Source organism: Geotrypetes seraphini, chromosome 2 (genome assembly GCF_902459505.1).
Source record: "Geotrypetes seraphini chromosome 2, aGeoSer1.1, whole genome shotgun sequence".
Classification (NCBI taxonomy): domain Eukaryota; kingdom Metazoa; phylum Chordata; class Amphibia; order Gymnophiona; family Dermophiidae; genus Geotrypetes; species Geotrypetes seraphini.
Window position 1 is genome coordinate 73,988,465 of NC_047085.1, and position 248,794 is coordinate 74,237,258.

General features: G+C 42.7%; 2 protein-coding genes across 4 annotated transcripts; one reads left to right on the forward strand and one right to left on the reverse strand.

The window, feature by feature from the left end:
- Positions 1 to 38,014: 38,014 nt before the first annotated feature.
- FRAT2 (FRAT regulator of WNT signaling pathway 2) lies at positions 38,015 to 39,923 on the forward strand. The gene has a single exon (XM_033929893.1). The coding sequence runs from the start codon at positions 38,120 to 38,122 to the stop codon at positions 38,669 to 38,671; it is 552 nt and encodes a 183-aa protein (XP_033785784.1). The 5' UTR covers positions 38,015 to 38,119; the 3' UTR covers positions 38,672 to 39,923.
- Positions 39,924 to 57,858: 17,935 nt separating this feature from the next.
- On the reverse strand, positions 57,859 to 238,895 carry ESRP1 (epithelial splicing regulatory protein 1). 3 transcript variants are annotated; one of them, XM_033934757.1, is made up of 16 exons: positions 238,537 to 238,894; positions 237,857 to 237,985; positions 217,513 to 217,626; positions 205,466 to 205,580; positions 170,736 to 170,834; positions 155,342 to 155,396; positions 154,489 to 154,599; positions 146,665 to 146,797; positions 146,525 to 146,567; positions 133,910 to 134,211; positions 127,856 to 128,074; positions 121,219 to 121,405; positions 101,420 to 101,588; positions 93,181 to 93,334; positions 68,417 to 68,536; positions 57,860 to 60,663 (listed from the first exon to the last, which is right to left on the reverse strand). In XM_033934757.1, exons 1-15 carry the CDS (start codon positions 238,678 to 238,680, stop codon positions 68,453 to 68,455), a joined length of 2,058 nt encoding a protein of 685 aa, XP_033790648.1. In that variant the 5' UTR covers positions 238,681 to 238,894; the 3' UTR covers positions 57,860 to 60,663; positions 68,417 to 68,452. The 3 variants fall into 3 exon arrangements, with proteins under 3 accessions (XP_033790649.1, XP_033790648.1, XP_033790647.1); XM_033934756.1 differs by having other exon boundaries at positions 57,861 to 60,663; positions 121,207 to 121,405; positions 238,537 to 238,893; XM_033934758.1 differs by lacking the exon at positions 217,513 to 217,626 and having other exon boundaries at positions 57,859 to 60,663; positions 121,207 to 121,405; positions 238,537 to 238,895.
- Between the last annotated feature and the right edge of the window lie 9,899 nt (positions 238,896 to 248,794).

Consider the following 248,794-nt stretch of genomic DNA (forward strand, 5'->3'; position numbering starts at 1 on the left):
AGACCCAGCCTGTGACAGTCTGCTCCATATACATGTTTTCCAATACATCTTCATTCCAAACAGTTTCTGAGCCACTTTTCAAAGTGAAAAGCTCGTCTTAGATTGTTATCAGCCCCTAAGATATTTTAGATGCCCTTCTCTTGTGACTACTCACCCTCATAAATTAAGCCAATATCTATGCGGCACTTGAACAATGGTCTCCTGCTGCTGCAAAGTGAAAGACCACCACTCTTCTAAAAAAAAAAAACCAACTGCACTTATATTCTGCAGTTTCTTAGCAGCTTTTGAGGGTCTGTCCTACATCCTCCCAACCACACTTTGTTCATATAAATACTGCACTGGCAAAAATGTAAAAAAATCTAAGTTTTTCAACCAATTTTTGAAACTCAATCTGTGCTGGCCCATCTGAGGACCATATTACTCAGCATCACAGTTTGGACACAACACAGATGCTATTCACATTGTTTCCTCCAAGAATGGGATGTCTACAACACTTTCTTAAACACTTTAACCTCCTACCCCCCCCCCCCTTTTACATAGCTGTTCAGCAATGGCCCCGAAGCCCATTAAATCCCTAGGGACTTCAGGGCAGTTACTGCAGTGGCCCACACTAAATGGCTTCATAAAAGAGGCCCTAAATTTCTTTGGTGTCTCTCCACACCCCTGGCCTCTTACTGTTCAACTGAAACGCATAATACCATTGGCGTGCAAAAAGCTAATTGCATGCAAATTTTATATGTGGAAAATCAGTGGCGAGTGGGAAGAGTATGCTGGTACCTGGAGGACAAAGGGATTGAGGGGTACAGATAGGAGTAGAGGTAGGTAATAGGGATAGAATTAGAGGATTAGAGGCAGTTACAAAATTAGTCATGGACACTGTTCAGGCAATTAGGCCTGATGGGCCGCCGCGGGAGCGGACCGCTGGGCAAGATGGACCTCTGGTCTGACTCAGCGGAGGCAACTTCTTATGTTCTTATGTTCTTAAATATGCACAAGGTTTTCCAGGACACGCGGCTTCTTTTGTGCATTGTCCAAACAAAAAAAAAAAAAAAAAGAAAGAAAATTTCAGTACACATTAATGCTTGTTCTTCTACACCTAAATATGAGCCTCACAAAAAGTGCTTACACACAATATTTTTGTGAGGCTCATATTTAGGCACAGAACAATAAGCGCTGATGTGTGCTTTCACTTTCATTTTTTTTTCCAACACATCCACGTTTGTTACGTTCCATCTTCTTTTAAAACTTAGAATAACGGAGATTGGGGGATATGATGTTTCGGATCATGCTATGATTGTTCTTACTTTAGAGTTTCCTGGAGATGCCCCTGGGGGTTTTCATTGGCGGTTTCCTCTCTCGCTCTATTCTGACCAGGAGTTCCATCCTTTCTTGGTAGACAAATGGAAGGATTATGCTTTTCATAATGCGGCTCATAGAGATGACTCGCTTCTCTACTGGGAGGCTGCTAAAGTGGTTTTGCGCGGTGAGATCATTGCTTACTCTAGCCGGAAGAAAAAACGGCGCGACCGTCAGGTGCTCCGGTTGGAGCGCCAAGTTCAGGATGACCGTCGCCACTATGGGGCTCATCCCACCGGAATCAATAGAGCGCTGCTGTTGGCCTCGCAGTTGTCGTTGCGGGAACTTTTACATGACCGGGCTATGAAATCTTTGGCATACTATAAATTTCAACTGTATTTGCATGTTAATAAGAGCGGTAAGCTGTTGGCTAATTTGATTCGGCATGCTAGGGGGTTTTCCCCAATTCTACAACTTCGCCAGGCAGATAGTGGTCTGGTCCACAGAGATGAGGATATGGCGGCAGTGTTTCAACATTATTTTCAGGAGTTGTATGCTGCTCCACGGGTTTCTCCGTTGGCGGGGGATCTTTATTTGGATCAGGTCTCTCACCCGGTGGTGTCAGACACTCAGAATGCGCGTTTACAGGCCCCTTTTACGGTTGATGAGCTGTCGCTGGTTCTTGGTAGTTCTCCGTTGCATAAGGCGGCGGGGCCCGATGGTTTCCGAAATGAATTTTACAGACTTCTACTTGTGGACGTGGCTCCGGTTCTGGTTGATGTGTTTAACGTTGCAGTCCGCAATGGGGCTCTTCCGCCTTCTCTTCAGGTTGCTCAGATTGTGGTTTTGCTAAAGCCCGGGAAAGACCCATTAAGGGCCTCCTCTTATCGTCCCATTTCCCTGTTGAATGTTGAAGCCAAATTTTTTGCTAAATTATTGGCCAACCGGTTGGTGGGGATCTTGCCCTCACTGGTGGCAGATCCTCAAGTTGGTTCGTCCAAGGTCGGTCGTCAACTCGCAATTTACGTACTATTCTGGCTTCTCTGGAGTGGGTGGAGCGTGAGAGGGTTTCTTCTTTGTTGGTCAGTTTTGACGCCCATAAGGCCTTTGATAGGGTTTTGTGGGACTTTTTGTTTTGTACTCTTCAACATTATGGTATGGGGGGTTTCTTTAGTGCCGCGGTGGCTGCGTTGTATCATAATCCGCAGGCCAGGGTGCTGGTTAATGGAGTTTCTTCGGCGGTTTTTCCGATTCAGCGGGGTACTAGACAGGGTTGCCCCTTGTCACCTCTTCTTTTTGTGCTCACCTTGGATCCTTTAATTCGCGAGATCTCTGCTAATCCAGCGGTTCGGGGTGTTCATCTAGGCGGCCGAGAGTTTAAGATTTCGGCATTTGCGGACGATTTGTTGGTTCATTTGACCTCCCCGTGGGCTTCCTTTCCTGCTCTTATGTCACTTTTTGAGGAGTATGGTGATTTTTCTGGTTTTCAACTTAATTATGATAAATCATTGGCATTAGCTACTGCTGACTCGGTGCGATTGGAGTGGCCGGGTCAGTTTCCTTTACGGTGGGTGGATGGTGCGTTCAAATATTTGGGAGTGCAACTTATGAGCAGTGTGGGCCGGATATATCGTGCTAATGTAGATGCTTTGTTGGCCGCTACGGAGGGTTGTTTTGCGCAGTGGATGTCCCTGCCTCTTTCCTTCTACGGTAGGGTTCACTTGTATAAGATGGTTATTTTTCCCCGCTGGTTGTATGTACTCCAGCTGCTGCCCCTATGTCTTCGCCGTCACGATCTTCAACGGCTTCATAGGCAACTGACCCGGTTCCTCTGGCAAGGCAAGAAGTCTCAGATATCGATCTCTTATTTGTTCGGCCCCGGGAGGATCGGTGGTTTGGGACTTCCGGATATTGGCCTGTATAATTTGGCTTGCTTGTTGCATTTCTTGGGTAATTGGTGCCTACGGAGTGATGACTATCTTTTTCGGGACTTTGAAACGGCTCTTTTCTCTCCTTGGCACTTGTTTTCGTTGTCTCAGTTGCCTGTTCGTCTCTTGCCCCCCACACTCCGATCCAGTTTTCTTCTTCGGTCTTGGCGCTTTTGCTGGAAGGCCTTGGTCGGGTTGCTGGGGGGAGACCATCAGGTTTCGGATCAGTTGTCTATACGGGGGAATCCGCAGTTCCTGCCTGGCTGTGATAACCCTGTCTTTGTGCGATGGACTGGAGAGGGGTTGCTTCTTCTTGAACATTTATTGGACGCTGAGGGGGCTATAAGATTTTGGGGAGATCTTCCCATGCTTCACTCCTTGGGGGTGGGAGGTTTATTTGCTTATCAGCAAATTCATCATTATGTGAGGTCCTTGGCTCGCCTGGGCTTACGGTTTCGATTGGGTCACCAATTTCGTCTCTTTTTTGCCCAATTTCATGCTAGTGGCTTGACGGTGTCTGCGTTGCATGGTGCGTTGCGCTGTCTTGCTCCTCAGAAGTCTTATGCAGCTTTGGAGTGCCGCTGGGGGAGGGACTTGGGCATACCTGGTGAGTCCTTGAATTTCCCTTCCCTTATTAGTCATATTTCCTCTATTTCTATTAGGGCAGAACTGAGGGAATGCCAATTTCAAGTGGTCTATCGAGCATATTTTTCCCAAGAGCGGGTCCACAAGGTTGGGGGCATTTCTTCTCCAACCTGCCCTAAGTGTCGGCTGGGTTGTAATTCTTTTTTTCATGCATTTTGGGGATGCCCTCAAGTGAAAGTATTTTGAAGGGCCGTACTCCGCTTCTTGGAGTGGCTTGTTGGTCACTCTATTCCGATGTCTCCGGTAGGCTTGCTTTTGGATAGATATGAATCTTTGCGAGTGCCTGCTCGGGGACATCGGTTGCTGATCCGGAAAGCTGCTGTTGTAGGAAAGAAGATCATACTTAGTGTTTGGATGCAAGCCACCGCACCTGCTTACTGGGCTTGGAGGAATTGTTTTCATAATCTGATGCTCTTGGAGCAGTGCCATGCCCGTTTATCCGTCAGGCGGACGAAGGTTTTCCTGCAGACCTGGGACCCCTATATTCACTCGCTTTCCCCTAGGGCCAGAAGTCTGGTCTTAAACTCATTTCGATGATGATACCATGTGCTCTCAGCTGTTTCCCCGGGATGGTTGGTGGGTTGTTTGGGTGAGTGTGACTGGAGGGTATGAATGGATGGGTGTGTGTGGATGAGACTCCATTCTGTGGGTGGGTGGTAGGGGTTCGGTTGTCTTGTTTACTACGTGCTGAGCGGCATAAGAACACAGCTTGCTCAGCATTCTCTTTTCTTTCTTGCTAGTTTCGGGTTATGGGTTGGGCTTCAGGGTGGGGGTTCAGGTTGGGGTGGGAGTTTGTGATTAGGAGTTGGGGGGACTCTTTGGGGGGGGAAATTATTTGGTTGTACGTTTGGTGATCTCGACCTTGTTGTACTGTTGTACTGTTGTGCTGTTGTACTGTTGTGCTGTATTGTGTATTTACTGATAGTGCACCAATAAAACATGATTTCTACTAAAACTTAGAATAAGACAAAACCAGCAGTTAAATTTGAAAGATCCTCACCAACAAAATCTTCTATGCCATCCCAGACCCTAGCAAAAAAATTCTCACTTTGTACCCACGTAAAAAATGAGCGGCATACTCTTTGCATTGTATGGAATACCTAAATTATCTCATCAACATACATTTTAATAGACTGTACGACTATGACTTCCATCTGAGTTAACCCATACACAAGTCTTCTCTGTATTGCTCAGCATGTACAACCCACGTTCTGCCCGCAGTAATACTGCCAACATTAATAAAGTCACTGTATATACACCTTAACAACAAAGGTATTAACCAGATGTACTTGACTGTAATTAGACCGTAAGCTCAGAGACATGAAGGCGAATGTACCGCCTCACCACCCAATCATTGCATGGTTCAATACAGTGTCAAGATGTTTATACCGGTTACTGTTGGATTTAAACATGCCACTCTGGCTATGGCTGAATCTGCAGCTAAGCCCACCATTGCTTTTTGCATTCACGTCCCCCCTCTTTTACAAAACCGCAAAAGCGGTTTTTAGTGCAGACCAGTGCACTGAATGCTCTGCACTGCTCCCAACACTCATAGGGTTCCTATGAGCATCAGGAGCAGCACAACTCATTCTTCTTAGCATATATCATGAATTTGAAAAATGCTATAAAAGATAAATGATATACAGTATAATATCATTGTAACGGACTTCAAGGGACCTGGAAAAACAGTCCGTTATATCCAGAGTTGCATTTTTTTAAAAAACTTTATTTAGGTCAACTTGAAACAACGTACAATCAATGAACAACAGTTGCTGCACAAGCATATCATCAACATCAATAACAAAACTCAGCAAAACATTAGTATGGCACGAAATGATTGCAAAACCAGAACACTAAAAGCTGTTCTAAAGCATGATGTCGTTCTGTACTGGAAAGAAAAATGCTCTGTCATTTTCTTCTGGGCTGCATTTTGATACTATATCACCAACACGCCACACACCTTGTAGGCGGAGCCTACATGTCCATTATAGCCAAACAAAACTACAGCTAAAAGTGACTCTGGGGACCAAATTGTTTGTCTGTTATATGTGAAAGTCCGTTATATGTGAGTCCGCTATATGCAGTGATTTTCTGCATGATCATAAAGGCGCACAGCCGGGACCAGCGGATCTCGTGCGCTATAAATGATATTCCGTTATAAGTGAGTCCGTTATAACGAGATTATACTGTATGCTAAGAAGAATGAGCAATAAACCCAAGGGTTTATGAAAGTGCATTTTGCATACCCATTCAACCCGATAATCACTTTCTTATACTTTTTCATTCCATTTAATCATATACGAGGGGTCGCTGAAATGTTCTCAGCCCAACCAAGAAGGGAAGGATGTGGAGCCATGAAACTTACAAGTTATTCCACACTTTTCTTGACACTTTTTTTGTTTCATTTCATATAATTAAAATAAAAAGTGTCAACAAAAGTGTGGAATAACTTGTAAGTTTCATGGCTCCACATCCTTTCCTTCTTGGTTGGGCTGAGAAATTTTCAGCGGCCCCTCATATAGCTAACCTACCATTTTAAGCAAGTCAAAATCAACCTTTATAATCTTAAGAAGTTGAAGAGCCGTATCCTGCTGAGCCTTTCTTCATAAATAAGATTTCCCTTTGTTGTCTATCTCTGCACTTTTCTAGGTCCATTATATACAGATTTTTTGAGGTATGGTAACCAGAATTGTACAAATACTTAAGGTGTGGTTGCACCACAGATTGATACATAAGCACTGTGATAATCTCTTTTCATTCTCTGTTCCTTTACTATAAGGCCATCTAGAAACAATTCTAAATATTGTGTTTTAAACAGCTTGTTGCTTTTCAATAAAGCTAAAACAGCATCTAAGAAAAATGATTGTAGCAGTTCTTTTCACCCTCACAGAGAGTGGTAGTCACACGTGCTCAGAAAATGTTAGCGCCTTTTCTTCTTTTTCTAGGAAAACCCCTGGATGATCAGTTTGTGTTGCATTGTCCTCTCACAAAAGTGTAGCCAAGGAAACCAGATTCCATGGTAACTAATACAGTCTAAGTTAATTTAAAGGAAGGAAGATAAAGACAATAGTTTAGGGCTGGATTCTCTAATATTGCCGGTAAAATCTAACAAGTTGCTGTAGTAGCAGATGTAAATCTAACAATTCAAAAAAGATGAGCCATTCTCAAAGAACCGTGCATGCAAAATGAGGTTTGCAGAGGTTCACAAAGGGTTGCCAAATTTACATGAAATCACTCACTGTTGATAGTGATTGACACTTGCGCAGAATAGTCCATGGAAAGAGCCATGGTGGATAGAGGGGAAGAGAACTACCAGCAAATGTTACGTCGTTGTGTCAATCATAGGTGTGCCACTGCTATTGGCTAGGCGTAGTTTCAGCTGGAAGTGGATTTAGGCAAGCTTAGGCAGCCCTAGGCATCTCCCTATGGCTTTGATAGGCACCTGAAATGTAGACCAGCAAAATGCTGGCCTACATTTGAAATAGAAGTGGCCGCTAAGCCGATTGTGGCAAGGGAATCTCCCTGCCGCAATCAGTTTAACAGCCATGGCAGGAAACCCATTCCCCCGCGAAGACTACTGGCAGGAGGGATGCCCAGTCCCTCCTGCCAGTGCCCCCTTAGCCGCCCCCACCCCTGAATGTCCACGGCAGGAGGCGTGCCCAATTCTTCCTGCTGCCTCCCCTGAGACATCCCCCCAGCAAGGGATGCCCCCCTCCCAAGACATCCCCGACAGGAGGGATACCCACCCAGTCCCTCTTGTCGGAAACACACCCACCCCTTGTAAGATCATCGACAGGAGGGATGCTCACTCCCTCCTGCCAGAAAACCCCCCCCTACTGACATGTCTGCACTCCAACCTCCCCAAACCCACCTGGACCCCACCAGTACCTTTTCTTGTTGGACGGCTGGAGGGATGCTTACTCCCTTTGTCCAAGTTAGCAAAACCCAGAGAATCTAGAACAGGAGAAAGAGGGAGCCAGCCACAAGGTAACATTGGGGGTATTGAACCGCGGGCCGCATAAAATGACCAGGTGACCTCAATGTGGATTAAGAAGTCAGATGAACGTGTTATCATTCAGTACTACAATCCATGTGCAGGCATTGGCCCAACACACCACACCATCATCAAATCTTCAGTGTAGTGTAGTGTGGAAAGAGTGAAAATACAGTGTAATCACACTTAATAATTAACAAAAAATATATATATATATATATATATGTGCACTCACCAAAACTGCGCCCACCCAGACAGCAAAACAGGAGTACTGCACAAACATGAAAAAAGAAATAATCACTTATCTCAATAGGAGCTCCATAAAATATCAGGGCTCCCAAAGTAGAGAGTTGTGCAGGGACAGAAATCCCACCCATCCCCACCCATCTCCGCAAAAGTCCCACCCATCCCCTCCCATTCCCGTGAGGACTCCCACCCGTCCCCACCCGTCCCCATGAGGAATCCCCTCCGTCCCCACCCATCCCTGCGAGGAATCTCCTATGTCCCCACCCGTCCCTATAAACTTCAGAAATAGTTATTTCAGTTAATTATGCTACTGAATTAAAGGTTCTGGTAGAAACCCATTTAAAAATAAGCAAAAAGACTTTATTAATTTGGAAATATTAATTGGGAAGAATACATACTTTGTAAACGGGTTTCTACCAGAGCCTCTAATGTTTATAAATTTTTATCAACACAACTAATATACTAATTTTTTTCCTACCTTTGTTGCCTGGTTTCTGCTTTCCTCATGCTCTCATTCAATTCCTTCCATCCACTGTCTCTCTTCTCTCTGCGACTTCCATTTGCTCTGTTACTATGCCTTTCCCTTTCTCCCCCCTTCCAAATTGGTCTGGCACCCATCTTCTTCCCTCCGCTCCCCCCATAGTCTGGCATCTCTGTCTTCCCTGCCAGCGACTTCTCCCAACTCTCTCTTCCCCATTTCCTTTCAGCGTCCTTCTCCCCCCTCTGTCTTCCCCATGTCCTTTCAGCGTCCTTCTCCCCCCTCTGTCTTCCCCATGTCCTTTCAGCGTCCTTCTCCCTCCTCTGTCTTCCCCATGTCCTTTCAGCGTCCTTCTCCCCCTCTGTCTTCCCCATGTCCTTTCAGCGTCCTTCTCCCCCCTCTGTCTTCCCCATGTCCTTTCAGCGTCCTTCTCACCCCTCTGTCTTCCCCATGTCCTTTCAGCATCCTTCTCCCCCTCTGTCTTCCCCATGTCCTTTCAGCGTCCTTCTCCACCCTTGTCTTCCCCATGTGCTTTCAGCATCCTTCTCCCCCTTCCCATCTTCCCCATGTCCTTTCAGTGTCCTTCTCCACCCCTTTGTCTTCCCCATGTGCTTTCAGCATCCTTCTCCCCCCTCTGTCTTCCCCATGTCCTTTCAGCGTCCTTCTCCACCCCTTTGTCTTCCCCAGTGCTTTCAGTGTCCTTCTCCCCCCTCAGTTTTACCCATTTCCCTTAAGTGTCTTTTCTTCTCCACTCCACCTTTCCTCCCTTTCTCCCTCCCTGCCCCTTACCTTTGTGGCACTTCCCCACCCGACTGACAACAGAACAGTCCTGGTCCGACAAACCTCCCTGCCCTGTAGCCGCGAATCTAAATTACCTTCTTACAGCAGCTGGAGTATTGAAGCTGCTGTAAGAAGGTAATTTAGATTTGCGGCTACAGGGCGGGGAGGTTTGTCTGCCGGGCCTGTTGTCGGTCGGGGGAAGCGCCACAAAGGTAAGGGGATCTGACCGGCTGTGCACACTCCCCCCCCCCATGGCTGCACCCGGGGCGGACCTTCCCCCCCTTTGGTACGCCACTGCCTTTTTCCTACCTGCCCTGCCGCACACAGCCGACCGGAAGTCATCCCGATGTTAGCGCTGACGTCGGAGGAAGGGAGGGCTTTGCTTAAGCCCTCCCTCCGATGTCAGCGCTGACATCGGGGAAGACTTCCGATTGGCTATGTGTGCTGCAGCAAGGCAGGCAGGAAATGGAAGACAAGCCTCGCAGCAGGGCAGGTAGGAAAATCAGATGAGCCTCGTGGCATTGATGGTTATCTTTCATTGACCAAACCTTCATTTTTATGACTACTCTTATGTAGCTTCTTAATTTATTTAATTTATCTTATTTATATAAAATTCATTCAGAAATCAGAGGCTTATACTAGAGATCAATTCTTTACAAACTTTGCTAATGGACCCCAAATCTCTTTAATTTTGTTATAGTGGCCCAATTGTTCCGAGTGCATTTGCTCATATTTATAAACTTGGCATAATGTTTCCCACCAAAAGATATCATTTAGTCTATCCCAATTTTTCCAGTTTTTTGTAATTAGCTGCATAGCCACTCCTGTCATAATCAAAATTAATCTATTCTTACTTGCATTAATTGGACTCATGGAGGGGCATAATCGAAAGGGACGTCTAAGTCCGTTTTTGTCTAAGTCGCAATTCATCCAAAGTAAAAAACAGCCTAGGACACATTTTCAAAAAATATGTCCAAAATTTTTTATGTTTCGAAAATCATCTAACTATACGTCCTGCCAATCTGATCATCCAAGTCGCTAAAGCATCCATCTTTATACCACATTTTTGTCTAACTTTTCGTCCAAGTCAAAAACACCTAGAACAAGCCCTGTTGGACGTGGGAGGGGTCTGCATAGTGATGGACTGAACACCCAGACATGGCACCTAAATAGTGAGCTACCTTACAGGGCACTGCTGTGAACTTCACAAAAAGGGTGCCATGTCTTCTCCTCACTATGGCTCCCTTATAGGTCATGGTGAGCCCCCCAAACCACGTCCAGAATCCCCTAGATCCACTTATCTACCACCCTAATAGCCCTTATGGCTGCAGGAGCCACTTATATGCCAGTACAGAAGGGTTTGGGGGGTGTATAGGGGAGTGCATATGTTTAAGTATCAATGCAGGGATTACAGGGGCTTATGGGCATGGGTCCTCCTCTCTATGGGTCCCTAACCTACCCCCAAGATGACTTAAGCTGCCTCTGTGCTGGACAACTAGGCTTTCCTATGCCAGGCGGCCAGGTGATGATGGTCTGGAGGCTGAATTTTAAAGGTGTGACTAATATTTTTAGGGGGGTTGGGGGGGCCAGTGATCACTGGGGTAGTGTGGGGGGGAGGGTCTGTTTTATGTGTTTGCAGTGCTTATCTGGTGACTTTAGGTGGGTTTTTGTGACTTAGACCATGTTTTGCATGGTCTAAGTCACAATGTCCAAGTTCCGTCGATCCTGGGCTGTATAACTTTCGGTTATACATGCTGTACGAGTAAGTCTAAGCCGGCCCACGTCCTGCCCAATTCCCGCCCTCGACACTCCTCTCGAAACGCCCTGTTTAACTTTGGTCGTTCAGCGGCACTATGCAGGCCTAGGTCATTTAGAAATCAAGTTTCAAGTTTCAAGTTTCAAGTTTAATATTTATTTGTTTAATCGCCTTTTCAATATTCAAGGCGATTTACATATTAATAAAGTTACACAAAAAATAGTTAAAAACTGACAAGACTAGACAATAACTGTACGAACTGGGAACAAAAGGAAAGACGGGAAAGAAGTTACAATGTAATTAAACAAGGTGGGGGACCAATTAAGGAAAACACGAAGAGGATGGGATAAAAGTAGTAGAATATATGAAAACAGGAGAAATAGAAGTAAGTGCAATTGAATAATGTTAAAAAGAAAACTATAAATCAGATGATAAATGCGTCGTTAAATAAAAAAGTTTTTAGTTTAATTTTAAATTTGTCTAAATTAAGTTCCTCACGTAAATAGATGGGAAGAGAATTCCAAGTTTGGGGGGCCGTTACTGAAAAAATATATTGACGGCGAGTATTTATTGTTTTTAATGATGGGATCGTTAATAAGTGCTGTTGGTCTGATCTTAGAGTTCTATTGGAAGAATAAGGAATTAATAGTCTATGGATAAAGGCAGGAGTTTTAAACAGAAGAGATTTAAATGTGAGCAGACAAAGTTTGTAAGTTATTCTGTGAGCTACTGGAAGCCAGTGAGCTTCCTTAAGAAGAGGAGTTATGTGATCGAATTTTTTAGCTTTTGTGATAAGTCGGATAGCTGTATTCTGAATAAGCTGAAGACGTCTGATTTCTTTTTGTGATATACCGTTAAATAAAGCGTTACAGTAGTCTAATTTAGATATTACAAGAGAATGGATGAGAATTTTCAAAGAGTCATTATTGAATAACTGGGAAATGGAACGTATCTGTCTCAGTCTGAAAAAGGAAGATTTAATAACACTACTGATGTGATCGTGAAAAGTAAGTTTATAATCCAAAATTACGCCAAGAATTTTGGTTTTTTGTACTTCTTGTAAGGGAAGTCCATTGATAGAGATTGGCGAGATAAGAGAAGGGTTATCTTTCCAGGGAAAAAGCAGTATGTTAGATTTGTTGATGTTTAAAGCTAAACGATTATTGATTAACCAGTCGTGGATTAGTTCAAGTTTTGTATTAATTTGGGCTATGGCAGAAGGGTTGTCAGGATTAATAGGGTGGAGAAGCTGTTTTTATTATCGGCACTTGGACATATTTGGGAAATGTTCATCCAAGTGCCGTCCTAGGCCACTTGGACGTTTTTCTCTTTTGATTAAGAGCCCCTTAGGTTTGAACAGAGTCCCGAATAATACTTTTACTAAACTGCGCTAGTGTTTTTAGCGCGTGCTGAAGATTAGCACCCGCTAACCCCACACTACGCGGAAAATACTAACGCCAGCTCTTAGGAGGCATTAGCATGTAGTGTGTGCGGCAATGTAGCGCGCGCTAAAACCGCTAGCATATGACAATGGAATTGAAGCTTCCAATATCATATTGATTTTACCCCATATAGACTTCCAAAAATTGAGTATCAAGAGACAATAGAACAACAGATGATCCAGTGTCCCTATTTCCAGATGACAGTTCCAGCATCTATTAGATTTTGAACTATCTAATTTTTGCTAACAAACAGGGGGGTCCAAAAAAATCCTATATAACAGAACAAACCAAGTTTGTGTCACAGATGCCGACGCTGTACATCTTATCCTCCAAGTCCAAATCCGTGGCCATTGAGGGAGGGTGGGAGGGGGGAAGGGAGGGTGATATGTATATTATATTATTATTTGGTAGATATAAGTGCTGATTATTGTATCATTTGTTCATATGTTCTATTGCACTTTATGTTTGTTTTTGAAACTAATAAAGATTTAGTAAAAAAAAATAATAATAATTTATCTTATTTATTTTCAAGCTTTTCAAAATCAAACTAATTTTTGAATCAAACTACCTTTTTTAAATTTTAGACTTTACAAAACTTTTTTTGTTTAGAACCAACATCTATTTTATTTCAGAAAACCAACACTTATTGGGTGTCAGATAGTGCTAATCCAGAAAAACCAAGTACAAAAGAGGTGTACTAGAATATGCCTAAGCCAAAATCACCTCTGTGATTAGCAACTAGTATAGTACAAAGCTAATTCGTGACAAGCCTCAGAGACCTTACATTCAAGCAGTCCTTTTCCCTACTCTGTCTTCCCCATGTCCTTTCAGCGTCCTTCTCCCCACTCTGTCTTCCCCATGTCCTTTCAGCGTCCTTCTCCCCCATGTCCTTTCAGCGTCCTTCTCCCCATTCTGTCTTCCCCATGTCCTTACAGCATCTTCTCCCCACTCTGTCTTCCCCATGTCCCTTCAGCGTCTGTTCCTCTCCACCCCACCTTTACTCCCTCCCTGCCCCTTACCTTCGTGGTGCTTTCACACCCTCCTCCCCGCAGCGAGAACACCTCTTAGCTGCTTCTGCCATGCACCTGCGCCCCCCCCCCCCCCCGGACAACAGGCCCGGTCTGACAACAGTGCCGATAAACCTCCCTGCCCTTTACCTTCGTGGCCGGCGATGTCTAAACTGCCTTCTTACAGCAGCCGGAGTATTGAAGTTGCATATGGCTGCAGGAAAGGTCATCTCTGATGCAACTTCCGGTTGCGTCAGAGATGACCTTTATGGCAGCCACACGCAGCTTCAATGCTTCAGCTGCTGTAAGAAGGCAGTTTAGACATCGCGGTCACGAAGGTAAGGGGCAGGGAGGGAGTAGGGAGATGTTTAAACTCTGTGGTGGCGGCAGCAGTAAGGAGGGCGGAAGCGCAATAGGTGACCACGTGTGTTCCCTCCCTTAACTGCGGGGACAAGGCCATTCACCGCTCCACGGGGCAGTGAATGGTCTTGTCCCCTTAGCAATGGTGAACACAGGTTTTTCCACACCATTTTGGCGGGTTACCTGCGACTACCCGTGGCTAGCCGCGGGTAACACTCAATCACAGTCAATGGGACAAGTCTATTCAATCCAGAGATCAACTGTATACCAGACTTGAGTGACTCGAAAATAATTGTTAGTCAATCTCTACTGAACTCTCAGATGCCTGCTCTGGTGAATCATCAAAGATTTCTAAAACCAGAATAGCAGGAGAAGGTATCATTCATTGAGAACAGTAGAAAAAAATATATTGTGCTTCAGTAACAAACTATAAATAAATAAATAGTGTAGAATACTCAAACGTCACACTTATCTTTGGTTTTTCAAGTGTCGGTATTACATTCATTGTAGTATGAATAACCCTACGGGGACCCGTTTCACCATCTCTGGCTTCATCAGGGGTCAAAAATTGTGCAGCTTAGCTCGATTAACGAGACAAAATGGCGTGGGTAACAGCCACCGTGTCATTCTCTAATTTGCATCTCCATGCAAATCATTTACATGCAAACTTGGTAGTTCATCGATTGCTCGGCCAGAATCGGTGTTACTGACTGACTGACTAAAAATCCTTTGGTCTTTATTTGCTTTTTTACTATTTCTATTAGCACATGACCTGAAATTCAAAAAAATGGAAAATACCCTATAAAAGTGCCATGTTAAATCAGCTTACTATGGGGATACACTGAGGCATCCTGCAGTAATTTGGCAATGTATGCACACAAACTGCAAGCTAAAAATGTTATTTTGTTACTGAGGGAACATGTCTGGGGGCAGAGAGTGGGAATTTTTGTGCTAATCAGTTAGCCTGTCTACATTCCTGCATGCTATGAGATTAGCATTTGATTAGCAAGTGAGCCCTTACCACCTACAAAATAGGTGGCAGTAAGATCCCACATACTAATCTTTTTTAATGGCCATGTGCTAATGGCAAATTAGCACCTGGCCATTAATTCAGAAAATGAAAAATTGACGTTTTTAGCTGCCCTAAAAATGGCTTTAATGTATAGGAAAGACCTGTATAAGATTACTTTTTAGCACAGCTTTACAAAAAGGGCCCAAAAGAAAATATTCACTTGGCATGCTTTTCTGCACAAGTATTTACTTGGTTTGTATTTTGGGAATTTCAAAATACATAAATAAATAGAGAGTCCTTGGCTTTGAGGAATAATTAGTCCATGTCTAAATCAACAGTAATAAACAGTGTAGACATCCCTTATGATATTGCTGAGCGTTCCAGACGTTTTACTGATGTAAATGGCAAGAAGTAGTTGAAACAACAGAAATTAGCTTGTTCCAAAATTACAGTCCAGCACAAAACACAGCAGTCAAAAATGCTAAGATCCCTTAGACAACCTCTGAGGTTTTCCTAAATATAGGTATGAGAATGTCCCATACTTCTCCAGGTTTCCCCTGTACCTGTCATCCCAAATAAGGGTTTTTAAAAAAATATTTATTTAGTATTTGAGGCATAGTACCCTAGAAATTTATGAAGGTGAAAGGCTTGAGTGGTTTAAAAATAGAAGCTGCTGCTTTGCGGCCTGCTTTCTCCATGGTGAGAAAGAAACCATGTTTGGCCTTCCTGCTTCATAAGAAGAACACAATAACATGGTAAATGTGGGGGGAATAAAGACCCACACAGTCTACCCAGTCTCCCAACAAGATGCCAGGTTCCATTTCTTCATAATTAAACCCTGGTATCCTTAATTTCAGTGTTGTATAGTAAATAGGGTAAGTAAATGTACGTAACTAATTGTACTTACCGTAAGTAAAAATTTGTTACTTTTACTTTACTAATATTTTCACCAATTTTCACTACTGTTACCTAGTATATCTGATACAGCCAAAAGTAAAAATTAGAAGCAGAGGCAATATGTAAATGACAATTCCTCAGTAAACCAAATCAAACTGCGAAACCTGGAACAGAGGTTTGCTATTGCAAACCTTATCATACATACAATGGATCATTTCATCTTAGATTTTGCTGTTAAGTGAATATAGCCTATAATTACAGGGGTAGGCAATTCCTGTCCTTGAGAGCCACAGCAGGTCAGGTTTTCAGGATATCCATAATAAATATGCATGAGATAGATTTGCATCTCAAGGAGGCAGTGCGTGCAAATCCATCTCATACATATTCACTACGGATATCCTAAAAACCTGACCTGCCTGTGGCTCTCGAGGATTGGAACTGCCTACCCCTGACCTAAAAGAACAGTGGAGTTGCCTGTGTATGTTGAACTGATTACTGGTCTCCAGCCAAACAGAACACTGGATCATTTTGAAGTGGAGATGAAGCTGAAACTGGTAGCAATTATTGGTGAACAGACATATGGCTCTACCACACAAGACTGCTAGTCATACCAAGGAAAATATTATATTGGGGTGAATGTCTACTAGATGGTCTTTGGAGAGGAGGCCTGCTTGTCTGGCCTCAAGACTAAAGGGTCCCCACACATTTGATGTTCTTGCATCAGTCCTCAAAGATATTCAAACAGAGTTTGCCATAAAATGAAAAACGGAACAATAACAATGATTCAAACTTTGTGAAAGCTTTTCTGTAATTGGACAGCATGATGATGTAACAAAGATGACGATAAAGATGCAAGTGATGAATTAAACCACGCTGCTTCTAATGTAAATGATAATAATGAAATAAATTATTTTTCACTATACAGATTCTCTTGATCAATATCTGCAGACCCAGTCAAAAGACATCAGTAATATTGCAGCTCGGCCTGATCTGAAGGAACATTTTACTCATGCTGAGCAATCTACTTTCTGGCAAGTAGGAGTGGTTAGGGGTGGTTGACTTAGACCAGTGTCTCACAAACTTTGCGAAGCCGCAGCACACTAAACGTGGTGGCCATGGTTCGAGGGCATCCGGCAGTGCATGTACGTCGATGTGATGATGTCACACACATGCATGATATTATCTCTTCAACGTCTGCGCATGGGCGAAGGCCCTCCAGGCAGGGCCCTGAGCCGCCAGTGGGAGGTGCTTGAAGGGAAGAGGCAGGGAAAGAAGGAGAGTCACTGGCACTGGCTGATTGCCTACAGGACGTACCTCTCACCACGAGAGTCATGTTCTGTATGTAGTCAGCTGGCGCCAGTGCCTCTCCTCCTCTCTGGCATCTCGCAGCACACTAGTAGACCGGATGGAATTCATCCGAGAGTCTTGAAAGAGCTAAAAGTGGAAATCGGAGAACTATTCCAAAAACTTGCCAATCTGTCAATCAAAACAGGGCAGATACCAGACGACTGGAAGATAGCGAACATCACACCGATATTCAAAAAAGGATCAAGAGGATTACCGGGCAACTATAGACCTGTGAGTCTCACGTCAGTCCCTGGAAAGATGGTTGAGGCGCTGATCAAGGATAGCATAACCCGGCACCTAGACACACACGACCTGATGAAAGCCAGCCAACATGGATTCAGGAAAGGGAAGTCATGCTTGACGAACCTACTTCAATTTTTTGAGACAGTGAACAGACAAATTGATAATGGAGAACCGGTGGATATTATATACTTGGATTTTCAGAAAGCGTTCGACAAAGTTCCACATGTAAGACTCCTCAGGAAACTGCAGGGCCATGGAATAGAAGGAGATATACTAAGATGGATAGGCAAATGGCTGGAGAACAGAAGGCAGAGAGTGGGCATAAATGGGAAGTTCTCGGACTGGGAAAATGTGACTAGCGGTGTGCCCCAGGGCTCGGTACTTGGGCCCATCTTATTTAATATCTTCATCAATGACCTAGAGGATGGAACATCTAGTGAGATCATCAAGTTTGCAGATGACACAAAGCTATGCCGGGCCATCAAATCACAGAAGGACAGTGAAGAACTCCAGAGTGACTTGAGCCGATTGGAGAATTGGGCAGATAAATGGCAGATGAAGTTTAATGTAGAAAAATGCAAAGTGATGCACTTAGGCAGAAAAAATAAGGAACACAAGTATAGTATGTCAGGTGCAACTCTGGGAAAATCTGAACAGGAAAAGGACCTGGGAGTATTAATCGAAAGGACACTGAAGCTGTCGGTGCAATGTGCGGCGGCAGCGAAGAACGCGAATAGAATGCTAGGCATGATAAAGAAGGGAATCACGAATAGATCGGAGAAAGTCATAATGCCGCTTTATAGAGCGATGGTCAGACCACACTTGGAATACTGCGTCCAGCATTGGTCTCCATACCTAAAGAAGGATATCATACTGCTAGAGAGGGTGCAGAGATGAGCAACAAAGCTGGTGAAAGGTATGGAGAACCTGGATTATGAGGAAAGACTTAAGAGACTAAGGTTGTTCTCCCTTGAGAAAAGGAGACTACGAGGGGATATGATCGAGACATTCAAAATACTGAAAGGAATCGACAAAATAGAGCAGGAAAAAACGTTATTTACAATGTCCAATGTGGCACGGACAAGAGGACATGGGCTGAAGCTAAGGGGGGACAAGTTCAAGACAAATATCAGGAAGTTCTGCTTCACACAACGAGTGGTGGACACCTGGAATGCTCTCCCAGAAGAGGTAATTGTGGAATCCACCATTCTAGGATTTAAGGGTAAGTTAGATGTACATCTCCTTATGAGTGGCATGAAGTGACATGGATAGGGGTAGGCTAGATGCACTTCTCTTTACGAGAAGCTTGGAGCGATATGGGGACCAAAACTATGCCAGGGTACACCTGGCGGGGCCTCCGCGTGTGCGGATCGCCGGACTTGATGGACCTAGGGTCTGTTCCGGAGATGGAGCTTCTTTTTTTTTTTTTTTTTATTTGTTTATAATTTTACAGATTGTTAAACAACAATGTAATAGAAATAAACATTTAAGAAGAAACATAACATAAATTATAAATCAAAAATTTCACAAATTTAACTAAGTTCATAGTCCACAAACTAGGGAGAGAGAAACCTACACCTCCAAGGGAAGTTGGTTTTTCAAGAAATGTTCATTCAAATTAAATTAGGAGATCAAACAGTTGGATTAAATTAAATTATCATCCTGGTTAATAGAAAAGGCATGGAGGGGATTGGAGCTTAACCAGCTGCTTTACCCTCAAGAAAAAATTTCAACTGATCAGGTTCATAAAATATATATCTATTATTCTGATAGGTAATACAGCATTTACAGGGAAAACGTAACTGAAAAGTTGCTCCTATACTCAAAATTGGCTGACGATAAATTAAAAATTTCTTTCGTCTATCTTGAGTCCATTTTGATACATCAGGAAAAATTGAGACTTTTGAACCATGAAATTCTGAATTATCAGTTTTATAGAATAGACGAAGAACTGCTTCCTTATCTTGTTGAAAAACAAAGGTTACCAATAAAGTTGCTCTTCCCATAATTTCTTCTTGTTGAGATGTTTCCAGATAGCTGTGAGATCTAAATCTCCTGCTATGGTTCCTTTTCCTTTATCCTCTTTAGGAATATTTAAATAATAAAGTTTATGTACCGGTGGTAAATTATTTTCAGGAAATTTAAGTACTAGTCTCAAGAAGGAATGAAACAGTTCTCTTGCCGGTTGGAATTTGGAAATAGGAAAATTTAAAAGTCTAAGATTCAAACTCCTGTTAGCATTTTCCAAATTTTCCAATTTTCTAACAAGTAAATTTTTATCCTTCAGTTGTAAATTAATTGAAGCTTTCGCTTCGGTCATAGATTTTTCCAATTTGTCTATTCTATCGGATTGCTTTAGAAGTTTCTCATCAAAAGTCTTAAAGAGATGGCGCTTCTTATGTTCTTAGTGTGCCATGGCACACAGTTTGCGATACACTGACTTAGACATAGCTAGGCATTGTTAGACGTTGGTAACTTAGGCCCGGTAAAATATGGCCTAATATACAGGAACCTACCTGTACAATGCCTAGCGACACCTAGGCACCGCTGGGCGGGATTCTATAAATGGCATCTAGTGGCTGATTGACAACCGCGCTGAGCAGTGCCTACAATGTAGGCACACTTAGGCAACATTTATAGAATCTGGCCTTATAAAGGCCATTGAAGCTTTGGGCTCCTCTTATGAAGGTGCGCTAGCGTTTTTAGCGCACGCACTGGATTAGTGTGCGCTAGCTGAAAAACTACCGCCTGCTCAAGAGGAGGTGGTAGCGGCTAGCGCGCGGGGCATTTTAGCGCATGCTACTCCACGCGTTAAGGCCCTAATGCAGTGTTCTTCAACCACCTGTCCATGGACCAGTGCCGGTCCACAGAAATTTCCTGCCGGTCCACAGGGCCAGCACATGCATCAGGCCCAAAACAGTGTTCTTCAACTGCCGGTCCATGGTGTGATCGATGTTGCGTTATTTTCGAGCCAGCTCCCTCTTCCTAACTGATTCAGTGCACAAAGCCACGGGCAGTGGCTCCTACAGGCATCCTGCGCCTGAACCACAACCCTTCTCTCTGACGTTGCAACGTCAGAGGGAAGGCTTCTAGATGAGGCAGGGGACGTGCAAGGTGCAATTAGTACTATTATGGGGGCGGGGTCTGGGGTGGAGATTGGGTAGAGATGGGTGGGGTCTGGCCCACGACTTAGCCCAGTGTTCTTCAACAGCCGGTCCACGGACCGATGCCGGTCCACAGAATAATTATTTTATTTCTGCTGGTCCATAGGTGTAAAAAGGTTGAAAAACACTGTCCTAACGCACCTTCATAAAAGGAGCCCTTTGTGTAGGCTTCCTAATTACAGTATTTGTATTTGGCGTCACCCAGATGGTCATACATTTTCTGACCGAAAGATTTTCAGGGATTAAATGTGAATGACTCAAACCCTTGAAGGTGTTTTGAGAACAAGAAAAAAAGTGACTATTGTACCAGCTAAACCAAATTTGTTGACAATTGTTGTTTGGGGATTTAGCAAGAAAAGATTCTTACAAGCTCAAGCTGTCACCTGCTAGCCTGCAGTTAGTAAGATCGCACATAAAACTATAAAGTTTATCACCCACTGTACTGGAGGTTTATGTACTGTAGTGTACAACATTGCTCTTCTCAGAATTATTAATCAGTCACCTTGAATGATACTGAAAAAGATTTGAGGAGTTTCTATTTATTTTACTCCAGACATTAATTAATGATTACCCTTGTACACTTCTGTGAAAGGCACATGCAGTGGCATATCACTGACTGAATTGTTAGTAAACAAACCCATTCTTGGAAGTTGATTAACCTGTCTCTCCTGATTTTTTTCCTCTCTGTTTCAGCAAGTAATTATGGCTCATAGATGCCCATTCTTAATGAGGCTTATTAATCAGGTTATTTTGCTTTCAGTCCACTGTAGTAAAAACAGAGTTAGTTACAATAGAGACAAACCTTAGTCCAATTCTATTATTATAATGAGGCAGCATCAATTCACTTACAAAGATCTGCAGGGAAATGTGAATGCTAAGTTTTTTATATAGGGTTCCCACTAGAACAAAAGTCCTGTTTATATCCAGGGCTCCAAACAGTTTTTTAATATGTGGAGGGGCATTTTTGAGAACCCCCCCCCCCCCCCCATCTAAGTCCAACTTGGACATTTCCAGCTGAACATCCAAGGTTTGAGGTACAAAAATGGTCATTTTCAAATGGCAAATTGCTGGACATCCAAATATAATTTTTTTTTTAAATCGCCTGCTTAGACAACTTGGCCACTGGGATGTCTAGGCTGCCAGAATGTCTAGCTTTATACCCCTTTGCCAATCAGAAAAATGTCCAGCTTGAAAACGTCCTAATCCTGACCATTTGGATGTGGGTGGGACCAGCATAGTAATGGACTGGCCACATAGATATACCAACAGAGCAATGGGACACCTTAGAGGGCACTGCCTCCCTTAGATGGAACTTCACATAAAGGGTGACAGCTGTATATCTGACCATAACCCCCTTATAATTTAGGGTGAGCCCCCCAAAAAACTATTATACCCTCCTGTGTACCACCCCAATAGCACTTATGGCTGCTTATGGCAGTGGAGTAGGTTTTGAGTGGGCTCACATGTTCTACCATAAATATAGTGGTTAAAGTGGCTTATGGGCCTGGGTCCTCCTCTCTGTGGTTCACTAGCCCATCCGCCAGGCTACTTAAGACACCTGTGTGCAGCTCTACTAGGCTTCCCCATACCAGATGCTGCTCTTTTAGAGACAAATATGTACCTTTTTTCTCATTTTTGTGTGGTGGAAGGGGTTCAGTGAGAATTGGGGGAGTGTGGGGGTGTCTTACCTTGATGCATGCAGTGGTCACCTGGTTAGTTTGGGCACCTTTGTGGCACTTAGACCCTTCTAAAACAGGTCTAGTTCCAAACGTGTAAGTTCCGTCCAGAATGTCTTGCAAAATGTTTATCGCTGCAAGATGTCCTTATCTAACCCATCTTAGAGACCACCCAAAGCCCACCCACCATGCCCATCTTGTGCTCTGAACGTACAGAGGCTGGAACACCTCACATGATGTACAGAAAGACGGTTTCAATTATCGGCACAGATGTCCTGGTGATTAGGACATCTAAGTTCTGATTTAGGACGCTTTTTGGACATCTATGTTTTTTGATTATGAGCCTGATATTATAACTTTACACCAATTTATTTTGCCATTCAACAAATTTCATACAAATTCAATGAATCCCTGTCTCAAAGTTTATAACATAAAAAGGTATTCATGGAAATAGGAGAAAAATAGGCCCTTTTACTAAGCTATGACAGACTATGGGCTTAGTGCATCCTAACCCAGAACTTTCCCCATGCACCAACCCCCCAATTCTATATATGGCGCCTAAAAAATTGACACCAAGTAAAACGGTGCTTAGCGTGAATCTATAAAAGGTATCCACTATCTATAAAATCATGCTTAGCGGCCCTATGTGACTAGGAGGGGCATGATCAAAACTTTAAAACGTCCAAAAACCTGCCTAAGTTGGCACGAAGAACATAACATAAGAACATAAGAGTTGCCGCTGCTGGGTCAGACCAGTGGTCCATCATGCCCAACAGTCCGCTCACGCGACAGCCCTCCGGTCAAAGACCAGCGCCCTAACTGAAACTAGTCCTACCCGCGTACTCCCTTATTTAGCAGGAACTTGTCTAACTTTGCCTTGAATCCCTGGAGGGTGTTTTCCTCTATGACAGGAAAGTCCAAGTGCTGATAAAAAAGAACAAACTTTTGGGACATTCAGCAGCATTTCTAAGCTGATGCATTCAGACTAGAGCTCAAAGAGGCGTGTTGAGAGGTGTGTTATGGGTGGGAATCAGGCAGGCTTCCATCTGGACGTTCTGAAGCAATAATTGAAACTTTTCCAGGACATCATAGGTGGAACTTACATGCCAGACTAAGACCAAAGTAAAACAATTCTAAGTGCCCCAAAGGTGACCAAAATGACAAGATGACCCCTCCCTTACTCCTCCAGTGTCACGACCCCCTCCCACCTCCCAGAAAAGGGGAGGAGGAACAGCACATTGAGTGTTTGCCATCAGCTGATCGCGACAGAGAAATCCCCATCAGCTGAGCTGGTTTCTGAGATTCCTGCTGGCTCAGCTGATGTGGATTCCCCCTGCCAGGATCAGCTGGAGCCCTACACCCCTCCCCCTCAACATTCCTGGACCGCCCCACATTACCTGACACCCCGACATCAGGCAACATCCCCCACAACACCTGCCACCACTTGACATCCCTGTACCTTCCAATGCAAAACCAGCAGGAGGGAAGCCCACTCCCTCTTGCCTATAGGGCCGCATGCTGAAAATGAGGGGCCTTCCCCCTCCCAATGCATCTTGGGATGCAGTGGGAAGGGCCTAAGGCCCTGATTGGCTCTAAATCACCATTTTTCTTATGTTAATCACAGTTTATTAAAGTGCTCCAAAGTGACTTGCTTATGATTGCAAGGACTGTTAGTGGAAGAAGTAAGATATGACTGCTTATTTCTTGGATCTTAGCTGAACTAAACCTTCCCATTTACCCCTTTAAAATTCACATATGTTAAGAGAAGTAATGCAGATTTCCAGTGTTTCATTAGAGTTTTGTGCAACATATGACTCCAGTGAGCAGAAGCATTTTACTGTTCTGGTCTGGAACAAAAGCTAACATTGTAAATATCTAAAAAATAAGTCACCAGAAATAATTTCAACCAATATCTACCAAAACTGAGCATTTAAATCAATGTTGTTAATAAAGCACCATTCTTCCTGCCCATGCTATGATATTGTGGTTTGTGAATTAATAATGAGCGTGACTATTGGGCAGACTGGATGGGCAGTTCAGGCCTTTCTTTGAGGACAAGCAGGACTACATTTTCCACTTATGGCCTAGCTACCAAGCTTACAAAACAGCACACACACAAACAATGGACAATGAGGACTTGCAACAGGCGAGGCTGATAAGAAATCAAACTAAACTGTTATGTAAACTTGCTCTGTAGGTGCAGCCTGGAACAGAACAAAATGGGCTTAGGAGGGTGGAGTTGGCTTAAGACCCCTAACAAATTCTACAGAACAGTCTGACCAAATCAGCTGTTGCGTCGGGAATTCTGCTCAAGATGGTAGTGAGAGTGAATGTGTGGGTCAATACCACATCACAGCATAGCTTTGACATTATGAACCGTGACATGATCCTCCAGACCAGAGTCAGCCCAGTCTTGGCATAAGTGAAGCAGAGACAGTCTGATAGCCAATTAGATTTAATACATTTACTGATGGCTGTCCCCATTCTTTTTAGACAAAAAGAAACAAAAAACTGGGTGGACCCTCTACGGCAGTGGTCTTAAACTCGCAGCCCGGGGGCCACATGCCAGATACTATTTTGAGGCCCTCGGTATGTTTATCATAATCACAAAAGTAAAATAAAACAGTTTCTTGATCATATGTCTCTTTAGCTATAAATTACAATATTATTATTAAGACCTAGCCAAAAGGAAAGATTTATAAACTATAAAGTGTTTTACCTCATGCAAAATTGTCATTTCTTTAATAAGACATTACTATTTTTTATGAGGCCCTCCAAGTACCTACAAATCCAAAATATGGCCCTGCAAAGGGTTTGAGTTTGAGACCACTGCTCTATGGGCTTTATCCCACTACAGATAGAAAGCTATTGGCTTGCTTGCAGTCCAAATTATGCAATGCACTTTCACCAGAATGGACATGAGTTTTGGGGAATAATGTTGGCAGGACACCTGACTAAGTAACGTGAAATTCCAACACTACCTTTGGAAGGAATTTAGGATGCATGCAGAGAACCACTTTGTTATGAAACTTCATATAAGAATGATCAGCTATTAGAGCCTGAAGCTTGCTGAAGTGACTGCCACTAAAAACAAAACCTTCCAGGCCAGGAACTTCAGATGGCAAATGAGAAGTGGCTCATTAAAAAGCTTTCATCAGCTGGATGAGGATGATGTTGAGGTCTATAATGTTTAATGGGGAGGTCATCAAAAGCAAACCTCCCGTGAAGTGGACAACAAAAGGCTGTGCAGAGATGTGCTTGCCTCCCACACAGTGATGGTAAGTGCCAACTGTGAAGCTGAACCCTTCAAGAGTGTTTTTAACGCCTACTTGGAAAGGTGTAAACAGTACTGTAGTCAAACAGTTTTTGTTCAGGACAAAAAAAATCTAGAGCCTTGCCCTCACACAGACAGCAAATCTCTTCCAATTAAAATGCTTGGTGGAATATTTCTTGAAAGCAAGCAGGACTTGCAAGGATGTTAGTTCCAAGTTCTTGATATCCAAGCTGTGAGGGCTAGGGATTGGAGGCTGGGATGCAGTGACGAGGCACTGCCACAGCCACAAACTTGCTGCACTGAGAACGGCTCAATTCTTACAGAAAAAAGGGGAAAATCAATGACAGCTGAGAGCTCAGGCCTAAGTGGCGTAAAAAAATAAAGGAAACTTATAAGGGCTGAAACTGCTAGAAAAAAAACTAACATGAAAAATAAAAAGGAACTAGAAGTTTTGATTTAGCAGTATAACAAAATTTTAATAAACTTGGAACTTGGGGCTCCGTGGAAAGAGGCACCTCTATATAGTCCTTATGAATTATAGATTTTGTAATGTGCTTTAGGCAGTAATTCTGCAGTATAAAATCCTAGTCTATAATGTTTTAATTTATGCTGGACTCTGCATTGTATAATTTGCACTTTTTTCTGATCCTTCAATATTCACTGTGGGCAAGATTCTATAAACAGCACTGCTGATTGCAGCCACTAATTGTGTGTCAATCATGGAACGGCTCCGTTTATAGAATTGCGAAAGGTAGACATCAGAAATGTAAGCCAGGGTTTTAAAGGTCTACATTTTTGGCACCTACCTTTCATGTGAATTGTGGATACAGAGGTGCTTTATGACGCCTAATGTCACTTCTGGCATTAGCCATGCCAACAGTGGTGTTAGGCATCATAAAGCACCTCTGTAGCCGTGATACAGGTGCCATTTTTTTAGGGGCTGGTAAGCATCAACATTAAAAAAAAAAAAGATTTTAATTATTTTTAAATGTAATTTTCCACTTATGTTAGCGCCTGTAGGGCACCTACCAGCGCCTATCTTAAGGCATCATTTATAGAATATGGGTTTGTGTTCATACCTACATGAGCTCACTTTTGTCAAAGCACTATATTGTTATTTGCTAAAAATTGCAAAGAAAGGAATACCAAGGTATTATCTAAACCAGACCCCAGGGTACTTTATTGTGTTTAATAAGCTACAGCAGTTCAGAAAAAGCCAATGACAGATTTACCAGGATTTATTCCCATTTTGTGTCTCTTGTAAATCTGGCAACAAAGTCTATTGTATGCAAACACACTTACAACCTACTTCCCACCGACATGCACTGTTTTCACAAACCAGATCCAGTCAAGTAGTTTTGTGCAAATAAATCTTTATTGCTCAATCAAGCAGCGAGGTGTCCTCCAGTATGCAACTTAAAGTCTTTCTGTGTAAACACTGATCTAAAACCTTTTAGGCTGACATATATAAAATACATTGGATGAGACAGATATACAAAAATTATAAAAGGAAGACAAGGAATGGAGCACTCTTTTTACCAAATATTTCAAGTACTGTATTTAAACTTACTGTCAGAAGGTCATCATTTCCCTGTGAAGTAGAGAATGACATGGTGACAAAATTCATCACCGTTCCCGTCCCCGCAGATAACCGCGGGAAATAATCCCATGTCATTTTCTAGTGTCTATTTCAACCTCAGTCCTTCTACACCAGCATTCTTCAAAGCAAAGCTTGCGGGTCAGTGGTTGTGGCCATTCATACTCTGATTCTTACCTCTCTCCTTAAAGAATGACATGAAGATGGTTTCCCGCAGTTATCCGTGGGGACGAGGATGAATTTTGTCGCCGTGTCATTCTCTACTGTGAAGTAGCTATGAAGCATCCCTATCTGTCCCGTTTATTTTAGATTGTCTGCTCTATTGAGTAGGCATTGTATCTTACATGTATAGTGTACAGTGCTGTGTATGTCTAGCAGCGCTAGAGAAATGATGATTTGTAGTATAGCCACCCCAAATACCAAGAAAACTCTTCTCTTTGTCGGAAAGTACCATAAATGTTATGTCTTGCAGTTAGTGGTTGCCATATTGTGCACACCTGGCTGAGATTTACAACACTGCTGGACAGTATTGCACAGCTGAAATTTTGCAACATTTTCTACCAGGTTGATTTATGTATTTGCATTCATTAACCTATGTAAACAGCATAACAAAAGTAACCCTTGGATTCTATATATGGGCCCAGATTCTATAAACAACGTCCTTATTGTAGGCATCGGTAGGCATCCTATTGCTGTCTAACCAGCCAATCGGGACACACGTTTTTAGAAAAAAGCTCCCTAGGCAGGCCACCTACATTGGAGGCGCCTCCAGGAGCCAAGGAGGTGCACAAGCCCGTGTAAGCTCGCCTAAGGCTAAAGGCAGGTGTGGTATGGCCCAGAAGTAGCCTTAGGCAGACCTAGGTGGCCATACGCATCTCCCTAGGCCAGCGGGAGACACGTACAATGTAAGTAGAAGCAGTCACCCATTCACCCCCGACCGAAAGCGGCAGGAGGGATGCCCAGCCTTTGTCCCAAGATTGTGCCCCCTCTCTCGCTTCTGTGTCCCAACACGTCCCCTCTATCCATTCTGTGTCCCAAATTCATGCTCCCTCCCTCATGTGTCCCAAGTTCACTCTCCCTTCCTTCCTTCCTTGTCTCAATGCACCCCTCTCCTTCCCTCCTGTGACCCAATGTGCCTCTCTCCCTCCCTTCTGTGTCCCAAGTTCATGACCCCTCTCAAGTGTGTGTACCTGTGTTCTGGCTGGCTCTAAAACATCCAAGTAGGTCTCCTCTTCCTTCTTTCCAGCTCCACTTCTTTCTTCACAAAGTCACAGGCGGCAGCAGCAGCAGAGTATGGCCAGAGGTCATGCAGCTTAAAGGGAACATTGCTTTATACCTTTTCACTTTTTATCTAAACAACTTTCTATCTCTATTATTACAATTACTATTATTTCTATACCACTAGCTGTAGAAAAATGACAGTCCCTGCTCAAAAGAGCTTGTTTGTGGTCTGTATTCCCCCCACCCACCTCCTCTTTTACGATATTGTAAACCGCTTAGATTTTAACCCTAGTTTTATATTTGTGGTATATCAAATACCTTGAACTTGAATAATGTCCATGATACAATTGTGCAAATCTGCTCCACAGAGGCTGACCTCAACTAGATACTAATACAGCCATTGCTTGGATATCATGCATTTGCATGATGACCTGCTATCCTTTAGTATAGTATGGTTTTATTGCACAGCAGAAATTTCCATGCTATAACCATTACTATATCAGGTAAATCCTGAGAAAAACTGTGATGCTAAAGAATAGTACATCTTATTGCATTAGCCTCTCAATCATTTTAATGAAAAGTGCTGTTTCTGCAACTCCTTTCAAAAAAAAAAAAAAAAAAGGATATTAGCAACAAGTCAATAGTAGGTCAATATCTTGGGATCAAAGGAAGCTTTTATGATCAGTAGTATTACTGTAAATATTATTAATTGTGCAAGTATATGGCCTTCTGTTAATGGTTCATCAGCTACACATTCACTATATTTACAAGCAATGAAGGGAATGGGTCATAAAAAACACCTTGTTGGTCACAGCTCTTTAATAAAATCTAGCAGAGTAGTCTGGTTGACTGCTGCTGATTTAAAGCTGTAAAGTAGACCCAGAACACCACTAGAACTGATTAGCTGGCAAAGGGAGAATATCTTTGTGCCTTTTGTACAGCAAAAGAAACATTGAAATCCATCTGATGAAAGTGAGGTCTATGAACTCTGGTCATGTGGACACAGAGACCATCAGTAGGGCCAACTGAATGCTTCCATGACCTGATCATATAACATCATTTACCTTGAAGTCCTGCACCCTCCAACAGCTGGTGTTTTTAGTCCATTTAAGGATCCTTCAAAAGTATTTTTCTCCTGTCCCGCACTAATGTTTTCAGTTAGTTTAAAAGTCCTTCAACAGCATGGTTTCTCTGTCTTGGGTGATTGAAATGTCAGCTATTTAATCCTCATGGGATTCTTTAGCTATAGAGTGCCATGTGAGTCACACAGGTGACATTTGAATGGCACAAGTATGTTGTAGACTAGAGGGTTTGGAAAAAGTACCTGCGATGTTGCTAAAGGAGCTTTAAATTAACAGAAAACACCAGTGATGCTGGGAGGAGACTGTTGCCAAGATTCGAAGGAGCTATGAACTACTGCAATTTATCTTTTCTATAGCAAACCAAAATAACCGGTGTTCAGCAGGGGGAAGATAAGCAAGGTAAATGGAGATGTCTGAGAATGAACATGGAATCAACAATAGCAGTAGCAATTTTGGAGTGCCTTAGAGGAAGGACAGGAGCGATAATGAACACTTTAGGAATTGCTGAGTCGGAGAGGAAGTTCGGGCCAGCCAATCGTTGCCTGGCTGGGCGGAACTTCCTCTCCGACGGCAGAATTGACGTCGGGGAGAGGAATGCTGGTCGGCCCGAAGCAGGGAGAGCATGCGTCGCGTCGGCTTTGGGGCCTGTTATCCATTGGTGGGTCCTGTTCCCCGATGGCAGCGGCAGTGGCAGTGGCTTGGGGAACAGCAGGGAGAAAGAAAGAAAGAAAGGGGGCAAGCAGGGAGACAGAAGGAAAGAAGAGAAACAGAAAAAAAGAAAGGGGGCGTGAAGAGAGAAAGAAAAAGTTGGGGGAGGGAATGAGGTATGGAGGAGAGGAAGCATACAGGCTGAAAGAAGGGAAGAAAGATTGGATGCACAGTCAGAAGAAGAAAGTGCAACCAGAGACTCATGAAATCACCAAAGGTAGGAAAAATGATTTTATTTTAAATTTAGCAAAGTGGAGGCAGTATTACCACAGTTTTCAAAGGAATTTGCCCAAATAACTTAATAGTTAACTGGGTAAATTCCCAGAGATGAAAACTTCCCTTCACTTACTATGCACAGTTCTGAATTTATATCTGCTGTCTATATTTTACAATATGGTCCCCTTTTACTAAACCACAATAGTGTTTTTTAGCGCAGGGAGCCTATGAGCGTCAAGAGCAGCGCTGGGTATTCAGCGCAGCTCCCTGCGCTAAAAACTGCTATTGTGGTTTAATAAAAAGGATGGGGGGTATATTTGTCTATTTTTGTATGGTTGTTACTGAGGTGACAATGCATAGAGTCATCTCCCTTGACCTCTTTGAAAAAAACCCAGAATAGGAATGATAATTAACATTTTCTCAGCGTAAAGTGTGCTTTGTGTTTTTTAATTTTATTGTTGGTAGATCATTTTGACTTGGTCATTTTAAAGTAGCTCACAAGCTCAAAAAATTTGGGCACCTCTGAGCTAGAGCATTGAAACTGTGTATTTCTATTTTATCCCCCCTTTTACAAAACTGTGGAGCGTTTTTTAGCGCCAGCCGTTGTGGTAGCAGCTCTGGTGCTCAGAATTCTATGAGCGTCAGGGCTGTTACCACTGTGGCTAAAATCCACACTACAGTTTTGTAAAAGGGTGAGGGGTTAGTTTGTGATGACATATTCCATACTAGGCGAAGGTGTTTTCTGTGTTCTGTTTGTTCAAAAGACATGGTTTTCTGTTAGGATTGACGGTGTAGGATTGATCTGTGCTGGTCTGGCTTGTTTAGTTTTACAATGGGTGTATTGATGTACTGCTCACTGCAATATGCAAGATGCTGCCTTTTCCTAGGTACTCATGTGTGACGTGTGGTTTGTTACTAAAAATCATGTTTTTCTTACAGATGGGGGGGGGGGTGCCAAAAAATGATGGGCCCCGGGTGTTACATATGCTACGTACGCCACTGTATATAAAGATACCAGAAAGCTGGCGTAGCAAAAACTTTAAGTAAATTGTTATTCTTCTAAGTTTTGAGTATTTAACCCTCCCAAAATCTCACGGGCACTCATTTCAAGTTTCAAGTTTATTGAGATTTTGATTTAAACGCAATATCAAATATTTTCAATGCGTATAACAAAAATAAATTTGGGGAAATAAATAAAACCATTTGAACAATAAACATACAAACATATCCATAGATGATTAAAATTACATAAGGAGTACAAGGATAAACTACATTTGTTTAAAAATGCGTTCTCCGCGCCTGCTCATAAATTTGTTGACTGGAAGGATCCAGCAATGTGGCCAGATGTCATTCAGGACAAAGACAGAGAAAGAATTGTGCAATTTGGATTAATGATGGAAGATGATTTAAAGCAAATGGCACAGTCTATGAGTAAAGATCTTGACGGACGTTCTTTTTATGAATATCTCCTCTATGCCAAATCACCCAATGGACGTGAGAAGATTTTAAGGGACTGGCTTAGGTGGAGCATTAGCAGAAAAGTATGTGTGTATTCGGCCCATGGAAGAAGGGGGGGGCCCAGGGGGGAGGAAGGGGTACGTGGGGGGCCCAATAGGATTGCTCAGTAAGGGGCCCAGAAATTTCTGATGGCGGCCCTGTTGGTAGGGACATGTGTTTGGTTACCTGTGCTACCAAGGAATCTACCTTGGGCTGAGCAAACATCTGCTGATGCTCCAGTGCCATTGGATATAGCTGAGCCATTGTCATTGCTACTTTAAGGGACCCTTCAGGAGCATCCCAAAGCTCCATGACTAATACAGAGCCAAGGGTTTGAACACCCACAGACCGTGGGGTTATCCCCTTTATTGAGAGCCACCACTATATTTTGCGCACTTGCATCTGCTTGTGACCCTGCAATTCCCAACAGGGTGGGCTCACGCTGTGACAGTAAAGGTGTACAGATAGACCCCTCATCCTCTGAGTCCATGCCATCATCTCCTCACACTTAGATTTCTGTACTCGCTACTCTTAGGCCTTCCACTTAGCCATCTCGCTCCCCTCCAATCTGTCTAGAATTTGGCTGCACAACTCATATTTCTGGGAGAGCCGCTATAATCATGTTATCCCTCTCCTAAAGTCACTTCATTGGCTTCCCATCCATTTCAGACTACAATTCAAACTCCTCTTACTGACCTACAAATGCACTCACTTGTCTGCCTCTCACTATCTCTCTTCACTTATCTCCCCCTATGATTCCCACCCACCACAAGCTCCGCTCAGCTGATAAGTCCCTCCTCTCTGTGCCCTTCTCTTCAACTGCCAACTCCAGACTCCGTCCTTTCTGCCTTGCTGCGCCATAAGCTTGGAACAAGCTGCCCAAGTCTGTACGGCGGGCTCCGTCTCTGCCAGTGTTCAAGGCCCAGTTAAAAGCCCACCTCTTTGAGAGTGGTTTCAACTCCTAACTCCTTTCACCTTGGGTTCTGCATTGCCAACCCTATATGTCATGTCTGTCTATCCAAGTTAGATTGTAAGCATTTCTGAGCAGGGACTGTCTATAAATGTCAAAATGTACAGCGCAGCATATGCCTTTCAGTGCTATATAAGTGATAAGTAGTAATAGTAGTAGTCTCCATCAGAAAGGCCCACCAGATCCTGGCCAGCCTCTGATATTGAGGTAGATGTGCCATGGGAGCCCTAGCCCCCTTGCATGTCTCCTGTTGTGCTGTCAGACTTCCCCTGGTGATCTCATTCATCCAGGTAAGTTCTCCAAATCACATTGACAAATTCTGAAGAAAATGCTGTATTAGGTAGCGTGGAGTCTCCTTTAGATGACGCCAGCTTGCATCTCTTGGACTCTGCGGCCTCCATGCTCCTGCACTTAGGACGACCACCATTCTGAGGGTCTGGAAGTGATTTATTCCCAACCAATAAATACTCAGACTGTTCCTCAGGCCTAGAGAGCAAAGAGGAGGCTAAGCCTGGTGCTCTCATTCCCCCTTCATGTGTTGCATGACACATAGAAACATAGAAACATAGAAATAGACGGCAGACAAGGGCCCACGGCCCATCCAGTCTGCCCACCTTAATGTCCCTCCCCTACCTTTGCCCTGTGAAGAGATCCCATGTGCCGATCCCATTTGGCCTTAAAATCAGGCACGCTGCTGGCCTCAATCACCTGTAGTGGAAGACTATTCCAGCGATCAACCACTCTTTCAGTGAAAAAGAATTTCCTGGTGTCACCTCGTAGTTTCCCGCCCCTGATTTTCAACGGATGCCCTCTTGTTGTCGTGGGACCCTTGAAAAAGAAGATATCTTCCTCCGCCTCGATGCGGCCCGTAAGATACTTGAACGTCTCGATCATGTCCCCCCTCTCTCTGCGCTCCTCGAGCGAGTATAGCTGTAATTTGTCAAGCCGTTTTTCGTATGGTAGATCCTTGAGTCCCGAGACCATCCGGGTGGCCATTCTTTGCACCGACTCCAGTCTCAGCACATCCTTGCGATAATGCGGCCTCCAGAATTGCACACAGTATTCCAGGTGGGGCCTCACCATGGATCTATACAATGGCATAATGACTTCCGCCTTACGACTGACGAAACCCCTTCGTATGCAGCCCATGATTTGTCTTGCCTTGGACGAAGCCTGCTCCACTTGATTGGCAGACTTCATGTCCTCACTGACGATTACCCCCAAGTCTCGTTCTGCTACCGTTTTTGCTAGGATCTCGCCATTAAGGGTATAAGACTTGCATGGATTCTGGCTGCCCAGGTGCATAACTTTGCATTTTTTGGCATTGAAGTTGAGTTGCCATGTCCTAGACCATCGCTCCAGTAGGAGTAGGTCATGCATCATGTTGTCGGGCACTGAATCTTCGTCTGTTGTGCATTTGCCCACTACATTACTCAGTTTGGCGTCATCGGCGAATAATGTTATTTTACCTCGAAGCCCTTCTGCCAAGTCTCTTATAAAGATGTTGAATAGGATTGGGCCCAAGACTGAGCCCTGTGGTACTCCACTAATCACCTCCGTCATTTCGGAGGGGGTGCCGTTCACCACCACCCTTTGGAGCCTACCTCCAAGCCAGCTCCCAACCCATTTCGTCATGGCAAAGGGCGCTCTTTGGGCACCCATCTAGCACAAACCTGACATGAGTTAAGGATAAAGGAGCATGAGGACTCCATCCTTGCCAGTTTTGAGGCAAAACAAGGTGATTTGAAGGCTCTGGAGAAGTTTGTTTGTTTTTTTAAATTGGAATATCTAAGATAGCCACTGTGGTAGCATTTTGTTGCCAAAAAATGGCTCCAAACACCTTAATTAAATCAAGAAAACAGTGAAAAAGTGATTTTGGAGGTGGGAAACCTCAAGTGAAGGGGCTGAAATCTGAAAAAAAAGTCTTTTAAAGACCCCCCCCCCCCCAATTTCCACAGAAATATGCAAGAAAGTCCAGGATTAAATTTTATCAGACAGACGAATTAAGGTTTTCCAAACAGCTGAAGAAATGGGCATCTCGGCAGGTACAGTTTGGAAAATAATTCATTGAAAGTTGGGCATGTCCAAGATTAGTGTTAGATGGGTTCCAAGAATGCTGATGCCATGTTAGAAGAGCCACAAGGCTCCAGTGCTGCAAGCAGAACTGGGAGATGCTCTTTGAAGACCAAGTGAATTTTTTTCATCATTGGGGGATTAGAGATGAGATTTGGGTCTATCACAGAGCTCCTGAGTCCACAATGGAGTCAATGCAGTTGAAGCACAAGTCATCCCCCACCCAAAAAAAGTTCAAGACAGAAGAATCTGCAGGCAAAGTCATGGCAACTGTCTTCTGGGATGATGAAGGACTTCTGCTTCTAGAATTCATGCTACACAAGACAACCATAACCGGGTAAAGTTACACCAACAGGAGTCAATCAAGGAGTCAATCAAGAATTCATGCTACACAAGACAACCATAACCGGGTAAAGTTACACCAACAGGAGTCAATCAAGGAGTCAATCAAGAAGAAAAGACGAAGAAAACTCACAGTAGGCATGCTGCTTCTTCATGACAATGCACTGGTGCACATGTCACAACAATCACCGGCTGCCATCCGAAAATGTGAGTTTCAGCAGCTGAACCATCCACCTTACAGTCCTGACCTGGCTCCCTCGGATTATTTCCTGGTGTGAAGGTCAAACAGAAGAATTATTTTCAAAGGGGCTAAAGTCATTGCAGAAAAAGTGGTTGAAGTGTATGCAGCTATCAGGGGCCTATATTATAAAATAAAACTTTTTTGAAAACTCTTTTCTTTCCTACTGAGGTAGATAAATTATTGAACACCCCTTGTACTATTGAAACACATAATAATAATAATAATAATAACAGCTTATATACCGCAATACCGTGAAGTCCTATGCGGTTTACAAAGATTAAGCAAAGGTACAAATTGATTGACTTTAAGAGGGGAGGAAGAAAGAGGGTTAATAGGACAGGAAATCTATTTTTGAGGAGAGAGTGATCAATAGAACAAGTTAATCGCTATAGAGGGGAGAGAGAAGAGAGGATCAGTTGTCTAGATACTTTAGGAACAGGTGTGTTTTCAGACGTTTCCTAAATTCCTCATAAGTAGTGAGCGAAAGCAATTGTTCTAGGTCTTTACCCCATGATGCTGCTTGGTGCGAGAGAAGATGTTCATGGTGTTTTTTCAGTTTACAACCTCTCACTGGGGGGAAACGAAGTTGGAATGTGAGCTTCTCTTGTGTCTGTTGGCTGAGAAGACGAAAAGGTCAGTTATATATTTAGGGGCAAGTCCGTGTAGTGCTTTGAAGCAGAAGCAGGCAAATTTAAACTTTACGCGCGCCTCCATTGGCAGCCGATTATTGGGTTCCAGAGGATCACCCCTATAATAACAGAAACATCTATTGTCGATCCAGTATGGCTCCCTCCAGTGTGGGGCCAATTACCCACTGCAAGAACATTTCTCCCTACAAAGAAATCAAAATATTTCTACTTCTAGATGACAATGCAGCAAAGCTGTCCCAGTCAACATCTGACATATTCAACAGTTTATGGTGTTTAGAAACAGAAAAATGAAAGTAAATAAAAACTATATGACCTATGTACAGTATTCAGATACACATTTTGTCTCCACCACCTCCACTAGGAGGCTGTTCCACACATTCACCATCCTTTCCATAAAAAAGTACTTTCTGAGGTTACTTCTTAGTCTATCTCCTTTCAACTTCATCCTACGCCCCCTCATTGCAGATTTTCTTTTCAATTGAGACTCCCTAATGTGTATTTATGCCACATAGATATTTAAACGTCTCTTTCATATTGCCCCGCTCCCACCTTCCCTCCAAAGTATACATATTTAGATCATTAAGTCTGTCCCCATATGCTTTATGACGAAGGCTACCGACCATTTTACTGACTCCATTCTGTTTAAATATATTCTGTATATTCAGTGCCACTATCCATTAAAAAACACTATCCAGACAGTAAGCAGTGTTAATACTCATGGAAGCAATGACTGACATTAGCTCTACCAATAGTTGGCGATATTCAGCTGCTATGAGATTTAAATTTGGATAGCCTTTTTGCTGGCTAAATTTATCCATGACTATATGTAGAGTTAAGTGGAATGCCAACACTTCATTTGGGGCACTATCTGGATAATGTCAAGGCAGTCTATAAGAACATTCAGTAACACTATCCAGAAAGTGATGCTGAATCCCGACTAAAAGGGCACTTATTAGCCTAACAGATGTGGGATATAAATCCAAATACAATAACTAAAATATTGACCATTCAAATGGAAAATTGTGAAACTGTCCTTGCATCTTGGCATCTGCCATTACTATAAAGCCCCTCTACAAACTACCAGAGCCTGAAGTTCACTCATAACCATAAGTTAGAATCATTTTCCCCGATAGATTCCAAGAACCAGAGGTCAATTTTCCAATTTATTTGTGTTTATGGGGAAAAACCTTTCCTAAAAAACCACTCCAGGTTTTCAAATGAGCAAAAGTTTGCTTTCGTTTTTGTCTGGAAGTCAATTACTTCCTTTTGTTCATTCATGTCTGAAGCTTTTGCACTTTAAAATTTGAACTGAGTTGAAGGAAATCAGGATTAAAGGCGGCTTCTTTATGTTTACATAATTCGCTCCTGAGCACGGTTAACTGCGTTAGGAGGCATAGCTTTCAAATATTTTAAATGTCCATTGTTATACGGACCCCTGCCATTCTCCTTTCCCCATGTTTCTGTGGGAGACATTACAAAGACCTTGAGAAAAGACGGGAGCACTTTCCCTCCCCTCTTCCCCCAAACCAGGCAGTTGCTCTACAGGCACGCGGCTCCGCCCCCACCCCTTTAAACCACACTGACCTGACATCATCAACGTTCGTTTTCAAAGCATGGAGCAATGTACTTATACGTGGGAAGAGAGAAACAGTGGTTTTACTATTCCCATCGTATTCATCTGTAGAAAGGTATATTCTTACTACCGAGGAGCGAATATTTTACAAAGTGACTACAGTCAAAATCAGAACCTTGGCATGCGGTTTTGTGCGTTATAAACACGGGACCCCCAGCCAGTACTAGATAAGCACCCCCTCCTGCCTGCTGCAATGGTATCTTCCGAATGTAGGTACGTCATCCTTTGTTTACAAACCTAAAGGGAACGGCGGGGGCTAAGCTGACTCGCAGACGGCCAAGCTTGGAGTGGAGGCTGCTCCTCCCCTTCTCGGGCCGGTGCTGCCGCTTCTCGTCGAGCCGGCCATGCCCTGCCGCAAGGATGAGAGTTTCCTGCTGCTCGAGCAGTCAGTCACCGTGGGCTCTAAGGACGTGGACGCGCTGGTGGCCAGGATCGGGGAAGCCCTGCAGCTCAGCGCCCGGCGAACGCCGTCCAGCTGCAAATCTCACTCTCCGGCGGCGGCGGCGCCGCCACCGCAGCAGCAGCAGCAGCTCCGCGCCGCGCCCTATCCCCTCAGCACCCCTCGGGGACCTCTTGGGCGCCTGCAGCAGCAGCAATATCGGACACTGCCGCCGCCCACCGCGGACCAAGCGGCCAGCAAAAGTCGCAGCAAACAGCTGCCCGGCCGGGGCTGGCTGCGCGGCGCCAGGAAACAGCAACGGCAGCCGCCGGAGGAAGAGGACGACGACCCGCACCGGTTGCTGCAAGAGCTCATCCTCTCCGGCAACCTCATCAAGGAGGCCGTCCGGCGGCTGCAGATCGCCGCTTTCTCGGCGGCCGCCGTCAGCTCTTCTTCCTCTTACTCGAGCGGCGGCGGCAGCAGCGGGGGAGAGTCCGCCAAGATCCCGCAGCAGTAACCGCGAGGAGGAGCCGCCGAAGCCGCGGACCGACCACCGTGCAGGGGAAAGAGAGAGCGATGCCTTCAGTGGAGAGAAATCGTCAGTGGTGCAAGATCTGGCCGGCGATTGACGGTGATCAAAAAACCACCATGTACGTGCAATTTCAGAGACATTTGCCACCCGGTTTTTTTGTTTATTCTTTTATTAATTTTTTTCTAGAAGCTTTTATATATATATAAATGGGAATGTACACCATACTTGAAAGCTGTTATATATTTTTTTGGTTTTCTTTAACGTGTTTTGTACTATGGATGAATGGCTGGAAAAATAATGCAGACCAAAAAAAAAAAAAATAACATTCCCAGCCGGCTGGTGCTAGCCTATCTACAACAATTTGTGTGTTCATTGTAATGTGTTGTAAATGTTAAAAAAAAAATCACCCCAGGACGAACTGCGATGTCATGGCTTGTAATGAATGAGTTGGGGAATGTTTATATGAGGGGGGGAGGGGATCTTGTTTACAGTGTGCAGTGCTTTTTCCCTGTTTTGTTTGGGTTTTTTGGGGTTTGTTTGGGTAATGGATGAGAGCTCCTGGTCCCCTCCCCCACCTCAATGCCCCCAGCCCCCCCTTTCTCAGCGCCTCCCCCCTCCCCCCCCCAGCTGCACCATAACTGTATCGCAGCTTGTTTTGTTTTGACTGTATTGGTTTCGCCTTTGGCAAGAGCTGGGGAGTAACCTGAGGACGTGCGAGCTGCAGACTGGAGAGACTCGGATTGATGTGTTGTCGCATTTTCTCCTTCCAAGAACCCCTCGCCCCCTCCTGCATCTGTTAATTCTGAGAAATGGGGCTAGCTGCAACCATAATAGCAAATATAACTACCAGCACTCATTCACTAAGGTGCTCTTTCTGTTAGCAGAGACTGGAACGCTCCAAAATGTTTCACAATTTGCAATAAGCTCTGGGATTTTCCTTTTTTTGCCCTTGGTGTCGGACACCTTTTAAATGTGAATATCAAAAGGGGAGATTTGCTTGGACCGCACAGGTGTCGTTTGATGAAATAAAATCCCTTTGAGACATTGGTCTCTTTAAGAGGTGACTATATTTTTGTTTTAAACTCGATTGCCAAGTTCGTCCTGGTAAGGATGTGGCTTTTTGACTGATAACGCCTACACTTCGTACCGAAGTACCTTCACAATAATGTTCCTGAATGCCAGGATTTGCTGATATCGATTTGTCTGTATCCAATAAATGTGGATTTTTTTTTTCTTAGTATGGCTCTTGGTGTTTGTCTTCTTGGATAATTCAAATACTGTCCTAATGTGCTATTTTTTTTTTAGTTTACAGAGCCTGTAAAGCATGAACACTTTTCGGAAGCAGGCCTGATCTTGGGTGTTGTCAGGCTTGCTGAGGGTGTCCTTGTATGAAAGATGTAATGAAGTGGTATACTAGTTATGGGGAAATTTAATAGCCAGCCATATAATACACAGTACGAGTCTAAACAGTTCTGAGGGGATTAGGACATACTGTAAGTGCCAAAAGAATGTAGGTATGTCAAATGCTTTTGAGGCCTATTAGATATGTCACCAAAACACTGCAATCTGGATACCAGAAAATACAGTATCAGCCGTGGAGCCCCCTCCCCTCCCCCTAACATAACCTACAAACATGCATTTGCTTATTGTTCACACTATGACTCCATTAAGGTTATAGGCTGCAAGCTGTAATAGAAAACTGCTACCCTAGTGTGCTCCACAGAGTAACAGGCAGCTGATGAAGAAAGACCATTATGGTCCACCTACTCTGCCCAGCAAGGTGGCTAGAAGTTGTAGCTTCTGCTCTTGCCTGGTATTTTGTGACCTAGGTTGGCCATTATTGGAAATAAGACACTGGGTTTGATGGATCTTCAGTCTGTGTCAGAATGGGAACTGTTCTTACCTCCTCTGTGCCTTCGTTTAGGGATTGTAAATATCCCTTAGCTGCAAGTTACACCCCTCCTGTTTTTCACATTTCTGAGTTGGGTGAGTAGTCAGAATAATTTATGTGTTGATGGCAGTGCTCTGTTCTGTGACTATATACTACAGTATTTTGAAGGGTAACTAGGAGCAAAAAGGCCTTGCTAACAAACCTCAGAGGTTTTTGAATGCTGGGTCTCAATCTCGCGGCCTTGCCAGGTACTATTTTGAGGCCCTCAATATGTTTATCATAATCACAAAAGTAAAATAAAACAGTTTCTTGATCAAATGTCTCTTTAGCTATAAATGACAATATTATTATTAAGTCTTAGCCAAAAGGAAAGATTTATAAACTATAAAGAGTTTCACCTCATGCAAAATTGTCATTTCTTTAATAAGACATTAACTATTTGTTTTCTGAGGCCCTCCAAGTACCTAGAAATCCAAAATGTGGCCCTGCAAAGGGCTTGAGTTTGAGACTACTTGTCTAGAGCCAGAAACGAAAGTACTTAAACCTCTGAATAATAAAGGACTCTTTTAGATCGGGTTACTACTCAGTGCCCACTTATATCTTAATTTGAGAAAACAAAAACTCGTTCTTTCCTTTTTTACATTGTCTGAAAAACAACGTTCTCTTGAATGGGCTGTCGGTGGTGGTATAATGGCCCTTCTGTACCTCACAATAGGCACGTAACTGCTCCTATTGCACAGATACGAGGAAGCTCACAAAAAGAAAAGAGGGGTGGGGAATTTAGCACATCATCTCAGCAATGCTTGCAAATATGGTGTGACAATTCCTACAATTCCTGTGCTCTTTGTTTCAGCCAAGTTCTCAAAAAGACTGATGGGTTTCTCCCTTCTCTTTTGCGCTTTGTGACCCCCCTCCCCTCCCTCCCATCAGTACTAGATGATCTGGTTCTTCAAGGAGCCTCCCCGCACTTTAATTTCACTACTTCTGCACTCATTTGAAAACAATGATAACATTTGGGAGAGTTGAATGTACACCAACCATGGTCGTTACTATTCTTGCACACCGATTTCTTACATGCCACTTCCAGAAAACCTAAAAGGTGGGAAGACAGGTTAATAAACAAGTGGATTATCACGGCACTCACATCAATTATTACTAGACATTAGCCAAATTCACAAAAAAAAAGTGTCTTGGGGGTGGGGTGGGGGGTGTGATTCGGGTCACTGCCATATACTTCCAGCACAGTTCTCTGATGTAACCCTGTGTTTTCAGGTATTGCGTTTGTTTTCAGGTTTGCTGATTGTATCAATGAAAGGGCAGAGCTCTGTCCAGATTTTGTTTACGAATTATTTCTGCCTCCCTGTAATGTCACAGGTCACAGGTGGGAAAACAGCCCTTAAGTACTTTGCATGGCCATGTAATGTTTATGGCAGGTTTGCTCTGCTTTCCCCAAGGCAGCGATGGAGCTTTAAAAAAAAAAAAAAAACAACACCCCCGGAAAAGCGAGAAAAAAAAATGGCAGCGCCCTCTGGCGTTCATTTCATGGAAGTCCACCTTCCTTTGCCAGATAACCGCTGGGAGTTCCGTGGTTTTGACCTGCCAGAATAGGTAACGAGTCCGCATTTGCAGCCCTGACTCATTTCACTGACGAGTAATTTTCCGGACTGCATGATGGCAGGATCCAGGGAGTGGCAAAAGGAAAGTGGAGTCCTTTTTGTTCTCAGAAGTTTGGCAGTACATTTAATTATTTAATGCTTACACACCTATGTTTGTCTTCGGAAGACTCTGCTTGTAGGGTGCAAGAGCACAGAGAAAGGTTTGTTATGTGTGTTCAGGAATATACCTGCATGTGTCCTTCAGTTCATACCTATGAGTTAAAAAACACTAATGCCTCCATTCCTTTCTTTTTTTCTTCGGTGTATCTGAACTGCTCTATTTTTTTTTTTTAAAGACACTTCATTGTGGAAACTGAAGGCTGAAAATACATTGGCAGTTAGGTCATGTTAAAATTGTAGATTAATAAGTTCTGACATTCTTGCTTATTTTATGCAGCAACTCTATTAATGTGTTTATTTTTTTTAAGTGGACTAACCTCCACCTAAAGAGAGGGAACACTTATGGGAATATTTTTAGAAAACAATGTGGAGTTTGTTTCCAGTATATTATATTAAACGGAAATCTATGTGGGTGGGGGACACCTAGTGAATTCCAGCAAAAGGTTCAGGGCTGACACTGGAGGGAGGGGTGTGTGTACAACCAAGGCAATTGGCTTGGGGCCCCCAAACCATAGAGAGGCCCGAGTTTGCATAAAGCTAAAGAAGCCACAGCTTCTATCATTCCCAAATAAAGCTTACATCCGACCTAGAAGGGTTTGCAGCAGGCCCATCGGCACCTTCAGTGTGGCAAGAGGTGAACATGCCCCCTCCCTCTTTAGCCAGCACTTCCAATCTATCAGGTCTAGTATTGGCCATGGAGGTCTCATGCTTGCTATGGCCACATGATTAATATGTGTACTGCTTACAGAGCTGCCAATTTATCTAGTTTCAAAAGGGAGATTTCAGACCAGCCCTGGCTTCTGATGCATTATGGAACCTGCAGCATAGATTTTAATGGATAAGAAGCAGGGGCGATTGGTTTGTGAAATTCAAATTCAGGGCTGGCCTATAAGTCTCCCTGGACACTGGGTAACTTGGCAGATCTATGTTTGAATTATGCAGTACTCCATAGATATAGAATTATGTGGTTCAAATATTATCTGTTTGCATTGGCTCCTTTCATTGAAATAACTACGCTTTGAACTGAAAGGGCTCTATAGATACAGAGCTGAGAGCTCAACAGTTTAAACAGTGGATATTTTAAGTGGCTATGGCTATGGCTGATGTTAGAAACTGAAGTCAGACCAGATTAGAGGTGCAAGACCAGTAGGGTCGAGGAAGAGAGATTTAGAAGCAGGAACTCAAATTGGTTAAGGGTGAAGGAAGAACATGGACTGAGAGGTTTGGGGAAGAGGAAGCGGAAGAAGTTTGGGATTTGGGGTTGGACGTAAGAGAGCAGAGGTTGATGGGGAGAAAAACAAGGGTAGAACAGGGGCTTAGTGATTGGGGAAGAAAGCAAAGGCTCGGGTTGGGGAGTGGAGAACTGAAGATAAGAGTGGAGGGCATAGCAAGAAAGTGGGACTAAGAGAAAATGCAAACCTGGACCAAGTAGACATTTGGAGGGGGACTTGAGAACATGGTAACCATACCTTATTCCGAAAGAAACTGAATACTTCACTCTTCGACAATTAATTCTTCTAAGATCATCATAAGCACCTGACCTTTACTTAATTTGCCTAAGATTTATGTTTCTTGTCCCCCCTTCCGCTTCTTCCTCCCACCATAACCCATTTCCCTCCCTTTCCTCAAGTTCCCTTGAGCCTGTTTAGGTGTGCGCGACACACAAAGATTAGATTAGATTAGTATGAGCATAGTATATTAGATGGGCTAGAGCAGGGTTAGGCAATTCTGGTCCTCGAGAGCCGGAGCCAGGTCAGGTTTTCAGGATATCCACAATAAATATGCATGAGATAGATTTGCATCTCAAGGAGGCAGTGCATGCAAATCCATCTCATACATATTCATTGTAGATATCCTGAAAACCTGACCTGGCTCCGGCTCTCGCAGACCGGAATTGCCTACCCCTTGGCTAGAGGTCTGAAAGTGAGGGTGTGAAATGGAATGAGAGAGGGGGTTGAATGGTGAAAAATATGCATTGTGAATTTCCTAGTCTAAAGGAAGCAAGAGAGGGTAGAAACAGTTAAGGAAATGAAGAAAGGGGGTAATTTTGGGTGGGAGACAGAAGAATGGACTGGAGACCGAGGATGGGGGGGTGAGTAGAGAGGGTAGAAATGAAGGGAGGCTACAACTACCCCACACCTACACATAAAGCACATAGTGCCACTACAAGGGTGGTACAAAAGCGCAGGGTAGTTAAAGAGATCACTTGGCACAGCTAAAATCTGATACTGGGCCAGATTGACTTTTGGTCTGACCCAGTAGAAACATAGAAACATAGAAAGATGACGGCAGAAAAAGGGCCAAGGCCCATCAAGTCTGCCCATTCTATAGACCCTCCCCTTAAGATTAGCCAATGTTTTACCCTGACCCACGTAGGGATCCCACATGGGCGTCCCATTTATTCTTAAAATCTGGCACGCTGCTGGCCTCGATTACCTGTACTGGAAGCTTGTTCCATTGATCAATCACTCGCTCCGTGAAGAAATACTTCCTGGTGTCGCCGTGAAATTTTCCGCCCTTGAGTTTGAGCGGGTGCCCCCTTGTGGTTGAGGGGCCTCTGAGAAGGAAAATGTTATCTTCCACTTCTATACGTCCGGTGACGTATTTAAACGTCTCAATCATGTCTCCCCTCTCCCTGCGTTCCTCGAGAGTGTAGAGCTGCAAATTGTTTAGTCTTGCTTCGTACGAGAGACCTTTAAGCCCTGAGACCATTCTGGTGGCCATCCTTTGGACCGACTCGACCCTCTGCATGACTTTGCCCGTTGCCGTCTGAAAAAAAAAATGGTTGAGTTGGCTGCATTGGTTTCCGTGGATGCCGGGGGAGGGGGCAGTGTGGTTGTCATCATCGATGCCAGGTAGGAGCCCTTTGCCATAGGGGGGGGTGTTGCCGTTGCTGTGTGGAAAGGGTGGTGTAGGGAGAGAAAGGGGGCACATACTGATGGAATTGGTGTGCAGGGAAAGGGGGAAACCAAGGAGGAAGGATACTGGATGGATTTAGGTCAGAGGAAAAGAAAGGGGGCAGATGCTGATGGAATTGGTGTGCAGGAAAAGAAGGAAACCAAGGAGGAAGGATACTGGATGGATTTAGGCAAGAGGGAAAGAAAGGGGGCAGATGCTGATGTAAGTGGGGTTAGAGAGAGGTGATAGTGAAATGGCAGACCATGGGGGTGTGGGAGAGGGAAGGTAAGAAGAGGACAGGAGAGATATGCCAGACCATTGGAGGAGGGAATGGAAGATGCTAGACCAATGGGGTGAAGGGAAAGATGGAAGGGGAGGCATACAGTTTCTGGAAGTGGCATAGGACAGAGTGAAAGGGTAGTTGAAAAAAGGACAGATGGTCTGAATCGCAAGAAGTTATCTTTTTGACTCCCCAGCTATGATGCGTTTGTTTGCAAGTCACACAGTTATGCTATTCCAGCACTAGTATCAACTAGGATTCAATCTGAACCAGCTTACATCGGGTCCCCTGAAGCAGGGAACGAAACGGAGCCACGTTGGGACCCCCTCACTCCTGTTTAACAGCTAAGTGGATTTTTTCATCAAGTATGCAGTAGCGTTTGCATGATATTAACAACAAGATCAAACCAGTTATTTTGAACTTTTGAAACAGTTTGAACTTTTCAGCCTTTCCAGGTCGTGATCAAAAAATATTTTTATAGAATAACAATGACTGGAAGGTAAACTCTTTAACCAAGGGAGGTTTTGTAGCCTTCCTTTCAGAGTTTCACATCTCTGAGTAATTTTATACAATATTTCTTGATCACCCTTCAAAGGCTTGTCTATATTTACATGGTCAATTATATGTCTTTTGAAAGAAGGATGTAGGGCAGAAAGTGAAGGATAGAAAAAACAGCAAATGGATAAGGTGGTCCTGGAAATACAATTAAGAGCACAGACAGAAGGAAATACAACCAGAGACTGGGAAAAAGATGATTAGAAAATAAAATCACCTGAAAACAAAAGTAGAGAATATGATTTTATTTTCAGTTTAGAGATTGAAATGTGTCAGTTATGAGCATTTACATCTGCTGTCTATATTTTGCACTGTTCAGGAAGAAATTAATTTCTCTCTTTCTCTGATGTTCTACTGCATGTAGAGTCTGGCATCTTAAGAGTTTCATTTGTGTATATTAGTACTTTTAGTTTGTGGTCCTGTATTCGCATAGGGGTTATCTGTGTTCTGCATGTGTGACAAAAGCCAGGTGTTCTGGTAGGAATGAATGTTGAGAAGCATACAGCGTAGTTTAATTTTGTGGTTAACCATTATGTATTGTTAATAAGATTATATTGTATGGATATATGAAACATGAATGGAAGAAATGGTATTACAATTGGTACTATTACAAGGTGGGGTCAGGGGCGGAGCTTTTATTCCCCACCTATACCATTATTTTCTATTATCAGTACACCATCTGGTTTGCAGTGAAGACTTAAAAATCAACAGAACCAAAAAAAGAATGACAATTTTTTTTATTATCAAATGTAACTATACAAAAATTACATTTTATTTTCTGCACACATCATTTTATTGCTTAGTTTATAAAGTATTATAAAGCTGCATACATTTTTTTGTCTTTCATCTTACTGGCAGGTAAGAATTTCATTATGTAGAGAACCATTCTTCAATTACAGTGAACATTTTCTGGTCACTATAGCCATCAGGTCAAAGAAAATCTGACTGTTCACAGCAAGGAATTCTAAATACAGCTTTCAAAACACTAGAAATCTGCAGAGATGTGAACAAAAAAGTTTGCAAGCTGAAAAACAAAGCAATTCCTGCACTGTTCATGAAAGCCTCTTCAATGAAGGAATACAACCACTGGATGTATTCCACATCTAGTACAGTTTGCTGAGTTTTGCATTTCTGGATCCTGGTACATCCTCTCCTATACATTTGGGGTCCAATTAATGGGCATTAGAATTTAAATGTCAAACATTTAGGTGCTAAGTGCCAACTGAAGAGCTTATTTCCAAAACCCTTCAGCTCTATAAGGGTAATATCACACATAGTTGCCATTATAGAATACTAGCATAAGTCCACATTTTGGCACCTAACTCTAGGTGCGAGCAAGTTGCACTTGCAAATTGGAATATTCACAAATTCACATGCACAACTTTAGTCACGGTATATTTATATACAACTTGTAGTCTAAGTGGCTTACATTCAGGTACTCAAGTGTTTTTCCCTATCTGTCCTGGTAGGCTCACAATAAATTTAATGTACCTGGGACAATGGGGGATTAAGTGACTTGTCCAGAGTCACAAAGAACAGTGTGGGTTTGAACCCACAACCTCAGGGTGCTGAGGCTGTAGCTCTAAGCATTGTGCCACACACTTACATTAGGGGGTAAGTTTACAGAATAGGGGTGCAAGTCATTTACTTGTGAAGTTATAAAACTGGTGCCAATTAGTACTTAACTAAATTAGGTAATTGGTGCTAAACTGGCATTAAGTACATAAATGACCTTTGTGCAACCAATTGCACACCCAGTTTATGGTATTCTTTCTAGAATTTCAGGGTTGTAGTGCTAACAAATATTAATGATTATCCTGATGAACACAAAGTGATGCACATTGGGAAGAATAACCCAAATCATAGTTACCAGATGCTAAGGTCCACCTTGGGGGTCAGCACCCAAGAAAAAGATCTGGGTATCACTGTAGACAATACACTGAAGCCTTGTGGCCAAAAAAGCAAACAAGATGCTGGGAATTATTAGAAAAGAAATGATAATCAAAACTCAGAATGTTATAATGCCTCTGGTGCAATTTCATCTTGAGTACTGCATTCAATTCTGGTTACCTTATCTCAAAAACGATAAAGCAGAACTAGAAAAGGTTCAAAGAAGAGCAACCTTCTTTAAAAGTTATATACTCTAGGAGAGACATGATTTTTTCTGTTTCGGCCCCCCAAATCTGGAACTTACTTCCACTTAATTTAAGAGAAGAAAAACTATTGAACAAATTTAAAAGTCTCCTAAAGTCGCTTTTTAATAGATCAGTCTTACTATATTTTAGGGTAGGATGAGGAGGTTACTGAAATATGTGGGTATGTGTCTCCCATCCTATGTGTACTAAACCTATACCCGATTTTATTTTTTGTTTTATTTTTTTTAATAGTGTAATTTAAGTTGCCCTTTTCCCTAATGTTTTAATGTCAATTAGCAGTATGTGTGATATATGTGGATTTTATTATTTTATCTGATTTTTATCTGATGTAAATCACATTGAAATGAGATTTTGTGATCTAATCAAAGAATTTATTAAACTTGAAACTCCTCTGGTATGAGGAAAGGCTAAAGAGGTTAGGGCTCTTCAGCTTGGAAAAGAGACAGCTGAGGGGAGATATAATTGAAGTCTACAAAATCCTGGAGTGGTGTAGAACGGGTACGAGGGGATTGATTTTTTTACTCCATCAAAAATTACAAAGACTAAGGGACACTCGTATGAAGTTACAGGGAAAACTTTTAAACCAATAAGAGGAAATATTTTTTTCACTCGGAGAAGAGTTAAGTTCTGGAATGAATTGCTAGAGGATGTGGTAAGAGCAGTTAACATAGCTGGTTTTAAAAAAGGTTAGATCCTGGAGAAAAAGTCCATGGTCTGCTTGCCCTGGATCAGTAGCATCAAATGTTGCTACTATTTGGGTTTTTGCCAGGTACTTGTGACCTGGATTGGCCATCGTAAATATGGGATACTAGGCTAGATGGACCATTGGTCTGACCAGTAAGGCTGTTCTTATGTTCTTATGTCACTGGATGCCTTTCCTCCTTCTCTTGAACCATTCAGTACACATTATTAATTTATTAGTACATATTAGTTAACTAAATATTTTCTTACACTAGAAAAAGAAAAGTACATACTTTTATGGCTATGCTAACATTTAAAAGTTATGCTGCTTTCAGCAAAATTATTTTTGTTTTTAGCACATGGCAGTCACACAAAAATAAAATAAAACCTGCTTTGATGTCACCATGAAATGGAAAACATGGTGTCAGGTCAAAAGCGCGCCGGGACAAAGGCGTGAGCAGACAATTGAGCGCAGCGTAGAGGCGCGCGTTGAAGAAAATTACTGTTTTTAGGGCTCTGATGGGGGGGCGTGGGGGGGAACCCCCCACTTTACTTAATACAGATCGCGCTGCATTGTGGGGGGTTTGGGGGGTTGTAACCCCCACATTTTACTGAAAACTTTACTTTTTCCCTGTTTTTAGGGAAAAAGTTAAGTTTACAGTAAAATGTGGGAGGTTACAACCCCCCCAAACCCCCCACAACGCCGGCGCGATTTGTATTAAGTAAACTGGGGGTGCTCCCCAACAAAACCCCCCGTCAGAGCCCCTACAAACAGTAATTTTCTTCGGCGCGCGCCTCCGTCTTGCGCTCAGTTGTCGGCGTGTGCCTTTGTCTTCTGCGTTGTTGTCTATGAACCGGAAAACATTCACAATAGGTCTTTTTTTTTCCCGCAGAGACAGAGCAGATATGTCTTTTCTGAATAAGGCGCAATGTGTTCTAAATCAAAGCAGATTCAAGGAAATTAAATCTACAAAGTAAGGAAAATCACTGGAAGTAAGAACTTTGCTAAAACCCCAGAAATGACATGTGGTAATAGCCTCTACTTATTTGTGATCCTAAAAAGTTTGACTGTTAGCTTATTAACATATAGAACATTTTATATACAAACAGCTGCTTCATAAGTTAATACAATTTTTTTAATCAACTATTAAATAAGACATTCATCATGATCCTCTCTACTAATATCACACATCTGGCCTAGGCTGAATTTGATGTGTATGGAAGGTTTGGAGGTCAGAGGTATTAAAGGGTTCTTTTTGTTTTTGCTTTTTTTACAAAAATAGTCTTGGTCGATCTATCCCTAAGACAGGAATGGGAAGCTTATCATCAAAGCTCAGAAGCTGCTCTAAATACAGTAGCCGCGATTGTTCAAAGTGAATGTGACCCACAGGTTGTTGGATAATCAAGATAATACAGAATAAGTGGATAAGGAAGTACATGAATGCATGTTTCAAAAGAAGTAGTAGTAAAATAGAGTTTAAAACTAGGGCCTGATTCTATAAGTGGTGCTTACTGCTAAGAGCCTACATTGGTGCTGATTTATCATTAAAAGTCAATTAAAAAAAATTTTTTCAGGTAGGTGCCTAACTCAGTATACTGAGGCCTACCCATGCCTATCCAAAAAGTGGGCATGGTTAGGGGGTGGAGTTTGGGCATGGAATGAGTTAGGGTGCTGGTAGTTTAGGACAAGCAAACCCTGGGCTAATATACCGGTGCCTAAGTTACAGATGCCTAGCGGTGCCTTAGATGCGATTCTGTAAATGGCACCTAACTTTGGAATAGCAGGCGGTAGGTACCGTTTTCCTAGGCACTGTTTATAGATTCAGGCCCAAGAAATCTTATCTAGCACTGCTGCCTTTCAACTAAGCATGATGCTGGAAAAAAAAAAGAAAAAGAAAAAAACTTGCATGCATCTCAACATTGCAGCAATATCACCGAGGTACAGTGGACTCTTAACTGAACTCAAGCAACTAGAACTCTCAAGCAACCAGCAAAAAAAAAAAAAAAAAAAAAGTCAAAGAAATATTGCAATACTTTAAATAAAAATGATAATAAAATCAATTTCTGACAGAAATTTAACTGTAAACTTGGCATACCACACCTGAGTATGCCCACGCTTTGCCTACCACATGTCTGGTAGTTTGTCTGGGATAGTTTATGGTATGGCATAGTATGGGGTATAGTATTAGTTAGGCCTATTTTTAATAGAAACTTTCACGCAACCAGAAACATTTATCCAGCATCTATCAGCCCCCATGGGTGCTGGTTATCAGATAATACAGATCATCAGATAAGCAAGACTACTACAAAAATCATTATTCCTATGCATTAGTGTAAGTTTTGTTTAAGTTTCAAGAAGATTAGCATATTTTGATTCAAAACCAGGCCACTTTGCAGTTCAGAGGTAGACGGCAAAAGTTCTTGAACAGCAGGACACAAAATTGAATAACAGCATTCCTAATCATGCCTAAGAAACGAGTTCATGTTTTAGGTGACTTTCTGATCAGAAAAAATAAATAAATCCATGCTTTATGGCCATGTCGCTCATATCTATCCATCTGTCTGTGACCCTCATCTGCTTTAGTCGGTAGTAGGGATGCATCAAATATTCGTACTCAATTTGATTCGGCCCCAAATATATTATCTGTATTCGTCCAAATAATGATTTAAATTCAGATATGAATAATCCTCACGTGTATTTCAGTAGCACATTAGATTTCTGATTTTGCATTGCTGCTTTTATTATTTATGTTAAAACTCAATGCCTATTACTGGTATCCATATTTGGCCAAAGAGTCCCAGTACTTCGGTTATTGTGGCTGCCTCCTGACCCACTATCAACATGCCATTGTTAAATGTAACAGTGTGATATTTTCAAGGCCTGTTCAGTGTAGACAATGTTGAGATTAGATGGCAGTGATGGATAACAAGCTGAGAGCAAGCAAATGGAAAGAAAGCCTGGGGGGTTAAGGAAGGTTTGTGCAGAGATATGGAATTGCAATTGGCTGCTACAGCCATGAAAGCTAAGTTTTCCAAAGTGCAATGTGCAAAGAACACCAGCACTTCTGCAAGCATTCCCGCTGGGATTGAAACCTTTCCAATTTGTTAACATTTTGAACAGTTTCATTGTGACGTAATGAAGCCTAGATTAATAGGGCTCAGTGACATATAATGGAAATGAGAAACATGCAAATTTGTCTTGGGCATATTCATTAAGCATATCCTGAAAACCTGATTGGCTGATGGTCCCTCCCAGGCCATGTTTGAGAACCATTGGCCTAGATCAGGGGTAGGCAATTCCGGTCTTCGAGAGCCAGGTCAGGTTTTTCAGGATATCCACAATAAATATGCATGAGATAGATTTGCATCTCAAGGAGGCAGTGCATGCAAATCCATCTCATACATATTCATTGTGGATATCCTGAAAACCCGACCTGGCTCTGGCTCTCAAGGACTGGAATTGCCTACCCCTGGCCTAGATGAATAGTGCTGCAGCTGCAACATTACTTTCTAAACCTCAAAAGATAATTGGGCCAGCATTAATTTTATCATTGTAAAATAAGAAATGCCTAAAAAATCAAGGTCTCATTTTCTTCTTAAAAAAGTAAACGTTTTCTCTGCACTGCTGTTTCTGATTTCCTTCACTTTAATACAATTACTGTGACCTGGCATGGCTATTCTTATGTGAAATAGAAAAAATATAGACAAGTTATCAGAAATCCTTTAACAAATGTCTACATATATTTCTACAAAAGAAAATGTTTAACAATGATGTAGCAATCCTTGACCTAGATAAACTGGAATTTAAATGTCGGATGAGGTCTCTTGATATGTATGGAGTAGACATCTCAGGAACCAAGTGAAAGGCAGTTTTGACTATGGAGATTGTGTAAGCTTTAATGCAATGTTATTCACATATGGCATTGAAAGCGCAAAGATGTGTATACGGTAATACAATAAATGAAATTCAAAAAGTTCTTACTTGGCAGAACTTGTAATCAAAGTAGTTGTTGCAGTTTTCTGGGTCTCTTTGTGTCTTGGTAGGTAGAACCATAGCAAAAACCCCAAGACAAAATATCCTTAAAAGACACCAAAATATAAGTTGGGTGTGCCCTAGGACATTGCAGGAAAGTTAACTCCCTTGGACTCCACCAAAAATATATAAACCTCAAATCTAAATTTTTAAGATAAGGAGCACCCTCAGCGTGAGTTTGAAAGCTTTAAAGAGCAACTCAAAGAGCAGCTCTAGTGCTTAGAATAGCAAAGCCAGAAAACACTGAGCAGAGATTACCACTCACTGCCAGCCACACACCATCATCTGGGTGCTCCTGTGTACTTTAAAGTGCAATCAAGTGCAAACAATGTGCAATAAATAAATATATATAAAAAAGAAGACAAAAAGTTCACTGTCCTGCAATGCCCCGAATGGCTACCCCACTGTCCTGAACAGAGAATGAAAAAATTAGTCACTTGTCCTCCAGTTACTTAGCTGAATAAAGGTTCTGTAGCCAAATAGGAGCAAGGAGAGTCCAGCTTTTTTTTTGGGGGGGGGGGATCAAAGGCCAAAGTTAAGGTGCAGTCCTCTTTCAACACAGTTTGACCCAGCAGGGTTTCAGGGCAATAGCCCCTTCCTCAGGAACCGAACAGGCCAACACGACATCATAGGGAAGGCTTGTGGGCCAGCCACATGCAGTGTGTAAGAGCCGCTGCCCATTTCCCTATGTGGCTGAAGGCAGGAAGGAGCAGCCCAACTGGATGGCCCTGAAGAGAGCGAGTGTGGCCCTGGAGTGAGTAAGTAACAGAGAAAGGGGACACAATTGTGGGAGTGGGAGACTGGGGAGGGGGGGATGAGGAGCGCATTGGGACATGGGAGGGGCATGAATTTGGGACCAAGGCTGTAAGAAAGGTATAGGGGGGGCATGAACTCGGGACACAGAAGGAAGGGCAGGGCATGAACATGGGACACAGGAGGGAGGGAATAGAAAGGGAGAATTGTTGGGCATGAGTGTGTGAGTGAGAGGGAAAGAGATGGTGCATATGGGGAAATGAAGAAAGAGTAAAATTTGGCATAGAGAGAGAGGTAGAGATGCATGGGGAATAGGATGATGAGGGAGAAATGTTGGATATGGTCGAGGAGTGGGAACAGAGGGACAGATTGAAGGGGATGCAAGGGGGAGTAATGTTGGACATAGTGTTGGAAGAAGAGATGTGGCATGGTGCTGGAGAGGGGTGAAAGGAGAAATGAGCATAGGGCTGGTAGGCAGTGGTGAAAAATGCTGCACAGGGGATGAGCGAGGGAGAAATGTTGCATGTGGCAGTAGAGGGGGTGGGAGATTTGCACCCTGGATCTCTCTTTCCCCATTCCCTTTGCAGCAAGGGAATGAGAGACAGATGGACAGTGAGAGAGGAAGAAAAGTTCGACTCATCGAGGAACAGAGAAGGGAAGGTTGGTTGGTTGGGGAAGGGAATGAAGTCCAGAGAGGAAGCATGCAGGAGGCAGAAAGAAATATTGGATGCACAGTCAGAAGAAGTGCAACCAGGGACTCACAAAACCACCAGACAACAAAGATAGGAAAAATGATTTTATTTTCAATTTAGTGCTTAAAATGTGTCAGTTTTGAGAATTTATCTCTGCTATCTATATTATGCACTATATTTATCTATAGTTGTTACTGAGATGACATTGCACATTGGAACGTAATCCCTGTGAATATCGGGGGGAGTACTGTATCCACAACGAATATGTATGAGAAGACTGAATATTAAGGAGGCAGTGCATGCAAAATCTTTCATGCATATTCATTGTGGGTATCCTGAAACTTGAAGTCAGGCGGGCTCAGGACTGGGTTGAGAAGCCCCGATATTTGGTATAGGGCAGGGGTAGGCAATTCCGGTCCTCGAGAGCCAGAGCCAGGATATCCACAATAAATATGCATGAGATAGATTTGCATCTCAAGGAGGCAGTACATATAAATCCATCTCATACATATTCATTGTAGATATCCTAAAAACCTGACCTGGCTCTGGCTCTCGAGGACCAGAATTACCAACCCCTGGTATAGAGTGACCAAAATGAAATTATGTTCAACACTGTTTGGGAAACTAGATTTATCGCATTGAACTGATCTATTAAACCCTCTTCAAACCAATGTAGTAAATGGCCAGAAAGTAATATAGGAAGCAACTGGATTTGAGCTAAACTATATAAAAAGAAAATCAGCTTTCAAAAGATTAAATACTGCTGCGTTTATGCCAAAATATAGCAGTCAATTTTTTTTATAGCAAGGAGTCACTGGCTTCCACAGAGCTAGGAGGTTAACAGTTGCAGAATGGAAGACATATGTCTCTAATACTACCAGAAATATGCAGTGTTATACAGTGTCATGAAGGACACGGTCCCTGCTCTAATGAGCTCACAATCTAATCAAGACATACAAACACGATGCCAGGGTAGGAGTTACAGTTAGTAGGGAATGGTCAACTGCTAGCTAGGGCAATGAGCAGAAGGCAGAGGATTATGGACTGAAGGTAATCTCAAAGGGGATTTCAGCCCATTTTTGAACAAGGGAAGGAAAGGAGCATGTCGCACAGACTCAGGAAGTGTATTCCAGTCATATGGGGCAGCAAGATAAAAAGGAGTGAATTCTGGAATTTACAGTGGAGGATAATGGTACAGATAAAAATATCTGAGCAAAGGAGTTCTTGGGGAGGCATATAAGTAAGCCTTAGGCCAGACCTTTCCTTTGTATTAAATACACCGATCTCAGAACATTCAGTTTCCAGTCATCCTGAGTTTAGCATGGAATATTGGGAGAGCAAATTTTCTCTACAACAGTCCACTCAAATTATTAGTATGGAGCCCTACCACTTCTTAATGCACATTTAGGAGTCCTTTTACTAAGCAGCACTAAAGTGGCCTGCGTTACCCTCAGCACTAGGTCTTTATTGCACACTAAGGCCACTTTTAGCACTGCTGGGAAATAGCTAATTTTTCTATTTTGTCAATAGTGGCTATGCTCTGTTGGTATGTATGTGGCCAGTCCATTAGAATGGTGGCCTCTCCCACATCTAAATGGTGCCAATTTGGATATTTCTACCTTGGGACATTTTAGTGGTCAAAAATGGCGAATAAAGGTCTTGGCAGTCTAGATGTTTTGGTGATCAAGATGTCCAAGAAGGGGATTTAAAAAAAAAAAAATTTGACAGCCCATTCAAAAATGGACGTTTGTGTTTCCAAATTTGAACATTTAGCAGAAAAATGTCCAAGTCGTACTTAGACATACCTTTCAAAAATGGTCCTCCATGTGTGTTAATGATAGAATTTGAAACCGAATAGTGAATGGGAGGCCAATAAAACTGGGCAAGTAAAAGGGAGGCTTGATTGAAGCACTTAGGGTTTGTTGATTATTACATGTGCTACCATGTTCTACAATACAATTCCTCTTACTACATTTTATGTACACATAGGTGACATCTTTGCATGAACATATGTTGGAAATACCGGGATAACCCACAAGCTATCTTCAAACCGTTATTTGTCCAATATGCTGCAACTTCTTTCCTCCACTGCAAAATATTTCAAAAGGGGCATATAATCATGTTTATCCTGCATCGCCTGAAAACTTAGCTAAGGGCTTGATGTAGTGAGCTTAGGATTGTACATGGACCCTTAGTGCACAGTACATAATGAAAGCTTAATACAAAATTCTAGCTCCCCCATTCAATCAGCACAGAGCATGCAAATTACTGTTGCATTATAAAGTATGTATTGACTGAAAAACTAGTGCACAGCGTTATAGTGGCATGCAGTCAGTTGCTACAAATGTCTTCCTTCCTATCACTGCAAGAGTGGGGTTTGCTCACACACTGACAAGGAAACACACATCCACCTCCCTCCCTCTGGGTACCCTCCATTCCCCAATATCTCCTATCAAAATCTCTGGTCATCTAATGAACCCTCCCCCTCCCTAACATACCAACAAAACAATGCTTGGTGGTCCTCCATCCCTGATCCCTTCCCCCCCCCAAATAAATCTCTGGTAGCCTGATAGACCAGGACCACCCTACAGCCTCCCCTCCCCATCCAACTCATTTACCTTTAAGTTGTAAGGCAGGAAGCAATGCTCACTTGCTCCTAGCTTCTTGCCACTATCATTCAAAATGACTTTACCTGTCTTGATAGTTCATCCTTGAATGCAGGGTCATTGTGCAAAATAAGGGAATCTTCGTCTTATTTGGCAGAGTCTGGGCAGAATCTGCTAAATAAGACAAAAATGCCTTTAGCTGACCGACCGCATTTGGAGTTAGGCACTACCATTTTGAAAGGTGGCTTTGTGGTGGCAGGAACTAGTGGTCATCACTTATCTTCTGACAAAGGTATGGTGGGGAGAAGATCTAGAGGGCCCCAACAAGGGATTGTCAAGGTCTACCAGTCCAATGGCTCTCAAACCTGTTCTGGGGAGAACATTACAGTAAAGATGTGTGCAGAATTGAATCGGTTCAGCGGACGGCCACCAGGATGATCTCGGGGCTCAAGGGTCTCTCATACGAAGAGAGACTGAACAAATTGCAGCTCTACACTCTCGAGGAACGTAGGGAGAGGGGAGACATGATCGAAACATTTAAGTACCTCACGGGACAAGTGGAAGATGATATTTTCTTTCTCAAGGGACCCTCTGCCACAAGAGGGCACCCGCTCAAACTCAGGGGCGGATAATTTCATGGCGACACCAGAAAGTATTTCTTCACAGAGAGAGTGGTTGATCATTGGAACAAGCTTCCAGTGCAGGTGATCGAGGCAGACAGCGTGCCAGACTTTAAGAATAAATGGGATACCCATGTGGGATCCCTACGAGGGTCAAGATAAGGAAATTGAGTCATTAGGGCATAGACAGGGGGTGGGTAAGCAGAGTGGGCAGACTTGATGGGCTGTAGCCCCTTTTCTGCCGTCATCTTCTATGTTTCTATTAACCAGATGGTCAGGTTTACAGGATATCCCTAATGAATACATACGAGAGATTTGCATATCTGCAAAATCTCTTACTCAGGACAGGTATGAGAACCAAACTGGAGATCATTTCTAGGGATATGGGGGGTGGGGGAATAGGATTCAGTGATCCAAAGTAAACTTCAGGTCAACAAAGTCAAGTCGCTATGAATAGTGAATTAGTCTTATCATAATTTTAAATATGCTGTGTACTCAAGCCTTTGCATGAGGTTTATCTGTGTGCAAAACTTCTTTCTGCATCATGTGTCCATAAAATTGTATGCTAAAGTCATGTTAACCCAACACAAAGCCTGAGAACAATTTACTGCAGCAGCTCCTTACTTCCTATACATTTTATTTTCTGAGGTGTAGTCCAGTATCAAATGCTATTTTTTCATTATTAATGAATAAGTCTTATTACAAATAAGAGCCACAATAAATAACACACATAAGCTAATGTTATCCATGCATCACACTGTAGGAAGTTGAACCCTACCTTCTTTGAGCTATTTGTCTGCAAATTTTCCTGGCAGTGAAATACCTTCACACATATCCTAGATTTCCTAGGACTCAACTCTACGATTGTTGGCTACATCAGTGTATATGCCTCTAGAGAGGCAGGAGACTAAATTAAATACATCCCAAAATATTTAACAGTAAAATAAAACAAAGACCAAAGAGGGCCATTTTTACTAGACTGAGTAAACTCAGTATAATTCAAACGGTACTATTTGCTCTTAAATCAGGTCTTTATTATCTAGCATTCAAGAAGAAAATGTGCAAGAACTCCCGGTGACCACATTAAATGAAGATAAGGGGTTCCATTATTCTTACACATCAGCCATAGTGAAAGCAGCACTGCAGGTATTGGCTAATGAACTGTAAAATGAGTGGAATTTCTCTCATTTTGCAATTTATGACATAAGCCAAAATTTCTTATTTCAGACTGAGCACTTTAAAAGTATACAGACAGAAGTATTTTCTAAATATTCAAAATATGCATGCATGTTTATACATAGGCATGCATCCAAGCTAGATGCTAGCTAGGCTAATGTAGGTTCAACCATCAGAGACCTTTAATTTGACAACCATTATGAAGCACAGTATTTCATGCATGTTCATTCTGAAGTGAGCTCTTGGAGATGAGGTTACTGTGCACAAATGGGATTTTCATGTTGCCCAAATGAGACAGTTTAATGTTTCAGATTCACTTCTAACATATTATGAACTATCCAAATAAAAATATTAGGATTCAGGGTGCTTCACTTAAAGGCTGCTTTTGCATAACACGTTCCAGAGATCTCTGCATTGCAGCAAAATTACCTCTGTATACCAGAAGGCCACATCAGCAGATATCGCAGAGAGCTACTTTCTGAATAGGTGAGGACATCAAAGTCACCCTGCAACCTTAAGTAGCTACATTCAATGTTAAATTATCTTCTTCAAATAAAATGCCATTCACAGATGGCATAAAACAAAACAAAAAAAGGCTAAAATTGCACAGTGTATTTTATTTAAAATCTTTAAATCATACCTCTGGATGATAACCTAGCTGCCACTTTGGATCTAATTCACTAAGGTTTTTTTCCTATTCTATATCTAAGGGGCAGAAAATGTTAAGTAAATTAGGCCCTTTGCTCTCCATTTGGTTAATGTTTGTTTTTTCTTTGAAAAACACCACATTAATCAAATTCTCTGACCAGAGGAGAGTATTAGTCACTACCATTTGCATATTGAACCACCACTGGCAGAATCCTGAATTCCATCATTCTAGACACAATCCAGTATAAATTGCTCATTATCCACTTTAAAAGGCACCTGATTAGGAGACCCCCTTCCACTACACATCTCCTACATGTGCTTGTAGGCACACAGTTCTCTACCTATCGTATATAGCACCTTTCACTCAAACTGGATCCCAATCTTCTTTTCTAAGAAATATCTGCAACCACCTCAGATGGTGACATAGACTTCTGAAGTCTAGAACTATATGAAATCTTCCTAAACAAGCTAAGGGGAAAAATATATTGGAAAGATGGCATTGCATCACTCATTGTGGATATCCTGAAACCTGATGCCAAGTGGGTCCAGGACTGGGTTGAGCAGCCCTGGTATATGGTACAGGCTGACCAAAATTAAATCGTCCTCAACACTGGTAATGTAGGAAGCAGCTGGATTTGAGTACATATGTTAATTTATTTTCGCATACTGTGCAGCTGCTCTGTCTTTACAGACATGTCCGCTTGGTGCTTGGAAAAAAAAACCCCAAAACAACCAGGCAGCTATTTCTAGATGCTATATGGCAGGTTTGATTGAATTGGAGATAAAGGATATATTTATATATATCTATATATATTAAAAGAAAAAGTACAGAAAAAAATATATAAAAGTTGGCAAAAGCACTAAAAAGGTCCAAATGTTTTTAAAACAAAAATTATCTTGTGCATGTTTCATGGGACTACTGGTACTATTTTGGCACTATGTGCATTTTGGTTATTTTCAAAAACACAGCCATTTTTAACAAGTACAAAAGTACCAGAGCCTACAAGAAGTAAGATCTTGTCTTCTGTGCACAATTTTCCCAGCATGCTATAAGTGGGAAAATGAGGAGCAGCTTTGAGGTCCAACGTTGAATTTTCAGCAAAAGGGCACTCGATACAGGTCGTAAAATAGGCTTCCAAGGTACTTCCAGGCACTCTTCTGCTTGGACGAGTATTGGGATGGGAGTGGGATCAACACATTCTCATCTGGCTGCCTGCAAGTTTTTGAAATTATTAAAGGGGTCAGAGAGGATATACAGAAAAGGGCAAAGTTGGCATATCTGAGATACTGCTTTTGCTGCTTCAATGCAAAGAATTTCTACTGACACAAACAAGTAAAAAGGGATTGATAAGATGAAATATGAAAATAAAATGATCATCTTGATGCTAAACATCACCACATTCCTGGTAATTTAAAACTCACTTTTCCTAATTAATCCACTACACCGGCTAATTGCATTACAAATGCATTGCTAAATTTTAACATTCTTTTCAACAAAATGACAGTATATGGCATAAATAGAATCCATATTTTCCCATGAAATAAGATGTTTATTTTTATTTGTTACTCAAGTAATGCTTTCTAGAGTTATCTGAGACTTTGTCATTCATGGAGTTCTAGAAACAGCTCAGTTTTTCTGCCCATTCACAAAATTATAGCATCTGCAATGAACTAGCCAGTCAGTATCCATTAAATAATTCTTAACTCCCCACCCCTACCCCAATGACCATTACTTACTGAATTTGACCCAAATATTCATTACTAGTCTGAGCACTAGCTTTGAATATCCAGGTCACAGGCAGGCATTAAAATTTATACAGGTACCTATAGTATTTAAGCTAATACCCAGTAAGTGGCCAGATCAAATTAGGACAGGCTTTTTACTATTCTAACTTTATCCAGACACTTAGTAGATTGAAAATCTCTGCTAACCAGATAAATCCTGGCACTGCTCCAACTATGCCCATGGACTATCCCAACATTAACTGGATAGTTCTGCAACAGTCATATCACAGCAGTCACCGTGACATAAATAATGGTAAATAGGCCATCCCATTAAGTATCTGGTCAGAAGCCTCTCCCATCATTTTTCCAATCGCTTATCCACAACCATCATTGTGTTCTCTGTCCTGAGTAGGGTACCCTACAGCATGTGCAAACTCCATTTTTGAAAGGGTTTCTATAAAAATTATATTCCCAGACATGGAAGAATTCCTCAAAACAAACACCAAAACCTCCCAAAAATTTCCATCAATAATGCTGCTCCCCCCTCCCCCCACAGTTCAACAGAGCAATAAATCTACACTTGTGGCATCAGATCCCTGGGATCTATATACCACACACAGCAATAAGCGGTGGCTATCTCATGACCACCTGGCTAACAATGGTTTAGGAACTTTTCCTCCAGAAACCTTTTTTAAAATTATCTGATTGATTCACATGGTTATAACATTATAAGGCAGCTATCAAAGGCGATGAACACGCGCATAAAAGCTTAGATAAGCCAAGCGTCTATGAAAATCTCCAATTATGGCAGCATATAAATAAATTATTATTATTATTATGGATGTGAAATTAAAAGTTAAATTATTAACAGACTATACTGGTTAATATACCTTTTAATGGACCAGGGGTTCTCAACTCATTTCTTGGGCCATATTCAGCCAAACAGGTTTTTAGAATATTCACAATCAATATGCATTCCCTTCACTATATGAAAATTGCCCTCATGAAAACCCAACTGGTTTGGGGGTGTTCTAAGGACTGAGTAAAAACCCCTGTATTAGGTCAATTAAAAAAAAAAAAAAAAAAAAAGCAAATTGAAAATTGTGACTCAGGCTGACAAAAATTCCTGATATTCCCTTATTTTTTCCTCTTTATATTGATGAAGCAGTAAAATCACTTGCAGTCTCATATTATACAGCTATTTAGTGCCAACCTTCATTACAGGATATCAAGGTAGTTTACAATAGAACAGGTGAGATCATTCGACACAGGGGGGAGGGGGAGGGAGGGTAGAGAAAGCAAACCAGGCTCATTAGAACTCTTCAGCTACAAGGTTCCCCAGTATATGATATTCTTTTTGGACCCCTGAGGAAGGAGTGTTTCTTCGCAAAATGGACCATATTAGATCCAGGTTCACCAACCTGTTTGGATACAAACTTTCATGTTCATATCAATGTTTCTTTATTAAAGACTTGGTGTCTTGTATACCATTCCCGCAGTTTCAACTTATCTGCCAGAATATTCAGTTTCCCCACTAAATAAACCACCGTGAGAAGCATGCCATGTCCATCTAAATTCTGATTTGCTTCCATACAAAGGGAACGAGATCCCATTCCTCTTTGTTTGTTCGGAAAGAACATGGCTACCTGGTTGTTTGTACAGATGAGAACCACATGGTGATGTAGATCAGTGTTCAACTGCTGGTCCGTAGACTGGTACTGTTCCGCAGAAATCTCCTTCCGGCCTGTGAAGGATTCGGGTCCTCTCCAGGCAGTTACCTTCAGTGTATCATAAACTGTGCACAGGGCAGGAAGAGAAGCTCCAGCGCCTGCGTCAGCTGACATGCTCCTACCATCGTGTATGCCAGGACTCCTGCTTTTCTTGTCTTCTCTCCACACCCCCGGAACAGCAGCTCTGTGTGCTTTTAATCTTCGCCACACAGCTGCCACTAGCAATAGTTTAGACACAGTTTCATGAAGTAGCCTTGGGGCCTTTGTTTGGCCAGCATGCTTTGATGATGTAAGACAGGCCGGCCTAGCAAAGGCCCCGAGGCTGCCTGATGAAACCGCGGCTATACTAATGCTAGCGGCAGCTGTGTGGCAAAGTTAAAAGCACACAGTGAGCTGCCACTAGGCTAGAGAGGAAAGGTATTGCTGGAGAGGGAAGGGAGAAGGGGTACTGCTAGACAGGGGAGGAAGAAAAAGAAGGAAACAACTGGCAGAACGATTTAGAGGAAGGCAAGGGGTCAGACTGGAATGGAGAGATAAGATGAGGGAAAGGGGAGAGACAGAAGAATGAGAAATTAGAGAGAGACTAATGCTGGGAAGGGGGTCAGCAGAGAAATAAGGAGAGAGGGACAAAGATGCTAGATCTGGTAGGAGAGAAAAAAATGAAGATCTGGTAGGAGAGAAAAAAATAAAGAGAGCAGTGAAGCTGGAATGAATCATATAAAAAGGAGGGAGGGGGTGCAGGCTGGATGGAAAGGAGAGAGGGGCATAGAAAGAAGGCAGATACCATATGGAAGGGGGAGAGGGTAGACAGTAGGTGGAAGGGGAAGATGCTGGATTGAAGTGACAGAGGACAGACGCTGGAAGGGAGTGAAAAGAAGATGAAAGCAGAAACCAGAGACAACAAAGGGTAGAAAAAAATAATTTTATTTCTATTTTGTGATTAGAATATATCAGATTTGAAATATGTATCCTGCTAGAGCTGGTGTTAGACAAACATAACTGGGGACTGCAAAGCCCAAGCAGTGCTTCTTTATCTTCCAGCTGGCTTAGGACTCTCTCTGACCAGGGGGCAGTTACCCTAGTTGCACTCCCCTAACACTATTCCTGTCATGTGTGACTGCGGTATCTGTTAGCATGATATTTATGTGTAGTATTCTATAATAATTTGGTTTATTCAGTTATCTTGATAGTAGAAGGGATATATGTGAAGGAGAGGGGAGACAAGCGTTTTGTTGATCCTTGCTCTGTATTATTTGTATTTATAAAATTACAACTGTACAGAATATTGTTTCTTTTTATACTTTAATAAAATGCGTTCAATATAAAATCATAACTATTTGAGGCTTGTGTGGATGGGATCAGATGGTTTGCGGGGATTGAGCTCGCAGGGACGTGGTGGAAATAGTTTTTTTTATTTCAGTCTTAGTAGTTTGCCAGTCCACAAAATATTTCTTTTATTTCCACCGGTCCATAGATATAAAAAGGTTGAAGAACACTGATGTAGATGGTGCTGAAATGTCTTGAGAGTGTTTCTTATTGTTTGTAATCCAAGACTGATATGGAGGCTTTGTTCGTGAGGAGGCCACACTCCCCGAGTGTGTAGAGCTTCCCAGCCTAGCAATGAAGCATATGTGGTTAGGAGCTTTTGATGTCAAGGGGGCAGGGAAAGGCAGACCCTGAGTAAGATTGTTAACATTTACCACTGGACAGAATGATAGATTCAAGGGTCCATGTATTGAAACTGAAAGGGATCCCATTGCCTAGGACAAGAGTCCACTGTGGGATCCTGAAGTGAAGGTGTGTGAATGGGGTCACAAACTGTTAATGCCATGTGGCTACGAGAGCTCCTATGAACTCTAAAGTTTTGAGATGATGTAGATGATTCTTTTTGTAGTTGACGGTAAATTTGCAAAATACAAAGAGATGAACTGTTAAATTGATGGCAATCTGAGCTGTTTGCAATGAGGCCTTGATAAACCAGTTGCCTAAGCAGGGAAAAACATGAAATCCCCCATGTGCAAAGGGTTGCCACCACTACTACTAAGCACTTCATAAAGACATGAGGAACAGAGGTAAAATCGAAATGGCAAAACTGTATTGGAAATTCAGAGCTCCTGTGCAGAAGTAGAGTTACTTGTGCACAGGTAGGATGGAAATGCGAGTGTATGCTTCTTTTAGATCTAGAGAACAAAGCCAATCTCTCTTCTCCAGTAGGGGTAGGAGGGTTCCCAGAGAGACCATGTGAAATTTCTCCATCAAGTATTTGGTTCAGGCCTCAGAAGTCTAGAATGGGTTGAAAGACTCTGGTCATTTTTGGTATCAGGAAATATTTTGAGTATAACTCATGGCCTTTCTCCTGCAGAGGAACAGGCTCTATTGAATTTTGCTGCAGAAGGACCGAGAGTTCTTGGTGAAAGGTCTTCTGGAGGGAGTTGGTGGTTTAGAAGTTGCTTGATCCAATGTAGGACATAGCCCTGAGTGATGACTAGAAACACCCACTTTCCTGTTGTGACAGAGTTCCAATGTCGGTGAAAGAGAAAAAGCCTCCTATGGGGAGACTGGGAAGTAGATTCAGGAAGATGTTAGCAATGTTCTCTAGAAGAGTCAAAAGGAAGATTTGTTTGGATTGAGGATGAGCTTATGATTTGTGTCTTTTGCTGCTTTGCATGAGAGCACTGATTAGCAGGCCTAGAAGATGAAGATGGCTAATTGTAATGATGTTTCATATTATAATACTAAGAATGTCTGGATGGAGCAGAATATCTTCTGTAAGAAGAAAATGTAGAGGTTTGTAGCCATGGTGTCTTTTTTTTTTTAACACAATTATCAGCCACCTCTCAAAGCTTATCTCCAAACAGATCCCCACCTTTGCAAGATCATCAGAAAGGTGCTCCTGTACAGAACCCTCAAGATCAGAGACTCTATGCCAAAATAAGCAGCACATCACCATTGCAGATGCTTGAGAAAAAACATGAAATGCATCAAAAATGCCTCTAGCCAGTAACTTCCTTGTAGTGAACAAGTTTTCCACAATTGTTGGAATTCTTTTAGGTTCTCTTGTGGAAGGAAATCCACAAAGGCTAGAAGTTAAGAACTTTAAATGAAAGTATAGAATTGGTAATCCAAGATTCTATTTTGAGCACACATGACTGAAAAATACAATAATCAAAGGAGTCTAATGTTCTGGCTTCCCTTCCTGGAGGAGCAGAAATGCAAGATCTTGAACTGCATGAATGTTTTAAAGCTGATTCCACAACTAGAGAATGATGTTGAAATTGTGTTTTCTCAAATCCTGGACACTTCTGTATCTTATACATTGTGCCAATTTTTTAGGTGCTATCTGAACTGATAGAGAGGGGTCTCCCAGTTGTTACATAGGGTCTCATGGCTATTTAAAGGCACTTTGATAGTCATTTGGAGGTGATTCATAGACAAGAAGCTCAAAAAGCTCAAAATGTGTTTCTTCCTCTGTCTCCATTTTAATGGGTAAAGCCTGGCCTATTTTTCTGACAAAGTCAGTAAAAGATATACTTTCTGGCACAGACTTACTTATGTCTTTGAGGTGAAGAAAGATCAGAAGATATGCCATATGATTTTTTCTGAGAAGTCTGGGAGATCCTCATCAGAGTGGTTGAAGATAGAGTCAAACTCCTCAAAATACTCTCTCCTAGGTGAAACAGGGGGTGTGCATCAAGAGAAGCAAAGAGGGTCAAGGCAGGGGTCAATGCTCTGGCCCAGGAGGAAACTCCTCTGCCAAAGACAACGCATATATGGAATGGGTCTGTGCCAACCACAATGATCAACATCAAGCGGGTGTGTGACCTCATTCTCGATTGATGCCTCAATATATACTTACAGTGGTCTGAGACAGGCATAGACATCTTTAAAGACTATGAAGACTTCATCTGAAGTAGTCCCAAAAACTCTTGTTTAAGCATAGCTCAAATCTCCTCCTGGAGAGTTGGCATCTGGGCATGGGAGAAGACATGCTCTACAGTGATGGAGAGCAATCCATAGTGCGTCAATGCTTACTAAATGTCAAGAAGGGGATGTCCAGGAACATGCCGTGCCAAACCTAGAAGGGGAGGTATCTTTATGCTTCTTAGCCTTCTTACGTGAAGCTTTCCTCGATGCATGAGGCAAAGATGAAGACAAGGGAAAGTGTTTTCTCTCTGAAGAGAGCTCAACGCTCTCTTTATGGTGTCAGTGAATGGGATGTCGATACCGATGATGGTGCAGGTTGAACATCAGGCCCTGAATCTCCTGCCAAGTGTAATGCTGATGCCAAACTGAAAAGTTTATCACATTGGATTTGTCAGGCTTTCAGTGACCTCTTTTGCATAAGCAGAGTTTCAGCGACCTCTTTTGCATAAGCAGAATGAGTAGCCCAATGTTCAGGACCTAGACAATGAACACACCAATTATGGGTCCTTTTGGCATCCTCTGACATGGAGGGGAAAATGGCCGACATCAAGACAAAAGGCTCAATAGCCTGGAGAGCTTGAGATATAATTACAAAAAAAACATCAACACTCCCTGAAAAATGGCCTCGAAGTGGCTTGCAGGCCAAAAATTGACAGAATTTATTCAAACCCAAAGAAAATATTGAAAAACAATAAAAATTTAGAATGAAGAAAAGAAGAAAATATTGGGAAGGCACAAAAAAAAAAAAAAAAAAAAAGTTCAAAGTTTGACACGCTATGGAGATACTGAAGACAGCATTTTGGTTCCGCAGAAAACTTAGAACTGATGGTACCATGAGCTGACTACAGACAGCAAGGCACCTGCATGTGCGAAGTATGCACCCACATCTGCAAAGGGATACCTTGCTTGCCCTGGTGATCCAGCAGTGAACCAGGGCAGGAGAATAGGAGGATTGCTCCTGTCCTGGTTCACCACTGGACTACGAAGGCATGCAATGTAGGACTTTGCAGGGTCTGGGAGTTGGGAGGGAGGTGGGGTGGTGCAGAGCCAGCCAGGCCAAGACAGGAGGGGTTGCTCCTATTCTGGCTCACCCCTAGACCACCAGAACTCAGAGAAGCAGGGAAGCCTGCAATGGGTCTGGGTGGGGGCAAGGGGGGGTGCACAGCTGGATGACTCAAATATAAACAGAGACCCCCCCCCTGCTTGTCCTCAGAAAACCACAAGTATCTGAGACTGGCCTGAAAGGAAACCACCATTATAGCATATATTTTTTCACTCTAGTTTATTTTTGTAAGAGCTGTAGTGCGCATCAGTTGGATCTGGCAGATTATACAAACTGAAGAAAGAAGATAACTGATAGCAGTGCAGGAGCTCCCATACATACTCACAAGGGCTTCTGAGCTTTTGAGAAGAGCTGTCAAGCCAGACCCAGTGACCTGGGATGACATCAGCCAAAACAAACCGACCTAACCCGTGACTCCATTCTTAGCATGTTCATGGAGAACCATCAATTAATATCTCATGAACACTTGAAATTAACACACAACATTTTGCCCATCACTATATATGACCTCATCTGAGCCTTACCATTTTCTCCACAGAAAGTCTCCCTGTTGAGGGTCTTTATATACAAACCCATTCTTTAGGATGGGAGAGCAATGTTCTGGCCTGGTCTTGTGTGGGTACAAGCCCATCCTCAGCAGCATACTATAATACAAGTTTAAAACACACAATTAGACAGGATATATCGTAAATAGATTTTATAAAGTAATGAGACTAGAGTTATTTTCAAGATAAGAAAAGGAGAAAGCTGTATCCCTGCATTAGGATCTGTAGCAGTTCAGTTGCATTAGCTGATGTTACTACAAATCTATAGCACCTCAACTATGGGGAATCACCCTAAGGGTTCTGCTACAAAAGCATTCCAAACATTCCCTACAAATGAAATTGAGGAAGACTGTCAGCAGCCAGCATGCATGAGGCACTGGAGGTGTTTGATACAAAGATCTTAAAACAGTTTAGAGCCTTGAAATGAACAGTTAATATCAAAATAGGATATCAGAATGCTCCCAGAGAATGTGCTTAGTTTTTTTTGTTTTTTTTAAGTGACACATAGGGTAATTTTATAACTAGATGTCCACAAATGCATATCTTGTGCTTTTTCTATAAAAGGCATCTTATGGGTCTATATGCCTAAAGAGGCTGTTGAAAGCTCCTGTACAAAAGGTACACCCATACTTGAGCATAGATTTGCTGGTAATCAGTGCATAGGCATGTATTATAAACATGTGCATCTATATGCTAATTTTTCCTCCAGTCTTTGCTCTCAGGAATATCTTATCAACTAAAAATAGGTGCTATGCTTTCTGAGCTCACAATTACCCCCATAGGGAGCAAATGAATTTTGAAAGAAGAAATGTTTCTTTTGATTTTCTTCATTGCTTTGACACATTGCTGTATACTAGTGGTTTCAAACTTGTGGCCCGCAAGGTACTATTTTGAGGCCCTCGGTATGCTACCATTGTTCTGGAACGTTGCCCGCCTCACTGCTGTAACCTCACGCAAGCGCTTTCCTGCATCTGTATGCGATTGTGAGGTACAGTGAAGAGGATAATCGCATACAGACGCAGGAAAGCGCTTGCGTGAGGTTACAGCAGTGAGGCGGACAACATTCCAGAACGTAAGGTGGACAACATTCCAGAACGTAAGGTAACCATTGAAGGCAGTGCAGTTTGTGTGTGTGTAGGTAATCTTGTGAACTCTCACGAAATTCGGTACCTCTCCTAGCGGTGACTGCTTGATGTAAGATGGCAGTTGGGTCCAGTCCTGGAGGCAGTGAGAGCTGAAGGCAGTTGCGGACGTGACCACCGGACACTTAAGGCATAAGCTTTCCAGGCACAAGTTGGATATTGATTCTCCCCTCTACAAAAAAGCCTAGAGGACTACACCAAAATCTTGTCTCTTGTAGTTGATATTTTAGTTTTGCATGAGGTAAAATTCTTTAGTTTATAAATGTTTCCTTAATTGCTTCTGATAATTTCAGCTATACACAGCTGAAAGCAGTGTAACATGCAGAAAGTGAAAAACTATAACGAGTTTTACCTCGTGCAAAGTTGTCATTTCTTTAATAAGACATTAACTATATTTTCTGCGGCCCTCCAAGTACCTACAAATCCAAAATGTGACCCTGCAAAGGGTTTGAGTTTGAGACCACTGCTGTACACCATAAGCTTAAGAGCGTCTGAAAAGTACCTGTTCTTGACTTTGAAAAAGACAGATCACAGATAAGAAGAAAAAGAAACCGTAAGTTAAACAAGTGAGAATGAGCTGGGGAGAGAATGAACCTGGAGGCAATGATGCAAAGGAGAAAAATCAGAGAGTGTGCCATAAGTATGAGAAAACAGAAAAGTGGCAAATCCTCAAGCTCAAGCAATAGAGGCAAGAGAAAATTTCACTTTAACAGTGGCATACCATGGGAGGAGGGGCATTCCACCCCATGTGCAGGGAGCCTAGGTGTGCCAGAGCTGTCACAGGTCTACAGGCCACCTGTGCACAGCCGTCAACTTCCTGTTCTGGGGTGGAAGACTGACTGAGACTTTTTTCCTTTTAATGGACAAGATGTTTGTGCGTGTGTAACACACCCACAATATATCTCTCATTGAAAGAAAAAGTCCTTCCCTTCTTCCCCCACCCCTCCCCCCGACATCCCCCGATGAACTGGCACTGGGGACCGAATCCCCCTCTTCCCCCCGATAGTGAAAGCGGCAGGAGGAATGTCCACTCCCTCCTTGCCAACAGAGGGCCCCCCTGTGAACCATCCCCTCCTCTCAGCCTTAGACATCTGAGCCTACCAGGGCCTTAGGCCCCTCCCCGTGTATCACATGATGCACCAAGGAGGGGGAAGGCCCAGCATCTTGGTTTGGCGGGCCTCAGAGCTGGAGGAACCAAGCCTTCCTTCTGCTCACTTCAGACAAAGGTATTGGGAGGGTGGTTCAGGGAATGGGGAGGTTTGTGGGCGCATCCAATGGAAGGAGGGAGTGGGCATCTCCTGCCTTTTTGGGGGGTGGGGGATGGTAGGAGATGGTTCAGGGGGATGGCGCCTGGCACGAGCCTCCATTGGCAAGAGGAAGTGGGCATCCTTCCTGCCAGTTTTTTCTCATGGAGGGGGTATCAGCATAGCCAGAGGGAGTGGGTATCCTTCCTGCTGATTTTCACTGGTGCAGGGGGGATCACACCCCAGTGCTGGTTCGTCAGAGGATATAGAGGAGGGCCATCATCGGTGTGTGTGGGGGGGGGGGTTTTCAATGAGGCAGATACTGTGCATGTATAACACACGCAACATCTGTGCCCATTTTAAAAAAAGGGTTGGCATGTTATAAATATTTGTGTTTTGGTGGGACAGGTAAGTGGCTAGTCTTGACCAGTCGCTTTTTTTGGATCGCTAAAAATGATCATTTTTTTTGTGCATCGGGAAGCCATGTTAGAGCATCAATCGCTCTACTAGCTTACATGGCTTTTCAATATTAATGAGATTATTTGCATGGTCAGATCAGAGAATGAGCAATCGTGCAGAAAACCATGCGCTGAGCCATTTTCTGCACCGGGGTCAGCAAATGTGACCGTTGATAAACCAGTCAAAACTGGTTTAACGACGATCACTGACTTTAGTGCATCTAGCTCCCAGCCTGCCCATTAGTGGAAGCAATATGATGCAAATCTCTCATGCATATTAGGAATAAGGAAACAAAGGAGAAGCAAAAGGTCCATAGTAAAACCCAGCACGGCCACATTTCACTAATTTAGGATGTCATCAGGGATAAAACTGAAGTCTACAATATGCATAATTTTGTAACCAGATTTCTTATACCATATGGGGTTCATAATAAAAAAAAAAAGTCTAAAAAGTGTCCTAAATGGCTACTTGAACGGTCAAAAAGCCTGATCATCCAAGTACCCATAACCAAAGCTGGTTTTTAGACGTATTTAAAAACAGCTTAGGCCTTTCCCCTGCCTCTAGACGCACAGAGAAAAAAGAGGTGTGTTTAGAGGAGGGGAAAGGGCGGGCAGTGGGCGAGAGGTGGGCCGACCTACACCTAGGCGTTCAACAGGTATAACCAAAACATTTACAGGTTGCCTAGTCGGCACTTAGACCTTTTTGACTTAGACGAAGTCAAACCAGGTCTAAGTGCCAAAAAGGGGCCGCTGAGCTGATGGCCGCTGGCGCCATCAGTTCAGTGGCCCGGCAACCGACCCACCGCAACCATCGCGGCAGGAGAGATGCCTCATCTCCCGTACCGCGATGCCATCACTCCTCTATCTGAACTGCCGCGGTGCATCACCCCCCCACACACATACAACATCGGGGCAAGAGGGAGCCCAAGCCCTCTTGCACCGGCGATCTTACCCCCCCCTGCCGAGTACAAGCAGGCCAGGAGGGATCCCAAGCCCTCCTGGCCCCGGCGACCTCCCCCTCCGAAAGGAACGGGCCAGGAGAGAGCCCAAGCTCTCCTGGCCCCGGCGACCCCCCCCCTACAAGAACGTTTGTTTTGGTTATGGACACTTTCCCTGCTTCTGCTTTGAACGTTTAAGGACTTAGGCCAAAAGGGGTCTTAGACGTTTTTTTTTATTATGCCCCTCCACGTGTATAAGAACCTAAAAATATAGCTTAGGAATATTCTACTTAAATAGCTGCCTGTTAAATTACTGCAACAATTAAATCAGCTATTCTTTGTTTATTAAATCATTTTTTCTTTTAATTATTTTAACTATGTAAATACTGTAAACCATCCAATATCCTCTATAATAAAACCCTAAGCGTGCATGTGCACTTAGGAGGCCGTGATCCCTGCCAACGTGATGTGTTCTTCCGTGGCCGTATTCTTGCGGTGCGTGCAGCAATTTCAGCGGCGGTGGCAGTTTGACTCCTGCGCTGCCAGTACGCCTCTTCTCACCCCCGGACCAGCAAATGCAGCAGCCACAGGGCATTTGCTAGGCCAGCCGGCCTAGCAAAAGACCCAAGGCTGCCCGGGCTAGCGGATGCTGGACAGGATAGCAGGGAAAGGAGAAGGGGTACTGCTGGACATGGGGGAGGTAAAAGGAAGGGAGAAGGCCTACTGCTGGACAGGGGGAGCAGGGAAGAGGTGCTGCTGGACAGGGGGAGGTAAAAGGAAGGGAGAAGGCCTACTGCTGGGCAGGGGGGGGAGCAGGGAAGAGGTGCTGCTGGACACAGGGGAGGTAAAAGGAAGGGAGAAGGGCTGCTGCTGGACAGGGGGAGCAGGCAAGGGGTGGTGGTGGCCAGAGAAAGAAAGAGAGAGAGAAAGAAAGAGAAAGAAAGCAAGAGAAAGAAGCCAAGGGGAGAGAGAGAGAGAGAGAGAGAAAGAAGCCAAGGAGAGAGAGAGAAAGACAGACATCTATTCTAGCACCCAATAATGTAATGGGCTTAAAGATTAGTCAAGTATAAATAGTACAAAAATTTTCACAAGTCATAAATATCATCTATAAATATTTCACAATTGATGAATCTTTCCCCCATTAACTGGCTCACACACCATTCCCATTCATACATACATACAATCACTCACCCACCCACCGACCGATAACAGCATATTGTGTTCTCATAAATAGAGCTGCAGTCAATGTGATCGCAATTATCTAATGATGAATTATAGTTCAATGATCATTTATGTTATTCGAGGGGAATCAGACTAAAAGTTACTCAACAACCAGACAGATATATACCAACTCTTCAATCACCAATTGCTGTTCCCCTCTTTTTTTTCAATTGTCCATCACTTTAGAACACAGGGCTCAGCCCTTTCTTCTCAATTGTTCAACACTTCAAAAAACAAAGCGTTCAGCCCAGTTGTCCGTCACTTCGGAAGACCAAGCATTCAGAAAGCAAAGCATTCAGCCCGACACAGGACTCTGTTTTGCCAAGTGGCATCTTCAGGAGCTGTGCTTATCTTAAATAATAAAATGCTAGCTCGCGCATGCGCACTAGCGACCCGTGTTCCCTGATCCCTTTTCTGTAGTGGTGTGGCCGCACGACTGCTCATGCGCGCTTAGTACGTCACTGGCAGAAGACGAACCGTCACAGAGGGAGTGAACGCCGAGTCCTGTGGCACATCCGGATTGTGAGCACTCCTGCCTTCAGTCCTGACCCTGTTAAACCGGCTGGCAATAACAAAGCCAGATGCCATGGGTTCTTCCCTTTTGCCAAATTGCTAAAGGCTCTGCTGGTCTTAATCCTGCCCATCTCTGAAGTTACTTCCTGATTTTGAGGGGCAGGATCGAGACCGGCAGAGCCTATAGCGATTTAGCAAGAGGGAAAGCCCCTGTGATGTCTGGCTTCGTTATTGCCAGCCGGTTTAGTGGGACCGAGACAGGACTGGAGGGGGGGGGGTCTGGGAGGAGAGGGATCGCGGCCACTCAGCGCCCCCACCAAGGAGCCCAGCAACTTTCCGCTGCCCGGACCCGTCATTTGCCGCCCCCCCTTCCCTTCCCGCGGGCCCGACTGGCGATTTAAGCAGCGTGTGCAACAGTCTTCACACGCTGCTTCAGGCCCTTCTACTGCCCTGATTTGCTCCGGACGTGCCAGAGTAAATCAGGCCACTAGAAGGACCCGAAGCAGCGTGTGAACACTGCTACACACGCTGCTTGAATCGCCATGTGTAGTCGGGCCCGCGGGAAGGGAAGGGGGGGCGGCAAAGGACTCGGGCCCGCGTTTGTAGTCGCGACTGTGGGAAGGGAAAGGGGGTAGAGGAAACGCTAATGCTGCCTCACAGGGAACTGGTGTGGGGGGAGGGAAATGGAAGGGGGAGGGAATGCTGCTTTGGACAGACAGAGGGAGGAAGGGAGACAGAAAGACAAGAAGAAAGACACAGGGGCAGGTGCACAGGGAACTGGTGCGGGGAGAGGGAAATGGAAGGGGGAGGGAAATAGAGGGGAAGGGAATGCTGCTTCGGACAGACAGACAGAGGGAGGAAGGGAGACAGAAAGCCAAGAACAAAGACACAGGGGCAGGTGCACAGGGAACTGGTGTGGGGGGAGGGAAATGGAGGGGGAGGGAATGCTGCTTCGGACAGACAGACAGAGGGAGGAAGCGAGACAGAAAGAAAAGAAGAGAGATACAGGGGCAGGGAGATATACAGAAAGACAAACAGACAAAGGGAGCCAGGGACAGAGACAGACAGAAAGAAAGAAAGACAGCGGGAGTCGCATCAGGAGGGGTGCGGGATGCCGCAGAGGGAACTTTTCCAATGGGTGCAACTGGGCGGCCGTCGGGAACCTCTGATCAGGTGCAGAGCAAGGTAAGTGTATCATAGGGATAAGAAGGAGGAGGGGGGGGGAGAAAAAGGAAGGGACGCCTACTGCTGGACAGGGGGAGAAGGAAAGAGGTGCTGATGGACAGAGGGGGTGAAGAAAAAGGAACGGAGCCCTAATGTTGGACAGGGGGAGAAGGAAGGTGCTGCTGGACAGGGGGGAGGTAAAACAAAGGGAGAAGGGCTGCTGCTGCATAAGGAGAGCTGTGAAGGGGTGGTGGTGGACACAGGGGAGGTAAAAGGAAGGGACAATGGACAGGGGGAGCAGGCAAGGGGTGGTGATGGACAGCCAAGGAAAAAGAAAGACAGAAAGAAAGAAAGCGGCTAAGGAGAGAGAGAGAGAGAGAAAGAAATAAAGAGAGACACACACACATATATTCTAGCACCCGTTAATGTAACGGGCTATAAGACTAGTATGTGTATAAGAGAGAGCCACTGCCACGTGACAAGAGCAGTTTAGAAGACATGGAAATTATATGTTATTGATAGCATAACGAACGATGTATTGTTTTGGGTATTTCCTAGAAACTGAATATATATCAGAGATTACCACTGAAGAACTTTTTGAAAAAAGCATGTGAATAAGTATTTCTTTTTAACCATAAGTTAGATATCTATCTATCTATTTATTTATTTTAACAGTTCAAATTGGATCAATTTTGGAGCATTTATGTGACTATGTCTCTAAAACGCTTATTTTGGACATCTCAAAAGGCCAAAATGAACATCCATGTTCTTGAAATATCCAAGTACCAATTTTAGAAAGGCAGAAAAGGGCCATCCAACACTGCAGTATGTCCAAATAGCATGGGCTATTCAAACATAAAAAGCACTGTTTTTTCTTTGTAGCAGATTAACATTTTTTTCTTTATATCTTTCTAGGTGCTTATATAATATGCTTGGTTATCTCACGTGCATAGTATATGCGCTTTTCTCACGGGGATCCTCAGATTGCCAAACAACTCAAATGGCCACAATCTTCATCATTTTTCAAAAGATATTTATTTTTTATGTAAATAGCATTCTAATTATTTCTGCATTCTTATTTTTATAACTAACTTAGCTTTTCTTGCAGCGACACCCCTCCCAACGTGTTTCAACCACTTCTTCAGGGTTGGGGATGCAATATTTTTAATCAGGCTTCCAGCAGCTACTAGCTTTCCCACCTCTTCTATGTCAGCAGAGCTATGTCGATGTCTGTGCATGTGTGAAGTCCCGGCATATGGGGCCTTGAGCCAGCGGGGGGGGGGGGGGGGGGGAAATCAACAACAGGAGAGGCACAGAGAGGAGTAGAGGTACCAGTCCAGGCTGATTACAGGACGTGCCTCTCCACAAGAGGCACATTCTGTAGGCAGTCAGTTGGCACCTCTCCTTCTTGCTGGCGTTGCAAGGCACACTTCAAATCTCACTGCGGCACACAGTTTGCAATTCACTGCCTAATAGCTCCAGTCCCCATCCCTATGCTCTGAAAGTGAAACCAAAATGGGGATACCAGGCTTATGACAACTTCAGGTATTATGGGCATTCTTAAAAGCAGGAAGCAAGTCTAAGAAGTATCTTAGTGTAGAACAAGGAACCCAGGTTCAAATCCCAATTCAGCTCTTTTTAAAATTAATTAATGCATTTATTTTTAAATTTTGATCCTCCCAGAAATAGAAAAATATCTACTGTACCTAAAGGCTATAGAAGTGGTGTACATTCAGGTAAAGAATGACACGGGGACAAATTTTTCCCCGTCCCCAAGGGAACTCAATTTCTCCGTCCTGTGTCCATGAGTTTTGTCACTGTCCCTGCCCCATTCCTGTAAGCTCTGCCTTACCTACACAAGCCTCGAACACTTATGATTTCAAAGTGTTTGAGGCATGTGCAGATGAGGATGGAGCTTTCAGGAATGAGGAGAACGCGTAGGGACAGGATGAGAAAATGAGTTCCCGCGGGGAAAAATTTGTCCCCGCAACATTCTCTACATTCAGGTATAGTAGGTATGTTGCTCTTCCTGGAGGGCTCACAATTTCAAAATAAGAGAAAGTGGGATTTGAACTGTCTCCCTTGATTCACAGTCTAGTGCACTAATTACTAGGTTGCCCCTCTGCTTTGATTAGATGTGTGTGAATTTTTTCAAACAATGCTATCATGACCCTTCCCTCCTATTCATAATTTGGACATTCCAGTTGTACAGTGGATGTTCACACTGGATGTTTCCAGTGTATGTATGGCTGTCCATCATACATTTGTTAAACAAGAAACCTTGATATTTGTTTGGGATGTCACTGCTCTTGATGTCTGTCCTTTTGAAAATGCCCCTCTACAAACAGACAGCTGGTTTCACACAGAGTTCTTTCAAAGCCATTTTCAGTAATAAATGTGGGTGCTAGAATTCCAGGAGTTGTACTTGACAGCTTTAATTCATTTTGGGGATATTTCTGTAACTTTACAACAAAGTTGAAGTCTCAAACTGTTTTATATTTCGAGCTATTGTTTCTTTTTTTCTAATTCTGAAGATGTGTTGCTATAGCAACCGTCAATCACCAACAAGGTGGGAATGGCATCTGCAGCACTGCCAGTGTTTCAGAAAACAGAGGTACTGAAATTAACTTGAAACTTAGGGCCCCTTTTACAAAGGTGCGCTAGGGCCTTAAATTCCCGAGCGCTCTAACCACTACGGCCTCCTTTTTAGGAGGTGGTAGATTTTCGGCTACCGTGCGCTATAGCACGTGGCAATTTTGTGCGTGCGCTAAAAACCCTAGCGCACCTTCATAAAAGGAGCCCTTAAGATATTGGACGATGTATTTGGTAAGCACTTATAGCCCTTATGGTCATTTATTTTTCCACCTTAGATCACTGTTTTTGTAGACCAGTGACCTCTTTTCATTTCAATTTCTATGACTGACATATGGCTTGCTTACTCAAATGTGTTCTTTTGAAAGCAGTGCTTGGTAAGCATATATGATTTTAAATTAATTGCTGTTGTATTTGTTCCTAGGTGGTGAGCAATTGATGCTTTATTTAGAGCACGGCTCTTTCTTTTAGTTTCCTTTTGCCTGCCATGCTGTGGCTTGATTACCTGGAAAGTGATGCAATATCATCTAATATCTAACCAGTGGGGGAGGGCACATGCAACTAGTCCACAGGTAAGACACTTTTCTTCTGAATGACATCTTACATACTATGCAAGCTTTCTCAGACAGTGTTCTTCAAGAGGCACTTTGGACTGACCTCAGCATATGAGGAGGGCTGCACCAAATTACTGAACTGTGATGTATATTGTTTTTATCAGTGTCTAACTTTATGCTGCAAGTCACTGTGGACCAAATAAAATAGAATTGCAATTATATAGCAATAATTGTTTGGGTAACACCAAATATAAAGAACTGTAGTAATCAAGGCGATTCAATGTCACAGCCCGCAAGGTTATATTTAATTCAGATTTGCCCAGCAATCTAAGCTGTTTCACTAGGAATATGTTACATAACGGTTTATTATTTAGCTGGCTACTTTCCTACTGTATACAATACTATAACAGGTAAAATATACACCTATAATTTGTGTATTAGCATTTAAGCCAGCCACAGAGTTGGTGTATATGCCTACATCCAAAATGCTAAACACAAATGTAAATTGTAGGATTCTATCATTTATGCATGCAGCTGTGTGTCCAGCCAAGCACCACTAACACTTCACAAATGGGAATGGATATGAGGAGCTAGATAAACTAAAAAATAGACAAAGCAATGGGACCTGATGGAATACATCCAAGGGTATTTTATTTAAGGAACTCAGAGAGGTTCTGGCAGTTCCATTGGCTAACCTTTTCAATGCTTCTTTAGAGTCTAGAGTTGTCCTGAAGGAGGATGGATGTGAGCCCTCTGCACAAGAGTGAAAGTAAATAGGAGATTGGCAATTAGGGCCTATTAGTTTGACCTCAGTGGCAAATAAACTTATGGAAATGCTTCTTAAGCAGAGGATTGTGAAGTTTCTATAACTGAATGGGTTCATAGACAACAACGCAGAAGACAAAGGCCCGCGCCGACAACTGAGCGCAAGATGGAGGTGCGCGCCGAAGAAAATTACTGTTTTTAGGGGCTCCGACGAGGGGTTTTGTTGGGGAGCACCCCCAGTTTACTTAATACAAATCGCGCCGGTGTTGTGGGGGGTTTGGGGGGTTGTAACCCCCCACATTTTACTGTAAACTTAACTTTTTCCCTAAAAACAGGGAAAAAGTGAAGTTTTCAGTAAAATGTGGGGGGGTTACAACCCCCCAAACCCCCCACAACGCCCCTACAATGCGGCACGATCTGTATTAAGTAAACTGGGGGGGTTCCCAGCAGTGTTCCCGCTAAGCTGCGCTGGCCTGCGCTCGCGCACAAAATATTACATCGCAGCGCACAAGTTTCTCTTCACAGCGCACACATGCGTCGCAAAGGTAAGATGAGGTAAGGTAAGGGGACGCATTGGGGGGATTGCACTTCCCCACAATTGCCATGCTTCGGTTCCTCTTCTTCCTTCCTTCCTCCCCCCCCCCCCCCGCGGGACCCTGCGGCACCATCAACTCTTACTCCCTCTAATGTCGGCCCTGCAGCTTCAGACTTCCTCGCACCTTCTCCCCTCCCCCTTTGGATCGCTATTATTTTAAATGTTATAGCCGCGGAACTGTATCCATCAGTGGAGATGTCTAACCTCGGCCTGCCCCGGAACTCTTACTGCAACAGTGACTTCCTGTTCCTGCCTAGACGGGCGGCTGCTGCAGTAAGAGTTCCGGGGCAGGCCGAGGTTAGACATCTCCACTGATGGATACAGCTCCGCGGCTATAACATTTAAAATAATAGCGATCCAAAGGGGGAGGGGAGAAGGTGCGAGGAAGTCTGGAGCTGCAGGGCCGACATTAGAGGGAGTAAGAGTTGATGGTGCCGCAGGGTCCCGCGGGGGGGGGGGGAGGAAGGAAGGAAGAAGAGGAACCGAAGCATGGCAATTGTGGGGAAGTGCAGAGCTGCAGGGAAGAGTGTTGCGGTACCCAGCTGGAGGGAGAAGGAAGATGAGGGAGGGAATTAAAGGAGATGCCAGGGCTTGGAGCGTAGGAGGAAGGTATGCCAGTCTAAGGGAAAAGGAAGGGGGAGATGTGAGAGCATGGAGGGGGAGCGAAAGATGGAAGAAAAGGAAAGGAGAGAGATGCCAGAGAATCAGGGAAGGGGAGATACCAGACTATGAGGAGAGGTGTGGGAGAGGGAAGGCGAGGAGAGAGATGCCAGACCAATGGGGTGAAAGGAGAGATGGAAGGGGGAGGCATACAGTTTCTGGAAGGGGCATAGAAGGAGAGAAGATGCCATATAGGGGAAGAGAGACGGCAGACAGTGGATGGAAGGAAGAGAGTTACAAGAAGATGAGGAAAGGAGAAACCACAGAAGACAAAGGTAGAAAAAAATTTCTATTTATTTATTGCTTTAGGAGACATGTGTCACTGTTTCTGTGAAGCATTGTATGCAGAGTCCAGCTTCTTGCTGGTTCAATTTAACCTTTGTCTATGTATTTTTATTTTATCCCCCCTTTTACAAAACTGTGAAGCGTTTTTAGCACCAGCCTTGGTGGTAGCAGCTCTGATGCTCAGAATTTTATGAGCATCAGAGCTGTTACCTCCGTAGCTAAAATCCACACTACAGTTTTGTAAAAGAGGGAGGGGTTAGTTTGTGATTACATATTCCTTACTAGGCGAAGGTGTTTTCTGTGTTCTGTGTGTTCGAAAGACATGGTTTTCTGTTAGGATTGACGGTGTAGGATTGATCTGTGCTGGTCTGGCTTGTTTAGTTTTACAATGGGTGTATTGATGTACTGCTCACTGCAATATGTAAGATGCTGCCTTTTCCTAGGTACTCATGTGTGACGTGTGGTTTGTTACTAAAAATCATGTTTTTCTTACAGATGGGGGGGGGTGCCAAAAAATGATGGGCCCCGGATGTTACATATGCTAGGTACGCCACTGTATGTAAAGATACCAGAAAGCTGGCGTAGCAAAAACTTCTAAGTTTTGAGTATTTAACCCTCCCACAATCTCACGGGCACTCGTTTCAAGTTTATTGAGATTTTGATTTAAACGCAATATCAAATATTTTCAATGCGTATAACAAAAATAAATTTGGGGAAATAAATAAAACCATTTGAACCAGTGTTCCCGCTAAGCTGCGCTGGCGTGCGCTGGCGCACAAAATATTACATCGCAGCGCACACGTTTCTCGTCACAGCGCACGATCGGAAGAGGCGTACGGCAGATGGCAGGGCGGCGAGAGGAGAATCGGGCGAGTTGGCTCATAACTTGCTGGCGCCCGATATTTTTGGCTCACGGTGAAAAAAGTTTGCTCACAACACCCGCCCGCTTAGAGGGAACACTGGTCCCAGTAATTTTCTTCAGTGCGCGCCTCCGCGCTGTGCTCAATTGTCTGCTCGCGCCTTTGTCCCAGCGCGCTTTTGACCTGACACCAACTGAATGAACTGCATGATCCGAGATAGCATGGTTTTACTAGAGGCAGGTCTTGTCAAACAAATCTGATTGTTTTTATTTTCCCTATTATATTTTAATTTGTATCTCGCTTAGAAATTGGATAAGCGACAATAAAATCTTAATAAAAACTTGAAACTTGAACAGTTGGATACGAGAGCGGCACTAAATATGGTACTTGGATTTTAACAAATCTCTTGACATAGTTCCGCATAGGTGGCTGATAAACTGAGTGTCCTTCGGATGGACCCTCTAGTGACTTTCTGGATTAAAAACTGGCTAAGTGGAAGGAGACAGAGGGTAATGGTAAATAGAGTTTGCTCCAAGAAAAAGAATGTCATCAGTGGGAGTGTCACAGGGATCTGTCCTTGAGCCAGCTCTTAACATTTTTGTGAGTGATATTATGGAAAGACTGTCTGATGAGGTTTGTATTTTCGCAGGTGATACCAAACTCTGTAATAAGGTCTGGAAGGTGTAAATAGCATATGGATGGGACCTAGCAAAGCTTTATGAACGGTCCAGAAGTTGGCAACAAAGATTTAATGCTAAAAAAAAAATGCAGAGTCGTGGACTTGGGTTGCAAAAATCCAAGGGACTGGTATAGTATAAGAGGTGAAGTACTTTTGTGAAAGAAGAGTGGAATTTGGGGATGATTGTATCAGATGACCTTAAAGTAGAAAGCAGATAGAAAAGGTAATGGTCAAAGCTAGAAAGATGCTCAGGTGCATTGCAAGAGGCATGTCCCCAAGGTAGGAAGCTGTAGCAGAGGGAAAACTTCCAGGGCAGTGTGTTTACTTCAATCGCACTGCCCACAACCCGAAGAGTGCAGGACTTCAGAAAAGACTTAAAATATTCTTATTTACTTAAATCAATGTTACAGGATAACTGCAGTGACTTGTTCATGGCCAGATCTAAGGGCCTTTACTCTATTCTTATCCTTCTTGACCTGTTTGCTGCCTTTGATACAGTAAATCACAGCTTACTCCTTGATATGCTGTCCTCGTTTGCATTCCGTGATTCTGTCCTCTCCTGGTTTGCCTACTACCATGCCCAACGCATCTTTAGTGTATGTGTTGGTGGGTCCTCTTCTGCTGCTACCCCGTTAGCAGTTGGTCTTGTCTTAGGACCTCTTCTCTCGGTGCCCTGATCTCCTCCCTTGGCTTCCCGTATCACCTTTATGCTGATGACTCCCAGAACTACCTCTCTACATCTGAAATTTCACCTAAAAGTCCAAGAAAGTCTCTGCTTGTTTGGCTGACATTGCTGCCTGGATGTCCTGCCGTCATCTGAAACTAATATGTCCAAGACTGAGCTGCTCCTCTTTCGTCCTAAACCCTCTGCTCCTCCTCCTCCTTTCTCCTCAGCTCACAACCTTGGAGTCGTCTTCGATTCTGATCTCTCATTTTCTATGTATATCCCACAAGCTGCTAAGACCTGTTGCTTCTATCTCTTCAATATCACCAAAATTCACCCCTTCCTCTCTGAGCACACTACCCGGACCCTTGTCCAAGCTCTCCTAACCTCACGCTTCGATTACTACAATCTACTCCTAACTGGTATCCCTCAGTGTCTCCTCTCCCCTTGCAATCTGTGCAAAGCTCTAATGCGTGACATCTTCTACCAACCTCGCTATGCTCATGTCACCCTGCTCCTTAAGTCACTTCACTGCCCATCGCATACAGTTCAAGATCTTACTGCTGACCTACAAATAGGTTCATTCTGCTGCCCCTCAATATCTCTTCTCGCTCCTCTCTCCTTATACACCTCCCAGAGAACTCTATTCCTCAGATAAGTCACTCTTAACGTTACCCTTCTCCTCCACTGCCAATTCCAGACTTCATTCCTTTCATCTAGCTGTCCCCTATGCCTGGAATAAATTACCCAAGTTTGTCCGTCAAGCCTCTTCTCTTCCCTTGTTTAAAAGGAGACTGAAAACCCACCTTTTTAATATAGCTTTCAGTCCTTAACCCTACTCCTCTGCCCTCCAACCCAGCCAGCTGATTAATCATTCCCCTTAACTGTATCCATGACATCCTGTTTGTCCGTCTTGCCTGTTTAGATTGTAAGCTCTTTGGAGCAGGACTTTTCTTACTTTTTGTGACTCTGTACAGCGCTGCATGTGTCTGGTAGCGCTATAGAAATAATTAATAATAGTAGTAGTAGTAACTTATAATATGTTTCTTTTCATCAGTCATGTTTTTGACTTACAATTGTTCTGATTTGTTTTATTTTATATTCTGTATATTTTTATTTTGAGTATAATGTAAACTTCATGCTTATTGTACTTTATGTTGAGCAAATCCACCAACTAATGAAAGACTGATATTACTGAATTAAATTGATTAAGGGGTGGTTGAGATGTAAAAAAAAAAAAAAAAAATTCAAAAAGCATGGGACAAGCTCAAAAAAATCTATTTGGGCAGAGACTGGCAATGAAGTACACACACATGGAGCCAAAAACAGTAGTACAGTGACCTTGTTTTCCAAGAAAGCTGTGGGGTAATCTGCATGGAAGTACAATCCTAAACAGGAGTGGTACAATAGCATCAGAATAGAAGTCAACTTGACTGCCAAGTTTTCCTATAAATAGGGCATTGAATCTATACAAACAATACAGAGAAGGGCGGTGAAAATGATAAAAAGGATGGGATGGGATAGGATGACTTTCCTATGAGGAAAGGCTAAAGCAGAGGGAGTGTGGTGCAGTGGTTAAAACTACAGCCTCGGCACCCTGAGGTTATGGGTTCAAGCCCACGCTGCTGCTTTTGACACTGGGCAAGTCGCTTAATACCCCCATTGCACCAGGTATATTATATAGATTGTGAGCCCACCAGGACATAGAAACATAGAAGATGACGGCAGATAAGGGCCATAGCCCATCAGGTCTGCCCACTCTACTGACCCACCCCCAAGTCTACTATCCTAGGGATCCCACTCCTGGTGACAGGTTCCCTTGGCTTAACCCTCTAAGGGATCCCACATGGGCATCCCATATGCTCTTAAATTCTTGCATGCTGTTTGCCTTGATCACCTGCACCGGGAGCTCGTTCCAAGGATCAACCACTCTCTCGGTGAAGAAATATTTCCTGGTGTCACCATGAAATTTCCCGTCCCTAAGTTTGAGCGGATGCCCTCTTGTGGCTGAGGGTCCTTTGAGAAAGAGAATCTCTTCTTCCATCTCGATACGGCCGGTAATATACTTAAACGTCTCGATCATGTCTCCTCTCTCCCTACATTCCTCGAGTGAGTACAGCCACAAATTTTTCAGCCTTTCCTCGTACATAGAAACATAGAAAGATGACGGCAGAAAAGGGCTACAGCCCATCAAGTCTTCCCACTCTACTGACTCACCCCATTAAGTCTGGGTGCTGATGACTTAGTTCCTTAGCTCGACCCTCGTAGTGATCCTACGTGGATGTCCCATTTATTCTTAAAGTCGAGCACACTGGTGGCCTTGATCACCTGCATCGGAAGTTTGTTCCAGTGATCCACCACCCTTTCTGTGAAGAAGTACTTCCTGGTGTCACCATTAAAGTTCCCTCCTCTGAGTTTGAGTGCGTGCCCCCTTGTGACCGATGGTCCTTTGAGAAGGAAGATGTCGTTTTCCACCTCGACACGTCCTGTGACGTCCTTGAGCCCCGAGACCATCCTGGTGACAATCCGTTTCACCGACTCTACTCTCAGCACATCTTTTCGGTAGTGTGGCCTCCAGAATTGCACACAGTATTCCAAATGAGGCCTCACCATGGTTCTGTATAATGGCATTATGACTTCAGGCTTCCGGCTGAAAAAACTCCTGCGGATGCAACCTAACAACTGTCTTGCCTTAGATGAAGCCTTCTCCACATGATCAGCAGTTTTCATGTCTGCACTGATGATCACTCCCCAAGTCTCGTTCTGTTGAAGTTCTAGCTAAGGTCTCACCATTCAAGGTGTAAGTTCTGCACGGATTTCTGCTGCCGAGGTGCATGATCTTGCATTTCTTAGCGTTGAAGCCCAGCTGCCAGGTCGAGGACCAAAGCTCCAACAAATGTAGGTCCTGTGTCATACTATCGGGTGAATTGCCATCTTTCACTATATTGCATAGTTTGGCGTCGTCAGCGAATAACGTTACCTTACCTTGAAGCCCCTGAGTTAGGTCACCTATGAATATGTTGAAAAGGAGCAAGCCCAAGACTGAGCCCTGCGGTACTTCACTGGTCACCTCCGATGTTTTAGAGAGGGTACCGTTAACTACCACCCTCTGAAGTCTGCCACTCAGCCAGTCATTGACCCATGTAGTTAGTATTTCTCCCAGCCCCATAGATTTCATCTTGCTCAACAGTCTGCAATGCGGGACACTATCGAAAGCTTTGCTGAAGTCTAGGTATACGACGTCCACGGATTCTCCCAAGTCTAACTGTTTTGTTACCCAGTCAAAGAAGCTGATGAGATTGGATTGGCAGGACCTACCCTTGGTGAATCTGTGTTGACTGGGATCCCGTAGATTCTCCTCATCCAAGATTGCATCTAATTTACGTTTGATTAGTGTTTCCGTGAGTTTGCATACTATTTATGTGAGACTCACCGGTCTGTAGTTTGCAGCCTCTGCCCTGCAACCCTTTTTGTGCAGTGGAACGACATTAGCTGTTTTCCAGTCTATGGGGACTCTCCCCGAACTTAGAGAGAGATTGAAGAGTCCTGATAGCGGTTCTGCCAGGACATCACGCAGCTCACTAAGCACCCTGGGGTGTAGATTGTCCGTTCCCATGGCTTTGTTCACCTTGAGTCTTGCCAGTTCGTAGTAGACGTCGCCAGGTGTGAACTCGAAATTCTGAAAAGGGCCTTCCACGCTGGGCCTTGCCTGCAACTGCGGACCGTGCCCCGGTGCCTCGCAGGTGAAGACCGAGCAAAAGTATTCATTCAGTATTTCTTCTTTATCGGAATCTGATTCTGCGCAGTTCCCATCTGGTTTTCTAAGGCGTACTATCCCGTCTGTGCTCTTTTTCCTATCACTAATATACCTGAAGAAGGATTTGTCCCCTTTCTTCATGTTCTTTGCCAGAGTCTCTGCCACTCAAAGTTTGGCCTCCCTGACTGCCGTTTTGATCGCTGCAGACCTCGCCCTATGTTCTAGTTTAGCTTCCCTAGTCTCCTTTCGTTTGTAGGAAATAAATGCTTTTTTCTTCTCCTTGACGAGGTGCGAGATTTCTGCGGCGTACCATTGGGGTTTTTTGTTTCTCCGCCGTTTGTGTACTGATTTAATGTAGAGGCTTGTCGCTTCATGTATGGTAGATTTCAGGGACAGACAAGGGAAAATGCTTAAACCTGAATAAATTCATGTAAACCATTCTGAGTTCTCATAGGAGAACAGTATAGAAAATTGAATGAATAAATAAAATCTCTTGTACAATCCTGTTTTCTTTTAAATGTAGCAAGCTTAATCTATTCAAAAATATTTGGGGAATTTGACTTTTTTTATTTTTATTTTTTTAAGGAATGGCCTTTTGGAGCATTGTTTTAAGATTTTTTTATGGACTGATCTCAGCTCAGGTTTTTCCAGCTAATATTGTTTCCAATTAGATCTAATTCCAGTCAGTCATCTCAGACTATAGTTGCACCTTTGTTTAAAGGAACTAGAGTAAAAAAAATCTAATTCTTTCTCTTATCAATCTCTGCTAATTTGGAATGCTCTACCTTAGTTGTTGAAAAATCAATTGTCATATATGCTGTTTCAGAAAGGTCTGAAGATGTATTTATTTGAGAAATTTGAGTTAGAATTGGATGATTATATATTTGTGATGAATTTTATCCTGTAATAAAGTATGAATATAATTTTTATTGAGAGCTGTTCTCAACCTATTTGCATGGAGAAAGTAGTTAATAAATACCAATTAGATTAGATTAGATGATCAAGGGTCACCTGGCTAAATTTCTATCTGTTAGTGAAAAGAGATATATGGGGGTGGAGAAATACTGGGAGGATGAACTTGGGCGTTTAGTTGTCCTTGGGCAATGGAATATTTTTGGGGTTAAAAAGATTAATGCATATTCTACTTTAGTCACCCAGTCTATGTATTTTGTAGTTCATAGAGCTTTCTGGATTTCATTTAAGAGATTCAGAGCTAACGGTTTGGTTAGTACAAACTGTTGGTCCTTTCATTTTGAGACAGGAACATTTTCCTATATACTATTATACTGTGACAGTTTGAGCTCATATTGGGCTGAGATATGGCAAAATATTTGGACTATATTTTTGTTTTGGATATCCCATTAATATATGACAATTGAAGAAGATGAAAGTGCTTTGTCTATCTATCTATATAGAATCAGATGTATGTATGTTCCTATTATTGTCACTCCAGTAAACTTCACTGGAGATAATAGTAGGTTTGTTTTGTGATTTTTACTTTTTGTTTTTTTGTACGTATGTTCCAGCATAACTCCAAAACGCATGGAATTTCAACCAAACTTGGTAACATATCAATTACTATCTGGGAAAAAAATACTGTGAGGGTGGGAAGAGGGTGACATGAAAAGAATCATCGAAAAAGACAGCTATTGCTTTGACCAATGGTGTGAAGTTTGGGGAATAATGTCACACAGTCAGAATAACCTCACAGTCAACAGTATATAAGGAAGTGCAGCTGTGGAGTGGGGTGGTGAAGCCTAAACAGAAACTGAAAAGTGAATGTTCCTCAAGTGAATGTAAACCAAAACCCAAGGGAATATATAACCGGGCAATGCCACAAACAACTTCAACTAGAGGTATGGGGGAAGGGAAGGGGGTGGCAAACATGGAAGGGAGGAATGGGAAGAGGTGGGGGAGGGGGGGCAGAGAGGAAGAGAAGTGCCAGCTTTGGGAATCATGTCACAGTCATTTAACAGTATATAAGGAAGTGCAGCTATGGTGTGGTGAAGCCTAAACAGAAAGTGAAAACTGAAAATTTGTGTGATGTTAATACTCAAGTGAATGTTCCTCAAGGGAATTTATATCCAGGCAACCGGGCGATCAGCTAGCTGTTAATAGAGAGAGAAGACTGATATCTGGCAGCACTTTGCAGGGCTAGAGAGAGCTATGTATGGGCAGTGTGGCCACACAGGGTGCAAGGGAGGCAGAGGCTCCAAACCTGAGTTCTGTCCAATGCTTTGCCTGCTTGGTTGTGACTCAAGTTTGCAGGATAGTAGCTCAAGGGGGCCCACAGGGTGTGTTTTCAGCTCAGGGCAGTCCTGGCACTGTGCATGCCCAGAGCCCAGTGGCGTACCTAGCATATGTGACACCCCGGGACCATCATTTTTTGACACCCCCCACCATCTGTACAAAAAACATGATTTTTAGTAACAAGCCACATATCACACATGAGTACCTAGGAAAAGGCAGCATCTTGCATACTGTAGTGAGCAGTACAACATCAATACACCCATTGTAAAACTAAACAAGCCAGACTAGTACAGATCAATCCTGCAGTCAAGCCTAACAAAAAACCAAGTCTTTCGAACACACAGAACACACCTTCGCCTAGTATGGAATATGTAATCACAAACTAACCCCTCCCACTTTTACAAAACTGTAATGTGGTAACAGCTCTGACGCTCATAGAATTCTGAGCATCAGAGCTGCTACCACCACGGCTGGCGCTAAAAAACGTTCCATAGTTTTGTAAAAGGGGGAATAAAATAGAAATACATAGAAAAAGGTTAAATTGAACCAGTAAGAAGCTGGACTCTGCATACAGTGCGCCACAGAAACAGTGACAAATGTTAAAGCAATAAATAAATAGAAAATTTTTTTCTACCTTTGTCTTCTGTGGTTTCTGCTTTCCTCATCTTCTTGTAACTCTCTTCCTTCCATCCACTTGTCTGCCGTCTCTCTTCCCTATATGGCATCTTCTTTCCTTCTATGCCCCTTCCAGAAACTGTATGCCTCCCACTTCCATCTCTCCTTTCACCCCCATTGGTCTGGCATCTCTCTCCTCTCCTTCCCTCTCCCACACCTTTCCTCTGCAATCCCTTTCCGTTTTTTCCCTCATTTTCCTTTTCAATTTATTTTCTGCATCTGTCTAGATTACGTTCTTACTACCCTCTCATCAATGTCCTTTTTTACTGTCTACCTAAAGCTTGCCACCTCTTTCCCTCACCCCTCCAGTGTTTCCCTAACTCAATCCTTTTCTCCCCATCATGTGCCCTCCTTTTATTTATCCCCTCCTTCCAATATGTACCATCTTTCTCCAACCCTTCCATCTAGTACCTTCTCCTCTCTCTGTCCACTTCCATCCAGCGTCTGCTCCCCTCTTTCTCTCCTCCCATTTCCTTCATACATTTGCTTCCTTATCTCTCCCATCTGCACTTCTATCCAGCATAGGCTCCCCACTAACATCCAATGTCTGCCCTTTCTCCCTCCATCCACCCCTCTTCAATCAGCATCTGTCCCCTTTCTTTCCCTCCAATATCCTTCCCCCTTATGTCTCTCCCCTTTCTCTGTACATCATTTCCATCAGCACCACCCTTCCATACCACCCTGCCCCCTTTCTTTCCCTCCAACACTCTTCCATTCCAGCAGTCCTGCTCCTTTCTCTCCCTTCATGCAGCAAGGTCCCGTGATGACTGTAGCTGCTAGCTGCCAGTCCACCCCACACCGACGTACTTGCTCTGGAGTGGACTCAGCAGCCGCATGCTGGAAGGTCCTGCGATGACTCGTCTGCTGGCTCTGCTCCGGCAGACGCAGGGAGTTGTGGCAAAGTCTCGCAATGACTGCATCTGCTGGGTCCACCCCCTCCGACGTAACTTATTTCTTCTGGAGCAGAGCCGGCAGACGAGTCATCGCGGGACCTTTTATTTTTTTCATCAAAAGGGGACATCTATTGACTGTGTATCCTTTCTTTCATTTCTTTCTTTCTGCACTCAGGCCCAACAATTGTCCCTTTCTATTCCTTCCATCCTTCCTTCCCATGTCCTTAATGCCCCCAGTGCCTCCTTCCCGTGTCCATGGTGCCCCCAGTGCCTCCTTCCCATGTCCTTAATGCCCCCAGTGCCTCCTTCCCGTGTCCATGGTGCCCCCAGTGCCTCCTTCCCATGTCCTTAGTGCCCCCAGTGCCTTCTTCCCATGTCTGATGCGAGTCAGTCCCTCTTGAAGGCCTACACCCCACCTCTGAAGGCCTGCCTGTCCCCCCTGAAGGCCTGTACAACCCCTCCCCCCGGAAGGCTTGCACCCTCCCCCCCTGCACACACCCCCCTCCGGAAGGCCTGCACCCCCCCTCGGAAGGCCTGCGTGTTCCCCCTGGCCTCCCAGCAGCCTGGATAAGATCGCTAGTGCTAGCAATCTCTGCAAGCTGCCATCGGGTCTTCCGAGCTGCCTTTTCTCTGCTGCGGTCCCGCCCTCTGATGTCAGGGGGACAGGCAGGCCTTCAGAGGTGGGGTGTAGGCCTTCAGGGGGGGACAAACCTTCAGGGGAATGGGCCCTGGTGTAGAAGTACACGGAGGGAGGAAGGGGGTTCAAAGAGACGTGCCTATGCCGGACTTTGGGGGGGAAGAAATAATGAGTCTAAAAATAGAGGAGAGGGAGAGAGATGATGGGCAATGGGATTTAGGGAGGGAAGGAACAGAAAGGGAGAGAAGTTGGACACAAGGGATGGTGTGGAGGGGGGATAGAGATACTGGATAGGAGGGTAGTTGGGAAAAGAAAGGGAGAGATGGTGGACCCTGGGGTGGTGGGGAAGGAGGGAGAGATGCTGGATGAAAGAGTAGTTGAGAAAAGGTGGATCTGTGGATGGAGATGAATAAAAGGAAAGATGCCAGACCTCCGGGGGAGGGAAGGGAAACAGAAGGGGAGGACAGAGATGGCAGATGGATGGTTAGCACAGAGAAAAAAAGAAAGAAAGAAGGAGACCCTGGCAAGCAAGTTATCAGAAGACAACCAGAGCCTGGGACCAACAAGATCTGAATAATGACCAGACAACAAAAGATAGAAAAAAATCATTTTATTTTCTGTTTTGTGATTACAATATGTTAGATTTGAAACGCGTATCCTGCCAGAACTGGTGTTAGACCGCAAATGTGAGCTAGGATTTAACAGAGAGAGGAAAAGTCTTTTTTGTTTGCTTACACCACAGCGCCAGTGTGGTTAGGAGAAGGCAAAGGGGGTGAAGAGGCTATAAAAGGGGTGAAGAGATTATAAAATAAACCCACCAGGATGTTTAAAAAAAACAAAAAAAACAAAACCATAACAAAAAAACCACACCCAATTGGGCAGGAAAATTGAAACGAATCGAAAAATCGATTCAATAGGCTGAATCAAATCAATTTTTTTTCCCCTGAATCGGACAGCACAGAACACTGCAGCTCTGCTTACTTATCAACTGCCCATCCCTCATTTGCTGTAGGGCTTCAGGGCAATCACACTGGTTGCTCTTTCCTTGGTTTCTGATCCTTGTAAGCTATTATGATGCTACTTTAGAGCTCTGCAGTCTGATTCAGCACAGGCGTTTAGGGAGAACGGGGCATTGCCTCCCTCTTCAAAACTCTGTCTATGGTGCCTGTAAACTGCCCTGATAAGCTGCCCAATAAAAACAAATCCCTCCACCTGTGTTCCACTACAGAGAATTTCTAGAACAGGAATTCCATCAGCAGCCTCCAAATGGATTAACATGACCTGATTTGTATTGTGCATTCTAGGTATATGCAGTGCTGCAAAGGCATATTACAAAAAGCCTTAGATCTAATCAAAGGCAGATGGACACAACACACAAAGAAACTAAGGTTACTGAACATTATCAAATACAGTGATAGCGTCAAATATTTCTAAATCAGACTGGTTGTAAGATAATTTACTATTAACCTCTGCTTTCCCCACTACCACCACTAATCAAATACTGCATCACTGAAATATTCCTGTAACATAGAAACATGATGGCAGATAAAGGCCAAATGGCCCATCTAGTCTGCCCATCCACAGTAACCATTATCTCTTTCTACATCTAAAAGTCAGTTTGGGAGTAATTTTATATCTGTATGCTCAGGTAAAAAGTATATGTATACTCTTCTCTATTCGGTCTTGGCCAGATTTCAAAGTGAAAGCAAACATATTTCCACTTTGAAAATTAACCTATGAAAAGTGTGCTTTCCTGCTCTTTGGCACACGTGTATTTTCAGGATAAATTTTCAAAATTATATTTATTTATTTATTTATTCAATTTTCTATACCGTTCTCCCAGGGGAGCTCAGAACGTTCAGGTACTCAAGCATTTTTCCCTGTCTGTCCCGGCGGGCTCACAATCTATCTAATGTACCTGGGGCAATGGGGGGATTAAGTGACTTGGGTCACAAGGAACAGGGTGGGTTTGAACCCACAACCCCAGGGTGCTGAGGCTGTAGTTTTAACCACTGCGCCACACTGTTTGAGTAAAAAACCCTTCCTCAGCCCTGCAACCCTTAGAATGCCTTTGGTCAGTTTAGGTTAATTTAGACATATGCATGCACAAATCAAGGTCCCTGCGTCTTCAATTTTTCACTGAATAGTTCAACAACAAATCTGGGCAACCACTAAATCAATGCCTTTGACTACTAACCTGATAGCCTTGGAAGATGTTTAGAATCTCTTTGACGCCTGCATTGTAGGCCAAGCCCTGCATTCTGACCACCGTCGCTCCACTGTGTGGAGGGATACTACCAACATTTGTAGTTGTAGGGAAGTAGCTAAGACTACTAGGTGAACCTGAGGGACTAAAGGACAATAAAAAGAATGAGCATTATCACTCAAATCATGAGCAAACATTTCAAATGAGATTGACAGAGAGAGGAAGCTAGAACTGCAGGATGTGTGTAAATAGATTATACCTGATAAATCTATTTACACACGTTATAGATTATAGTTGAAATGGCCAACCTTCTTAAGATGTGTGTAAATATAATGTACTTAGTTGAAATGGTTGACCTAGTACTATATGTGTATACATAGGTTGATTGATTTGATATTAACGTATGCATAAGTAAGATGATAGATGTGCAGGTATTGTTTATGATGTTGAGTAGGATGATTAAGGCATATATTGTACTGTATATGCCAGTACTAAAAACTCTATTGTAACACCTCTACAGAAGCCTGTTGTAATTCTGTACAGAAACCATATGTGGTAACACCTCACAGAAGCTCTAACTCTCTACAGAAGCTCATGTATTGCAACACCTATACAGAAGCTCATGGAAACCACTCTGAATTGACTTTCCCCAGTCATTAGCAGCAGTATAGAAGCTCTCAAATAAATTTATGAGTTGCCAACTGAACTGGGAGAAGAAACACTTCATGTGTCAAAGAAGATAGACATTGCTACTAAAACAATCCATACTTAATGCACAAGAGCAGAGTCTGAAAGTCCAATAAAAGCCGTCTTAAGATTACACCTACTTGCCATTAGCACTTTAGCTAGAAGTGGGCTCTTTGGCACTGTAAACCTTCATGATCCCTTGATGCTGCTTCCTGTACCAGCATAAAATATTTTGCAATACAATGCTAAATATACCTGGCTGCAATGTCCCAAGTACAACTTCCTGGGGACAGCTGCCTGATCAGAATAAAATGGGATGGACAGCAGTAACACACACATACAGCAAACAGTCCTCAATGCACATCTTCAGGTTCAAAGAGACAAGCACCAAACTTCATTCTACTCTGCTCTAAAACAAACAGCAAAAACCAGACTATTAACAGCTCTGAAGCTGGATGGCCATTCTCAAATTATATAGGTAATAATTGCCTACTAAAATTCTTTAAAGATTTAAAGATCTTTTAAATGAACACCAGCTTAAACTCATTCTTGCATATCTTGGTTTTGCATTTTCCTTTTCAGTTTCTTTCAAATTAATTCTTAGCTCTTCATTCTTTATGGGCATTTAGGTTTCTCTATTTTTGCATGCATTTTATTTTCTTATTTTGTTTTACCACTACTATATGTACAGCAGATCTTTCATGAAAGCTAATTAAATCACATCTTCATAACTCAAACGCTACAAATTACTTCCTATTGACTGGTTTCCTTTCTAGAAGGTTCAGCACAGTTTTAAAACAAAAAAATGAAAGAAAATATGCAACTTTATTCCTCTGAGAAAGAATAAAAAAAGGCTTATACCAAATATAGGGGTCCTTTTAGTAAGGCGCCAGCCGATTTAGCGTGCGTTAAATGCCAACGTGTCCATTATATTCTATGAATGTATTAGCATTTAGCGCACGCTAAATCGGCTCACGCAACTTAGTAAAAGTGGGGGATAACGCAGGCTAAAATACATATAGAGCAGTGGTCTCAAACTTGCGGGCCACATGCGGCTCACCAGGTACTATTTTGAGGCCCTCAGTATGTTTATCATAATCACAAAAGTAAAATAAAAGAGTTTCTTGATCAAATGTCTCTTTAGCTATAAATTACAATATTATTATTAAGACTTAGCCAAAAGAAAAGATTTATAAATTATAAAGAGCTTTACCTCATGCAAAATTGTCATTTCTTTAATAAGACCAAGTTCCTGGATGCTGTAGGCGATTGCTTCCTGGAACAACTTGTCAAAGAAAATACAAGAGGAAATGCAATTCTGGACTTAATTCTAAATGGACTGCAAAGACTGGCACAAGGTGTAGAAGTAGAAGGGACGCTGGGAAACAGTGATCATAACATGATCCGCTTCGACCTGGACGCAGGGGCAAAACATTGGTCCAGAACGATGGCTATGGCACTGAACTTCCGAAAATTACGAAGAGATGAGACTCATGGTGGGGAAGAAGATTAAGAAGAAGATAAGTACAGTAAAAACGCTAGAGCAAGCTTGGTCCCTTTTTAAGGACACAGTACCGAGGTGCAAAACCTATATATACTGCGTATCAACAAGGGATCCAAGAGGAAAAAGAACAAAGAACCGGCGTGGCTCACTGTAGAGGTGAAGGAAGCGATCAGAGACAAGAAAACTTTGTTTAAGGAATGGAAAAGGTCAAGAACGGACGGAACTGGAATAAGCACAAGCACCATCAATGCAGGTGCCATAAGGCAATAAAAGGGGCCAAAAGAGACTACGAGGAAAAAATAGCCAAAGAGGCGAAAAACTTCAAGCCGTTCTTTTGATATATTAAGGGGAAATGACCTGCGAAGGAAGCGGTGGGACCGTTGGATGACCATGGAATAAACAGAGTGCTAAAGGAGGACAAAGCAATTGCCGACAAACTGAACACATTTTTTGCATCTGTATTTACCGAAGAGGATATATACAGCATACCAGAACCCATCAGGCTATATGCTGGAAACGAAGACGGGAAACTGACAGGGTTGAAGGTCGGTCTAGAAGAGGTATGCAGGCAGATCGATAGGCTTAAGAGTGATAAATCCTTGGGACCAGATGGCATCCATCCGAGGGTCATCAAGGAACTGAAAGAGACTATAGCTGAACTGCTTCAACTAATAGCTAATCTATTGATCAAATCGGGAAAGATTCCGGAAGACTGGAAGGTGGCAAATGTTACGCCGATTTTCAAAAAAGGTTCGAGGGGAGATCTGGGAAACTATAGACCCGTGAGTCTGACCTAGGTACCGGGAAAGATGGTAGAAGCACTGATAAAGGAACGCATCATTGATCACCTTGACAGACAGAGTTTGATGAGGACCAGCCAGCACGGTTTCAGTAAAGGCAGATCTTGTTTGACGAACTTGCTGCACTTTTTTGAGTGAGTAAACAGGCAGATAGATATGGGTGACCTGGTTGACATTATATATCTGGATTTTCAGAAGGCGTTCGACAAGATTCCACATAAATGACTACTTCGGAAAATTGTGAGCCATGGAATCGAGGGTGAAATACTCACATAGATTAAAAACTGGCTAGAGCATAGGAAACAGACAGTGGGGTAAATGGACAATACTCGGACTGGAAGAGCATCACCAGTGGGGTGCTGCAGGGCTCAGTGCTTCGACCCATGCTCTTCAATATCTTTATAAATGATCTGGACATTGGTACGACGAGTGAGGTGATTAAATTTGCGGATGATACGAAGTTATTCGAAGTAGTGAAGACACAGGGGGATTGCAAAGATCTGCAACATGACATAATCAAGCATGAGAAATGGACATCGATATGGCAAATGAGGTTCAACATGGATAAGTGTAAAGTGATGCATGTCGGTAACAAAAATCTCATGCATGAATATAGGATGTCCGGGCCGGTACTTGGAGAGACCTCCCAGGAAAGAGACTTGGGAGTTCTGATCAACAAGTTGATGAAGCTGTCCGCACAATATGCAGCAGCGGAAAGGGCGAACAGAATGCTAGGAATGATTAAGAAAGGGATCAAGAACAGGTCGGAGGAGGTTATCATGCCACTGTACCGGGCCATGGTGCGCTCTCACCTGGAGTACTGCATCCAGCACTGGTCGCCATACTTGAAGAAAGACACGGTACTACTCGAAAGGGTCCAGAGAAGAGCGACTAAAATGGTTAAGAGGCTGGAGGAGTTGCCGTACAGTGAGATTGGAGAAACTGGGCCTCTTCTCCCTTAAAAAGAGGAGACAGAGTGTACATGATCGAAACATTCAAAATACTGAAGGGAATAGACTTAGCAGATAAAGACAGGTTGTTCACCCTCTCCAAGGTAGGGAGAATGAGAGAACACTCTCTAAAGTTAAAGGGGATAGATTTCGTACAAACGTAAGGAAGTTCTTCTTCACCCAGAGAGTGGTAGAAAACTGGAATGCTCTTCCGGAGTCTGTTATAGGGGAAAACACCCTCCAGGGATTAAAGACAAAGTTGGACAAGTTCCTGCTAATCTGGAACGCACGCATGTGAGGCTGGACTCATTTATAGAACTGGTCTTTGACCTGGGGGCTGCCGCATGAGCAGACTGCTGGGCACGATGGACCATTGGTCTAACCCAGCAGGGACAATTCTTATGTTATGTTTTTTTAAAATTTAATCTTTATTTCATTTTATAGTTTTGACATAATTATTAGTCAATTCAAATGAAATATTACAACATTAAGTTAACAGAATAATCCAAAAGAAAAATTTAGATAAAAAGAAACAAGACAGAAAGATAAGAAAAAGAACATTTTTAAGTTAAATTCTAAATATACTGGATTGTACTATTAGACCTCAATTAATGGGGGAGAAAGCTGTGCATTCCCTGAATTTTTTTCCAAACATTAAAAGATGGTAATGAGTGGGAACTAGAATCTAATTAAACTGAGCAGGTTGGGAACAGAAATTCTCTCAAGAATACTAGGTTTGCTCTTTAGCAAAAATAAATTTTATCAACTGCTGAGGTTCAAAATACACAAATCTATTCCCCTGATAGATCATCACACATTTACATGGGTATCTGAGTACGAACGTAGCCCCTAACTGCAAGACCCTCGGTCTCAAAATGAGAAACTGTTTTCTTCTCTTTTGGGTTATTCGTGACACATCAGGATACATTCTCACTAATTTAGTCATAAATGGTATATCCTTCAACTTAAAGAACAACTTGAGCATCCATTCTCTGTCAGGGTCAATAGCAAATTGTACAAGCAGCGTCGCAGTTGCCGGTATCATTATCAGACATCTCAAGGAAATTTGTCAAATCCAAACTATCAGCAGACAGATTCTGCTGGTTTGGTTTCTGAACAGGTGATCTAGTTGGTAAATAGTATATTTTAGTGAGAGGCGGATAAGAGGTTTCGGGAACTTTCAAAACCTCCTTCATGTATTTCTTAAACATATTACATTACATTAGGGACTTCTATTCCGCCTATACCTTGCAGTTCAAGGCGGTCTTGCGCTGGAGTAAGTGGTAGTTTTGGAAAATTTGTAATCCGAAGATTACATCTTCTGGTCATGTTTTCCAGCATTTCCACGCTAGTCTATTTTTCAATTCCAAATTTTCAGATACAACAGTAGTATAACGTGTAGTAAATTGCTGCATTTGAGATCCCAAAGAGATTTGTAAAGTGGATATTGCTTCCCATAATGTTTCCATATTGAAAACCTTGGGCCTCTGCATAGGTATTAGTTCAGAACCCAGACACTCTGATGCAGTTCAAGTACCTGAAACCTCAGCTGGAGATGAATTCAATGATAGGAAGTCCTGAGGCAATTGCTGTTCCAGCTCCTCCGGGTGCTCTGATGACTGACTTGGCTTCCTAGCTCCTCCTGACGAGACGACTCCCGAACTCGGTTGGTCTGAAGAGGGAACAGCCCGGGCCGCTTCGTCCTCCATCTACTGCTCTAACGCCCAAGGGCGACTCGGAGGACTCTGCTCCTCCGGAGATAGCGATGTTGCTTCGAGGGAGAGCACTGACGCTTCAGCGAGCGTGTCTCTCCTAGCTGAAGAAAGCTCCAGTTCACTCGTTCCAGCCCCACGCTGGAGGAAAACATCCATCGGGCCCGCAGCTGTTACCAAAGATTCTTCCGTGAAAACCCGGAGTTTAGATTTGCGTTTTACCATTGTAAAGGTGAGAACTAACGGCTCCGGCGTCTCCGTGGGTGCTTAACTCCAGCTACTCCCGGCCATCTTCGTTAAGCCACTCCCCCTTATGTTATGTTCTTAAGACATTAACTATTTTTATGAGGCCCTCTAAGTACCTACAAATCCAAAATGTGGCCCTGCAAAGGGTTTGAGTTTGAGACCACTGATATAGAGGATGGCCCAACATAAGAACATAAGAAATGCCTCTGCTGGGTCAGACCCGAGGTCCATCGTGCCCAGCAGTCCGCTCACGCGGTGGCCCAGCAGGTCCAGGACCTGTGCAGTAATCTTCTATCTATACCCCTCTATCTTCTTTTCCAGTAGGAATTTGTCTAATCCTTTCTTGAAGCCCAGTACCGTACTCTGCCCAATCACGTCCTCTGGAAGCGCATTCCAGGTGTCCACCACACGTTGGGTAAAAAAGAACTTCCTAGTATTTGTTTTGAATCTGTCTCCTATCAACTTTTCCGAGTGCCCTCTTGTTCTTTTATTATTCGAGAGTTTGAAGAATCTGTCCCTCTCCACTCTCTCTATGCCCTTCATGATCTTATAAGTCTATCATATCCCCTCTAAGTCTTCTCTTCTCCAGGGAAAATAGACCCAGCTTCTCCAATCTCTCAGCATATGACAGGTTTTCCATACCTTTTATCAGACGCGTCGCTCTCCTCTGAACCCTCTCGACTAATGCCATATCCTTCTTAAGGTACGGCGACCAATATTGGACGCAGTACTCCAAATGCGGGCGCACCATTGCCCGATACAATGGCAGGATAACCTCTTTCGTTCTGGCTGTAATACCCTTTTTGATTATACCAAGCATTCTATTCGCTCTCTTAGCGGCCGCTGCACACTGTGCCGTCGGCTTCAATGTCATGTCCACCAATACCCCCAAGTCCCTTTCCTGGGTACTTTTATTTAATAATATCCCTCCCATTGTATAGTTGTACCTCGAGTTTCTGCTCCCCACATGTAATACCTTACATTTCTCAACGTTGAACTTCATCTGCCATCTCATCGCCCAATCTTCTAGTTTGTTCAAGTCCCTTTGCAATTCTTCGCATTCCTCTGTAGTCCGAGCTCCATTAAATAGTTTAGTGTCATCCGCAAATTTTATTATCTCGCACTTCGTCCCTGTTTCTAGATCATTTATGAAGATATTAAATAGTAGCGGCCCGAGCACCGAGCCCTGCGGGACGCCACTCGTGACCCTCCTCCAGTCGGAGTAGTGACCCTTCAGTCCTACCCTTTGTTTTCTACCCTCCAACCAGTTTCTGATCCATCTATGCATTGCCATACAGAGGACTTAGTTTTGATTTATGGGCCCAATTCTGCTCACAAAACTTTTCACCTAGGGATCAGGGTCAGATATCTCAAATATTCCATTCAACTCAGAACCCTATATGGACAAAGATACACACTCTGCAACACTAAAAGGCCTTTTACACCAACTAATCATCCACCCAGCACAGGTGTAAGAGAGCAGAAAGAAAACAAAAAGAAAAAAAGAAGTGGAGAAAAAGCCTCAGTTCTGCTTCATCTGGCAAAAAAAACTCCACTTCTTCCAAAATAAACACTCCTGCACTGTGACAAAAAATTGTAGAAAAAAAAGACACTGCAGAGTGATATCAAACAGCACGCCGGGGCACATAGCCCCAAATCGTGATATTGTGGGCAAGGGAGCACAACAGCACTACGGTCCAGGATAATGCACTAGACGCAAATGAAAAAGAAAAAAAACACTTAGCTGCTACTGTCATCCAGGCACTTCTCAGTTCACAATGTAGCCTTCCTGGACATTACAGCCAATGAACCCAACAGGGAACCCTCCGTTTCGCTTTATCTTGCTGCGTCAGGGGTATTAGTTTCACTGCTTCAAATGCATGCTTTCCAGACCCACCATGCTTCAAGCTCTCATTCCACTTCACAACTCACTCCTGGACCGTAGTGCTGTTGTGCACCCTTGCCCACAATATCACGATTTATAATTAAAAAAACAAACAAACAAAAAAACAAAACTTGATGTAACTTACCTGACTTTTATTTTGCATTTTATCATCATTAAATGTATGGTTTAAACATATCTAAGATGAATCAAGGTGTCCCTCCCACTAAAATATGTTTGTTACTACTTTAACACAGTTATCCATTAAGAGCCACTTGTATATTACTATATAGGAAAAAGCGAATGCTGAGAACTATCAAGGAAAAGGTATATTAAATCACTCTTTCTGTCCCTAATAATGTTCTATTTTGCGTCCTCTCAGATATATTAACAGCATTTTCCTCTCTGCATCATTAATACTGGAGCTACATGTTTCTGGCTCCATTTACCTGGGATAGTATGCTGTGTAGTTCATGAAGAGCTGAGTCCCTGCTGGATAATAGGCTGCTGTAGGCTGCAGTGCCCGTGCATTCAGCAAAATGGAGGGTTGATAGAGAGCGGCTTCTGATGGTATAACTGCTGCTGGAGTTGGAAATGTGTATGATGGAGGAGACAGGCCTGGTGTATATAAAGGAAAAGAAGCTATAATGATGGGCATTTGAAAGATTGCAAGATTGTCACTATGCCTTTATCAGCTACAATTTGTAATACTTATACCCAAATCTATTCAGATCATATATTGGATCAAATATATTCAGATGTTTAAGTTTCCTCGTTCCTCTCCAGCACGCATGCCCTCTGTGGAATTGTGTGTATGACATGTAAGAGTTCTGCTACAAACCAAACCTGCCTGTGTTGCCTCCTCTAATGAATCCAGCCCAGCTCACAGAAGACTCTCAGAAATTGTATATTAGAGGCATACACTGAAGATTTATCATTTTATTTTATTTTCTATTTCATATTAGAGGAAAAAATGAACTAAAACAAGAAAAGTCTAAATTCTCTGCCCCTCTTCCCCTCCCTCTATGACTGCCACAAAAATTAATCAAATATCACTCTTTCACTTACAATATATACCCAAATATACAATGATCCGAATATAAGTCGAAGTACCCTTTGCCATCCAAAGGAGGAGGAAAAAAGGTTGACTCGAATATAAGCTGTGTGTGTGTTAATATTCATATGCCTTGCCCGGCTCTGCACCTAGCCCCCCTCACTCGCTGCCAGGTTCTGCACCCTGTCCCACCTCCCTGCCTGCACCCTATCCCCCATCTCTCCCAATGTCCTGCAGGCCTCCACTGAGCCTGCCATATGACTTGGTGGTCCAGCAGTAGGCCAAGACAGGAGGGATCCCTCCAGTCTCCTGTTCTGGCTGACTGACAATTTTTTAACCTACCTCCCTCCTCCTCACCCACCCCCATGTACCTTTATGAATCCCTGATGACCTAGCGGTTTACTGGGCAGGAGCAAGCTTTCTGTGCTTTTGCCCTGTGCTGAGTCCCTCCCTGAATGACTACCTCGCGTTCTCGTGGCCTCATGAGACCCACGAGAACTGGTGGCAGCCATTCAGCGAGCGACTCAGTGCCAGGCAGGAGCGCAAAAAGCTCACTCCTGCCCGGTACACTGCTGGGCCACAAGAATTTGCAGCAGCCATTCAGAGGAGCTCAGCTTGGGGCAGGAGTGTGGAATGACCTTAGGCGACTATGGGAAGGGCCTTAGAAGCCTGGGCCAGTCAGGGCCTTAGGTCCCTTCCTGATGCACCCTGGGATGCACTGGAAAGGAGGGGCCCAAAGACTCCAGGCACCTAAGACCCCTCCTATGGGAGGGGACTTAGGCACCTGGGCCAATCAGGGTCTTAGGTCCCTCCCTGGTGCATCCCACGATGCACTATGAAGGGGAAGGCCCACCATTTTGAAAAGGCTGGCCTGCTGGTGGAAGAACATAAGAACATAAACCGTGCCTCTGCTGAGTCAGACCTGAGGTCCATCATGCCTAGCAATCCGCTCACATGATGGCCCATCAGGTCCAGGATCTGTATACTAGCCTCTATCTATACCCTTCTATCCCCTTTTCCTTCCAAAAATTGTCCAATCCCTTCTTGAATTCCAATACCGTACCCTGTCATATCACTCCCTCTGGAAGCGCGTTCCAGGGGTCCACCACCTGTTGGGTGAAGAAGAATTTCCTAGGATTGGTTCTGAATATGTTCCCTTTTAATTTTTCGGAATGCCCTCTCGTTCTTGTAGTTGTCAAAAGTTTGAAGAATCTGTCCCTCTCCACTTTCTCTATGCCCTTTGTGATCTTATAAGTCTCTATCATATCCCCTCTAAGTCTCCGCTTCTCCAGCGAAAAAAGCTCCAGTCTCTCCAATCTTTCAGCGTAGGAAGGGTTTTCCATACCTCTTATCAAACGTGTCGCTCTCTTCTGAACCCTCTCGAGTATTGCCATACCCTTCTTTAGGTACGGCGACCAATATTGGATGCAATACTCCAGATGTGGGTGCACCATCGCCTGATACAACGGCAGGATAACTTCTTTTGTTCTGCTTGTAATACCCTTCTTGATTATTCCTAGCATTCTATCCCCTCCTACCAGTCTTCTAAAAAGGTACAAGGGGGTTTCAGGAGGGGTGTTCAGAAGGGCGGCCCACTAGACCATCAGGCTTGTGTGGTGGGGGGCTGTGGGAAACTGTTGAGGGGGAAGTGTTATAAACGCAGCTCTTGTGTGTGCTTTGCACACAAACAGCTGTGCCCATTAAAAAAATTAAAAAATCCTGTTCACTGGTTCAGGCAGGGAGAGCAGGGACTGCTTTTTTTAGGCAGGCAGGCAGAGCTTTGCTAGTGATTTTTCTCCTGAGCACAACTCAATGGCATACTAAAGAGAGTGTGTGTGTGTGGGGGGGGTGGTCCACCCAAGGCTCTGTGTCAGTGGGGGAGCCAGCACTCATCCTTATCGACCCTCTGCTGCCCTTCCCTTTTCACATACCTCTTTAATTTTCTCAGTGCAAGCAGCATCACCAACTTGCTGCCCGTGTTGGTCCTGCACCTAGGAAGTGACATCATAGGGATAGCTGACAATGCAGGCAGCAAGTTTGTGATGCTGCTCTCACCAGGAAAATTAAAGAGGTATGGTGGAAGGGAAGGGTGGCACGCGCATGGCAGAGGGGGTTGGGAAGGAGTGGGGGGCACCACTCACCCTCATTAGTCCACTAGCACAGCTCCTCCCCTCCCTTTACTGGCAATTTTCTGCACACATAGCTTGCGTATATAGTTTGTATGATATTGAGCTGAGACTTGCCAGTAAAACAAAAATTATTCCCACCACGGTATTTTTTTTACCATGGTGTTAGAGCTTAGAAAATTTGGCCCCAGTATTTTTGATGTTTTCTTGCTATCCATATATGTTCTCTCTTTGCTTTAATTATTGTAGTTCAGGGGTCTCAAAGTCCCTCTTTGAGAGCCGCAATCCAGTTGGGTTTTCAGGATTTCCCCAATGAATATGCAGAACCAAGCTACGACCAATGATGTGGAAGCTATGTGGTCATCCCTGAAATCTACCATACATGAAGCGACAAGCCTCTACATTAAATCAGTACACAAACGGCGGAGAAACAACAAACCCCAATTGTACTCCGCAGAAATCTCGCACCTCGTCAAGGAGAAGAAAAAAGCATTTATTTCCTACAAACGAACGGAGACTAGGAAAGCTAAACTAGAACATAGGGCGAGGTCTGCAGCGGTCAAAACGGCAGTCAGGGAGGCCAAACTTCAAGTAGAAGAGACTCTGGCAAAGAACATGAAGAAAGGGGACAAATCCTTCTTCAGGTATATTAGTGATAGGAAAAAGAGCACAGACGGGATAGTACGCCTTAGAAAACCAGATGGGAACTGCGCAGAATCAGATTCCGATAAAGCAGAACTACTGAATGAATACTTCTGCTCGGTCTTCACCTGCGAGGCACCGGGGCACGGTCCACAGTTGCAGGCAAGGCCCAGCGTGGAAGACCTGTTTCAGAATTTCAAGTTCACACTTGGTGACGTCTACTACGAACTGGCAAGACTCAAGGTGAACAAAGCCATGGGACCGGACAATCTACACCCCAGGGTGCTTAGTGAGCTGTGTGATGTCCTGGCAGAACCGCTATCAGGACTCTTCAATCTCTCCCTAAGTTCGGGGAGAGTCCCCATAGACTGGAAAACAGCTAACGTCGTTCCACTGCACAAAAAGGGTTGCAGGGCAGAGGCTGTAAACTACAGACGGTGAGTCTCACATCAATAGTATGCAAACTCATGGAAACACTAATTAAACGTAAATTAGACGTAATCTTGGATGAGGAGAATCTACGGGATCCCAGTCAACACGGATTCACCAAGGGTAGGTCCTGCCAATCCAATCTCATCAGCTTCTTTGACTGGGTAACAAAACATTTAGAATTGGGAGAATCCGTGGATGTCGTATACCTAGACTTCAGCAAAGCTTTTGATAGTGTCCCGCATCGCAGGCTGTTGAGCAAGATGAAATCAATGGGGCTGGGAGAAATACTAACTACATGGGTCAATGACTGGCTGAATGGCAGACTTCAGAGGGTGGTAGTTAACGGTACCTTCTCTAAAACATCGGAGGTGACCAGTGGAGTACCGCTCAGTCTTGGGCCCGCTCCTTTTCAACATATTCATAGGTGACCTAACTCAGGGGCTTCAAGGTAAGGTAACGTTATTCGCTGACGACACCAAACTATGCAATATAGTGAGAGATGGCAATTCACCCGATAGTATGACACAGGACCTACATTTGTTGGAGCTTTGGTCCTCGACCTTGCAGCTGGGCTTCAACGCTAAGAAATGCAAGATCATGCACCTCGGCAGCAGAAATCCATGCAGAATTTACACCCTGAATGGTGAGACCTTAGCTACAACTTCAACAGAACGAGACTTGGGAGTGATCATCAGCTCAGACATAAAAACTGCTGATCATGTGGAGAAGGCTTCATCTAAGGCAAGACAGTTGTTAGGTTGCATCCGCAGGAGTTTCGTCAGCCAGAAGCCTGAAGTCATAATGCCATTATACAGAACCATGGTGAGGCCTCATTTGGAATACTGTGTGCAATTCTGGAGGCCATACTACCGAAAAAATGTGCTGAGAGTAGAGTCGGTGCAACGGATGGCCACCAGGATGGTCTCGGGGCTCAAGGATCTATCGTACGAGGAAAGGCTGAAAAATTTGCGGCTGTACTCACTCGAGGAACGTAGGGAGAGAGGAGACATGATCGAGATGTTTAATTATATTACCGGCCGTATCGAGATGGAAGAAGAGATTCTCTTTCTCAAAGGACCCTCAGCCACAAGAGGGCATCCGCTCAAACTCAGGGGCGGGAAATTTCATGGCGACACCAGGAAATATTTCTTCACCGAGAGAGTGGTTGATCTTTGGAACGAGCTCCCGGTGCAGGTGATCGAGGCAAACAGCGTGCAAGAATTTAAGAGCAAATGAGATGCCCATGTGGGATCCCTTAGAGGGTTAAGCCAAGGGAACCTGTCACCAGGAGTGGGATCCCTAGGATAGTAGACTTGGGGGTGGGTCAATAGAGTGGGCAGACCTGATGGGCTATGGCCCTTATCTGCCGTCATCTTCTATGTTTCTATGAGATCTATGTGCATGCACTGCTTTCAATGCATATTCATTAGGGAAATCCTGAAAACCTGACTGGATTGCGGCCCTCAAGGAAGGACTTTGAGATCCCTGTTGTAGTTCATCCCTATATCCTTTTTGTACCAGTTCGGAATTTGTATGTACATATGATTTTGTATTAATGTATTGGTTTTCCCCCCATTTTAGATTTGTAATACACTTTGAAATATTTGACAATGCGTGTACATCAAATTTTAATAAAAACTTAACTTCTCCAGTAGCCGGTACCAAGTTCGTACAAGGCAATGAGTTATAATCACTGAAGCACAGCACTTTAGTCTTGAGTTTATTAAGCTTGGGACAAGCAAGATTTTCTTGTACAGCAGATTATATATTTTATTTAGGGCAACAGATTTAGGATCAGGTAGAATTAGCAGCTGCATGGACATGCTGGTACCGTCAAGACTGCCTCTTTCAGACCCAGAGAAGTGGCACATTCTGACACAGACCAGGTAGTGTGTGGGAGCAAGGAGGGAAAGCGTTGCTATATCAGCAGGGAAGAAGAAAGTTGCTTCATGGGGGAGAGGGGGGGTTCACAAAGGAGGAAGTTGATCGTTGAGGGGGGGGGGGCAAGGAAAAAGAAGTGATTTATAGGGCAAGGAAAAGGGAAGAAGTGCTGAACTTGGGGCAAGGAGAGAGAGAGGTGCTGCATAGAGGGGATGGTGACCAAGGAGGGAGAGAGGTGCTGCATTGGGGGCATGAGGAGGAAAGAAGCACTGGGCTCAGAGAGAGCATGGAAGGCTAGAGGTGCTACATTGGAGGAAAGAAGAATAGGGTGAGCAAGGAGGGCGAGAAATGCTGCATGGGGGAGGGAGAGGAAGGAGGGAGAGAGATGCTGAACTTGTGGAGGGGTTGGGGGAAGGAAAATAGATCTAATCCTTGAAACAATGTCCTTGTTGGGATTCCAGGGTTCTGCCCTCTCCTTCTTCCTATCTCTCTCATTGCACCTACAGTGTATGCAATGGTGGTTCCCCCTCCACAGCCTTCCTATTATTGATTGGTGTACCTCAAGGCTCTATCCTGGGACCGCTCCTTTTCTCAATCTACACTTGCTCACTTGAAGTGCTGATCTCCTCCCATGGCCTCCAGTATCACCTCTATGCTGACGACTCCCAGATCTACCTCTGCGCCAAATTTTTTTTTTTTTTTAATATAATTTTTATTGAGAATGGCAAGTGGCCCATACAGCTGACAATACAATCATCAGAACAAGAATACAAAGAAAGGTGCAAACAATGGAAAAGCTAACAGTACTAACTACTAGAGCAGGTCCAGGCCAGTCCACCATCTATTTTCATTTTATAAAAGGACACCTCCGATTATTCAAATAGTCCCTCTGCAATCCTCCATCCCACACACCTCACACCAGGCATACAGCAACCAGAACTGGCATACATCCCAGACAGTCCGCCCCTCCGAGCCCCCAGCCCCCAGAGTACAGTGAGATCAGAAAAACAAAAACCAGACGTAAATGCTGGAAGAACACCCAGTAAGAATGTGCCTACATGGCTATGAGGTCCAATAAGCATCTCCACAAGGTAACATAGTGGCTCATGTCCGAGCGTCGGGAATTATCATAGGAGTGAACCTCAAATTGGGCCATCTCTCTCAGTTTACTCTTCCAGTGAGTGGTGGGAGGTGAGTCCTCTGAAGCCCAATATGTCAGAATTACTTTTTTGGCCACCAGAATGGCATTGTAGAGGAATCTACACTGGGGGAGGGAAAAATCTCCATTCCTGAAGCGACACCTGAAAACCCTATTCAATAGGTCTATGAAGAACAGTCTCGAGAACGCCCAAAACCCACTGCCATAGAGTGAGCTCAGTGCACTCAAGAAACGAGTGTATGTAAGGATCAGGCTTACATATGCACTTAACACAGAGATCGCAGCTCCACAACCCAAGCTGCACTCCTCTATGCCGAGTGATATGGGCTCTATGTAAAATTTTAAACTGCATTTCCTGATAATCCGCTGACTTAGAAAAAAGATAAAGTGTCCGAAAACATTCCAAAAACTGATGATCAGTTAAACTCTGGCCCAAATCCCCCTCCCAGTTCTACTGTAATTTGCTCATCCCAGGCACCCGGGAAGAGAGCTGCAGAACACCATACCAGTGGGACAACTTATTGAGCGCAGCCGGGGTTATTGAAAAAAATCTTATCCAAGGGCCTGGATTCCCATGCCCCAGCAGACCCATGACTTTCAGTCGCCCAGTAATGCCGAAGCTGGAGATAGGAAAACAGGTGCTTGTGGGGAAGTGCCTAGGTCGCCTGAACCTGTTGAAAAGAGGGGAAAGATGTGCACGACAGATCTAATAACTGTGCCATGCACCTACATCCGCACTGTGCCCACTCCAAAATGCTGAGTGCCCCCAGCTAGGCACGAACCTGGAATTATCTTCAAATAGCAAGTAAGGAGAGACCACAGAATTCAAACCCTGTCAGCGGCGCCACCACTGCCATGCCTACCAAAAAGGCTGTAAAAACCGAGACTGGTCCCCAGAACGTGCAGAATGGTCGGTTTGTAAATGTAACAAGTTGAAGAATTTGAAAGGTTGACTCCAGCCCTCTACTCACCCAGGGGGAAAATAACAGTCATGCCCTGTATTACCCTCGTGAATCCATTGCATAATGGCAGCTACATTATACAACCGTATATCAGATACATTGAGGCCTCCTGCCCCTTTAGCTAAAGAAAGCTTGGCCATAGCCACTCAAGGAACCTTAGATTTCCATTTAAACCTTGAGATAAGGGATTTGAAGAGGCATCGTCTGAAGATGGTAGAGTAACTTTGGTAACATGACCATGTTGACCAAGGCCACCTGCCTAATCAAGCCCACCGGAAGATCCTGCCATGCCTGACAACTTACCAATGATATCGTTATGCTGAAGGACATTTGTGGCATACAGTGTAGCAGGATTAGTACTCAAATATATGCCCAAGTATCGAACCAGTTTAGCTGATGGCGTGATAGGGAGAAGTGCATGCCATGGTTCCCAGGGGCCACCAGCCAGTAACAGGAGTTTGGATTTACTACAGTTAACCTGCAGGCCCGATAGTGCCACAAAATCCTGCATGATCACTAACGCCTCTGCCAGATGTGTAGGGGCCCTATCTAGATATAACAGAATATCGTCCATGAAGAGGCTAATTTTGCATTCCCATCCCCCTACCCGCACCCCCCAAATTTGAGCTGCCTGTCTTATCTTAATAGCAAGGAGCTCTATAGCAAGGAGGAACAACAAAGGAGACAGCGGACATCCCTGCCGTGTTCCCCTCTGCAACCCAACGAATCCGTCAAACCCCAATTGATCAGCAAGCAAGCCCTAGGATGTGTCTATAAGGCCTGGACCCAGTCCAAAAACAACCCCATGAAACAAAAACCCTCCAAAACTCAAAATAAATACTCCCAGGAAATACTATTGAAGGCCTTCTCCATATCTAAACTTGCTACCGCTGACTGTCCCCCCTTGCCAGCGTGGTTGTAAATGGCACCCAAAACTTTCAGCAGATTCATAGAGGCACAACGACCAGGCACAAAACCCACCTGATCTGGGTGTATCAAATCCGTCAAACAACAATTAAGACGCTGTGTCAGAGTCCTAGCTAGTAATTTGATGTCCTGGTCCAGGAGTGAGAAGGGTCTAAATGATCCCACCAATTTGAGGTCCTTTCCCAGCTTAGACAGCAACACGATATGCACCACATTTCAGGAAAACTACCCTCAGTCCCCGCCACCACATTACACATCTGGCTAAGCAGACGAGCCACCAGATCCCGGAGTGGCCGGTAGTATTTCAGACCAAAACCGTCTGGGCCTGGTGCCTTGGCCAAAGTAAGAAATCCAATTGTGCCAGACATTTCAGCCTCCATGATAGGGGTGCTCAAGACAGCAACCAAATCCTTTGTCAACCTGGGCAAACCCAGATCCACAAAAAAATGGTGGAGAGCAGCCTGGTTCAAAGGCTTACACCCATATAAGGTCTTACAATAATAAACAAACTGCTCAGCTATTTGGCTTTCCCCCCTAAAGAAAACACCCGTGGCATCTTTAATGGTAGTAATGATCTGTCATTTTTTATGTGGGTGTACCAGATTGGCTAACAATTTCCCGGTCTTACTCCCTCATCCGTAAAGCTGGTACTGTTGATAATATAGAGAGCATTCCGTATGCTTATTGAGGAGTTTCTCTATTTGACTCCGAATATCCCGATATGATGATCCTCCTCCGACAAAGTGCAGTCTCTGAGACAGCCAGAAGAGCTCCCCCTCCCTCTCTCTTCTTTTGCCCACCATGTATGTGATTATGTACCCTCGCAGCACCGCCTTACATGTAAACCAAAATGTAATAGGGCTCACCTCTGGCGTGTCATTCAAAAGTTCATAATCCACCCATCTCGCCCTTAAGAAGGCCCTAAAATCCGAGTCATGATATAATTGGGGGGGGGGGGGCATTCTCAAGGAGGAAGCTCGACGAGCAGGTTCTATGCTCAATAAGAGTCCCACTGGCACATGGTCTGAGACTATACTCTCATATCTCAGACTTGGTGGCCATAGAAAACAGGCGCTTGTCTAGAAGGATATAATCCAGCCTGGCATACACTTTGTGGGCGTGTGAGTAGAAGGTGAAATCAATATCATAAGGGTGGAGAGTGTGCCAGACATCCACTACTTCCAAATGTTGGGAAAGGAAGCCCACCCCTTGAACGCACCCTGGGCGGTTTACAATCCACACCTGGATTTGCTGTAATATTAAAATCTCCACCCGGAATCAAGTGGTATTCAGCATATTGGGAGATATGAGCAAGAACAGCAGAAAAAAAAATGTATGACAAACATTCGGGGCATACAAATTGCACAATAACTTGAGGCCCCACAGCTCACCCAGGACCATTACAAAGCGGTCGTCCTTATCTTGAATTTGTTTATGAAGATAAACAAGATAAATTTGTTTATGAAGATAAACTTTTGTTAACCAGGATGGCTACCCCCAGTTGTCTACCTCCAAAAGTGGAAGAATACACCTCCCCCACCCAGTTACGTTTGAGCTCGACATGTTCTATTTGAGAGAGATGGGTTTCCTGTAAGTATGCAATATCAGTGCCCAATTTGCGTAAACTGGACAGTACTCGGGATCTCTTTACAGGAGATTTGATCCCATCCACATTGAGTGTAATCATCTTCAACTCAGCCACAATTGCTCAAGTAGATGGGTTTAGCAAAAAAGAAAACACTTCCACCAGCCACCCCTCCCAGCCGGGCCCCAGAGCAATACTGTAGATACCAACATTCACTCCACAAACGAAGACCCCCCCCCATTGCACTCCAATCTGTTCCCCCACACTAAGCACACCCCCATTTAAGTCCCCATGCATACACCCATAGCAACCCACCCAACACCTCCCACCCCCGTTAACCTTCCCCATGTACCCTGCACACATTCCCAAGAACTGTTCCCTCAGCCTGCCTAGAGAAGCTCCTCACACACCCACTCCCCACAACCCAACCCATAGTATAGCAGATCAAAGAATTAACAACCCTAAACCCCAAACAGAGATCCCCACAACAGAATCAAACAATGTAGGCAATAGAGAATGCAGACTTAACATAATAGAGCTGTCCCTGAGATAGATGTCACAGGCCAGCCATCCCCTGCAGATAAGGCCGGTCCCTGATAGACCAAAACATGGCTCTCTATAACAGAGGCTCCGGAAAACAGCTCAGCCCGGCACTAGCCAATGGGCCCCATATCCCAACAGAGGAAAGTCCAAGATCAGCCAAGGAACCAGCACTCCAGTTGGTCAGGCCCAAGTTCCTCCCGGGGCATAGCGTAGACCAGCAGAGCCATCACACCTGTAAATGCTGAAATGCCAAGGCACAGCAACATGGAAAAGTTCAGGCACGCAGTTTGTCCATATTGGATCTTCCCTCTTCCACTCTAGTGAGTCACAGATTTTCCATTCTGCCAGACCCGCAGTTTAGCCAGAAAGGCCAGAGCAAACTGAATACCTTTATTGTGGAGCTCAGTGAAGAAGGGCGACAGTTTCCGCTGGGCCGCCACCCTCACCAAATAATCATTAAAAAAAAAAAAAAAAAGAGTACCTTGGACCCCTCGTATTCCAGCACTCTTGACTTCCGAAATGCCTTAATGATAAGCTCCTTATCTCTCCAGTTGCTGAAGCGGGCAATAGAGGTACGTGCCCTTTTGCCATCCGGCACCTTGACTCCAATGCGGTGGTCCCTCTCATATTCAAAACAGGAGCCAGAGCCTGCCAATCCAAGCTTCCCCAGCAGCCAAGTGCTAAAAATGATGTATAGCTCAGAGTCTTTATTTGACTCAGGCAATCCAACTAGGCACAGGTTATTAAGCTGATTCCTTTTCTCAAATTCTTCCAGTCGGTCTTGCTTCTCTGCGCTCTGCTTCCTCAGTGCCATCACCTGTGTCTCCAATGATAAGCACGTGTCCTCCTGGTTCGAGACTCACTGCTCTACATCTGTGATCCTCCGGTTCTGCGAGTCGAACTTCTCATTAACTTCCTCTACCGCCAATTGAAGTTTATTCAAACGGTCCGCTAAGGCCACTGAGACAGAGTGGGTGATTCTCTTGGATCCAGTCACCTGCAGGAATGGTGAAAGATGCAGGCTCTGCCACCATCTTGGCTGTAGGGGACTGGATTTTCTCTCAGGCCAGTCTCACGGCTCTGAGGGGCATACCCAGTGCCTTTCTACTGTTCAGACGCCGTTGAGTGAAGCTGTATGCTTACCACTATACACAGGGGTATCAGAAAGTGTAATTAGGTAAGTTTGCTGCTCTAAAAGTGCCGATTTTACTGGGGTTGGAGCGGAGCTCTCCTCTCCTGTGTCCGTTCAAGCTGGCTGCATCACGTGACCCCTGTGCCAAATATTTCTACTGAAACCCAGACCAGAGTATCAGCCTGCCTGTCTGATACTCTAAAATTGAATATGGCTAAAACAGAGTTGCTCGTCTTCCCACCTAAAACCACCTCTCCGCTTTCCTCATTCTCCGTCTCTATAGACAACACTCTCATCCTTCCTGTTTTGTTTGCTCGTAATCTGTCATCTTTCACTCCTCTCTCTCCTTTACCACCCACATACAACATATAAAAAAAAACAAAAAACCACCCAATCTGCTACTACTTCCTATATAAAGCTAGCAAAATCAGTCCCTTCCTCTCCGAGCACACTACCAAAACCCTTATCCACGCCCTCATCATCTTGTGCTTAGACTACTGCAACTCGCTACTCTCAGGCCTTCCGCTTAACCATTTTGCTCCCCTCCAATCCATCCAGAATTCGGCTGCATGAATCATATTCCGGGAGAGCCACTTTACTCCCTTCCTCTCCTCAAGTCACTTCATTGGCTTCCCATCCATTTCCGAACAGAATTCAAACTCCTCTTACTGACCTACAAATGCACTCAACTCGGCTGCCCTTCACTATCTCTCTTCACTGATCTCCCTCTATAATTCCTCCCCCCTCCCTGTGAACTCCACTCAGTGAGTTCCTCTGTGCCCTTCTCTTCAACTGCCAACTTCAGATTCCGTCCCTTCTGCCTTGCTGCATCATCTGCTTGGAACAAGCTGCCCAAATCCCTACGGCATGCTCCGTCATTGGCAGTGTTCAAGGCTCGTTTAAAAGCTCACCTCTTTGAGAGTGCTTTTTTTAAAAAAATCTTTAATCATTTTCAAACTTACAATAAGTTAAAACAGATTAACAATAAATATATCACTTAATCATCATCTATGGTACAAATGATATACTCTTATCTTCCACCTTTCCCACCCTTTCCTATCATATAATCAAATACCTTTGAGAGTGCTTTAAACTCCTAACTCCTCTCACCTTGTGTTCTGCATCCCCTACTCTATGTCATGTCCAAGTTAGATTGTAAGCTCTTTTGAGTAGGGACTGTCTATAAATGTCAAAATGTATAGCACTGTGTACGCCTTTCAGCCCTAACCCCTCCTCCAGATATGCCCCTTTTAGCTCTGGGGGCACAGTGGCATTCAGGTATGCCTAAAATGTCCCTGGATACGCCCAGAAATTCAGACTTGGGCAGGTTTTTAGACGTGTATAAGTTTTGATTATGAGCCCCACAGACTGAAAAATTGCAGGACAATCTTAGCAAATTGGAAGATGGAGCATCCAAATGGCAGATGAAATTTAATGTATATATAATGTACAGAAGAAATTAATTGTGGATAAATACAAGTGATGCAAAAGGGAAAAAATAGTCAAGCATAGCTACCTGATGTTAGGTTTCACCTTAGAAGTTACTACTACTATACATGAAATCTTTTGCCCACTGTGTGGCAGTACGCAAAAAGGCAAAACAGAATGTTAGGAATTATTAGGAAAGAGAAAAAATAAGACGAAGAATATTATAATGTCTCTTTCACTCCACGGTGCAACCTCACCTGTGTGCAATTCTAGTTGCCATTTAAAAAAAAAAAAGATATAGCAGCATTAGAAAAGGTGATCAAAATGGTTATGGGGATCAAATTCCTCTCAAATGAGGAATGGCTTAAGAGGTTAGGACTATTCAGCTGGGAAGAGAGACAGCTGGGGGGGGGGGAATATGATTGAGATTTACAAAATTCCGAGTGGTATAGAACATAAGCATTTATTTTTGTAAATCATTTTTATTAGTAAGGGTTCAACAAGATAACAGGAATAACACAAATACCAAAAACTCAAATACAAATAACCAGTACAGTTACAAGGGATAAGAATATACTCTCCACCGACAGCTGAATGGATTATATAGGACAACAGAGCAATAGAGGGAGACCAGCCCCGCCCAGCAAGCTGATGCCAAGAAATAGCTGTTACACAGAGGCAGTGAACATATAAGCATTAATCAATTTTTTTTCTTTCAAAAATAAGACTAGGGGACACAAAGATACAGGGTAACAATTTTAAAACAAATAGGAGGAAATATTTTCCCACGCATCAAATAGTTAAAGCTCTGGGACTCATTACCAGAGGATGTGGTAACAGTAGTTAATGTAGCTGGGTAAAAGAAAAAAACCTCAAAACAAACCAAACAGGTTTGGACAAGTTTCTGAAAGAAAGTCCAGAATCTGCCATTAGATAGAAAAGGGGAAAGCTATTGCTGTCCCTGGATTAGTAGTATGGAATGTTGCTGCTATTTAGAATTTTGTCAGGTACTGTTGGAAGCAAGATACTGGTCTAGATGGACCATGGTTTTGCCCCAGTACGGCTGTTCTTAAAAGCTGAAGGAGATATGAATCTTATTAAAATGTTACATATAATTGGCCTCAAGGAAACTCTGCAGTGAGAAGACATAGGACGAAGTTAAGAGATGATAGGCTTCGGAGTAATCTAAGGAAATACTATTTTATAGAAAGGGTGGTAGATGCATAATGAACAGTCTCCCGGAAGAGGTGGTGGAGACAGAGACTGTGTCTGAATTCAAGAGGGCCTGGGATAGGCACATGGGATCTCAGAGAGAGAAAGAGATAATGGTTTCTGTGGATGGGCCTTTTGGCCTTTATCTGCTGTCATGTTTCTATGTTTCCTAAACCTAAAAACGAGAGCGATATTTGCAACATAGGACAGTAGACTATGCACAAGAACATAGTATGTGTCAAGTTAGGATAAAAACTTGTATCATAAACTTGTACTGAAATTATGTATGTTTAACCTGTAATTCGTTCTGAGCTCTTTGGGGACAACAGGATAGAAAATGAATTAAATAAAGAGATGTCACCAACTGACTGCAATTATTTTGCTTCCCCAAGTGTATCGGCATTAGCATCAGAGATGAATACAGAATACAGAAATAAGCGAAGGCAAAATTTGACACATTGAAGGAAAATGCACTTTTCAGCTTTGCCTCACCTCATGAAAGTGTTAAATGACAATGCTGCTATAATGCTGTGCTCCTTTCACCAATGTACAGAAGAGCTATTTTCTTTTCAATATTCAAATTCACCGAATATGGTAAACCAGATGGAGTTAGTCCAGGGGAAGGCTACTAAGAGATTGGTGGTCTTCATCGTAAGGTATACAGCAGTGGTCTCAAAACATGCGGCCTGGGGGCCACATGTGGCCTGCCAGGTACTATTTTGAGGCCCTCGGTATGTTTATCATAATCACAAAAGTAAAATAAAACAGTTTTTTGATCAAACGTCTCTTTAGCTATAAATTACAATATTATTATTAAGCCTTAACCAAAAGGAAAGATTTATAAACTATAGAGTTTTACCTCATGCAAAATTGTCATTTCTTTAATAAGACATTAATTATTTTTTCTGAGGCCCTACAAGTACCTACAAATCCAAAAGGAGGCCCTGCAAAGGGTTTGAGTTTGAGACCACTGGTATACTATACATCAAGGGTGTCAAAGTCCCTCCTCAAGGGCCACAATCCAGTTGGGTTTTCAGAATTTCCTCCATGAATATGCATGAGATCTATTAGCATACAATGAAAGCAGTGCATGCAAATAGATCTCATACATATTCATTGGGGAAATCTAGAAAACCCGACTGGATTGCGGTCCTCGAGGAGGGACTTTGACATTCCTGCTATACAGCGACTGACAGATCTCTATGTATACTTTGGAGGTAAGGTGGGAGAGGGAAGATATGAGAAAGACATTTACGTGAAATATGTGCATGTGTTGAATCTCTTTCAATTGAAAAGAACTCTGGAATGAGGGGGCATAAGATGAAAGACAGGGGATAGATTCAGAAATAACCTCAGAAAATACTTTTTCACGGAAAGGATAAGAAATGCTTGGAACGGCCTCCCAGTGGGAGATGGTGGAGACAAAAAGTGTATCTGAATTCAAGAAAGCTTAGAACAAGTATGTTAGATCTCTAAGTGAGAGGAGGGGGATAGTAGATGGCATGGCTAGACAGACGAGATAGAAAAATGAAGGCAGATAAAGACCATATGGCCTATGTTTTCTAAGGAAGCTAATACCATGTAAAGCAGCGGTCTAAAACACGCGGCCTATGGGCCGCATGTGGCTCTCCAGGTTTTATTTGCAGCCCGCGGTCTGGACTGGATCATTCTCTTCCTTTTGGAGCAGCAGCGTGTCTGGCTGGCTTGTTCCATTCAAAGCCGCGGGTTGGCGGCTCCTTGCGCTATCCACTCCTGCATTGGAAGCCTCTCTGACATCACAACATCAGAGAGGCTTCAGACGCAGGCGCGGATCTCGGAAGGAGCCGCCACCCGCGGCTTTGAACGGAACGAGCCGGCCAGACACACTGCTGCTCCAGTGGCGTACCAAGGGGGGGGGGCGGTCCGCACAGCTGGCCACCCTCCACTATTCTCCCTAGAGTGCAGCTCGTCTAGAGCAGTGGTGCCCAATCTGCTTCCCTTCCCTTCTAGAGTGCCGGCGGGTGAAGAAAATCACTCGCGGTCTGCACCGACCATCTCATCCTGTAGTAAAGTCGGGCTACACCAATCAGGAGTTGCTTTGACACGCAGCTCCAGATTGGTGTAACCCGACTTTACTACAGGATGAGGCGGTTGGAGCAGACCTTGAATGAGTGAGTCCGCGATTCACGAATTTGCGGGGGGAACACTACAAGACTTTTGATTTTCCACCTTTTAGGAACTCTTAAGGCAGATTATAATTTTTAAAAAGACAGATATGGCATGCACGCGATAGCATGTTTGAATTCTAGTGAGTCAAACATTATGAGCAAAGCTCTGTTTTCTTCCCTCCGTTGAGGTAATGTGATCAAACAACTCTGGTAACACAAGTACATCTTTGCCTTAAGAACAAAAAGCAGAGAACCAAGAAAATTTAGGTGTGAAAAAAGTCCACAACTTTTTCTTAAAAAGCAGTGCACAACATTGTAGTCTAAAGAAAAGCTTTCAGAACTTACTGGAGACCAGCTGAAAATCACAGTACAATAGTACACTTTTAGTTTTTAACTGAAAGTCTGGAAGTAAGAAGCAATCATATAAGAACAGCTAAGAAAAACATTTTCACCAACATATTCCAGCCCTAGGCATGTATGAGAAGCAATCATATAAGAACAGCTAAGAAAAACATTTTCACCAACATATTCCAGCCCTAGGCATGTATGAGAAGCAATCATATAAGAACAGCTAAGAAAAACATTTTCACCAACATATTCCAGCCCTAGGCATATATGAGAAGCATTCAATAATTTATCTACCTAAGTATGAAAGAAAGTAGCAAGTGTGTTGAAACAAATCATTGAATGTTGTGGCATGTCTAATGATGACTTATGCACAGTTGCGGTTCAGTGCGAGTTTAGCATTCCAAGAAACAGGATGTCAGGAGAGTCCTCATGCAAATCGAGTAAGAAACTACTAGATTTGGCGCACCATTCAGTGATAAAATTTCTCACACAAGAAGGGAAAAAGCCAAAGGAGATCCATGAATGCATGACTGCAGTTTATGATGAGTCTACCCCATCAACCTACCTACAAAGTAACATTTTGGAGCAGTTTAAGTGGGGTCCAGAGTCCATTGAAGATGACCCTCACACTAGACGGCCTGTTGAAGCAACTTTCACAGAAATGTGCAAGAAAAAAAAGTCAAGAATTTAATTTTGTCAGACAGATGAATTAAGATTTCCCAAATAGCTGAAGAAATGGGCATCTTGGCAGGTACAGTTTGGAAAATAATTCATGAAAGGTTGGGCATGTCCAAGGTTAGTGCACGATGGGTTCCAAGAATGCTGATGCCATGTCAGAAGGCAACAAGGCTCCAGTGCTGTCAGGACAACTTGAAGATGCTCTGTGAAGACCAAGTGCAGTTTCTTCATCAGTTGATGACTGGAGTTGAGACTTGGGTCTATCACAGAAATCCGGAGTCCAAAGTTGAGTCAATGCAGTGGAAACACAAGTCATCCCCCACCCCAAAAAAGCTCAAGACAGAAAAATCTGCAGGCAAAGTCATGGCAACTGTCTTCTGGGATAATGAAGGACTTTTGCTTCTGGAGTTCATGCCACAGGAGAGAACCATAATTAGGGAGAGCTACGCCAACACAATGATCGCTTTGTGGGTGTCAATGAAGGAAAAAAGATGAGGAACACTCACAGCAGGCGTGCTGCTTCTTCATGACAATGCGCCGGTGCACATGTCACAACATTCACAGGTTGCCATCCGAGAATATAGGTTTCAGTAGCTGAACCATCCAACCTACAGTCCTGACCTAGCTCACTCAGGTTATTTCCTGTTCTGAGTTTTGAAGAATCTCTCCATGGACAGCAGTTTTCAAGTGATGAAGACATCAAGGAAGCTGTGGCATCCTGGTTTGAAGGTCAAACAGAAGAATTCCTTTCAAAGGGATTAAAGTAATTGCAGTATAAGTGAGTGAAGTGTATGGAGATATCAGGGGACTATATTGAAAACCATGCAGCTAGTGGTGCTGGAAGAAACACAGAATAGCTACTCAATGGTGACACCATGAACAAACCTCTAAAGAAAATATAGAAAGCAATAAACTTGATGGTGGGGGTAAAGAGTCAGAATGGATAGGAATACGAGAGAAAGAGATAAGGATGGTAGAGGTTAACAGGATGTCTGCTGCTTTGTCCAGCAATTGTCTTGGCTCACACATTGAAGTCTTTTTATGAACTGGCCCCTACTTGAAAAGTAGTGAAAATATCTGCTCTCTGCCACCTTTTACCCATCTTAACATCCCAATTTTAATCTGAAAACAGTCTGCAAACAAACAGATTACACAACATTTCTGAAGCTTCCTGCAATATTGCTGGGTTAGTCAGTAGCACTGTAAGAGTAGATGGCAACCCCTCGCCCTTTTCTCTATCCCGCCCCCTCACTTTCCCCCCATACCTCTTAACTTTTCGCCAGCAAGAGCAGCATCTCCAGCCTGCTGCCTGCGCCAGCCTCAACTCTCCTTCTGATGTAATTTCCTGATCCCACAACCAGGAAGTGACTTCAGAGGGAGAGCAGAGGCCGGCGCAAGCAGTAGGTTGGAGATGCTGCTCATACCAGCAAAGAGCCAAACAGGTACGAGCAGAAAGGAGGAAAAGCACACCCACCAAGAAGGTGCACCCCACTTTACTACTCCACTGGAGATAGGTATGAAGTGTTTATTCAAGACATTAAAAAAGGAACAATTCCAAGATAGCTTTTAAAGAGGGCCACATGTATCTTACTTTCCATTAATAACAATCAAACAAGCTTAAAAACCAAAAAAGAACCTGAAAAGCAGTAAAAAAAACTTAAAATGAAACAGTGAGCAATGACAGCAGGCAGGAAGGAGGGATGCCAAAGGTTTCCCTCATTCTGTTGCACCAATAAAGAATTACATTAATCACCAGGAAAAGCAAGCAATAAAATTACAAAATAAAAACTAGCTGTTCTTCAGCCATTAAATCCCAGATAAAACCATAATGCTGATTACTGATGATTGGAGATGGGGAAAGCCTTGAAGAACAACTACCCATGCACCTCCCAAAGAACCCAGAATACCAAGAATACAGAAAAAAGCTCCAGCACCTACCAGCACACCTGAGAGCAGCGCCAAGAGCCCAGCAAAACTTACATGGTAACTTACATGGCGGCGGGGACAAGCCATTGCGATTTAAAGTTCCCCCCATTAATACAAAGTTCATATCCTCTGCAGAGCACTGGAACACTTCCACATATCTGTCCTTCATTGTCCTCTTGTGGCACTTCTGAGCTGCAAGGAAGGCTCGCTCGGCAGATTTCATCTGAATGAAAGCATCCCCTGATGGACGGCCCTGGAAATCAAAGGGAGAGACAAACAGCACTCAGCTGCTGGGCAAGAACAGGAACCAGCCATATAGCACGTGAAACATCTCAAGCAAGAATCTGTACATAATATGTAATATAAACAGAAAAAGCAAATACCTGCCACCATTTGAACAAAGGAGGAAAAAAATGCTTTAGCTAGCTGGAAAGGTCACAGCAGGCAACTGATTAAAAAAGAATACAGTCTGTGTGTTTGATCTGTTCTCAAAGGGGCAGAGTTGTACATACACAAAAAACAAAACAATCAAACATCTACATTTAATCTGGCCAGAATTATCTTTTTTTTTTTTTAAATAATTTTTTATTAGAAAACCAGCAAAATAAAATGCAAAAATGACCAAAGTCCAATCACAATAGCACGCAATACACATCAAAGATGAAACCATGGGGTTTCCAACAATGCAAAACACACACCGTAACTCTTTGTTCAGCAACCCCTTCTTTCCCATACAAATCCTCTCCCCACACCAAATACCAGATTCCCCCCTCCCTATATACAGACCTGAGAATGAGAGGCAACAACTATTGCTTTATACAAAGAAATATTAAAGGGCAGGAAGTTTCCCAAGTGAACCTCCTCAGTCACATTATCAACTCTATCCTTCCAGGAGATGTAAGCAGACCAAATTTCTTGAAAGTCCCCCACATGATTTCTACTCAGAGCAGTTAATTTAGACATATTAAATACACAGTTCACTTTCTGTTGCACCACTTCTAATGGTGGAAGGTCAGCTGTCTTCCAAGCAGCAGCCAACATGTGTGCCACTGTCATCTCCAAGGCAATCCATCTGCGATGTCGGAACTGTAAGGTGGGTGGAGCTACATTTAGCAAACAACATTCAATAGACTTACAAATAGGAAAACCCAAGACATCTGAAACGAAGCCCACCACGCTAGACCAATAGGCTTGCGCCTTAGGACAAAGCCATCAAATATGTATTACAGGATCCCTGGGCCCCACATGTTCTCCAACATTCATCTGTAGCCCTGCCAAACATTGTTTTCAATCATAAGGGTGTACAATACCATTGATACAGTATCCTGTACCCATTTCCCACCATATTGCTAGAAATAGATACCCTAAGCAAGAATCCCAATTGGCGCTCCCATACTTTATCATCATAAATTTTGCCAAGCTTTTTTATATTTAGCGGGAATCGGGACAGAGTGTAATATAGCAGTATAAATTCGAGTAATTGTCCCCCTTCCCGAACCCTGCAAAAAAGCTTTTTCTAGTAAGGTGGGTGACTGACTCAATTCCGGAAGCACTCTCCTATGAAAAAAGGCCCTTAATTGCCCCTAAAGAAAAAGATCACGAGCTAATAAACCATGTTTCTAAATGAGAAAAAGAAACCGATCTCCCCATCCATTATCAACTGACCAAGAGTTCGTAGTCCCTGCCTCACACAAAGTCGAAACACCTTATCCATTTTGCCCAGAACAAAATGAGGGACATAAGCAATCACTGTACCATGGAAATATTCCTGAGAACCCAGCAATCGAGTGCAAAGTTTTACCCACAAAAGCAAAATATGTCTCAAAATCGGATTATCCGTAGACGCCAATTCTCGTATAGATTCCATTCTCGTATAGATTCCACGGGCAGTAAAGGAACAACCCAAAGTGGTGCTCTCTGCAAAAAAAAAGATTGTTCCATGCGAACCCATCCTTTCTAAACCTCCCACATCCAGCTGGTTAGATACTGCAATTGAGCCGCCCGATAATAAGATCGAAAATGTGGAACTTCCCTGCTTCCCATCCTTCCCTGCTGCTTATGCTGATGCTTATGATGAAAGTCATTTTACATTCAAAAGGTAACAGACAGGCTCCTGGATTGCATGGAAAGCCAAAAGTCCAGGAAACCAGAACACGATTTTTAAATGTCAGGAACACAACAAAATAAAGGTTCTATGCTCTTTAGAAGCTTGCCCTGCTTTCTTAACTTTGTTCTGCATTTAACATCCCATGAACTAAAGTTCAATTTCCTTATCTATACATCAGTGGTCTCAAACTCACGGTCCACCCGGTACTATTTTGAGGCCCTCAGTATGTTTATCATAATCACAAAAGTAAAATAAAACAGTTTCTTGATCATATGTCTCTTTAGATGTAAATGACAATATCATTATTAAGATTTAGCCAAAAGGAAAGATTTATAAACTATAAAGAGTTTACATCATACAAAATTGTCATTTCTTTAATAAGACATTAACTATTTTTTTTCCTAGACCCTCCAAGTACCTACAAATCCAAAATATGGCCCTGCAAAGGGTTTGAATTTAAGACCACTGCTATACATTAATACAAATCTGATAGTTATTTTGGGAGAGTCCATTACATAGTCACTGTCAAGCCAGAAATTCTTCATTAACTCCCCTTTCTCCCAGCTGCTAGGCAGCCCTCTACGAATTAAGATGACTTCACTCCCTGCACATTGGCTGAAACTGGATAACATAGCAGCTCTGCAGTAATTTGCTGAGAACCAGGATAGTTAGGCAAATCATTTGCCCCCTAGTACAAGCCAGAATTGCCAATAGTGGACTGGCCCCAGCAGTGAAATTTATAAGCAGTGCATTTGAGGCATAGGCGCCAGAATGGGGGAGCCACAGGTACCATGGCAACCCCAAACATTTCTTACCACTGCAACAATTGAACCATGCTCTGCCTCCTTCCTAAAGCAATCAGCAGTCAGTTAACCGTTGGCTAGGTCAGGCATTCCTGCTCCATCTCTGCCTCCCTGTGATTTGGCAGTGCACCTTCTCCCAAGCCCCCACAGTCCAGCAGCTCCCACACCCCATCTTCCTTTTATATAAGTGACCTTCTTCTCTAGCAGTGGCTGGCTGCATTAGTGATGCACCTAAACCTGCCTGTGCTGTGCCTGGAGTTCTCACTTTGCCGCGTTCTGCCCCCATCCTATGTAAGTTTCCCATTTTCACAGAGGTGGAACATGGCTAAGTGAAAGCTTCAAGCATGTTGCAGGCAACCATGGGTGCATCGCCAATTCTGCTAGCCTCTGCTAGGGTGAAGGTGGCAGGACAAGGCCAGGGTGGGGCAGAGGCGAGACTAGTGGAGGCAGGGATTGGAGCAGGGCTGGAGGGTAGGGTGGGATAGGTCTGAGGGTAGAGTATGAGCGGGGCCAAGGTAGGTGACGGCGTGGTCATGTGTCCTTTTTGACTTCACAAATACAGTATCCCTAGATTTACAGCATATGGGCTTCATTGTCAGAGATTTTCCACTGTGCACAAGAGGCTGTTATGAACTCTCTTCCACATTCAGAACAACTCAACAACTCAACAGAAGAACAACTTGCATTGACCAACAGGTTTAACATTATACCTGCTACAGATCTACAGGTTAGAATGGAGTAATACATCTTCCTAGATTAAATATTTCCCTCATTAACTTACTGCCCAGGGCTGGCTTACAGTATTATAAATCTTCTACGAAGTCTTCCAGTTTTCTAGATCACATACAGTATGATACAGGACAAATTTCTCACAGTGCCCTGCTGAAGTACTTCATCTTGGTTCTGAAGGGACTAACTCCCAGCTTTGGCCTCTCAGCTAACACTGCCAACCAGGTAACCTATTCACGAAATTTTGATATAAATTTAGGCAATTGGCTCTGGCAAATTTTCAAGGCAGCCAATTTAGGAGTAAACTCTCAAAATTAGGAGCATAAATCCTTTGATTATCGAGTCCCTAGGGCTGGATTCTGTAACTGGTGCCTTTATTAGTGGCCGCCATACACATATCAATTACACAAAGGCACCAGTTACAGAATTATGCCTCCTGGCAAAGGTAGGCCAGAGTTTTCCATTAACCCCTCAAATCCTGTACAACATCCAATTCTTCTGCACTAAGTCTTAACTATTAAATACCTGGAGGGGCATAATCGAAAGGGACATCTAAGTCCGTTTACGTCCATCTCACAAGTCGTCCAAAGTAAAAAAAACAGCTTAAGACACGTTTTTGAAAAATACGTCCAACTTTTTCATTTCGAAAATCATTTATTTATACATCCTGCTGATCTGATCGTCCAAGCCGCTAAATCATCCATCTTTATACCACATTTTCGTCCAACTTTTCGTCCAAGTCAAAAACGCATAGAATAAGCCCTGTTGGATGTGGGAGGGGTCTGCAAAGTGATGGACTGCACACTCAGGCATGCCACCTAAATAGTGAGGTACCTTACAGGGCACTGCTGTGAACTTCACAAAAAGGGTGCCTTGTCTTCTCCTCACTAAAGCTCCCTTATAGTTCACGGTGAGCCCCCCAAACCACCTCCAGAATCCCCTTTACCCACTTATCTACCACCCCAATAGCCCTTATGGCTGCAGGAGCCACTTATATGCCAGTAAAAAGGGTTTTGGGGGTGTATAGGGCAGTGCACATGTTTCAGTATCAATGCAGTGATTACAGGGGCTTACGGGCATGGGCCTCCTCTCTATGGGTCCCTAACCCACCCCCAAGATGACTTAAGCTGCCTCTGTGCTGGACGACTAGGCTTTCCTATGCCAGGCAGCCAGGTGATGATGGTCTGGAGGCTGAATTTTAAAGATGTGATTAATATTTTTATGGGGAGGGGGGTCAGTGATCACTGGGGTAGTGTGTGGGGGTCTGTATTATGTGTGGGCTGTATAACTTTCGTTTATACATGCTGTATGACTAAGTCTAAGCCGGCCCACATCCCGCCCAACTCCCACCCTCGACACTCCTCCTGAAATGCCCTGTTTAGCTTTGGTCGTTCAGTGGCACTATGAAGGCCTAGGTCATTTAGAAATACATCCAAAACCTGTTTTTAGTATCAGCACTTGGACGTTTTTGAGACATGTTTGTCCAAGTGCCGACTTAGGACGGTTTTTGGCCGTATTTCGCTTTCGATTATGAGCCCCCTTGCCATTAAGATTTAGTGCAAAAAAGAAGAGTATTTAACCATAGCTCAAGATTACATTAATCAACGGACCAGTGATTCTTTATTCTGCACACATCTCCGTTCTTGGAAAGTCTGTGATCACAGGACCAGCCTTAGCAATTGTGAGACCCTGTGCAGACCAGTTTAGTGCGGCCCTCCACCTAGGAATTAATAAGTCCCTGACACCTAATTTGAAATCATATTTAAACAGAATTCTTTAAATGCCAACTATTATTGTAATCTTAATGATTTGCAAGCTTGGGATACCCTGGATTGAAAAGGCAAAAAAAAAAAAAATGCGCTATCCTTCTGAGAAGTTCAAAACCAAAGGGCAAGGGGGAGCAAGAAAGAGAATATGTAAGAGCTGCCAGTAATGTGGTGGGAGGAGTATAGTGCCGAGGACCATGATTACCGAGGAGGAGGGGGAGGGAAAGAAGAGGAACCAGAGATGGAAAGGGAAAAGAAGCTTTAGCTTTCAGTCAGCCACCAGCTGCAAAGCTGACTCAGTTGAGCAGCTGCCCCCGTTGCCCCTACTTAAGCCCAGCCCTGCCTATAAAACAAACTCTACACCCATCAGCACCATGTGAAAGTTCTAATTCATAATACAATATTAAACAATTGGCGTTTTCAGAATCGGGGAACCATCTGTTTTTAAAATACTCTGTCTAGGTCCATGCTTCCACAGACGAGAAAAAGCACTCTCACCAGGTGTTTATATGTACAAGAAAAAAAGTTACATCATCCATACCAGACAAACTAAGAACAGAGATGGCTAAAGGCAACCAACCAACCACAGGAGGAGTGGCCTAGTGGTTAGAGTAGCTGCCTCAGTATCCCGAGGTTATGAGTTTGATTCCCACTGCAGCTCCTTGTGACTCTGGGCAAGTCATTTAACACTTCGTTGCCCCAGGTACAAAATAAGTACCTGTTTAAAATATATATACACAGCTTTGATTGTAACCACACAGAGAATGCAGTATATCAAGTCCCATCCCCTTTAATAATGACTTAATATGACTATGTTTCAGCAACTGTGCCTACATTTAGGTTAGGCTGATGCACAGCTGCATCACTGTCTGGAACACACATACTGGTTATCTCCTTTTCATCCTCTTCTCTTAGATTATACAGGAGCATCTCTAATTTGATCTGTGTCTGAAATGAGAGTCCAACAATCACAGAAATACAGCCATATTAGGTCACTGTTAAGTCTGGTTGTGATTTTATCCTGCCTTCAGCCATCTACTGTATGCTCTTTGCTTGACTGGTGCTGATCTGAGGAGGTTTGCTCGCTCTGTGTACTTACATAATCCTTACAACATTTGTTAAACAGTTTGTTTGCCCTACAACTGGCATGGAAGGGAACAGGATGCTGCATGCTGCCTTCACAAGTGTGCTAGCACTTGAATACATAGGAAGGCTAGTCAAACATTGTCTAATCATGCTGTCTAAAAATCAATGTATATTCTTTAAGACAGCCAAGTGAAAACCCATCAACTGCCTACCTGATGATTTAGTACCATGTGAATGCCATGGGTTCGGATATCAGTAGAAAACTCCCCCAGGAACTCCAAGATGTGCTCAATAGTTGCAGCGTAAGGAAGCCCTCGTAGGCGGACACAGTCCCTGATGTTGGCTACAGGCAGGAACGACTGAGGTAGTACAGGGATGATTGGCGGCGTTGGTAGAGGAATCAGAGGGGCAGAGGAGTATCTGTTCAGCACCTGCACAGAAATCAAAAAGTATGAATCTGAGCCGTCAAAATCCCAAAATTTCTCTCACTGCCTACAAACAAACAAAATATACTGTAGAGTTATTAAATCGGTAGTTGGGCTGTCACCTACACAGGAAAAGAGAGTGTGTGTATATTCAACTTCACATACCCAAAACACGAATCTCACAATTGCTTTATAGCCAACAGAAAAATTACATAAATATTTGTATTTACTTCATAGTGCAGCAACAAATCAAAAATAATCTCAACTGCTTTATCTATTGTTATCTATGCTATTGTCTTCCTCTCTCTAGATCAGCAGTTCTCAACTCAGTCCTCAGAGCACACCCAGCCAGTGGGGGTTTTAAGATATCCATAATGAATAGTCATGAAATTGGATCTGCTTTCTTGGGATGTAAATCTCTCTCATGCATGGTCATTTTGGATATCCTGAGAACTCCAGAGAACTGGATTGAGAACCACTGCCCTAGATCACACTTTAAGGTATCAGAGCTTTGGCACAAGTAAGAAATTGGTTTTTAGAGCTTTTTCTATAATCATTTCTCTCTCAGTAATATGAGCGATGCTCTTTTTATCTATGTATTGTGTCTCCTTTATGGACTCCTTTTACAAAGGTGTGCTAGTGTTTTTAGCGCACGAACCGGATTAGTGCATGCTATAGCGCACGCTAGCCAAAAAACTACTGCCTGCTCAAGAGGAGGCAGTAGCGGCTAGTGCGCGTCTTATTCCGCACGTTAAGGCCCTAATGCGCCTTTGTAAAAGGAGCCCTATGTGTTCTTTGAAATTTGTTTTAGTTAAGCTCGTAATGTTGTAATCCGTTTCGTGACTTAGGCAGAATATAAATGAATTAATCTAAACTAAACTAAACCTTAAGTTTATATACCGCATCCTCTCCACGGAAGTGGAGCTCGGCACGGTTTACAAGAACTTAAAATATAAGAAGAGAAAGGAAAAGGTTTACATGAGCTTATATACAGAATGGAAGAGTAAGGGGGAAAATAGAATTACATGTTAGAGAAGAGCCATTTATCTTCAGTGATTTATTTGTACTACTCTTTGGAATAATTTACTTGGTCTTCATTAATTTTAGAGCATATTTTGTGGGGCTTTTGTGGCAATATTATTGAATAATTCATATGGACTTCATTTTTAGTTTAAGAATATACTGCTTTTGTTTTCCCATGCAAAGCATCTCTGAACTGTTTATGTGGATTAGAAAACCCAGTGGCGTACCAAGTAGGGGGAGGGGTCTGCCCCGGGTGCACGCTCCAAGGGGGTGCATAGCCGGCCGGGTCCGGAATCTCGCTGCTAAAAACGGCACCTCAGCGCGGCTGCTGTATTTATTCCAGAGCACGTCTACTGCTGCCGCTGCTTCGGAAGAGATAAGTGACGTTGGAGGGGGGTGGACCAGCACCGCAGTTATCATGAGACCTTGCCGCAACTCCCTGAATCTGCTGACCCAGCCTCTCTCCGACGTCACTTACCTCTTCTGGAGCAGAGGCAGCAGTAGTCGTCATCGCAGGACCTTGCTGATTTCGATGGTGGTGGAAGGCGATAAAGGGGGTCATGGTGATATGGAAGCGTAGTGAAGGGTGAGAAAGGGGGGGTCAGGGTGGTATGGAGGGTGAGAAAGGGGGTCAGTGGTATAGAAAGTGTGGTGAAGGGTGAGAAACGGGGCAGATGCTGATGGAAGTGGGGGGAGAGGAGAGAGCAAAATGCCAGACCATGGGAGTGTGGAAGAGATGGAAGTGGGAGGCATAAAGTTTCTGGAAGGTGAATAGAAGGAGAGAAGATGCCATATAGAAGGGGCAGAGAGAGGGTAGACAGTGGATGAAAGGAAGAGAGTGACAAGAAGATGAGGAAAGCAGAAACCAGAGAAAACAAGGTAGAAAAAAAAATTCTTTTTTTTTTTTTTTTTTTTTTCTTTAGGGGAGATGCATTGCTGTTTCTGTGGTGTTGCATTGTATGCAGAGTCCAGCTTCTTGGTGCTTCAGTTTAATCTTTGTCTACGTATTTTTATTCTGTCTCCCCATTTACAAAACTGTAGAGCGTTTTTTAGCGTTGGCATCTGAACTGTTACCACCCTGGCTAAAAACCACACTACAGTTTTGTAAAAGGGGGAGGGGTTAGTTTGTGATTACATACTAGGCAAAGGTGTTTTATGTGTTCAACAAGACATGGTTTTCTGTTAGGATTGACTGTGTAGGATTGATCTGTACTAGTCTGGCTTGTTTAGTTTTACAATGGGTTTATTGACGTACTGCTCACTGCAGTATGTAAGATGCTGCCTTTTCCTAGGTACACTCTTGTGTGACATGTGGATTGTTTCTAAAAATCATGTTTTTCATACAGATGGGGGGGGGGGATGTAAAAAAATGATGGGCCCCGGGTGCCATATATGCTAGGTACGCCACTGAGAAAACCCATTTATTTCAGAATGCTTTTTTTCCAATGAAGGGTGGTGAACAATGATGAAAGAGTGGGGTTCAATACCTCTCCCACCTTGATGAGCTGCATAAGCTGTAGAGAAACCAAAGAAACACTGTGGAAAGGTGATGTTCCTAAAATGGACTTTATTAAAAAATGCATAAATATGTATCAATCCACATAAACACCTTAAGGACCTAGGGGTCTTTTTATCAAGCCGCGCTAGCGGGGTTATCACGTGCTAACCCTCACGGCCGGCTAAAAAAACTAACGCTTGCTCAGGCATTAGCAGCTAGCGCGGCAGGTGGTTTAACGCGCAGTATTAAGCGCATTAAACCCCTACTGCAGCTTGATAAAAGGACTTCCTAGTCTGCAGGGAGAACTGGACCCAACACGGTCCACGTTTCGACAACCGAGTCTTCCTCAGGAGTCCTAAGAAATGATGGTGTGGCAATGTAATAATGGGTATAGAATGGAAACAACTTGTGTATTGGTGGATCATGTTTTACTGTAAATAATTTTTTTTGTTTTGCTTTACTGTATAATTTTTTTGTTTTGCTATAACATATGCTGTGCCATATGTGTTATGGGCTACTGTTTAAACATTGACTGAATGGGTACAATCAATTTTACAGAAAATATCAAAAGTAATATATTAAAACAATGATAATAAAATATCACAACATTATAATTTACATGATTTAAGTCCACCTCAAGGAGAATCAGCCTAAAGATAGATGTTCTAGGAAACAAATTTCAGAAATTGTAGCAAACAATATTCATTAACCCTTACAACCTAATTCTAATAATTATCCTAATTTAGATTCTTTAGGTAATAAAAAAGGTTTCTAGATGAAGTGGATTTAGGAAAATATGAGTTTTTCCAAATGTGATCAAGCACTTACAAGGAAATTTTAAAAAGAATGCTCCACCTACAGCAAAAATGTGAGATTTCAACTGTAAGAAGGCTTTACTTCTCAATTGAATTTGCTTGGCCACATCAGGAACACTTGTACTGACCAAAAAAAAGGTATACCCGTCTTCCCAAAATATACAATCAACATTTTCATTTTCACTTCTATAGAGCCTAAGGTAACTAACAAAGTAGCCCATTTAAATATATTATCCAGAGAGGTTTCTAAAAATTTAGATGTCTAAACTATCAGGAAAATTAAAATCATCAAAATCCTCTTCACGTAGATAACATGCACCCGTGTAAAACGCATACACGGGTATAACATGCGGGAAACACAAATTTATGTAAAAAAAATTTAATATAGCGCGCACACGCGTATACCGCGCATGCTAAAACCTCCTCCCGCCTACTCCGAACCGGCATCCTCCCCCCCCCCCCCCGCTCACTTACCCGCGTTTTACAACTTTTTTTTTCAATCCGATCCGGCATCCTCCCCCCCGCTCGCGTCACCCCCTCCCTCCCCCGCGATCCTACATCCCCCCAGCACCAAACATTATATTATTTATAAATGTATCTTCAGTGATCTCCTAATATACTAATATGTAGGAAGAACTCTCTCTACAACATCTCCAAAATTCACCCTTTCCTCTCTGAGCACACTACCTGGACTCTTGTCTGCACTGTTGCAACCTCATGCTTAGATTACTGCAATCTACTTCTAACCGGTCTCCTGCAGTACCACCTCTCCCCCCTGCAATCTGTGCAAAACTCTGCTGCAGAACTCATCTTCTTCCAACCTCACTACACTCATGTCACCCCTCGCCTTAAATCACTGCACTGGCTCCCTATCCGCCTTTGTATACAGTTCAAGCTCCTATTGCTGACCTACAAGTGTGTTAATTCTGCTGCCTCTCAATCTCTCTCCTCTCTCTTTATACATCTCCCAGAGAGCCCCATTCCTCAGATCAGCTGCTCTTAGCTGTACCCTTCTCCTCCACTGCCAATTCCAGACTTTATTCCTTTCATCTAGCTGCCTCTTATGTCTAGAATAAACTGAGTTTGTTCACCACAGCCCTTCCCTGACTGAAAACCCACCTTTTTAATATAGCCTTCAATCCATACCCTACTGTCCACCAACCTAGTCAGGAAATTCACCATTCCCCTTAACTGTATCCATGGCATCCTATGTGTCTGTCTTGTCTGGTACTGGCTTCGTGACTCTGTACAGCGCTGTGTACGTCTAGTAGCGCTACAGAAATAGTGAACAGTAGTAGTATGTCATGTGATATTTAAGTAGTCAATATTCAAATAGTTGAAATATCCATTAATTGTGTTGACAAATTTGTTAGCTTCTCTAATTTCCGATAAAATTTCATCATTTGTCTGATCCCACTGCTATTGTCTTCCCTTTCAAATATGGAATTTCTATTTATAGATTCTACACTGCATTTTTGCTTCGTGCAAAACTTTTATCCTGTTTGATTCAATGCCATCTTTACATATAGCACCACTTCTCCATCAATGTGTTCCATCTTATCATTGCAATATAATCTTTAACCTGGTATCTCATTGGTTATCCTCTTTCCACTAGGTCTCATGCGCTATAAGCTTTCTTCCTTCAGAGCTATACACTAACTCTCCCGGTTTTTTATTTTTTATTTTTAAGACTTCTAGCCATTTGCAGACAGACATTCCAAAGTTTATTTTCTCTATTTACAAACTGTCTAGCAGCTGGGAGGGATAATGGTAATGCTCTTTAATTAAAAAGAAAAAAAAAAAAAAAAGAGGCACACAAGTTCCTTTTGCTTTTATTTAGATGCCCTAATTTGCCTCTATTAGCTTTCTATTTAAGATAACTTTTGGACTCTAATGTATTAAAAACAGAAAAATAGACATACTGGATCAGACCAATGGTCCATTTAGCCCAGTATCCTGTTTCCACAGTGGCCAATCCAGGTCACAAGTATCTAGCAGAAACCGAAATAATAGTAACATTCCACATGATACTAAAAAACACTGTTGACTTCCCCATGCTCTTATTTAAAAGTTGTTCCCCCCCCTTTTATTTTTAATAGCAAACAAAATTTATTTATTAAAAAATTTATATACCGCACACAACTATGCAGTTTACATATCACATAATTAATATCTTACGTTCCCTATGGTTTCCATACATATAACATAGACATGACTGGATAACCTCATTAACAACCCCCCCCCATACAAGTTGCCAAAATGTGCCAAGCCAAATCAAATTTCAACAATTGAGGCGGCAAAAAAGCATTAGATCATACGATCCATTCTATAGTAGATGACAAAAACCAATTAGCATATACAGGCAAGAATAAATCAAAGTCAAAACAATTTAGAAATGCAAACTGACGTTTTCTCTGCGACTTGCTCCCTAACCTTTTTTTACTGAAGCGTCTGTGGATTTTGTTCCTATGTCCGGATTTAAGAGGCTGAATGCATTTTACTAACCTGCTGAACCTCAGCTGCTGTGCTCCTGAACAGTTCAATATATCTCTTGCCCAGCAAGTCTTTATGCTTCTTCAGGGCATTCTGTGCATATTCTTCACAGGAAAACAGTACAAAGGCATCACCCGTGGGCCTGCCGTCAGGATACGTGACAAACAGGATACCTTCCTTCCCTCCTGTGACAGGGCAGTGAGGTCCAAAAAATGCCAGTACTTCTTCTGTCGTAGCAGTGAAAGGTAAGCCACGCATACGCACAATCACTTGGTTTTCTCTTGAGAGAAACTGCGCAACTTCATTAGAAGTACCTTGGGGAGGGAACAAAAGTTTTATAAATGGTTCAGTGGATTAGCTAGACACGCTTAAAGAAGGACTACAGCAAAGATTCATTTCATCTGAATAATGCTGTGAGCAGCCTTAACTGGATTTTTTAAAGATATAAATTTTAGATATTTTAGATTTCATTGCTCACCATTTTCTAAATCCAAGTTCAGAGTTAAAGCAAGTATACATATTTTTATTTAAAATTTTTACATACCACATCACTTCTATTCAAAGTGGTTTACATTCAGGAACTCTTAAGGGCCATTTTCGAAATGACGTCTATATCTGAGTTTGGATGTTTTGATAAGCGAATCCAAAGATTAAGTACAGAAAATTGCCATTTTTGAAACTGCAAAATATCCAGTGCTCAAGCAACTAGTACTCACCCAACCAACAAATTGCTGGCCAAAAAAAAAAAAAGTTCTCCCTCCAGCCCTCAAAGCAGTAGTGGTCCTGACCCGCCAACACCCTTCCCCTCCCCTTCCTTACCCAAAGCAGTAGCGGCAGCCAGTAAGCAGAGGCACTGCTGTAAACAGGCTGTTCATGGGCAGCCCCGGAAGGGCCTATATTCTGTCATGTCACTTTTGACCACTGCCTCTGCTGCTTCGAGTGAGGGATGGAGGGGGTTGGCGAGTCAGGACTGCTTCAGGTAAGTGAAGGGAGTCCAGACCCATGTGGAGGGTCCGAGCGCGAGCGACCCAGACCAGAAAGGAGGGTAGAAAGGGAAGAACAGATGCTGGGCCTACAAGTGGGGGTTGGAGATATTAGAGAGAGGGAGGTGAGAAGGGAGACAAAACTATCAAGCAACCAGAAACTACAGTTATCTGACATCTACTAATCTCTATGGGTGCCAGATAAGAGTTTACTGAAGTTGAATATAAAAAATATAAATCACCAATTTTACCACAGAAAGGTGGTATATCAAATTCCACTGCCCCATTAGAGAACTAGATTTTGTACTTTTCAGTGTAAAGCTTTTTCAAGCTACCACAGAAGTCAGACTTACCAGCCTGTAATTTCCTACTTCTTCCTTACTTCCACTTTTGTGGAGAGGAACCACATCCACACTTCTCCAGTCCTCCTGTACCACTCCCAACTCTAGAGACTCACTGAAAAGGTCAGTCAGTAGAGCTACCAGAACTTCCCTAAGTTCTTTCTGCACCCTTGGATGTACACCATCCAGCCCCATCGCTTTGTCTACCTTTATTTTAGCTAGCTCCTCACGAACAACCCTCTGAAAATCAATCAGGGTCCATAACTCCTCCAACCCTATTCATGTTTGTCTTCTGTGGTCCCGCTCCCAGCGCTTCAGCCGTGAACACAGAACAGAAATATTTGTTAAGCAAATTGGCCATTTCTTTATCAGCTTCTACATATTTCTGCCCTTCACCTTTAGAGTCTCACAATGCCACTTTTGCACTTCTTCCTATCACTAATATATCTTAAAAAAATATCTTGTCTCCCTGTTTTACTGTGTCAGCTATTTTTTTTCTTCCATTTGCATCTTTGCTTTCCTGACTACATGACCAGCCTCTCTTAACTTTTCCAGATATTTTTGCCTGTCTTCCTCTTTCTGCAGTCTCTTGTAATCTATGAAAGCTAACCTCTTATTCCTTACCTTCTCAGCTACTACTTTTGAGAACCAAAGTGGTCTTTTCTTCTTACATTTACTTACTTGCCTCACAAAAAGGTTTGTCGCCCTTACAATCGCTCCTTTCAGTTTTGCCCACCGCATTTCCACTCCTTCCAGATGTTCCCACCCAAATAATTCCTTGATGTAAACCCCATCCAAACAAAGTTAGTTTTTTTTTTTTTTTTTAAAGTCTAGAACCTTTGCTTTTGAATGAGCCCTCTCTATAACCATCTTAATATTAAACCGTATCATGCAGTGATCACTGGATGTCAGATGATCACCCACTGTAACATCAGACACTTTCCCTGGTTGTAAGCACTAAGTCCAGTATGACCCCATCCCACGTGGGTTCCATTACCAACTGCTAGAACAGTTTTCCTTGTAGAGAACCCAGGATCTCCCTACTTCTAGAGGACCTCGCATCCAGAATTTTAAAATCACCTATTAGCAAAACTTCCCCTCTTTTAGATATAGTCTGAATGTCTACTATTAAATCTCTATCTACTTCTTCCGCCTGTATATCACATCAATGTAAATATATTCACCATTCTCCCTTTCCACATTGGTCCAGTGTGCCTCTTCCTTGCCCTGCAGATCCTGCAAGAATGTGGCTTTAATATGATTTTTAACATATAACGCTACTCCCCTCTCCTTTTCTTCCTTCCCTGAACAGATTATAGCTCAGAATAATTACATCCCAGTCATGGTTATCCATGAACCACATCTCCATGATCGCTACTATATCCAACTCCTCTTCTTCCATCACAACTTCTAGGATCCAGAATCTTGTTTCCCATACTTCGAGCATTAGTATATACTGGTTTCCAGTATAAACTATTAGTATATACATTGCCTCCTTTTCCCATCCGTGTAGAGGTATTCAGTGGTTTACTTACCTGAGGGCTTATACTCACCCGGGAGCTTTGATCACCCTGCCTCATCACTTCTAGCAAACATTATGCTCTCCACAGATTTTTACATATAGTCAAAATTTTACATATAGTCATATAGTAAAATGGAGACCAGCTTGACTCAAAAGGAGAAACATCTACAGAGGGAGATCTTGCTTTTTGGTGGGTTTTGGACCAGCAGTTCTCCTTCAGGTTTCTAGTTCAGGACCAGATCGGGGTTCTGGCACTGTGAGCCTTCATTTGCAACTATTGAGCATTTTAAACCCTGTTTTATATTCCTTCCAAACTTGCATTAATCTGGCAACTACAGTAGCAGCAGTCCTTGCACAGAGGCTATGTTCCAGTGCTCCATCCATGGACCCTACATTTGGCTGCCTGGTACAACCAAAAAAAAAAGTTTGTTCTCAAATTTCAATTTTCAAACGTTTTCTTTTTAGTTCAAATTACACATGTAGTTTAATAAAATTCTTTAATGTGCAAATCCACTTGTAGCCAGATTCTATAATGCCTACTTACAATAATGAAGCTACTATAAATCAAATAAATTTTTATTATAACACAAAGTAAATATATTTCAATTTAATACTAGCTCTATGTTGAACAATAATGGGGAAATATACGGTGTTACTCTGTGATTAACTATCAATTTGTATATTACTAGATTTCACAGTTATTATGTCTATGTATTCTATTCATTAATGATTGTGTATCTAAAATTATTACAGTGATGTGCTCAGACCAGTAACCCAATAAATAGTGAAGTCACTACAATGAGTTTAACAAGGGGACCATCATTACAACCACCTGTCCCCGACCCTCCCTAAATAAACTTGAACTTATTCAGATACTATATTTGTACTTATCTGAATGGAGAGGTTATTGTTGTTGAACTTGGTCTAGTTAAATCTCATTGGTGACTGTGTTCTAACAAATAAAGTGGCGATTAAAATCCAAAGGTGATTATTTTTATCGTCATCAATTCCCGTCCCCCCGACTCGAGTTTCGTCTTCTTCGTCGGGGAGGGACACTAGAAATTTAAATCAAAACATGGTCATGGTCACGGGGGGACGGGAATTGATGACGATAAAAATAATCACCTTTGGATTTTAATCGCCACTTTATTTGTTAGAACACAGTCACCAATGAGATTTAACTAGACCAAGTTCAACAACAATAACCTCTCCATTCAGATAAGTACAAATATAGTATCTGAATAAGTTCAAGTTTATTTAGGGAGGGTCGGGGACAGGTGGTTGTAATGATGGTCCCCTTGTTAAACTCATTGTAGTGACTTCACTATTTATTGGGTTACTGGTCTGAGCACATCACCGTAATAATTTTAGATACACAATCATTAATGAATAGAATACATAGACATAATAACTGTGAAATCTAGTAATATACAATTTAATACTAGCAACATTACCACCACATCTCCATAACTCCAAAAACCACACTAAAAACTGAGCTTTCTGAAATGAGTAATATGTCTAGTTACTTTATATCGTTACTTTTTTAGTGACGCCTGCCCAATTTTTTTTTTTTTTTTTTAATCACTGCGCTGGAGTACCTTACCAGACTAGCACAAAACTGATCTCTTTTTAGATCTGTAATTCATCAAGTCATTAGGACTTGAACACAAGTCAATGGCACGTAACTAATATCAAACAATACAAAGGAAAAAAACAACCCTACGGGCAAATTATAGAAACAGAAAAAGGTAGTGGGGAAGGGACACTGGTCTGACCACTGTGTGAACAATTATATTTATTTAAATTGTAGAATTTCAGTTAAAATTTTGAACAGATATATACTGTACATCATTAAAACAAAATGTGTCAGGCATGTAAAGTCCTATGTAAGAGCATATACTGGACCCCAAAGTCCTTTATAATAGAGCATATACTCGACCCCAACATGGTCCATGTTTCGGCCACAGGGGCCTTCCTCAGGGGTGTAAAAATAACCCAGTAGAAGGTGTCAAATGATTTAAAAAACCCCAAACCAAACTGAGTTTACTTGTAGAAAGGCAGGTGCCTACTGCCTAATGCAATGTGAAAAAAAGCAACCCTGATACTGGGAAAACACCGGAACTGGTGTTTTAGCGGTGGTTCTAGCCTATCGCTGCATTTTCCCGGTATTGGGGTTGCTTTTTTCACATTGCATTAGGCGGCAGGCACCTTGGCATGCCTTTCTGCAAGTAAACTCATTTTGGTTTGATTGATTTTTTTATCATTTGATACCATCTACTAGGTTACTTTTACACCCGAGGAAGGCCCTATAGACGAAACACAGACTGTGTTGGGGTCCAGTATATGCTCTATTACAAAGGACTTTACAAGCCTGCCACATTTTGTTTTATTGATGTATATCTCTGTGCAAATTTTAACTGAAATTCTACAATTTAAATAAATGTAATTGTTCACACAGTGGTCTGACCAATGTCCCTTCCCCACTACCTTTTTCTATTCCTAACTAGGCCATTATTGGGCTGCTTTTGGTTTCCAATAAGGTTCATTTTGAGTGAAATTGTATGAGGTGATAAAGAGGGTTGGGTCTTCAACTTTTAAGGACTCTGTCAACCTTTCTGATTTAGTTAAGTAAAAAATAAAAAAAATAAAAATATTTGTGTTAGGTGCAAGTTGTGTCTGGTAAGCCACAACCCTGAGCGTGATAAAGTGGCATCAATGCCAGCAAAGAAATAAAATTGTATTCAATCAACCAGATAGCATGAAGTAATTTTTCTGGGCGAGTACTACTGTCACATTGAAAACAATTTTTGAGCTAGTTCGGATGACCTTTCTGAACTAGCTCAAAACTGATTTCTTTTTAGATCCGCAATTCATTAAGTCGACGACACCTAACAACTACTGTGTCATGAATCCACTAGCAGCTGCTCTGGACATCCTACAGACTGAAGCTACATGTTATTTGGGATTTTTGCTCCCCACTTCGGTCATGTTGAAAACAAAGCTGACAATTTGGTACAGAACTTAAATATGCCTCACCTCTGGTTCATGCACTTCGACATGGGCTTGATGAACAAGTTTGTCATTATCTTCACTGCAAAGATTTTATTCTGGCTGCAGTTATGCTGCCATTGTTTTGTCTTAATTGGGATACATAAAACATGACAGCAGATAAAGGCAAAATGGCATAGCCAGTCTGCCCATCCATAGCATTCACTATCTCCTCTGCCTAAGATATCCCACATGCCTGTCCCATGCTTTCTTGAATTCAGACAGTCTTTGTCTCCACCACCTCTACCGAGAGGCTATTCCATGCATCTACCACCCTTTTTGTAAAAATAAAAATTTCCTTAGATTACTCCTGAGCCCTCTCACTCTGGAGTCTCCTTTCAATTAAAAGACTCACCTCAGGCTTACTTATACCACATAGGTATTTAAATGTCTCTTTATCATATCTCCCCTCTCCTGCCTTTCCTCCAAAGTGTACATATTAAGATCTTTAAGTCTGTCCTCATATGCCTTATTATGTAGACCACCAACCATTTTAGTGACCTTCCTCTGGACCGACTCCATCCTGTTTATATCTTTTTGGAGGTGTGATCTTCAGAATTGAACACAACATTCTAAATGAGGTCTTACCAGTCTTATACAGGGGCACCAATATCTTTTTTCCTACTAGCCATTCCTCTCCCTATGCACCCAAGTATCCTTCTAGCTTTCGCCGTCACCTTTTCAATCTGTTTGGCCACTTTAAGATCACCACATACTATCACACACCCAAGTCCCTCTCCTCTTTTCTGCACAAAAGTTCTTCACCCACTAAACTGTACCATTCCCTTGGGGTTTTGCAGACCAAATGCATGATCTTGCATTTCTTAGCATTAAATCTTAGCTGCCAAATTTCAGACCATTCCTCAAGCTTCACTAGGTCCTTCCTGATGTTATCCACACCATCGGGATATCTATTGCAGATTTTGACATCATCCGCAAGAGGCATATTTTACCTGATAGCCCTTCAGCAATATAGCTTACAAAATGTTTAGAACAGGCCCAAGAACAGAACCTTGAGGCACACCACTGGTAACCTCCCTTTCCTCCATTGACCACTACCCTCCGTCACCTTCCACTCAACCAGTTCCTGACCCAGTTTGTCACCTTGAGGCCCATCCTTAGGACGCCTAGTTGATTATACACCTGTGTGGAATATTGTCAAAGACTTTGCTAAAAATCTAAATATACCACATCTAGTACACTCCCTCTATCCAATTCTCTGGTCTCCCAGTCAAAGAAATTGATCAGATTTGTCTGACAAGACCTACCTCTAGTGAATCCATGTTGCCTCCAGTCCTGTAATCCACCAGATTCTAGAAACTTCACCATTCTCTTTTTAAAAGCATTTCCATTAATTTACTTACCAGCCTGCAGTTCCCTACTTCTTCCTTACTTCCACTTTTGTGGAGAGGGACCACATCCGCCCTTGAACAGTCCTCTGGTACCACTCCCAGCTCTAGAGAAGCATTGAAAAGTTCAGCCAGTGGAACTACCAGAACTTCCCTAAACTCCTTCAATATTCTCCGATATACACCATCCGGTCCAATCTTTCTGTCTATCTTTATGAACACAATCCTGATCAATCGGGGCTAAACCTATTTGCTTTTATCTTCTGCGGTCCTACTCCCAGGTTGAAGACGACAAAATAAGATGAGATAAAGTACTACTTTTCAGTGCAATGAAGACAGTGAAGCTGTCATCGGCACAAACACCAGCTTTATCCAGTAGTAATTGTGGCAATGAAGATTACTTCTGTTTTCAGAATGTTGATGGCCGTGGTAGATCCAGTTCAGCTGCATCACTTCTATTTTTAAGTAACTAATCTCGTGAAGTAGTTTACCAGCGCTCAAGTAAACAACGGGACACTCAGTTCCCATACTTCATCTTACAAAATAAGTATGTTTTTAATCATCTTAAAATTATTCTAACTTTCCTGCTGGCACTTATACAGTGGGAACTCATTCCATTCTCGAGGGCCTTTACAAGAAACTCACCCTATTTACTTTCAGCCTTAATTGTTTAACCGTTGGCATTTAAAGATCAGCATGATCCACAGAGCGCAACTTTGGAAGCGGAACATATGGCAGAATACTATCCACTAGGGACTATAGCGCTAATTGATGCACACAAAGATAAACCATCAACAGCAATTTATACTGTACCCTGTACTCCAGTTTAAGCCAAAACATTTTTATGTAGTATCCCGACACATGTTCACGCTTTGCCATTCTAAAAATCCTAAAAATTGAATTTTGTGCAACCTGCACAACCCACAAAGCTGTTGCAGGTAATGTGTGCATCACAGTTTACTCACCTCAGAGAACGGATTTTTGAAGTACGAGATTTGCCTTAAAGTGCTTTTCAGCATGGGTGGAGAAATTATAACTCCAAAAAGATGCAGAATGACAGAACATAGTAACATAGTAGATGACGGCAGATAAAGACCCAAATGGTCCATCAAGTCTGCCCAACCTGATTGAATTTAAATTTTTTTTTTCTCTTCTTAGCTATTTCTGGGAAAGAATCCAAAGCGCTACTCGATACTGTGCTTGGGTTGCAACTGCTGAAGTCTCCGTTAAAGCTCACTCCAGCCCACCTACACCCTCCCAGCCACTGAAGCCCTCCCCAGCCCATCCTCAACAGAAACATACTGAAATGTAATTGCTCTTTCATTGTAATGGGAACTGTTTAGTTAAAGCATTAGTAGGAAACTGTCATTGGATCTATTTCTAACTGACGATTCAAACATGGAATCCAGTGGAGTGCCACATGGGGTTTGTACTGGGACCGGTGCTATTTAACTTAAATATATTTAAATGTTTTTATTAAGTTTCAGTGCACAGGCAAACAACTGCAGAAAAACACAAAGCAATACACTTACAAATTTTGCACAGGTAATATCAGAACTTCCCCCCCCCAACTCCCCCATCCCCCCAAACAGAAACAAGAGAGATCCCGAGGACAGGAAACAAAAGACTACTCATATTATAAGTTCAATAGTCGACTTCTTGCAATAGGCGTACGACTCTGCCAAAAGCGCTCCCAAATCAAACAGAATCTGCGACCAGGGCCAGTGTCCAGGTCTGAAAAGTGCCGGTGCTCCATAGAAGCATGTAGGATTATCAGTGATCTCCAATGATTGAAAGTTGGGGGTTCACTGGTCACCCACTGAGACAGAATTGCCTTCTTGCCAAGTAACAGCACTCAAGCCACAAAATCTGAAAATCCTTTGGGTTTGGGAGAAGTAATAGTGTAAAATCCAAATAGTGCTCTGGGAGTCGGAGTCCACTGGCTACCCCAGAGAGTAGTGACCCAGGCGCTGCCAGAATTGTAGAATACGCGGGCATAACCAAAACATATGCCCCAACGAGACATGTGCCCGAGTACATTTCGGGCAGTGATGTACCTGGGTGATGCTCATCCGACATGCTCGCATAGGGGAAATATATAGGCGAAGGATATACTTAAGCTGCAATTCCCAGTGTAGAATGTTGGAGGATAGTTTCCTCAAAGTTTTCACCAATTGGAATATCTGGCATGCAGTAAGCTCATAGTGAAGGTCATGCCAGATGGTAAAATTGGGAACTGGTTGACAATCTCTAATGCCCAAATGATGAAAACAGAGAGGAATCTGTTGTTGTGCAGACAGACTAAACATCTCCGAAAGCGCTTCCTGACAAGTGTCCGCCAAATGACAGGCTGGTAGGGAAAAAACATAATGCCTAGCTTGTAAATATACAAAAACTTCAATGCCTGAAAGTCCAAATGTACGTTGCAAGGAAGCAAACGAAGCCAGTTGACCCCCTTCAGTGTACATCTGAAAAATGAACCATAGACCAGATGTGGCCCACCTCTGAAAAGCAATAGATTGCATACCTGGTAAAAAAATCCCCATTACCCTGAAATGGGAGAAAAGGAGAAATCTTAGGTGACATTTTCAAACAACCACACACCCAACGCCATGTTCGTCTCACAGGGGCAAATATAGGATAGTATGCCACTACGGAGCGAAGGGCCGGAGTTGTAGAATGTAGAAAATAACTAACATGATATGGGGATAACAAAGAAAATTCCAGTTCAGTAACAGAAAAATAAGTACCACCCCGAAACCAGTCATTGATATGCCGCATTTGGCAGGCCATCGCGTACCAATGAATGTTTAACAATCCATAACCCCCCTATCTCTGGGAAGACAAAGCCTAGTAAAAGTCATTCGAGGTTTTTTGCCCCCCCAAACATATCGTTGTAGCCCTCTAGTAAGTTGAACCCTATGGGCAGGTGACAATAAAAGGGGAAGAACCTGAAAGCGGTATAGCCATTTAGAGAAAAGTACCATATTATACAGGGACACTCGTCCTGCTACCGACAGAGGAAAAGTTTTCCAAAGTTCGAGGAGTTGCAAAGACTCCTCCAGCAAGGGCGTAATGTTACAGGCATATAATGTAGAAATATTATGATGTAACCACACCCCCAAATATTTAACAGAGGTCTGTGCCCAGGAAAACGGAAAGTCTCCTTCCCAAGTGTCTTGTACTGTTGTGGGAATGGCCAAAACCATGGATTTTTGATAGTTAAGCGTAAAGCCAGAATAAAACTGGAACTCCTCTAAAGAGTTCAAAAGTTGAGTAATGGAATGCTGTGGCTTAGTCAAAGTAAAGATTAAGTCATCCGCAAAAGCTAAAGCCTTAATCGTCTGATTAGAAAACTCCATACCCACTACATCCAGGTCTTTAGATATAGTACGTAGGAAGGGCTCTAAATAAAACAGAAAAAGAAGTGGTGATAACGGGCAGCCCTGGCGAGTATCACGGCCAATCGGAAAAGCATCTGTAGTAATCTCATTAACAGCCGCGTCACCGGACCACTGTATAGAGTCCTAATGGCCCGTGCACACCAGCCAGAAATGCCTAAATATTATAGGACCTGAAACAAATAAGTCCAATGTACCCGATCAAAAGCATGAGCCGCGTCCAGACTAACCAATAACATAGGATTCTCACGAGAGTGAGCGTGAGCCATGGCTAATAGCATCTTCCAAACATTCTGCACCACCTGTCTACCCTTTACAAAGCCCACCTGTGCGGGCCCTATAAGTCCGGGAAGGAGAGATGATAAGCGATCTGCCAATATTTTTGCCAATAACATAAGCAATACAGTCTCCTCGTAAAACTACTTTAGCTGTATTCCAAAATAATGCTGGCTCATTGAGATGTTGACCATTAAATTCCAAATAAATTTTCCCACTTCTGCTGTAAGTAGGTGCGAAAATGTGTATCCTGAAACAACTATGAAAACGCCAGCGAAAGGGGCCTCGTACACCAAAGCCAACATTTATATCTACCCAAATCAATTCGTGGTCTGAAATAACCGAGGGCCCAATAATAACCGCGTCAATATTCAAAAAGATGTTCTAGTAGTTAGGATGTAATCAATTCGAGAAAACGTACCATGGGCACGAGATCTATGCGTATAATCTCGCTCTTTAGCATGAAGCAGCCGCCAGGGATCAACCAAATCCAATGTCGTACATAGATAAGGGATGTCACGAAAACCCGATCCCCCAGAGGGAACTCCTGGGTTGGATCAATCACAAGTCTGATCAAGAATCTGATTATAGTTCCCCGCCAAATACACTGGATCAGCCATGCGCTCTGACAACAAAGCAGTAATACGTTCAAAAAAAGAATGATCGTAAACATTAGGTGCATAAACATTTAGCAAATGAAAAGAGTAAGTACCCACAGTGATTTGAAGCAATAAAAACCAGCCCTGCGCATCAGTCTCCACAAGGCAGGCCTTACACGGGAGAGATTTGTTCATTAAGATAGCCACCACTGCCTTTTTCTGGGGGGAGGAGGCCACATATACCTCCCCCACCCAAGATCTACCCAATTTGGCATGTTCAAAATCTGTCAGACGAGTTTCTTGTAAGCAAACTATGTCCGCCTTATGGCGTTTAAGCTTATTAAGTACAGTATTTTTGTTCTTTTAATAGGGGATGTAATGCCTGAGACATTCCAGGACATAAGTCTTATAGCATGAGCTAGGGACATAGGAAGCCTAGTGAAATTAAAATGAAGTGTAGCATCACCAATGGAACAAAGCCATCCCAGGCTCCAGCCACACCCGGGAAGGATAGATAGAAATAAGGGGGGGGGGGAGGTCAAAGGATAAAAGAAACTCAACTGCTTGTACAGCCGTCCCCCCACACCCAGAGTTGGCATTCAAGAAAACACAGCAATCACATCTCCCCTCCTCAGGAATAAAGAAAATACTAGCGGATGGGATCAAAAAAGAAATTCCCCTATCCACACCCCCACCCACCCTCCCATACCAATCCAGCCCCTCCCCCTGTGCAAGACACAACAGCCCCCACCAAAGTGGTCCCACTGGTGTGTTAAGACATAAAAGGATGCCTTCCCGAACCCCGAGTCAACAATAATAGTATAAGAGAGCAAAGAACACAATACAAACATCAGTTTTCCAAGCAGGGGCACAAAAATCTATAAAAAATATAGAGGTAGCGTTTCCTACTGCGGGCCAGCGAGATAAATGTTCCGATGCTCATAGAATTTCTATGAGCATCGGAGCATTTACCTTGCCAGCCTGCGGTAGAAACCTCTACCGCAGCTTTGTAAAAGGAGCCCTAAATAATTTGACCGACTGATACAGAGTGATCTATAACTACAGCTGAAGAGTCAGAAAGAGAAGCTTTCAGGCAAAAAGAAATTACCTCCAGCGATTTTGAGAAAATCATCACCAGTAGCTTTGTAGACCTACAAAAGAAATGAAAATATTATACTTGCAACAGAGAAAGAGCAAAAGCTAATTATGTCTAAGGCTCTTAGCTGCCTGCCTGCTGTGATGACTCACCTCTATATACCGATTACCCATGTGATGCTTGTGCCGCTGCAGTGCAAGATCCCTGTGCTCTTCACTTACAAACCGAACCAAGGCTTCTCCATTCCTCCTGCCCTGAGCATTGAGGCAGAGTGCTGCTCCTCCCCTTCATATCAAAGAGGCAAAGTAAATATACAGATTACAAAGAGAAGTGAACAGAGGCACAATTATATACAGCTCCTTTTAAAGGCACAAGTTAACTGAAATATACGAGGTATGCTTTATTTTGAAATGTACAATTCTCATAAGGACAAGGGAATTTTTTAAAAATATATGAATGATATATACAGTGTGTTATTTTAAAGATATACCATGTCTTTTAAAGATATACAATATATTTTAAAGATATACCATGTCTTTACAAAAAACTAATAATAAAGAAACGCACTAACTTTTACCCCCCAAAAATTAGATCGCTGAACACCAACAGTAGAAATCTCTTTGAATTAGTCAACGATCTCTATGACATACAGGCCCTCTCATGTTCTACCCTAGATTTCCCACCATCTGCAGATGATCTGGCTGAATTTTTCAACAACAAAATCATCAATTTGAGATCCAAACTAGCAGGCTCCTCAACCAACTATTTGAACTACGCAGTCGCCCAACACAAAGATGATCCTAGGGTAGATATGGCCTGGAATAATTTCACTACCCCATCCTGGCAACAATTCTCTAAATTTTACATGAAATACGCCGTATCCTACTGCAGATTAGACTGCTGCCCCCCAAACATTATGAAAGTTGCTCCAGTCTCATTTAAAGCCAAGTTATACAACTGGTTCTCCTCTCTCTTACTAACCGGTACTTTCCCTGAGGATTTAGGCCACATTTTGATCACCCCAATCGTCAAAAACCCTAGAGCAGAGATAAGAAACTCTGGTCCTCGAGAGCCGTATTCTAGTTGGGTTTACAGGATTTCCCCAATGAATATGCATGAGATCTATTTGCATGCACTGCTTTCAATGCATATTCATTGGGGAAATCCTGAAAACCCGACTGGAATATGGCTCTCGAGGATCGGAGTTCCCTACCCCTGCCCTAAAGAATCTACCAAACTGACATCTAACTACAAATCAATAGCGAGCACTCTCTTGTTCATTAATGGAAGGACTAGTCAACCAGGAACTAGTAATGTATCTGGACAAATTTAGCATACTGCAAGACAATCAGTCTGGTTTTCGTTCTAGATTCAGCACTGAAACTGTCATGGCATCATTACTGGACTTCCTCCATACCTTATTCAGTCAGGGTACCAGTGCTCTAATTCTGCAACTAGACCTAAGTAGTGCCTTCGATCTGGTTGACCATGCTATTCTGATTGACTGTCTAGAATTAATTGGTCTTTCAGGTAATGTGTTAAAATGGTTTTGGGGTTTTTTGAGCAAACGGTCATATCACGTCTATAGTGACAATAAAAAATCCTTTAGTTGGATAAACTCTTGCGGACTCTCCTCTTTCCCCTACATTGTTCAACATCTACCTTGCCTCATTGGGGAACTTACTACAGAGCTTAAAAGTTAAATTTTATATCTATGCTGATGATATCACCATTGTTATTACCCTTACTACTCTGACCCCCGAGACTAAGATTCATCTATCATCCATTCTAAAGCAAATTGAACTATGGATGGCTGATTCAAAATTGAAGCTGAACACTGACAAAACCAAATTTTTCCTTGCAAGCCCTAATGACAAAATCAAAGACACATCGATCTCCTTGAATGGTCAGGACTTTCCTATTGACCACTCCATTAAAATCTTGGGAGTCACCCTGGACCGCCACCTCACCCTAAATGCTCACACAGATTTATTGGTTAAAAAATGCTTTTCGGTACTATGGAAACTCAGAACCATCAGAAAATACTTTGATGCAGCATCCTTCTACTTACTGGTTCAATCTTCCATCCGAAGCTTGCTCGATTATTGCAACATCATTTACTTGGGATCCTTCAAAAAAACCATTCTAAGACTCAGTCATTCAAAATTCGGCAGTTCGACTGATCTTTGGAATGAAGAAATGAGAACACATAAGCCCCTACTATAAAAAACTCCATTGGCTGCCCCTAGAGGTGCGAATCCTGTTTAAGTTCTCTTGTCTGTTATAAATCAATATTTGGTCTGGCCCCCACTCACCTAGTTTCCCATTTTAATCTGGCAAATTCTTTTAGGCCCACGCAAAGAATACTTCTGTTCACCTATCAGACAATAAAAGCCTGCCACTACAAAAGATTCTTGGACAGAACTCTTGCCTTCCAGGCAGGCAAATGGAACGATTGGCTTAGTAACTTTATCACGCTCTCCTCCATCCTACTTCAATTTTAGAAAATTGGTAACATAAGAACATAAGAAATGCCTTCACCGGATCAGACCTTAGGTCCATCTAGACCGGCGACCCACACACGCAGAGGCTAAGCTAGGTGTTCCCTGATGAAGACCTTGTTAACCCGCATCCCTCAATGTGATTTGCAAGAAGGTGTGCATCCAACATGCCCTTGAATCCCAGAATGGTGGTCTCCGTCACAACCTCCTCCGGGAGAGCATTCCAAGCGTCCACCACTCGTTGTGTGAAACAGAACTTCCTGACATTTGTCCTGGGCCTGTTGCCCCTCAATTTCAGTCCATGACCTCTTGTCCAAGTCACATTTGACAACGTGAATAACGGTGTTTCTTGCTCTATTTTGTCGAATCCTTTTATTATTTTAAAAGTCTCTATCATATCCCCTTGCAGTCTTCTCTTTTCAAGGGTGAACAAACCCAGTTTTCCGAGTCGTTCCTTGTAGCTCAGATTCTCCATACCTTTTACTAGTTTCGTGGCCCTCCTCTGTACCCTCTCCAGCAGGGTTATATCCTTCTTTAGATAGGGAGACCAGTGTTGGATACAGTATTCCAAGTGTGGTCTGACCATCTCTCTGTAAAGCGGCATTATGACGTCCGCCGATCTGCTCAAGATCCCCTTCTTTATCATGCCCAACATCCTGTTTGCTTTCTTTGCCGCCGCTGCGCATTGAGCCGACGGCTTCAGGGTCCTGTCTATCAGTACCCCCAGGTCTCTTTCTTGTTCGCTCTTGCCCAAAGTTACACCTAACATTTTATATTCATGCTTATTGTTTTTCCTGCCCAGGAGCATTATTTTGCATTTTTCTATATTAAACGAGTTTGTTCAATCGATTTGTAAACTAAGAATCTACACAGCTCTGCTAAGAACTATATACCTTTCCAATTCTTTCATTATGTAAGATTATACTGTTGACTTTGATTGTAACCTCTTTGCTGACTGTCCAGTGCTTGTTGCTGTAAACTGCCTCTAACTTCCATGGTTTTGGCGGTATATAAGAATAAAATTATGCTACAGAATTATGCTACAGAAATAAAACTAAACCCAACAAAAACTAAACATTTCTAATCTTGTGTTCTTTTAGGGGGGAGGAGGCAATATGGATTCCATACATACATGTCTATAAAAAGGTACTGGAACAGAGTGAGCCACCCAGGACCATGACCCAACCAACTTTTTTCTCATATATATTGTCATCAACTAGGGAACTTTGGAGGCAGTAGCAGAGACTTAATGCAGCCGGATTAAGTCCTTCAGCATAATGAAAATGTATTTAATACAGCTGAAAGAATATTGTAGGCACTACTGAAAAAGTGCTATCCGCCAGCCACCTATCAGCACAAGCCAAAGCGTCTAACATCACATCGCAACCAAGAATGAGGATTCGATTATCACCATATCCTGAGTCAAATAATACGATGTCAGCAAACATTACTATCATATCAAAATTGTGGTCTTTAGGAATTTTTGGCAAATCAATTCCACCGTGTGTGGCAACCACCAACTTCTGGTGGGGCACCAATTTGTGCCATCTTATCTTTCATTTCTGCCACATCAGTCTTTGCTTGAGATGTCGCTATGTTTCCCTCATGTGTGTGTTGCAGATTCAACACTTTCAAAATTTTGTCTTTCATTGTAGTCACCTGTATTTTGGAATGATATTTTACCCATTTAGTGCAGCACCAAGATTCAGAACCGTTAACATTTTCTCAGTGTCGACAGCTATCGAGCAATACCACTCTGACTTTTCGTGCTTGTTCCAAACATCGCAGACATCATAACGCAACTGATATTTGTAACAGAAGCAACAAATGAATGCTCTATGTAAAATGCGACACCCAATTTGTTCCATCTTATCTTTCATTTCTGCCACATCAGTCTTTGCTTGAGATGTCGCTATGTTTCCCTCATGTGTGTGTTGCAGATTCAACACTTTCAAAATTTTGTCTTTCATTGTAGTCACCTGTATTTTGGAATGATATTTTACCCATTTAGTGCAGCACCAAGATACAGAACCGTTAACATTTTCTCAGTGTCGACAGCTATCGAGCAATACCACTCTGACTTTTCGTGCTTGTTCCAAACATCGCAGACATCATAACGCAACTGATATTTGTAACAGAAGTGAATGCTCTATATAAAATGCGACACCCAACGCACGTACTGTGGTGGACAACAAGACTAAAATAATCCTCATAACATTCCTGTTTATACCTGTTCCCCGCCAATATCCTGGCCATGTTGACTGACTGGCGCCGACGGCATAGTTCCAGACACTTCTGACACACTGTCATGTGACCCTCTAACACTCTTATTAAATTAACGAAGACTTTCCTGATTAAGTGACAAGGGTTCAAGTATCACGGGATTAACATCTGAAGGTTGAACTGTCTGTGATTAACTGTCGCAGAACTAAGTGTCATGGGATTAACTGTCTGAATATTCTAAAATTCAAGGCAATGAAGTGCAGAGTGATGCATTTGGGGAGCAGAAATATGAGGGAGATGTACGTGCTGGGAGGCGAGAGGCTGATATGCACAGATGGGAAAAGGAATCTTGAGGCGATAGTGTCTGAAGATCTGAAGACGACAAATCAGTTTGATAAAGCAATGGCTGTAGACAGGAGGATGCTAGGCTGTATAGAGAGGTGTAACCAGCAGAAGAAGGGAGGCGTTGATGCCCCTTTACATGTTGTTGATAAGGCCCCACTTGGAGCATTGTATTAGTTTTGGAGGCTGTATTTGGCCAAGGATATAAGATTAAGCGGTCCAGAAGACAGCAACAAAAATGGTAGGGGGTTTGAACAAAAAATCAAGAAGACCTCAACATGTATACTCTGGAGGAGAGGAGGGACAGGGGTGATATGATACAGACATTTAAATATTTGAAGGGTATTAATATAGGACCAAATCTTTTCCAGAAAAGGTAAAACTAGAGGAGATAAATTGAGGTTGAGGGGTGGTAGACTTAGGAGTAATGCTAAAAATTCTTTTTCACAAGAGATGGTGGTGGATGCTTGGAATGCTCTCCTGAGGGAGGTGGTGGAGAGGAAAATGGTAACAGAATTTTAAAAAGTGTAGGATGAACACAGAGGATCTCTAACTAGAATATGAATGGGCAAATTTTCATGGTCTGAATCCCGCAAAGAAGATGGTTTGGATAGGCTTGAGTGAGCTTCAACTGGGTAGATAGAACCCAAGGACAGTACCGGGTGACAATTTAATCATGAAACTGTAATGCATGTAATTATAGGGCAGACTGGATGGACCACTCAGGTCTTTATCTGCTGTCATTTACTACATTACTTTGATGTTCTACACTGGACTGCTGAGGGGCCTTGAGCATCTGTGCATACTCAAAGCCTTCCGGTTCCTGCCCTCTCTGAGAATCTCGGAGAGGGCAGGAGCTGGAAGGTCTTGAGCATGCTTAGAGAGGCTTAGTGGTCCAGCATAGAATATCGATGGCAGACTCTTTCAGCACCAGCACTCAGGTAGGTATAGAGTTGGGCAAGTTATATATTACTAATTAATATCTTATGGTTTATTTATTATAAATTTGTCATCTCCTGAGGAGATGACAAAGCAGTGAACAATAGACAATAAGTCTAAATCTGAGAGGAAAGAATGACAACTGTCAAAGGAAAAATAAATTTAAGGAAAAGGTAAGAAAAGTAATAGTACCAATAATATAAAACAGTCGCTGGTTTCATTTGTTTACATTTGAGTACTGTATATACGGTAGTTAGGCCTATTTTTAATAGTAACTTTCAAGCAATCAAAATACATTTATCCAGCATCTACCATGGGTGTCGGATAGCAGTCTACTTGTATATTAAATATATTACTGATAATGTATTACTTTTAAAAGTAATATATTATTTTTCACAGTAACCAACCTAGACTAGCAACTAACATACTCCTGTTTCCTAATGAAACTAGTAACTGTTTTTATATTACTTTTGGAAAGTAACTTACCCAACACTGGTTACTCATTACTTTTTAAAGTAATATATTACCAGTTATGTGTTACTGGTAATATATTATTGGTAATTACTTTTCTTACCCTTTCCTTCAATTTCTTTTTCCTTTGACAATTGGCATTCTTTCCTCTTAGATTTAGACTTATTGTCTATTATTCACTGCTTTGCCCAACTCTATACCTACCTGTGAAAGTGACAGTGACAGTCAAATTCTGTTCACTCACACAAACGTGTGCCTCATTATAGAATTGCCATTTATACTCCTAGTAGGGCAATCAGCAAGCAATGGAGATTCATGCTCTGCTCCTGTCATGGTATGACAGGGTGGAGTACCTATCACTGGCCAGTGGAGGGAGCCTGAGCAGTGGAGCTCATTGAGCTTGAGTGAACAGCTAATCTGCAAAGAGCTGCAAGTGCTGCTGGGAGCTGTCCACTCACCCTGAGTGATTGTGGTGCTGAAAAGAACAGCTCCCAACACAGATAACTCAGAAGGCAAAGAGCTCCTTTGGGAGTTAGGTGATCCTTGGGAGGAGAAACGCTGGCCTCTGGCTTGGTAAGCCCTGAAGGCCACTGCTGACTGCTACTGACAGGGAGCCCAGTACAGTGGAGTAGGGTGGCCAGGCTGATCAGTCCTGACAGGGGGAACTGGTGCAGCAATAGAAAGTCCGGTGGTGGGAGGGTCTGCAGGGACCTATATACCAGCAGGGAAGGAGTTATGAAGTAGCTGGGGACCCAGTAGAGCCTGGAGTCAAGGGTCTTAAGCTTGACGACTGGGAGGAGGGACTAGTGAAGAAACAACCACGCGAGTTCTCAGTGTGTGCGTCTGCAAGATGACAACCGAGGAGCTGGGAGAGCCCTCGGTGCAGGATAAGCTGGCTGAGCGATGGAGATGCTGGGAGAGTCCAAGGACCCTGGGAGCACTGGCCAGAGGAGCGGTCCAGCAGAGGGTCTGGCTGGTACGGTGACATCTGGCAGGGGGACCGATAAATGGTACCAGATGCTACCGAAGATCTAGAGGACTAATGGAGGGTCAGGAAGGACTTTTGAGAAGATCTGGAGAACCTGGGGAATGACCGGGAGGGTTGGGAAGGTCCCTAATCATGGATTATTAAGGGAATAAATGTTGTATATTTAACCCTGTTGTGTGTTGTATTTACAGAGAACAAACATGCCTGGGGTGGATATGTGATGGGTCACATGATAACATATGGCTGAATACCATCTCCCCTGCCTATGGTTCAGCACAAGTCTGATTGCCTCATTAAGGCCAGTCTATCATGTGTATATATATGTATATATATATATATATATATATATATATATATATATATATATATATATATATATATATATATATATATATATATATATATAGGCAACCCTATTACAGTCAGATGTCCCATAAGAGTAAAACATGTCTTCCAATAAGTTTTTTTTTTTTTTTTAATTATTATTTTAAGTGGCACATTTGAACACTAACTTTGCAATATTTAAGCCTTTGAAGAATCTAGCTATGTCCTGATCTGAAGACTGCCAGGGTAATCCTCTTGCACGGATTATTGTGTTATCATCAATGATCTCCATCTTGCTGCTGTAGATTAAAAACAACAAAAATTAACATTAAGATTTCATAAATAAAACCTGATGAGAAACAGCCATCCAGAAAAAAGGGGGGAGGGGCAGACAAAGTTTTGTTACTGCCTGTACTGCTCCACATACTCAATGTGTATGCTTAGTTTGGTGGGGAAGGGAAGGAAAAGGAGGAGTTTGGGGTGAACAATTACTATACTTTTTGCAAGTGCACATTATGCTGATGCAACTAGGAGTAACACACCCATAGGCCAATCCCTGCCCAGAAAGCCAAGCTCGGAGAACAGGTTCTTGCTCCCTCCCACTGCCTGCAACACTTAAGTCATTACCAGTTATGACCATGGGAGTGATGCTTGGCTATACCCCAACTGCAAAGAACACTGCTTCCACAGAGCCAAGAACGGAGCTCTACACCACAGCCAACTGTATCTCTTAGAAACTGGTTTTGGAAGGCAGGCAGGTAGACAAACTAAAGCAGTGTTTCCCAGTCTTTTTGTGGCTGTAACCCCATGATTGCAGCCAAAAGAAACTGTGTGATCCCCTCCCCCCCCCATAGGTACAGAATAATGATGCACCTTTGAGAGCCCACCTAGGTTGTGACCCCAAATGAAGGTTTTATGACGGCATCTGAACCAGAGAGAATGATCATTTTCCAACATATTAACTCCCTAAAAACTGCAATTCCTATTGGCCCAATTTGATGATGGGGGAGGGGGGGAGGGAATCAGTTTCATATCACTTACCAGGTACCACTCTCAAATTTGTAATTTACCCTTTCTGGCTCTGAAAATCTGTGATCTACAAAATAAATAAATAATAAATAAAAAGCAAGTTACTTTATACTTTGTAGCACATTCCAACAGGAAGTACAAGCAGATTTACACGTGGGTGCTTTACAGATCCTGGTGACCTACATAAGCTATGTCAAGCTGCACATTACAAGTACACCAATATGCAAAACATTCAAAAATAAAAACGGAAGAGAAAATTAGCAAGGCTGACAATTGTATTCTGTGGCCTAGATCAGAAGAGTGAATGGTGCAATGTTTGTGGAACAATTTTCAAACAGTCCACATCTGCAAACTACAGAAGCATTTTCAAGTATGGCCTTTCTGCATTTTTTTTTAAAAGAAAACTCACAGGCACATTAAACAAATCCACATAGTTTGCACCTACTGTTTGTGAAGGTACTGGGACAAAATAGCATGCATATATTTGAAAATCAGACGCCTGCTGTTTCTCTCTCACAGCCTGAACACACCCATGGGAATTCCTTTTTTTAATCCAGCTAGAAACAGATCAACTATGAAATTCATATCTTTTATCCACATTCAAGGGGCAAAACATTTCAGTCAGGCCATTTAAAAATTACTTTGTAAATGGGAACATGGTTGGGACAGTGACTTAGAGAGTCAAATATGTGAATTTTCAAATATTTCAACCCTAAAATCATTTAAAAAGCCAGGCACCCATATTTATACATTTGCATGTGTAAATGTATAAAATAGTGCTTATATGGGTAAATGTACATACACTTCTCCCTCCAAATTTGCGGTTTCAGCAATCGCGGTTTCGATTATTCACGGTTTTTAGCTTGCTGGCTGCTCCCCCAAATTACGTCAGCTTGCATAGAGAAATCGCCGATTCCAAACGTTTACAGAGAAAATCGCTGATTCCCAGCACTTTCTTCACCGTGTTTTGCCTCTCCATCAGGAACAGGCCAGGTCTCCCACCATGTTATTTGCGGTTTCACCATATTCACGATGGTTTTTAATAGAAAACAGCAAATAACTTGAAAGTTATTTGCGGTTTTTCTGTATTTACGGGTCTGTTAATCCCCTATCACAGCAAATACGGAGGGAGAAGTGTATTCCGACATAAGTGCTACCAGGGCACCTAAGTAGTATTCCATAATGTTGCATATAACTTATAGAACAAAAAAACAAAACAAAATGGTACAATCAGCCTGAAGAAAGGGGACGTAGATAATTAATTGATGTGACCAAACATGACCCATATTTCGGCTTCAAGCCTGCATCAGTAGGACTAAAAAAAATAATGTACAGCAACATATAAAAACATAAAAACAATATCTTATGTCAAATCACATCTTAAACAAATGATAATAAAGAAATTATAAATAAGATTGAAGCCTAAATAACCAAAAAGAATACAATGACCAAATAGAATAATAAAATGTCATACAGATTCCATAAACATTACATTAACTAAAAATTGTATTTTTACAAAGAATAAAACATCAAAATGAAATACATTTTCTTTTTTTTTTTTTTTAAGTTCAATAATTTTTATTAAGTATTTTAAAGGATACAAGAATCATTTAAAGTACATAGAAACAAAATAAAGCTTTCTGTATATAAAATATATAAATCTATATTTAACTGTATAGGAGCAAAGGCTCCAATTATTAAAAATGTATGTAAGGGATATATAAGATAAGAATTGCCATACTAGGACAGACCGAAGGTCCATCAAGCCCAGTATCCTGTTTCCAATGGTGGCCAACCCAGGTCCCAAGTACCTAACTAGATCCTAAGTAGTAAAACAGATTTTATGCTGCTTATTTTAGGAATAGGCAGTGGATTTTCTCAAGCCATCTCTATAATGGGCCTATGGATTTCTCTTTTAGGAAATTATCCAAACCTATTTTAAACACTGCTAAGCTAACCGATTTCACCACATTCTCTGACAACGAATTGCAGAATTTAATTGCACGTTGTGTGAAGAAATATTTTCTCCAGTTTGTTTTAAATCTACTACTTAGTAGCTTCATTGCATGCCCCCTTGTCCTAGTATTTTTGGAAAGAACAAGCAATTCACATCTACCCTTTCTACTCCACTAAGGGCCGGATTCTCAAAACTCACCGTGCCTTTAAAGAAGGTCGCTATACCGGCTCCAGTATTTTACTGCGCAGTTATCAGAATGGTTCACCTTGCTCTTTTCCAAGCTTCCTAGCAGCCTCCGACTCTGCCATGCAAATGTATTACAATGAGGCCATATTAAAAAGGCAGTAAAATGGACTCTGCAGCTCCTGTAATTTATTTTTTTTTAACCAATCTTCTCATGTTATCATAATCTCCTTTTTTAAAGTTAAATGCTGTTGTATTGGACTTCCTGTGTGAACTTATTCCAGGGATTATATCAAATCTGACCATGTTATGATCACTGTTATCAAGTGGCTCCAGGACCATTACCTCCTGCATCAATTCATGTTCTCCCCTAAGAACTAGGTCTAGAATCGCTATGTTCCTTGTCGGTTCCTGAACCAGCTGCTCCACAAAGCAGTCCTAGATTTCATTAAGGAATTTTATCTCTTAGCCTGCCCCATTACATTTACCCAGTTGAAATCGCCCATTATTATTATTATTATTGAGTTACCCAGTTTGTTAGTGCCCCTAATTTCTGATAACATTTCAGAATTTGTCCATTCACCTTGGTCAGGTGGATGGTAGTACACTCCTATCACTATCCTTTTCCCTTTTACACATGAAATTTCTACCCATAGGGATTTCAAGGTGCGTTTCAGCTCCTATAGAATTTTCAGTCCATTCAATTCAAGGCCATCTAACATTATCCCTCCTCCCTATCACTGCGATATTAAATTTATATCCCGGTATGATCGCATCCCTTTCTTCCAACAGGTCCCAGAGATGCCTATTATATCTTTTCTTTTCCTAAAATAAATGTCTCAATAAAATACTTTAAAAAAAAACAACACCCCAAAAATGATAAAAAAGACTACATAAACATGAGAATTAATTAAAATGTATTCATTTAAAAAGATTAAAACAATTATAATAAATGTCTATAGTGTAACTCGTCCCTTCTTACTTCAGACATTAAGGAAGTTGAAAGTCTCACAAAATTAGATGTTCATAAAATTAAACAAGCGGGAATCAAATTAATATGAAATTAGTATGAAATTGTAATTTATTATGTAAATTTCTGCAAATTGAAGTGCATATGACATGAAAAGAGGAAATGTGCTTAATGATAACATTTTGGTTTAAATCATGAAGAAAAACAAACTAGGTGTCTTTGAAAATCAATTAGGAATCTTTCATAAGTTATCAAACCTTCTTTGCATCATGAAAGCAAATGTGGTATGAGTTGTGAGCACAAGATTATTGCATGTTCTATCCAGGACTGCGTGTATTATTCAAAATATCTTATCGATATGATTTTAAAGTACAAGTTACCAGCAGAGTTCCTTTGTATCGTACAATATTAAGTATTTTTAAGTTTCTCTGCACAAAGAAAGTTTGCTTATTTATGAACTCTCAACTACTAAAAAAAGCTCTCTATTCAAATTCTCAAGTATCCACATATGAAGACATTATTGATGCATGTAAATGTGGCATGATTTGTGAGCACAGAATTGAGAGAGGACAACAGAGAGAGGTTGAGGTGTGATTGAACCACTGTATGACAAAAGTATGCGAATGGATGATCCTAAAGCTGATTGTGAATAAAACAAAACTAAATGATTGTAAGGAGAGTGAGTTGGCTGTGATTATGAGTTTGGCTGTCATGAGTGCGGGGACGACTTGCTTGTCTGTAGAGATATCCAGGTTTTGCAATATTTACCCTGGATGGAGCTGAGATGGAGGAAGGTGGATGCCATTTTGAATTCCTTCACCAGACTCACTATGAGAGTGTGTAGGGAGACTAGGGGTAAACTTGTGGGGCAAAGGGGACATCCTGGGACTGTCGGCCAAGTCTCTTCCCTGAAGAAGCCCTTTCTTGAAACGTCAATCGCTCCTCCTAAACTTACTTGCTCCACTTCATCACTGACGCTGAAACCGTGGATTGAAGACAAAGTTTTATTTTATTTTTCTTTCCAGCTTATGATTTATCTTTAATCTTATCTATTGTTTTGCCTTTTGTCTTTGTTTTGTTCTATTTCTATCATTTAAATTTCTCCAGAATTCTACTGTTCAACGGCTCCCCCTTCTGCTTCTATTCCTTTCTCTCCTCTCTTCTACCTTCCAAAGTATTTAGATCAATGCTGTCTTGTTAAAATGTTTATTTTATTTTTATTTTTCCTCTAACTCTACTTTTCACTTCTCTATTACCCTCCAGGTACTTTAGTTAGATTGTGAGCCTTCGGGACAGTAAGGGAATTTTTCAAGTACCTTTCTTATTTCTAATCTTAATGTATATTTTCTGTAAACCGCTTAGAACCTAACGGATGTAGCGGTATATAAGAAATAAATTACATTACATTACATTACAAAGGGGAGGAGATATTTTTCTGATTTCCAACCTGGTGGGGAAGGAGGTATTTTTCTGAGATGGGCCCGTTTGGGTTTATGTTGTTTGGGGCAATTTCTGGAGGGTGACTGGATTAAAGATTTTTCTGAATTTAGGGAGCAGTACCCTCTGTCCTCTGGGGACCTTTTTCCTTATTTGCAGGCTAACAATTATCTGCAACGCAATTGGAATGGGCGTTCTCAGGTGTTTTCAATGAGCCGGTTTGAGGAACTCTTGTGACTCCCCGTTAAACGAGGGTGCATTTCCATTTTGTATAGACAGGTGAATAGGGCTCTTCACCCCAAGGCAGCCTATATGATGGCTTGGGAGCAGTTTTAAGCATTTTTTAAAAATAGAATGCTCCATCCATAATCTTATTTGACTGAATAAGTTATTCCATAAGGTCATCCCAGCAATCATAAGAACATAAGAATAGCCTTACTGGGTCAGACCAATGGTCCATCAAGCCCAGTAGCCTATTCTCACGGCGGCCAATCCAGGTCACTAGTACTTGGCCATAACCCAAGGTGTAGCAATATTCCATGCTACTGATCCAGGGCAAGCAGTGGCTTCCCCCTTGTCTTCCTCAATAACAGACTATGGACTTTTCCTCCAGGAACTTGTTCAAAACTTTCTTAAAACCAGCTACGCTATCCGCTCATACCACATCCTCTGGCAACGCGTTCCAGAGCTTAACTATTCTGAGTGAAAAAAAATTTCCTCCTATTGGTTTTAAAAGTATTTCTCTGTAACTTCATCGAGTGTCCCCTAGTCTTTGTAATTTTTGACTGAGTGAAAAATCGATCCGCTTGTACCCGTTCTACTCCACTCAGGATTTTATAGACTTCAATCATATCTCACCCCTCAGCCGTCTCTTTTCCAAGCTGAAGAGCACTAACCGTTTTAGTCTTTCCTCATACGAGAGGAGTTCTATCCCCTTTACCATTTTGGTCGCTCTTCTTTGAAAGGTATACAAGGAGAGAGATATTGAGGAGCTGCAGAATGAACACATTTGTAGGGTAGTAATAGGAGTTTGAACTGTATGTTAAGGTGGATAGGGAGCCAGTGAAGTGATTTCAGGAGAGGGGTGAGGTGAGTAAAGAGGTTGGCAGAAGATAAAAGCATGCAGCAGAGTTTTGTACAGATTGCAGGAGAAGGGAGACCTGTTAGAAGTAAATTACAGTAGTTTAAGCATGATTTTACGAGGGTGCTCAGAGGAAAGGGTGAATTTTGGTAGTGGTATAGAGATAGAAACGACAGGCTTTAACAGCCTGTTGGATGTGGGCAGAAAATGAGAGGTTGGAGTCAAAGACTCCAAGGTTACGAGCAGAGGAGATAGGAACGATAACAGCAATATTTACACTTGCAGGGGTCTCAAAGTCCCTCCTCGAGGGCCGCAATCCAGTCGGGTTTTCAGGATTTCCCCAATGAATATGCATGAGATCTATGTGCATGCATTGCTTTCAATGCATATTCATTGGGGAAATCCTGAAAACCCAACTGGATTGCGGCCCTCAAGGAGGGACTTTGAGATCCCTGATTTACAGAGATGGAGAATGGAGGGAGACGAGCAAAGGGTTTAGGAGGAAAAGAGCAGTTCAGTCTTGGATATGTTAAGTTTCAGGTGGTTGCAGGACATCCAGGCTGCAATATCAGCCAGACAAGCTGAGATTTTCTCTTAGATTTTAGGTGAAACCTTGGGTGTAGAAAGGTAGATGTGGGAATCATCAGCATATAGGTGATGCTGGAGCCCTGTGGTACACCAACCACTAGCGGGATAGCAGTAGGGGAGGACCCACCAGCGCATTCACTAAAGGTGCGATAGAGGTAGGAAGCAAACCAGAAGAGGACAGATTTGTAGAATCCAAGCAAGACAGCATATCAAGGAGTAAGCAGTGATTAACAATATCAAAAGCAGACAGATCAAGAAGGATGAGGATAGAGTAAAGGCCCTTTGATCTAGACAGGAACACTTTACTGCAAAATTTGGTAATGGCAATATCTGTGGAGTATAAGAGGCAAAAGCCAGATTGTAGAGGATCAAGAGTCTATCGAGATGAAAGGAAGTTAAGGCAGCAGTGGAGACAGTACGTTTGAGTAGCTTGGATAGGAATGGAAGAAGGGAGACATGGCAATAGCTGAAGGGAAAGGTAGGGTTCAGTAAAGGATTTTTGAGAAGCAGCTTAACCACTGCATGTTTTGAAGGCATCGGGAACAGTTGCAGTGGAAATGAATAGGTTGAGGATATGACAGATAGCAGGGATAAAAGTAGGTGAGATGGGGTCAAGAAGAGGGGTGGGAATTGGGGTCAGAGGGGCACATGGTTGGCTTGGCTGAGGACAAAAGTTGTGTGGTTTCTTCCTCCAAGAGTTCAGAGAAAGAAGAAGTCTGCAGGAGTTGAAAATGTCAAGAGAGTGGGACTGGGTAAGGGGAGGTGGGTTAGGAGAGGAAGGATGTGTGTGTTTCATCTGAGTTTGGGTGAAGGAAGAAATGATGTGGGAGTTGGAAGGTCAGGAGAATGGATGGTGGAAAGGGATGTGACTTTGCAGCAAATTCAAGGCCGATCTTGTGTACCTTGTCATGGAAGAATTCAGCCATCGTCTGGGGAGAGAAAAGGGAGGGGTTGGAGGAGGGGGTGCTTTGAGAAGGTAGTTCAGTGTAACAAAGATAGGACAGGAACTGGAAGAAAAGGAGTTAGCTAGATGTAGTAGTTTTGCTTGGCCAGCATGAGAGCAGAATTAAAGGTGGTCAGGATGAATTTAAAGAAGGAAGTCAGCTTGTATGGTGAGATTTAAGCCAAAGGCACTTCGCAGTGGGTACAGGAACATAAGTATCGAATACTAGGAGTGAGCCAAGCCAAAAGCTCCACCCCAGACCTGCCTAAACTCTGCCCCTGACTCCATCCCCATAGTAAAAATACTAATTGTAATGCAATTTCTTCTATTCATTTTTCATATACACACAATATAATCTTATTAATACATAATGGTAATCACAAAATTTAAAAAAAAACCACAAAGCACACTGTATGCAGAGAAAATGTTAATTATCATTTATATTCCGGGGGTTTTCAAAGATGTCAAGGCAGATGACTTTAAAATATGCAATGTCACCTCAACTATAGAAAAATAGACAGCAGATATAAGTTCTCAAAACTGACACATTTTGATCACTAAATTGAAAATAAAATCATTTATTCCTACCTTTGTTGTCTGGTGATTTCATGAGTCTCTGGTTGCACTTCCTTCTGACCGTGCATCCAATATTTCTTTCTTTCTTATCTAACATTTCTTTCAAAATCCAGCCCCATCCCCTTTGGGTCCAGGTCTCTCTCTTTTCCCTCTGCTTACCCTCCCCAGATCCAGTGTCAGTACTCCTTTGTACCTACCACCACATTTGTTCCAGGTCTCCCTCCTCTGTTATGATCTTCTATCTCTCTGTTCTTCCTCAGGGTCTCCCCCACTCTGTCTGTACCTCCCATAGTCCAGCATCTGCCTCCTTTCTTTCCCCTTTGATCCAGGCCTTTCTCTCTCTGTCTCTCTCTCTCTCTTTCCTATGTCCCCCTCACTGCCTTCCAGCCTTTCTACAACCCCTCCCCCAAAGCCAGCCTGCCTGCCTCCTTCCCACACCAAAGCCTGGCCTACCCCCCACCACTGCTCACTACCCGCTGCAGCAGCAAATCTAAAAAGGGAAGAGCCAGGCGCGTGCAGTGGTGCCAGCCAACAAGCTTTCACCCAACATCAATTCAGACGTCAGTGAGAACGTCCAGGCCAGCCATTGGCTGGCCCGGACCTTCTCTGTCAGAATTGACATCGGGGAGGAGGCTTGTAGGCCAGCAGCATGCATTCGCTGCATGCGCCTGGCCCTTCCCTTCCTGCAGTTACAGTGGTGGCGGGCAGGGAGCAGCAGCGGCAGTAGGCGGCGGTCAGCCCATGTACCCCCTGACCTACAGGACAGGCAATTTTGTGGGAAGCCATGGCCCATGCCCCCCTCCCCTGGTCCAACGCCTATGGTTTAACTATCCCCTCTAAATGTAACCCCTACCCTGGCATCCTGTTTTGTCTGTCTTTATTGTTTAGATTGTAAGCTCATTGGAGCAGGGACTGTTGTCTTTGTGACTGTACAACGCTGCATACGTCTGGTAATACTCTAGAAATAATTAATAATAGTAGTTTTCAAAGACACCTAGTTTGTTTTTCATCACGCTTTAGATATAAATCAGTTTTTACAACTGCACATAGAATGTTAGCATTCAGCACATTTCCTCTCTTTTTCACATCATATGCACTTCAATTTGAAGAAATTTAGATAATTAATCATCAATTACAATTTCCTATTAGTTTGAGTCTTGCTTGTTTAATTTCATGAACATCTGGTCTTGTGAGACTACAATTTCCTTAATGTCTGAATCAAGAAGGGACGATTTACACTATAGGTACTAGATTGTTTTAATCTTTTTAAATAAATACATTTTAAGTTCATTCTCAGGTTTATGTAGTCTATCATTTTTGTTCATTTTATTAAGATATATTTTAGGAAATACATATTTCTCATTTTGGTGTTTTCTTTGTAACTTAATACAAGTTTTAGTTAATGTAATGTTTATGAAACCTATATGACATTTTATTGTTCTATTTGGTCGTTTAGACAAAAAAATAATATATTTGCATTATTATCATTCTTTTAAGATGCAATTTGACCTAAGATATTGTTTTATGTATTTTTTAGACCTCTGACACAGGCTTGAAGCTGAAACACGGGCCTCATCAGGTTATAACAATTAAAGTCTTCTTTGTCCCCTTTCTTCAGGCTGGTTATGTTATTTTGTTTGCACTTTTGTAATCCTAGTTGATCTTGGCATATAACTTAGAGCATAAATTAAAAGGGATACATACATGGATGGGGCTCCCAACTGCAATATTTTATAAGTTGGATGTGTAAGTTACAAGCATCCTTGCTACATTTAAGTGCCACAGTTACACCATGTCTATGGCTGGTAACTGCAGTGTTCGATGTGCCAATCCTAGTTTAGACTAATATCATAATGGAGCCTATCAAGCCTGCTGAGCCCGTTCACATCTGGAAGAAATCTAAGATCCACAAATAAGCAACTGCTTATAATTCCATCATATAAAGAAGAGAGTCCATGAACATGTCAGAGAACCAATTCTTTGGGTCATTGACAGAAAAGAATGCAACTCAACCCAAGTTCAGTCTTTAATATTAAAGTTTGCCACCCAATCTCAATTTCCCATAATATTAGGGAACTTCAATATTCGTCTGGAAGATGTTAGTTCCTCCTTTACCCAGGATTTTTTGACTCGCATGTCCGATCTCAATTTCACCCCTTAGTTCTCGGACCCTACCCATTCCAAAGGCCATACTATCAATATGATCTTTATGCCATCGTTCCATAAATCCAACTTTTCTAATCCTCTATTACTTCAAGTACCCTGGCCCGATCATTACTTCATTTTGACTTTTTTCTTCCCATAACCATCCCCAACTCATCACCACCTTTAACTATTTACACAAGAGACTTTGGGAATCTTAAAGAAAAACTAACATCTTCATTGTTCCAACTTGATATCAACTCCTTTGACCTGGAAGAACCAGACAAACAAATAGAGATCTGGGACATGGCCTGCCCTTCCCTTCTTGATAAAATTGCCCGTTTCAACCCGCATCATCTCTTCCAAAAAACAAAAAAAAAACCCTTGGTTCAATTCATCACTTCTTCTTAAGTGTCAATTACGCTCTTTAGAATGGAAATGACGAGCAAATCCACTCCATCCAATCTTAATAAATATAATGAACATTCACAATTCTACAATCAATTAATCTGGAAAAAAAATTATAATAAAAAAATAAAGAACTCCTCGGCTCTATTTTCCATTTTAAAAAATCTGACAATTCAAACAGAAACAAATCATTACAAATGATTCCTCTCCTACAGCCCAAAACCTAGCACATTTTTTTAAAGCAAAAATCCAAACCAATAAAAAATAAATCTCAAAACATTAATAATCCAGACGATAATACTACAAACCACTTATATGCTACATGCTCACGTTTCATTCTCCCTTCTTTAAATGACATTCAGCTTATTATGCTATCTCTAAACCCTAAGGGGGGTAATAATAAAAAAAAAACCACATCTAAGTGTCCTAAATGGCTACTTGGATGATCAAAAAGCCTGATCGTCCAAGTATCCATAACCAAAGCTGGTTTTTAGACGTATCTAAAAACAGCTTAGGCCTTTTCCCTGCCTCTAGACACACAGAGAGAAAAGAGGTGTGTTTAGAGGAGGGGAAAGGGCAGGCAGTGGGCGGGAGGTGGGCCAGCCTACACCTAGGCGTACAACAGGTATAACCAAAACAATTACAGGTTGCCTAGTCGGCACTTGGACCTTTTTGACTTAGACGTAGTCAAACCAGGTCTAAGTGCCAAAAAAGGGGCCGCTGGCGCGATCAATTCAGCGGCTCGGCAACCGACCTACCACAACCATCGCGGCAGGAGAGATGCCTCATCTCCCCTACCGCGATGCCATCACTCCTCTACCTGAACTGCTGCGACCCGCGGCAGGAGAGATGCCCTATCTCTCCTGCCGCGGGTCGCGGCAGTTCCGGTAGAGGAGGATGGCATCGCGGTAGGGGAGATGAGACATCTCTCCTGCCACGATGCATCACCCCCCCCACACACACATACAACATCGGGGCAAGAGGGAGCCCTCTTGCCCTGCGGCAGCCGCGACTCCTCCCCCCGACAACCTTGGGGCAAGAGGGAGCCCAAGCCCTCTTGCCCTGCTGACTCCCCGCTGATATTGAGGCAAGAGGGAGCCCAAGCCCTCTTGCCCCAAGGCGATCGTTCCCCCCCCCCCCCGCCGAGAATGAGCAAGCCAGGAGGGAGCCGAAGCCCTCCTGGCCCTGGCGCCCCTCCCGCCGCTATTCGATTGGGCCTGGAGGGAGCCCAAACCCTCCTGGCCCTGGTGACCCCCCCCCCCCCCCGCTATTCGATTGGGCCAGGAGGGAGCTCAAACCCTCCTGGCCTCTTTTCTGATTGGCCCAGGCACCTTAGGCCCCACCTGTAGGTGGGGCTTTGGGAGGGCTGGGCTAATCTGGCCCCATTCTGCTGTGGGCTGCCTGCCTGCCGGACGGGTTTGTCATGGGGTCGACCGGAGGGGGTCATGGGTTGGCTGGGGGGGCGCGATCGGGGGTTCTGGGGGCAGACTTTGGGGGGAGGGGGCTTCGTCGAGGGCAGGAGGGTCTGGGATCCCTCCTGCCCGTAATGTAGTGGGGGGTGGGGGTAGGGGGTCACCGGGGCCATGAGGGTTTGGGCTCCCTCCTGGCCCAATCGAGTAGCAGCGGGGGGGGGGGGGTCGCCAGGGCCAGGAGGGCTTGGGCTCCCTTCTGGCCCAAGCCAGTCGCGGGAGGGGGGGGTCGCTGGGGCCAGGAGAGCTTGGGCTCTCTCCTGGCCCGATGTTAATCGGCAGGGCAAGAGGGCTTGGGCTCCCTCTTGCCCCGATATCGTCGGGGGTGCCGTGGTTGGCCGGGGCAAGAGGGCTTGAGCTCCCTCTTGCCCCGATGTTGTCGGGAGGGGGTGGGGGTCGTGTTTTACATGACAGGAGGGCTTGGGCACCCTCCTGCCTGGATGGTTGTGGGGGGGGATTCTGTAACCGGTGTTGTTTTTGACAGACACCGGTTACAGAATCCAGCTTTTAGGCGAAGGACTGGCTCTTCCTTCGCCTAAAAGCCCTTCTGTTGGACGTTTGTGACTTAGGTGGTTTTTTGTTTCATTATGGCTGAAAAGTGTAGACCGTGGTGTGGGTGTACTTTTAGATGTAGTGGTGATTGGGCGTTTAGGCAGAGGAAGGCCATAATCAAAACAAGGACATTTGTTTTGGTTATGGACACTTTCCCTGCTTCTGGGTTGAACGTTTTAAGGACTTAGGCCAAAAGGGGACTTAGACGCTTTTTTTGATTATGCCCCTCCACAGGTTCCAATTCTGACTCTAATCTACCATTTATCTTAAAACATTAGTGTTCCATTTTTTGTCCCATTTATACTTAAATTAATTAACAAAAGCCTTACCACAGCAATAATGCACTCCTTAATCCATCTTAAATCAAAAATAGCAAAGAAAGCATCTTGGACTGCACCAACTATAGGCCAATCTCAAATCTTCCATTCCTTTCAAAATTAACTGAAAAAAATAGTATTTAACATGATATCCGATTTCTTTGATAAAACTCAAGCTCTTCACCCCAATCAAACCGGTTTTCGCAAAAATCACTCAATGGAACATGCATTACTAGGTCTAACCACTTCTATACAATACTTTCTAGACCAGCACAAATCCATCATTCTTGTTTCTTTAGATCTCTCAGATGCTTTTGAAATGATAGACCATTCATTACTTCTCCAAAGACTTGCCGCAGTTAGAATTTCTGTGCAAATCTTCGACTGGTTCTCTTCTTATTTTTCAAATCGTACCTCCGTAGTATCCTTCAATAACACATCAACTGTTTTCAAAAATAACTTTGGTATCCCACAAGGATCAATACTCTCCCCTCTACTCTTCAATATCTACCTGGCCCCTTTACTTACTTTATGCCAATCTATCGGTCTTACCAATTATGCAGATGATATTCAGATTATCCATCCCATTGACGCATCCAATCCCAATGACATTAATCTTGTCAACTCAAAATTAAATAAGATCAACCAATGGTTATGTGATAATATGCTCTTATTAAGTACCTCCAAAACCAACTGTCTTCTCTTTCCATGGAAAGAAAATATTCACTTAACATCTCCTATTGCTATCAATGACACACCGATAAACTCCATCAGTTCAGTTAAAATCCTTGGTGTAATGATTGACAGTAAACTGTCCTACCGCCTTCAGATTAGTGCTGTTAAGAACTGTTTTTTCAACAGGGGGCAGGGGGAGAGGAAAAGGGGGCTGCTTTGTGGGAGGGGTGTGCTGGGGGCAGACAGCAATCGTGCTTTGCGCTGTGATTGGGGGAATAGAAGGGTTCATGGAGCAGGCAGGCATGACACAACAGGGCATAGGGAGAGAGGGAAAGGGGGCTGCTTTGGAGGGAGGGGTGTGCTGGGGGGCAGACAGCAATCATGTGTCCCATGATGGTAAGAAGTGGAGGGGAAAGGGGGCTGCTTTGGGGGGAGGAGTGTGCTAGGGTCAGACAGCAATCATGCATTGCTCTTGGAGGGGGGGGGAACAGAAGGGGGCCATGAAGAGACAGGCAGGCATCGCGCAACAGAGAAATGCAGGCAGGGGGCTAGGGAGACAGACAGACAGGGGGCCAGGGAGAGATACAGACAAAAAGAATGACAGACACGGTGTCCAAGGAGAGAGAGAGACAAAGAAAAAAAAAAAACAGACATCTACTCTAGCACCCGTTAATGTAACGGGCTTAAACACTAGTTCCTTATATAAAGGTGTTGTCAAAAAGACATCCGACGTCTACAATTAATACAAAACACTGCCATAAAAATTATTAACAAACAAGAAATTTGATCACATTACACTCTGTTAAAGAGTACACACTGGTTACCAATCCCTAATCGAATTACATATAAAATTGCTTTAATTACCTTTTAAAACCATAAACCTGCCTTCATTATAAGCTCCTCATCTCTCATGATCCTTCAAGAACCTTAAGATCAGCATCTCAGCACCTTCTTCATGTTCCATCTTTAAAAATCATTAGTACTCGTAGGGCTTCTTCATTTGCAACTATAGCACCTACAATTTGGAACTCGTTACCTTCACATTTAAGATCTGAGCAAAATTTAGATAAATTCAAAGGAAACCTTACAAGTTTCCTTTTTAAAGATACATAAGAATGCTAAATGATCTCTGGGTCCACCCTTGTCAATTTCTGTATTGATCCCATCCAACTTTAATATTTCTCTCACTGCCCTCTTGTTTTCATGTATGTTATGTCTTGTCATTAAGAAGTATGTTAATTGTTACCCATCTTAATTTTAATTGTTAAACGCTTAGAATTTATGATTAGTGTGTCATCAAAATTTTAATAAACTTTAAACTTGAACTCCATACCTTTTAAACTTAAAATCAATAACTTCTACAGACAAGTTTAAGGAAAATTTGAAAACATCCCTTTTCCAATGCATACTCTCAGGTTTAATGGGTAGTGCTGCTGGTATCATGGAAAATAGAAGAAAGCTCCCAGTGTTACTTTCCCCCCTCAGTTTTCTATTTTTTTGTACTTCTGTCCACTGAACCTTATGTAAGTAAGTGAGCTATATAAGTGAGCTGAGTTCATTTCCCTATCCAAGGACTCTGCTTCCTGTCCGAGTGAGACTAGGGATGTTACAGATACAGCATATACAGGGCCCTGGGCAAAAGGAACCTCACTCATTGCTCAATGGCAGTACTTAACCTGGACTAAAGTCTGGGCTCTTAAGCAGGTTGCAGAAGAACCGGTAGCTTGTGGTCTCTCAGTCAATGGCTTTCACTAAGATGGTGAGCCAAGTTATAAAAAGAACATAACATGGGACAAAAATGAACTCAGGCGAATATGAATAAAGGTCAACACCATAACCTAAATAGAAATCAAAGCAGGAAGATATCACCAGATCTGAACCCACCAAAAAACCTCTCAAAAAATGTTTTATGTGCTATGGGCCTCTATTCTGGAATATCTAAGGACTTGCTAATATGTGAATGGTGCTGGAATACATGCTTGGCCCTACTGGGAATCCAAGACTGAGAAGTCAACCCTTCTTCATTGAGCCGGACAGGGTGCATAGAAAGGTGCAATGCATCACTCAAGAATTAAGGAGGAAATAGAAGTGTATCACTAAACACTTACTGTAGGGTTCTGTAATCAAGGTTACAATGATGCGTCTCATGTCTTCAGCTTCAGAAATTCCAAATCGATACGTGGAACTGTCTTTTGCAAGATCTAAATCTGTACATCTTGGTTAAGAAAAAAAATTTAAAACCTGAGCAGATTACTTTAATATGACCAACAAGAAGGTTCAACCTGGTACAGGTGAAGTATATTATAAAAAGAATCCTGCTTGGAGAAGCAGCCTTGTGGACTTAGAATCAGGAAAGCCAGGCTTCAAAATCTGCTTATCCTCACTAATACTCTTTGGAGACCTTTATACAAATCACTTCACCCACCAAGTCAGACTTAGGGACCGATTCAACCTTACTTGCTAGCACAGCTTAGTGAAAAACTTATGTAAAAAACAAATATCCTTTTTTGGGATGAGAAGGTAACATTTTGTTCTTACCTGATAATTTTATTTCCTTTAGTCACAGCAGATGAATCCAGACACGAGTGGGTTATGTCCATCCTTCAGTAGCTGGAGATAAGAGAGCACCAAGCTGAGCTCTGTCATATATAAGATGGTATGCTCACTGGTTAGCCAGTATTCCTTGCAACAAAGCAGCAGGATCAACAAGATAAGCCAGTTGGCACATAACTCCCTCCTCACAGTTGGTGAATCCACATCCAGTACGCCCTCCAGGGCCAATCCCTAAGGAACACAGGGCTAGATTCACTAAGAACACTGATCGTATCTCAACCAGTTTGTAACCACTTTGCTACCCTGACCCAATTCACTAACCTTACTCCCGATCAGATCCGCGCCCAATCCGATCCACGCATGCAAATGTAGGAAGGCAGCAATTCACAAAAAAAATCTGGAATATCGACTGGGTTGGCAGATCAAAAAACAAGTAACTGCCGAGGACCAGTCACTCACATCCCTGCCGACTCTTCTGCTCACTCACACTAATGGCTATTGCAAGAACAACTGCTTGACCAGTGAAGAGGAAGAGGCTGCTGCCGCCAGGGATCGCCGTTTCCTGCAGTGTGAGCCTGTGGTTTTAAACCGCGGGTTTAAAGTGGGGCTGCACTAAGGCATGTTCTGTTACAGAACACGCTGCAATGCAGCCCCGCTTTAAATCTGCAGGTTAAAACCACAGGCTTGCGAGTAAAAGCCCAAAAATTAAAAAAATAAAAGCAAGTTACATTCCCCCCCCCAAGCTCAACCTTCAGCTCCTTTGTGTGCAGGACAAACATTACTTCTCTTTACGCCCCTGGGAAATTCTGACCAATGAGCACCAGATGAGGCTGAAGATCCTCCTCTTTCTTCCTTATCCGTGCTAGAGGTGGTCCCTCCCACTCTTCCCACATCCATAGACAAGCACAAGCAAATTTTCTCGAGCTGCGGCACACTAAAGGTAGTGGCCATGGCTCAAGGCACCTGGAAGTGTGCAGATATCGCCATGATGACATCACACATCTGCGTGACATCATCATGTCAATGTCCACATGTGTGTGAAGGCCCTCCTGGCAGACCCCGAGATGCCAGTGAGGGGTGCCAGAAAGTTAGAGGGTCAGAAAGAAGGCTAGTGCTGGCGCCCACTGATTGCCTGTAGGCAGTCAGCTGGCACCGGTGCCTCTCCTCCTCCTCCCCAGTGTTCTGCGGCACACCTGAAATCTCAGGAGGTCCATGGCACACAGTTTGAGATACACTGATCTACAGGGAAAGAAGATGGTCTGTGCATGCGTCTGGATCGCTCAGCAGCGATCCATGCAATTGCTGTGGAGCAAGCTTCCGATCGCCCCCATTTGCATGAAAGGGTTGGTGAATCAGTCGCCTGGGAAGACTCGGCCACGGATTGGCCACGGATTGGATCACTAAGTTAAGAATAGTGAATCTAACCCAAAGACAAAACAGAAAGGAACATACAGGGCAGGACCCTGGATTACCTGCTGTGATTAAAGAAAAGAAAATTATTAAGTAAGAACATAATTTTACCTTTCTTATCAGCCAAAAAACAACAGGAATTGACCCCAAAATATCCACAGAGAAGAAAATCCAGAGAAAACCAACACACTCTGTGAAGTGATGATGTTCCTAAATGGACTTTATTTGAAAGTGTCAAAGTTCCAAAGGTACACTGAAATCATCCACATAAAATAAATTCATCCACATAAAAATAGATTATCCACATAAAAGCCTTAAAGGACCTAGTCTGCTAGGGATACAGGACACAACAAGGTCCGCGTTTCGACAAAAAGTCTTCTTCAGGGGTCCCTGGGGGTCCTATAAAGGTGAATACGTGGGAAACAATTGTGTGGTGAGCTTGCGTTTGAAGAAGACTTTTTGTCGAAACGCAGACCGTGTTGGGTCCTGTATCCCTAGTGGACTAGGTCCTTTAAGGCTTTTATGTGGATAGCCTATTTTTATGTGGATGATTTCAGTGTACCTTTGGAACTTTGACACTTTCAAATAAAGTCAGTTTAGGAACATCATCACTCCAGAGTTTTTTTGGTTTTACCTTTCTTATCAGCAGCAGATTAATCCAGAGACTACTGGGATGTAGCAAAGCAGCCCTCAGTAGGGTGGGACAGAGAATAGAACGTAGAAGGAACTAGATTCCAGGTCAAGTCCATCTAGCCCAGTGGCCCATCTTCATGGTGGCCAATCCAGGTCACAAAACCCAAAGAGTAGCAAACATTCCATGCAGCTGATTCAGGCAAGCAGTGGCATAGTTCATGTCTGTCTCAATAGCAAACTATGGACATTTACTCTAGGAACATGTCCAAACCATCATGTAAAAACCATCTGTTAACTACTCTTACCACATCCTCTAGCAATGCATTCCAGAGTTTAACTATTCTCTGAGTGAAAAATTATTTCCTTCTATTGGTTTAAAAAATATTTTGCTGTAATTTTGAGTGTCCCCTGGTCTTTGTAATTTGACAGTGAAAAAAAATAAATAAATAAAATTTGAACTACTTGTTCTACTCCACTCAGGATTTTGTAGACTTCAATCATATCTCCCCCTCAGCCGTCTCTTTTCCAAGCTGAACAGCCCTAACCTTTTTAGTCTTTCCTCATATGAGACGAGTCCCATCCCTTTATCATCTTGGTCACTCTTCGTTGAACCTTTTCTAGTGCCTCTATATATCTTTCTTAAGAAGTAAGATAAGAAGTTGCCTCCGCTGAGGCAGACCATAGGTCCATCCTGCCCAGCGGTCCGCTCCCGCGGCGGCCCATCAGGCCCATCGCCTGAGTAGTGGTCTATACCTATCTATACCCTTCAATCCCTTTTTCTTCTAGGAATCTATCCAAACTTTCTTTGAAACCATTTAATGTTTTCTTGTCTACAACAGCCTCTGGAAGCACGTTCCATGAGGCTGTTGTAGACAAGACGGCTGAGGGGGAGATATGATTGAAGTCTACAAAATCCTGAGTGGAGTAGATAAGGAGACCAGAATTGAATGCAATACTCCAGGTGAGGTCGCACCATGGAGCAATACAAAAGTACCGTATTATAACATTCTTAGTTTTGTTAACGATCCCTTTTTTAAAAAATAATTTCTAGCGTCTGGTTTGTCTGTTTGGCCACCACCATACATTGGGCGGAAGGTTTCATCGTATTGTCTACAATGACACCTAGATCTTTTTCTTGGGTGCTAACCCCCAGGTTGGACCCTTGCATCTAGTAACTTGTGATTTGGGTTATTCTTTCCAATATGCATCACTTTGCATTTGTCCACATAAAATTTAATCTGCCACTTGGATGCCCAGTCTTTCAATTTCCTAAGATCTGCCTGCATTTTAACAACTTTGAACAGTTGAGTAAAGTGATTAAATTTGTAGATGACACTAGTCGTTCCAATTTCCAGATAATTTATAAATAAGTTAAATAGCACCGGTCCTAGTACAGATCGCTGTGGCACTCCAGTATTTACTCTCCCCCATTGAGAAAAATGGGCATTTAACCCTCCCTCTGTTTTCTGACTGATAATCAATTTCTAATCTACAACTGAACATTGCTTCCTATCCCATGAGCCTCTCTTGAGGAACTTTAGCAAAAGCTTTCTGAAAATTTAGATGTATCAACCGGCTCACCTGTATCCACATGTTTATTCACACCTTCAAAGTGAAGCAAATTGGAAAGGCAAGACCTCCCTTGGCTGAACCCATGTAGACTCTGTCCCATTAAAACATATTTGTCTATGTATTCCAAATACAAGAAAATGAGCAGAGCATGCCTGGTCTTCAAACCCCTTTTTATTAGTAGGAAAGAAAATATATATGCAACAGTCACATGGCTCAAAACATGAACTCAACACGGACCGTGTTTCAGCTATGGTGCCTGCATCAGGAGTCCCAAATGGTAACCACAAACCAATAATGAAATCTTTGCTGGTAAAGCAGGATGTCAACGGCTATCTCAGGTAATGTCAAGCATTGGATTTCATTATTTTATTTATCTTTAAAATTTCTATACCAGTTTACAGTATATTCACATACATAATACCTAAAAACAGTACAGAAGAGAGACAAATCATCAAAATTTAAGATCACGGTTACTCTTCAATCAGGACAAATCAAACCCTATAAAAAAAAAAAGTATTAACAATTGCGTTTTGAGGAGTTTTCTACAAGTTCCTCTAACAGCACATTTGCTTAGCTGCCCTACCAGCGAATTCCATAATTTCACCCCAGCGCCAACAAAAGGTCATTGCACAAGTTTCGACATATTTCAATTTAACATTGGCCTTTAACAAAGCAAAATTTTCAGAGCGCAACAATTTTTTAGGCTAGTAAATAGTCATCTTGCTCTTAAAATACTCTGGAATTGTACCATACAAAAACTGATGACAAATCATTACAATCTTACACTGTACTCTAAATGCCACTGGCAGCCAGTGCAACTTCTGAAGCCAAGGTGCAATATGATCATATTTTGATGTTCCTGTAATCAGTCTGGCTGCAGCATTTTGCTTTACCAGAATTCAGATTTCATTATTGGTTTGTGGTTATCATTTGGAACTCCTGATGCAAGCACCAAAGCCGAAACATGGTCTGTGTCGAGTCCATGTTTTGAGCCATATATTGATGTGACTGTTTTAGACCATTTGCATATATATTTTAATTGCTACTAATAAAGAGGGGTTTGAAGACAAGGCACTGTTGAGGAATTTCTGAAATTTACAGGTGCGATGGATAAGGTGTCACAGAAAAATTGAGGTTGAGAATGAATTAAAATAAGGTGTCTATTAAAGATTTGGGACTCAGATGATCTACAGTGACACAATCTGAGGCAATTGTAATTAAGGATTGAAAGGTTTAAATTGCGGATTCTATTTTTACATGGCTTTTCCTCGTCTGTTATTTGAATTCACAGAACGGAGTCTCTAGCCCAATGATGTGGGAAAGAGAATCCATTCTGGCAATTCTTTTGGCCTCGATGTTCGAGTCTCCAGCCTACTTGAACAGCACACACTGTTCTTTTTCTTAGATTTGGCTTCTTCTTGTGCAGAGGAAACTGTCTCCTTTGTGGTGGTTGCCTGTCTATGTGTTCCACCATATTATTTTTTAACTTGTTTCCACTATTTTGCCCAGCACTGAATCAGGCTTACCAATCTAATTTCCCTGATCTCTCCTGGAACCCTTTTTAAAGCTCAGCATTAACATTGGCCACCCTCCAATCTTCAGGTACTACAGATGATTTTAGTGACAGGTTACAGATCACTAACAGCAGATCAGCAATTTCATGTTTAAGTTCTTTCACTACTCTAAGATGTATTATATACCATCTCGTCCAGGGCAATGTATCATTCTTTAACTTGTCAATTTGGCTTAGTATGTCTTCCAGGTTCACTGATATTTTTCAGTTCCTCTGCATCATCCCCTTCCACCCCTCCCCCCACCCCCATGAAAACCATTTCTGGTTCAGGCAGATCTCTTACATCTTCTTCCATAAAGACCACAGAATTCATTGTCTCTCCACTAAGGCCTTATCCTCCCCGAGCACCCCTATTGCTCCTTGACCATCCAGTGGTCCCATGGGTTCCCTAAGTTTTTCTGCTTCTGATGTGCCTTAAAAAAATGGTTACTATTAGTTTTTGCCTCTTTGGCAAGTTTCTCTTCATATTCTCTCAGCTTTCTTTATCAATGCTTTGCATCTAACTTGCCAGTGTTTATACCCTCCTTTTCTTCATTTGGATCCTTTTTTATATTCTTTAAAGCAGGGGTGTCAAAGTCAGTCCTCAAGGGCCACAACCCAGTCGGGTTTTCAGGATTTCCCCAATGAATATGCATGAGATCTATTAGCATACAATGAAAGCAGTGCATGCAAAGAGATCTCATACATATTCATTGGGGAAATCCTGAAAACCCGACTGAATTGCGGCCCTCGCGGACCGACTGACACCTGTGCTTTAAAGGATGATATTTTTTTAGCTCTGCTAGTCTTTCTCACTTCAACCAGGCTGGTTCTCATTTTCTCTTCTTTCCACCTTTGTTAATATGTGAAATATATGGGCTTCCACAATGGTATTTTAAAATAACATCCATGGCCTAGTTTACAGTCCTAACCTTTGCCCCTGATCCTGTTAGCTTATGTTTAGCCATTTTCCTCATTTTATTGTAGTCACCCCTTTTGAAAATTAAATGCCACTATAGTAGATTTCTTTAGCAACAATCACTCCAGATATGATCATGTTATGATCACTTTCAGCGGACCCAACGTTGTCACCTCTCGTGCTATGCCCTGCATTTCACTAAAGACCAAATCTAAAATACCTCCCGTTCTTGTCAGTTCCTGGACAAATTGCTCCAAGAAACAGTCATTTATGATGTTTAGGAATCTTACCTCCCTAGCACTCCCAGATGTTTTTTTAATTTATGTGTTTCACCTCCATTTGCAGCCTAGATCAGTGATCTCAAACTCGTGGCCCACCAGGTACTATTTTGAGGCCCTCGGTATGTTTATCATAATCACAAAAGTAAAATAAAACAGTTTCTTGATCATATGTCTCTTTAGCTATAAATTACAATATTATTATTGAGACTTAGTCAAAAGGAAAGATTTATAAATGATAGAGTTTTACCTCATGCAAAATTATCATTTCTTTAATAAGACATTAATTATTTTTTTCTGAGGCCCTCCAAGTACCTACAAATCCAAAATGTGGCCCTGCAAAGGGTTTGAGTTTCAGACCACTGGCCTAGTGGCCTAGGTTGTCTTAAGATGTTTTATTGTAAGTAGCATACTATGACATTTGTACCATTTTAAATATATTTTCTGCTACAATGTCTATTGCCTAATGCCTGGATAGTTCTTGCTGTACACTGCCTTGGGTGAATTTCTTCACAAAGTTGGTAAATAAATCTTAAGAAACACTCATTAACCTCTCAACCAAAGCACTGTTTCTGCAGTATCAGTTCAGCACAGCATGCCTTGACCTGTGACCATTACAGTACAAGGTGCAAGACTCCAGCACTGTTTCTTTAAAATCCAAAAGATCATGCCTCCTCCAAAACTCTATATTTACAGTTTATCAACTCAAACCACAAAAGCAACAGTGCTATATAACATTTAAGGATCAAAATGTAGAGCCTATAACCATTCCATTTCAAGGCTGCAGCCAAGACTAAAGTTGACATGTTCTCAATCCCAACTTTCTTTAATTTGAAAAAGTATTTTAGATGGGATTTAATGCGAATTCTTAAAAGGTAAAACTTTCCATCTCAAAATTTCATAGGGGACAATATTCAGACTGCAGGAGTTAGCCGGGCCGATTCCTATGGTCAGCAACGAACCTGGAAATTCAATGTAAAGCCATATACTGCAACCAGCATTGAATTTCCAGTCTATTTTAAACCACCTTTAACATATCAGTTAAGCTGATATTCATCAGCTGGCCGGCTAAGTTATAAAAGCCAAAATTAGATCTAGCTACTCAACTTAACACCAGTATTCATTGGTTAACTAGCTAACTGGCCAAGTCGCATGACACAGCCGTGACCGGGTTAGCTTCTAAGTGCTCTAACATTCAGCAGCCATCTTACACTGAATATTAACGCTTGGCCAGCAGGACCATGGAAACTCATGGCAATCATCTAGCGAAGGCACGCTGTTCCTGCTGCAGCTCACAACTAGACCACCAAGTCTTAGCCAGCCTGGCAGAGGCCTGCAACAGGCTCAGGAGGAGGGCGGGTCAGTGCTGACCTGAATATAAACAGAGACTCCCATTTTGGGGCCCAAAAGTCAGTTTATAGTCAAATAGATACAGTATGCAGTCTCTTGCATCTCTGATTGTAGATTATAGCATTTTTGGCTGAATCTGCATCTTAAACGTTCAGATATTTAGATAAAACAGTTTAAAGCATTTTTATTTAGAGAGGCTGTTTCTTCTACAGCATAGTTACATAGGCATCTTTCATTTATTTACAGTGAGATAAAAATAATGGTTAAGCAATCATAAAACAATTATATTACCAATGTTTTTGTAACTCACAGAAGCTTTGAGTCATAGCATAAGTATTTTAAATGAAAAAATTACATGAAATTTGGTATCTGCTTTCAAATGGGGTTTTCAATATGAGCGCCATTTTTCAGCAACACATCACGCTTGACGTCATTCTGTGCTATGATTGGTGCATTTTGTGAGCGTCTTAAACAATGACACCATTTTGAAAACCTTAGGGCGTTATACAGGCCGAGTGTTGTGCTTGTTATTGTCCAGGAGGAGATTTTTTTTCACCAGAGTAAGTCAATATTCTTTAAGTTCTTCTTAAATCATTAAGATTTAGTTTCTAGTGTTCTAATGTTTATCAAATTAATTATAAGTGAAATAACTAATGACACTACTATGTAAGTTGCTAAATGTTCATCACGTCAGCTTTGGAGTTAAGTTGTTTTATAAATTTCCAACGCTAACCAACATCCCCTTGGATTTTAGGTGTTTAGTAGGGAAGTTTTTTGAACAGATATAAACCAACAATCCCTTCAGATTTTGATTGTTCAGTCGGGAAGTTTTTGGGAACAGACATGAATTTCTATGCTAGTGTTTTAGGGCTCCTTTTATCAAGCCGCGCTAACCCCCGCAGCCAGCTAAAAAACTAATGCCTGCTCAATGCAGGCGTTAGAGGCTAGCATGGTATTACGTGCGTTAAACTCTTACTGCAACTTGAAAAAAGGACCCCTTAATGTTTCTCACCTTAGTTATAGCGCCTTTGGTGTGTATGTTATCTTTTTTCTATTGGGCAATCTAGTGTTTTAAAATCTATCAGTGAAAATAAGTCATATTTCTCCAAAAAACTTTACATGCTCTCACAATGTGGCCAATCTAAAAAGAGTTTTCCCTGGTGCCTTCCTCTTTCCCGGAATCATGCCAGTTTAATTAGGCAGAATCCATCATATTATCGAAGGTCAAATTATATAGAAATCATCATTAAAGGACGATCATGGCTGCCAGACGTGCTGGCTGAGCTCTCCCTGATAACGGTGCCTAATTCTGCATAATCCAGCTAATTGTAACTTTTACTCTTTCCCTCCCGACTCATGTTTGTATTCTATGAAAGTATATTGTTAAAATGTTTGTTTCTTTTTATTATACTCTATTTTGATTTTGTACATCGCTTAGTAATTCTAATAAGCGATTCATCAAATATATTAATAAACTTGAAACTTATACATAGTGATCAAAACCCTGTTTCTTCACAATATACTTACTTAGTTGTATTGGCAAAGAACTGTGTCTTCCAACAACACCAATAAGAGTGAGCAATCTGCCACCGTGCTCCCTAGTGGTAAGAGGCCTAAACACGAGGTCACCTCACCCAAAAATTTGCCACCAATATCTGTGGAATCCCAGCTTGAGCTTTTACTGACTGAGATGTGAGCTTTTAAGAATCTCATCTCTAAACAAATCGAAGAATCCCAGCTTATCAGAACCGAAATAGATGCTCTGAATGCCCAATTTACGGATGCAAGACACAGGCTCGACGTGCTCGAAGATTTCAAATTGAAGCACTCAACCAACGTCTCGCTCATTGCATAACATGCAAAAGATATCACCGCACTGAAATCTGAATTGGAAGATCTGGCAAATAGAAGTCGAAGTAACATACAAATTTTGGGTATTCCCGAGACTTCGGAAGGCTCAGACACCATTTTTTTCCTGCAAAATCTGATTCCATCGTTACTGGAAGTTACCTTTAATCCACCATTGGAATTGGAGCGCGCCCATCGAGTTCCATCCAGGCTCACTCCTAATCAAAAGTCACCTAGATCTATTGTGGCTAAAATATTACGATATCAACATACCTTAAGTATCCTGACTTCTGCAAAAGAAAAACAAATCCTCTATCAGGGCAAGAAAATTCTCTTTGTTCCAGATCTGGCAAAGTCTACGGCGGCCAGGAGGAAACTTTTTCTACAACAACGGCAAGATTTAAAAGATATCGGAGCCAGATTTGGCCTACTCTATCCTGCTATAATGCTGATCACCCACAACAATAAAACTGTAATGTATTTGGATCCTGCCTCATTACAACAATATATGGACTCTATAAAAATGCAATAACTTGAGTCAAAGCACTGAGCTGTTAAACTTGAAATATTCTATATATGCTGTGTATATAAATCACGGCCCATACATATAGATTGAATGAACATAATCACGAATTAAAACAAAAAATTTACAGGCTCCGCTAGTAGAACATTTCTTGAGTCTACAGCATGACTTTAGTCAGATACAATGGCGAGTGATAGCTAGTATAGAACGGGGGTCTTTGCAAACCTTCCTTTTACAAAATGGATTGATCGAAAAATATCCAATTTTATTTGGAGAACAAAAAAACCCAAAAATTGCCTTAAATAAATTAAAATCTCCTAAAATATATGGAGGATTAAATATTCCTGATTTTCACAGATATCACATAGCATCTTTGGCTAAATATGGTTCAAAATGGATTACATATAACCAATCTCAATTTGCTTTATTTGTCTCAGCCTGGTTAGAACTTGAGATTTCAATTTATAATCCAATACCTATTAACATCGTACCAACTATGTTTATCCTTTCCCGACTTAAACAATTTTCTCTTCTCTCAGCTACTATCACTGCAATACGTACTCTGGATCGTATAGCTCATATGCACGGACAGGGAGAGGGACCTTGGGGTGATAGTGTCCGAAGATCTAAAGGCGAAAAAACAGTGTGACAAGGCAGCGGCTGCTGCCAGAAGGATGCTGGGCTGTATAAAGAGGTGCATAGTCAGTAGAAGGAAGAAGGTGTTGATGCCCCTGTACAGGTCATTGGTAAGGCCCCACTTGGAGTATTGTGTTCAGTTTTGGAGACCGTATCTGGCGAAGGACGTAAGAAGACTTGAGGCGGTCCAGAGAAGGGCAACGAAAATGATAGGAGACTTGCACCAGAAGACGTATGAGGAGAGACTGGAAGCCCTGAATATGTATACCATAGAGGAAAGGAGAGACAGGGGAGATATGATTCAGACATTCAAATACTTGAAGGGTATTAATGTAGAACAAAATATTTTCCAGAGAAAGGAAAATGGTAAAACCCAGGACATAATTTGAGGTTGAGGGGTGATAGATTCAGGGGCAATGTTAGGAAATTCTACTTTACGGAGAGGGTAGTGGATGCCTGGAATGTGCTCCCGAGAGAGGTGGTGGAGAGTAAAACTGTGACTGAGTTCAAAGAAGCGTGGGATGAACACAGAGGATTTAGAATCAGAAAATAATATTAAATATTGAACTAAGGCCAGTACTGGGCAGACTTGCACGGTCTGCGTCTGTATATGGCCGTTTGGTGGAGGATGGGCTGGGGAGGGCTTTAATGGCTGGGAGGGTGTTGATGGGCTGGAGTAAGTCTTAACGGAGATTTCGGCAGTTGGAACCCAAGCACAGTACAGGGTAAAAGTTTGGATTCTTGCCTAGAAAGAGCTAAGAAGAAAAAAATTTAATTGAATCAGGTTGGGCAGACTGGATGGACCATTCGGGTCTTTATCTGCCATCATCTACTATGTTACATTCTATTTTCTCACATAGTAAAATGGCCCTTTGGAATAATCCAGCCATTAAACAAAAAAACACTTATTAAACTGGACATCTTGGAACAATCTTGGTTTATGGCAGGTCAAACAACTTCCAAGATAACAACTTATTCTCTTTCACAGAATTTATTCAACGATATCCAACCCTTTCTGAAAACCAATCTCAATGGTCTCTAATGACCTCCTTACTTTCCTCCATACAATTCTCGAAAGTCACATGCATTTGGAAAAGGAGTACCTTGATAGAAGCCCAAGGGAGACCAGTCTCTTATTTTTACAAACTGTTACAAGATAATCAACCCACAGTAAATACAGAAATCATAAATGGTCACAGGAACTTAACATACAACTCTCAGACAAAGAATGGTCTAGATTGTGGTCAAAAGTAAACAGACCCCTCCTCTCTGCCAGTATGTCACAGTCTTTGTTATTTCTCATGTGGCGAATTGTTTGGACACCACATAGAATGAAACTAGCACATTTGAAATCAGATGATTTATGTTGGCATTGTTTAAAAACTCAAGGTACTTTATCTCACATGATTTATGAATGCTCCCTAATTTTACCTTTTTGGACTCAGATATGGACTTTTATAAAAACTGTTTCAAACTGTACTGCTGACCTATCCTTTGATATAATTATAATGCGATCTCTTCATCCTTGCTTTACTAACTGTTCCTGTGAACCACAACTTATCGATATTCTACTGTCAGCTGGCCTACAAGTCCTACAGAACTGGAAATCTGCTCCCCTTTTAAACTTTACTTTCTGGTAGAACTCAATATGTTTATACTAGCGATATGAACATGCTATGAATAAGAGACGACCCCATCTCCTTACTACAGCACACAACATATGTACACCCATTGATGAATATATATGCTCTCTCTGACTATGTGATACCTATACTTTTCACACATATATATTCAACAATTTTATTTGTACATTCCACATTTACATAGTGCCATACTTCTGTATATACTGTTACAGTTACACGATATTCATTATTTCTGTTTATTCCTCATTACTCAATAAACAAATTGAACAAAAGTAGTTATTAAAATTTTTTTATACAATTATAAAAACTCTCAATATTCTTCTTCTTAAATAATTTTCTGTGTAATAATGACAGTTTATGCACTTGGGTAGATTAAGAACATTTATGAACATTTCATGTTTAAGGGCTCCTTTAATCAAGCCGCGCTAGCGGTTTAACGTACGTAATAGCGCACATTAAACCACCAGTCGCGCTAGCCACTACCACCTCCTCTTGAGCAGGCGGTAGTTTTTGGCCAGCGCAGGGTTAGCGTGTGATGAAACTTGATAAAAGGAGCCCTAAGTTTCAGAAAATCAATTAAATTTAGATGAGGTATTATAGCTTGGCGTTCCACATTAATTAATTTTCACAATTAAGGAATTTTATAAAAAAAATATTAATTTTAGATTTAAAAATTGATTTTGAATATTATAAAATGAACATTTAAAATATTAATATGTCAGATATGTTAGGACTTTCATATTTTTTAATTGTTTATCAAGTTTTATGATTCTTTTTTAGAAATTGGTGCATATAGTCAAGGAGACATAGCCCTTGAGGAAACCAAGAGTGAAATGGTTGGGCAGCCATTGGGCATAAAGATAAGCACTTTATATATATTTTTATAGAGCCTGATAAAAATAATTTAAAAATCAATTTGCACACGTCACTTTACCAAGACCGATGAACACATCACCCCAGTAAGAGCATGAAAAACTAATGAAGTAGTGCCTTGGGTGTTTGAGGTCTGGCAATTAAATTTACTTGATGCGAGTTTGTTCTCTATTATATTCAAGTTTTTTTTTTTAACATCTCTGTATTTTTCCATTTTCAATTGAAAGCAATCATAAAGTAATTACCAATGTTTTGTAACTCACAGAAGCTTTGATTCATAGCATAATTAGTTTAAATGAATAAATTACATGACATGAAATTAGAAGAGGAAGGCTACTAAAATGGTGTGTGGTCTTCGTCATAAGGCAAATGGGGAAAGACTTAAAGAACTCAATCTGTATACTTTGGAGGAAAGGCGGAAGACGGAAGATATGATAGAGATGTTTAAATACCTTTGATACGGTTCCTCATAAGAGGCTCTTGAACAAACTTGAAGGGCTGAAGTTAAGACCCAAAGTGGTAAACTGGGTTAGAAACTGGCTGTCAGACAGACGCCAGAGGGTGGTGGTTCATGGAAGTCGCTCGGAGGAAGGAAAGGTGGGGCCGAATCTGTTCAATATGTTTGAGAGTGACATTGTTGAAGTGTTAGAAGGAAAAGTTTGCCATTTTGCGGATGATACCAAGATTTGTAACAGAGTAGACACTGAAGAGGGAGTGGAAAATATGAAAAAGGATCTGCAAAAGTTAGAGGAAGTAATGCATTTGGGGATTAATAATCGGAAGAAACCGTATATGCTGGGAGGTGAGAAGCTGATATGCACGGACGGGGAGAGGGACCTTGGGGTGATAGTGTCCAAAGATCTAAAGGTGAAAAAACAGTATGACAAGGAGGTGGCTGCTGCCAGAAGGATGCTGGGCTGTATAAAGAGAGGCGTAGCCAGAAGGAAGAAGGTGGTGAGGCCCCACTTGGGAGTATTGTGTTCAGTTTTGGAGATCGTTTCTGGCGAAGGACGTAAGAAGACTTGAAGCGGTCCAGAGGAGGGAGACAAAAATGATAGGAAGTTTGCACCGAAGACACATGAGGAAAGACTGGAAGCCCTGAATATGTATTCCCTAGAGGAAAGGTGGGACAGGGGAGATATGATTCAAACGTTCAAATACTTGAAGGGTATTAATGTAGAACAAAATCTTTTCCAGAGAAAGGAAAATGGTAAAACCAGAGGACATAATTTGAGGTTGAGGGATGGTAGATTCAAGAGCAAAGTTAGGAAATTCTACTTTACGGAGAGGGTGGTGTATACCTGGAATGCACTCCCGAGAGAGGTGGTGGAGAGGTAAACAGTGACGGAGTTCAAAGAAGCATGAGATGAACACAGAAAATAGTAAATATTGAACTAAGGCCAGTACTGGGCAGACTTGTACAGTATGTGTCTGTATATGGCCTTTTGGTTGAGGATGGGCTGGGGAGGGTTTAAATAGCTGGGAGGGTGTAGATGGGCTGGAGTGAGTTTTGACAGAGACTTCGGCAGTTGGAACCCAAGCACAGTACCGGGTAGAGCTTTGGATTCTTGCCCAGAAATAGCTAAGAAGAAAAAAATTTAAATTGAATCAGGTTGCGCAAACTGGATGGACCATTCGGATCTTTATCTGCCATCTTCTACTATGTTATGTGATGTAAATGCACAAGTCGAGTCTCTTTCATTTGAAAGGAAGCTCTGGAATGAGAGGGCATAGGATGAAGTTAAGAGGTGATAGGCTCAAGAGTAATCTAAGGAAATACTTTTTTATAGAAAGGATGGCAGATGTGTGGAAGAGTCTCCCGGAAGAGGTGGTGGAGACAAAGACTGTGTTTGAATTCAAGAAAATGTAGACAGGCACTTGGGATCTCTTAGAGAGAAGAGGAGATAATGGATGGTGTGGAAAGGCAGACTTGATGGGCTATTTGGCTTTTATCTGCTGTCATGTTTCTGTTTCTAAGAGAGGCAGTTCAGTACAATTTTGAGGAAAATACTGCTGAGTAATTATTGAATACCTACCAACAAAGAGGTGGTAGTAACTGAAATGGAGAACACAAGTACATTAGGGGTAGCAACAAAAGGTCAGTGGCAAGGGCTAGGCGTGGTGACAAAGGATGAGGCGACTAGACCATAGCTTAGGGCTTAAATAATCAATGTTATCATACCAATGTCATGTGCAGAGCAGAGAGTGGGTATAGACAGGCATCACAGTCTCTGGCCAAAAGGGAGAAGAGAGAGTGAAGAAAACATGTCATGTTTCATGTGACCACAGCACAGTCAACTAAACTGTTGCAGAGCTAGAGCGCTATTCCAACTTGTCAGTGCTCAGCTAGTTGTGAGACTAGGGTAGAGACACACTTCAAGGAAAGAGGTTTTTATAAGAAAGAAAGAAAGAAAGAAAGAGAAAGAAAGAGAGAGAGAAAAAAAAAAAAGATACAAGAAACAGAAGTATTGCATTCATTTCTAGTCTCCTTATCTCACGAAAGATATAGTGGCGCTAGAAAAGGTTCAAAGAAGAGCAACCAAGATGATAAAGGGGATGGAACTCCTCTCGTATGAGGAAAGACTACAACTTTTAGGGCTCTTCAGCTTGGAAAAGAGACGCTGAGGGGAGATATGATTGAAGACTATAAAATCCTGAACGGAGTAGATCGGGTTCAAGTGGATCTATTTTTCACTCTGTCAAAAATTACAAAAACTAGGCAACACTCGAAGTTACACCGAAATACTTTTAAAAGCAATAGGAGGAATTTTTTTTTCACTCAGAGAATAGTTAAGCTCTGGAACATGTTGCCAGAGGATGTGGTAAGAGCAGATAGCATAACTAGTTTTAAGAAAGGTTTTGGACAAGTTCCTGGAGGAAAAGTCCATAGTCTATTATTGAGAAAGACATAGGGGAAGCCACTGCTTGCCCTGTATTGGTAACATGGAATATTGCTACACCTTGGGTTTTGGCCAGGTACTAGTGACCTGGATTGGCCACCGTGAGAATGGCTACTGGGCTTGATGGACCATTGGTCTGACCCAGTAAGGCTATTCTTATGTTCTTATTTAACTACTACTTGTATCCTTACTGAAAAGTGAGAGATTTAGATCTGAGTTTTAACATACAGGCCATTACTGAACTAGAATTCCCCTATGTGCAGAAGCATTTTCAAAGGTCACCTTGACTAGAAAAAAAGAAAAACCACACACACACTAAATACCTTTTCTAATTCTCTATCTGAAATTGCTTATCTGACTAAAGGAGATCACATTACGCATGCCTCAGGCAGTCAACACTCCACCTGGAAGCAGAAACTAAATCAATCCAACTTAAAAGTTCTTAAGCTCCAAAACCAGTGATAATTTTCCTTACAGTCAGAGCCAACTACAATAGGGGAAAGGAAACAAATTTGAAAAAGGTTCCACATCAGTGATCTGGTAGCAAGTCACATTGTTTCTCAAACCAGTCCTGGAGTAACCTCTGTCTAGCTTCTGTGATATCCACAATGAATACACATGAGATCATGTCGCATGGACCATCTCCAATCTCATTCCAAGATTGGCTTGAGAAACAAAAATGAGACCATTTTTCCATGGTTAGATTTTGATCTTGTATGACTTCAAGTCTTTTACCACCTGATACTGAATACTATGGGGTTTGTTTTCAAAAACAGAAATATGTTAACAAAACAGCATAAAGTGGCACTTGGACGTTTTAATCACCAAAAAATCCAAGTGCCGATTTTCAAAACTGACTTTTTAGACATCTTGCAGGTCATTTGCCCTCCAGTACATCTAAATCTTAATTTGGCATGTTAGAGGCCTATTTTGTATGGGATTAGGGCAGCCTTAGGACTTAGACATCTTGCAGAGATAATCAGACCTTTTTGAAGACATCCAGGGCATCATTTAGACCAGTGGTCTCAAACTCGCAGCCCGGGGGCCACATGCGGCCCGCCAGGTACTATTTTGAGGCCCTTGGTACATTTATCATAATCACAAAAGTAAAATAAAAGTTTCTTGATCATATGTCTCTTTAGCTTTAAATTACAATATTATTATTAAGACTTAGCCAAAAGGAAAGATTTATAAACTATAAAGAGTTGTACCTCATGCAAAATTGTCATTTCTTTAATAAGACATTAACTATTTTTTTTCTGAGGCCCTCCAAGTACCTACAAATCCCAAATGTGGCCCTGCAAAGGGTTTGAGTTTGAGACCACTGATTTAGACATTCAAAGTTAAACCTATTTTAAAAGCACATAAGGGTCAAAAAGGTACTCAAACTGACCAGATGACCCTGGATGCAAGAAGGCATGACACACTTCCCCAGTGATCACTGACCCCCCTCCCACCCCCCCAAAGAGGTGAAAGAAACGATACATACCAGCCTCTATGCTTGCTGCAGATATGGGAAATCCTATTAGACCAGCAAGAAGGTGTCTGTAGTAGTGGGCAGTGTAGTAAACCACAGAAGATAATCCAGGCTCATATCCCATCCTACCCAAAACTCACCTAAAACCTACTTTACGGCCATATAGGCGACACCTGCAGCCATAAGCACTATTGTGGTAGTAGATAGGTGTGTATGGTAGGATTTGGGGAGAGTTTCGGAGGGCTCACCATACACTATAAGGGGGCGATAATGAAATGTGTACCTAGCATCCTTTATGTGATGTTCACAGTAGTGTCCTCTTAAAGGTGCCCCACTGCTCTGTTAACATATCTGTATGGCCAGTACATTAAAGTGCTGGCCCCTCTCACATCCAAATTGGCTTGTTTTGCATTTGGACGTTTTGATTATCGAAAATAGCTTACAAAAAAACCCCCAAACAAACAAACACCCTAAGGGCCAGAATGTCTAGATGAGCTATTTTTGAAAAAAATATATACATTTATATACATTAGGGTGTCTTCTTTTATTGGCTATCTTTCGAAATTGACCGTTTTCCTGAAAGTCGTACTTTAGAAGTTCAGTCAAAAATGTCCCCCTATGTGTGTGTGAAACAGGCACTTTTATAATTTGAGAGGTGGTTTTCACACAAACCTGCGACAGTTCTCCTCACACAATGAATGATAAATTCTGGCTAGCTTCCAGGTTTTAAATTATTCTCTTGGTTTATAGCAAATTAGGGTCCATACATGTTTTCTGTGAATAGAGGACTCCTATACAGCAGCTCCTTGTGTTCTTCTTAAACTTTAGTCGACAGAGAAGAGGGAAAAACATGACAAAGCAGGGGGGGGGTGGGGATGTCATGCTTAATATCTTTACAATTAAATGCTTGTCAGTTATAATCAATTTGAAGCATACAAGTAACCAGTCTATGTTAGTCAAAACTAAACTAAGCATTAACAGAAAATTTGGTTTTAAAGTTACTCCCTTTCCTTCCCCAGGAAATGGTTATTATATGTGACATCCTAAAGCATCATCACTACTAGTGGCATAGTGAGGGCGGTGGGGCCTGCGCCCCTCCCACACCCCCTTCTCTGCCCCCCCCCCCACCTGCCCTTTCCCTCCCACTTACCTCTTAACATTCTGTGCGTGAGCAGAAACCCCAACCTGCTACTCGCACCAGTGTCAGCTCTTCCTCCGACATCACTTCCTAGGCACGGATCTTGGGGGGGTGGGGGGGAGGGGAAGGGAAGAAGCAGGGCTGATGGACTGGTGCCGAGTGGTTAGTGACATAATAACTAGTAACAATTAAAACTACATTTCTCCCTCCAAATTTGCGGGTTTAGAACTCGCGACTTCAGTTATTTGTGAGTTTCTAAACCCTTACCCACCCTCACCTCCAGGATCTCTCCACACGGTACCTGATGGCCTAGCGGAACAGGAGCGATTTACCTATGTCATTTTTGTTGACGGCTCTACATGGGGCAGGAGCATAGGAAGATTGCTCAAGTCCCACTTCACCGCTAGACCACCAGGTAAGGTGTGGAAAGGTCTGAGAGGCAGGAGGGTGATGGGGTGGGTCAGAGTCGGCTCTAAAAGTTATTCAAGGTGCAGTACATAGAAACATGACAGAAAAAGACCAAATGGCCCATCTAGTCTGCCCATCCGCAATAACCATTATCTCTTTCTCTCTTGGAGAGAACCCACGTGCTCCCAGGTCCTTTTGAATTCAGACACAGCCTCTGTCTCCACCAGCTCTTCTGGGAGACTGTTCCATGCATATACCAACCACCCTTTCTGTAAAAAAAAGTTATTTCCTTAGATTACTCCGGAGCCTATCACCTCTTAACTTCATCCTATGCCCTCTCATTGCAGAGTTTCTTTTCATAAGAACATAAGAAATGCCTTCACCGGATCAGACCGTGGTCCATCTTGTCCGGCGATCCACGCATGCGGTGGCCCATTTAGGTTCTCCTTTTTGGAGACCCGGATTTCCCGTATCCCTCAATATGATTTGCAAATTAAAGAGACTCGACTCATGTACATTTATATTACGTAGGTATTTAAAAAGTCTCTATCATATCTCCCCTCTCCCACCTTTCCTCCATAGTATACAGTTTGAGATCTTTTAAGTCTGTCCCCATATGCCTTATGATGAAGACCACATACTGTTTTAGTAGCCTTCCTCTGGACAGAATCTATCCTTCTTTAGTATAAACTAAACTGCTGTGCTTGGCTAATGCTTAAAGCAGGGAATGTCTATGCTGCCTCAGAATGACCATTGAGATGGAAGACTACTGTATCTTTTCATTGGCTGTCCTGGTCAGCTCAATTACATTTCAACACAGACAACTGCAGACAATTATTATATACTGTATGATAATACTACAGACTGAAACACCTCAATTTTGGTTGGTGTTCGATATTTATTAAGTACTAGGTATCTAATAAATCTTTTCTATTCCACAAGAGCTGCCATGCTCACATTACCCCTTCTCTTCAGGTCACTTCATTGGCTCCCCATCCGTTTCCAAATACACTTCAAATTCCTCTTAGTAACTTCCAAGTGAATTCACTCTAACCCCTCAATCTCTCTCCCCCCCATGAACTCCATTCGTCAGACGAGTTCCTCCTATCTGTACCCTTCTCCTCCACCGTCAACTCCAGACTCCGAACCTTCTTTCTTGTCATGACGTATGCCTGGAAGAGGCTGCCAAAGTCATATGTCATGCTCAGTCTCTAGCAGTATTCAAAACCAAGCTAAAAGCCCACTTTTTTGAAGCTGCTCATCTCCCACTCACTGTCAGATACCTATACCCATCATATCATTCCTTCTGCTAGAATCTCCCCAACCCCGAGATGTCCTGCCTGTCCAAATTAGATTGTAAGCGCTTCTGAGCACAGACTATCAATTGTATGTTAAATATATAGCGCTGCGTACGACTTTCAGCACTATAGAAATGATAAACAGTAGTAGTAGCTCTAATCATCAGTGAGTGTTTGTATTGTATAATACTAGGGTTACCATATGGCTCCAGAAAAAGGGAGAACGAATTGAGCCATCTGGGTTTTACTGCCATTGCTTTCAATGAAATATAACCCAGATATCTCAATCTGTCCTCCTTACTTCCATTGCTTTCAATGGAAGTAAAACCCAGATGTCTGAATCCGTCCTTTTTCTGGAGCCATATGGTAACCTTATATAATACTATTATTAAATTTTTGAACATAGGAATCTATTAATCAGTAAGAACTGTGATATCGGTACAAAGAAGGATCCGATTCATGTTCTTTTGGAGGAAACAACTTTAACAAAGAAGGAAATTGCTCAGAAGCTGAATGCCTTACCATAGTATGTGAGTGTCTGTTGAAAAAAATTGGCAAGAGGTGAAACTTTTTTGCCAAAAAGAATATTTGCTTGTGGTCACAAGCCCTTGTCCAGTGCCAGGGATGACTGAATATTAAACATAGAAACATGGCATATAAAGGCCAAATGGCCCGTCCAGTCTGCCCATCTGCAGTATCCACTATCTCCTCCTCTCTCTAGGAGATCCCACAAGCCTGTCCCACGCTTTGTCTGCAGAACAGGAAAGACAGTTTGGAGTGCTTGCAACAGAAGCGGAGAGGACATGGAATGGCAGCAAGTGTGAGAACTGTTCATTGTTGACTTTTTAGAGCAGGTTTGAAGGCATGCCACCCCTTGAGAAAGCCGTTGCTCACAGAAGCCATAAAGAAAAGATTATCCTGGGTCAATAATAATTCATCCTGAACTACAGAAAACTAGGCCAAGGTAATTTTACGAAAATAAATTTTAATAATCTTTTCAGAAGCCTTTCTACCTTTCCAAAGTGTAATGCTTCAAATATTTCTTCTTAAAACAATTCCTTTAGCCATCGCTAACGAGATTTGAAGTCTTCCTTCAGCTATTCCTGGAGCGTTTGACATTCCCTTATTCAGAAGTTTTATCATTCTTAATCTGGGCCATACTCTCCTACCTTGGCTTCTTAGTCTAACTCTATTAAAAATGTCCCAAAGATATGTTTTAAGAGGAACTATGATTTGGCTAGACACTTCCTCACAGTCACATGTTATCAGTAGGCCATGGTGACTGGTATTAAAAGTTACGTGACATTGATTTTTTTTTTTTTGCATGTACAATCTACAAAAGTTTGAATGGGAAAAAAAAATTACCACTTCACACACACAATCCAAATTATAGCACACCATGCAATGGACATAAGCCAGATAAATGAAATCTTCTAATACAGAGTCAAATTTGGACAGAGTCAAATATGGAGAAAAGATCCGTGTCCTAAGGGGTACCAAAATCATTGAACCCTCACACACAAACTTGTCTCAACTCAACGTCGGAACAAGGAGAAACATCCTTGGTCAGAAAAACTCCATAGACTGTTTATCATTCAATAACTTTACAATATCTTTCTATGATGCTTTATTTCACAAGTAAAAAAAACCCAAAACCAAAACAACTTATCTGTTTGAAATCCAGTGCACCATAGCGTTAAACAGAAGAAAGTAAAGTTCATACAGCTTGAGGCAAATCCACAATCTTCACAGCTGACTTCCACCATTCCTCATCACAAGATTTCCAACTGGGTCTCTGTTTTGCCTTAAGCAGCCTGGTGGATGGGCTAGTGAGCCATAGAGGAGGAGGACACAGGTCCATAAGCCACTCTAACCACTACATTTATAGTGGAAATTATATAGCGCTAATTATCCCGCTTCACCATCTGTTGCATGGCACAGTGGTTAGAGATACAGCCTCAGCACCCTGAGGTTGTGGGTTCAAATCCCACGCTGCTCCTTGTGACCCTGGGCAAGTCACTTAATCCCCTATTGTCCCAGGTACATTAGGTAGAGTGTGAACCCACCAGGACAGATAGGGAAAAACACTCGAGTACCTGAATGTAAACCACTTAGCCTATAAAATTCAATATGGTCTGACCTCTTCATACTAGTCAATTTATATTCTATCCAGTTCTAGAACTGCATGAGCAAATAACTGATTAGAATTAGGTTTCCTATTAAAGGAGTTTTAAAAGACTATTAGAGGGCTTTTTTTTTTTCTACAACAAGCAGTCTCATTTTGGAATAACTAGATGTAAGACAACATTTCTCTTATCTATTGTTCATAAAGTTTCAAGTTTATTAGGATTTTATATACCGCCTATCAAGGTTATCTAAGCGGTTTTACAATCAGGTACTCAAGCATTTTTCCTATCTGTCCCGGTGGGCTCACAATCTATCTAACGTACCTGGGGCTCTGGAAGATTAAGTGACTTGCCCAGTTAAAAAGATCAATGAATATCTAATCTATGTATGTTATATTATACATTACTATTGTCACTTATTGTATAATATTTTTGCTATTTCTATTATATTGCCACTTTGGACATTTGGGGGGGGGGGGAAATCAAGCAGGTTCTAAATGTCAAGATTAGTCAGTCTTCACAAGTGATTTGTAATCAGGGAGTTAAATAAAAGAAAAATTGTTGCAAGTGAACACTTCGAGACTAATTCTAGCATGCCTATGTCTGTCCTGTCAACCAAGTTGTGCAGGTCCCCTTCATATTTCCTTAAATGATGATATACTATTTGTTGAACCACTATTTTGCATTACAGCAGCACAGTAATGGCTATACACATTTTAATTTACTCATAACAACATCTTAGAATTTCCATTCCTGTCCTCTTGTTTCAATATCTACTAAATCTTTCCTCCCACAAACCTTACTCTTCACTCCAGGAAATTCATAGCCACATTATTTCACAAAACCAAAGAGATCAAAAGAACCCTATGAGATTTAGGGGTTAGATATACAAGAAACAGATCCCCCATCTTCAAAAATGTACACATTATTTGCTTCTCTGTGTTCAAAGCTGAATGTCTTTCCATCCTCAGCAAGTCAAGGATCCGATTTCTTCATAAAGTTTCATGAAGAGTGGATTTCAGAGACATCTATCAGTACAAATTCACCTTCTAATTAACTATTAGACATGCCATATCTGAACAAGAGCCTAGTGCTCGCCATGTCAAAAGAACGTAAGAATAGCCTTACTGGGTCAGGACCAATGGTCTATCAAGTCAGTAGCCCATCCTCACAGTGGCCAATCCAGGTCACTAATACCTGGCAAAAACCCAAATAGTAGCAACATTCCATGCTACCGATCCAGGGCAAACAGTAGCTTCCCCCATGTTCAGCAAATGCCCCTCTGGTTTCATTTCAGTTCTGACCTCCATAATAGTGCCAACATGTTCCCATATTTCTTTCCAATACTGCTTTAAATTTTTAAGCACTCCCTGTCACACTTCTTGCACACCCAACACTTTGCCCACCACTGCCCTCTTAAGACCATTTTGGATGCATGTATAGTCTTTGTAGGCTTTTAAAATGCATTTCCCTCAAACTGTAAACGAAAGGTGAAATGAATGATTGTACATGTTTCTGAATTGCACAATATTCTGTTAAAATGTTTGCTGTAGAAAATTTCCCTCAACTGCAAACTCCCATAATTCTTTGCCCTTAGGCCACCGCTGTTTGGAAGTCTTCTTCAGACAAGTCTATGCCCAAATCTCTTGACCATCTACCTGATCATGTTTTTAAAAGAGGAGATATTATATTCTTTCATAAACCCTCTGTAGAATCTTACTATTAATTCCTTTTTCATCTCCTCTTCAGGCCACACTATCAGTTCTGTGGGGCCAAAATCTTCCTTCTAGATTTAAATCATCATGCCTGCAAATCGGGGAACTTAATCATTCTCCTACAACTCGTATCCTTCCATTAAACTATGTTTTTATTATAACTTCTTCTAAAACGGTTTTTCACAAATTGCATTCCTTTTCTCTTTCATCTCGAGAATCGAGAGCCTTCCATTCCTAAAAAAAAAACATTATTCCTATACTATACTTTAAACATGTTGGATACGATTCCTCAGTACCAATTTAAATACATTAATTTTCATCCAAAGGAAGAATATCTGCTTTAACATGCAATACATATAGGCAACTGAGAAGTCTTACCTGCTGTTCCTCCATCTCTACATAACATTTGATCTACAGCAGTGGTTCCCAAACCTGTCCTGAGGGACCCCCAGCCAGTCAGATTTTCAAGATATCCCTAATGAATATGCATGAGAGAGATTTGCATACCTGTCACTTCCATTATATGCAAATCTCTCTCATGCATATTCATTAGGGATATCTTGAAAATCTGACTGGCTGGAGGTCCCCCAGGACAGGTTTGGGAACCACTGGTCTACAGCTTGCTATAGCAAACAGGGTAGATTCTTGGTAGTCATTCCCAGTCCTGGAGGACCACCAGTGGGTCAAGTTTTCAAAATATCTTTAATGAATACCCAAGAGATCTGCATACCAGTTACCTACATTGTATCCAGATCTCTCTCCTGCAAGTCCATTAAGGTGTAATGCCGAAAATGTGACCCACTGGCATTCCTCCAGGACTGGGAACAATTTAATGCGGAGGGACATTTTCGATAGTACATCCAAGTCCAACTTAGGACATCTTGAGGAGGACATCCAAATCCCAAAAATGTCCATTTTTGAAACCGCTAGATGTCTAACATTTTTGACCACAAAAATGTCTAAGTTCAAAATGTTCAAGTCCAGACCATTTGGATGCAAGAGGGGCCATAAAGACATACCTGTAGGGTACCTTAAGAGGGCACTGCTGTGAGCTTCTCATAAAAGGGTGCCAGAAGTACATTTATTTAATTTATTTTCTATCCTGTTGTCCTCACAGAGCTCAGAACGAGTTACAGGTTAAACCAGGGGTCTCAAAGTCCCTCCTTGAGGGCCGTAATCCAGTCGGGTTTTCAGGATTTCCCCAATGAATATGCATGAGATCTATGTGCATGCACTGCTTTCAATGCATATTCATTGGGGAAATCCTGAAAACCCAACTGGATTGCGGCCCTCAAGGAGGCTGAAAAAATAAGTGGAAACTTCTTAAGTATCCAAATTGAGAAACTCAACCAATGAACGTGGAACACTATATGTAGTATATAATGTATTTAAAACAGAGAAAAAAGGACCTCAAAAAACCCCTAGATCACAATCAATAAAGTTATGAACAATCGGGGTTAGGTTTTCATCACTGGTCCAAAAACTCTGTATAAATATTTTAAATATTTTTTAGCTTTCTTTTTTTAATTTTTTAAATGCAATAAAATCATGAGTAATGTATGTAAATATTTAAATATATTCTCTAAATCACTTAAAGAGCAAGTTTAAAGCCGGCAAATTTGTTTTAAGGCTTTCTATGATATAAAGTAAATCAGGCACTTATCTTAATTGCCCAACGGAGGCCCAACCGTTTCGCTCTACGGGTTTCTTCAGGGGTGATGATAAGAAATAACCCTGTGCCGGTACTGACTTTGCTCAAAATTTTCTTAAAGAGAAATAGAGAAAATAACATTATAACATTATTTTAACGACAAATAAGGACTATTTATTTAAATGATGTACTAATATAGTGACTGCTGGGACTGAATATTAAGTAAATGAAAACTTTTGTTATATATATCTCAATAAAACCATAGGCAACAAAAATAAAATGCAAACGTTAATGATAAACCATATATCATATCATCAGTATAACTGCATATTATTTGTTGCTGACTACATTTTAAATGGTGTATGTCACCCGTGTTTAGACGGAACCTAATAGCTAAGAAAATCTTGGTGTCCTGTTTAAATACGGGCGCCATTTTGCTCACAAAATTGTTGCTAGCAAAGAAACACGCAGCTACACCACAGGGAAGTTATGTATTTTTTTACAACTACCTAAGATTATTTGAATACTTTAAGGTGTAGTAAAACTGGTTAAATGGCTATTGGGTACCGTCTAAATACGGGTGACACACACCATTTAAAATGCAGTCAGCAACAAATAATTTCATCTTTAAATTTTGTGAGGCACACGCAGCGCCACAACCAATGACGTCACTCTACAATTTGATTGGCTAAGAAAATCTTGGCGTCCTGTTTAAATACGGGCGCCATTTTGCTTACAAAATTGTTGCTAGCAAAGAAACACGCAGCTACACCACAGGCAAGTCATGTATTTTGTATTTTTTTTAAACTACATAAGATTATTTGAATACTTTAAAGCGTAGTAAAACTGGTTAAATGGCTATTAGGTTCCGTCTAAACACGGGTGACATACACCATTTAAAATGTAGTCAGCAACAAATAATATGCAGTTATACTGATGATATGATATATGGTTTATCATTAACGTTTGCATTTTATTTTTGTTGCCTATGGTTTTATTGAGATATATAGAAACATAGAAACATAGAAATCGATGGCAGATAAGGGCCAAGGCCCATCCAGTCTGCCCACCCTAATGACCCTCCCCTGCCTTTACTTTGCGAATAGAACCCACGTGTCGATCCCATTTGGTCTTAAAATCAGGCACGCTGTTGGCCTCAATCACCTGAAGTGGAAGACCATTCCAGCGATCCACCACCCTTTCGGTGAAAAAGAATTTCCTGGTGTCACCGTGCAGTTTCCCGCCTCTGATTTTCCACGGGTGTCCTCTTGTTGCCGTGGGACCCCTGAAAAAGAAGATATCTTCTTCTACCTCGATGCGGCCCGTGAGATACTTGAACGTCTCGATCATGTCTCCCCTCTCCCTGCGCTCCTCGAGCGAATATAGCTGTAATTTATCTAACCGTGGCCATTCATTTACTTAATATTCAGTCCCAGCAGTCACTATATTAGTACATCATTTAAATAAATAGTCCTTATTTGTCGTTAAAATAATGTTATAATGTTATTTTCTCTATTTCTCTTTCTTTTTAAGAACATTTTGAGCAAAGTCAGTACCGGCACAGGGTTATTTCTTATCATCAAGCCCTGGTAAGAGGGCTGGAACACTACCCATATGCTGAGAGGTTGGATAGGCTGGGGTTCTTCTCTCTGGAAAAAAGGAGGCTCAGGGGTGATATGATAGAGACCTTCAAAATCATGAGGGGCATAGAGAGGGTGGATAGGGACAGATTCTTCAGGCTGAAGGGGACAACAGGTACGAGGGGGCATTCGGAGAAACTGAAGGGAGATAGGTTCAAAACGAATGCAAGGAAGTTTTTTTTCACCCAGAGGGTCGTGGACACTTGGAATGCGCTACCGGAGGAAGTGATCAGGCAGAGTATGGTACAGGAATTCAAACAGAGACTGGATGGATTCCTGAGGGATAAAGGGATCGTGGGATACTGAGAAAGCTAACCAGAAAATAAATGTAGAAACCCAACCAGGTCGTGCAGGTGCAAAACCGGTGGGCTAGGACTTTGATAGGAAGATAGGACTCAATTAGGAAACCAAGGAGGCATGGGGGCCCCTTCTGGTGATTTAGACAGGTCGTGAACTGTTTGGGCCGCCGCGGGAGCGGACTGCTGGGCAGGATGGACCTATGGTCTGACCCGGCGGAGGCACTGCTTATGTTCTTATGTTCTTAAGAAGCCCGTAGAGCGAAACGGTTGGGCCTCCGTTGGGCAATTAAGATAAGTGCCTGATTTACTTTATATCATAGAAAGCCTTAAAACAAATTTGCCGGCTTTAAACTTGCTCTTTAAGTGATTTAGAGAATATATTTAAATATTTACATACATTACTCATGATTTTATTGCATTTAAAAAATTAAAAAAAGAAAGCTAAAAAATATTTAAAATATTTATACAGAGTTTTTGGACCAGTGATGAAAACCTAACCCCGATTGTTCATAACTTTATTGATTGTGATCTAGGGGTTTTTTGAGGTCCTTTTTTCTCTGTTTTAAATACATTATATACTACATATAGTGTTCCACGTTCATTGGTTGAGGCCCTCAAGGAGGGACTCTGAGATCCCTAGGTTAAACATACTTAGTATACAGTTAACAGGTTAGTATATACATTGGATTTGCCATAATTTCAGTACAAGTTTACAATACAAATTTTTATCCTAACTAGACACATACTATGGGTCTAATCCTAATATACATAATACACAGTTTACTGGTTACAATTTACCTTATTACCATAACCCCCTCCAAAATCTGTAATAACCACCTATCTACCACCACAATAGCCCTTATGACTGAAGGTGGCACCTATTTGGCAGCATAGTATGGTTTTGGTGGGCTCACACTTTCCACTATAAATGTAGTGGTTAGAGTGGCTTATGGGCCTGTGTCGTCCTCTCTATGGCTCACTAGTCCATCCAACAGGCTACTTAAGAAATCTGTGTGATGCTTTACTAGGATTTTCCATACCAGGTACTACTGCTCTAGAGACAGGTATGTAGTTTCATTCATATTTTGGAGGGGGGGGTGGAGTGCGGGGTAGTCATTATTTAATCCCGCCACATCCTGGACGTCCTGGGAAAGGTTCAATATCACCGCAAGAGATTCAAATCTAAGCCCACCCAAAGCCTATTAACACGCTTCCCACAAGCCCCTCCCTCCCCCTTGAATTTTGGACACACAGTGGCTGGGACACCTCACAAGACATCCAGAAAGTCTGTTTTGAAAATCAGCACTTGGACACTCTACAATAGGACATCCAAGTGCCAGTTTATGCAGTCTTTTGGATGTCTGCATTTTTTGAAAATGAGCCTCCTAATATCCAGCAAACGAAGATCTCCTCCTTCATTAAGAACTTATAGCTCACTTTTCAAAATCCATGGGGGGAGGGGAGAACTTGGATGAAGTTAACATTCCATTCCCATCACATCCACCACTCAATGCTACAGGTGAATTATGGAACATGTACAACCATTTCAGTAACATCTTCATTAACAAGTTTCTATTAACGCCCCCCTCCAACTCCCTTAGCAACAGGGGCACATTTAATATATGTATCTAGCAAGCCTACAACTCTAGGGATCACAGGTCTTAGAACTTAATGAATCCCATTGACCACTGCAATGAGAATCATCTTACCATTGCTCCTCCATCCCCTTTCAAGGCTAATCATGGTGCTGCATTTTCATAATTGCAGCAAGCACAGCCCTTACGTTAGTTATTGGTGTGTCCATGAGCAAAACCTACTTGATGCTTTTCTATCCACAATGGTAGCACCTTTTTTAACCCGATTTGGATTTGTTTTAAAAAGGGACAGAAGATTAAGAACTTAGTTGCATCGGATCCTTCCCTTTCTTTGTAATTTTCTATCCGTTATAGCTGCTAAATTAATACCGACTCTTGACGACTGCAATTCTCTGTATCTTGGATTGCCCAAACATGATACAGGCTTTGCAGTTAGTCCAAAATGTTGCGGCAAGACCAATTGTGTTTCTAGATCAGAGAATTACTCCTGTCTAGAGGAATTTGCAGAGATTGCCCATTTAAACACATATTGAGTTTAAGGTGTTATGTCTTATTTATCGGATGTTAAATGATATATTTTGGTGACCATCCTTTGCGTTCTGAAGACTATATGCTGTTAGAAATAAAGGCTCCCTTTTTATCAAGCTGCTTAAGGATTTTTTATTTTTTTATTGCATTGGAGCTTTTACCAATGTGATCTGAAATTTAAAAAACAAAAAAAACAAAAACACCTTTCTACAACTTGATAAGGGGTGGGGATGGGGGGGAAGAGAGAGAGAAAGAGAATCTTTTAAATTGGTGAGACTTCAGATTAAGCGGCGTTCCACGTTTCCTATATGGAGCATTTTTTTTTTTTTTTTTTTTATTTTATATTTATCAAATTTTACATTTTATAAATCAAGTATCCACTTGTACAGAAAGTTGAAGAAAAGCAAGAAAATAATACTCATAGGTAAAATACATAATAATCAACTAAATAAAAATAAGTGTTTAGCTTAAATTCAGCTCAAGTCCTCTAAATTAGATCCAAGAAGGATGAGGCGGACATATTAACAGATACTAACAAATATCAATTCAAATATTAGGAAAACAAAGTCTCTTAGCTGAGGAAGGATATCATTTATTCAATTACACCTCGCTTAATTTCCCTTCATCCCGTCGAGTTCCTGCCAGAAAAGCTGTCAACTGGAATGGCTCAAAGAATACATATTTCTTCATATGGTACTGTATTATACATTTGCAAGGGTGTCGTAGGAAAAAAGTCCCTCCAAGAGATATAACACCTGGCTTCATCAAAAGAAATTCTCGCCTTCTTCTCTGAGTTTCCCTTGCCAAATCTGGGAACATTAATATTTTATGTCCAAGAAATTCTTTCATTTTATTTCTAAAGTACAATCTAAGCAACCAGTTTTTATCTGGTGCAAGAGCCACCGTAAGAAGCAATGTTGCCGGAGATGCAAGCTCTCTGTCCGAAAGTTCCAAGATTGCTGAAACATCAAGTGGTTGACTATCCTCCTGTTGTTTAAGTGGTAATTTAGTAGTTTTCATTGGTAAGTAATATACTTGAGTAAATGGTGGTAATGTATCCTCTGGAATACCCAAAATCTCTACCAAATAACGTTTCAACATATCTCTAGGTGTCACAGAGCCTATCTTAGGAAAATTAATCAAACGGAGATTATTATTGCGAGAAAAGTTCTCCAAAGTTTCCAATTTTCTGCGCAAACTTGTGTTATCTTTTACCATTACTTCATTAAGCTGTTTTGATGCTTTTAACTCCTGTTGTATATTCACAATTGAGTTCTTAGATTCCTCAATTTCAACTTTTATATTTTTTATATCATTTTCTTGAAGAATAATTTTATTTTCCAGCTGCAAAAGCTGGGGTTTAATAGACTTGGCTAGGTCAGCAACTAAATCCCAGATTGAGTCCAGTGTTACTTCTCTGGGTTTTTCAATAACATATGAAGGATTGAAAATTTGAATAGTCTCACCGGTTATCAGCTGATTCTGGCAATCTATATGGAGCATTTTTGTGGAATGCATTACCTGTGCAGGTTAGAACTCTTGCCTGGGGTTTTGCAGTTCAAGAAACATGAAAATGATTTACCCACCCTTTCCCCTCTTGCCCTCACTATCCAGTTGGTCATGTTAAAGTCTTCAATGTACACTACGTATTTTAATTTATTTTAATATTTTATAATTACTTGTACCATTTCTTTTAGAAAAATTTATTTTTTAAAACTTTATGTAAACCGGCTAGATATTTGCTTGATAGTCGGTATATTAAAATACTAATAAACTTAAAAACTTAATAATAATTCTTTTTGTACGAACTTATGATTTATTTTATTGAAATCTGTATTTTTTTTTTTTTTATGCTGTGCTACTGTGCCATTTTTATGTATATTTTTATTGTAATCCACACAGAACTTTTGGATGTAGTGGGCTATACATTTTAAAGTTAACACACTGATTAGCGCTACATTTGAGCACCCCTAATAACCTCTTCATATTCTGCCTCTAGTGTTGGCACAATATATGCTAGTACCCTAAAAACTCTGCCAAACACCCATTGGATCCAGGGGATTACTGGAGTGCCAGTTTGTTATTAGCAAAAGACAACAGTTAAACAGATTCAGCTCCTTAAACTCCTCTTATTTATTTTTGTCCTTTCCTCATCTTTACTATGTAAGTGCTTCCACCCTCCCCAAAATTTTTAATTTTGTTGACTGCTTAGACATTTGTATGATTTGCAGTACAAAAATAAATTGAACCATGAGACTTTCTGGTTCAATAGCATCTTACTATCAAGAGGCCCATCATCTTTCTATATTTCTTATGATTATAAAAAAAAGAACTGGAAGGCCTAATTCAGGGGTAGGAACTCCGGTCCTCGAGAGCCGTATTCCAGTCAGGTTTTCAGGATTTCCCCAATGAATATGCATTGAAAGCAGTGCATGCAAATAGATCTCATGCATATTCATTGGGGAAATCCTGAAAACCCGACTGGAATACGGCTCTCGAGGACCGGAGTTCCCTACCCCTGGCCTAATTTATTCCTATGAGCATTGGAGCACTTACCTCACTGGCCTGCGCTAAAAACCTCTCAGTGCAGCTTGATAAGAGGGGAGGGGGATGGAATACATTGCCTTTAACCTACCTTGAACTCCGAGGATTCGATGGGATATAAAATTGCACATAACCACATTAGACAAAATAAACAGTAAAATAAACTGATACATTTAACCTTATTTTACGGTCAAGTATCCTGAGTTCTCAAAATATACTGTGTATTCCACCTGCTTCTAAACAGTAACATCCAGATTGGTACCAGATTGAGAATACATTAGAGCAGTGGTTCTTAAACCTGTCCTGGGGGACCCCCCAGCCAGTCAGGTTTTCAAGATATCCCTATTGAATATGAATACCAAATCAAATTTATTTAGGAATATTTGAAATCTTCACTTCAAGTTTTTACTCTAAGTACTGAGTTTATGCCCCCCTCACTGCCTTTGTCCCCAAATCCTGCCCCTCCCATGTCCCAATGCACCCCTCCCCCTCCCAGATCATGTCCCCTCTCTCCCTTATTTGCTTGAGCCCCACTTACTTTCTTCAGGGCCGTCCAGCTGGGCTGCTCCTTCTACCTTCAACGTCACTTGTCACAGGGATGCACGGGCAGCGGTTCACACACTGCACATGGCTGACCCACAAGCCTTCCCTCTGACATCAGCGAGAAGGTTTCCAGGTCAGCCACATCCAGCGTGAAAGAGCCACCGACATGTCCTTGCAACAAGTGCCGCTGAAGACAGGAAGAAACAGCCCACCTGGAAGGAGGTAACTGTAATTCCCTGCTGACCCAGAAAGCTTTCGTCCGACGTCAACTCTGATATCGAAGGGAAGCCTTCTGGGTCAGCTTCAGTGGAGGGGGGCGGGCAGGCAAGCAATATGGAGGGTATGGGATTCTCAGTGGCAGCAGCTGCCAGTGCATGTACCCCCAACAAGTGGTTCATGTACCACATGTTGAGAAATACCACCTAGAACATAAGCTTAGAGTCACAATCTACTTCTAATCGTGGGTGTATTTACATAATTCTTTAAATAAACAAGGTATTATACCTAACATTTTAAATGTGTTCTTCTTGAAGCATGGTGAAAGGTTTATGTACAAGGACTACATATGAAGAAACTACATAGGTTTATGTAGCACTTTTAGTTACCAAGTAATTAGGTCCAATGTGGAAGATAAGCCAAGGTTAAAGCCAGGAATTCCTAAACATGAACCACAAGAAATAAAGCAACTTGCCCAGGTCAGTGTCTGTGGCAGTAAAAGGTCAAACTCACTGAACCACAATCCAAAGCTGTCATCACTAGACCTCTCAGTCACTACCCATCGTTTTCAGTCTTCATTACAAGAAAAAGTTGACTTAATCTAGAGGACAAGTAGTTTGGCATTTCAATTAGTAGCTTGTTCAAGTCCCATTGCTACCAAACACTTTAGTCTTGAGCAAGTGGCATTATCCCTAGTTGCCTCAGTACCGACAGATGGTAAGCTCTTTTGGGGGATAGACTTTGTAGCTGTTTATAACTTGCAGTACAGCATTGTTTAAGCGTGATACTAGGGCTCATTTTTAAAGCATTTAAGACACACAAAAACCTATGCTACTTTGTGTATCAAAGTTCTTTGAAAATGAACCTCTAAATCCACATGCTCAGGGAAAATGCTTTGTAGGCACATTGATCATATATCCTGTCACACTGCTTTGTGCTGCCACAAGTGCTTATTATTTTGGAAGGATACAGTCTACCATTGCTGCGATATCCAGTTCGTTAATGTCAGATGAGCCAGGGCACCCCTTCTTGAATTCTTTCCGCAGGTCGAAAAAGGAATAGAAACATTCAGGCAACAGGATGTTCTGTTGGAGGACAAGGCAGCAGGCTCAGAAAAGAAAAAAAAGTAGCTGTACACAGAATTATTTTGGGGTCAAAAGTCAGGAATGCCAGTTTTTCCAGCTAACTTCCTCCTTTTGGCAACAAGAAATCTCATTCTCTCTTACACAGTCTCATTTGTTTAGATCTTGGCCTTTCATAGGTACCTTGCCTGCAGATTTACCCTCCCCAAAAGTTTAATTGACAGCATTAAAATGCTTTCCTTGCAGAAACTAAAGCTCAAAATGAAGGCAGCAATCTTTATTGAACCATCTTAATTCATTTGTTGTTAATTTGTTTTATAGTGACCTAATGAAAAAGAATGCATCTGTCAAAAGCTACTATATATACTCAAATATAAACCTAGACTTTTGGGCAAAAAAAAAAATGGCGGTCTTGGTTTATATTAGAGCCATCACAGGCCTCTCCCTGGGCCTACTTTAAGGCCTGCTGGTCCAGTGGTCAGCCAGGGAAAGAGCAATCCTCCTATGTTCCTGCCCAGTGCAGTCTCACTATTCAAAATGGCCGATGTGAGTTCTCACAGTGGTTGCTATGTTTTACTACCTTTTTATGAAAAGATTCACTCAAAGCAATTACAATACATTGAACAGGAAAAATACTTAAGAGTACCTGATTACTATCTGTCCCTGCAGGCTTACAATCTAACTATGGAACCTGGGGTGGTGGAGAGAGGGGGGAGGCATTGTCTAGTGGTTAGAGCTACAGCCTTAGCACCCTCAGATTGTGGGTTCAAGCCCCACACTGCTCCTTGTGACTGGGCAAGTCACTTAATCCTCCATTGTCCCAGATACATCAGATAGATTCCGAGCCTGCTGGAACAGATAGGGGCAAATGCTTGAGTACCTGAATATAAACCACTTAGAAACCTTGATAATAATAATAATTTTATCTATTTATATACTGACTAGGTAGCTTGCCCATAGTCACAAGGAGCAGGCTGGGATTGAACTCTCAGCAGCTCTAATCACTAGGCCACTTGATCCCACAGTAACTTTGCAAGACTGAGTTCAGGTTACCTCAGTTTATATTTGAGTATACTGTATATAGGTAATTGCCTACCCTACTTGCAATTCTGGAAACTGAATTTCTTCTTTCAGATTCTGACAAACTCCTCACATTGAGTAGATCTGGAAGATATTTGTCAAAGGTTATAAATGCTGGCAGACAAAGTTCTTCAGAAGTATTCTGAAAGGGGCTGCTACTATATGTCAAAAGTTGAAAAAAAAAAATAATCACAAAAGAACACACACAACTAACCACCACCACCCATAAAAATTAAAACCTAAGAGGCAGGTTCAACAAAATATGACTTTTCTATTGTTCACATGAAAGAATTAGTGGCATGCTGAACATGCAACCTTGCTGCACAGAAGGTGAAATGCCCAGAGGTTTGTGGGCACAGCTGCGAGGTACCAACATCGTCTGAGCAGTAGAGGCACAGGACCTGCTGTGGTTACTGAGGGTTATCAGTGGAAGCAGAGAACAAAAACCTAAACAAAAAAATACTAGAACTTAAATTTTAACATGATGAAAAATGCAGTACTCATTTTGTATTCAAAAGATAGTATATCAGCCTGGCTAATCAACCCTCCATGCTGGGCTAACATAAGATGTGCAAATGAAATCTGTTGTTCAGAGAGCAATGAACATCAACAGCCCTCACTAAGTAGGTTTTAAACCAACAGGTTAAAACACTATTGATTTAATTCCAAACTTTGTAAGGACTGAACTGGAAGGAGTTGGGGGCTATATTCACAAAGCAAATCGATCGTGTACCGATCAGTTTGCGATCCCTTTGTTATCCGATTTTACTCCGGCCCGATTCACTTCTCTGCCGATCCGATTCCGATCCACACATGCAAATGAGGGGGAACAGCATGCAAAGTAGGCAGGGACACGATTTGCTAAACAAATTTTGTAAACCGACTGGGCTGGCCGATCAACACAAGAAGCGACTACTGTGGACCAGTCACTAACGTCCTATCCCGCTCTCCAGCTCCATTGCCTCCCTGCATGCCCTGATCTGGCTGCCTTTATTCTGCAGAAGCCCTGGGGCCAGATTATGGGGGAGAGCAGTGGATGTTGGCTGCATTGTTTAGCTCCTTTCGCCACCCTGCTATCTGCCCTTCTCCTACCTTTCAGCCTTGCCACCCCGACTCTCCTCTTGCTGCCCTGCTATCTTTCCCGACTCCCCACCCTACTCTCTGCCCTGAATCCAAACTCCCCCTGCTCTCTGCTGCCCAGACTTCCCTGCTCTCTGCCTCCTTCCCTGTAGTGCGAGCCCACGTGTTTAAAGCAGGAGAGTCAGCTTTAGCCTTTTAAATAGGCTGCTGCCGCTGGGAATCGCCCTTCAAGACAACTGATAGTAGTTGAAGAGCTAACCTAAGAGTCAGGGCCCCTCAAAAACAAACAAACAAACAAAAAAAACCAATCCAGCATGCGTAGACCATCTACAGGGAAAGCAGATGGTCTGCGCATGCGTCAGTATCGCACACTAGCGATCCATGTCGGTGGATGGGGGCATTCCTCCAATCACCCCCATTAGAATATTATTGGTTGCAGCATCCATTGGACCTGCCCAGATCGGTCACGATCGGATAGGTTAATGAATCTAGCCCTTAGTGCCTTGTTCATTCACTCAATACTTTTCTGTATCCTTCCTATTGATTCCTAGTTGTTTTGTATAACAGACAGCTAGGCTTCAATATTACTTCATTATATGTATATTAAGACCTGTTTAAATACAGACTCGTTCCACAATACTGGCACTCCATACATGTTTAGTTATCAGTACAGTAGCTCAAGGATGAACATAAGAACATAAGAATTGCTGCTGCTGGGTCAGACCAGTGGTCCATCATGCCCAGCAGTCTGCTCACGCGGCGGCCCTCTGGTCAAAGACCAGCACCCTAACCGAGACTAGCCCTACCAGTGCATGTTCTTGTTCAGCAGGAACTTGTCTAACTTTGTTTTGAATCCCTGGAGGGTGTTTTCCCCTATAACAGCCTCCGGAAGAGCGTTCATGCTTTCTACCACTCTCTGGGAGAAGAAGAACTTCCTTACGATTGTACGGAATCTATCCCCTTTCAACTTTAGAGAGTGCCCTCTCATTCTCCCTACCTTGGAGAGGGTGAACAACCTGTCCTTATCTACTAAGTCTATCTCCTTCAGTACCTTGAATGTTTCGATCATGTCCTCTCTCAATCTCCGAGGGAGAAGAGGCCCAGTTTCTCTAATCTTTCGCTGTACGGATGCTCCTCCAACCCCTTAACCATCACTTGACTGCCTAGCTTGGTAGAAGGGAATTCTGGTCATCTATGGAGAAGGTCTTCAGCTGGGGATGCTTGGGGATCTTCACCAGCTATACAGCAAGGGACAGATCAGTGTTAGACATGCTAGGACCCCGGTCAGAAAATAAAAAGAAGGATCCTCTACCCGATTCCCTCTCCTCCCTGCTTCCCCTCCAAATTCCCCACCTATCACTACACTAACAGACCCTTTTCCAAATATAGAACAAGGGATCACAAATTAGAAATAAAAATATTTAGATAAAAAATTAACTGGGAACCTAAAGAAATTAAGCTTAGTATGTATTGCAGCACTAGAGAAATAAAAGCAGAAATGCATTTCCTATTCTACTCAACACAATACAGAAATTTGCTATGCACATTTCCCAAAGCTAACATTCAAAAAAATAAAATACTTTTTTCTACCTTTGTTGTCTGGATATTATGTCGTTACTGTTTCTCTTTTCTGCTTTCCCGTCTGTCATCTGTTAATTCTCTTTCAGGCAGCTGCTGTACATGTCTTTCCCCACCATCTCCTCTTTATTCTCTCCCTACACCTGCTTCTGACATATTAATTGCTCTATTTTAGCTCTTTCCTCTAATTTTTTTTCTGCCTCAACTCAAATTTCACCCTCTCACCCTTTTCCTCCTTTTGAATTTTCAGCTGCCCATCAAATTTCTATCTTCTCTCACCCACTAGCTCTTCTATTCTCCATCTCACTCCTTTCCCATATCTCCATTCCCTTTCATCATTAATCTGCTCTCAACTACCATTTTCTGCCTTCTGTGATCACTATAAGAAACATAACAGCAGATAAAGGCAAAATAGCCCATCCAGTCAGCCTATCCGCAGCATCCACTATTTCCTCCTCAAGGAGATCCCATGTGCCTGTCCCATGCTTCCTTGAATTCAGACAGTCTTCTCTACCATGCATCCACCACCCCATGCATCCACCACCCTTTCTGTAAAAAAAATAAAATATAATAAATAATAATTGCCTTAGGCTCAGCCTATGCCCTCTCTGGAGTTTCCTTTCAATTGAGAGAGACTTGCCTCTTGCGTATTTATGCCATGTAACATAAAAACAAGAAACTTTATGGCAGATAAAGGCCAAATGGCCCATCCAGTGTGCCCATCCGCAGTAACCATTTTTCTCTTCCTCTTTCTAAGGGATCCCACATGTCTGTCCCATGCTTTCTTAAATTCAGACACAGTCTCTGCTCCACCACCTCTTCTGGGAGGCTGTTCCACGCATCTAGCACCCTTCTATAAAAGAGTATTTCCTAAGCCTTTATTCCACCCTTCTGTAAAAAAGAGTATTTTCTTAGGATTATTCCTGAGCCTATCACCTCTTAAATATCTCTTATCATATCTCCTTATATCTTTCCTCCAAAGTATACAGTATATTGAGATCTATACTCTATCATTCATTTCATTGCCACCCCTTCCTTCTTGCCTTTCCCACATAGTTCTACCATTCCCAGTTCTACCCTTATGGCCCAGCATCTTTTTCCTCTCTTTCCCCTACCCGTCCTCAGCCTCATCTACCCATCATTTTCTTCTTTCCTGCCCTCACCCCTATGATCCAGCAGTCTCCCACTTCCCTCACTCCCATTGTCCGACATATCTCTATTACTCCCTTCTGCATCCAAAAATAGGTGCCATCAACTCATATTTGAGTCCTAGCAACTTGATGAATCATCAAGTTTTCGTGGCAGAATACAGATGTATATTGCCGGGCCTTTCTTCAGATGGGCAGTATAAGACTTGATATTGTATCAAATGCGATCCTCCACCTCCAACACTACCCATCATTGTCTAACTTCTCCACTGAAACCTGTCCACCTTGGGAGGTCCTGCTACTAGTAAACTACTGATGGCATAGCTTTCAGCTTCTCAGATGTGCGCAAGCTCCAGCAGCACAACAAGTCCATATCCAATACCTCTCTCTTTATCCCCTTTCCACCTCCTATGTATCTCTCCCTCCCTCTCATCTATCACCATGTCTAACACCTCTCCCTCTCCTATTATCCACATCTCTCTCTCTTCCCCTCCCTTGTGCCTTGGGTCCAACATCTACTTCCCAGTCCCAGCAAGGATTGTGGCAGAGACAGCATGAAAGCTGCTGCACTGGCCAGCAGGATCTTTCCTCTGCCACATCCTGCCTCTCTGATGCAACTTCCTGCAGGCAGAGCAGGGCACGGCAGAAGAAAGGCCCCATCAGCCAGTGCAACAGCTTTTGAGCTGGAGGGGAAGGGTGAAAAATCAAGTGCATGCAGCTTCAGGCAGTTCCTACTATTGGATGATCCTGGTTATTTTGCTGGCTCACTCAGTGGTAGCTAAGCCCCTAGCAATACCATAGTCACTCAATAACTGCCATCAGCCTTCAGAGAGTCAGTGTAGTGATGGAGATTCATAATGCCAGATAATTCCCTAAATTAAATTAATCTGTTGCTAATATACATTTTTATTGACAGATACTTCTTCTTAAGAAGCGCTCCCTGGATCCCAATTCTGTTGACAATTATAGACCTATATCCTCTCTTTAATCAATTAATTTAATTTTTGCATAGTAACCATCCTTGATCCCTAACAATTTGGTTTGCAATCTAGTCACGACTACGAGACCCTTCATCTGTCATTCATGAACTTTATCCGTCTTGGTTTTAGTCAAGGCAAACGTTTTCTCTTTGGTCAGCCTTGACATCTGTACCACCTTTGATACAATCCACAATTAAGTGCTGCTAAAGAGATTTCTTTTCATTGGCCTATTGGCCTTTCTAACAGATCCTACTCTGTTTTTCTCACCCAATATAGATCTACGGTGGTGTTCCGCAAGTATCCATATTCTCACCTGCTCTATTCAATATCTTTCTCCTGCCACTTTGTAGCTTCCTTAAAAAGGAAAAGGGACAGGGGTTGGGACTTGTATACCGCCTTTTTGTAGTTTTATAACCACACTCAAAGCAGTTTACCTACAAGTACTTCAAACATTTTCCCCATCTGTCCCAGTGGGCTCACACTATCTAATGTACTTGGGGCAGTGGAGGATTAAGTGACTTGCCCAGGGCCACAAAGAGCAGTGCAGGGTTTGAACCCACAACTTCAGAGTGCCGAGGCTGTAGCTCTAACCACTATGAAACGCTCCTCCTCCAACTGTCTCTATGCCGATGACATCCAGTTCCTGGTTAAGATCAAACATTGATGAGACAATTATCACGTTACAATTGCACCTGCAATTGACAGAACACTGGCTACATAGCAATTTCATGAAACTCAATATCACCAAAATCTGCATCCTACTCCTATCTGATCACCCTTCTCCTGATATACCAAAATCCATTAAGATCGACAATTTCCTTATTGCAATAGTTCAGTGTTTCTCAACTTCTTCAAGCCAAGTACCCCCTAAGTCTAATAAATATTAACCGAGGCCCCGCCTAAGCTCCGCCCCAGACCCGCCCCCATAATAATAGTACTAACTGTAATGCAATTTCATATACACACAATATAATCTTAAAGGTAACCACAAAATTAACACACAAAGCACACTGTACAGAGAGAAAAATGTTAATCATCATTTATATTCGTATTTTTATTCAATGTCACCTTAGTAACAACTATAGAAAAATAGACAGCAGATATAAATTCTCAAAACTGACACATTTCATCACTAAATTGAAAAAAATCAATTTTTCCTACCTTTGTTGTCTGGTGATTTCATGAGCATCTGGTTGCACTTCCTTCTGACTGTGCATCCAATATGTCTCTCTCTTTGTGCCTCCTGCAAGTTCCTCTCCTTTGTACCTAATTCCCTTCACCCAACCAACATCTCTCTCTATCCCTCCACGAGTCCAACATCTCTCTCTATCCCTCCACGAGTCCAACTTTTCTTCATCTCTCCTCCACCCCCATTGGCAACATGTCTTCCTGTCTTCCTCTCTCTCGTTCCCTCCCTTGGTGCAAAGGGAGTGGGGTAAGAGAGATATCCAGGGTGCATCTCTCCCATTTCCTCATCCAACATTTCTTCCTCCTTTCCACCAGTCCAACATCTCTTTCTCTCTGCCTCCTGCATACTTCCTCTCCTCCAGTCCTCATTCCATCCCCAACCAACATCTCTCTCTCTCCCTCTGAGTTCAGCTCTTTACTCTCTGCCCTCTCCCCCTTAGTGTGACATTTCTCCTTCCCTCCTTTCTGCCCTCACCATCCATCCATCTCTCTCTCTATAAGTCCACCACTTTCCACCTCCTGCATGTTTCCTCTCTTCCAGACCTCATTCCCTTCCCCAACCAACATCTCTCTGTGCCTCCATGAGTCCAACTTTTCTTCCTCTCTCCTCAACCCCTATTTGGCAACAAGTCTCCCTCTCTCTCTCTCTCACTCACTGTCCATCTGTCTTGAGAGATCCAGGCATCTCTCCTACCCCCTCTACTGTCACATCCAACATTTCTCCCTCTCTTCATCTCCAGTCCAGATCATGTGCAGCATGTTTCACCACTGCCCACCAGCCCCATGCCCATTTCCCCTTATATCACCCCTCTCCAGCACAATGCTAAATCTCTCCCTCCATCACTATATCTAACATTTCTCCCCCTTGCATCCCCTTCAATCTGTCCCTCTGGTCTCTCTCCACCACCATATCCAACTTTTTTCCCTTATGCATCTCTTTCTCCTCTGACCATTTTTCCTCTTTCTTCCTTTCCCCATGTGCAACCGTCTTTCCCTCTCTCACTCACCCCCCCCCCAACAATTTTCCCTTTCTATTCCCTCCCTCCTATGTCCCAAGTTAGTGCCCCCTTCCTCCTGTATCCCATATTCATGCCCCATCCCTTCCATCTATGTCAGGTTTATGCCTCCCTTCCCTGCATGTAAGTATCTGCCGCCACCGGGGATCCCGCCTTCCTGCCCACCCCCTTCTGGGGATCCCTCCCTCACTGTTCCCCCTCCCCCAAAGCCAATCCAGTTCTTGTTCAAGCCACACTCACTCCTTCTGTCTTCAGTGGCACTCCTTGCAGGGATGATGCAGGCAGTGATTCACATGCTGCACATAGGTAACCAACAATTTGTGCATTCAGCTTAATCAAGTAACAAGCCAATAACTAGCAATAATTTGGTACTAACAATCAATTGACTCCAATTAGGATTTGCATATGCATCTATATAGAAAAGCACTTAGGCCTAGATTCTTAAAAAACTGCATTAAAAAATGCAGCCGTTCTGATAGCAAATTTTAAAAAAGCGAGTCATTCTCCAAAAAAAAGCTCATGCAAAATAGAGGTTGGCAGAGAGTAACGAAGACTTGCTAAATTTGCATGTGCCCATCACTGGTGATAGATGGGCCCATGCGCAGAATAAACGCAAAAAGAAGAAGAAGAAGGAAAAAAAAAAAACAACAAAAACACTACACACAACAGCAGAAGAGATATTCAATCTCTCATGCTGCCAGCCAACAGTCCTCCCCCCCCTGCAGCAGGAAAGATACCCACTCTCTCCTGCCATCACACAGCACACACCCTCTGCCTCCGACCCCTCTCCCCCTTACCCTAAATTAGTAGGCTGACCGGAGGGATGCCTATTCCCTGTGGCCAGTTGGCCCGCCTCTTTAAAATGGGCCTTCCCTTCCCCAATAATCCTGGGGCTCTAATTGGCCCAGACACACTATAGGAGGGGCCTTAGGTGTCCGGGCCAATCAGAGCCTTAGGCCCTTTCCCAGTTCATCCAAGGATGGGCCTGAGACTCTGATTGGCCCAGGTTGTTTAAGGCCCTTTCTAAGGGAGGGGCTTTAGACAACCTGGGCCAGAGCCCCAGGTCCCTCCCTGGTGCATCCCAGGATACACTAGGGACGAGAAAGGCCATTTTGAAGAGGCAGACTTGCTGTCCGCAGGAGTAGGCATCCCTCTGGTCAGCCAACTAATTCAAGATAAGGGGGGAAGGGTCAGAGGCAGAGGAAGGGGTATTGTGTGGTAGCAGGAGAGAATGGGCATCTTTCCTGCTGCTGGGGGGGGGGGGGGTCACCGCTGCAGGGGAAGGGTGTTTGTGTCAGGAGAGAATTGGCATCTCTCCCACTGTGGGGGGGAGGGGGGGTGTTGGCTTTCTAGCAGAATCCGACACTGCTGTCACTATACCGGCACCCTTGGATTAGTCGCTGATTTGTCACCAAAAGTCAACGCCTCTCTTAGAAAATAGCTCAGCGATGGTTAAGAATCCACTAGAGTGCTCATTTCAATGCTGAAGAGTCCATTTGCATGTCAGTGTCGGAGAATGCTAGAAACCTCACTAAAAAGACAGAGATACGCCATTCTGATAATCCACCACTAAAATGCCTGTAGGCTAAACAGTCAGAAAACAGTTTAGTGTCGGCATTCAGTTTTAAAAATCTGGGTCGCAGTACGATTCATGCGCAAATTTCAGGCACAACCGAAAAGGGGGTGTTGCCATATAAGTCAGGGAGCATTCACTAAAGATGCATGCAATATTATAGCATTTGAGGGATCCACACCAAATTTACGTGCCAAGATTTACACCAGATTTCAGTTGGTGTAAACCCTCATGCCGGGTGTTGGGTACAGAACCCCAGCACGATATGCTATCCTATAAATGGTGCCAAACTCAGAATCTAGTCCTATACATGCACTAACCTATGTTATACATTACTAATGTATAACTGCATCCCTATCCCAGGCCACCATGTATATTCTAGATACGAGTAGGACCTGTCAGCTCGACATGTTTCTCCCGAAGGCTTTTTTCAAGAACAAGTCCCCGCTTCCATTTGGTCAGGATGCAGCGAAGCAAAATAGAAAAGGGGGTTCGTTATGATCGTTATGCTCAAGCAGGGCTAAAATTACTGCTGAAGCTAAGTACAAAGATTTTCTTCTTTTATAAAGATATACGAAATATTTATGCGTTTGGAAGTAGTTTAACACACATATGAATAGCACAGAGCACTTTAAAAAGAAAAAATAAGTCTGATGAATATGAATATGCCAATTGAATGATCAAGCCCAAGAATTGTTTGGCTAGTGGTTGGCACACTCTGAAGACTTCAATAACAAAAAATTTTAAGAGTACATAAAATATATCAAATATAATGTAGATGCTGTTTTTGTTGTAGTGATGCGAGATCATGATAGCACTATCAGTCTTAGGCTAAACATTTGCTCTATATAGTTCATAGCATTTTTATTTGAAATATTTATACCACATCTCTATGTCAGGGGTGTCCAACCTTTTGGCTTCCCTGGGCCGCAATGGCCGAAAAAAAAATGTTTCTGGGGCCGCACAAATGTGCAAACTCTTCAGCAAGAGAGAGGAATGAGCCAGCAAGACTGTAAACATCCAGGGGCAGCAGAGGAAAACACTGCATCGCCCTCGACCGGGGCTGTAAAAAATACTTCACAGGGCCGCAGGTTGGACACCCCTGCTCTATGTAGTAATCCAAGGGAAAGTAACAAACCCTTGTGCATCTGGAACCAGTTCTGCAACAGTGAGAATCTCTCTGTCAATTAGCTTGCTGAATTAGCACAGTAGCTCCCAACCCAGCCCTTGAGACACACCCAGCCAGCCGAGTTTAAGACATCCACAATGGAAATGCATGAGACGCACATGCACACAATGGAGACGGTGCATGCAAATCTCTCATGTACATTCATTACGATGTCCTGAAATACCCAGCCAGCCAAGTTGTCTAGAGGACTGGGGTGAGAGCTGCTACCTTAGAATACAGCTGTAACTACATTCACCCATATACTGTTCTTATAACACTTAGCCAATTACTTTTGAAACACTTTTATGACAATATATATATATATGACAATATTTATACTTATATATTATATATTGTCATAAATAGATAGAGAGATAGAGAGAGACAAATATATAGAGAGAATCAAATATATATTTGACTATATATATTTATGACAATATATATATTGTCATAAATATATAAGTATATATATTGTCATATAAATATATATACTGTCATAAAAGTGTTTCAAAAGTAATTGGCTAAGTATAAATATATATATATATAAATATATAAAATTGACCACTCTAAAGTCAAAGAGGTTTGTACTCCAATAACTGATCTCCAAAGTCACAGGTCATGCTTTTCAGTATTTGGAGAGCATTTTCATTTGGTTGTGCAAGAAGGGTGCCCCAAGGCAAAAAATTACTTGCTACAAAATCCTTGAAGCAGCCGCATCCCTGGCACAATTTAAACAAAAACCAAACAATGCAGTTAAGAGAGAGTATCATCCATTTCCTATTAACCTGTGCAATACCTCCCGCAATAAATAATGAGAAGCCCAATATAGCTACTAATATCAGGAGCGCTCCAATCATGCCCAATTCATTATTAAAGCAGAATTGTAAAGTTGCGATTGTAATGGAGGAAAAAAAACAAACCAACCAACCTTCTATTCACTGAATCTTTGAAAAATGCACAAAGTCTACCCTCAACTCTCCAGGCCAGTTTGCTGTAAATCTTAAATTGTTAATCTGTGCACCTCTTCATAGCCACTTGCAGAACTAAGTAAGGGGCACAGCTGCACTGAACAACCCTTAGATAGGCTCTGCATTATATTTATTTTATGAGTTGCAACCCCTTACCTTTTTGGAAGCTTCAGGGTGGAGAATCTGTCGGATGTGAAGCTGGCCATCAGTACAGAGACAGAAAGAAGTGCCCACCCCAATGTTCAGCTCATTGCTTACAGACTGGTTAAACTGCAGGGCAGAAAAAGGATAAGAAAAATCTCTACAAAAGGTGATAAAACTGCACTGAATTGACTGTATCCTACATGTCTTAAAATTTTTAAACTTGCAATGTCAACACACTGGCACACACGAAAATGTTAGTGATTATCAAATTTGTTAAGTTGCTCTAGTCTAAACTATAATAAGGTAAGCCAAGATTAAAGAAACAGATTAAAATATTTAACTGTATTATGGCGCATTTGATGTTTTATAATAGCAGGATGTGGTACAATAGAAAAATGTTGACTTCAATTCAAATGTTCTTTTTATCAATAGAAAATTATCACCTTGCCTGTGAGCATGTTGTCGCCTTCAAAAAAGATCGACGGGTGTTTTTATGCAATCTCAGAAACAGCTACAACCCAAGTTTTGTAATTTATAGCAACATAACTTGCAATTTGAAACTAGTAACTAGCAACTCAAAATGCAACCATTGTACAGTACCTTTAAAAGTTGCTATGTGAAGTAACTGATTACAGGTTAGCTGCCATATTACCATACTACAGTACAATGCGCAGATGGGATGATAGTTGAAACCAGAGACCTGTCAAGTGTTAAAAATCTCTCCAGTCAAATGTAGTTAAAACCCATAAGTCTGGTCCAGACCATTCAACCTAGCCATCAATGAAATATGCATATAAACTAAATTTTTAAAAAAAAATTTAATTGTAATTTTTGGCTAAATATTACAACCAAAATCAGAAGCTACTTTAGCTACAGAACTGAGCTGCCCACTTTCCAGTAACTCTGCTAACTAGCCAAAAACTTCATGAATTAAGAGGACCAATTTAAAGACATTAGGAAAAAGATTAACATTTTATTTTCTAAGTATCCCCCCTCCTTTACACAGCCATGCATGCATTTTTAGCACCAGCTGCAGCGGTAATAGCTCGAATGATCATAGGAATTTGATGAGCATCAGAGCTGTTACCGCCATGGCCGGCGCTAAAAACGCCAACACGGCTTTGTAAAGGAGGGGGTATATGTTCCACCTTTGCTTCCACCCAATGCTGTCTATTAAAATGTTTTCTCATGTATTGTGTTGACATTGTACTTTGTATATTTTTACTGCTGTTAAAAAAAAGAGCTCAAGAGTTTGTTTCGATGGGCGACTATAATAATGGGCTGGATGGCCCAAGCAATCGCCCATGTTGAGACAGTTTGTAAGGGCATGGGGAAGGTAGTAGGATAAGGGAGGATAGGAGGAAGAGAGGAAGGACTTGGTCTTCCAGCGCTCCTGTCTAGACTGAAGGTGGAATAGGCAAGTATGAATTCTCACATGCAAGTACGAATTGTCACTGTTGACCAGTTGGTTTCTCACTGTTCATTGATTGTCATTGACCAGTTTCACTGTTCTGTGAGTTAAATAGGTCTTCCAGCACTCCTGTCTAGACTGAAGGTGGAATAGGCAAGTATGAATTCTCACATGCAAGTACGAATTGTCACTGTTGACCAGTTGGTTTCTCACTGTTCATTGATTGTCATTGACCAGTTTCACTGTTCTGTGAGTTAAATAGGTCTTCCAGCACTCCTGTCTAGACTGAATCTGGAATAGGCAAGTATGAATTCTCACATGCAAGTACAAATTGTCACTGTTGACCAGTTGGTTTCTCACTGTTCATTGACCAGTTTCACTGTTCTGCGAGTTAAATAGGTCTTCCAGCACTCCTGTCTAGACTGAATCTGGAATAGGCAAGTATGAATTCTCACATGCAAGTACGAATTGTCACTGTTGACCAGTTGGTTTCTCACTGTTCATTGACTGTCATTGACCAGTTTCTCTGTTCTGTGAGTATTATTGCTCAGTTAACACAGCACTTTATCAAAAACCTTGTTTCCACAACTTCACCTGCTTCGTCTGATTATCCTGCCCGGCTCGGCCTCCACAGCCAGGCGAGGGATGCACAGAGCACTAAGGCGCAGATCCAGTCGGTACATCCCTCGGCTAGGGAATCACCCATATGTGGCCGACTCATCCTGCTTGTCCTAGGAGAAAGTGTAGTTACTTACCTGTAACGTAGGTTCTCCGTGGACAGCAGGATAGTCAGCCACACAACCCACCCACCTCCCCAAATGGCCGACCCGGGCACAGCTAGGAACATCCTGGGGATTAGGGGGAAGCAGGGGGAAATGGGTAGGGCTCGGGCACTGCATGTGCTCAGAGAGAGAGAGAGAGAAAAAAAAAATCTCTCTGAGCTATTGGAGAGCTTATCCGCAAATTGGGAGCTGTTGGGACAACACCCCAAAAACCCCCAAAACTGTGGTAACTTCACTGGAAATGTCCAGTTAGCTCTTTTGTAATCCGCCTTGAACTGCAAGGTATAGGTGGAATAGAAGTCCCTAATGTAATGTAATGTAATGTCTCCCACCTGGAAGGGATAGGTAGAGCAAGGTGAAACAGGGCATGCTGGGAGGTGGGGTTAGAGGATGCATGCCTCCGGGGAACAGCATGCATCCCTGTCCCTCGGAGGCAACTTTCAGGTAGCACTTACCTTTTCAGTTAGCGGGGCTTATGGTTTTGGCTGTCCGGGCGTTGTGGGGGCCGTGTGGCGCCATTCATGGGCTCCCCGACAGTGGTGGTGGCGCCTGGGCACTCTTCCTCTTGGCCGCGAACTCTGGGCCCTACACGGGGTCTGTTCTGTGCGTAGGGCACCATGGGCTGTGCTCGGGGCTTTCCTCCTTCCTGGCTCGCTGGTCCTTGCATCGCGGAGGTGAGCGGCCTGCAGGGCAGCTGGCACAGCGGGGGTCCCCCATTTTGCAGTTGGATCTGGTTCGCCGGCGCTCTTCCGTCATAACCCCGTGTGAGTCGTCGGCTTGGGGGTGCCGCTTCGGGGCAGGGCTCAAGTGCACGGTTCCGCCGTCGGCAGGGCTTGTGTCCGAGCAGCCGTCTGGTCCCTCCGTGGGCTTGGAGGCTTGTCTCCAGGACCGGGCACGATTTGGTGGGAGTCAGGAATGCCAGGAGTTTAGCAGTGCTTGGGTGGTGGGAACTGCTGGTCCATCAGGTAGGCCTTATGGTCTGGGGAGCTGGCTTGCTCGTTATACGCGGTGGGTAAAGGTTTCAGTTGTGCTGTTGTGTGGGGCCTCTGCTGGGCTGAATGGAGCAGGGGTGGTAACATCACGTGTTTTGCCGGCGGTTGATTCGGCCGTGCATCAGAGGAGGGAGCGCCATGGTGGTGAGGCATCGCCGAGCAATAGGGGCCATTCATCAGGTTCAATCACACCGTAATTATTTCTAATCATAAAAGTTGGCACATTGCTCTGGCGCTGGGCGGTTCTTTCCATGCAGTTTATGTACTCCGTGCTCGAGCAGGTTATCGGGGAGCAAGAGTCTGGGGGCACTTATCCTGAGTTTGTTATTATTTAATTATGAGGGGGAGTGGGTGGGGAGCGATCAGTCCAGGGCATGGGTTTTCTGACCTGGCATGTTCTCCGGGGTTGGTCTGGGTGTTGCTGGCCGTGGCTGCTGTTCTTTTCTTTCGGAAATGGCAGCAGATACCTGGTGCCAGCCTTCCCCCTCCTCTTTTCCCCCCCTTCGCAGTGGGTCCCGGAATACTGTGTGGTGGGAGTCTGGGAGCTGCCATCATACTCAGTGTGGCGTCGTGTTGCCGGTGGGGAGAGACCGGGGGTAGGTGGGTCCCGAGTCATAGTGCCTTTGCCTGCTTTCATTAGGGCATAAGGGGTGGTTGGCCCCTGCAGCAGTTAGGGGGGGTATGCGGGTCACTATGGCTTTCATTATGGGGGTCCATGGTGTCTCGATGACTTCTGGCGGCCTCTTGCTTCCTTTTATGGCCCCACTGCCTTTTGCAGGGCTCTGGACCCGGACCCAGGGCTCCGACCACGGCCTCACAGGGATATAGATGTGTCTTGGAACATCCAGGTACCCTCACGGAGCTTAGGGAGTAGGGTGGGGGACTGGCTCCACGGAGTGGGTCATCTCGGCTAGGTGGGTTCACTGCTTCCCAGCGGTCCTTGGCTGCAGGGGCGACTTGGGGAACTGGATCCTTGGGCGTGTGGGTGGCATCATTACCGGGAGCGTTTCTTAGAGCACGCCACCTGGGAAAGTCTCGTAGCAGGTGTCCCAAGTTCCCCTAGGGCAGAGGCATGGGTGCTCGGGAGTCATAGGTGGGGAACTCGGGTGTGTTATCATGGCACGCTATAGGGGGGGGGGGACTCTCGGGTGTGTTATCTCAGCACACTCTGGGGGCTTCACGTTCCCACTGTGCGGAGATGGGCGCTAAGCAATCTCGGGGGCAGTAGGTGTAGCTGGTGGTGGCTGTTTCTGCACGTTGCAGGGGGGTTGCATCATGGGGGGAGGGGGTTCAAGGGAGGCCTTCACAGTCCGGTTTCTTTGGAGCGTGCTTGCTGCCTCCATGTAGTTGGGGATGAGGCAGGGGATTGGGATCGCCTGGGGTGGTGAGTCTGGTAGGTGGCATTGGGCAGGGCTGTGGGTGATTGCTGTCTGGGTTTGTTCTGGGGTCCCTGCAGTGCCCTGTTTGCTTGTTGCTGCTGTTTCTTCTGTTTTTTTTCAGGACTGGATCCGAGTGATGGTCCCAGTGCGCTTTGGTGACGGAGGTTATCGGTGCATCCAACCGGCCCAAGTGATGGATGCAGATGGGAGACAAGGTGGTTGCTGCAGACGGTGCCATTGTAGACGGGGGACAGGGTGGTTGCTGCAGATGGTGCCCCCTCTCGCCTATGTCCATGTCGGAAAGGAGCAGAGTGGCTGCTGACATTGCGCCACAGGTTGAAACAGCAGGTCCTAGGGACCGTTCCGCAGCAGCTCTGGTGGCTGTTCTGGGACCTGGTTCCCTGGGGGGATAGGTTCTGTGGACTTCCCGGGGGTCAAGACTGGGGTGGAAGTTCTATGGGCTTCCCAGGGGGGTACGACCGAGGTAGGCTTTGTGGACTCCCCGGGGGGGTACGACCGAGGTAGGCTCTGTGGACTCCCCGGGGAGGGGACACAACCGAGGTAGGTTCTGTGGACTCCCCGGGGGGAGCATGATCGCGGTAGGTTCTGTGGACTCCCCGGAGGGGCATGATCGCGGTAGGTTCTGTGGACTCCCCGGGGGGGGCATGATCAAGGTAGGTTCTGTGGACTCCCCGGGGGGGGCATGATCGAGGTAGGTTCTGTGGACTCCCCGGGGGGGGGGCATGATCGAGGTAGGTTCTGTGGACTCCCCGGGGGGGGGGCATGATCGAGGTAGGTTCTGTGGACTCCCCAGGGGGGCATGATCGAGGTAGGTTCTGTGGACTCCCCGGGGGGGCACGACCGAGGTAGATTATATGATCTCCCCGGGGGGGGGGGGGGCACGACCGTGGTAGGTTCTGTGGACTGACGCACACTGGTAGTTGGAGCAGGCTGTGTGGCTATTGTCAGGGTGCCACCGGATAGCGCCACCCCAGTTGGTTGGTATGCCGCTGAACTGGGGCTGTTCTGCAGTGGCGGTTCTGCAGTTTCTTGGGTGTCTTTGGGGGATGGGACCTGGCGGTGCCAGGGGGCCCGAGTGTGACTGGAGGGGGCTGCTATTAAGGCGCCACCGGTCAGCGGCCTCCCCCCCTGCTTCTATGGCATGCTGCAGACCTGGGGATGTTCTGTGGCGGTGGCTTGGCCTGGCCTGACCTGGAGGTTTGGTGGTTTTGGGGGTGGAGGCCCGCAGGAGGGCCTGCCGTTGGATGGGAGTGGTTCTACGGCCATGAAGGGGAGTGGTCTAGGGAGACGTGGTGCAGTGCTGGGAATTGTGGCTCCTGAGGGCACGATGGTTCGTGCCGCAGCAGAAGCGGCTGGGTATTTGTGAGTCTTCTAGGGCGTAGCTGCAGTCAGTCCTTGCATGGCTGTGGCTGTCTTGGCTTGCCGGGTGGCAGGGCCTCAGTGTTTGGTCCAGGTGTCCCTGCGGTCCATCGTAGTAGCGCTCCTTGATGGGGGGGGGGGGGTTCCTTGCAGCATTCAAGAGGGCATTCCGATTGCTGAGTGTGGCTTGGAGCACTTCTGCATCGTGGTGGGTTCGTCCATGTTCCCTCTGGTGGGGGTAGCTGTTTGTCTTGATTGTTGCGTCCCGTCTCTTTGGTGCAGGGGGGTTTAGGATTTTTTCCGTCTGGTACCGGTGCTCATGGCAGGTAGAGCTGTGAGTTGAGCTGTTTCCTCAGGTGCTGAGCGGGGGGCCGGCAGGGGGCCGGGCCCGGGCTCTGGTGTCTCTGGTTAAAGGGGCATGTTGGGACATGCCACCCCCCAGACCCTTGCTGGCATGGCATGGTCGAGGGCCGCCTGTTCTGGTTAAATGTGCTGGGGTGCATGGTGTCTCTGGTTGAAGGGGCTTGTTGGGACATGCCACCCCCCTGCCTCTTGCTGGTGTGGCAGGGTCTGGGGGCTGCCTATTCTGGGTACTGGTGTGGAGAGGCTCATCTGGTGCTGAGGAGGGGGCCGGCTGGGCACCGTGCCTGGAGTTTGGTGTCTCTGGTTAAAGGGGCATATGGGGACATGCCACCCCCCAGACCCTTGCTGGCATGGCATGGTCGGGGGTCACCTGTTCTGGGTTATGGCTTAATGTGCTAGGGTGCATGGTGTCTCTGGTTAAAGGGGCATGTTGGGACATGCCACCCCCTGACTCTTGCTGGCATGGTAGAGTCGGGGGGATGACTATTATGGGTCATGGTTTAATGAGTTACTTGGAAACAGTTTCAATGAGTGTGTTCAATTGTTGGGCTGTTACTCTGCGGTGTGGTGGAGGTACGGGTGTGGAATTGTCCTCAAGTTGGTAGTGGTTACTGTGGGGGCTTTGGTGTGGTGGGTACTTCTGTTGATGGTTCACAGTGCTTAGGGGAAAAAGGCAGCTAGGTGATTCTGCTTGCTGGGGTTAGTTGGACTTGTCAGGATCCCCGGTGTTGCAGCTTTGTTTTTGGGTGGGGGAGGCCGTAAGTTACAGGCCTGTGGCAGTAACCCAAGCTACAAGGTTTTGGATCATCGGAAGATGAGCGGGTATTTGGCAGTCAACTCAGTGGATTGGTGACCCTGCAAGGGGAGGGGGGCATGACGGTCCATGCCTACACCCCTAGGCTCATCAGGGGAGGAGCGGTTAAAGGGAAGGGAACTCAAGAGAGCGAATATGTCTTGAGGCCCGTGGCATGGAATAGGGGCATGGAGGTCCATGGCATCACTAGGCTCTTGCTGATATGGCAGGGTCAGGGGAATACAATTGTGAGTTTGTGTAAATTGCAATGTCTTATAGCTCGGGGTGAAGCAATTGTTCATTGCTTATTGTTAGTCCCAATAAACAAAGCTGCAGCCTGATTACCATCAATAAAGTGTCTGTGTTTTATTTATCGTGGACATTATTACTGAGAACATAAGTATGTGAGTACAATGAAGGGGGTTTTATAATCAGGGGGTTGGCGATGGGTTAGAGGGGGTGTGAGGTGGTGGCAACTTGGCCATTCCAGATCCATACATTATTGTCTATTGCTTGTGTTTTGACTTATTCTCGCTGCACAAAACCTTGGTGAATTCCTTCAAAAAGGCAGTAAATAAATACTAATAGAGAAAACTATTTATTAAGGAATAAATGCGTTTTGTATTGCTCCATTCCTGCAATTCCCATCCAGTTGAAAAAAAAGGAAATTAACCTGGAAAACACATCCGTCTTCAGTACTTACATGCCATAAACTCAAAGTAATGGCATGGATGAGCAGACTGGATAGCTAGAAACTGCCCTTCGTGAATAAATCACAGCACAAAACAGTTTCGCATACAAACATCTGCAGCAGTTGCTCTGCAAGCACGAGACAGCCAAATCGTGACACCTTCCCCTACTCCCCCCCCCCCAACCATTCTATAATCTGCATACAATTTCATATTTAGGGCCCAGTTCTATACACTGTAGTCAAAACTGTATGCATAAATCTGTGTGTATTGCTGCCAATCAGCATCAATAATTGCCAAGTAGTCATAATTGGCACTAATTAGAACTTATGTACATAACTTAGTGTATTCTCAAAAGTGGTGCACATAAATTCTAGCGTGGTTCAAAGGGGCATAGCCATGGGAGGAGCAGGGCAGGATTAATTTGTCAAGGGCCCCTAGGCACCCAAGTACACTGGGCCCCCTGCCCCGCCCTCCAAGCGCCCAGGCGGAAACAGGAAGCTGCATCAGAGGGAAGCTTTGGGCAAGCGGCACCGCTTGCATAATTACAGTTCCTGTTGCCTTTCTTACCCGCGTTGCTCGCTTGTCTTACTTTCCGTCAATTGAGGGGGCCCGCATTGCTGATCGATATGCTGGAGGGGCCCATCGCCATTTGGAAAAAACAATGTTGATGCCCTCCTTCATCGGGCCCCCCTGACCATTTCGGGCCCTAGGCACGTGCCTACTTGGCCTATTGGTTAATCCTGCCCTGGGGAGGGGCATGGGCGGATCATGGGCATTCCTAAAAGTTAGGAACACTTGTTATAGAATACGCCTGATCCACACATAATTTAGGCACAGATATTTAGGCCTGTTTTCATTAGCAAAAATGCCTGCACCTAAATATTATCCCTTAAAAATAGATGAAAGTCAACATAAAACCTTCTAGAATACAGAACAGAAACCACACGGATTTGAAAAGGAGGAAAAAAAATAGAATAAAAGTTGAGTATAGTGCAGAAGTGAAGGAGGAGACAAAAAAGAGAGAATAAATAGACAGTAGGCCTTGGAAATAGAGTTCAGAGCACAGAGAAGCAGAACCAGAAATAAGATTAAAGAGATAAAGATCACCCGACAACAAGGGTAAAATAAATGATTTTATTTTTAAATTTAGTTAGAGGGGGGTGCGGTAGTTGGATTTGATATCACCTTTCTGTGGGACAATCAACAGTTTCAATATTGCTTACAATTATTGGTGGCTTTAGCGCTCAGAATCATAGAGATGGTAACAGGGACACAATGCCCCGAATCATAGAGATAACAGGGACACAATGCCCCGTTACCGTCTCACCACTCAATCATCGCATCTTCAAGCACCATTTATAAATAGTATGAATGTTCAAATGGTCAACTTAGGTGCCAGAAAGGCAAACTACTTATTCTTCTTTAAATAGTTAGTTGAAAACAAACAAACAAACAAAAAAAAAATCCAAAACACCTTATCTTATAGTTTGCAGGTGTCAGGTTCCGACGTTGACACCTGCCTTAGGTGCCTTTCTGGCACTTTAAGTTGACCATTTGAACATTTATACTATTTATAAATGGTGCTTGAAGATGCGATGATTGAGTGGTGAGACGGTAACATCGGGGCATTGTGTCCCTGTTATCTCTATGATTCCGAGCACTAAAGCTACCAATAATTGTAAGCAATATTGAAACTGTTGATGTTGGAACCAGTAAAGGAGTAATTACTTCATTGTTTTTTTGTGGATCTTTTCTAATCACTCAAGTGCAAACACCTTGAGTTCATTTGCCCCTATTTTGTGTATTTGACCAATATGGTGTAAGCAGCTGTGCCTAAGTCTTTGCATGCAAATGCTGAGTAAGCTAGCATTCTATAAGACGGCAAATTATGTACAATTTCTGATGTAGAATTTGTACTTAACATGCACTATCCCGGTGCCTAACTTTTGGCATCCTGTAGTATTATCCCCTTTCGGTGTAGCCTTAGTAAGCTCCTTAACCAGCTCACAAAATGATTCATGCCTTATTGTGGCAACTATTTTCCAGCCACTACTATGAAAGTCCTGAGTCATAATACATGAGCTTGTCGTGCCACTGGGGTTTGCCTGCATCTGAGAAGCTGAAAACTATGCTGTCAGTAGTTTCACTACAAGCAGGGCCTCCCAAGGCAGACAAATTTCAGCGGAGATGTCAGACTAACAATGTACCACCCATCTGGGTAGCAGCAGGTGGGCAGTATTGGAGGCGACAACGGTGACAACATTCAAATTATACTGTGCAGAAGACAGACCCGGCAATCTACTTCTGTATTCTGCCACGAAAACTCGATGATGTTCATCAAGTCGCTAACAGTCGATGGGCACCTAACAACAACTATGAAAGCACATGCCTCGGTCCTCACATACTCAGCTGTACAAGATGGAACCAGCTAGTAGCAAATCCTGGTTAGGCCAAACATCACATGAAGTTTGAACCATATCCGTTTACACAAACCTATGCAGCAGCCCCTCCCCCCTTCCCTAAGGGAAAGAAAAAAAAAAGAAACCTCCAAGTAGACTGCGTTTAGTTCTGGTTGCTGTTATCGCAAAAAAAATAAAATAAAATACAGCGGAATTAGAAAAGGTTCAAAGAAGAGAGTGATCAAAATTATAAAGAAGATAGGGTTTTTTCAGCTTGGAAAAGAAATGACTGAAGGGAGATATGACCTAGGTCTACAAAATCCTGAATGATGCAGAATGGGTAAAAGTGAATCAAGTTATTGCTCTTTTAAAAATTATGACGCTCAATGAAGTTACGGTACATGGAAATACCTAGAAAAAAAACAAGTCCTCTTATTTGTTTTAAAGAACAGTTAAGCTCTGGAACTCATTGCCAGAGGAGAGAGTAACAGAGGTTAGCGTAGATGGGTTTTAAAAAAAGGTGTAGACAAGTTCCAGGAGGAAAGGTCCATAGTCTGCCATTGAGATAGACATGGGGGAAGCCATTGCTTGTCCTGGATCAGTAACATGGAAATGCTATTACTATTTGGATTTCTGCCAGGTACTTGCGACTTGGATTGGCCACTGTTGGGAACAGGATACTGGACTAGATAAAGCATTGGTCTGAGCCAGTATGGCTATTCTTATGTTCTTACGCCTTAGTCTTCAATCCTAATCCTCAAAGATGCCGGCGGGTCAAGTTTACAGGATATCCCGAATGTGCCTATTACTTCCAATGTTTTTCATATGCATAGTCATTAAGAATATCCTGAAAACCCAGTCCTTGAGGGCTGTCAAAAGGTAAAGAGTGAACAGCAAAGGTACGGGAGTGGGGGGGGGGGGGTTGGGGGGGGAAGGGGAAGCCTTAGTAAACATAACAAATTTCTAGACCGCATAGCCATAAGTTCAATGCGGTTGACAAAAGATTATGCTATGAAAAATACAAAATTATGTATTAAGAATACTGAGAGATCTAATTGGTCAGATATTTTGAGAAAAGAAAGGTTTTCAACAACTTTTTAAAATGTTCATAAGAGGTAGATTAAAAAAACAAAACAAGACAAAGAGCTGATGGATATGAAAGTATATGCTCGTGACATTTCTTGCTTTTGTAGCACTTAACTGACGGAAACAAAAAGGGCATGAGATTTTCTGCTATTCTTATGCGACACTATAAGGAACCTGTCAGTCAGATATAATGGAGCTGCTCCAAAGACCGCTTTATAATCCAGGGCCTCTTTGTGCATTAGACAAAGATATACCAGTGAGGTTAACCGACACCTTGAAGAATGTTTTTATCAAAATGTATTGTAAAAAAAATGTCGTCAGAATGTTCTGAACCAAAACTAAATTTAAGGTGTTGTAATTACACAAGGATCCCATCTACCTCAGAATTAGTTTTATTCTGCATTAATTTCTACCTTTTGAAATACAGATACAAAGAAGGTTTTGGAGTTGTTGAAGAAAAACATTTTAGATATTACTTTGATCCATAAAAATTTAGATGATAATTTGAAATCACAGCTGGATTACTATATATGAGCCATGGAGTGAACATTCGTAAGAAAGTTGTGGCTCTTCAAAACACAGTAGCCAGACTGGGTCACGCCGCCATTTGTTAAGTTACGATTGGCTCCCAGTAGAGGACAAAACTAGCTTTAAGTTACGTATGTACTTTGGTCTCTCACTTTATGTATTGTCATCTCTAGACTATATCTGCCACCGTTACCAAATCACAAGAGAGTTAACACAGCTAAACACTATTTTGAATTCAATATCCGAATCCCAAAAAAGTAATTTTACAGTCAGACATGGGGGAAGCCATGTTAGCAGCATCTTTTTCCTATCAAGAACCGAAATAGTGGAATTTACTGTCTATACAACTTAGAAGAATTTCTCAATTTAGAGACTGCTGCATAAATCACGAAAAGCTTTCTTATTTAAGAAATGTGTGATGTCTAAAGCTTAAGGTATACTAACTGTGCAAGGAGAACCGTTTTATTCCTAGGAATGCCTAGCTGTTTGTAAGCTGCACTGAACTCTGTGGGTATATACATTGGAGTTTTTGAACAAACTAAAAACTTTCAAACTACAGTAGATACAAAACATAAGAATGCCTATGGGTTACCTGAAGAGATTCTTACAACTTCAGGGAAAAGGACTACCAAAACTATTGTTAATGCAAAGTACAGAAATTCTACAGATATCAAAAACAGAGACTTGTTTAAGATGAACCGATAGTGAATTATGAAATTTAAGCCCATTCCAGATAATAAAATCTACTCTTCCATAGGAAATTATAAGCGATAGTGAGAACCTGCTAAATTTTTGAACATGCAACACCTTCAAGAGTGCTACCACACAAACTGGAATTTAAAGTTGGAGCATTAGGTTTAGATTGACACCCCCCCCCCCCCAAAAAAAAAAAAAAAAAAAAAAAAAAAAAAAAAAGAAGAACTGTGCAATGTTAAAGACATGATTGTAAAAAGTGATCCAGGATCATCTACCAAACTAAACATTAAGGACCTGATTCTCCAAAGTGTGCCTAAAATTAGGCATGGTTTTAAACATCCTTGGTAGCCGTAGTTTGCAGAATTGTGCTGAGCAGCGCTTAGAGCTAGTTAGATGTCAAAATTTTTAGGCGGAAAATTAGATGTCCAAACAACATGAGCAACAGGAACTACAACAGAGAAGTACTGAAGGACCAGTTCCAGATGCTAGGAAGGAAGCTGAAGACCAGAACCCAGAGGATAGCATTCTCGGAGATCCTGCCAGTACCCAGGGCAGATGAGAAGAGACAGATGGAGCTGCAAGCAGTCAACGTGTGAATGTGGCGCTGGTGTGAGGAAGAGGGATTCCACTTCGTGCGCAACTGGACGACATTCTGGGGGAAGAGCAAGCTATTCAGGAAAGACGGACTCCACCTCAGCAGAGACGGAACGAGGCTACTTACAAGCAACATCAAGAGAGAAGTTGAACCTCTGAAGAAGGGGAAAGCTGACAGTCGACCGAGAAAGAGAGTCGATGGTTCAGGAACCGGTATACCTGGAGGATACCGGGCAGGAAAATGGAGGGGAAGACTCACCAGATTGCAGGCAAGACACACCAAAAGGAACATAAGAGGGAAGGACACTCAAGAATAAATGGGTCACAGTAGGCTCAGAAGACTGCGACATGTAACACAGAAACATCCACCTTCACTAATATTACCTCTACAGAATTCCTTCACTCCACTAGTGCACTGCGATACTCAAGAAAACAGAAGGGAGGTGTGACTGGAACCAATGAAGGTAACTCAAGAGAACAAGTGCACCCTAAACACAAATAAAAAAGCCAAAAACAGAAAACTATTACTCTTGGGGGATTCCATCATCAGAGGCATTAACCTTGGAACACAAGGCGAGGAGACCAAAATAGTGAAATGTCTTCCAGGATCCTCAGCTACCAGGAGTTCCAGGCAAATACAGACTATAATTAAGGAAGAAACTAAGGATTTTAACACTGATGTTGTTATCCATCTGGGAACAAATGACCTGGCCAACAACTCCACACGTGCAGCACAGAAAGCTTTTCGGGAGCTTGGTGAGGGCTTGAAACATTTTGTACAGACTTTAGCTTTTTCTGAAATACTGCCTGCATACGGAAAGGGAGAGCAAAGAGTGAAAAACACAGAGGACTTTAATAGATGGCTCAAAGCCTGGAGTCATCAAGGCGACTTCAGGTACATGGAGGATAGGGAAATACATGGAAGGACAAGAAGCTATATTGCACTGATGGGCTACATATTACTACAGCAGGAAAAAGAAACCTTGCAGCGAAATTTAGACAATATGTTTCTAGGCATTTAAACTAGAAGGTGGGGGTGGTGTATGTATGAAGGACAATTATAGAGACCACCCCCGGCAAAAGAAAAGATGTGATAGTAGTAAAGATTGCAACAAAAAATATCAGCAACTCATTTCTCAGTATTGCAACGGAAAGTAAAACAAAACAAAAATCTATACGAAAAAGGAGATTACCACTGAAAAATAGCTGGAAAGCGATTACCACAAATGCTCGCAGTCTAAGCAACAAAGTTCATGATCTGCAAGCCCTGATGTTAGAGGCAGATCTAGATATTGTCGCTATCACAGAGACATGGTTCAGTGAATCACATGGATGGGATGCAAACATACCGGGATATAATCTTTTTAGGAAGGACAGAGATGGTCAAAAAGGTAGAGGAGCAGCTCTCTACATAAAGATCAATATCCAAGTGACCGAAATGCAAGGGACCTGGGGAGAGGAAGAAGCGATATGGATTGCTCTGAAAAGAGAAGATAGAACTTCTATCTATGTGGCTGTAGTCTACAGACCTCCGACTCAATCGCGGCAAATTGATAAGGATCTGATTGTGGATATTCAAAAGTTTGGAAGGAAAGAGGAGGTTCTGCTGTTGGGAGATTTCAACCTGCCGGATGCAGACTGGAATGTTCCGTCTACGGAATCGGAAAGAAGTAGGGAGATTGTGGATGCCTTTCAAGAGGCTCTGCTCAGACAAATGGTGACGGAACCCATGAGGGAAAATGCGATATTGGATCTGGTCTTCATAAAATGGAGAGAGTATCTCTAATGTTCAAGTGGATGCTCACCTGGGAAGTAGCGACCAAATGGTTTGGTTTGATATAATGGCTAAAGTGGAAAGCGGCCGCACAATACTTAAAGTCCTAGATTTCAAACATACGGACTTTAATGCAATGGGAGAGTACCTGAAGAAAGAGCTGTTAGGATGGGAGGACATAAGAGAACTGGAAAGACAGTGGTCTAAGCTGAAAGGAGCGATAAAAATGGCTACAGACCTTTATGTGAAGAAAATCAATAACAACAAGAGAAAAGGAAGCTGATATGGTTCTCCAAACTTGTGGCAAAGAAAATAAAGGCGAAAGAGTTGGCGTTCGTGAACTATAAAGAAACCCAAGAAAAGGTGTGCAGAAAGGACTACAGGGTGAAACTGAAAGAAACCAAGAGAGATACGTCTGGCGAAAGCACAGGCGGAAGAACAAATGGCTAAAAATGTAAAAAGGAGACAAAATTTTTTTCAGATATATTAGTGAAAGGAGGAAGATGAAAAATGGAATTGCTAAACTAAAAGATGCTGGGAACCGATATGTGGAGAGTGATGAGGAAAAAGCAAATATGCTAAACAAATACTTCTGTTCTGTGTTCACAGAAGAAAATCCTGGAGAAGGACCGAGATTGTCTGGCAAAGTAAACGAGAAAATGGAGTAGATTCGGCGCCGTTCACGGAGGAGAGTGTTTTATGAGCAACTTGAAAAACTGAAGGTGGACAAAGGGATGGGACCAGACGGGATCCATCTCAGGATACTAAGGGAGTCGAGAGGTTCTGGCGAGTCCTATTAAAGACTTGTTCAACAAATTTCTAGAGACAGGAGTGATTCCTGGGGATTGGAGGAAAGCGGATGTGGTCTCATAAAAGTGGTCACAGGGATGGAGCAGGAAACTCAGCATACGAGAGGCCTTCCATGCCCCTTATCATTTTTGTTGCTCTTCTCTGGACCCTCTCGAGTGTCGCTATATCCTTCTTAAGGTACATGTGCGAAGATCATGTGGAAGATATTCTTCATCTCACCCATAGCAACACAGTGCTGATAAGACATCAATCATGGAACATTTGGATATTAATTAAAAAAGGTGAAAATAAAGTGATTTTGTTATTGTAAATGTAAATTATTCATTATCCTAATTTTGTTGAATAATTCTAATCAGTCTTTTATTATATCATTCAGGCCAGTTTAAAATTAACACACTAAAACCTCACAGGTGAACACCACGCATCAGCTTTGCATTAAGTATGTGCAATGCATGCATAATTATATAATTCTAGGGAGAGGGAATGTGTCTAGATTTATAAACCATTTTCGTTTTGCACTTCAAAGTACTATCAAAACAAATTAAAGGTGCTTCCAGTTCAGTATCTAGAACAAATTCAAGATGCCCTTGCTCAGGTTAAATATTTACACATAGGCTATTTGGCTATCATCATGCAAGGCTGCATTTTTCTCTCTTCCCTCTGTTACATGAATTCCAGACAGGTGCTCCCCTGGATGTATAATGTTATAGGCTTCTGCTAAATCTTATTATACACACACACCAGAACCAAAATAAAAGCAGAGCATGTGCAGTATGTTGGTCCCTACAAGGAAGCAGCAGAACAGCCTGTCTGCAGAAGCAGAGGAATGACGTATAGCTGGAAGACTGAGAGAAAGGTATTGGAACTTGTATACTAGGTTGGTTTCTTTTTTGTAGTTACCCAATCACACTCAAAGCTGTTTACATACAGGTACTTCAGCATTTTCCCCTATCTGTCCCAGTAGGCTCACAATCTATCTAATGTACCTGGGACAGTGGAGGAGTGACTTCCCAGAGTCACAGGGAGCAGTGTGGGGTTTGAATGCACAACCTCAGAGTGCTGAGGCTGTAGCTCTAACCACTACGTCACACTTTCTTCACGTTACTTCCAGACTCAAGGCTGAGAGACCCAGTGCCTCTTCTGCCACAAGGAGAACCATTGTAAGGTTATTAGACATCTTTGGGAAATCTTTAGGCTTACAGCACTCATCAAGTAACTTTCAGGGCACTGGATCCTGCTGCTTCTTCCCTACCCTCTATATTTTATTTATTTATTTATTTCACTTTCTATTCAGTCCTCCCCAAATAGCTCAGAACGGGTAAACAATCACCACTACTCCAACACCCTCAGAATAATTCTGTAAAAATAAGGAATCAAAAAGTATCACAGAAAAAAAATTAAATTCAACTATTTATGCAAATCAAGGTAATAGCATTTTCTTTGGAGAGAGAAAAACGTAGCAAGTCTCCAACATTAAGAGGAAAGATACATTACAATTAAGAAATATTCCAAGAAAAATTTAAAAATATAGAAGTCAGACCAAACTTAACTGTGGATACCACTGTTGCATATTTTAAATCCTAACAAGTTTCACTTACATTCCACACACTATCTGGAGAAAAACAGTTTTGGAAAACTGCTCAACCACCCAATGTTTAAAGCTTGTATGGCTGGCGGGACTTTGTTTCATTTAGGATGAAGTTGCTCTTAGACATCCTAGATCGGGGTAGGCAATTCCGGTCATCAAGAGCCGGAGCCAGGTCAGGTTTTCAGGATCTCCACCATGAATATGTATGAGATGGATTTGCATGCACTGCTTCCTTGAGATGCAATATCTCATATGCATATTTATTGTGGAGATCCTGAAAACCTGTCCTGGCTCCGGCTCTCAAGGACCGGAATTGCCTACCCCTGCCCTAGATCACCTAAACTACCAAATGGTTAAGCCATCCCTGGGCACATCCAGGCCATTCCCAGTGGCCCTCAATTTATACAACCGTGTTTGCAAATAGAGTCTAAGACCTCCCCTAACCTGGCCCTGTTACCCCCATAAGATTATCAGAGACTTCCTATTGCTTGATCTTATGCATCTGAACATCACTTGTCTTTCCTCCAGTCAGTCAAATTTTCAAAATATTAACAATGAATACAGTATAGAAATACAACAGATAAAAGGCCAAATGGCCCATTCACAGCATCCATATCTCCTCCTCTCCTTAAGAGATCCCACATACCTGTCCCATGCTTTCTTGAATTTAGACAGTCTGTCTCCACCACCTCTAGTGGGAGATTATTCCACCCATCTATCACCCTTTCTGTATATATGCATGCAATACACATTGATTATCCATCATACACCTCCAGAAAGACAGGAGACTACTGCTGGAGGACAACCACAATTAATATATACGAGACAGATTTACATATAATGGAGATAAGCATAAAGATAATTTTGCATACTCTATTCCATTGTGGGTTTTCTGAAAAGCTGATTGGCTGGATGTGTCACAAGGACTGGGTTGATGGTCTTGGTCTACACCAGGGGTATCAAAGTCCCTTCTCGAGGGCCACAATCCAGTCGGGTTTTCAGTATTTCCCCAATGAATATGTATGAGATCTATTAGCATACAATGAAAGCAGTGCATGCAAATAGATCTCATGCATATTCATTGGGGAAATCCTGAAAACCTGACTGGATTGCGATCCTCGAGGAGGGACTTTGACACCCCTGGACTACACCCTGTTTATTGTTATTAATATTTCATAAATAATCCTTACCTTGCTCACTAAGGGACCCTTTTACTTATATATATCAATAAAATTATGTCATTATCTGAATCTACTTCTTTCTCTGCTCTAGGTGCTCGAACTTCTTCCCTCCCCTCCATCACCGTGTCAATAAGATGAAATGTGATGGACAAAGAGGGGGGGCTGGGGAAAGAAGGAAGCAGAGCAATTATTTTCTATTATATCCTCTTCTAGTTTCAGACCCTCCCTTCCTGACTAGTGAGGTGTGTAAACAGGGAGGGGATGGGTGGAGCAGGCCCCAAGGATGCCATGACAGACTCAGCTGAGAACAGAATTGGGCTTCCTCCTTCCCCATTAAATCACAGCTCAGATTAATGGAGAGATGGTAAATGGTGAGAGGATGAAAGGTAGATTGAGTGGGAAAATGCTGGAAGGGACTGAGCACAAGAGAGCATGTGTTTTAAAGAGAAAAAAAAAAGTTGTTAGAGGGGACAGGAAGATGCTCTTATGATTTAGACATTTATGCTATATGTGGGTATTCCCATGGGTAAAGATGATAGAAGGTGAAAGAAACATTTGCGAGTTTGTTTTTTGTTAAGGGAAAGGGGATGGTATTGTGGCTTTAGTATTCAAAGCATTGGGCACTGGAGGATTGAGTGACTTGCCCAGGGTCACAAGGAGATAAACTGGGATTTGATCTCACAACCTCTGGGTGCAGAGGCAGCAGCTCTACCAGTGAGCCAGAAGCCATAACAGCAATATAGGAGAGCAAAGAGGCTATTTTAGAGTCAAACATTACTTTACACTGAAGGACATGCAGTGGTGAGGAAGAATAATTTTTCTTGTTCCTAGAAACACACTAAACAACCATCCTCCTAGGTTTATCTTAAAGCTTGTCCTGGTTGCACTTGAAGGGGGGAGAACACATACAGGTTGCTGAAGTATGGTAAATACTTGTTAATTGCTCCTGAAGTACATGTGCATCTTTCCAGAACAAATTGGTGGCCATGCATGCCCGTATTATCTCCCTCTAAAATTTGATCCTCCTGGGTAGCTTAACTCAAATTTTCACTGTAGATAGCTTGAAAACCAGCCTGCAGTAAAAGTTACCTCACCTGTTTACAACCCTGAGCAGGACCTGGCCAAAGAAGCAGTTACAGACCTGGATTAAGATGTAAACTAGTATACTCTGAAGTTATAATCAGCACTATGTTGTAAGCTTGTTCTTCGTTTGAGCCACTTTATAGATTGGCAATACAAGTAAAACCCTAACCTATCAAGCCAACAATGTAATTACATTACATTAGGGATTTCTATTATGCCATTACTTTGCGGTTCAAGGCGGATTACAAAAGAGTTAAAAAGGGTGTTTTACAAAAAGATTTCTGGTCCTTTTTGGGGGGGGGGGAAGAGTAGAGTAGGTTGATTTGGGGGTTCGGGGGGGGGGTTAGAGGAATGAAAGAAGGAAGCTTGAGAGGTTAGGACTTTTTCAGGGATTTTTTTGAAAAGTATAGTCTTTATTTCTTTTCTGAAAGTTTTGTAATCTGGGGTCGTTATCAGCGTTTCACAAAAAGAAATAGGCGCTGGACTAGGGTGGGCAACAGCGGTCATGGCCCACCAATATTTTGCCAAACATCAGCAACTAGAGAGCTGCAGGGAATTGGTTTGTCTGCCTAATCCAACCAAAGACGTTCTGCCCCTGCCATTCATACTCAAAGGCTGTCCAGAACGAAAAGAGGCCACCGAGAGGAGGAGGAGCGCCAGGGAGGGAGCGCAGAGGTTGTCATGAGGAGCCTGCTTGCGAGCCGAGACAGGGAGCGGGCCGGCCACGTGTGCCCTGCCGAGCCCGTCCGCTCGTACAACAGGTTCCGGCTCCCTCCCTCGCAGGCAGGGAAGGGCGGACCGAGGCAGAGGCGTGCTCGGGCTCACCTGTCGCAGGGCCTGTTCAAGTTCCGGCGCCGAAGCCAGGCTTTCCACATCCAGCTTTGTTCTCTCCTTGCACTCCTCTGTCACCTCCAAGCGATCGGGTCGGATCCAGACCTCATGCACATTCCCCGCCTCCGAGGAAAAAAAAGAGGGCCTGCGTTAGTATTCCTCAGGGCACAGGTTAACCTGTTTTACCCCCTACGATCCCGCACAAGAAAATACTAAAGACAGACAAACATGCCTTCCTATCCTCCTAATTCGGACTACTAAACATACAGTGTGCCTAGTTGCGCTCTTAGAGTTACTTGGGCAAATAAAGCTGAGTCCCAGCAGAAACCAGTGCCCTTATTACTTTGGGGTGAATGTTTTACTTGCAGTGGGAAAACAGCTCCACCTCAAAACCACACACACACCTTACTGGAGTTACTAATTAGATGACACGTTGTGAGAGTAACAAGCTTGCATTAGTTAGCTTAATATACCCTTCAGAAAAAAAGTAAGGTTAAATCCCACCTAACTTATTTTTACCCGAAAAAAACTAGTCTGTGCTTAGTATCCATCCCAAAACAACACACACAAATAAATCCAGTATATCTGGACCTTTCAATTTATAGTTAAGATTGCCTACCACACACACAAATGCCCAACACAGAGCTGAATCTAGAAACGTAAAGAGTAAATACCTTTTTGCTAGCCAGATCTATCACTTGCCACACCAACAGAACGAGTTCCTTCTCATCGGATCCCAGTTTACTCCCATTAGCTCCAGCTGTGGCCCCGAACAAAACCACCAAATAATCAGAAGAGGCAGCTGTCATGATGATCATAAAAGGAAAAACTATTCTAAACTTTAAAAAAAAAAACCACACACACACATAAAAGAAGGCTAGAAATAATTCCCTAGAAAGTCACCCACCCCACAAGACACCGGGGGTGGGGGATGAGGGAATGAAAAACCACCACCCCCCAAAAAACCTGCACACGTTACAAAAAAGCAGGTTTGCTGGTCTTTTTTTAATATAATTAATTGCGTGAGAGCCTATACTAAAAAGGCTACTCCCCCGCAATGGCTGATGGCTTGTATTTGGGATGTGACTATACCTGCTGTCCCCGCCCACCCCACGTGGTCCTGCAGGTACGAGATCTACCTGGCCTTGTGCGGCTCGGCTTTTCTCGGCACACTTCGGCTTTTTTTTTCGGTTCTCTCCGGGTCTTCTCGGCCATCTCCGACTCGTAGTTCTTCGGGCAAGTTGAGGATGACATTTCCTCAGACGGCGCCCTGGCGCACTGTTTGTCACTTTGTGGCGATTTATAGAAGTGAAAAGGAAGTTGCTCAGAGCTTTATGGATCCATTTTTTTCCCCACTCGCTTGTGCAGCCATTAGCACGATATTCGCCACATGCAAAGGAGGAAAAGAGGCGGTGGTGTCGGGGTTTCTTTTTTTTTTTTATCCGCTCCGATTTAAAATGCAGGGTGTAATGCTTTGCAATTCCTAAATTTAAAACAAGAGAGAAAAAAAAACAAACAAACACCGAGGAGCCGACAAATTATCCACCATATTTTAAAAGACTCGGACATCAGGAGGATCAGAAATAAAATGCATTATAATATTGTAATCACATCATATGTCTTATTGTATTAATAATTGGGAGGAGGACGGGAGAAAATGATTGTTATATGTATTACTTGTGTAGTTAATAGTGCGTTTTATGCAGTATTTTATGTTCAATTAATTGTATTGCACTGTCAGGTTTTCAGAATATCCACAATGAATATGTATGAGATGGATTTGCATGCACTGCCTCCCTGATATGCAAATCTATCTCGTGCATATTTATTGTGGACATCCTGAAAACCTGACAAGCCTGTGGCTCTCGAGGACCGGAATTGCCTACCCCTGGCTTAGCCCATCATGAGTCTTGCACTTTAGCTACATGTTATCTTCTCTTTAGCAGTCTGGATGTGGTGGAACAGTGTCTGTCCATCTTTTTCTTATTTCACTTGCCTGTCATTTTTTGGTGTTCCTTCACATAATACGGTGCATGTTTAAATACATTTTTTTTTTTAATTTCTTACACTAAAACAGTGGTTCCCAACCCTGCCCTGGAGGACCACCTGGCCATTTGGGTTTTCAGACTAGCCTTAATGAATATGCATGAGAGAGATTTGCATATAATGGAAGTGACAGGCATGCAAATCTGCTCCATGCATATTCATTAGGGCTAGCCTGAAAACCTGATTGGCCTGACAGGGTTGGGAACCACTGCACTAAAAGACCCAAAACATACCATTAAACCCCCTCAAAATGCTCCCCCTCACTTCAAACACACTTACCCCATCATTCTTGCTGCTTTCTGAAGCAGTTCTGGAAGTCTTCTTTCGTGAGTGTCTTTAGTTGTGCTGTCATGGCTGCCTTGATGTTACATAAGAACATAAGAAATGCCTGCACCGGATCAGACCTGGGGGTCCATCTAGTCCGGCGATCCGCACACGCGGAGGCTCAGCCAGGCACACCCTGGTGAATACAATGGTCACTCGTATCCCTCAATGTCTTCTGCAAGAAGATGTGCGTCCAATTTTCCCTTAAATCCTAGAATGGTGGTTTCCTCCACCAGCTCTTTCAGGAGAGAGTTCCAGGCGTTCACTACTCGCTGTGTGAAGCAGAACTTTCTGACGTTTGTCCTGGCCGTGTCCCCTCTCAGCTTCAGGCCATGACCTCTGGTCCGAGACTGGGTTACATTTGCCAATGTGAATAACGCTGTTTCTTGCTCACCATCCTTTCCCCCTGCTGGTGAGTGAGTTTGCTCCATTATGTCGATCCCTTTTAGCAATTTAAAAGTCTCTATCAGATCCCCTCTCAGTCTTCTCTTCTCAAGGGTGAATAGTCCCAGTTTTCTGAGGCGATCTTTGTAGCTCAAGTTCTCCATACCTTTTACTAGCTTTGTCGCTCTCCTCTGCACCCTCTCCAGTAGTGTTATATCCTTCTTCAGGTATGGAGACCAGTGTTGGACACAGTATTCCAGGTGTGGTCTGACCATTGCTCTATAAAGCGGCATTATGACCTCCCTTGATCTACTCGTGATTCCTTTCTTTATGTTCCTGAATTGATTCAAAACATTTACCTTTCCTGGTCATTTTGACTTTGAAGAACCAGAAGTGCCAGATCCCATGAATAAGGTGGATGAGGACACACCGTAACATTTTTATTTGACAGAAATTGCCATACCAGAAGCAATGTGTGACACAGAGCATTGTCATGATGGAGGATGAAACTGTTTGCCCATTTCTCAAATCTATTTATTTATTTAAAAAAATATATCAACTGCCTAGTCCTAGGTGGCATTATAAAGGTAACATACACAAAATGAAACAGACAAAACTTATACAAACAACTTAAATTACAAATGGATAATTACATCTCAAAAAGCCGTAATTTAATAAATTCTCACAGTACAGTCCATCCTAGAACTAGCATTAAATGACATATTTTTTATTGAAATGCTCCTAGAAATAAAGTAGTTTTAAGGATTTTTTTTAATCTTCTGAATATCAGATAGTGCCCTTAGTGGTCCAGTTAAAATTGTTCCACAGTGTTACTCCCATGATGGAAATGGCAGAAGTTCTCATATTCTCATAATGCATTTTTCAGAAGTCTGTCAGAGCCAATTATATTGCACTTTAATAAGCCCTTATAATATTCAGAGTTCACTGTTCACTGTAGTGTTCCTGGTACAAACACAGCTCGCACAATTCCATCAAGGTCAAAAAACATAATCGTCACTACCTTGATGTTGGATCTTGATTGATGTGCTTTTTTTTAAATAATTTATTCAAACGAACAAGTCAAGCACACATACACTGAAACAAAATTTTACATTAACAGTGAACTAAATCCCAAATTATACAATTCAGGCAAAACAGCATGAGTCCAGGTGTTGGTTCTTACAACCCAGACTCGACAAACAAAATTATCCGACAGCCTGTCCACCCCTTCCTCCTCCCTCCCCCCACCCTAGCTCACCCTCTCAACAATTAACAGAAGGCAACAAATGAGCCACTGGTTTCTGTAGTCTATTTATAATTTGACTTTTTACCATGGGGGATAGGGTGTTCAGATAAGAGGACCAAACAGACAGAAAGGCCTTACTCCAGCTTCTAGAGAAATGGGCCGACATAGATTCCCAAACCATTAAGAGATGAAATTTATTTCTCCAGTACCAGTGGATAGTGTATGGGGAGTCCTGTAACCAGTGGTTTAGAATTCATTTCTTCCCCAGGACATAGCCTTTACTAAGAAGTAAATTATCCCTAGCAGAATGTCGCCCCAAATAACCCCTAGTAAGAAAACTAATCCCCTCAAGGTGACAAGGGAGGGCATAACCTACTAGGGACTGAAGATACAAACGCACTTCTAGCCAAAAGGCACCATTCTTCAGGCAAGACCATAGGCTATGTGCTAAGGAGTTATCTGTCCTGTTACATTTGAAGCATTTAGGCGTAGGGGCACACCCAAAATGAAAAGCCTGCTTCTGGGAAACATATCCCCTATGAAGAACTCTAAATTGGCACTCCTGTAGTTCCGCACTCTGTACCACTCAAGGAATTGCTAGAACTAGAGGGGTCAGAGTGGCCAAGCGAGGATGCCTGCCAAAGTCACGTGCCCACAGGGACAGCCACTGCTGATAGACTCGCTGGGATTGCAAGGGCACTAGCCTTTGGTGATATTGGGATGCCGAAAGCCATTGCCAGTTAGTATCAGTGAATAAATCCCAGGAAGTCCTGTGTAATGGATCCCACAGATAAGCCAAATAGTGGGTTGACTGCCGAGAAGCAAAATGGCCATGCTCAAAGACCAGGATGCATGGAGAGTCAGAAAAGGGCAGAGCGTACCCGCTGCAGTAACTATCTGTCCCAAGCAACAAAGCCCCTTTCTAGCCCAGTATTTAAATATTGCATTATCCTGCCCAGGCCTAAAGTCCCGATTAACGTGCTTTTTTCACATGAGGAGAACTGGGTGATTTCCATTGAGAACTCTGAACCCTGGTCTCAGGATCATAACCATAGACCCAATTTTCATCTCCCATGATGACATTTCTTAAATAGCTGGAATCTGAAGCAGCATCTGGGCAGACTTGTACGGTCTGCGTCTGTGTATGGCCGTTTGGAGGAGGATGGGCGGGGAGGGCTTCAATGGCTGGGAGGGTGTAGATGGGCTGGAGTAAGTCTTAACGGAGATTTCGGCAGTTGGAACCCAAGCACAGTACCGGGTAAAGCTTTGGATTCTCGCCCAGAAATAGCTAAGAAGAAAAAAAAAAAAAAAAAAATTTAAATTGAATCAGGTTGGGCAGACTGGATGGACCATTCGGGTCTTTATCTGCCGTCATCTACTATGTTACTATGTAGCATAATCGCGCAACTCCAATAAAATTGCTTTTGTTCGACTGTCAAAATGCATAGAACAAATTTCGCGCTCACTCACCTCATCTGTTGTTAAAATGTTTTGAATGGAAGATATGTTCAGATCCTCAGAAATTTCCCTAATAATCAATCACCTGTTTGATCAAATCATTTCACTTATTCTTTCAACATTCTCTTAGGTTTTTGATGTGCCATGACTGGCTGACCATTGAATATATGAACATAAGAATAGCTTTACTGGGTCAGACCAATGGTTCATCAAGCCCAGTAGCCCGTACTCACAGTGGCCAATCCAGGTCCCTAGGACCTGGCCAAAACCCAAGGAGTAGCAACATTCCAGCTACCAAACCAAGGCAAGCTGTACAGGATTCTCACCCTCACTCACAAAGTTTCATCTCCCATGAAAGGAAGTTGTCCAGACTGTAGTGCTTGCAGGGTTGTATTATTGTAATATCGTGCTTTTGGGAATACCATCATGTATGTGTGCTTTGCAGGTGGTGCAGAATTGCATAATACATCTGTTGTGTGGGACTGATAAATTCAAACTAGAGAATGACATGGGGACAAATTTTTCCCATCACCAAAATTATATACAGGATGAGAAAGAACATATTCATTTCAAAAAATACCCTTCTCAAATGTCATTTCAATTTTCTTAGTCCAAGTTATCCAGAGGTGTAAATCCACTATGAATAGCTCATAAACTTAGTTCCTTTTTGGTTACTATCTAAGGGGCTGAGCCTTAGATCCCCGTGTGTTGTATGTTTCACAAGCACACTAGAAAGGGAATTAACCTCACTAGCTCACGCTCTCCTCCTGCCCTGTTGTTAATCAAAAACACTTTTAGTTCTTAAATTTATGGGTTTTAAACAAGGACTTAATTTTTAGATCCTGGGCAGCGTGTTGTTGAAAATAGGCAGTGAAAATCGTTGTTATTCAATATTTCCTGCTGTCTCTGCGCTAGTCTCTTCGCCAACGTTAAGCTAGCTGTCCGTTTCGTCCTCAGGCTGCATCAGGGCTGTGGACCAGTATAATTGTCTAAAAGAGAAAGAGCAATACCAGGAGAAGCTGTACATAGCATACTTAACATTTCTCTAAATAACATTCAAACTTACTGCAGCTCTATGATTCACAAGCTCACCACGGCAGAGACGGCTGCAGAGTGAGCTGCCTTGTTTTATAACGTCTGACATCATGCTCAGCTGACCAGCCAGCCTCTCTCTCAAGCCATGCATCCTCTGTGTGCTGTTCATAATCAATAAAGATGTTGATGTTTCAAGAATTAAAAAAATGTTGATGTTCCAAGAATTAAAAAAACTAGTGCCACTCAATTTTCTGATTCAATCCGCGTAGTTCTTCAGAATGTAGACGAAATATCCATTCCTGCTCTTTCTTTTGCAAAACCAATTTTCTATCACCTCCTCTTGGCATTGGTGGCACATGGTCCAGAATAAAGCATTGAAATTCCCTGGTGCCATGACTTACTGCAGTAAAGTGTTCAACCAGTGGTTCTTCAATCCTATTACAAGCCAGTGAGGTTAATTCCCTTTCTAGTGTGCTTGTGAAACATACAACACACGGGTATCCCTCCTGCCAGGGAACATTGTGGGAGAGTTCGAGGGTGATAGCAGGAAAGATTGGGTATCTCTCCTGCTGTAATTGTTGGGGGGGGGGGGGAGGAGACAGTTCCACGATTCTCTAACTGGCACTTTTGACAGATGCCAGTTAGAGAATCGTGATTTAGGCGAAGAACTGGTCCCTCCCACGCCTAAAAGGTCTTCTTTTGGGTGTTTGGAACTGGGAAAATAGGGCTTAAAGGTAGTCATAGTGGGCATTTAAACTCCTGAATGTACAGGTAGGCCATTCTCAAAAAAATCCACATTTTGAACGTTTTTTTCAAGAATGGACATTTCCCTGCTGCCTACTTTGGACACCTATAGGGCCTTAGGCCAAAAGGGGACTTAGACTTTTTTTTTTAAATTATGCCCCTCTGATAGTTCAAAGATTGGGAAAATTTTATTTATCTGACTCTGAATGTCAGGAAGGGCTGATTGCCATTTTCCATTGTAGGCTATTGAAGCAAAACTAGTTTTGTTGTAAACGGTATAAAAAAAAGTTTTAAATAAATAAATATAAAAGGTGTGCTATTTCTCATGTTCTTTGGGATTTGGGTTAGTGTATATGCAGTTCTGGATGCTTGTGACTGATGAAACATCTCTTTTCCTTGTGTGTTTGCTTGATGACAACTATCATGCAATACTTCACAGAACTGTCCTTAGGTAATGTGCATCTACCTTCATCTATTTATCTCTATCATTCATACTGTAAGGTTCCAGTAGTATAGTAAGGGGGGGGCAGAGAGGGCAGTCCACCCTGGGCATCATCTTCATAGGGACACAGCACCTGTCCTCTTCTTTGCCTCCCCCCCCCGCTTCTTCCCTGACTCCTTATTGCTGCGTGCTGCTTCCCTTCCCCCGTACCTCTGTAACGTTTGTGGTGTGAGCAGCAACCCCTAACCTGCTGTCGCACCTGCATCGGCTCTTCTTCCAATGTCACTTTCTGGACCTACACCTAAGAAGTTACATCAGAGGGAGAGCTCACGGAGGCACGACAGCAGGTTGGGGGGTTGCAGCTCGAGCCAGGAAAGTTAGATGTATGGGGAAGGGAAGCGGAGTGCGCGTGTGGCAGTGGGGGAGGGCGAGGAAGGAGCGTGTACGGGTGGGTGGGAAGGAGAAGAGGGTGAGGGAGAGGTGCTACCACCCCGGGCACCTCTCACCCTCGCTAGGCCAGACAGAGAGGTTCATCTCTGTCTGGGGCTGAGACACTAAAGGAGACCTTCTCTTTTTGACTATCCTTATTTCCACTATATATATATATTGATAAGAATATTTTCTCTCTTTCTAGCCTGCTCCAATGGTCCTTATTACTCTTGCTTATTCCTTGTATAGTTTGTGTGTGTTTATAGCAATGATTTTCAGGAGCCTATTCATTAGCTTAGCTGAAGCTTCCTCTCTGCACATATTATATACACAAACCCCCCTCCCGTAAGTCTGCAGCCCCTACATAGATAAAATAATTCTTCCTTTAGTTACATTCATTTCCTGCCTTCCTGTGTGGATTTTAACTCTCTCTTCCTGTGTTGTGTGTACAAGGACCATCATCAAATTCTTCCTAAAATCTGTGATTTTCATTTGCATTAGAATAAAAGCACTTTCTTTTTTTTGCCCGCTCTTTTCTCATCAGCTTATGCTGTCCCCTTGCTTCTCTATACCTGAGGAGAGTGCAGTCTGTTTCTGTCAGATTGTCAGAGCCGCACTTTGCTTATATCTATTTCGCCTTATAGTCTACTCTAACTGTTCTTATTAGCTAAGAGTTTATTCTTGCAGTTCTCTAGATGTCTTGGAATTTTCCTTTCAGGATATACTTTGAGTGATAAAATGCTCTTTTTTCTTCCTTGATCTGTCTTTACTATCTGCTCTGTGTTGCAGTTTCTGCCATAACTTAGGCCAATAGTAATATCGGAGCACTGCCCAAAAACTTACCTAAATAAAGCTATACGTATGTAAAAATCAGCTCAGAGACATGGAGGGGCTTTTTCAGAAAGTAAAACCCCCCTATTCTGCCACCTCACCACCCAATCATTGCTGAATCTTTCATACTTTAAAGCAATAAATAGTGCCAAATTTGTGCCAAATTCATACCAAATAAATATTAGAAAACAAAAAATTTGCTTAACTTAAAGCTTGGTTTCTTGGTTTCAACGTGCACACGTTTCGTGCTCCTGCTTCAGGAAACCTAATCAGCATTACAATACAGCCACACTCGACTGAATGTACTGGGCAGCAGGGAATACTCTAAGGGCTCCTTTTACAAAGGTGCGTTAGGGCCTTAATGCGCGGAATAGCACACGCTACAATGCTGCACGCGCTAGCCACTACCGCCTCCTCTTGAGCAGGCGGTAGTTTTTCGGGTAGAATCCGGTGCGGGCGCTAAAAACGCTAGCGCACCTTTGTAAAAGAAGCCCTAAAACTTTAAAGCAGCTCAAATCTTCAATCAGATGCTCTCACAAGTCTCTTAACTTAGGTAAAGGCAGTCTTTTCTCCAGCAATATTCCTGAGACGTATCAGATTTCTCTTGTGTTACAGCATACTGTGAATTAGGGACAGAGATTAGAAAGCTATTAGAGTGCTAGAGAAGTATCCTGCTTTATTTTTACTTGTATAAGTATTTCTCACCCTCTTTTCCTGTAATTGGTGGTTGTACCGCAGTGATAACATAAATTGGATTATAAAATGTTTGGCTTGTGTATTTTTCATATCTTCTTTCTTTGGGTGTATGTAATGTGTGTTATGCTTCTGGAAAATCATATTTTCCGAAGGGGGTGGGGGTGGGGGAGGTATTGGGTAATTCCTGGGCTCAGATGTGAGAATGTGGCGCAGTGGTTAAAGCTAAACCCTCAGCACCCTGAGGTTGTGGGTTCTAAACCATGCTGCTCCTTGTGACCCTGGGCATGCCACTTAATCCCCCCATTGCCCCAGGAACGATAGATATATTGTGAGCCTGCCGGGACAGAGAGGGAAAACTGCTTGAGTACCTGAATACATGCATGTAAACCGTTCTGAGCTCCCCTGGGAGAACAGTATAGAAAATTGAATAAATTAAAAAAATAAATGATATTTGTGAGAGATGTAATGATTGTAGGGTTTAGGAGACCTATGTGTGGCACTTGTGGTTCCTTACAATACTGGATGGCTGATCATTTCTTTCCTACTGTAACTGGCATTCTTTCTGTTTAATTTTGTATTTACTGTAACCCACTTAGACCTTTTTTAAGCATTTGTGGAATATCAAATAATTTAATAAACATAAACTTAAAGGTGTTGGAGTTAATAATTATAATTTTGGCACATTAACACATGGAAGAGAGAATGATGTAAGGAGCAGACTTGCAGTATATCCATTTTGGGGGGGGATAACCAATATGATACCACTGGGAGAACCATATTGAAAATGGGGGTCACTTGATGTTGAACATCTCTAAACAAATATATATGCATTATGCACTAGAAATAGTTACGCATAACTTGTTTCAATGTCATTGTAGTACACAGAAATTTTGGATTTTGAACTTTGAATTTTATAGATTGCTTTAATACACTATCACATACACGTTAATTAAATCTTGAGTCACTCAACTTTTTCTGTCACTGATCTTGACAGTTCATGTCATTATAGAGATTTGGGTTTTCAATATTTTTTAAAATCATTTTTATTAATCAAAGCCAAAACAATATACAGGCAGCATGCCAACAGCAAGAGAACAATCCCCAACAAAGCAGAAGCCCCCCACCCACCCATCCCCAACCGAGTGATACACAGCACAAGGAAACAATGGCAATAGTCCAAGAGTAAGGTAAGAAATTAAACAGCAATTAGTAAAAGCCTCTCCAAGAGCCATAAAGATGCCAAATACGATGAAAAGAACCACAGGTGTCATTTTTTAAAGCAGTCAATTTAGACATC

Coding starts and splice junctions, on each gene's coding strand:
- ESRP1 (XM_033934756.1), bottom strand. CDS start 238,680: ATGATCATCATGACAGCTGCCTCTTCTGATTATTTGGTGGTTTTGTTC. Junction 170,835..205,465: donor TATCGCAGCAATGGTAGACT/GTATCCTTCCAA, acceptor CAAGATGTACAG/ATTTAGATCTTGCAAAAGAC. Junction 146,798..154,488: donor AAAGGCTTAAATATTGCAAA/GTTAGTGTTCAA, acceptor TTTGATATGAAG/GGGAGGAGCAGCACTCTGCC.
- FRAT2 (XM_033929893.1), top strand. CDS start 38,120: ATGCCCTGCCGCAAGGATGAGAGTTTCCTGCTGCTCGAGCAGTCAGTC.